The 288,358-nt window shown below is 43.9% G+C and overlaps 1 protein-coding gene across 5 annotated transcripts; it reads right to left on the bottom strand.

The window, feature by feature from the left end:
* Nucleotides 1–51,413: 51,413 nt before the first annotated feature.
* On the bottom strand, nucleotides 51,414–236,279 carry NRG1 (neuregulin 1; the record flags this gene model as incomplete). Of its 5 annotated transcripts, XM_082013482.1 has the most annotated exons (12): nucleotides 51,414–52,065; nucleotides 56,088–56,291; nucleotides 56,814–56,944; nucleotides 58,421–58,547; nucleotides 61,944–62,046; nucleotides 74,194–74,261; nucleotides 80,351–80,480; nucleotides 184,832–184,882; nucleotides 187,664–187,714; nucleotides 195,747–195,871; nucleotides 202,207–202,384; nucleotides 235,302–236,279. In XM_082013482.1, the coding sequence occupies 12 exons, from the start codon at nucleotides 235,519–235,521 to the stop codon at nucleotides 51,414–51,416; spliced, it is 2,040 nt and encodes a 679-aa protein (XP_081869608.1). The 5 variants fall into 5 exon arrangements, with proteins under 5 accessions (XP_081869608.1, XP_081869609.1, XP_081869610.1 ...); XM_082013483.1 differs by lacking the exons at nucleotides 74,194–74,261; nucleotides 187,664–187,714; nucleotides 195,747–195,871; nucleotides 202,207–202,384; nucleotides 235,302–236,279 and adding exons at nucleotides 66,633–66,656; nucleotides 73,481–73,539 and having other exon boundaries at nucleotides 61,944–62,124; nucleotides 184,832–184,983; XM_082013484.1 differs by lacking the exons at nucleotides 74,194–74,261; nucleotides 187,664–187,714; nucleotides 195,747–195,871; nucleotides 202,207–202,384; nucleotides 235,302–236,279 and adding exons at nucleotides 66,633–66,656; nucleotides 73,481–73,539 and having other exon boundaries at nucleotides 184,832–184,983.
* Nucleotides 236,280–288,358: the final 52,079 nt, after the last annotated feature.

Genomic DNA, 288,358 nt, shown 5'->3' with positions numbered 1-288,358 from the left:
TCATCCTGTTTGTACCAGCACAAAAGAAGTAAAATATAATGCAATCAGGGTGGTTAAGTCCAGGGTTGTTCCTAATCTCCTGTTGTCCCTTTCATGTTGCTGGTTTATATGACTGTGTAGAAGGAAGTTGTGCAAGTCCTCCTGATGTTCAAAACCCTGGTCCCACCAGAGAAAGACTTGATCCCAGTATAAACTGATGTTCCTAGAGCATTATTTAAATTACAAGACGACAGACTAAACTGTATCAAATCTGGTAATGTATCATTCAGGATCATCTGGAAGTTTCTCTCTCCTTCCTGCACATCTCTAATCTTACTACTTTTCACAATTTTGTCTGTCCTCCTTGATTGTTGGAGAGCAGCATGTGTTAACTTATTCCTGCTGAAAATCTGAATCTTGGCTTTGAAGACTGCTGACTGCAAGATGGAGGAAACATTTTTCCCCATTTCTTGTTGAAATCACAGATTTCTAATTTGAAGTACAATCATTGCAGACCCAAAAGCAGCAAGTAGTGCTAAGAAAACCCTGGAGATTTTGTATGTCCCAGTTCCTGTCTCTCACATGTAAAAAGACCCCATACCCCTGACTTTGTGCCTTGGATTTTACTGCAGAGGGAGAAATAAGAGGCTGCTCCCCTCAGGTCTAGTTTTGATACATGCATTTATTTTTTTTGCTCGCAAGGGCTAAAGAGAGCTGAAGAAAGGAAGTGCCTTGTGACTGGCGTGACTGTTGTGTGCAAGGAGAGAGGAACCTGATTGGGGGCAGGAAGAAAAGTTTATGGCACACTCCAAGATAGTAAAAGATTTGTTTATCTAGGAAAATATTGGCCTGAAACTGGTCGTCTTGAGCGGAATTTGCATGTGCTTGAGCAATGGGCAGGCCATGGCATGTGAATACCAGCTATAGAGATAGCAGTAGCGCATCTCACCTGTCTGAGTGTGTTGGCTCTTATTTCCTTGCCTGCTCCATGTCCAGCCTAGACATGTCCTTAATTACCTTAAGTATTTTGTCATTTCATGCTTGAGTCAAAGACATTCGCGGTTAAGTGCTTTGTACCCAACAAGTTCTGTCTAAGAAGTTCTTGGTTATTACATTATAGATCCAGTCCTGCAACACAGTCCCCTCAATATAGGGTCAACAAGTATATATTCCATCTAACTCGACCTGGGATTTATATATCTGTCCATGCACTGGAATGGAACATGACTTGAAAAGGATATATACACATATATGTGCATATCACAAATACATTCATGACGACTGCAGTCCCAGACAAGCTCCAGGCAGGAGATCACTCTACATAAAGGCTTTTGAACACCAGTCTTCCTTTTTTCCATCCTTTCCAGTGTACTCAAGCTCTTAGAAAGTGCTTCCTTTGGCACATCTGACAATCTCCAGCTTTTAAAAATAGCTATGTTTAGTGATCACCAACTCTCAACCAGCGTTGGAGAGTGATAAAGCACAATGCAAAGTAGAAATGAAAGATCAGCTCCTCAGAAGGTCTCTTTTCTAGCTAAGTGTTGCCTCTGAAAAGGGTAAGAGCTCAGGCATTTTGAAAATCTCTTTACCTCATTAGAAGATCCTACAGGGATGAAATCTCTGTCCTCCTTCCTCAGTCAACTTCCCCAAGCAAGTCCTGCCCATTCACTAAGTCCCAAAATAGAGTGCAAGACAATGGAACTTATTAATGTAAGAGAGAGGTGTCCTAGTTTACACAAGTCAACGGGCAGAAGACTTTCTAAGAGGCAGAAGTACAAAACCATTATTGACCGATTTCGAAAACCTGACAGTACAGCTTATGATCCCAGTCCGTAAGGGGCTGCTTTGCTCGTGCAGATCATACCTGGGGAAAAAAAAAAGAGCTTGGCTGACAGGTGAGGTGGAGTACCACACAAGAGAGCTTCTCTAGCCACACCGTTGCACAGTACATTTTCAGGAGGTAGAGCTGTCACTCTAGCCTCCATCATGTGGTTATGATTATGACAGCAGCCCATCTTTTATACAGGAGGAAACTTATCATTAGGAGAGTCTAAGGTGTTTTAAAAAGGATTATTATTTTCTGATTTTTACAGGTGAGGAAACTGAGACAAAGTGAACCAAATTGCCCAGTGTCAATCAAAAGTTCAGTGACAGAGCCTAAATCAGACATTGGGATTACTGGTGTGTCAGCACCAAGTTATTCAGGTATTAAGAAAGACATATTATTTCCTAATCTAAATGTGTCCACGCTAGAGGGTGCTGCACTGCTTTTCTAAAGTAATTTCCTGTATTTCATTTATTTAAGCAAGTGCTGAACTCAAGTAAGACTTCTTTATGCTTGACAGTGAGAATCTAAAGAGCAGGAGCTGTTCCTAGGTAACTGCTTGTGGGCATGCAATTTTGTTTTGGAGAATTAAGATCATAAGAAGGAAAAGAAACTCTTTTTTTTCTCAGACCAATGCATTTGCAAGTGCATTTTCCCAGGAAACAGTGTACATATGTAAATATACATGTAGATAAGCTCTTTTTTTCATAAAGCCAATAAAAAAAAATCACAAAGAAAAATACTGAATTTTAGCAAAGGTGGTGGAGCATAGTTTTAAAGTGTTTTTTAAAAACACTTTCAATAAAAATGTTGACAGTCAAAATTTTATGGTCAAATATGTAAGTATGATAGATTGTTTTACCAAACTCAAATTTACCAGAAACAGTCTGACTCTTTTAAATATCTTTTGAAAGTATATGTACAGATTTTTCACACACCCCCTCACTTTCCAGTAAATATAAGAAAATTAACTTCAATTAAATTAACACAACCCTCTTAATCCGAAAATGATGTGGGAAGAATTTGTATATCTCAGGGACTGTGAGCACAGGCTAGCTACAACATTAGGAAGAAGGACATTTCTAATCAGTCAAGGGATTAGGCGAGATTCTGCTCCCTCTTACAAGCAAATAAATCCAGAGAAACATTTCTGAGGTTTATGATGGCATTAATTTAAGATTACAGCATCAGCATCATGCTACCAGAGCTGTGAGCTGCTGTCCTTAACAAGAAACATGCAAACACATGTGTGCACAGATGTGCATGTGTAGCCATACAGAAAGCATGAACATCAGCATGTCTCAGCTGCATTCCTTGGAATGATTTTTTTGGCCTGAGAGTGGGAAATCAATTTTTCTGTTAGGAATATAAGAGCCCAGAATAGCTATTATAGAAGGACTTAAGGGATAGTTTTCTCAATGGGCAACTCAACAGGTCCTATATCAAACACCAGTGAGAGAATCCATACCATGTGGAATTGAAATGGACATAAATTATGTTGCTTTTTTTCCCTAAGCTCTCTTCTGTTCTACAATTACCTTATGTTAGCTTTAGCCAAATTAGTGCATCTATTATATTTTTAGATATCAGACTGAAGGTACTTGTGAGAATTAAGACATTACCTGCATGCAGATCTGAGAAATGCACAATTTCAAGCTGCTTTCATCAAACCATGTCTTCTCTCTGATCTCTAAAAATCTATGTTCAGGAATGAGATTTGCATAACATCTTCCATGAAGATTGTGGGAATACTGGATCACTCTGGTGATAAATTTATGACTGAGATGAAAAGGAAAGTTGTCAATAATTCTGTTAAGGTGCTGCTAGTCACTTTTCAATATATTCCCTTGTAGTCACTCTTACATGTCCTTTTAAAATGACTGCATGGCAGTGGAACTTGTTACATGTGAACCTGAAAAGGCAATACGGCTGGAAAAGTATGGTATACATTGGTTAATGTTGCTTCCTTCAGGAAGGCAACTGCTAGAACTTGAAGGAAGAGACTTGCAAATTAAAAAGCTCTCTCCGCAGCAGCCAGCTAGCGCTGCACTTGACTGCAGAAGTTTTGGAGTTTCCACCGACTGTCCCCAATTTCTGTGTTGAATTCCCACCTCTCTACAGCTTCAAAACCACACAGCACCTCTCGTTTAATTGTTCCCTGACTTTTGGAGGAGTCACACTCCACCTCCTCCATGGCACACTTGCTAGAGCAAAAGCTCTACCCTCGTTCATCTGCTGCTTGTGGTGATTTATAGCTGCCATAAAACCAATTGGTTTCAGGTTTAGATGGAAGCAGTAAGCAAACTTACCAAAGTCAGAGGTGATAGCTTTATCACAAACCCTGGTAAGTTCTTCTGAAATTCAGAGCAAGCTGTTTGTACAGGAGAGATAACTCCAGGTGCATGAAGAAGGTGTCATCTGCTTTTGTCCTCCAGCTTCGCCGTCTGATGTGTTATTCCAGGTGGCTGCTCAAAGGACCATGACAACCCCCTACCTTGCTGAATTCCTGTTCAGCGACAGTCACTTCAGAAGATGTGTTCTGAATGCTTTTTCCACTGGTATACTCCGCACACACCATGGCTCAGAGTGCAAGGTTGTTTAGGGCTCCAGCAGCGCAGAGGTATCCAGCCTGGGGAAAGTGCTCTCCCTGCAAGCAGGAGCTGGGCAAGGCAGATCACAGTGACCTGTTTCTGAGTCCTGCTCTGTGGGCATTGTCGGGTTTGGGAGGCAGAGCATGTCAAGTCAGGGCTCTGAGGTGCCCTTGCCATTTCAGCATCTTTGCATGGTGGAGGTACTTCATCCTACAGAGTACGGGTAGAGCTGGCCAGGGACAAAACATGGCGTATCCTTCCATTCCAGCAGCATAAAATGCATTGGACACCCATTTATCACTGTGCCTTCTGCACAGTGTCCTCTCGGGCTCTTCAACGCACTTGATTTTCACGCTGCTCTGAGTTTGTTCTATGTTTTCTGCATGACACAGGAAGAAGAGGGCTTTTTCTCTTTTTTGATGCTAAATAACTTCTGTCTTCAGACAAGGTGCTTTAACTGGTACCCAGGCCATCCCACATTTACTCTCCCTGTGAGAGGTGCTCTTATCATAGAATCATAGAATTTTTGGGTTGGAAAGGGCCTTTTAAGGTTTTCTAGTCCAACCGCCCCTGCAGTGAGCAGGGACATCTTCAACTAGATCACGTTGCTCTGAGCTTCGTCCAACTTGACCTTGAAAGTTTGCAGGGATGGGGCATCTACCACCTTACCGCATTATCTGTAGGGAGAGAAGAATCAGCATCTTAGCTAGAAGACAAGAGTCTGCTCACATCTTTTAACACAGAGGAGGAACAGGCTCACTTGTGGACCGCGGGGAGCATGACGCAGGGCGAGATCTCACTCTCGCTTTCTCAGGCTCACTTTCAAGCCAGATCTCCTAAAATTGCATATTTAAGCAGGCATAAAATGCACACTTCCTCTCCCACATTGTTTGAATTACGATTCAGTGTGGTGCCTGCCTTCTCTAAGGTTTGTCCGCAGAGCACAGCTACCCAACAGAGCAGCTAGCTGGTGACATTAGACCTCTAACCCAGGGAACAGCCTTGTCTGGCGGTGCTTGTATTTCAAAACCTGGTGGACCACGTGGGTGGGCTGTTTTATTTGCACGTGGCACTATTTATATTTTCTTCTGTTAAAAACCTAGGAAACTGCATAGAAAAATATATATAAATTGCACCACATGCTGCCAAGAGAACATTAGAGCTACGAGTTGAGTACTTGGGAGTTAGGTAATGCCAAAAACACTTGAAATCCCTCGTGTGTGCACATTATGAGGCAGTCTCGAGTTACAGGATCGTGTTACTCCTTTTTCCACAGGACAGACGATACTAGGTGCCGTAAGCTGGAGGAAAGCCTGCATCCATGTCTCTCCTGCTACCGTGACAGAAATTAGGGGCTAAAATGCAAAACAGCAAACCGCAAGGAAAAGAGTGTGTCTTGGAAACAGGTGTAAGCGGGAAAATCAGCTGGTTAAGATGCAACACCTTCAAACTGTGCAGCAGTGTTTGGCATAAACATCCTGATAGCAGGTTGCATCTGCCTTCATACTATTCCCATGTGCTCTCGTCTGCCCTGGGGACCTCATGCTGAAAATTGTGATTATGGCAGGCAATAAGGTTCACCAGCACAGGAGAAATAGAAAGGAAGGGGAAAGAGCTGTAGAGACAAAACATGTTTTGCTTTCTGCTTCACACTGGTGTTCCAGAGGTGTGGGAAAGGGAAGGGATTCTGTAATACTAAATTGCAGAGTTATGTGACAGGTCAGCAGTTCTGCTAGGTTTCTCCTCCACATTGGCGTGGAGTATCAAACTCCACGCATTCAGGCACTTTGCAAGTTTTTTTATTATTTATTCCAGGGAGTGCAGTAAACCTACTGTCCCCAGGCATGTGTAGCGGTCTGCTACATGGTAACGCTTTGCTGTTATAGTAAAGAAAAAACAGTTATCCAAAAAAAGAAGAAAAAAGAATGAAGAAAATGAAAATAAGAGCGTAAACATAGCCTGCAAGTATCTTCACTTTGCCAAAACTTCCTTCATAACAGTAAGAACATGTTTATTAATATTGAATTAACTTCAAACAAACACTGAAGACTGAGGTAAAATGGGTGTCAACTAGAAAAATGGCATAGGAACAGAATAGATGAAAAGCGTCCTCAAGGTTAGCTTTAGGACATCTGTTGTTCATAACATGTGTCTATATATAAATATAAAATTACTTGGATGAGGGTGTTGAAAACCTAGGCAATATCCAGCTCTGGTTTCCGTTTGTTCACTCTGGAGTAATTCCACAGACTTTAGTGGAGAAGGTCCAGATTTACCCTGGTTAAAGAACGGAGAGCAGAATCTGACTGGAGAGCTCCAAGTTTACAGATGATGCAGAAACTGGAGGATGAGCAAATAACAAGAAACAGTGTAACCAGATTCCAAGGGATTTGGATTATATTGAGATTTGGAGCCAGCAGATGGCAAATGCAGTTCATTGTCAAAATGATAAAATAATGAGGCTGAATTCAAGGAGACGATCTAGGGAATAACTGCTACATACAGCAAATGTCTCATCATAACTAGAAAAGAGATTATGGAAAAATGATTGAAGCCCTCAGCCTGTTACACAATTACAGTAAATAAAAAGACCTTCGAGGTACTGTGGTTAAGTGCTGTAGTAGAGGGACAGAATACTAAACAAGATGCACAACGGCCGTACTCTATAAGGCACTTGCTAGGCAATTGTCTCTGGTTCTTATTATCAGTGTAGAAGGAAAGCTATCCAGCCATTTTCCTCGCCCCTGAGAAGGCTTGGCACTGACCTGGGCAGTGCAAGTTAGAAGAAAGGACACCTGTGTGCCCTTATCTCCATCCTTTCTTCCAGTACAACTGCTGGATCCCAGTTGATCAGATGGAGATGGAGAACATCTCAGTGACACACAAGCATTGTACACCCCCACGGGAGAGACTGCAAGCCCCAAGGTCCCCCCAGAGAAGAGTGCTTGAGGCTGGTAGGTATGTCAGCATTTAAGGAAATCTACATATTCTGTCTAGGACCTGTATGTTGGTCCAGCCTTGTGATGAATTTGGAATAACCAGAGTGAACACAAAATGTCCAAGAGGAGACAGTCTATCTCTGTCCACACATTCATGGCCTGTGCTGGCACCATTCCCAGTCCCAGACTGAGCAGGACCAAGAGAACCTTGTCTGAAGACCCATGGCACTATTATGAAGAAGTCCTGCATGTTTTAGTGTACTCAACTTCTCTAATTTGATTGTGATTTGTTCTGTTTCCTTTGAAGTTTCCTGTGCGAGGGCAATTCGGGGTTATACGGGCCATTGCTGGTTATAGCTTCTCCAGCCCTTTCCCAGCCAGCAGTTGCCTCATTCTCACCTTGGCAAGCAGGCAAGCAGGGCTGAACGCTGCACCACCTGAACAACCCTCTGGCAAGGGGTGGCTTCGATCCCAGCAAAAGAGTAGGTGGGGAAAAGTGCATGAGAGAGCATGCACACAGCGACACTTGCTGTGGATCAGCTGGCGTGTGCCAGCCACGTGTCTAAGCCCCGGCATTTTGTAGAGAGGTTTCTTTGCTCTCACAGCACTGACACCCTCTCTGGCAAAAAATTTCCTGCCAACCCTTTGCAAAAATCACAGCAGACATCCAACATCCGTAAACTGCAAAAGGATTGGAAAGTTACTTCGGAAGAATAAAAAAAAAACACCAAAAGGAGTTTTTAACCCTAAAAAAAGAGCAAGGGGGTGGAGAAGACCAGAGGCGTTCTATGAATTTATTTAAGGATGCCCCTATTGCTATTATTTCTGTGTGAAAATGCATGGATCCTATGTTGATAACCAGTCTAAAACCGAACGGGAGAGATTTCTACCAGAAAAGTCCGTGATCAAGCAGTTTAACATTCAGCATTTCATAGATTTAATGGTCAGCAGGGACCATGAGCTCATCTAGGCCAACATCCGTTAAAGCACACAGGCTGTAGGACTTCATCCAATTACCTCTGCATCAAGCCTATAGCTTTTATATGCCTGTAGCACATCTTGCTCTGAAGAAGTGGGCTCCCCTGGTCAGCCACTTTCACCGCTGAAAGCATGTGCTTTCCTAGTCGTTTGGATGTGTAAATGCTGGAAATGCAGCAGATCACAGCTGGTCACACCACGTCTGAGACTGCAGCGTGAAAAAGGGATGTGCAAATCGCACAACTCCGGGATCCTCAGAGTAGCAAGGGCTGAGGGAACAGTGACAATTGAGCGGTGACGGTGTCTTTAATGGATGAGACTGGGATGAAGCTCACCTGGGCACACAGCTGTATCTCCAGAAAGACAACAACATATGAGTTATGCATTACAAGTGGTAATTTTGCCTTTAGAGTGGTATTTCCAGATCTTTGACAAGACTCATGTTTTTCTCTGTGTCAGACAAAAAATGCTTGTCAGACAGCAAACAGGACGCGTTACTGTTTCAATTATCTCTTTTATCTAGCAAGGTTTCTTCCAATATTTCCATGTTTAAGAAAAGGTATGATTGTGCTTTCCAATTTAAAGGGCTATTGTCAATCTGTAAACTCAACTAAGAAATAGATGTATGTTTAAAAACTCTTTTGAAACAGAGATGGGCAGAATTTGCTGCAAATTTTGTCCTTTCTCTGTTTGCAAGGTAGTCAAGAACAAAATTTTATTTACCAAAGAAATTACTCTTTAACAATAAATTGTTATTAGTGGTTAATTCTTTCTTAGAGGGTTGGTGCTTTCATTTCCTGTATATGTTGGATTTTTAAAGAAGAATGAATAGAAGAATTTATGAATACTTTTATGTATGCAAAGAAGTCTGTTTCTCTTCTATTGAAATACAAGTCTTTGTGCATAGAGGTGGTGATTCCTCAGGTAATGCCAACAACGAAAAGTCCTCTGCATAGAACGAGCGCTTAGCAGAAATCAGGAAGATACTGAACATCCCATCTGGGTTGCAGGAATAGAACTGAGTGTATTACACAGACATTCACACCCAGCTCTAGAAAAAATACACTTGGTCCAGGGATCACACTAAGGAAGCATCATGCAAAGTGCATACACGGATTGCAGGTTTGAGTGCATGTCTCCACCCCTACCTACAACCTCCCTGTGAACACACCTGAGGACAGCTACTCACCTCTAGCTGTACCTACATAAAACCTGCCTAAGCCCTATCTTGTCTTCAGATACCACTCTGCTGCCGAGGACTTCCTGTGGCAGGAATTTGGCCCCTCCTGGTCTGACAGAGTTTTCTGAAGTGTTTTGTGGTTAAGAAATCACCAGCTGCTGCATGCTAATGGTCCTCAGGATAGGGGCCAGGGTCTGTACCAGGATCAGAAAAAAGTGTGGAAAATGAGGTGAAATGGAGGAGTACGCAGTAAGGAGTTTAGAGGGAGGCTGTCACGCAGGGACGAGGTTCAGGCTGCAGAAAGGAGTGGAGAAATGAGTGGTGGAGGAACGGGGTTAAACAGCTGGACACGCAACTGTGCCCAAGCTGAAAACCCCAACCCTCCTCTGCCCTGAGCACCTAGAGAACAACGGTCCTGAGGCAGCAGCCTCAGCACTCAGCACTCATTGCGGCTGTGCCTTCAGAAGGGCCATGAGGATGGAAGGTGAGGCAGATGTAGCCCAGTCTCCCACCTCAGGCTGAGGCCGGTGCTGCAAGGAAAACCTTGCAAACACTGTCCCACGAGCAACAAAAGGGGCTTCCACTTGCTGACATATCCGCGTTGCCCAGCAATCACAGTCTGGTACCTTCTTCTGGCAACATATGCTGGAGCAGCCCTTTTCCAGTGCATTCATATTTTTCCTCAATCGTTCTCCAGAGGCTGGAGGTCTTCTGTGGTTCTTTGCTTATGGGAGTGCTGAGCTGGATGAGCTTACGCCATTCTTGCCTGCTAAGCTTCACCACTAAGTGTAGCTCCCACAACCATTCAACATGTACATCCTCTCCATGCTTTCCTCTTGGAAGGAGAGTCTGGCCTTGCTAAGCTCCACTCTCCCAAGCCAGCCTCCTTGTTTACATCAGAGTAGCAAATCTACCGAGGAGGCCAATTAATTGAATTGCATCTGTGGCCAGTTTGATGCATCGAGCTAAATTCTTAATAAAGAATAATAGGAGATGGTGCTGGCCACAGAGATTATTTGGTTTCCAGGAAACAGTCTGCGACTGGGAAACCAATATGTTCAGTGCTGGGTGCCAAACTGCCAACACAATCCTCCTGTTTCGTCCTGCAGGCCGCTAGCAATTGGCCTCTGGTGAGCTTGGCCGGCCTGAAAAGCAACGGGAGGAGCTGCCTTGAGCTCCCCTACCTTGTCAGATTTCCAGTAATATGTCAGAGCAGTTGACCCCTGGATGACTCAGCCACATCTCAGAAGGGAAATGCCTGGCAAGAAGATCATGCTAGAGGAAAGGTTTTAACAGCTGGGAGAAGCAGCACTGTCATTGCAGCAGAAGAGGGAAGGAAGAAGGGGAAGAGTGACTATGACAACATGATCTGGGCTACTCAGAGACCAGCATGTGAAGCTCAGGAGACGATGGATGCCCCTGTTGATGGTGGACTAAGGTTTTCACAAGTCAATGCCATCACAAGAACCAGAGGGATGAAACTACTCTGTAAGACGAGAAGTGTTGTAACCTCACTCACGTGTTTTCTTGCAACACCCAGTTAGACTGTGATTTCGGAAATCATTGGCTGGGTTCACCAGTAAGCTCTGTCTGCTTTGCTGCTCCAGGGGCTGAAACAAGACATCAAAGTGCCTTGTCCGATGAGACCATGTGTGTGCTGCTTTACGCAGCCAGAGTAGCAACAAAGGAGATGAAACATGCCAGGGTCTCCAACCCCTTAATGTCTTCTCCAGTGTGGGACATGTACTCTATCAGAGATAAACTGCCAGCACCGTGAGGAGAATTACTGCCACTGTAGCTATGGAGCCTATGTTCCCATGGCTTCCTGTCCCATAGCTAAAGCATAAACGCCCCTGCTGAGATCTTCTGCACCACTCATTTGACACAGTATCCCCAACACTTTCCTGTCTTTTACACAGATATCCTCTATCTTCAGCTGCCTCTGTGGCCCTTTTATGTACTTGAACATTTGGCTTGCAAAACCATCTTGAGAGCTGAGCAGAGACCAGAACAATGACTATCCCAGTTGTGAGCAGTGGGACACACTCAGCAAACACATGAGCTTTGCATTACATGTGCACATCCCTTTCCAAATATCTCACTCCTCTGGGCCATCTCCAGTGCCCTTTGGGCATAGCTTGATTTGCTGAAGTTCTCACAGAGCAAAGAAAGATCCTTGCCAAAGACGTCACTAGGTCCAGACCCCCCGAGAAAGAAACCGAAAGTCCCAAACTCTCTGAAAGGAGAAGTACCATGTCAATGTCAGTGGTAGTCTTTTCAAAGAATAAGCCACAGTGGTTTAAACATCTGTGATATCTAATGCTTATAGATGCTTTCTCTTTCATGTCTCTCTTAAACTCCTCACTTGGGAGGGAATTCTCCTATCCTGAAATGTAAGTCACTTAGATAGGGATACTAATACCAGGATCCTGCAAAGGCAACACTCATAACAAATTCTCTCTCCGAATGTTTGGATTTCAGTAACCCAGGAACATGTCCTGTGATCTGCCTGGAGCTGGTTGGAGGTTTTCTAATGTCTCTGAGTACAAAATCAGGAATCCTTCACCACGGTGCTGGTGTGCTCCAAGCCAGGGTCTCCCAACATCCCAGTCAGCACTGAGTGAGCATTCAAGATCTGTCCATTTCTCTGTGCAGCTGCATGATTCGGTAACCATCAGATAGTCCATATCTAAATTTTGGGGTAGAGCTTTGTCCTGACTGGGACTTGAACCAAAGCAAAGAAATGAAGAATACAGAAAAGAAAAAGCCATTTCCTTAATCCTGGCCATTTACTTCTTGAGGAATTAATGATAAAGAGTTCCAAAAAGACTTTCTATTACAATCAGAAATAATTACACTAAGATTAATGGGATTCTGCTTACACATGTAAATAACAAGATTCTGCTTACAAATGTAAGTAACTTTGAAGGATCAATACCATGAACTGCAAAATCACCAGAGGTACGATACACACATGTTGTAAATCTGTGCATCTGTCTTCCTCATCCCGGTTATACACACCTAAGTGTCATTGTTTGCTCAGGCAAGGAAATCTCGCATTTCCTTGTGCAGAAGTAAGTTCAGGTACTATAAAAGGCTGTCTTAATCCTCTTGATCTTCTCTGAGACTTCCCCTGTGACTGACTCCATGCTTCTGAGAAGTTTGTAGTTCACTCCCAAATGTTATTTCTATCACTCTTCTGGGATGAAACATTCCCCTTTACCTTTTCCTTCAGTCATGCCTTATAGAGTGGGTGGGCCAAAAAGGCTGTTTCTCTCTTCACAGTGTTTGAAGGCTTTACTTTCTATTTGAAATGGCTAATTTTCCCCTACAGCAGTTGACAAATAGTTGTCTCTTTGCAAGCATTTGAGCCTCTACTACCACACCAGAAAGGTACACTGCTTGGCATGAGCAGCAATAAACTGGTACCCAGGAGCCTGATGTTCCCCAAAGGTTCATCCACATGTCTCATGTTTGTGGCTCCTGTCAGAACACAGTGGCTGTGGTTGTCACATGCTCGGTTTCTTTGACTTCGAACAGATTTCCGCCAGCAGAGCGCTCAGCCCCATGCATGCCTATTCTGTTCTGTAATTAAGTTTTTCCCTTGTATTTTAATATTTTTTTTAATGTCACAAGATTAGTTATATTTTCTTGTATTTCTTCCTAAGAGCAGATTGGGTAACAGAGAGCTGCATTAATACTGCAGTACTTCATAATGCTCTGATTTTGCTCTTTGTCAAGCAGAATCTCCTGCATTATAATACTAATGTAATGTAATGCAGGGACATTAGAAATGCTCCAGAGATACAAACTGATGGTCAGTCTAGCCCAGGGACTGCCTACAGCCAGTGGCTGGCAACCAAATGTTTTGGAGGAAGCAATAAAATGTGCATAATACTCCTTTCGTTGCAAGACTCTCCAGCACAGGGAACTCCTGTCCCAAACCCAGCTGCAGATCAGTTTATTCCCCAAACAACAAGTCTAAGTGCCCCACAGAAATGTTATCCCAAGCAGTGTAATTACAAATGCAGATTGTCTCCATTTAAGGCACCTAATCCCTTTTTGGAAGTCTTACTGACAATTCTGCTTCTCTGCATGGCAGCCCAAATTTAATTAGGCTTTGTGCAAGGGGAGTTCCCCATCAGCCTCTGATTGCCTGCCTTTTAATTTCACCACCCGCCCTCCTCTCCCAGGTTGCACAGATAAATACCCAGGGGTGTGTGGCTTGCCTTCTCCCTTGCAAGGTGAGCCTCAAGGGTTTCATCCTGGGGCTGCACGCTCAGCACCTGTTCCCTGTGGAATCTGTGTCCCGGCATGATCTGCAGCACCCTGTTCAAACTCTCAGCTGTGCCTTTCAACAGTTCCAGCAGAAAAGGGACTGTTCAGGGATGCCTTTCTCCTCTCCCCAGGGCCAGCTCTTCCTGGGCATCTGTTTGTCGTTGAAGTCTTTCCTTGAATTCCCCCCTGAGAAAAGCAGACCTGGAATGGGCCCTGAGCAGCAACTGAGGAGACACTTGTCACACAACGAGTCTCAAGGTCAGGCTTCTTCCTGGAAGGAAGGGAGGTTGCACAGTGGGACAGGTGGGAAGCATGGCTGAACTGGGCTGCTGATGTGGGAAGAGTGGGTGGCAGGCTGTGTTTGAAGAACAAGCTGCCCAGAATCTGGAGCTTTTTAAAGACAGGCAGCTTGGAAGCATGAAGTATTTTTTGATGAGCCTTGCTTTCCACATTTCCCTGAATAGCTGTCCCCTGCACTCTCCCCCACTTTAAAATTAATTTTGAAAATAGAATAAAAATAATTGTATCAGAATGCAACATCTCAGTAAAGGCTGAATTTCTCCAGCATTGCCATTTTGCCCATCATGATGCCATGCAACTGTGCCAAATTCATCATACCAAAAGCTCCAGCTTGGCAGAAATAAACACTTTGATAATTTTCATCAAAACTGGCATATTCCTGTGGAATGTTTCAATCTAATCAAAAGGGCATTTTCTGTCAGACAGCTGTTCAGTCAGAACATTTTCAACTAGCTCTAATCAGACATTTAGCTAGTAGTTTCCAAATGCATCCAAGAGACTTAGGCACTCAAGACCCAGTGCAAGGCTGAGGAGTTTCTTGCTCCTAAAACACTTGGTGCTAGTTTGTGTTGTCACACTTCTTCCATTTAATGTTCAGTAAGGCCAAGAGGTGACAATAGAGAAGCAGAAAGTAATCCAGAATTTGAGGAAAGGGTCTGAAATATCATCAAGGACCAAAGCTGGGCTGAGACTCCATCTGAAGCAGAGCTGGCTGCTGTAATAAATAGATTTAGCCACATGCCCACAAGGGCACAAAGGAAGAAAATGGGACTTAGGAGAGAACAGAGCATTGAAGAGGCATCGTGGGTATTGGTAGTTATACTGCCTGGGAAAGTCCCACCACACTGAACTCTTTTACCTGCCAGGAAACTTTCTTAAAAGGTGTCGGAATGAGAAAACCACACCCAGCTGCCAAGACTTTGCCAAAGGCTTGTAATATCAAGCAATCTCCTTCTAAACCGACATCCTCAGTGCAACAGACCCAGAAGCCAACGAGCTGAACGAGCTAGGAACCAGCCACTTGGCTGGGGCAGTTTATAGCATTTCTTCTCATCTTACTCTATTTGTGTGTGTTTGTTATCTTACTTCTTTTTCCTTCTCCCCATCTTGAAGATTGTGCCTCATAGAACCGACAACTAAATGCGTTCAAAAACACGTAGGTAATTGCATATAAGACCTTTGACAGCTTTAATCAACATATGGAATTTAAATATATACTGCTATTCCGCTGTGGATTAGTAACACTTTTAGATCTGCCTTGAAATCAATATTTTGCATCAGTGGCTAAAGAAAATTAGCAGTGGGCTGGGACTGAAATTGAAACCTGCAGCTATCCTCATCACATCGGCACGGCTCTGTCCCTCTTAGGAGACTGTGCCATCTGGTACGTTGCGATCAGGACACTTGACAGGCAACAAAATTGAGTTGAGGAGCTTTGGGGGCTAGGACCTCTTCAGCTCAGACTTTTACTGAGATTAGGAACAGATCTTACACTTTAATAATTACTGTGAACTGCAAGTAGTAAACCTCTCATGCACGCCCTGTCCCACATCAGAGCTGCTCAGAGAGTCAGACCTTTGCACCCCAGTTCTGAGTCCCCCTCTCCAAAACGAAGTTTTCCCACTGAAGGCATCGCATCTGTGGTGGCTGCTAAAGCCAACTGCAAGTAGTAGCTGAAATAAATTTCCCCAATGCGACCTTTCTGCCAGACACAGGCCATGGAGCCCAGGCCCCTGCAGCATCTTCATTCTCAGGCGGCGAGGTGCTGTGCGTACCCCCGGCACACCTACACCCGCCTTTGACCTGCTGCAAGCCACGCGTGGCTGGTACGTTAGCGTGCTTTGCTCTGCAGGAAGGTGTGTATCTTTCGACGAAAAGAAAGAACATTCCGCTTCCAACTATTACTCTATCTGCTAAACGTTTCCATCCTCTTTTGTCTTTGCAGCTCCTGAATTTAGAAGGGTTTAAAAAAAAAATTTCTCTCTAGTATCTTACCTTCCTATTGCTTTGTTACTTGCAAACCACTCTTTATAAGACTGTAACATTTACATACTCCTGAGCATTTTCCTATGCAAAAGCTGATTCCAGTCCAGCAAATGTTAAGCTTCCAATTGTGCTTAGTTCTTCTACACGGTCCCTTGCCAGCGCCTCAGTAACCACAGGATGAAGACCACTGCTTTCAGAGCGAGCAATCTCCCATCCTTCTCTCTCTAAATAAAACAAGGTGCTTGAAGCCTGTCACTTCATGGCAGCATTTTCAGACCTTGCATCACTTTTATGCCTGTTTTCTGACCCCTCCACTTTCCTTTTTTATGCTACCTCCCTTTTGCCTCCTCCAGCATCCCCTCCACACCAGCGGCACCAAGCTAGATGCAGCAGGCTAGGGATGGTGTCACCACAGCTAGAGCCAGCAGTCTGTAACTCCTGGTCCCTGCTCCTTGTCCACAGCCCCTGCGCAGGAGGACCATGCTAACCCTTTCAGCTGCAGCCTCTCAACTCAACATGCACATTAAGTTACACTGCCAGAGGCACCGCTTTCCAGAATATCATCTCCCCCATCACCACAGACTACTTCTTACTAATTTTTACTACTACCCAAATACAAAGGCAAACACGCTGGGCAGTACACAGCTTAGCAATCTGATTTCCCTGCGGAACCCTTCCTTAACCGTTCATTATTCTATGCATTCCCGTTTCATCTGCAAATTTTATCAGCAATGATTTTCATGTTTCCTTCCAGATTATTGATTAAAATATTGAACAGCCCTTGGACTGAAATCCGTCCTCAGAGATACAACTAAAATCATCTGCATTCACAGATTGGTCCACTTGAATGATTACTTTTTGAGATCTATTTTTTGGTCCATTTTTAATCCATTTAACAGGCCTTATTGATTCCTAGACCATGCTTATTTTAAGCAAGGGGTACTTTAGAACACAATGGAAAGATTATTCATTTGGGAAAGTGCATTCACTGTGGTCCTGGCAGCCTAGGGAATTGATGTCAACTTCGGTCCTCACAACATAGCATTTATTTGTGTTTTTTCCACCATTTCCTACCACAGTTAGTTGCTGTCCAAGCAATAGGAAGTATAAAAAATACTACCGTTATTTCAGAGTTGCTGTGCTTTATGCTCTTCCTCACCAGCCTTTTTTACAAAAGGACTTGCCATCTTAGTGGTAGTAGTTGTTAATTGCCACTAGGGGCCAGCGTTTTATACCTGGTGGCCAGAGTTACGGCTTGAAAGTTGCAGGATTATTCCCAAACACCACTTTGTTTTAAAAAGACGCGAGGATGAAAATGTGTTACTCTCCAGTTTAATGCTTTCAAGATCATTCCGGCTTCCTTCACTGGCAGAATCATTATGAATGCCAAGTATGAAAAAAAAAAATCCCCCCTACTTTGACTTTACATAAATGGCAGGCTGGTTGACCCCTTACAGACAAATTATTTGTCTTTAGCTGCGCCTAACTCCATGTATGCTGTTCAGGCAAGGCAGAATCTGCTTGCTTGTGCTGTGGAAAAGTCATTTACAGATATATGACTATTGAAACTGGCTCTTTCAAGTGTGCTGAGGACCCAGGGAAGGCTTTCGGTCAAGAATTCAGCTAAATGTTTTTCAGTTCTGAAAAAACGTTATCTGAAGAAGCATGGCTTTTAAGACTCCAGGCACACAGAGTTTATGTGTGTAGGTTTTTCTAGTGTGCATAAGCAAAACAAACCCCAACAACCGAGCCAGCAGTCCTGAGTCCCACAGAGAAACCAACCCCACATGGAAGTCAAGTAGCCTGTCTAAACTGAGGAATAAATTAACGCAATCACCCCAAATAATAGTAGCAAGGGAATTTCTTTCTCATCTCCAGGAAAGCCTACAAAGCACAGGAGCACAGGAGCCCTTCCTGTTCCATTGCTTGCCAGGCAGGTGGATTACTGCCCAGCTCCCATGCACAGACCACTTACCCCAGAGACCGGACTGGAAAAACTCAGTAAGAAAGAGGAGTTTTTCATGACATTTCTTGGACATTGCAGGGCAGTCCAGCTCAGCTTCAGCAGTGCAGTGCAACTGAGAAAAGGATAAATCTAATAGCTAGCTAACCAAAAAATGAGAAATGAACCCCACAGTGGGCATGTATATTGACTTACATGAAGGATAATAGGTATCCCAACAGAGAGGAAGATGCAGGCTATTACAGTGCCTGTATAATAATATCATGTGTATAAGTATCTGTTTAGGAGAAGACTACACGGAGTCTTGCTTGGCAGATGACATAAAAATAGTAAATCCCTCCATGTGTCTAGACAGGCTCTTAGGGAGTGCTGGAAAAAAGGTGGTAGAGATGGACAATCAGTTATGGTTTAAAAAGGGCTGGGTAAGAAGGAAGATTCTTAAACATAAACACATTCATAAACACAAAATTTATGGCTTCAGACAATATAATCTTTGGAATTCCTTCCAGGAACATGATCAGGGCCAGTTAGAGATTTGGAAAAGCAAAGTCTTAATATATAGCTGAGTAAATGACATAGGGAAGGTGTGAGGGGCAAATGTTCAGTTTCGCCAAGAACTCCCAGGGGACTGATTTCTGGAGTGGAAGGGCTTCAGCTAATCCTGCATGGAAGCAGGCTGCAGCTAAAACAGTTAAATAGCAAATCAGAAAATAAAAAAGAAGGAAAAACAATGAAGTACAGAAGTTTGGAGTGATGCATCTATAGGGGTGAAGTGAGAGAAACTGCAGAGGAAAGAGCAGTTTGAAGAGATAACAATTCTCATTTGAGCAGAACACAGACGATGGGAAATCAACTCATTATATATATGTACATACATGCATGTGTAAATAAATATATATAGATACTTCTTGCCAAATATTGGACATCTTAGAAATAACGTGTGTGAACTGTTGACATAGTTTTGAATGAAACTACTAGTAAACTGGCTGTAGCAGAAACGTGGTGGAAGAACGATAATTCATAGAGTGCTGAAATGCCACACCAGGTGACTACTTGGCCTTGAGCAATGTGCAAGGCCTGGTTCAAAAGAGAAAAGTTGATATGATTAAACAGCAGGGTAAAAGATGCTGCCAGGAGGAAAAAAACATGTTCCAAGTGAGACCAGATGAGGACAATAGGAATCCTCTTGGTTAGTCAGCGTTATGAATAGGCAGGTCAAAAACCTTGGAGGATCAACTTGCCAACGGCATATCTTTCTTCCCCACTCACCAGGAGAATGATGCCCTTCATAGGCTGCGTAAAAGGTGTGGGTGGTCGTAGAGGTCAAGGTGAAATGATAAGGCCATAGCAGAAAACTGAATACATTCTTCACATCTGTGTTCACTTGAAAGCAGCTCTCTAAGGTTCACAGTTCACTTCCTCTTGGGATATGCTGGAGGAGGATCTGTGTCTGAATAAACCTACAGAACAACTTTATAAAACAAAGAGTGAAGAAGTCACCATAAACAATGATATTCATCCAAAACTTCAAAAGGAGCCCAAGTATGAAATTCCCACATCAGTTACTGTGGTGTGAGAACTGTCACTTAAAACAACCCCAGTGCAGGAACAGCAGGTGACCAATAACAGATCAGTTTTAAAGAAGCTGTGGGGAGGAGTGTTGTGGGTAGTGCGGGTTAGTAATTTTGATATCCATGCTAAGCAAACCAATACAGAATTTATGGATACAAGAAATACGATCAAGAAGGTCCTCAGGTTTTGCAGAGGGAAGTCATGTTTCACCAACCTGAGGGACATTTTTGAGCAACCACTGAACATGTTTGTGAGGAATATCCAGCTGTTAGGTGGGTTTCTAAGAAAGCTTTTAACAAGATGGTTCCCTACAGGTTTTTGGAGAAGCTAAACTCCGATGGGCTAAAAGAGAAAGGTATTGTATAGGTAAAGAGCAGGTTAAAATATAGGAAGTAATGAGTGATTAAAAAGTCAGATTTTACAATGAAGAGAGGCTTCTAATGAAGTGGATCTATACAGAATTGCATATTGCACAGCCTGTTGACAAATGATTGGTAGAAAGAGTAGCTGCCTAATGAAGCAGCCAACTTTGGCAAGCACACGAAGTTGAGGTAGTAAAACAAGAGGTGCTGAGACGGGTTGCAGAAAACTCTCAAGATGCAAAATAATATAAGAAAAGGTTGTAGATGAAAGTCTGTGTTGTTTAAGACAAAGCAGTCCCCACGTGGAAACAGCAGTGTCAACACTGCATACGAAGTGGTGAACTGTGAATTCCAGAATTTAATAAAAAATGGATTTTTGTATCATTGTGGGGTGGTCTGCAAAAACATTAGTTCAATGAACAGTAAAAATACAAAAAGCAACTCATGTTAAAAATTAGTAGATGGGAAGAAACAGAACAGACTATATTACTATGTTAATCCATACATGCCTAGGATATCCACATCTTGAATACCAGCTCCAATTCATTCGTCACAGAAGAATTTTGTGCAGCCAGAGGAGCACCACAGGGATGACTGGTGTGTGGAGAGGCTGCAGCATGAAGAGTGATAAATATAAGGAGGACACTTTTTCCTGAGAAGAGGTGGCTGAGGAGAAATATGCTAGAGTTCATGCTAACAATGAAGTGCGATGTCCAAACCCCAGCGAACCTGGGTTTGTAGTGCTGCAGCAGTGGGAATGGATCCTATGAGTGGGAAACGCATTTGGGAGTTATGAGCTGCCAGAACTCACTTTGGATTTGAACTTTTTGTATTCTTGTTGCTGCAGAAGTTTGAGTTATTTGGCTCTATATGGAGAACAGGGCTGAGGGCAAAGAAAGATGAGTGAAAGAGGTTGCTAATGGATCTGTCTCCAGCTGCTGAAAGCCAACATGCACTGTTGTAGTGACACACTTATTTCTCAGGAGACACATGTCTAAGAATGACATGTTCTTCAGCAGAGTTCTCTTACAAATTTTTCCTTTCTTCTAAACAAGCACCAGGACTGGCATATAAAGGCTTTGAACAGGGTGCGTTGAACTGGCAGATCTTAGACTCATTGTCATCTGTGCTGCAGCATCTGGAAATGGCCCCTCACTGTGCCAGATGCTGTACAAACGTGGAAGAGAAAGGCAGTCTCCCATTGCTCTGCAGCAACTTTCCCTTCTTGTGGGTATTAAGCAGGCCAACAACATGAGGCTAACATTAAAGAAGGGAACAGTGGACAGCAAAGGAAGCCATTTACTGTATGAAAATCAGAGAGCCTCATTTTTTTAAGTTTAGTAAATGTTTAACAATAAAAGATGCTAACACAGCCCACAAAAAAAAATTTTGCGCTGTTTTTATTCGAGTGGCCCAGGACAGCTGAATGATCTTTTCTCTTTGCAGCAGTGTGGTCTTTATCCGCATCATCCTAACTCTTCCGTATTCACCTATCTATCACATCACCTGTCTCTGTTCCATAATGCTATTTCTATGCTACTGAGTCCCCTGGATTGCCAGGTATCCTATCTGAGGGCGACTATATTCAGTGGTGCCTGCAATTTGTGACTTCACTATATTACCTCTGGATCTTCCATCTTAGCTGCCCTCAGTTTCACATTTCTTTAACTGGATCTTTTCACCTCTGCACTCCTTTCCCATCACAAAACCACCACACTGATTATATGAATCAATTCAGTTTTTGAAAGTAGAAGCAGCATTTCTACCTGTGATTTACTCTGTGTGTGGAAGATCTGTAACATGAAATAGGAAGGCCCTTCTTTCTCGTGGTGTGAGCAAAAAGCAAAAGCACAAAGGTCAGGACTGAAAGAAGTTGCAGGAGAGTAGGGAATTTTTTAAAATTTTGAAATTCTAGTGTAGACCCCTTAACCATGAAACCCACCAACTTGCTCCAAACAGCTTTGTGCTATCATGGGTTGGGGCTACTGATGTTTGTGGGGCTGGTTTCATTGCTGGACATGGAAAAGGCTGTTAGAAGGGCCTTCCTGAGCCTCACATAAAACTGCAGAGCTGTCATTGCTAGGCTGGAGCTGGTCTGAATTTATAACTGATGATGATTTTCAGTAGGTGGACTATCATCACTTCAATAGCACCTTGTTCTGCCTTTAAATAGCCAAGTCTTGTACTTTGTTCACTCTGCAAAATGGAGGGAGGCAGTACACAAACTGTGGTAGGGAAGGTTTAACCTTCAAGACAATCTCACCAAACTGGAGATGCTCTTCAGTGGGGAAAAGACCAAGGTACTATATGAGGAAGCAATACTCGGCTGCACAGAGGGAGAATGGGACAATCCTGCCTCAAGATCAGCTCTTCAGAAAGGATCTGTAACTAAATGCAGGTTGTGTTGCAAAGACTGACACCCTAATAAACACTAATTCACTTTAAAAAGGAGTTTCCAAGACTGGAGGTCTTAAAGAGCTGCTTAAATTGGCACCTGGCAAAGTACACAGAGTACACAGGGTACACAGCTACCCTAGCTCTGGGATATCTGATGACCTTGCTGAGTGGGCCTATTGCATGACCATAGTCTCTGAGGGGCCAGATTTACTGGTAACACAAATTCTTAGAGAATGATCATAACTGTTAAGGTTCAGGATAAAAATGCCAGGAAAAATCCTCCTTTGTAGTGTTGGGCTTGTGTTTTCTGGGTGTTTACACACGGAGAGTGGGATAGTGACTAAGGACTAAGCTGGAATTAATACTGTTTCCCAAACGCCTTCTCTCCATCCATAAACAGACTGAAATAAAGAAGGTATCAGAGGAAACCTGGACAGATAAGTGCTATTTTCTCTGGACTCTAGTTGTTTTCATCAGACTATGTAAAACTAGCCATGCAGTGTGAGTGTTTTTCTCTTAGTTTTGGTCCTCTTCTGGGCTGTGACCCCTGCAAATGCAGGACCTCCCCTTCCCTCCCTTGGAAGCCAAAATTGTAGCTCCTCTCTTGGGACGACAACTCCCAACATCTTCAGTCTCCCCACAGCCCTATTTTTCTGGACACCCCATTCAGCCTGTGATCTCCCTTGCCATATGGTGGGGAACAATGTAGGAGACAGAGGTCTCCAAAGAAGAAGAAGTAAAGCAAAAGTATGGGGCCAAGTTTGTGGTGCTCTGGAGAGGAGAAAAGAAAGGGACAGAGGCAGTTTGCTTGCTGTGCTTTCCTCAGCCATTGGACATGTGGAATTGTCCAGGTCCCTAGTCAATAAGATACACAAAGTCAGTTCAAGCTGGTCTGAAACCTGTCTTCTCATAAATGACTTTCAGGTATTTTATTTAGTAGGTACCACTAAATTCAGGAAGTTTGAAGTTCCAGACTGACCGATGGGATGGTAGAGTCATAGGGAAAGGGTACTAAGTGACTGAGCAAAACACAGCAAAACAAATTCATGAAGCAAGAAAATGAAGACTGACATGTATAACCAGAAATACTCCAGTGACCCAGTCATGTTGTCCGTATCACCAAAATGAAGAGGTTTAATTCCCCCCCAGGTAATTTTGAAGTACAAGTATAACACAAAAATCCATGAGTTGAAGCCTCTGTAGTTTCTCTGTGCAAAATGTCTCATTTAATTTAGGGCTATGACCACACACACTGTAAATTAGTTGAATGAGAGGCAGTTCACACACCAATTTCAGAATGGAGTTTGGAAAGGAAAAGAACAGATGAGAAATCCACTGTGTTTTAATTTAGTGAAATAACTATTGTCTAGCAACAAATACACCAGATAAACATGAATGTGACCATCTCCTGTGATAGCCTAGATTTTACATACACCTCTAGCTTCAGGGGTGATAGGGATGGTAGAATGTAATCTCAAAAAACACAACAACAACAAAAAAAGACAGCTGCTGACCATCACGTCTATAAGTTAACAGCTTAAGCCTAACAAATGTAATTGAGAGGTCCAGACAGGAGATGAAAGAAAAATCCAATATCCAGTCATGGCAGTGGTTGTTTTGGAGGGCACACCCTGTACGCAGGCCAAAGTTCTCTGTCTTGACTGTTGAAGAAAATCAGTGCTGCAGCAGCCCTTTTTCCAGTGTGAAGTGGACCGTGTCACTGATGAACACTCCTAGGAAAGGAGCAGGGCAGCCTTTGTGTCTTCCTATCAGCTAGGAGAGGCTTTAAGGCTACCTAAATTTTCCCTCACCCTTCCATCCAATAGGTCCTTAAGGATGTTGGCACAACCAGTCTTACAGCAGAGAGCTAGCTCAGATATGCCTTGTCCCCTTTTGGCGCATGAAACACCGCCTGCAGAAACTGTAGTTGCTGCAGGGGTGTTACGTTCGGGCTAAGGTCATGCTATCTCTCATGGACCTCAGGGCAGTCTGTCTGATAAAACAAATGGCCAGAAGGCACTTTTGAATAAAATCTGGATAGTGGATTGGTGTTCTAGGACTTCAGCATCCTCAGCAAGCCCTTTGACATGCTTAGAAGCAAACCTGAAAACAAATTCATGCTACCTGTCCACATGGCCCAGAGTCTTTTGACAGTTTCAGGCTGGTTCATGTCACTAGGCTGCTAAGTAAACCGTACCAAGCCCATATGATTTTATGCAAGGCCAAAACTGTGGGCCAGTGGATGGTCTTCCAGCTCTGTGGCATATGTTTGACTGTTGCAGCCAGGCAAATTTTTGTTATGGCACTTGTGTAAGATTTCATATCACCAAAGGCAGGGTGCAAAATGTGGCTAATCCCATGGAAACCCAGAGGCATTCCTGTCCAGCCTAGCCCTCCCACAAGAAGTCTTGGTTACTTGCACACAAAGACTTGACGCACATAGGATCTCTCCTGTGCCTCACTAGACCATATCCTCCTGACAGTGCCAGGAAACTTTTTCTTACTCCAGCTGCCAGAAGCTGCTGCCATTAAGAGGAATCCTTAAGTAGCAGACAGGGCACTGGAGGTTTTGGTTTTAAACAACATTTGCCACCAGCTCTTGGCATTCAGGGCAAGAGTAAACAACTTCTTTTTGCACATGGCCAGGCACAGTGGATCTCACCTCTGTAGAAAGACCAGTGCAGTTGGCCAAGATATACATACGCAAATGCAGGTGGCCACCTGGAGTGAAAGTCCAAGTAACTCTTCAAAGGTCCAGTTGTGCCAAGCCATAAAGGCGCTTCAGGTAGCAAATCTGAAAGCAAAACTTTGGGCAGGGCCTGTTGCTGGGCTCATGTCATTGTGCAACATCCTGAACAGCACAGTGGCTCCTAGCCTATTAGCAGCTGGGGCTGCCGCAGGAAGGGGCTGTCGACAGCTCAGCTGATGCTGCTTACAACCCATCTCACCTGCATGTCGAAGGAACCAAGGTGGTTACTCCTGCTGTGGATGTAGCAAAGACCAGGATCAAGGAAGGTCTTACAAATCCTTAAATTGCTGTTGCTGAGTCATGGTAATTCCCCTGCCAGAGCCCTAAAAGTATGTTTAAAAGCTCCCTCAGAGAAGAAGGCTTATCCTGGGTTAACTTTCATCAGTATCTTTAGATGTGCAAACCACAGCAGTTAGTTAAATCACTGAAAGTGTTCTTACAGCAGGGCTTGCACAAAGGGCCCATTTTAGTTAAATTAGCCCAACAGCTGCATGTAGAAAAGGTCAAAGAACCAAGCAAGAAAAGTGTCAGAACTTATACACAAACAAAGGTATTTCTTTTATTCTGCTACACACAAGTAATTGCACTTGCCAGATACTGTGTTTGTGGAGTCAGGGAAGAATCTAGTTGCACCCATGCAAGGACAGCTGTATTCCATGAAAGCTGGAACCAACAATTAAAATAGCCTCCTAGTATTTTTAATTGGGGATCCAGGTATCAATGAAAGATCACTTGAAATGAGTCTGCAAGCATTCTGATGGAAGTTGCAGCATGGCATGATCCATCTTTGTTTTCCATACCTCTGCTATCACAGATCATAGGCTGGACTGGGGAAACTCCTTAGAAAAGGTGGAGCTTCAGACCACCACTGGCTATGGACAAAGTCCCTCAGAGAGTGATGAGAAGGCATCTCAGCTTGACAGTTAAGGCAGTGAAGTGTCATAAACAGCTGGAGCAACTGGGGTCCAATTTCAGCTTTAATGGAGAGCAAGACTCAAATTTCACATAATTTGATCCTTAGAGACAGCTTCCATCACACTCTGCTAGCAGTCAGAGCAAAAAAGATTGTGCGCCTTGAAGATTTTTGTCTTCAACATGTTATCTATCCCTCAAGTTCTCATGAGGAAAATGAAGCACAGACTGTGGTATTGGTAAGACCTCATAATTCCTTCCTGCGCTGAAATATGTTTTTTGGCTCTTGTCCCAAATGCCTATTTCAAGGTGACATCTCCACTGCCCACCAAGAGAGCTGCAGATGCCTCTTAGTCCTTGGGACCACAAAGGCAATGGAAACAGTTGGATTTCTGCATTTGTTCACTCAGAGCAGTAATGAGTTAGAGGAAAATGCAATTTGTCCACTTGCTTTTCTCATTTTGGAGCAGTGACTAAAGAGAGGTGGGCATTTGATTCCTCTCAGAAAGTTTATAAAACTAACAGAAGCACTAACAAAGACAGTTTTCTCATAACTCCAGCTCACTCTCCAAAGAAGATTTTACAGGATTTCACTCTAAGCAGCACTGCTGTTGTTCCCCACTTTGTCCCATCCACTGTTTCACCTCTCCAAATGGTCCTTAACTGCTGGCTGGACAAGAGACATAAATTAATGAAGCAGCTCACAGGCCAAAGAAAACACCTGGTGAACTCAAGTCACAGTCCCTTTTACAGTGCATCTCCTACCCAAGTTTCAGCTTCCAGAAAACTTGTGGAAATTTAATCCTTTGAGATATTTGTGAACACCTTCAATGACTATTATAGGACAGAGTGACTGATGGCAAGCAGACCATATATTTACATATCCTGATTCCTGATGAAAATCAGATCAGGGTTTTTCATTGAGAAGGAAGTTCTTTCCTGAAAGCTCTGTTTTCTGATATTTAGGGATTTTGACAAGTGAAAATATTTCAGAGAAGAAAGGAAACAAGCAAAATCAAATTTCAGTACCTCCAAGGGCTCATGTCCACATTCTAACAAATGCCATAAATATGGACAGTCAGTGCAGAAATTTCTGACGAAGGGTTTCTATTTTTATTCTCACCCACACTACTTTATGGTTGGAACAAATCAATTTTCTGACCCGCTCTACAAATAACCTCTGCTGTCTGCTGTCATCTTCTTTTGCCCTCCAAACTACAGAACTAGCTAGAAGTCTGCAGAGTTCTCAGCAGCAAGAATGCATTACTTCTTAGTATTTGATTATTGCAAAGGTTAGCTGAATAGAAAGAGCTCTGCTCCAGGTGAGATTGGTCATTTTTCACCCTCAGCTTATTACAGGTGCAGAACATTGGAAAGAGGACAGTCAACTGGCTCCTGGATGTTGTTGGAGGCTAGTCAAGAAGTCATTCTTCATGGGTGATGGCTCCCTTACCACATCTTCGCTTGTACTTTAGGAAAGCTGATACTGGATAGGCAGATTGGTATACTAGAGAACCACTGGCAATTACAGACAATGGAGGTCATTTCCAGAGGGAACGGTTTTCTCCACCACCACCCAGGCTCCTTAGGTGACTCAAAGAGTCATCTAACAACCTTCAAGCCCCATAGTACTCTTTATTTTACTTTGCAGATGTATGTATACCACACATCCTTGCAATACCCACACTCTCAGAGCCGGGCAGGGAAGTCACTGGCACTGTGTTATTGTTCTCTTTTCTCCCTGAGAAAGTCCTAGGCCTGTGCCTTCAAGATATACTGCTATTAATAACATCTCACCTGGGGACTGAAATCTACTCCTTAAAAGAGCATGTACGCCGCCATTTCTGACAGCAAATGTCAAACCACTCAGTGTTTCTTTGGTAATATCCTCTAGGGTGGAGGTGTTTTTTTAACAGAGATGGCAAATGCATTGCACACCTTAATTTCAGGACTGTCGTTCAGAGATACAAGCAATAGTCAGGAACTGAGAAGAAAGCTCTCCTTTCATATCCCCAGTGGGCACAGCACTGTTCAGCACAGCATGTTTCTCTGCCCGCTAAAGGAGCCCTGCCAGCTAGTTTAGGCTGCAGGCTTGACCTGGTACTGTGGAACAGCTCAGACGTTTCAGGTCTTTTTGCTCAGGCCTTCCCTTTGGCATCAGGAACGCAGACGACTTCACAAGTTCAGACTGGAGGGCCATGAGAGGAGGGTAGGACATGAGGAAGGCAATAGCAGGGCTTGTGCCCTTTAACAGAAAGGCAGCTGGACAGTTTATCTCTCCCATTACACGATCACCACCCGATGCTTTAGTAAGTTTTTCTGGGACTTTGACAAGTCAGAGGACTACCAATCTCCATTAACTTTGGTGTCTGACTAGTATGCTCAAGCCGCAACTAATGGACAAAACTGCCTGTCACAAAAATTCAATGTCCCAACATTTTAAAACATGTTACAACCTCCCTCGGTTCCCTCCTGTCCCCATTGCAACCTGCCAAATCAACAAAGGAGGGTTCAGTGGCCCTTGGCATAGGATGCAAAGATGACATGATAGCAATCTGTAGAAGGTAGCAGTGCTCTGGAAAGGTGGAAGCCTTCTCTGGTTTTCCCTGAGTTTCTACCAGGATGTTCAGTCTCCAGTTTGGAAGAGCACTGTGGTGTACTAGAGAAAGGTTCCCCATGACTGCCCTGGCAGAGCATCAGGCACAGGATGCCATCAAGTCTGTGGATGCTGGTTTTGTTCCAAAGACATCTGAGGTACACGTAATACTCATTGCCACTTTCCTGGCCAGGGCCAGATCTCTGTCACACTTGGCTGTCCAGAGGGCTCTTAGGGCACCAGATATGAAGCATGGTTTCCTTCGGCTGCTGAAATGGCAACACAACTCCTCTGCAGCTCCTGGTGCCAGTCCTCTAAAGCATATCCGGCAACAAGTGAGCTCATATGACTTGAAAATCAGGATGCAATACCTCATCAATTTGAAATCCATTCTTCTGGGGTGCTTGTCTAGATTTTTTTTTTTAAACTTTGTTTTTTTAAATCATTGACCTCAGACAAACCAGTGGATAAATTATATTTTTTCCTATGTCAACTGTTTGTTATCAGAGGAAATGTCCTCAGAGTCAGGACTCGCTGTTTTTTGTGTTTTATCTGTGCAGCAAATTCCATTAACTGAAATTTAATGCCAAAGCTCTAAGATCTGCATTCCTGGGGAATGACTGTTTGGGGGGCATTGTCTTTGAATCGGGAGCAAACACAAGCTGATAAAACACTTGTTGGATTATTTAGTCATGCCATCTTTTGCTGGATAGCTAACACACACATACAAATCACTAGAGGCAAAAATATTTCCTAAGTGGAACATTGATGATTCCTGAAAGATACAGCAATGGTCTTAGGCAAGTAAGCAACCCTACTGGTGATTAAGCTGTTCCTGACATACATAACAGCCTGAACAAGATCTCCCTCTGCCCCCTCAGAGTGACAAATCTTGTTTGTATCTGGCGACGTTGTGCAGCAATGCACATGGGGAAAGAAAACACCACCCTATTTCATCTCTCAAAAATATAACTGTAGCTGATTCTTCATTGCTTTGCACCATGTAATTTAGTAGCAGCTAGAGGAAGCCCAAGAGTCTTCTTCTCATCCCTATCTGTAGAAAAAGCAAGCTGGAGCAGAACAGCTGCTTGCTCCACTCAGGGCCCAAGGATCTCACAGCATTGTCAAACCTTGTAAGAGACTGCCATTCCATTAGGACTGCACTGCTTGTCCCCCTCAGCCACCACAGCTTGCCATACTTCTCCAACTGGAAACTCACCTGTGGCACAGTAGTGACCAGAGATGAAGGACCTGTCTATTTCTCCCCACTTCTCCCTCCTGTATCCTGTTATTTTCAGGACATAAGATAATACATAGACTTCAGTATCAAAACTACTACTAACCTGGTAGCAAGACTCTGACAAGACCCTCCTACAGCACTGCTGCTCGTAACGGACATTAAGGCTTTGTTGAAGCCAGTTTAAAATCTTAAAGTTATGAAAAATATGTGTGAAAATCAGTATCTAACCTGCTAGGTTGCAGAATATGGCTTACATGACTTGCATCTGGATCAGAAACCAAGGGATGAGTAATACCCAAACAGAAAGAACTGTTGGACCCATGTGTTTGGCCGCTATGGTTTTTGGAGAAAGCCGACAAGTGGACTCAAGGTGCAGTGCTGTCTAATAATTGTTGAAACACTAAAGCAGCACAACTGTCATGATGATCCCAGACCTAATGGCATTCAGGTTACCTGATTGATACCTACATGGTCTAGACTCAATTTTGAGACCATGAGCAGGCTGTTAGTTAACTTGAGCTAGCCACTCATCAGTTAACTAAACTTCATGCACACAGGCAGCAGCAGGACTTCTTCCAGAGTGGGGACAAACCACTTCATACTTCTCAATTTGAGACCAGGCCAAGCCCAATCTTATTCGGCAGTTGCCCTTACTCAGGTACACGAGGTCACAGTCAGCCAGAGCAAACGGCCCTTTGATTTCTTTTACAAAGAAATTGTTCTTTCACAGACTCCCTTCTCAGAGCTGCCTGTGCTAAACCGGATTTATATAAGGGGAGACAGAAAACCACAGGTTGCAACAACATTTTAGTCTGCAACATCCATTAATTGGCTACTGAAGGTCCCAGTTTTCGCTGAACAATGGCTCAAGTGTTATCATCTGGCTAAGGACACCTCTGCTCAGTGGAGCAATTGCTCAGCTCTGCAGAAACAGATGAGGAATACGCCTCTGACTCTCCTGTCTTCAGACTAGGTGCAGAGGACTTTTCAAAGCAGTGCATAGGGAGATTTTAGCGCCTGAGGAAAGAGGACGAGCCAACACCTGTTTAAGCCTGACACAAGCGAGCTGCGGAGGACCTGAGCTCTGCACTGGTAACCTCTCTCAGGATGCCCAGCATGAACAGTTCTCCAGCTCCTAAAGAGAGTGCTCCTGCCTCTGCACGTGAGAGCAGAGCGCAGCCACAGTCACATGGGATTGCCCGACTGGGGCGAGGGGGAGAGCAGCTCAGATACTTGCGCTCATGGGTCCGTAGTAGGTGTGGGGCACGAACTTTAGCCTTCCTTTCTCAAAGTGAAAAACAGCACTTCATGCACTAGCTTACTGATTACCCCAGTGCAGGGCTCCTGCACTCTGCCCTGCTGGAGCTGCTTGTTGCAAGGTGCTGGAGCTGCCTCCGCTTTTGTAATGCCAAAGGCTTTTGCAAATAGGCTTGCTGCAGGTAGAAACTTGTAGGCAGCCTGCCTTTTACTGGGAGCTTGGTGCTTTTTCACCAGAGATGCTGTGGCTGTGTTTTTCCAGACTGTCTGCTGGGGTGTTCTCCCTCTGTTCTCACGGTCTTGCACCCGTGACTCTGATGGTGTTGCTGTGACAGGTCCCACGAGAAGCGACTGCCACTGACAGAACTGCCTGCTTTCCCCCTTTTCCCTGCCTTTCATTGCTTTGGTTTATATTTAGGAGCCCCATCACAGGTATGCACAAACCTTAACAACCAGTCAGTGTGCAGCACGCACTTACACCTGAGCAAAGGGTGCATTAGTGTGTAGAGCATCCCATAAGCAGGGAGAACCAGGAGGGACTATGTGCGCCTAACGAAAAACTTTACGATTGTTATGGGAAGTATTATGGGGGGATGATCTGCTGCCCTGGAGATGAAATCCGGAAGAGGACACTTGTCTGGGAACCTCCATTGCTTCTCTCCCTACTTGCTGCCAGAGAGTTTTTTTCCTTTCCCTTTTCTCTTTCTCTCATTTAATTTTTATTTTCCTCCAAAAGTAGCTTCCACAATTACAGTCAATGCATGCCATCAGCTACAGACCCTACTAACATATAGTTGTGCATCTGTCTCAACTTGCTTTTTGCAGCATATTCCATGCTGTATAAATGACAAAGCCAGAGAAATGATAGGCCTTGGGTAAGGCCTGATCCAGGAGCCACTGCACTCATCAATAAAGATGGGTATGGATTCAGTTTCAGCTCCTGGATTCCTCTGTGCTGCCTTCAGGGGAGCAGGGGTAGTCTGGGGGCAGTTGGGGACCCCTCTGAGGGCTCCTGGGGCTCCCATTTTGTGAATAGTCACTGCTGGAAACCTTGGTCCCTAGATCAGCTATAGTTGGGTGCCTGAATGTCCTTAGGAAACTGGCTGTGTGTAGCAAGCCTGGCTGACCATGCTAGGTCGCTGGTCTGGCTGAACAAGTACCAGGTAAGCAGGCTGATGGCCAGAAGTGCTGAGCAGCATCCTCATGCCCATGATGTAGTGGTACCTGCTGTGCGTTGCTACTATAGATGCAGTAATACAAATCAGTTGTGGTTGCTTTTCAACCATGGCCAGCTAAATTTGCTCAAAAATCATTGAGCAGCCTGACAAAGTTCATTAACTACAATGGGTCCACAAAACACTGCTGTTCCCTCTGCTGTGTAGGGGCAACGGTTGCCTCCTGTAGAGAAGCCTTGCCTTCAATGGAACGTGTTTGGGAATGTGAGTATCCAGCTGGAAAGAGTGAGACCTGCTGGGCAACAGCTAGTTCGCCTGATTGAAAGAGTACAACTGTTCTTCTGAGCTCTGTTCCCAGTATTACTATGATTATGAATTCAGTTGTTCGTATTTTGTCATAGGCATTTTTCATGGATTAGGCATTTGATTTCCACACTGTCATTAAAACCGTGCTCTGGCTTCAGGGTGCTCCATCCCTCAGCTGACCTGTTGGCTTGCTGAGCCTACAGGGCTAAGGTACTCAAAAGGACATGATTTTGGAAAAAATAGGCAGCTCATTCTGCAGCGGGTAGGAACTATCTGACGTTCCATAGGTGTCAGATAAACATAGCAAAACAGATGATGTCAGCTCCATGGTAATGAGATAAAAAGGACTTACATTTGCTAGGAAATTCTCAGGGCCAGCTTCTGACACCCTCTGAGTCTTCTGACTGTCTAACCTCTGCTCGCATGACCCTGGAGAAGACACTGGCAATATTTGCATCAGGAGGTACTCCTGTGAGGAGGGAGTGGAGTCATCTGGGCCCAACTGCTACTAAAGTGCTAATGCTCCGGAAATCCCAGGAGCCAGCATTGTCTGAAGGATTAGTACAGTAATTAACAGGCTCTCCAAACACCTCCGAGTTTCCAGAAGTTCAGCTTTAATGACCTCACCTCGGAGGTCGAGGTTTCCTGGCTAGACCACAGCCAGTAAGGGTTATTTGAGCTTCACGCAGTTCAGCTAGGGAGTATAATGAGTTCAAAAATAGGAGTTTTCCCCATCACAGCGTTACAGAACGGGGTATGTCTTTGCATGTTCCAGTGTGTATCTGCACTTTGTTACTGTGGCCAAGCTGTATTTCCAAGGATCCAGAAAAGCACCAGGTTAGCTTCAGGAGTCTAGGTATGCAGGCACTGCCACGGGGACATGCAGCTGGACTTCAGGAAGTCTCAGGGTTCAATGCAATGTATGCAACTGTGGCTTTTCTTGACTGTGCAGGTCTTGGCTCTTTCCTCCACACCGCACCTCTCCCTGGCATCATGGCAGGTCTGTGACCCACTGCGGGGGGACTGTTTATTCCTCCCCCTGCAAATTGCCCAAGCAGCAGCGTGGCGATGAGGCCACCTCAGGGTTACCCCTGGGTGACCACAGCTCTCCTTGGGAGGGTGGTGGATGACAGCTGAAGCAAGGCTCAGGACCAGGGCATCCTGAAACCTGCTGCTGAGCATCCCTTGCCAGCTCCCTGTGCAGGCAGCAGCCAGGCTGTCATCGCCCCGTGCTCCCCTGGCTGCTGAGTGGGGATGTTGGACCCACTGCAGCACTGCCAGCCACCCCCTCTCAGGCAGAAAACCACGTAATCACAGGTCAGATATGGCCTGGTTTTGAGTCCTAGAGTAGAGATGTTGCCCCTGTGCTGAGCAGGACAGGTAGCATTGCTAACGCTCCTGCGGGGCTTGGTGTTGGCCCCTGCTTGCTGCCTGAGGGAGTCCTCCAGGAGCAGTCCCTGTCCCCCTCCTACCCCCTTACCCTTTCATTGGTGGCTCTGTGCCCCAGACCACAATGGCCAGGCGTGTCCTGCTCTCTGTTTCACCCCTCCTGGCCATTTTTTCTGCCCCTTCCCAAACTGGCTGTGCTGCAGCAAGCGATGTGCACAGCAGCACTCAGAGCTGGGGCAGCAGGCAGAGCCGAGCCGAGCCGAGCCAAGCTGAGCCGAGCTGAGCCCAGCTCAGCTCAGCTCAGCCCAGCCCAGCCCAGCCCAGCCCAGCTTTCTGGTTGCTGACAGACGGTGCATGGGCAGAGGGGCTGCCCCATGCTGCCGGCTGGTTTCCGCGCTGCCCCTCCCTGTCCTGTCCAGCTCCAGGTGCCATCTCTCCTCCTATCCATCCACAGGTGGTGGTGCCCGGGAAGAATACAACTGGTGTGGGGGTAAAGCAGCCTTTTATTCCTCCTCACCCCAACTCCACAGCCTTCTCCTCTCTGCCGTTTTCTCTGTCTGCTCTCCTGCTTTTCCCCATCTTGTCCCTCCAGGATGCCCTGCCTCTGGTTTCCCCACCTAAGTGGCTTTGGGGCAGGCTGGAGGAGCCCATAGGGAGAGGCAAGGAGCCTGCCAGCTCCTCCAGGTGCTGCCCTTCTGTCCCACAGTTGGGGGCTGCCAGGGGGACAGCTGGTACCCTCAGCCGTACAAAGCATCCCAAGATACTTAGCACAGAGTCTGTCATCCTGTGCCTGAGGGTGAATACGAGCAGAGCGAAGGGGAGGGAATACCTCTCCCCACTGTGCACCACTTAGAAAGAAACATGGTTTGTTATGATGCCAGAGCATCAAGCATGTTATTGCTTAATTTGCCTTGCAGGCCTCTTGCATGGCTTACATCATAGCATTTCAGCTCAGACCCATATGTTATCAGCTGCTAAAAGGACTGATCTGAAAAATATCTGACACTGTATGTAACTCTCCTAGCTGCTGAAATAGTTTACGCAGATACGCTGTGCTTCTGTTAACACTCTGTTAGATACCCATAAAAATGCTAGTGACACAAATAGATAGATGCTTTTGTACCCCTGAAACCAAAGATCGTGCACAGTTTTGGGAGAGATCTCATGCTGAAAGAAGGAATTAAAGATAGGTTTGTTGAAGAATAAGAACAGCTAAAATCTTCCTTTGCAAGTGTAGTTCAAATTTGCTTCCCTTGCCTAGCTGATCATGTACTCTGTCTGATATGCTGGGCTGCATAAAATGGCCAATGTTTGATTAGTGCCTTGTATGCAAGCAGAAATCCAGCCCTTCAGTGTGCAAGGTATTCACAGCTAATCTCGAAGTCAGGGTAAAACTGGCTGGAGTTTGTGACCCAGTCAGACTCCACTCCTACCAAGCCTGGTGTTGTGGTGGACAAATTGTCTTAATCTTTCCTCTTTCTTTACCCTTCTGGTTTGTCAACATCACAAGAGAGTTTTTGGTCTTAATTTATGTGTTTGTGCCTTCTATCTGGCCAGTGTATCTGTCTTTTCACTTCTTTACCGTACAGTCTCCATCTCAGAGCCCCATTTGGGTGGTGTCACCACGCTTGCCCACCGTATTTGTCTCCAGGGCACCAGCCCAGGACTTTGGTGTTACTGATCCAGAGGGTTAGCTTGAATTTAGCCCTCCAAGGTTAAAAAGAACTCCTCTACTGGCAGTCCTGCATAAAAATATGGCAGCCTGGGAGCCAGACGACGTGGTGTTTTCATCTATAAACCAGTGACCCAGTTCTGGAAGGGAAGTGTAGCTGACCATAGTCAGTCTGCATTGAATAGACCTGGGTCTATTCAAGGCTTGGAAGGGAATATTGACATCCACTTGAAGTGCCTCAGAGAGAGAGAGCAAGTATGGGCAGACACAAAACAGCACAGTACATGCGGCTGGATGACGAAGATCCACCCCTCCTTATACCAGGGACAAGAGGGATGTCTAGCAAGTAATTGCGTATTTGAAGAAGATCATCAACCCTTCCGGCTAGCTCACAGAAGATATGCCGTGTCCAAAGCTAAGTCAGTGTCCTTAAACCAATTTTTCTTGCCTGCTATAGAGCAGCCTGAGAAAGCTGATGTTACTAAATGGACTAGCAGCTACTTTCACAGTCTCTCTGCCTCCTTTAGCACGTCATTTTTTTATGAGACCTCGCAGCAGGCAGACCTTTGATGATGGCCAAAGCATAACTGGGTTGAGGACTGAATCATTTGCGCAGCCCGTGTCTCAGTACGTGTGCTGCCTGCATTTATGCAGTCAGGACCATGCCACTTGAAGAATACACACAAGAAAACATTTATTATAGCTGGTAACTAGGTAAAACACTGGAGATGTCCCAGATTTTTTCCCCAGATCCCTTTAATTTCAAAATTAATTATCTATCTGACACTGTTCAGAGACTGGCTACCTCCCTGCATAAGACAGAATCAAGTGGCTATAGGGACTTAGTTGCCCTCCTAAAGGGCAACTGAGACTATACCCTAATTTCCCTTTTATTTTGTCCGTAACTTCTGGAAAACCTTTCCTATTGCGTTCATTTAGCCTTCAGTGCTCTTACTCTGAAATTGACTTTGCCTGCCCTCTAATAGGGATTTTTAATGCAGGAATAGCAGTGGGTAGATCAGCATTAAAGCAAGACCAGAAATCTGATCAAATTTCTGTCTTGCTCTTGTTGCCTACAGCAACATAGTCTTACATATCCAGAAAACGATTTTCTAAGGGGCTGCACTTCAATTCACAAGTTGACTCAAAAAAAAAATAATTAACCTTCTTGACTTTTACTTTGCTTAGATATTTCCCACTTCCACAAGTGTCTTTTATTTCTTTTCCAATTGCATAGAAACCAGAATGTAACTCAGTACCATCAACTTAAAAAGGAGCCAGACAATGCATTACAACATGATTAAACCCTTTATGTTTTCTTTTTCTAAGTGCAGTTTCAAGCAACAAACTCTTAGAATTGCAGGTATGTCTTCAAGAGAAGTTTTTAATCAAAAAGTTGTAAGAGTTAGGGAACAAGGGACTTTCGGCTCCATTGGTGCAGAATAAGGAAGGGAGGCAATAGAGTGCCAGCGCTGTAAGGGAGGGGGTACCCTCTCCCAGCTCATGACCTTGCATGGATCAGATTGTTAATGGAGATACAGATTCTAATACAACTAGTATCAGACACAAATGCTGCTGAGCACCTTCTTGTGAGAAGGGACTGGTTCAGTACCTGGAGACATACAGGAAAGGTAGGCTGTTAACTGTGAAAACAACTGAGATGACCAAGGGGCAAGGTGGGCCACTGAAGAACCTGCCTACCTTGGTCCATATTCAATTTTCTCAGTGCCTCTCCCTGAAACACACAGGTCCTGTTTAAGGTAGAGCACTCCTTTCCTTGTGGCTAGCATTAGAGGTCTTCTCTGGCAGTATACACCACTTTGTTCTCCACCTGTGAATAGCTGTAGTGCGATCATGGTAGGTGAGAGCCAGGCTGAGCCTCTGGGCTGAGGCACGGCAGATCCTACTGACTGTGATAACTGAAGAAGTGACAAAACTAGCAATGCCGAAGTGCAACCTGGTAATTAGTGGTGATCTTGCAAGAAGTCCACAGCACACCTCAGAGAAACCCTGCTTACCAAGCCACCCGGTCCTGTGGGGAGGTCAGAAAATATCCCCCAATCTGCCGCTAACCCCTCTGCAGAAAGAAACTTCTTGATCCTCTGCAAGCAAAAAGCTGCGTCAGCTGGATGAAGAGTGGTAAGACTGGAACAACGTTGTCATGGGAAGGTGCCCTGGCTGCAGCCACACAGGACTTAACGCTGTGATCTTGGAGAAGAAGAATTAGATGGGCAAAAGACCAAAAGGCAAAACTTTGTCCCCATTTGGGTGTAAGAAACAGAGTTTTGTTTTCGAGAAGTTTGTGTTTTTGTTCTCTGAGGCCAAGGTAGAATTAGACACACGGTAACCAGGACAACCATCAGACTAAGGATTAGGCTCAGCACTTACGTGCTGTTTTGGAAGATGGGTGTATTTCTACTCAGAAGTGTGGAAAAATCAGAGCAGCAAGGACGCGAGAATGCTCTAATGAGCATAATTCAGACTTCACACAGGCCTGCTAATTGGCACAGTGCCTGGGATTTGTTAGTGCACGACCGTATAAACAAGGCCCAGCCAATATGTTAAGTCACTCTTCCTCCATCCTTAGAGTGAATGAAGAAAGGCTTCAGCTTCTGGAAGCATACTGCTGGTAGTTGCATAAATCCGTCCTCATTTTGTTTCTCACAGGGAGGGTCTCAGCTTGCCAGGAGGCAATCAGACCTCTCCCCACCCTGTGGCAGACTCCCTTGCTGACTGGACGGCACTATTTGTTGCACCTTTATTTTCCTCCAGCCCTGCTTGCACAGGGGCAACTTCTAGCAGGCTGTTTGTAGCCACTGTGCACAGTTGTTTGCAGTGGAGAAGCACATACCATCTGCTTCTTCAACAACAGCCTGCAACCTTATGGAGCTCGATAATTATGCAGTCCCATTGGTTTTCGTCCTCCTCTTAGTACTTGCTCTTGATGACCAGGCAGGTGTTCCTGTTAACTTAGGAGACACAAGAAAGATGACTGCTGTGCACAGCTAGAGTAAGCTTTCTGTGAACTGATCAAAGCTCTTGCCCTGTCCCTGGCCACTGCGCGCTGGCTGCAGCATGCAGGTGTTAGGGGAATGGGGACCAGGCTTGTGGTGCTGTCCCTAACAGGGGTGGGACATTCGTAAGTGTTCCTACCCTGAATTCTTACTCCCTCTCATTAGCGAGAAATTTATGCCACTCCCTCCCAGTTATGCCCTCTGAACTGTTCCTGCCTTCTTTCCCCAAAGCTTGTAAATACTCTCTGCTGGTCAACCTCTTGCCCTATTCCACACGGAGATGTCCAAGCAGACTTACTAGGCAGCCTATAGGAAACGGGAGCTGCAGAGAGATGCTCTTTGCCTCCCGTCCTTGAAGCTGGTCATGGCCTATTTCACATGCACCCTAAAAATCATCTTCTGAGCACCAGTGATCATGAAACAAGAGCAAACCATATTACGAGCACTCCAAACATCTTTGTTGTGTTTCAGCTGCCAGCAGGGGCCTTGAGACATTTTCCTCTCCTTTTCTATTAGTGGCACCAGACTCAGATGCATTTTTGTTCCGGGGTCCTTCCAAGAACTGGGGCATTGCATGGGATTGGTATTTCATACTCAAAACATATGCCATTTGCAGCTGAAACTTCCTGCAAATTAGCTGAGAGAGACCCCAAAAGTATGTTAGTGGTAACAAACTTCAGCTATAATAAGGTTACATACTACACAGCACTATGACATTATCACTGTCACTTACATTAATAGGATTAGCAATCTTATTTTTAATCCTAGTCATTGCATTGGTGATTGTTATTAGCAAAGCAGTTATTCATGCCCTTGCCAAACCTTTGCAGCTTTGTGAATGAAGGCAGGAACATTTGCTATCTTTTGAGAAGCTGCAGAGTGCTCATCTGCACAACTAAACTATGGTGATACTGAGGCTAGTCAGCACACGCAAATGAGGGCTACAGTCATTGTAGAAGGTTATCTCCTCCAGGGCAAGTCACTACTCTTCAAAGACCAAGAAAAGCAGCAAAGTTTCTCCTGGGAAGGGTAGGGGTGCAGACTCTGTGCATTTAACCCAGTTATCTTCATTTCGATGTTAAAAGTGAGCAACTTCTTCTGTGGGGAGACACGAAAGCATTAATGATACATAAGCAGAATTCTTTTTACCCAACTACTTCAGAGCTTTTGCAATTCCTCAAGCCCTCCTACAGAATGTGACTTCAGGCACTTCTTCTGTTTAATGCAGTAGTGGAAAAGGCTGTTGCAGAAAGGCAGGATTCGGCATACACAACATGGATAATTTTGTACTTGGACTGCATGAGTCAGATATCTTGGGGAGAGGGATGGTGGGTAATTTACTAGTTTGAATACAAGAGGGTGAGTTGGGACCACCATGTTTAGCCATAGAGATAGCTCAGCAATACCTGGAAATGTCAACTGTTGAATACCTTTACATGGGCATAGCCAAACTGGTAGAGCAATGTTAACTATCACAACAGAGACCTTGATCTGCACTTCAAAATCTTTACAGAAGCTTAGTTAAGTAGCCGTGTGGCTGGTGCGTGCTAGGCTCTCTGCTGTCACTGAGGACTCTCACAGAGAGATCAGACTTTTATAGTTACTAAGTGAGTCCTCCAGGAGAGTGTACATTTGGATAAATTAGGCAAAATAAACATCTTGCATGGGCAGTGGATAACATCCAGCAAGTTCTTGCCAGACAGGTACAATTTTATCTACAGGTGGATAGGGCAGCTGGTTACAGAACTACAGTCACTGGACACTCATATCACTGCTTGAATGTACAAGGATGGTTGTGCCCTTCTTGTCTCAACCCCAGACACCAAGAAATAGCACCAATTAAATCAGCCACCCTCCTGAAGAACCTGTATGCATTTGCCACCAGGAGCAAGCTGAGGCTCCTTGTTGGTAGTGGGTGAGAACATCTACTGTAGAAGTGCTGTATGTGCCCCCAGGCTTTGGAGGACTCCAGCCCAGCCTGCGGGCTGAAAGTTTCCATTGCACTTCATCATCTCAGCTCCCACCTGCCACCCCTCTAAGAAATCAGGGAAAACATTCGCTCTTTGGTGCAAGAGATTGTTCAGCTTCTAAGTCAGCGGATGTCTCTGTTCTGAAGTACTTCCCTCTACCATAGCTGTCACAGAAGAATATTGACACAGTGTCTGGTTTCAGGCCAACATGCAGAAAGACAAGCTGTGCGTTTGTTTCCTTCCCCTCCAGGCTGTAAAGAGGAGCACTGCTGAGGTCCTGGGTCTCCTCACTGGCTTCAGGAAGAAAGCCCTGGATAGGTGTCTATCCAGGCCAAAGCCAAAGGGCTTCCCTGCCAGCCTGGGAGCACTTAACACCCCTGAAAGCCAGTTGCAGCCAAGAATGTCTGACCTTTGAAACCTCCACGCGTGCCTGGGGCATGACGCGCTGCAATGCAACTCAGATGGCTGCCTTATTAGAGCAATGCTTGGAATACCTTTGGAACTCTCAGGCCAGCCATGTCTCTGGGTGCCACACCTTAACTGCAAGGGGTTTTGAGCCTCTGCTCTGAAGTTCAGCATCACCATATTCCTCAGGCAGTATTGGCACTTATCGCGTCACCTCAGTTTGTGATGAATAATACCTTTCACTGTGAGTGTGACAAAGCTAAATATGGGCTTGATGGCAAAGCTGTTTATCTTTTACTCCTGAGACAGAACTTGATAGCATCTCCTTTGTTCTGCTTCCCCCTGAAAGCTCTTTCCATTTCCTTAAATCTGAAAGATGTGTTGCATGCACGTAGGAAGGTGGTGGGAAACAGGCAAACTCAGCCCTTTTAAGATCTTCAGCAAAAAATGTTTCCAAAGAACATCCTGGAACTACATGCTGACATTGATGACGTGATCTGAGTGAAATACCAAAGAAGGAGCAGCAAGCATGCTGTTCTCTTGTAGCTGAGAACCTATTGCAGTCACCTAGGGACCAAGCTGAGAGCTGTTCTGATGCTGAGCCAGTAGAGCACTTGCCAGTCAAATGAAGTTGTAAAGCAGCAAGTGAAGTTTACTAAAAATACCATTATTGCCACATCTGAAGTCCTAGAATTGCAATTTTAACTAATTATGAGAGCCACAGAAATATTCAGATAGGCTCTGGACTATATTGGGCAGCCAAATAAAGGAAAGAACTGAGGGCAGAGTTACCATGAAGAAATCCTGTTACGTGGACTACAGTAATCATACTTTCCTCTTTGGATTTGGTAAAAATGGTTGCAACAGGTCAAGGAAGTTGGCACTTGGAAATGAAAGTAATAGGGACTAAAGTATGAGTTAATTTCTGTTATTTCATTGATAGGACCCAGGATCTGTGATTTAGTACTACAATCACTGAGCTGCCAATCATAAAACAGAAAAAAGATAGCTGTGGTCTGCCAGTTCTTATTTGGAGTTTTATTACTTTGAGCTTTATTTCATAATCATTAGCCATCAGATAAATATTGCACATTTTAGTTGAATGTTGTAAGTTGGTGTGTGCAGATACTAAGATGTCAGAATTACAGGGATTTTTTTAATGATTGAAAGGGTTCATGTATCACTAGAATGGTATTATTTTGTTTTCTAGAGCTTTTACTAGGGGATGATTTTAAAACTGGGTGCTGAATTACAGGTTCCTGAATTTATACTGTGGCATTTATGTAAGTAAGTAGCCTCATTTCCTATAGTTTTGGATTACTGCTTTCACAGCCTTACTAGTCCCCATTGCTTTTTCCAGGAATGGTGGTGTAGGTGCAGCTGTCTGAATCTCATAGAGATTCAGCAGATTACTGTCTGTTTCTGTGGAGGATTTGACTCACCTCAGCCTCAGCTTTGGGGCCCTTATTGTGCAAAGGCAGAGCACAAGATGGGAATTTTCCAAGAGAACTCAGGATGAGAATTGCTCTTTTGAGATTCTCTCTGCCACATGTGGAGGGCCCAGGACCCACCCCTTGGGCATCTTCAGTGTCTTTCTATTTGGGATGAATCCTTTGTGTCTAGAGTTATTTCAATGATATAAGAGACACACTGCCACCCTTGACCATAGTCTGAGTCCCTTCAGTCCTGCACCTTGCCATTCCCTTCTCAGTTGTGGCCATGTGAAGGCTCCTCTGCAAGCTCTGATCCACCCTATCCAACTGGGGAAGCAAGAGGCACTCCCTTTCCATCTCTTCATAGCTGTACAGGTCAAATACCGCCCTCATTTTTTCCTCTCTGCTGTACAAAAGGTGTTTTCTCTTGTATGCAGGCAATTTTGCAGCTGCTGAATGGCCTTGTTGAAGCTTTTTTCCTTTCTTGTCACTGAGCATGCACTGAACATCAGGAAATCATTACAGCAAATTGGGAGATGCTATGTGTGTGTACACATAGCAAACACATCACACAGTTGTCTGCAGTAATGTGCAGGGTAAGTTAAAATACCTCCCACACAATATTTGGCTTCTGAAGCTTGGTTCCAAATTGGCCATTACCAGAGTAATGATTTAATCAGTTGTTAACAATCACTCTACTCACTACCAACTGATGAGCATGTAACCTTTCAATGACACCTTCACCATCTCCACTGTTGCTGTCATCAGAAGAGCTGGCCTTACTTCAGGTGGCTTCTACACACTGCTGCCAGGGTTCCTCTCTCCTGAGTTCCCAGTGCATTGCATCCAGTGCAGGGAAATCTCTTGCTATTCCCAAGTGGAAGAAAAAAATGGAAACCTGAGCAGCTGCCATTTATGTTAAAAGTCCAGCTTCCAACTAAAGCTGGTGCTAGGTTACCTCCTGAACTTAAAGGCTTAGAGAGTGAGGTCTAGCTTTCAAGGGGAATTCATTCTGTTCATACTGATGGCTTTGTCTTAGGCTGAGACAATCTGTGCAATACTTAGAAAGTGCAGATGTTTAAATACCTCCTGGTGGAGAGAGCAGCATGTCCTCAATTCCATTGACATGTCAGCCTTCCTAGGTGTGCATGGGCCTGATCATGTTCCACCTCTTCCTTGCTGGGAGACATGGAACTTTCCTTAAGTCCTTTGTTTTGATGGGTGGAAAAGGAGGCATCAGGAACATACCAGTGATTTATGACCTAAGCAGCCTGGTCTAGTTGAAGATGTCCCTGCTCATCGCAAAGGGGTTGGACTAGACCTTAAAAGGTTCCTTCCAACCCAAAGATTCTATGATTCTATGATTTGTCCTGCCATACTTAGTCTGGAGATATGGGGAATAATTTTGCAATCAGTAGACCTTTTCTAGTAACAGTAATGACTCCAGAAAAAGGTCATAGCATCAAGTAGAAGGAACTCTCTGGGATCAGAAATCCCCAAGGCTCTGTGTCTTTTCTTCTGAATGGTAAAATGAGATTTAGCCCTGAAGTGGTTGCAGTGCTGTTGTTAAGGGTCTGTTGTCACTAAAGGAGAGTTCTCAGGCTCATAACTTGAGCACAGTCCATGTTGCTTTGCTTGGGCTACACAGGTTAACCATTAGTGGCTAGTTGCAACATCTTGAAGTATTTGCTACAGTTTTCTTCCTATCAGCTGTAGCTGAGATGGAGAGAACCAATTTGGGGAATGCATATCCAAATCATGCGCTTATAACTAGGTAGAGTTGGCATGCTAAGAGCATGTCCAGCTGTGGGCTGCAGAAATGAGGAGAAGGGTTTGCCTGCTTTTCCTGTAGTGTTCCCTAAGGCCATCTGCTTCCAGACCGTGTGGAGAAGTGCGGAGGCAGGAGCTTTGCAGAGACAAACAACAGGATAAAGACAGCATGGAGTGACAAACAATGTTTTTTGCAAGGACAGCTACTTGGGGCACACAAAGATGTGTTCCCTAAAGCACTGTGGTCTGTATCAAATGTGATGTGAAGTCCTTAGTCCTCTTGACTCAGAGTGGTTCTTATGGTAATTAATTGCTTCAGAAATTAGTAGGGAAGTGATCGTGCCCATGTACTCGGCGCTGATGAGGTCGCAGCTTGAATACTGTGTTCAGTTTTGGGCCCCTCACTACAAGAAGGATGTTGAGGTGCTCGAGCATGTCCAAAGAAGGGCAACAAAGCTGGTCAGGGGTCTGGAGCACAAGTCTTATGAGAAGTGGCTGAGGGAACTGGGGTTGTTTAGTCTGGAGAAGAGGAGGCTGAGGGGAGACCTTATCGCTCTCTACAACTACCTGAAAGGGGGTTGTGGCAATGAGGGTGTTGGTCTCTTCTCCCAAGTAACCAGCGATAGGACGAGAGGAAATGGCCTCAAGTTGCGCCAGGAGAGGTTTAGATTGGATATTAGGAAAAATTTCTTCACCGAGAGGGTGGTCAAGCATTGGAACAGGCTGCTTAGGGAGGTGGTGGAGTCATCATCTCTGGAAGTGTTCAAAAAACATGTGGATGTGACACTTCAGGACATGGTTTAGGGGACGTGGTGGAGCTGAATTAATGGTTGGACTTGATGATCTTGAAGGTCCTTTCCAACCTTAGTGATTCTGTGATTCTGTGAAATCCTCTACCTTCCTCTCCCACTCCAGAAAGGCCAATGGGGATGCCTAAGGAGAAGACTGGCTTCTCAGAGCAACCCATTCCCATTTCAGCAGCCTGCAATGGAAGTTAAGAGGAGTATCTTCCTTCCCTCAATAGTAGTACTGTGCAATGTGATGCCAGCTTGGGCTTGCTCTGAGGTGACAAGGCACTACCCAGCCAAGATGTTCAGGTTAGCCAAATAGCCTGAGCTCCCAGATTCCTGGCTACCAGACCCCTCTACATGCAATGGCAAGACAGGGAAGTTGTCAGAGGGGAACTGAACCTGACCTAAAATCTGACAGGCCTGCCAGGTCTTCAGTCTGTATTGAGAATGGGGGAAGGAGTGTGACAGAAAGTCCATGCCCGTCCCTCCTTCCCTTCCTTCCTCCCTTCCTCTGTACCTCTCTCCACCCTTCCATTCCTCCATCCCTCTATTTTTCTACCCTTCCATTCCTCCATTCCTCCATCCCTCCTCAGTTTGACATCTCATTCTGTACTTATAGGTAGGTGGAAGGAATCTCACCTACATGTTTCCATCAGGCCTGGGAACAAATGGATGTGAAACCAAGAGGTCTTTCCTGCATTCCTCCATCCTTTGCTCACTCCTGGCTTTCCTCTTCTTATTTAATGCTTGTCAGTAGCAAATGACTTTACATACTAATATAAAGACAACCAGACCAGATACCTGCCCTGCCCTCTCTCCAAGACTGGCAGATAGTTTGAGAAGGCTAAGAGCAGGGCAAGTAGGCACAATATTTCCACCTTATATAAACTCCACATGTTTTCACGTGGTATTTCCCACATCTGATGTGGTTTCCATGGATTTAGTAATTCTCACTGGATTACTGTCTAAGATCTGGACCCCCTTTGAACCCATGGAAACTTTCACGATCCACAACCTCTTGCAGCAAAGAGTTCTCAAACTTCCCTACACCTCACATGAACAGCCACATCTTTCTGAATATGGGTGCCCAGTAGTTTTGAATGATAACTTGTATTGCAAGAGCTACTGTACAGCCAGTCCTTTCCTACCCTTTACAAGACAATTATGTTTCCATAATTCCAAAGATCTTTGTGGTATCTCCCCTCAGCTGTTCTTTCTTCCAGACTAATGAGACCCAGCCTACTCAGTGCCCCCCAGAACTCACCGGCTCCAGATATTTGTTCAGCCATGTTGCCCTCCAAACTCTTCCCCATTATACTATTTCTATTCTGAGGCAAGAAGACCAGGACCATTCATTGTATTTAAGATCTGCACAAATAATCAATTTATACAGTGGCATGGTGATGTCATCTAATAATTCATAGTATCTGATTTGATTTATTGACTGTTACTGAGCAGTAAGGTGACATTTTTGTAGAGCAGGCTCTCACAGCCCCTAGATTGTGTCATTTCTGCCCCCTCCCAACCCCCCATCCACCTTGAGTACTAATGGTCAGGGTAAAGCTGATAATTCTAACTTAAGAAACTAAAAATGTTGTTCCTAGGAACAAGAGTGTTTGCCAGAGACCTCCATAGGGATGAGTCAGAAAACTCAAGGAACAGTGGTCCACAAAGACAGAAAGACCTTTACAACAATGTTTGGATCCAGAAGGATGGTGGCTAGTGACCTGACACAGTCTGCTGAGCAGCTGGGCCAGTATAAAACATAAACAATTTAATCCAGCACCTCTTTTACTGAAAATGAATAACAAAACCTTAATAAATCAACAATTACTTATTGCTGTATTTGGGATAATAAATTCTTTAGTTTATCAGTAGCTTGTGGCTTCCATAGCATGTTCTTTGAACAGTTTGCCTTTCAGTTACATCCCCTTTCTCTCCTGAACAATAAATTAGCATTCATTTTTCTTTTAAAGGAAAAGAGGGGAAAAAGAGGATATATTACAATTTTTTCAAAGCAAAAAGAAAAATGCAACATATTTTTGACATATATCTTAAAATAATATGAGGATAACTTTCTCCGTGTGTTAGATGCCTATGCATAAATAATAAAGAACGTTATGTTATTTACAGTGTTACACAATAAACTAAGAGTCTCATTTAACACATAATCCATAAAGACAGTAAATGATGAACACATCCAAGTATGTACAAGATGTATTTACAATAGAATAGAGAATTACAAATGATGATAATTGGCCATGTTCTTTGTCTGCCCTTCTCTGCAGCATTTCATAGGTGCTTTTTTTGTTTCTTACTAGAAGTAAGTCCCAGCTGATGGTAAGTAGCCACACTGCAGGGCCAAGAAGTGTTCAATAGGCTGAGAAGTGTGTCCTTTGAGGGGACACAAGTTTGCTATCCTGGATGCTCAGGAAACTGCTTGCAATGTATGTGAGAGAAGCAGGGAGATGCAGCGTTGTTGTTTTGGAGGACTGGAAAGAGAAGGAGCTTTTCTATTTCCCTGATAAAGGCAGTGATTGATCTCTTAAACCTGGGGGTGTTGGGGTGGCTCAAGTGAGGAGGGGAATAGCTGGGCCAAGAGGAGGGAGTAGGCTATTCTCTGTTACATGACAACCTCTGTGGACCTGTGATGACGGACACCAGCTGAACAGGCAGGCTGTACCAGGTTGTGCACAACATAGTCCAGCTATACACTCCTGAAGGAAGCCTTTTGTCCTCGAATAACTCCTGCATATAAACACATACACAGGGAAAACTCACAGCTCAAGTTAAATGACACGGAAAGAAACCAGGACAATCTGAACAACTCTGGCACCACTGGAATATTTTCCGCCTCTTCAAAGTACTTTTCTCCTTGCCATGACTTTCAGCCAAAAGTTGGCAAGGGTGACATAGTGATGGCCCAAGGGTGTTGGGACTGCCTAGCTCAGAGGTCCGGGTAATGAAGCAAATATCCCCAGCTGGGGAGCTGGCCTTTCCCATAGGCACTTGCTGGCTCTGCTTCATGCTGCTGCAGTCTCCAGCCCCTTGGCCAGCAGGGTCTGGCTGCAGCCTGCCAGCAGAACCTGTGGCCATGTAGACTTGCTAACTTCGGGGTGTGGACTTGACTGATGTGGAGCACCCTCACAATATGCTAAAAGCAAGTCCAGAGGTGAGGGGCCGCGTCCTACTCCCACTTCTGTGAGTGCCAAACCAGGGCAACTCCTATAACTCACTGTTGCATGAATTGTGCTGTAAGGCTGGGTTCTCCCCAAAGACCTAAGGGCTTAGGCAGCCATATCCCCAATTGTATTTTCTTGTTCTTAGGTCCATGTGAAGTCCCCAGCCTAATTTCATGCTTATCCTATAACACACTACTACATGTACCGGGAGGAGGAGCAGGGACTGCATACTACTTTGACTTTGAGGCACTGCAACAGAAGAGGTGTGACATTTTCCCCTAGACCCACACTGAATAAATCTCACATGTACAGCTCCCAAGCACGCAATTGCTCCTTCATTTTGTACTGGCCCTCTATAATAACAGTGTTAGTAGTCAAATAATTTACTCCACTTCAAGGCAAGTTCCCTTTCCATCCTGATTAATCTGTCTGGGCTATCACAGACACTTCAATGAGAGCTGGCCTTGTGGGTGATCTATACTGGAGGAGATTGCAGAAGACCTGTGTTATAATCTCTATTCTGCCACTAAGATGGGTGATTTTGGGGCAAATCTCTGCCGTCCTTTTTCTGTCTTGTCTGTCCTTGAGATCTTTGCAGTATCAGAGACCTTACTGAAAGGACAGATTTTCAAGTGCCTCTGGAAACTCAACAGTGCAAATCCTTTGGAAACTGGTGGTCTGCATCAGGAAAGCCCACCTGGCCCTCTGCAATTCTGAGTTGCCAAGTTACTGAGGAGGTGGATGTTCTGCTGCATGGGATTGCAGATAAAAAGGCATGACTAAAGGGATGAAAATGAGTGTATGGTATCTCAAATTTGTAGAGAGCTTTTGTTTTGGTCTGCAAAGGCAAAGTGTGTTCAAGTACATGCTAGCTAGGGAAAAAACAGCAAAGGGGACTTAAGTCCAGACAGTATGTATTTGACAAACTTTGCCATCTCCCATACACTTCTTAAATAAGCAGTGCTGTTTCAGGCACCACATAGCCCAAAGCTGTGCTAGTTTCCTAGCCTTTTGCTTCTACCACCAACATCCTAGTGTACAACTTTGTCATCATCTTCTTCCTATACTAAGGCTTTTTTGTTCTTTCTCTGCTGAATCTGGTGGTCAGGTAGACTCACCCATGTTCATCACACATAATGTGTTGTGGTTGAATTATACCGTGACCAACTCACTTATTTTCATCATCCTGAAAAACAGCTTCGTTTACTAGACTTTGCTTTCAGGTCTCAAATCAACAGGACACCTTGTTCAGCAGAACTTTTAAGTGCATGCTTAGCTTTATGCATGCGCTGGATGCATCAGTGGTAGTCTAGCACATGCTGAAGATAACTTTTGCTGGGATTAGCATAAACATATGCTTGAACAATTTACTGAGTTGGGACTTTAGTTCCTCAGGTTTATATCTCACAAAATTTCCTTGACTTATTTCTCTTCATTTAACTGGGACCAGGATGTGGCCCAAAGGATGAGTGTAGTTTGGCTGAAGTTCTTTTTCTCTTGACATGGCTCTTATTTAGAGTCCAGTAATACCTGTAGAACACATGTTCTCATTTTCAGAATCCCCAGAGTCTAGGAAAAACATTTGTTTTCCACATCAATCCTGAGTCTATGCTGTGCCAACTGAACACACAACAAAAATCAAAAGAAGAGAAGAGGCAGAGTGACCCTGACTAAACTGATAGGAATTCAGTGCAAAAGAGGCCATTTGCTTCTGTCTGAATGGTTGCGACCGCCCCAGCACTGACAGCGTCCTTGTTCATTGCTAGTCAAAGACTTCAAGGCCATCACTGGCTATATAAACATTGATATCAAATAGCCACGCACACTACGGCTGTAACCCACATGGTGTGCTTGCCTTCATAAAATGGGGTTTGCATCAGCCTTGCCTCTCTCACCCCAAATAATAGTCAATAAAGGTGAGTAGAAATGAACTCCGTAATTCTGCTGCGTCCTTCCTTCTTGCCTACACTTTTTAACCATTCAGCAAATTACTTCCCTGAAAGTAATTTCTGTGTCCAAGAGTAACCCTTACTCCAACAGCAGCTCTAACAAGGTATTGCTAGAAGCTTGTCAGGGTTCTTTCTGAGAAAGAGAAGAAAGGGGAGACAATGGAGGGGAAACAGAAAGATAAATCATCTATTAGAAATCAACATTAAAAAATAGAGGTGAAAACTGATTGCACTTTTATTAGTGGCATTTGTTTTCCAGCTAGATCTCTTCCTTGCTTGGTTACAGATATCTGCTATTATATTTGCCCCATTAACTTAAACTAATATAATTTTTTTTCCTTTTTTTTTCTTTTTTTTTTTCCTTTTTTTAATAGAGTATTGGGTTCAAAGCCTCAGCTAACCTAAACCCATTTTCTAAGGGATAACTAGAACAATTAATATCTGGAAAATAATGAAATGGCAGCTCCTAGTGATTACAAGCTGACCGCTGATTAATAATATATTTGGTTTAAAATCACAGTATTACCTTCTTTCTATAAGTAACATTATTTAATGCAGGTTGTCTTTTTTTTTTTTTTTTTTTTTTTGTTATCCTGCTGTAATTAATAGTAGCATGCTGTTGGATCTACTATTATCCCAGTGCTCAAAGAAGCAAACCTTTTGGCTGGCAGAGAGCAGACAAAACTCGTTTCATATACGGAAAGCAAATAAAAATTCTTATAGAAGAAAATATTTTTGTTGTTTTTCAAGCTTTTTTTTTTTTCCTCTTTTTTTTTTTTTTTTCTCTGTGTCTGTTTTTCTGGTGGGGTGGATAGGGTGGGAGTGCCATTGCAGAGCTTTTTGATCTGGGGATTCTACAACAAGCAACCAGAGGGACTTCTGCAATTCTTGCAAATCATACATCCAGTCATTATAATGCAGTGCACAAAAAAGCCAGGACAACTGAGGGCTAGAAGGTTTTGCAAAATACTATGGGACAGCAATCATTGTAACTGTACAAAACTTGCTCTCAACGTAACATAACATAAAGGCACCATTGATATCTTTCCCCATTTTTGAAATACTGTAAAAAATTGCTACATATGGCACATAACACATTTGTACATACGTATATTTAATTTATAAAAGTTTTTTTTTCCTCTCCTGTTTTCTATCAGCGGAATTGCTAAAATAAAATAAATTGTTTAATTTAAAGGTGGAATACTTCATTATATAAAATAAAGTTTTACATGTGTATCTATGTGTTTTATGTTTTATACAGCAATAGGGTCTTGGTTAGCTATCACACTGGACAACCTTGCTTGCAACTCTTCCGGTGTGGAGAAGCGGTTTGCTGGGTTAGTCCTGCTCTCAGCCAGCCGGTAGGCAGTGGCCGGGTCCAGACTGGTCGCCACAGGGTTCGGTAAGCTCAGGAACGGTGTATCCTCGCCTATTCTTTCGTCTTCGGTTTCGGTCTCAGAGCTGCTGCTCTCAGTGCTTGTGTCAGAGTCCACTTCCACCCTGCTGGAAATGTGACCGTTGGGTTTTGTTCTTTTGACCCTCCGGCTGTTGGTGAGTTTCTTTGGAAGCTCCTGTGCTGGTTCGTACTCCTGTGTGGTCTCGTACTCCTCGTCCTCTACTATCCGCAGAGGACTTGGTGGCAGACTGTTGCTCTCGTGGGCAGGGTTGTGGTGGAAGGAGTTGAACTGCTGCAGGTGGTGGTCATACGTTTCACGTAGCCGTGGTGGGGTCACCAGGAGCAGTGGTCGCTCCTCTTCTATGAAGGGACTCACCGCCACTGAAGGGACGGAGACGGTCAAGCTGGAAGCCGGTGGTGACATTTTGGAGGGAGGGGACTTGGGAGAAGTTGGAGTGTGGAAATCGACAGGTGACATGCGAGCTGGTGTGGTCATAGCTGAGACATACCTGAAGAAAAGAGATGGGGAAAAGTTGCAAGCACAGGAGCAGTGGTGTCATGAACATACCTGCTTACATGGGCTGGGAGGGAAAGGGCAGGCATCCCTTAAGATCCCCATCATCCTCACACAGAGCTGCCAGGGTAACTTTCCTGTTGCTATTAATCCTATAAAACTGCTGACTTCTGGGACTCTGGGCAAAAACTTCTGAGAGCAGGAGGAGCATGGCAAAGTCCCCAGGTCTGTTTGCCTCAGAAGAGCCATGGAGATGCTATAAATTATTTACCAGAATAACTTTCTGGAATGAATCCAGGAATGGGATTCAGAGACTGGGGGGCTGCCAGAAACAAAATGCATTTGCAAGTATTTTCTCAAAAGAAAAACGGCTGCTGCAATTCTGGCAGGATTTGACCAGAACCTGGGATACACACAAACAGACAGGAGGGAGAGAAAGGAACAGAACTGACGTACAGTCCTCTTGGGGCTTCACCTTCTTCTGGCCAGACTGTCTCAGGCTAAGGAGGAAAGCAAAGTTTGGACAAAATCTAGAGTAAGATTCTGCTAATTTTTATCACTGGGAGTAATCAGAGTTTGCAGCACCGTCCCAGCAGCTTTGTTGCTCCACTCCTTGGGTGCTAGTTACCCTGGCTGGTAGGTCTATCTGCAAAGAAACACGGAGCATTATTTTTCCTCTTGTGGGGACAAATGCTGACAGAGACGACTGTCTGGCTTAGTGTTCATGATTGCTCTGCAAAATTTGTGCCTATTCCTTCATAAGTTTCTGTGGGAAGGGTAGTGGGCCAAGGTGATTTCTGAAAACAAATCTCAGGTGCCAGTAGAGAGCTTGTAGAAGAGAAAAAATGTGAGACTCTCAGCTGGTTTAAATCAGCAGAGCTCTATGAGATGCCTGAAGCCTCTTCATCAAAGGCACAGTGCCCAGCATGACGTTTTGCATAGTTTGGCTTTGCTTTTGTTCTTATCCCAAGTTCACCTGCCTGAATTTCATCTGTGTCCAAATATAAAAGCTTTCTAAGCTCCACCTCTTACACAGACCCATTGAGACAAGTCATTTGCCCATGATTAATGAAGTTATTTAGTTTTTCATTAGTGATTTATTTATCTGAGTCTGAAATAACCAAAATAAATCTGAATCCAACTTTCTTATCCAGTCTATGACTCAGTTGCACATATTACACTTGATTAAAACAGAGTTATTGGATAAAAGAGAAAGCAGGACAGATCCTGAACTGATGTGTAGTAGAGTAAATCGGTTTCAGTAGAGGCACATTGATTTACATCAGCTGAGGAACAGGAGAAAGAAAAACAAAACTGGAGTTATGCATGGGAATTAATCAAGCTGGTTGTTAGTGAGAGCAGAGGGCAATTAATAGGTCTGTACATTGGATGGATGAAGTAATTCTTTATTTTTCCTTCCAGGAGTGAGCTTTTCATCCCTTTCACATTTTTCAGTAGGCATCGTCTGAAAAACTGAAGCCTTTCTACTTCCCCAGCTGGTACAGTGTTGGACATACATCTTGACACACTGGGTTTTAGCTAAACTGGTTCAGTTAACGCACCAAATTCGTTAAATCTGTTCAGCATACTGTGCATGCTTCCATCAGTGTCAAGTTACTCATACTGGGGTGTTATGCATTCACATATTTTTGTTGTATTCCCCCACACCATAACGGGGCAGCGCTAACAAGCTGCTGTCCATGAGCTGAGGCACAGGAGCTGAACACACGCAGCTCTATCCCATCCCGAAAGGAAGGTTAAGAGGCAATAGATTTATCCAGCTTCATGGCCAGCAAGAGGTAAACCATGTTGGCTCAGTGAAAGGGGATCGGAGTGTATTCACAGCCAGCCAGCAAGCATTAACTCATTACATGCTGACAACTTCATCATATAGACCAGCCTTTCGTGCAGAGATGGTGGTTTTTGATCTCCTCTCCTATGGCTATGGACTTTTGAAAATATAGGTACTTGGGTCCTCTGCTCGTGTAAACGGGTGTCATAGCATCACAACAAAGGGGTGGGTTAATGCAAAAGAACCCCTCATAATGTCTATTCTGTATCATTTCAAAATTGTGAAGGAGCTGAGGGACTGGAGGTTGAAGGGAGCACAGCCTTGATCTACCAATGCACAGCAACATTTGATGGCTTCAGGAAGTAATTTGTCAGCTCGTACATTCCTTTATGTTTTGCAGTAATTTTTAGTTGCAAATAGCTCTCATTTTCCCCCTTATATACACACACATACATGCAATCCATCTCAGAAATAATCTGCCATGTATTTCATGCTTGCTGAAAATAGATGAGGCCTAACTTAATGCCTAGGAAACTATCTTCTGCATTCCAAATTCGTGGTCATTTCAGGCACAGGCTAGGCCATCAATGTGTGGTGAATTGTCACAGAAATGTTGCTGTTTTTCACCTGTAGAAAAATCACCTGTAGCAAGAACCACAATAATTGATGAAACGCCTTCTTTCTTCTCATTGAAACGGCAAGGCACATGCTCCTTCCCGCCCATAAAATCTAAACAGTTCATGTCAGAATCATGCTCTGGGTATCCCAGGCAACGCGAATGATTTTTGCTTCTCATGCACAGATGCACAAATAGACTAAGCTGTAATATTTGCTGTCGGCGGGCGTGTGGCCGTGTGTCCTGTATGGTTCCCAGGCAGGACTCAATGAGGTATTTACTGCTATAGGTCCTGATGCAGAAAAGCACTTAAGCACACACTCAGCTCTACCCGTGTGAGTAATCCTGCTGATTTCAATGGGGCTACTTGCATGATTAAAAGTTAATCTTTTTGAAGTGCTCTGCTGGATTGGGGCCATGGCTATTTATGTCATGTGAGCCACATATCCTGAAATTAAATTCAATGGTAAATAACAGATAACTTTGTTATAAGGAGAGAGCCAGTTCGCTATCGTTAGTGGTCCTATAGGCCTTATTCAGAGAGCCCTCAGTCATGGTGCCTTATCTTGCTGCTAAGCAGTTCTTTGTGTAGCAGATGGGAGTACCACAGAAAGTACTTTTGCTGTACTTGCACATTCATTTTTCTGGAAACCACAATTTGTCTCCTACACAACTTGGTCTCCTTGGGGATTGCCTGACTACATTTTTGATATCATGGACATCCCACGAGACCAAATCCCTCCTGATTTCACAATCCTTAGACAATTGGTCCAGTGACCCTTTGTTTTCCTTTTCTTCTGCCTCTGTTGGCAGCAAACTCTCTTTAAGTGTCTTGTTTCTTCTCAGTCTTTCTTTTTCTACTCTGGGGCCATCCTACGCTCTTGAGATAACATCCTAACCTAAAGCTGCGAAGACTTTTTCAGTAAAAGTTTTCTTGCAACTGATGCACTTCAAGGCAGACCTTAGGTACTGATGAACCAGCCTTTTCACAGAAAAAATTATTTTGTTGGAAACCCCCTGGCCAGATTTATTTCTAACTACTAATTTAAGACCTGGGTTCTTCTGGCTTGCACTTTGTGTTCCTTGTTTTTATTTAATAAAGTGTCAGTGGGAATTTTTGTAGGAGGTAATGGGTTTAGGAGCTGGAGTCTCCCAGAAGGTAGGTGGTGGCAGGATTCTTATACTGCTTAGGGGTCCTTAGTGCCCTCCTCCTGTGGATGAATACATTGATGTACATTTATAGCATCTCCCCACCTTTTGTGTCTCACAACATCCCTCAGTTTTCTCAACTTGCTTCTTCTAAAAAAATGATAATTAGGCAAAGATCCATTTTTACTTTACAATGGAAGTTTCTGACAAATTACTTCAATGGAGCTTATCCAAATGTGAACTGCTGGCTATTAGGAATAAATCCAGAAGAGGCAAGTAAGGAAGAAATGCTTTTGGTAAACTTTAAACTACTACCAAGCGCTCCATCTTTATGAATGAGGAAATCTACACCCTATAAGAACAGCTGCACTGTTGGGTTTCCTCCAGTGCTCCCAAACTTTGAAACCATCTGGCAACACCAGGCCTTGCCTGCTGAAAGCAATGAGGTGGTGTGTCCTACCTTTCACTGTGAGGAGAGTCTCGGTAGGAGTCAGGGGTCTCTCTCGCATGCCGGAGGAAGCTGTTGCCTTCCCGTGGCCCACTGATGCCATTGAGGCGGCCCCGGGGCCCTGCTGGGCTGGTGTGCCTGCTGTTCTCCATGGAGGAGCTGACGAGCACTGAGTGGCTTTCGGAGACAATGCTTTCAGTGTGGCCATTACTCCAGCTAGAGAGCAGCAACCAGGAAAAGAGAAGAAAAGAGGGGAGCATGAGAGGGTGCTTTGGTGGCAAATGCAGATGAGCAGATGTTTAGCTAAGGCTAAAGCCCAGAAAGGAAGGGCTCTGTTGCTGCTCGGGATGTACAGCATAATCTTCAGATTGGTAACTGGGACTGCAGAGTTTTGTGAATTGTATGAATCCACATGTATCAAGATGATTTTGCATATGTAGATAAAAGGAGAGGGAAGGAGGTCTTTCCAGTCACCAGGGCTGTCAACTGATTTAGCAATTTGCATATATTAAAATTCACTGTAACAGTACTGGAATGCCACTCAGGCAATAAAGCTCTTTGTAAATTCCTGGAAAGATAATTAGTTAGATGACGACGTCCAATATTGTTAGTCTTAAAACGAAAACACTATGAAGAGAGCATAGATTTTTCTGGGTTTGTTTTTTTACACATCTTTTTGGTTTTGCAACAGAAACAGATCAGATTTTACAGGTGCTGTTTGCCTTCCCGCTCCAGTACCTGTGGCTGGGTGTCTGGGTGACTGTCACAGAGTGATGTGTTGTTGAGGTGTAGTGGCTCGTAGAAAATGAGGTCTCTGTTTCTCGCTCAATGACATTCTCACTGGAGATTACATTTTTTGAAATGTACTGCTGAAAAAAAACAGACAAACCTCGGGTTTATAAACTGTAATTCACAGCACATTTGCAGGCATAATTTCCAATTCCTCCTCCCTCTCCCCCAAGTCACAGTTTTTTAGACATGCCAAAGCACAAACTTTGTCACTTAAATACAGGCAGAAACCACACTTACACACTTGAGCACATTCATGTACACCTCTGCATACACACCCCATCTAAACTTACAGTAGGTGGAAACAAATGGTCTGCATCCCAGTAGGGCTATAAACAACTTACGTATTTAACAAGGGAATGAGAAGTCCTCATGGGTAGAGACCTGGAAAGGCAACTCCCCCTTTACTACCATATACATGAACAATACTATTCTCTGATGGAGAAGACAGCAGTAGTTAGCAGTAGCAGTTGTTCATTGCAGGATAAGGATCTGGGCAAGAAATGGGTATTTTCATTGCCCATGGATGCAGAACCAGGACAGACCTGTTCATCAGGGGATGATCTGCAGAATGGGCTAAAGCCTCCTGAGATGGGGCTGGAGGTGTGCAGTGCCCAACCTCCCACACGGCTTTTTTTTGGAGCCCCCACCAATGCTCTTACTGGTACAACTCCCCATTCTCCTCAGTGGGGACTCCTGGTTTTCCCTCTCTTAATAATCTAAATCATGGATTTAGGTCTTTTGAGGGGAAATATTGGAAGCTGAGCTCTTCTGAGAAGGTGCCTTAGACTTAACCAAGGTCAGTGGAGCACTGCCATTGACTTAGCAGAGCCAGGGCTCACCCCTGTAATGAGCTGTCACGAATATGTACAGCAATGCTGGAGCAGGAGAGTGTGGATGGCTTGAGGTGGCAGAAAGCCAACATGCCCTCTGGGCACCAGGCTTCCCTGGGGAAGGGAGGAGACGAGAAAGCGGCTACAGGCAGCATGAGCCTGTAAGGCCAAGGGGCTTGGCCAAGGGGTTAGTTGAAGAGTAACTCTCTGCTCCACTCTGACAAATGTCTGGGGGATGCTGGTGAAGTATCTGCCTCAGCCCTGTCTCCCCAGCCACTGCTAATGTCCAGGTGAGATCTTATTTGGACTTTTACCCTTGAGTTCATAATGTCACATTCCTGATCTGAGGGGGCTGTCCCTGCTCACCAACCATCAGGCCAAGGGCAGTACGAAGAGCAAGACGTGTGTTTGAAGAAATTGATCTCTCTAGCACTTAGCCCTGTAGTAGCGCTGTTAGAATTTTTTTCTGAGGTGTTTCTCTTGCTTTTGGTGCCCTAGATCCATAGGCACAGCTGCAGCACTGCGGCATGCCCTAGTAAACTGGCCATCTGCAGAAATACCTCATTTTGCTGTATATTTTTTGCAAAGTCCTAATTGTTTCTGAGTGGAGAAAGCCAAGAGAATTCAGTCACCAGCCTGCAGCAGGTAGAAGTTTAAAAGCTGTGGGTGAGCTCTGCTGGTGGTGCTGGCAGCCTAGGCTGAAACATGGGCAGTAAAACCTACATTCACCAGCTGGACGTTATCCGGCGGCGGGTTGGGGTGATGTGGCCCGTTGGCCATGTTCATCACATTGTTCCTTTCTGAGCGCAGGCTCTGCCGAAGGCGATCGTGCAACTTTTTCCTCTGCTTCCTGTGCATGAAACATGGAAATGATTTTAATAGACAAAGGGAAAGCAGCTGCACCTTTCAGCATGTTGATGATGATGATAATACTATAACATCACTTTTTTTGCCAGCACTTTCCCCACTGCTGCAAGACTTCAGACTAACTCTGAAGACTGAAGACCACAGGTCTAATTGCAGCTGGAGCTGTGGGGACCTGCAGAAGGGGAAGGATGTACGGGAACCCTTCCAGGAGTCAGCTGGCCACAGAGGGACATGAAAAAGTGTGAGGAAGAAGGAAGCCATTTCTAAGCCATGCTCCACCTCAGGAGGAGCTCTTTTCTGCACTCAGAAGGGAGGGGGGAGAGATTTTAACCTGGCCACCTTGGCACCCTCACTGCAGCCATGGCCAGGTTTTTGACAGCCCAATGGGTGACACTTCTCCATTCACCACAAGGAGCCGAGGTGGCCTTGCCTTGGGGCTTGCTTGCAGCCATTGGAAAACATGGTGCGTGCCACAATCTTTGTGATGTGGCAGCTACACATTTTTTTGTGCGATTCATCCCCTACCTCAACAGTGCACTCCAAATACATAAATGTGTTAAAGAAGTGAAGGGTGCAGAGCAAGTGCAGAAATCCAAAATAAGTGAGTGTGTGAGGTATGCCTGAGCCTGCAGCCACCCTGGCAGCTCTGGAAGGTTTTGTTACAGTAACATCAGATTAACTCTGGAACTTAATGATTGCCAGGTGGATGCCAGGGCTGCTAATGCATTCAGTAGAACCATCCATCAACCACATGCACTAGTGGCATGGTCTCTGTCTGACTTGGATGCTTCTACTGTACTCTATCCTTCATCTGCTCCTTCCCCAGTGGCTAATCCTTCCAGCTCTCCTCAGGAGAACTTTTCAGATTATTACAAGCTGTCAGGAACAAATTTGCAGCATAGTAAAATGTGATGCTGTGAAGGCCATGCAGAATGCAGTAACTGAACACCAAAATAAATAACTGGGGAAAGCTATTCAATTTCAGACTTAATTTACCAATGTTCCCCAGTTTTATACTCATTGTATATATACTGATTGTACTGGAGAACCTCCACCATCCTGCCACAGAATCCAGGGAAATGAAGAGAGGATGCAGGCTCCAACGCACTGCAGAATGCATATGACCTTGGCTGCGGCAAGAGCTAAAATACACACAATTCCCTAAGCTGTATGCAGAAGTGCAGATAGTTTTGGCAGGGTAGGACTGTGTAAGATATAACCATTTTCAATCTCTTTTGAACTCAAGGGGACTATTCCAAGTTTTCCAAAAAGGAGGAGGGAAGGAAAACAATAAATATATAGAAGCCTGATCACCAGGGAAGCTTAAAGAAAAAGAAAACATGACTTGACACACTGCATTTTACATATTTCTCTCTGTGTATGTTCCTGGACAGTGGAAGATGTTTAATTTATGCCACTCCACATGAATGGTATAAGCAGACACGGCTGCCTTGGAAATGCTCCTGTCTCAGTAGGACACAGTCCCTGGTCCATGTGGGCTTTGTGTTTGGAGGATAACCACGCATCATCTTAGGACACACAGGTAGTTAAGGTGGATGGAGAGTGCAGTGCCGAGAGATACCTGAGCAGCTACCCAAAGAGCAGCCTGGGCTGAGAAGCAACACGGGCAAGGGTTTAACTTTATTTGACAGCACCCCTTCATGAGTCCTTGGAGACCTTAGGAGCTGAGGACAACTCCAGTCCCCTGACATGGTAGAGAAAGTGGATTTTAGAGGGAGTTTCAGTTCATCATCTATAGGTCTGGGATCCTGGCACATACTGACTGGTAATCTGTCCCTAGGAAACCGCATTACTTCCCACCTTCAGTGGTCAATGTATTTGCATTTTGCATGCTTCCATGTGTGACATTTGTCCTCTAGTACAAGGACACTAACTAAAAAAAGAGAAATTACTACAGAAAACTGAAAAGAAAGAAAGAATGGGAATGCTAATGTACTTCACTTAGTCTGAGAAGCCCTTCCCTTAATGTAAGTGACTTGCAAATAAAGCACCTCTGAATTAAGACTCGGTGTCAGAAGACATTGCCTTAGCATTTGACCAGCAGTATCTCTTGCAAGGAGGCCAACAAAATCTAAGCCATTACATTTATTTAGTGCGTTTTCTTAACACCATTACAGGATTTCCCCCATTTCTGGGTTTTCCCCTATTAGAAGGAAAGAGCATGCAGGGAACATCTCACAGATAGCAGTCTGGCACCGCTGCTGCATTTGGAGGGCCATGAACTGGCAACTCACTTTCACTCTCATCAGATGTGTTTGAAAACATTTCACTTTTAGCTATCAGTGATCGCTGATGTCTGGGACAAACTGTGAGAAAGCATCCAGACCCCTAATGGATTCTGGTGGCTCTTTATATAGAAAAGCCATACTTCAGGACCCTGACTAAATGTTTGTTGAAATGCATGGGGATGTCTTGGCTGGTATCAATGAACTTTGGACGAGGAAAGATATTGTTTAACTGCCCTGGCTTGCCAGTTGTCATTACTAAAAGCAGTAATTGATCTGATTCTTTATTACTGTTTCAGTCATTCCCCACTGGCACAAGGTTGTGGGTGGGAGCAGCATGTATGTGTGGCTGGACTCTCACCAAGGCGGGGGGGGACATTATTCCTCTCCTCCCTCTCCTTTTAACACAGCCATTATTGGTGGAGCTTACAAGGAGAACCAAAAACCCAACCGCCAATCAGGCCCTGCAACAGTAAATCAAGTTTGTACAAATGTGGAAGATTTACGGTAAGGGTTTCCTGTGTTTTGGTGGGGAGATTTATAAGAGCAGCCAGAAATTTTGGCAGCACGAATCATGCTGATGTTCAGTGTAATTTATAGTCCAGAGTGCCTCATGCGTGTTTGAGAGTCACCCCCAGTAATTTACAGAGACTCACAGAATGCATTTAAGTGCCTTCTTTTGCATTGGGAGCACTTTTGCATTCAGTTCTTTGGCCTTTGGTGTTTAGTAACTTCTAGCACCGTTAATCTTGCCTCAAGTACAAACAAACTAGGCTGATATGTAAAATTTACTGCTGGAGAGCAACATGATTCCAGTGTTGGGCTTTGTTCCTTTCCAGCTGGGGAAACCAGCTGCAATGGGTGATAAACAAAGAATTGCAAGTCAGTGAAATTTGCTCCAGTCACAAAGTGAGAAACCTTTCAGATACCTGTCTTATTTTTGCATTGCTGATGGACATGGAGACCTGTACCTGTCTGGCTTGGACCAGAGCACCCTGGCCACAGGTTTGTCCCTTCAGCTCAGCCCTAGAGAAATCCAGATACAACCTTATGCTCAGAGGATTAGAAGCTACAGTCAACTGGGAAAGCCCTGGCCAAGAACTACAGATATAAAAAAGAAGAGAAAAGTTTACTTGGTTTTGCAGTAGGCCACCACACACATGATGCCAACTACTAGAAGAGCAATGCAAATGCCAGTTATGGTCAGCACCCGTTTCTGGTACAGTTCCTCAGCTTCTAGAAAGGGACAAAAACAGAGAAGGTCACAACATGGAGGATGGCTAGGTAAGGAGCTCACATTCAACAGCTGGCATGCTACAAACCACTGCACAGATTCACACAGCCACACCGAAACACAGCCACCACACTTCAGGCCGACTCATTATTGACTGCAAGGAGAACAGGACTACACCATAAGCTCTTAACACAGTACTGGGGACAAGCGATCATCTGTACAATTACAGTCAAAAGTAATCTTTTTTTTGTTTGTTTAAATCAACAATAATTTTAAGAAACAACTTCACAACTGACAAATACTCAGCATTTGCTGGAAATAAAAATGCAATGCACTAAGATAATAACATGAATTTGCAAATGCTTTGGAAGTTTTACTCTGCAAAGACAGCTGGAATGAAGGCCAATTTTATGGCCCTTAAGAGATATTTATTTTCTTATTATCTTTTTTGGATTGTTTTCATACCCAGTGTTCCTCTGCCCCCATGTCAATTTATATCTCAGTTGTCTTTACAGTAGAGATTTCAAAATATCCTTCTACACTTGAGACATGAGCTTGGCTTGTAATTATATCACCAATGGAAATGAAGACAGGTTTTGAACTCTGGTCATAAAATTCAGACTCTTTCTCCAGTGCTTCTCCAAAAACACAGCAATATCAACAACCAGCAGTGCCCTGTATCAGAGAAATGTTGTGATTTGACTTGTGTCTCTTTGTGTCCAACAAAGGAACTGCTCTATCTAGAGTGGCAGCTTTCTCAATGATGACAACTTGTTACCTATCTTGTACATCAGAGATATTTCACTATTATAAAGACATTAGTAGCACTGATAATGTTTGGGTTGGAGCTACCCATGCATTCCAGCCTTGCTCATGCTTGGCAGAGAGCATCACTGCGTGCTGTGCTGGGGAAACATTATGTAAAGAACGCTGAAACAGAGGCACGTTCTGTGTCGAAGCTTTACGGATGTGGAGTTGCATTTCTGCTTTTAGGACAAAATCCTAGCTTTGCTCTTTTTTCTCAAGTCTTATTTATTTTTGATTAAGCAGACAGTCCAGAAATCTTGCCCTGGAGGATCCAGACTGGAGGCTGGCCTTAGGTAGACTGCAATATTGACCACAGTCAGAATACCAGCAGATGATTAAAAATAAATGAATGAATAAAAGCTGCACAGCTCCACACTACCTTTAGGATAAATGCCAGCATTATTCCTGCTGGAAAGGACTTACATGAACATGAAAGGTCTTTGGGGCAATTCACCAGGAAGTAGAGATGTACAACGGTCCCTCACACGTGCCATAAGTGCTCAGGCACTTAAATCATGTGCTGTCACAAACACCACACAAGTTCAGGAGAAAATGCTCCCTACTGAAAAGGGAGCAGTCATTCCTCCAATGTGTTTCCTGGGCTTATCTAGTTCAGTTTTAAAGTTGCTGTGGGCAAATGGCAAATATTCCACGCCACAAACCACAAGGCAAAAAGAATTCTTAATTTCTCTGATACAATGCACCTTACCATGGAACAAATTTGTCCTACAAGCCAAACCCACTGTAGACCAAAACACCAGCAAACAGGTCATGAGCACTGTCAGACAAAATTAATAGCACTGATTATTAACAAGGGGAAGGGGGGGAAGAAGTGAGTTTGGTAAAACTAGGATGCTGCAAAAATGTATTAAAGAAAACAAAAATATAACTCTAAGAACAAAAAGTCAAAAAAAGGAAGGAAGAAAGGGCTGAAACTCCAAACCAAACCAGGACAAAAAGAAAAATGGGAAGGTGAAATATAGGGAAATACAAGGTTAAAGGGTTGAGAAGTCAGCTGCAGGCCTGGCACAGCATGCTTGAGACTGGAAAAAACAAAGTGAAGAAATGCTTGGGGACAAAAAAAAAAAGAAAAGGCTGAAGCAGAGTGTGAAGGGATTTCTCATACAGCATAACTCCTTGCCTAGGCTAATTAGTGGCACTTGATCCGCTTCCCATCTTTGCCCCTTCTGCAAGCGCTTATTAGTTAGCCATGGCAATGGTGTATTACAAGGATGTCACAGGAAACAGGAGAATTGTGATAAAGCAATTTAGGGGCAAATTTGTAATGCTTTGAATTATTTTATTTATTTATTTATTTTGTCATGCTGTCAGCTGTTAGCTTGTGAAAGCAAAATGAACAAGGACACATCAACACGTTTTTGTTGGAGGGGAAGGGAGAGGAAGAAGAAGATTAATTAACAGTGGAAACTCTGCTTGGTTGTTTATACTCAAGGAAAAATTGCACTGGCTCCAGGAGGTTTACTCCAGGACTCCATGCTGCCGATGGGCTGGGGCGGCTGTCTGGTGAGGGCCTTGCTAAGGCGGGTGGTGAGTTGAGGCTCATTGCTTGCGTGATGGACGCCCTGGGGCTCCCACCCACGTCAGGGGAGGGGATGCAGCGAGGGAGCAGGGCTGGGGGTGCAGCCCTGAGCAACGCTTCTTGCACCAGCATGTCTGGGTGGGACTGTAGGTTTTGAGGGATGTGGGGAGGCAAACCCCTGGGCCCGCTTTCATTGCCTCAGTTCCCTCCCATGCCCTCTGAAACAAGGCCCTTAGGACAATCCATCTCGACACGGTGTGCATGAACGGCAGCGCCGCCATGTCCTCCCTCAAGCCATGGGGGGAATGGCTGCCTGGCAAAGGGCACATGCGTCCAGGCACGTCTTGCCCAGCGAACCAGCAAGCTGCCACGTAACCTGGCCATACTCCTGGCTGACACGGTCTCCCTGCTCGGGGCAGCAGGTGCTGACTGGGGGAGGCCTGGGTGTCCCGTGGGGGCCATGGTGGGCGGCAGGGGATGCTGGTGGCCGGGCCGGGGAGCCTGGCCGCAGCTCCTCAGGCAGTGTGGTGCCTCGAGGATGAGCCTTGGCCTCTCTGCTTGAGGCCGGAAGAGTTTTGTGAAGCAGGGACCAAACTCCTGTGGGGCACTCACAGTTACACCGGGTCTTGCCCGAAAACTGCCCGCTCTCTGACCAGTGTTAACACTGGCAGAGCCAGTTAATGGCGCCCAGCAAAATAACACGCGCTGTCTTTGCAGCTCTCGTCAAGCTAGCTTGGAAAACATTAATAGCAGCCTTTGGGAAAAGTCGATAGAGAAATGTATGTGCAGTGAGGATTTAGAAAAGGTTTTAGCTTGTTAAGTATTAAATATCCTTTGAATGCATTTTTTTCCCCCCCTGCAGAATGCTAGGAAAATCAAATCAACATGAGACTTAAGTAAAGTTATTAAATCCTTCTATGTGCAGCCTTTTGAACGTGCACATTATGCAATTAATTTCACATTACCCTAATTTATACATAATTGATGAGATATATGGTCTTAAATTTGCTCTGTTTTAAAGTTTTTCTTCTTACAGGTCTCTGGGGATTTTAAAGAGAATTTCAGTCTGAGAGGTAGTTCCGCTGATGTAATTTCATATATAAAGCAAAATTTGCACATCAGTCTTTTAAAGGATTTTAATTTAATTCCTCATATGTTAATGTAACTATATATCTTCTACTACAATCTAGTACTTATGAGTGTGAATTAATATTATCTTGTGATAATAATAATAACAAGAAGCTGGGTCATGAGAGACTTTTAAAATTTGTACTTGTAATGGGTTTTCCACAGTTCACAGCTTAAGTTAATGACACTTTGAGTGGAAATTTTTCATAAGAACATCAACTAAAACTGTGTGAAAAACATCACTCTCTGCCTTGTCTCATTTACCGACAATTTTAGGAGATGCCGAACTAAAATTGATCTGAATTCCAAGTTGGCTTATTCAAGAGATGCATTATTTGTACCCTTGATTACTAAATGTTAGTTAAATAAGTACAGTCTATTCATTAAGAGGACTTATAAGATCTATTCCTATTCTATTTAAGCTGAAGTGTAAAAATAGTACCCACTGACAATGTTCTTGGTTGAGTGCAATATGAGTTTGGTATTAGAAATATTGACTATATTTGCTGACTTGAGGATCTGGAGTCTAGCTGTAAACGTCTACTTAAGTTCCTAAACAACTTTCAGTTCACTTCCAATTTACAGACCTAGATACAAATGTATATATGCATATCATTTACATATATATATATATGCATGTGATTTACATACCTAGCTGTGGCTTTAGACATAAAACTTTACTTGGAAACCAGAACTTAAAACTGTAAATTTGCAGAATTTTAAGTGGCTATAACAGCTCATCTGTTTTTTATAGACTAGTTAGTAATTTTGCTTAATGCTTACAGTGTTTCCAAAATCTGGCAACCCTAGAAGAACTTAGCAAAAAAAATATGTCAAAACTAGTCAAAATTATACAGAGGAAAAATGAACGTACACTGTTATTATTACTTTGGTAATTCCTAGAACTCCTTAGGTCTGGAATATCCTACCACTATTACCATTTTAGTGAGGCGATCTCAGCTAACATTTTGACAAGGGTTGTTGTTATAGCTGTATGATCCCTTCTAAAGCATAAAGAAATTGGTTAGGAATTGAAAGGGGGAGATGGAGAAGAAAAATAAAAAGGAGTTTATCTCTCAGGCTCTACGGCTAAAAGGAATGATTGGTCCATACCCATAAATTCAATCCCAAGATGCTCTGCCAATGCAGAAAGTTGACAAAAAAAAGAAAGAAAAAGGAAAAAGTTTCAGAAAAGAGCAATACACTGTACTCAAAAACAAATCACATATGAGAATTACAGCTATTCTGTGTCTGCACGTGAGACAGGACAAAGGGGTTTGTGGTTACGTGGGCAGTGCTCAAGTGCGCCTCTGTAAAACTACACGACCAGACCTTCTGCAAGGGTGATACACCAAAATACATACGGGGGGCCTGAACAGCCACAGTGCAGAGAACAAAGCAGGAACCGTTAACCCTTAAATATCTTACTGAGATGAAGGGGGCTATGGCCTGAGATGGGACCGTGAGAGCACAGGGATGCTTCACCTCCCTTCTGGCCCTGTTCCTTTCCTTGGGGTGCAGCTCCTTCTTCTTCTGGGTTGTGACCTGGGGGTGACTGGGTCTGCTTGCTCAGCATCAGGAGCCCTTCTCAAGCTTTGCAGACTGACTGCAGCAGGGCTCTTGTTTCTGGAAAATGAGAAGCCAGCCCCTTTTCCCCTGCCTTTGGGCTGCGCTGCCTCGGCAGAACCATCCACTGGCTGGCTGGATGAACCAGCTGGTGCGTGGTGCATGGGCTGATGCTCTTTACAGGGATAACATGCCTAAATTAGCACCCCCAGGCCCCAGCAGCCGGGGATGAGGAGGAACACAGGTTTTCCCCCGGCAGGTACCCTAAGAGGCCCTTCCCACAGGGCAAACACCATATCCATGGTAGCTCTCACTTTCTTTGTCCTTGTGTGCTGTGAAATTTAAATCCAATCCTAATTTTCTGACCACATGGATTTTTATGTGGTTTGTACACATAAAACATGGGGATAGCCAATTCTTTCCTGCCAGTCAGTAACATTTTAAGGGTTAAGTAAGTTGGAATCCATCCAGGTCTCTTCGTAAAGAGACAGTATTACATGCCTAGATGAACACTGCTAACAATATACATTAGTTGCATAGAAAGCTTGGTTAAGTCTTCAATTAAATGAATGACATGCCCATGCATATATATTGCTGTATTTATGCTTTCCTATAGGAAGGATGCCTAGACTGGATGTAATTTAATTTTAGGGGGGGTCATTCATATCATGCATTTTCTATTTCAAATAATTCCATGGGAAGTTGGTACTTAAAATGGGAATATATTCTGTCTGAAAGCCCTAACAAAAGACATGCTGAAGAAACATGCATTGCTTATTCAAACCTAGATGGCATGTAGCTCTTATTTATCTTTGGTATTCCTAGCTACATTCCATAGACCTGATTAAAACAAAGCAGAATATCCCAATACTTCTCATTTTATAAACATGTAATTATTTTTGATCTTTTCCTATCTAATGCAATACCATTGCATACTTTTTATGTGCAATGTTGTTTCTGTTGAATATTTGTCCAGGTGCTCTAAGAAGAAACATGTTTAATTATTTTTAACAGCTCAGTTTTAATTCTAGATGTGATTTTTATGGGGGCAATATTGGAAGTAAAAATGCTTGGGATGCAGGTTTTTTCCAAAAAGTGACTTAAAACTAGAACTCATTGGATATACTGTAAGCATGCTGGGGTACAGGGGTACAGGGTCTATAGAACAGGCCTATTACGCCTGACATGCTCTGTTCATGAGTGGTGTGCCACAGGTGCTGGGCAGCAAAGATTTTGGGGGGGCTATTCTATAGAGTTAGGTGGGTGGGTAGCCTGGGGACATGGTGCTGCCCAATTAGGGGTGAGCAGAGTTGCAGGTTTGTATGGAGACTTTGCACCTGACAAGGAAAGGATCCATTTGAATCAACTGCATGCAGGAGCAGAGAGGTCCAGGGAAACCAATTTAATCTCTGAAGCATGAAGGTGCCACATTTCTTAAACCATTGTTTAGTTTTCTTATTAAATGTGTCCTGTGGGTAATGAGAAATTCTAACAGTTTCTTTTTCACGTAATTTGAATTGAAAGCAAACTAAAGCCCCGAAACGGTCACAGAACAGAATCCAACGGAATTGTTGGCCAATTCTGCCTGAGGGGCTGGGATGCTGTGTCTCTTCATGAGGCTTAGGATCCACTTTGGATCCTAAATCTTGGTTCATTTCAGTAATAGTCAGGCTGCAAAATCAATTTTGAACTTGGGATGTTAAGTCCTGTGACTTCTGTAAAAGGGTTATCCTACAACTGATTCGAGTCTCAGAAGTATAGAAAATGATGTTTCTTAATTAAAGTATTCTATCATAGCAATTTTAGCGTTTAATGAGCATTAACTGAGCAGTTTATAGTGAAAAACTGTCTTCTTTAACCTTGAGCGGAAGATGGACAATGACATCTTTCAAATCTGTATCATTTAGGAGTTTTGGTCTCAGCATATAAAGAGTAAATTTAGGGTACTGAAAAGCTTTAGAAAATGAAAATTCCAGGTAAGATTGTCTAGTACACTCATCCAGATGTGACCACTTGAGAAATATATATAAATTAAGAAATACTGAGCTAGAAGAATTGCTGAAAAATGTAGTTTATGTGGAAAGGCTGAAAAATAGCGGCTGTTGTTAGAGTAACAGCAGTTTTGGTTACCCTTCTAGAATATCATAGCTTTACGCAACTCTTTCTCTCTTTAGTTTCTCAGCAAGGCTCATCTTGACCATATGAGGCAGGGGCCGTCATCTAAACAGAAATTTCCCTCTGCCTGTCTCGATACTGTCCCTCTTTCTCTGCAAGGATGGCAGGACTGAAATGGACATAGTTTAAAATTGTGTCCCATGCTGAAACACTTGCCTTCAGGAAGGCAGGGACCAGATTCAATTCACGCCCGAGATGGCTGACAGCATGCCATGCAAGTTGTTCTATATTCACAATACATATATCACTGCTAACTAGTGAAGTAGTTAATTGCAGCAAGCCAATTGGCCCTTTGGGTGGGTTCCATGGCCCATCTGGGATAACTTGGAGGACAAAGAGTTTACCTGTGATTACGCTCTAGAGAAGTTTTCTCAACCTTCTATTAATCCGGGGCTCTGCCAGTGTTTCTTATCCCCAGGATCATTGTGCAAGTGTTTCTATAACAGTTTTCATGCACAGCTACATAAAAATTAGCCAAAAACTTGTGTACTGGGTCTGGCTGAGATGGAGTTAATTTTCCCCATAGCAGCCCTCATAATGCTGTACTTTATCTTGGTAACTACAAAGGTGTTGGTAACACACTAGTGTTTTGGCTACTGCCGAGCAGTGCTAGCACAGCATTAAGGCTGGTTCTCCATCATTCCCCCCTCACCAGTATGCTGGGGGTGGGCAAGATCTTGGGAGGGGAGAGAGCCAGGACAGCTGACCCAAACTGACCAACAGCATATTCCATACCATATGATGTCTGCTCAGCAATAAAAGCTAAGACAAAGGAGGAGGAGGGACGGCATTCATTATGACAACGTTTGTCTTCTTAAGCAACAGCTACATATACTGAAGCCCCACTTCCTGGGAAGTGGCTGGACATTGCCTGCTGATGGGAAGTAGAGAATAAATCTTTTGTTTTCCTTTGCTTCCACGCGCAGCCTCTGCTTTTGCTTTATTAAACTGCCTTTACCTTGACCCATGTGTTTCTTCCATCTTATTTTCTGCCCTTGTCCTGTTGAGGAGGAGAGTGATAGAGCAGTTTGATGGGCACCTGGCATCCAGCCAAGGCCAACACACCACAGCTGCTAATGTTAATTCATTACTTTTATTTTCTTCCATTGCCTCGCTTCCTTGCCTCCAAAGGGGTGAATGCATGACCATTCAAATACAGCAAATAATTCTGCATGGAATAGATGTATTTTTGCAACATTTGTGGACCACCTTCTGGTGTCTTATGGACCAAGAGTGGAACATTAGCATCAAAGTCAAAACTGCCGCAGCAAAAAGCCAGAGTATTGGGGAAAACACCTGGTAGAAGCTGTGACGGCTGTGCTCAAAAGAAAGGACATTACAGGGTGTGCAAGCCAGACTCCAGAGATGAGCAAAACTAGCACAGTTTGTTCTTTAGTTTCCCTTGGTCTGCAGTGGTGGTAAGCACCAGTTGAAGAGGAAAAACTACATAGCTGCAGTGGTAGAGGTGACTGTGGCAGTGGGGAATCTAACAGCCATCACCTCTCAGCCACAACAGGTTGTCCTATGGTTTGGTGTGTTTGCAAAGCTGGAAGCCAAGGGACAGTCAGCCTAACATGTGCTTCCCTCATGTCCATTCCCAGTTATGCTCACATTTCCACTACAGAAAGGAAGGACATTTCTGTGGAAGAATTTTTCTTAAAACAGAGATCTACCTAATTGTCTGTCTCCCTTTTCAACCTGTTTCAACCTACTGCACCATGATAACTGAATCCTCGAGGGCTAACCAAACCACTGCCCAGATGAGCCAGTTAGCCTTGCCCTCTTGTTGGGATGAGGGATTTCCAAAATGCTTAGCATCCCCCTTGTTTTGATCTTGCCCTCAGTAAAGATTGTAACTTCAGACCTCTTAAAAATACCAATTCTCAGGCAGATTTCTGAAGCTAACTTTCTCTCAACAGCCAAATATAGAGCCTTAAGATAGTAACTCATCAGTTAAGTTAACTCATAAGCACACTTGGCATGGAACCCCATTGACTCTTTCTTTCCAAATGAAGACAGACCCTTCTGAAAGCAAGTAAAATTAAATAGCACTGTATAGTTCACATGTACACTTTTGTTTCCTACTGACACTTATGTTGTTTAGCATCCCAATTTGCTCTGTACTTTGCAAAAGCTGTATCTACAGAGCTAAGTTAATCACCCGCAACACTTGGTACAAAATATGAACTTGGCTTTAAGCCCCAATTGCAACATTTGCCTGAAGATAATTCTTATTCTAAGTCTCCTTTTTAATTGTATGCGCTGGTCTGCATTGGGTGTGATAATAAAAAGCCATATAAATGCTTCTTCACTGATTTTTTTGGTTAATTATAAATGTACCCTCACTGGACCCTTTCCAAAAGTGTAATTTTAAGACTTGTAGCAGCTTAAGAAATCTGACATTATACTGCCGATGCAGGCTAGGCAGAAGTGACAGAGTCTCATGGCCATTACCTGGGGCTCTCAGAGTAGCCTGAGGTAGGTAGTGGTGTGCTCGTCTGCCAGTGCATTTCAAGGAGAGGAGGGCTGGATCAACCTAAGTACGTACAGCTGAGCATAAAAAGCTCTTGCAGCAAGGCAAGGGCATCTATGTCTTTTCGATGGAGACAACTTCAGAAAATCTCAGCCTGGTGTCTACTGTCCAAAGTTTCCTTTTAAATCCCAACCAGAGTTAGGAAACTGAATAACTAATGTAGGAAAACCCACCTAAATATACTTTTTCTGGGTACGAAAATGAATTTATGATCAACATACAATTCTTCCATAGTTTTCAGGAAAAATTAATCAGCAAACAATGGATTTTATATTTTTATATCATGTCTTTTTAAATGATTCTTCTAAGATCAGAAAACTTTAACTGCACTTTTTGCCACAATACACAGAAATGGCCATTTAAATCTAACATTTGACAAACTTAAACACTGTAACAGCATAAATATTTTCAAATACGTATTACCAGAGGCATTTTAAAAATAACTCACACTAATAAAGCTTTTAAAACAGGGCATAAAATACACACTTGAATGCTGGAAGGTCTGGTCTTCAGTCAGCACCCTTGGGATTTACATGGGTAGCTTCCATGATGGGCAGTATGAATTATGTATGGACATTTTTCATCCATCAGTATAAGAGAAAACCTATGCATCCCTTCAGGCTCCAAAATGTCCAGCACATGCTAACAGCTTTTTGTCTTATATACTAATGGAAATTAAATTAAGCTAGCCTATAGTCTCTGAAATCTTCTGTGCTGGCAAGTAATCCATCAAAAAAATAGTTCCTATAATAAAGCTCTTACATCATTGTACATTCTGATGCCAGCAACAATTAATTATGAATAGTACGCATGCATTAAATGGTAAGATCTAAGCAATTTTCTTATGTGTTACCTTTGACTTTGCTATAGCCAATGAGAGAAAATAAATATTCAGTGCACTTTCTGTTTCCTCCCTGACAAGTAATAATAATTAACCCGTCCCTCCATGGGAAAGCTTATGAGATATGTGACTGCAGTGCTGATTCTACCAGTAGTCTGACACAGAGTCCTCTGTGTGTGCGTGTGTCTGCCTGGTACATTTTTTTGGCCAATTAATCTGGCTCTGAAATACTTATCTCTTCCACCTGTTATCCACAAGTAATATGTCAGACCCCATTGTTTATGCCATCTTTCCCCCTTTTCTTTTTCTTTCTGTGCTGAAACTTGGACAATGAGGAGGAACAACAACTGATCCTGTTTGGCCTGTGCTCATTAGAAATGATGTAAGCATGTCAATTACCTTTAATTTGTAGGTTTGAATACAAATCTCATATGCAACTAGAGGACTAGCTACCTCTCCCTTTGTTGGGGGAATACTGCCCTGTATAGAGACTCATAAGCTTTTTGTGGCAAATAAAACGTGAGACTTTCAAAACGTCATTTTTGCACTTTTACTGCTTGATGTCAGGTGAGGAGTCCATATCACACCATTCAGTGTTAATTTCACAGCGTTCCTAAGTCTTGCATTACCCCATAACCTCAATGCCAAACAACCCAGGAGAGCATTGCAATTGCTTTTTGTTATCATTTTCATGCAACAGGCAGAGACAATCAATATTAGGCCTTAGGCAACAAATCTAGTTACAGATTAAAAAAAAAAAAATTGGAGGAAAGATGCAGCGACAAGAAAGCAGCACCGACTGAGCATGCTTCTACTGCGGCACAGACAGAAAGGTAGTGGACGTACTGTAGAAGCTGGCCATTACGTAGTTTTGGCAGCGATCACCAGTAAATTCATTTGGGCACCTGAGAGGAAAAACAAACAAAAAAAAATGGTAGAGAAAAAACAGAGAAAAGAGAAGAGGTGAATATATGCTAAGAAAGAAGCTCCTTCAGCGTGAACTGATATGACTTGGTGAGTTCACTTTCAGAGACGGAATCTCGGTTTAGCATGTCAAAATAGCTCAAGATGTTGAGAGCAACTCATTTGCTCTGTGGAAATGAAAAGAAATCCCCTCCCTGAAAAACCAAGCCAAAACCAAACCAATCCAGATCAAAGTGTGTTTCGAGACGTGAGAGAGAAATTCACCATTCCGAATTCCCAAATTGCTTTTAGGATGCACTTTCCACAAGGCAGCAAGGACACAAGATCTGTACATCACTCATCTCCGTGAGTTTGCTCTTTTAGGGTTGTACTTTAAAGCAGTCTCCCAAACAAGAAAGCTGCCAGTGTGTGCAATACAAATGCATCTGCAAACGGATGGAAGGACCAAAATCACACAAATGAGAAACATTTTGGAGGTCAGTAATGCTATGGTGTACAGATTTTACTTTAGAGAATCAAGTCATTAATTAGTGTGTAAAGAGGCCGGTTCCAGCTGAACTGTGAAAACACCAAGTACTATTGATTTTGTTGCTGTAGTTGGGGAAGAAAGCAAAGTTCAGATTATTTTAACATACTTTCTTGGTTTTGGATTTTCATGGGCAGAGTTTCAGTACATCTTGCTCCAGTGAATCCAGGTTGGCACCTAAAGGGCAAAAACGTGATAAGCAATAGTACACCAAAACCACTGCACTAACAGACTGACATCTGCTGGCCTATGGAGATGGGAGTGCCTTAAGTGACTTCCTGGTTAGTGAAAAATGATCAGAAAAGGGGCAAGAAAGTGTAACCTTCCCCGAAGATAACACTTTGCAAAATTTACAGCAAAAATCCACCAGAGAAAAAAACATCTAGGAACTCTTTTTTGTTTGTCTGTTTTGAAAAAGAAAGAAGAATCAGGGCTAGCAAAAATGTGTATCAGCTTGTTGCTTATTCCACCTCATGAAAGGACCAGATTGAGTTTTTTAAAATTTGCAATGCATTGTGTAACGGCACTTTACACTGTTGCTTTCACCAGTCACATAGAATCTATGAAAAAAACATGATTTCCCTATTTCTGTAATGGCATGTTGTGTCTTCCAGTAATTTCTTTTGAAGGGTAATAGTTAAAACAGCAATCACAGAAAAACCAAAAAATTCCAAAAAGTGAGAAGGCAAACTGAAGCCCAAAGGCAGGAAGTATATGGCTGATAAACATGGCTGACAGATGAAAAAATAGTCAGTCCACTCAATAAGTAAGATGAGAGGGCAGAGGTGCTCTCAAAATTTGAATCTGCACAGCTGTCTGCCCTTTCAGTTCATAAACTCTTTTGCGGAAAACTTCAGTGCAGATTGCCCCTTGTTCATAGTGAAGGAATTTCTTTTCTGTGTTTTGCCTGTCTTTTCTTCTTCTGCTGGATATCAATTCTTCCTTCACCTTCAGTGTTGATTTTTGGGCAAAGCTCAGGCTGCCAAAATATCACCATAGCAATTCAGGCTACTGTGCTTCAGACATAATTGTGAGTAACTGTCCACCACACTAAGCATCTATAGATTTCAATTTTCTTTCCACCTTCTTCTATCCACTCTTACTCAGTGTGTAACCTGAAATTACCGGGTATTTGCTTCCTTGAATATGTCTCACTTGCATTGTCTGTCTTTCTGATGCTCTCCACGAGTTTGCCATGGTGCAAGAATCTCCTCCTCTTCCTCTCCTGCTGCCGATCCAGTGCTAGCCTCCTTTTTAAACTGCTTCATCATTTACTTGCCAGGGGCTGGAGAGCCTTCTTATTTGCAAGTGCAAGTTGTTCAGAACAATCCTCCACCTCTCCTATCTGTCCGAGTTTCACACGCATTGAAAGCTGTCCTGATTTTTAATTCTAGTCTTCCACAACTGCATCTAGCCCTAAGGGTCAGGGATGCCACTTCCAGAAAAGCACTTTGGCAGAGGACCAGTGTCAGGCATAACACTAGCAACTTCTTCAAATAAACCACACAGGAATGACTTTTGTATAATAAAGGTATATTTTGAGGCTCTGCAGATGATTCTTTAGAGCTGATTTGCTGTAATGATATATTTGTTCATTAAGGAACGGAGTTTATGTTCTTCAGAGCCAAGGTCACATCTTTTGATAGGTACCCAGCGTGGAGAGATCCCAGTTTCCACAGATATAGTCAGCTGAGAAAAATGCAACAAGGATAACTCTGTCATGAAGAGGTGGTATTTCAGGGCATGATAGAAGGCTTTTTCTGTCTTTGATGGAAGACAAAATGCATTTGACAGATGGCATCTTGATCTGTGTTACTGAATGAAAGTACAAATGTTTTACCCCCATGATTTCGGTTTTAGTTTGCACTGTGGTGATCTTGTTAAATACCTGTCCCTGGAAAGCTGGCATTCACACCTGCATTGGCCTTCATTTCACGACGACATCTACAACTTGTTCGTCAGGTCAGCCCTACACAACCCCAGTGAACATGCAGCTGATTAAAAGCCTCAGGCTTTGTTCCTGCCACAGGCTGGTGATGGTTGCTTGCTCCATCTGTGCTTGTTTTCAGATGTTGGTACAGCTGTGAAGGTGACGAAAACAACTTGAGCACTGGTGCAGACAATGCTGAAATTGCTTCCAGACCGAGCCGGGTCAGCCCTGTGGAGATGGCGCTGAAAACAGTTCAGGTGTGTTTATACTTGCTCTGAAACCATTGTCAGCAAATGGACTGCAGCACTTGCTGCTGAGAATGGGTCCAGGGTGGGCCAGTGGAGATGACAGCTGAGATGAGCCTGTCTGCTTATGATTATGTGTGAAAGCTAAAGGCATTTTATTGCTCAGGTATGCAGTGCAGCACTGTTTCTAGTGCTGTTTGGCAGGTTGTTTATTGCAGACTGTGTTTTTACAAACAGCTTGTGATGGTGTCATTTTCAAAACACCTTGTCCTACTCAAGGTTTCCAGATGTTATTTCTTGTTGTGTCTTTCTTTCCTAGTTCATCACCCATGTACCCTTTTCTTTTATGACACCAGCAAAAGTTGGACTCAAGCAACTTGGGGCAACAGAGCTGTCTTACACAAGTAGACATCTGTGTTGCGAGAGCCTTATAATTTCCTTTCTGTCTAAAAAAAGGCTACTTGGGCTATTAATTTATTGTATTAACTGGGTGAAACCACAACACTAAACAACATATACTAAAATAATTTTTTCTTTCCTCTACACGCAGTAGTTGCAAAGAGATATACTAAAATAATTGTTTCTTTCCTCTACACGCAGTAGTTGCAAAGAGCAGTATTTGCACAGGTTCAGAAGGCACTTCTTGGAATATGAAGTGTATTTTTTGGCACTAGAGGAATGGCTGAATGGATCAGGGCCTCACATTTCCATTTCATCTACTGCCTGTAAGCAAATGCATTGTTGGAGAATGTTTTTTTCATGGGAAATACAGTACACTTCCGTATTTAGTAGTCCATTTCATAGCCTAAGTCAGAACTAGTATTTCTGTACTGCCTGTTGAATAAATAACTCTGGAACTTTCTCGAACATCACAGAAACAAATTTTCTCTTTTTGCTCTTTTCAAGAACCTTCTGTCAATTTTTATTCCACCAAGGTCTTTACATGAAGGCAGATACAGAAACTGCCTACGTCATTAAAAAGTAATTCACTCTTTTACAGTCAAGAAAAGAAGAAGCATCCTTCTGCTAGAGAGAAGTATTATTGTTATCCAGTGACATTTGGGCATAAATTCATTTCTTCAGTAGCAGCAAAATCAATAGAAAAGATGATCTCTGCGAGTAAGGAATCAATTAGTCAGGCCAGCAAGGCCTTCATGGTAGGATACTTCAAAAGAACACTCTAAAAGTCTAACACATACTATATTCATATAGATTTTTCTTCAAGTAAGAAGCAAATGCTAGGAATTCCGGTCTTAATTTTCTATTTATTGAAGAAGCTATCTGATTTTCTGTCTTCAGTGAACTTGGGACACATTCCAACTGAGCAGGAATGACTTAGGAACCTCAGTCTCATAGGAAGCCAGTAATGTCCAGGCTTCCAAAGTCTATGATGTTTTCAAAATGTGACTCAGGTTCCTATGAAACTTCTGAAAATGTTATACACTAGTTTATTTAAATGGTCTCAAAGTTTCCTTTTTCACTTTTCATATTTTGAGATTGTTGTGTTCAGTCTGGGGCCATAATTAAAATACATGTAGGGAACTTACAAGCTTCCATAAATGTGGCTGTACAATGCATTGTTAAGTCTTCACACATTTCTTGAGTATTTCACATTGTTACCTCTGGAAAGCAGGGAATTTTCTTGACGTTCACACCAGTATCCATGAAAGCAAGATTTGACTCAGTCTGGATCATTATACTACGTATTTTACAAGACACTTTTTTTTTTTAATACATAGCTAGATTTTAACAGAAGACTGATTTAGGAGCTTCTTTTTTTAATAGAACAAAACCAGAGATATCACTTGGAAAATTCCATGGTTGTTGTGAATCTGAGTCATGTTTTTTTGGTTAGGGATAAAACCAATTTAGAATGATATGGCTCATGCTTTAGAAATTTTGTTTTTGCTCTCAACAGATGGACCATATGGAAAAATGTGAACTTGCTACTGAGGCAGAAATATGAAGAGCAAGTACCATATTTCAAGCATTCTGTTTCCACAGGCATGTTCTGGGGGAAGATTTATTTTCTCAGAACAATGAAGGCAATGTGTACTGGTTAGATACTTATTTTAATTAACACTGGAATACTAGAATTAAAAGTAGACATCTGTATTTTTAATGAAATGAGAAGAGAACCGTATTTTGTGTCTTCAGTTTCCCAGTACACCCACTTTTAAGTACTCATGCTTTTATTTCTCACGTGGCTGTATTGTGTCCTGTTTTGCGAGACAACATAAAGTTTCAGTTCTGGCAAGTACTAGAGGGCATAGCAAAAGGCCCTGCAAAATAGCGGTGGCCCTGACTGTCCTCAGAATAGGAATCCTTTTCCACTGCCTTACTGTGAATGAGATTCACCCTCTCTGATTTTGCAGCTCTGATGCTTTTTCCAAATAGGTCTTGGGCCACCCAGAGAGAAGCAAATCTGCCAAATTTGGGAATTGCCTTTTCTTCCAACTCCAGCCCTAGAATTAAACGTTATTTCTTGCCTCAAGAGGGAAAAAAATCCCCACTTCATTCAAGTGTCTCTGAGACATTTAATTAAAAAATTAGCCAATCCATAACATTGACATACACTGTCAGATCTCTGAATTTTAAAACAGAGAAGTCCCCATACCAGTGAAAATGGTCAAGACATGAAACTGTCAAGACAATGCTAATTATTAGAAAGATGCTAGATGCTCAGCTCTGCTGCCTTGGAGTTCTCTGAGCAGCATTTGGATAGGAAGTTGAAACAGGCAGGTAGGCTCTTGTACATGCCCTGGAGAATCATAGCAAAGTGCTCATCTTGTACTGCTGGTTTATAATGAGCATATAAATTTAACACAAATCTTTCCCTCAAAAAAGAATCCAACCCACTAAAGCCAATAACTTTTCCATATTCACTTTAGCTAAAAATGATTCTAAAATCAATTAAATTTTCATCGCTTTCAGCAACAGAGCAATCTGTGAAAAATCTAAGCAAAACAAAGCTCATGAAGTGCAGGTAACATCTTTCTACAAAAAAAGAAAACTCACAAGTAAAGCAGAACATTGTGGGGTTTGGGGTTTGATGGGGTTTTTTTAATCATCAACAGAGACAAGCAGTCTATGCCTTACCGATCTAATGAAAGCATCATAGACCTTCACCTAACTCACCCACAAAAGACATCTTTAAAATTAATGTCATTTGATTTTTAGTTCTAGAAGACTGAAAATCTATGCAGCTACAGCAGACAACAGTCTTCACTGACCACTGTCTCCTCTCTGTCTGAAAAACAGCAATATCCTAACAAAAGCGCCTCCTTTCCACTCAGTCCTGCTAGGTCCCAAGGACGTTTCCTGAGATTTAAAATCTGAGTTCCCTCTCAAGCCAAAGAGATGCAGTAACTTACTATGACCAGTCCAGCTCCAGAGGTCAATGCTACATGATGCGCTACCAGGCAGGAGGTGAACTCCAGTGCTGTAGCTCTTCATGGATGCTCTCCAACATAATTGAAACAGCCTGATACAGCACAGGCCAGGACTTGAGAAAGGTGCACAAGCACACCCTTAAAACTAAACTCATATGACTTCCTGAATCAAGAACCTTACCCGAAGTAGTAACATCCACCAATTACCATGACATCCATTGTTTTTTATGCAATTAATCACAACAGCAAAAACTCCAGTTGTGAATCCAGTCTCATAAGAAAATGTTCAGTGTCTACAGCAGACAATAAAAATAACCAGTTTGTCCTGTATAAATGGTACTTATCCAATGCAGTTATCCACATGCCTTTTTTTTCTGTTTGCTGTGTATTTAGTTTACAGTATCTGTGTCATTATCTCTAACATAAGACTCAAGTTGTGTTACTTCATGCCATGTAAACATCAACAGGGCTTGCTGTGCCATGATCATGTGGGAAGATTTCCCAGTTAGCCTCTGTTATGTCTTATATAGAGAACTCAGAGGTCATTCTTGGTAGGTTATTTTCACATCCACATACTTAAAAATGAAGAAGTATCTAATGCCGCAAGTGCAGGAGAAGAAATTCTTCAGGTGCTCCTTTAAAGAAAAAGCATTTCTGGAACTGGTGGCTCCACCAGAGTAAGCAAATAGGTTTTCTTACCTGCACAGGTATCTTGGAGGGTTTGGGAGGTCTTTAACCATGTAACACTCTCCCCCATTTACACAGAAGGCTTTCTGCTTTATGTCACATTTCGTGAGATGACTTGTCCCAGTTGTAGATGTGGAAGTGGCTGGAAAATACAAATGTGAAAATACAGATCAGAATGGCTTAGATTTTTCTTCCCGACTGGTCAGTGTACTTGTATGTGAGGGAACAAGTAAGGCCAGGGAGGATCTGGGAAGTCCTCTGCGCTCTCTATCTGCTGCTATCACAAGCACTAATTACCTGACCCTGTATTTTGATGATTGACAGAGGGTGTGGAGTTTAAATGCATACCTTAGAGATACGCTACTCCACACCCAGCCTGGGAGGAAGGGAGGATTTCACCAGCCCTGTCCATCAAGTGACCTTAAATTTAACACTCATGTGTATTTCATTAAAAATGTGTAATTTATGTGCAGTTACTTAAATTAATTAATCACATTCGAGGGATCATGGGGTGTGAGAGTCATTACAGACCGCTGATATACTGCCCAATAAAAAGAGTCCCTGGATAAGGTTTTTTCCTGGCATTGCCTTGAAGAAGGTGTTTTTCAGTAGAGCTTAACCTGAGGCTTTGTGCTGATTAAACCCCTCAGGACTGAACCCCTTGGACCAGCCCCTGCCTTTTTGCCAAGGGAGATGGTGACTGGTTGAATGCTGAATGCCTCTTCCTCTGCTCATAAACAAGAACTGTGGCTGCTCTGGTTTGACTGTGTAGGGAGGGAGAGGACAAGGGGGGCTGGAGGCACCATCCCTTCCTGTGCATATATGATTTCCACCCTTGTATCCACAAGAGTCATTAATCCAGAGGCCAACCTAGTATCTCCTGCAGAATGGGTTCATCTGCATGAAGTATTAACAGTTTTGGGCTACCAGTGCTGCTAGACACCATTAGGTGTTGTCCTGGTTTCAGCTGGGATAGAGTTAATTTTCTTCCTGATAGCTGGTATAGTGCTGTGGTTTTGATCTGGGATGAAAAAATGTTGATATTATGCTGCTCCTGCTGGCCTGCCAGTGAGGAGGCGGGGTTGCATGGGAAGCTGGAGGGGACAGAGCCAGGACATCTGACTCAGGCTGGCCAAAGGGATATTCCATACCATACGATGTCATGCTCAGTACAGAAACTGAGGGTTGAACAGGGAGGCACTGCCGCTCAGGAACTAACTGGGCATCGGTCAACAAATGGTGCACAATTGTTCTGTGCATCACTTGTTTTGTATATTCTTTTATCATCATTATTCTATTTTTTTTTTTCCTGTCCTATTAAACTGTCTTTATCTCAACCCATGAGTTCTACCTTTTTTTTTTCCCCCTGCTTCTGTTGTGGGGCAGGCTGAGCGAATGGCTGTGTGGTTGTTTTAGCTACCTGCTGAGTTAAACCACGAGTGACTAAATTGCTATTAGATGGCAGTACCACTGTGCCTGCAGTGTTTCTTAGCTTACTCCTTCCTGCATTTAGGGAATACCTGAGGAAGGCAGGAGCTGGGTTTCGTTAGACTGCCAAGGTAGGATGAGAAATCCCAGCCTTAGTGTCTGCTAGGGAAATGAGTGCCCTGGCCAAAGGGACCAGTACTGTAGGAGAGACAGTGCTCAAAAAGCCTCCACTGCAGTCATTGCTGGTATAAAATTGAATCTACCTAAGGTTGCCCTGAACTAGCTGACAGCAACAGGGCTGACGGGGAGGCCACGTTACGTCCTCACATCCTCACCCTGCTTTGTGCCTGCAAAACCGCCCCCATGAGCTGAGTTAAATCTAAGTCAGGCACATACCAGCAACTGCAGCCCCCAACTACAATCTCTGATTGCCCCTAGTTTGGATAAGTTTTGCTCTAAGTTCTGTCAAAACACGGTAGACATGCTTGAAGCCTGGACACCAGTCAGTACCCAGCTCAAGAACCATGCCACTGATGGGCTGTGTGACCCCTGGCAAGTCATTCAGGTTTTTCATTTCACTAGATCTTATCGGCCTAAAACTGAATCATTTAGTCACAAGGTGCTCTCCACCGCTCACATGAAACAGCTCAACTTATCTCCACAACAGTAGGGATAAACAGCCCCTCTGACCGGGTGTTTGTCTCCCTACATTGACTGCAGCTTAAGAACAAGCTTAAGCTCTTGAGAATATGCTCCTAATTTTTAAACAGCTAAAACTAACTGAAGCGACTATCTGTCATCTGTGAAAAGTGGGGAAGATTCCTGCACGGTTTTTGTTTAGCCATTTCCAGACATACAGAAGTAAGACTGTTTGTCGTAGTGCTGAACAAATCCCAATATTTTTGTTTCTGAAAGACAGCTTCTACCCTGAGGTGAAACAATGCGTTTATCTACTGACTGATTCCATGGGAGTTAACTAGAAAGCTGCAAGCATCTACACAGAAGTTGTCTGATATTGGAAGCCTTTTCTAACATGAAGGCACCCAAGGGGCATGTTTATAGTAGGTGAGGTGTGACATTCTAGCATTTGCTGCACGCATTGAATCCAAAGAAAACATGCTTTTAGCAGATTTGCTATCAAAAACCACCACTTATACCCTTTGAGTTCTCCTTTCTGAGAATAAGGATGAAGTAGTCCCCATCACGTTTGATTTTCATGTTTCCCATCATCTTCCAAGTAAAACTGCTTTTTTAGCACTCAGGACTTGGGAGAATGGACCGCCTTGGCTGTCACCATTTTCAGAGTGGCTTTAGCTATCTTGTTTCAATGAGGCATGAGATAGTGACTGGGATATTTCAGTCCCCCCTTTTACTCCATCAAAATCCCATCTGCCTACATAGCTAATGTCTCTCATACCCCTTCCTAACTTTGCCATTAATCACCAGCATGCCAGCGTCTTTCTCTTTCTTCCATGATGCCTTGCTTGCATGGGGTGCCCTCCTCGGACAGGCCAGCAAAAGCCCTCCTGTGACCTCTTCCAAAATTCAAGCTCCCTCCTGCTTCTCACTGTTTCACCCACCCATTGTGTCACATCTCCTCAGATCCTGATCTTGACTGGGGCCTCTAAGTGCTAATGAAATGCAAACATAGAGTACTAATTCCTCGTAATAACACATTCCTTTCTCCTTGGCCCCTCAAAGCATGATTTATAACCTCTCAGACTACGATAAATTTATGCCTTGTCTAGAGGCAGGAAAAGGGGTCATGTTTTAAGAGTAGTCTGACACTCTTTCAGCTAGCACTGGTTCAAACAGGACTTTGCACCCAATGTTGACAAAAGGCTGGCCAACAGATTGCTGTCAGCTCAGCGGTGAAGGGTCATCTGTGCTTGATGTCAGTGGGTTGACCACCATCCTTGACATGAATCTTAGGATGGGGAAATTTGCCTTGTGGAAGAGCCTTTCCTTCTTCACTGGCTTGAAACGAGCCTGGATTATTAGCCCAAAGGAGATGCCTCACATGACAGGCTACAGCATACCAAGACCTAAGATGTGACAAATGGGGGTGAGTGAATCCCATCTATATAGAAATGCACATTTTGAAGCCTTGTGAGTCTTAACAGGTAAACTTATTATTAAGCTCATCCCTATTGATAGCCTATCCACCATTGTGTCCTTTTATGTTATTAAAAGACTTCATCCTGGAAGTGAGACAAGCACTCTGAGGATGTCCTCGAGCTCAGAAAGATAATGCATTAATTTGGAAGGGAAAAAAACCCAATATTGTCTGCGGCATTTCTTACAAAAAAATTTTTCTACATTTTGCTACCCTGTTGGCTAATGGAATGTTTTAAATTGAATTATGAAGGTAAATACAATAGCAAGTGGGCTTGTAGAGCTATCTATAATTGTTTTCATCATCTTGCTTACTGATTTTTCTTTAAGCAGCAGCTCAATCAAAAGCAGATCACACTGGAGTTTGAAAGTAACACTTATTTCTCACCTGATGTAAGCGAGCTTTGGATAGCAGCAATTGCTCTAAACCGATTACTAGAGATGGGAATAATCTGCAGCTCTCAGAGAAATCTCATGATATAAGGGCTTTATATGCATTTGTGAGGAGTGCCTCTACCCACGTTTTTGGCATCGCATGTTCAAAACTACTGTATAAATCTTGCATGAGAATTTTCTCTGCATTACCAATCCACTGGCACCATAGTCCCAATCTGCCTGAGCTTTGTAACTCCATGGGATGAGAGAAGGAAAAAAGTCTCCAGTGAGTTAATTCTGGTATTCGTTTTTCTTTGCAAAGGATGCATAGTTTTTATGGCTTATGGCCAGTATTCAATGTATGCATTGTAAGTCTATTTTGCAAATTAAATACAAGAAACACTAACTATGGTTTTGGGTTTCACTTAAAGCCACATAACGGAAGAAATGTGGTGTTTGGGAGCAGGTGTTCATCAGAGCCCATTTCATACAGCTCATAACTAGCCCCAAAACACTGCCTTTCCATACATCTCTAGCAGACATGGACTTGGAGGATGTATAGTGGGAATGACAGGCAGTGGTGAGGTAAAGCACAGCTGTAGATCACATATCTGTGTGTTGTTCTTTATTCACCTAGTCAAAATTCGTATCTCCTTTCTTTGCTGTAATGTTTTCTTCAGCTATACAAGCACAAGACAGAAAAGCTGATTTGTTCTAGGGTCCTATAGCTTACTGAAAGGACTAAATTATGGGCTGCAATGAAATTTGAAAATATCATGCATGAGACAAGATAACATCTGAAAACTGCACACACTACCTTTTTCTTCCCCCCTACCCCCACTCCAAATGCAGAAATACCACACTTAAAAAAGCAGCTGCAGGCAGTATGAACAAAGTCCCCACTAATGCAAATATTCACACGACACTGAAAAACAATGAGATCTCCTCCCATCTATGGGAACTGCCTAAAACTGTTAACAAGAAAAGAAATAGGAGCTATTGCATCTTTCAAAAGCTACTCTCTAAAACAGGAATTACTGCTGTAGAACTGCCTTAGGACCATTTCATATCAAGCAAACACAACTTCATATAATTCTGAGCTTACCTGGGGAATCTCTGACCCTTTTTTGTCCTGAAACAGAAAAATGCATTCTTTCTCTTGCTTTCCAAGAAACTCTCTGAAGTTCAGTGGCTACACCAGAGGGACGCCCAGGCCCCGCACAGGTGAGGCAGTCTCCCGAGAGGAGCCCTAAGGGATCCCTCAGTAAAGACTGAAAGGGCTTTGCAACCTAAACAGAATAGTATCCATGCCTCTTTGAATCGAATTTCTGCAAAGCTGGTGTAAAATCAGAGGACATGCTCAAAGCCGTGTAAGGTGACTAATGGATGCTTATGACTCAAAGTCAAGCGGCAGCTGCAGCACAAAGGAAGGTTTGCCATTCTCACTGGAAGGCCAGTTATGGGGATGTAAATATGTCACCTTATTAGATTGCAGGTGGAGACCTTTCTAGTCTCCTTTTGAGAACAAAAAGAGTAAATTACAGGGAAGGAACGGAACAAATACTTCTTTTTATCACTCTTTTGTGACACTAAGGCTGGAGCAAAGACTACTTGCAGCTCAAGTCAATGGAAGAGGAAAGGACCTGCATGGAGTGAGGGAGGGACAGAGGGAGAGAATGAAGGGGAGAGAGAGTACTCAAAAGCAAGCTTTGGGGTGATGGAGTGTGTGCCCCCAGAAGAAAGTCAGCTTTACTAACTCTTATTCCCTCACTTGAACTCATTCATTTCTTTAAAAGCACAATTCAATTCCCTCTTGACTTGCTGATGGGCAGTTTAAAGTTGTCCAGCCCCAATCTGCAGGGTAGATTGATTTCCCATATAACCTTGGCTATAGCACTTAATCCTTCGATGTCTCAGTCAAACCATCTACATTTTCTTCCCACTGAGTACTGAGCCTCTTCAACTCGCTCTGACTTCCCCGATGAGCCTGACTTGCAAAGTGCTTGTGACTGCAGAATACCTTGGCATTTATGCACTGCACTGAATGCGGAAAACTGCTGGTTCTAGCATAAGTGTGGGCAGCAAAAGCTGTATGTGTACCTTCAAGGAGAACAGACACCAAAACCTGACAGCTATCAAAAATTACCCCCTTTCTGAACAGACAAGATTTCCATTTTACCAGGTGTGTAGAAGAATGTGTTTCATGTCTCATACTTGCTGATTCCAGAGCTGAGACTGCATCCATGTAGCTCTGAACATACCAAAGGCTTAAAAAGACTACCAACACCAACAAATAAACCCCAGAGAGGAAAAAAACCAACACCTAAATCTCTATAGGAGGCATTTACGGTATATTTCATGAGGCTGCTCAGAATTTTTCACATTGCTTTGGTGATGTAATATGCTAAACTGGCTGTTGAATCTTGTTATAAATTTTTTTCAGCCTCTCTCTTCACAAATAACATGGAGCGTAACAGATTCCTGGGACCTTCACAGGAGACCACTTAAGGAGCCTGCTGTTTTGCCAGCCGCTGGAATTAAGTGCTTACAAGTTAGCGGAATAACTCCCTGGCCCTAAGACAATGTCTTCTCACTTTGGCACTATCTCTATGCAGATCAGGGCCAGCAAGAAGGAAACAGGAAATCACTGGGTCTGCAAGATAGAAACTTCAGGAAAGATTGAGAGCACATAAACTCTTGCTGAACCAAGGCAGCCTGTCCCTCTTCCCCCTACAACACGGACTCAGCAGCGGTTTCCCCTCACGAATCCAACCTTAGCAAAGCAAAGGAAAGGGGGGAAAAAAAAAAAAGAAAAACAAAAACAAAGGACAGACGCTTCAGCTTGCTGCACTACCCGATCGCTTCCTCCCCGATAGGCCAACAGACTGACCCAGTTGGCAGGCGTGTGACTGTGAGACCTGCACAGCATCTGGCTCACCACAGAGGGTCAAGAGGTGACACACGCTAAAGACAGCCTGACCAGGAACAATTTTTGTTTACTTCAACTTTGAGATGGGAGGAAAGATGGGCAGAGACACACACAGCTCATGGGTTGTTGGTAAGGAAATGCAGTTACTGCTTGCCAACACTAGGGTTTTCAGAAAAAGGGGGCAACATGTGTTGCAGAATAGTGCAAGGGTGCATGGAGAGACCTGGTTGAAACTGGGCTTTGAGACAAGGCATGCTTTCCCATTGCCATGAAAGATGTCAGCTTTCACTTTAGGGTGATGTGATAAGCGTCTGCAAAAGGTCTGCAAGGTCCTTTAGAAAACACTCCCCGCCCTGAGAGGGGAGACATGAACGGCAAAACACAAGGCAGTGACAGGCCAGACAGTCTCAAGAGGAAAAATGTGTGTGTGGTGGGGAGGGGCAGCAAAAAAAGGAAAGAAAGCAGGTGCAGAGGGAATATGCGTAGACAGAACCAGTGCGGGAAAAAACAGGTCTCAGCCCAGGAATGTTAAACTGACAGCCAGATAGGGAAGTGCCTTTACTATTGAGGGACTCTCAATCAACCTTGGAAATGCCAGGAATGGGTGGGAGGGTCTGAAAACTCATAGGCCTTAGATTAAAGCAGACAGCATATACGGAGCTGAATGCAACTGACATGATATAGTGAACTTTATCCAGTGTGGAGTCCTTTGCTGTGCTGGAGGACATCCCACCATGTGGAAAACCCTAGGTGGCCAAATAAACAGTAGGAAAGAAATCCTGGCTCACCTTGTTTCAGAGGCTGCACCCTGCTCTTTTCCATGCTCACTCTGCAACAAGTCCCTGGGCTGGAAATTTGTGACAGGGGCAGAGCCCATGCAAAACAACCCACAATACACTTGGAAAGATGTTCTCCATCACAGGGGACCTTACTCCCATTTATCTCACAGCTCCTCCACAGAGCTCTGAAAGGTCTCTTCAGTCTGCTGGGAAAGGACCATCAGTGCAGATGCAGAACAGGCCCTCCAAACTGTAAAGGAGACTTAAAAGAGGAGGTGAAGCTTCAAGGTGCAAGAGCCACCCAGAGAGTCGAGTTCCTCCTCCAGTGCACAGTAGGGGAGCCAACGCATAAAGAAGTGAAATCAGCTGTTGGACAGATGAGGAGACATCTTCTTCTGCATGCCAGGGCATAGATACCAACCCCAAGAACACTGGTTAGGATCAATGAGAAGGGGCTATTGCACCGTCTGCACAGTTGCATTATAGCCTGGAGGGGTGACTGATGGGACCTAGCTGGAAACCTCCCTCCTGGCAGGAGGACTGGACTTGAGCTAGTGAAGTGGAGATCTTGGGGTCTTATCTCAAGTCTCAAACACCCTGATTCTTCAAGGCAGCATGGGGACCACTCTAATGCAAAGAGTGTAATTTCTGCATAGAGCAAACAGCCATACCCAATGGTTTTAACTCAAAAAATCTTTTAATTTAAGAAAAAGGGAAAAAAGAAGCTTGGCGGAACTGAAAGGACAAGCACACAAAGATTATGAAGACAAATCACTGTCCTTCAAGGAACTGTCTGCAGAGAAATCCTTACACTATCCTAGGGCCCTGCCAGCTGCCCAAATCCAACTGTAGATTTGGCATGGCAGTAAGGTCCCTGAGGCAGCAAGTACAGCTGTGCTTACGGTGCTCTCCCTGCCTTGGGATGCAAAATCTGGATTTTTTTCCCTTCTCCAGTCCATGTCTGATGCTTTCCGTGAGGGTCAGTTTTGTGGTTCACCAGTGCTGTAACACACATTCAATTACTAAAATAAATAATAATAAAAAATCTAACCTCATTATCTGCAGTTAGTCCCAGCTCAGGAAGTAGGACTGTCTTTACTGCTCCTGAAAGTTACTGTGGCAGATGATTGTCTTACAGGTTCCACCGGGCACCATCTTGTTTGCCTCGATGGGTACATAGTGATACTGACATAACTATTGCCTTATCACATTGAGTATTGAAATACTTCCATCCCATTATGATAAGGTCAGTCAAATTCTGTTCTTGTTGCTCTTTTCTCTGAAGAATTTTCCTTATTAATTGCAAGTATCCAGTTCTGCAGATAAGTGCAAAATCTGCTATCTGCTCACAGAGATGCAGGGATAATAAAGACTATTCAGCAGCTTATGAAAGGAAGCATGCAAGCTTTCTATTACAAATGATGTTTCATATAAAGTCAACATGATAATCCTTGTCAGGAACCCTACTTCAGGAAAGCATTTCAGCAAGGACATACTTAAAACTGAGCATATGAGACGACAGAAATTCAAGATAGCACTCAAGTACCTGCTTAATTTATAGTCACATTTGCTTCCATGTTTTTCCTTGGTGTCTTTAGAAAGTTTTTCTGAAGTAGAATGGATTTCAGCACTGTGCCTTAAGTATTTAGCCTTGTTGAAAGCAAAGCTTGCCCACTGAAATACCCCATGTTAAACAAGTTTGCAAGAGGAAGAAACTTTTCCTTGAACAATTCTAAATGTCCAGTCCAGGATTCCTAGGCATGCATTAATCTGTATCCTATTACATACTCCGCAGTGAAAAACATGTACTACTTTACTAATTCCATAGTAAAACAAGCTTTCATTGATTTTGAAGTACATCTTCAAATTCATTAAGGGCATGTCCCCTGCCCCCATCCCCAAAGCACAGAAGACTATCTGTTCCTTTCCCAGTGGCCTTCTGCTTCATGGGGATGGCCATGAGAAGCAGCCACTGGAAATTTGAGGCATGAAAGGGATGTGCTGGCCCTGAGGCAATTACAGCTCCATCTCTTTAACCAGCCTGAGGTCCCCAGATGGTGAGGAAAAGCAGAGTAGCAAAGGTTGGCTCTTCCCATGTAATGGTAACTCTTGGGACACCCTTTGAAACAGACTAGTACAGAAATACACCTCCATTTCTGAGTCAAAGATACGGCAAAGGCAACTTGTCTCAGAAAACACAAAGGGTTGCTCACAGGTTGCCAAATATCTCCTTTGATAAGAAAGCATTGCAAGAAAGGACCCCCAACAAGACTGGCAGGTATGGGAGATAAGTAAAGCATAAAAATGTTTATCAAAGACAGCTTCCTTCCTAATGCACCGAAGCCTGAATTTGTCAGTTTACTTTGATATTTGTATTCCAGCAGAGATTTCCAAGGCCTCGGGTTTTTTTTTAAAGGTGCTTTACAATACAAAACAAGTTTTGAGATACAAAAGAAGACTTACTCTCTTGCTGTTAAAACTTATTCCTTACTTTTGAAATGGACCATTCCCCTTAGAAAAAGGTACGAGAAACTGTTAGGCAGAGCTGCTGGGTCTTTCATGCAGGGTCTGCTAGAGGATCCAGCCTCTTGGCCTGTTCCGTAGTCGCTCACTGGGACCAAGGATAAAAATCTTCTCTGGGTGGGTGCACAGGGAAATTTCCACTCTGCTATTCACCAGCATAGCCATGGGGCCTACCTTTTTCTGAAAAACACAGACTTACCACTTCCCTGCTTGGAATTTCTCCCTCCAGAGGAGAGTGGTGGAGAGAGACATCATTAGGTGCTTTGCTTGAAGCAACAACCTTTGGATGCTGTAAGCACGGTCCTTTCATAGCAAACTGCCAAAGCACTTGAAATTCCTATCAAAGAAAGTGCCTTCTGCAGCAAGGGAGCCTTTTCTCATTTCCCTCCCTAATTTCCAGCCTGGAGGAATGAAACTGTCACTGTTTATAGTGCTGTTCGAGAATAAGCGTGTATGAAACGGTACTCAGGGAAAACATACTCGTGTCAGTAAAACCGCAAACAAGAATGGCCTAGAAACATGACTAACAGGGCAAAATAGAAAGATTTCTGGATGCCCAGCCCTGAAAGAAGGGCTTTTTTGAACTGCGGGCTGTAGTCCTGCTGGGACTGACTCCAACAGGCTTCAAAGGAGGGAGCGACATCTCCAGAGCAGCCACGTTAGCGGATACCAGCTGAGCGCGTCCCCAAGCGAAACCCGGCTGTGAGTGCTGCCGCCCCTGCCCCAGACCTCTGCGAACCGCTGCGGGCGGCAGCGGTGCGGGGATGCCCACGCCCAGGGCCAGTCCTGCGCGCCCGCTGCCCCCGCTGCCCGCACCGCCGCCGCTGCCGCCGCGCCTGCACTAGAGGGCGCACAGTGCTGCTGCACCTGGGGCCCACCGGCGGATCGCTGCGGCAAAACTCCAGGTTACTGCAAAGGGAATGGGATGCTGTCCTTAATTAACTTCTGCTATCGACTCGGTTTTGTAAAAAATAATGGTACTATATTTCACAGAATCACAGAATCGTTAAGGTTGGAAAAGACCTTTACGATCACCAAGTCCAACCATCAACCCAACACCAGCATGCCCACTAAACCATGTCCTGAAGTGCCATGTCTACACGTTTTTTGAACACTTCCAGTGATGGTGACTCCACCACCTCCCTGGGCAGACTGTTCCAATGCCTGATCACTCTCTCAGTAAAGAAGTTTTCCCTAATATCTAGTCTAAGCCTCCCCTGGTGCAACTTAAGGCCATTTCCTCTCATTCTATCGATAGTTACTTGGGAGAAGAGACCAAGGACCACCTTCCGTCTACCAATGGTACTGTTTGTTCTGGCACTTTATTTTATTTACCTGCTAACCTTATATTACTCAGCTGTTATTTCTTCACTCCAGTTATATTCTAATGTGCTGATAAAGTAACTGTCATTTAATCAGTACCTGTTCTCAAGAAATACCAGAGAGGACTGTGCAATAAACATGTCACTGTGCCAGACAGTTTTAAAATGTTTGTGAAAAGGTTGGAGTTTTTGTTCCACTTTAAAAGAAGTACATTAAAACAAGCATAAGGTTATTTTTCTAGCCTCTAAAAAAAGTCTGGTAAGAAAAAATACAACCATGTAGAAAAATAAAATGTGTTCGTGTTGAGTCTAAATGGCACATTTCCTCCAGCAGTTAATTTCTACAGTCTGGTTATAAATCTGTCAAAAATGAGATTTATAATGAAACGCTAACAGATTCCAAGCAATTGCTGTGTTAATGGAGTCACTGTTGTACTCGTGTATTTGTGCAGACACAGACCTGCAAAAGGGATGGATCCCTAGGATAAGAAAAGTGTTCAGCAGCTTGAGCAGAGCCTGTCTTTTTGCAAGAGGCAGTCTCAGACAGAAGAAGAACAGGCAGTCCAGGTGAACATTGTTCTTTCAACAGAAAGCTGAGATTTTTGTCCAGCTAAGGGAGGAGATGTGGCAACAGTGCATGCACAGTCACATGAGGGAAAACTTGTGACAAAAAAAAAAAAAAAAGCAGCCCTGTTTACACATGGCAGCTGCCTTTCTAATGCAAACCATTTTTGCTAAGGCAGTGCTATCCTTGGTCCTTGCTCTTCAGCTTAGAATGGGCTCTTTGCTGGTATTTATTATTTCTGTGACTGTAAATAGAGTTGGGATGCTGTTGTGTGCCAAGATCAAGGAGAAATGCAAAGAGTTCACACGGCATGTAAAGAGCAAGAAACAGAGGTAGGCAGAGATGGGGACACATGAAAACATCAAGAAACTCTTCATGGTGACAGCCAAGATTTTTGTAGGTTCTTCCACAAAAGGAATATTCCAAGTAAAATGAAGATGCATGGATGTCAGAGAGTCCCTCCAAGCAGGGGCAGCATCTGAAGTGGCTGCTTGAGTAAGTGTTTTATGGAAAGCAGCAACCAATTGTTGGGAACCTGCACCTATAGGGTGAGCGGGAGGGAAGAGGGGATAAGCTGTGAGACGGCTGGTGTGCAGTGAGATGAGAAACCACTGGAGGGATGCAAAAGGAAAGCACTGGTCACACTGGAAAAGCCTGATGGGGTGGAGGTCCTAGAGCACAGAAATCTGTGCTCTAGTGGTGTCATGCACAAGGAGCCCTCCAGACACAAAGAGCCAAGCTGGGCATCCACAGAGCCTACACCTTTTTAACCTCTTCATTTCAAAGCACTACATGGGGTGAAAGAATCATCTTTCTCCTGCAGACTGGGACTAATCTTTTGTGTTCATTGCAGAATACTGTTAGGGCATGTGGTACCCTACCAAGGACCATCTGAGCAGCACTCCACTTGCTCCGAATACTTTTGTGTCCCTTTGTATCAAAATGAAAGCATGTGTTCATTTGTAAACTTTTTAGATGGTTTGTTTTCCATCTTGTTTCAGTCTGCAGACTGAATTGTTACGATTTCTCAACTGTTGCATCCCTTTTATGGTGCCATTGGGTGTACCTTCAAGCAAAGATCCGTGCTAATGAGATCCTTGAGTGTCAAATGTGTTATTGCCTCCTTCAAGTCACTGAAGAAACTTCCATCCACCACCTCACAGGAGACACTCCAGTGATTGCCCTCATCTTATTGCTTGCCTCATAGCATTATTTCCTGGCTTTCAGCCAATAATTTAACAAAGTCCAAGAGACAACCCAAAGGCTGGAAGAGAACTGTACACCTGAGCCCAGTGAAGATAGGTGTGGTTTCCACCAAAAACCAGCATGGTGCTTCACATGCCACATTTATTGGGCAGATAATCTTTTCCATGCTTGTTCTAGGGGAAGCTACCAAGTGCTCAGGGACAACATTTTAGGTGAATGCTTGACAGTGCAGCTCTTCTGCAGTTATGGAAGATGTAAGCTTAGCATTTATTTATTGAAAAATATTGTCTTTTAGTATGAGCTAAAACAAGATGATCGATAGTCTGAGACATTTAAAAACCCTGAGTCAAGCCTTCAAAATCCTCAGATAAATTTAGAAGGAGAACAGGAGGATATAAAAAAATAATTCACTGTTTTTATTGTTTTGTTGCTTTTCAGCCTTTGAGCCTATATTATATTGCAACCCAAAAAGTTAGGCTTTCCCTTTTTCCTTTCAAGTGAAAGCTAAAGTGTAGCTTGAAGAAAAAAGCCAAATGCTGCAGATATTCTGCCTGCCTTGTGTGCTGGTAGCACTGGAACAGCGTTTTACCACAGCCTGAGAAACAATGAATCCACTGCAGAACTGCCTCTAAATACTGCTTTCAAAGGATCCTTGGCTGCTGTACCCCGACTGAACTGCACGGAGCAAATTACCAGCCTGGAAGCTGATGAGTGTTTTAATAATGACCAGACTTAGGGATACTGAGACAAGGCTGAGCCTTTTCACAGGACAAAAGTAGTCACTGGATGATTTTCTCCAGGGCTGAGGAGCGTGTGGGGGAAAGGACTCGGATGCCAGCCTGGTGCACGTGGCAGCCTCGTGGCTGCGCCCAGGCAGCATCCCATCTCTGTGCTGCTGGAGATGACACCTTTGGTATGAGGCTGCACCCGAAAGCTGCGGGGGCTGCCTGGGGGGAGCGATGCCTCTGCGCTTCCCACTGTCAGCCCTTCCCTGCAGCCTCCCTTTGCAATTTGCATCTCTAAAAACTCAGTAAGGTTCCTACCATAAAGACCCCAGTGAATATAAAGTAAGAACAGCAATTCTAGCCTAAACCCATCCTGCCTTTCACAGAATGCATTTCCTCACTGGCAAATACTTCAAGGTCAATGAAGACAAGACAATGTTTGAGTATCTTAGGGCAAAACAGAATGATCTTTCCTTTCTTCAGGGTATTCTCTTACAGTCAAGCAAAGCTGACTTCTTTCCTGTTGAATCAGAAACCTATGTCAGCGGTCTGCCTTATTTGACCTTGGTCAGCAGGACACAAAGCCTAAATGACAGATAGGGCTGTGGCATACACTGTTGTTGACCTCCATGTACCCAACATGGCTTTCTTCATTCCACCAAAGCCACGTATATTGTTAGCAGCAGCAGCAACATCATGGCAGCAATGAAAATCTCGTGCTGGTGGTATGCCAGTGATAAGCTAAGTTACGGTGCCTGTGCTATCTTCTAGTCTCCCAGTACTGTAGAGATGACCCCTGGGTACCATTAATTTCCATGGCCTTTATGAAACTCACTGAGTGGAATGAAATTGCATTTTACTGTGCAAGGAGTCTGCTTTGAGACAAAAGGGCAAACAGGCCAGGAGGATTTATCTGCCAGAGTCACTTATGACTTGAATGAAATGAGAAACTGATCCTACTAGAGAGAAAGAGAGAGAGGGAGCAGGTCCTTCTACTCTCTGACATTTTTGCACGATTTATCTGCTTTTATTTACATGCACCAATGAAGAGTGGTCCTTTGAGCACAGTTTTCTTTAATGCTTATGAGGCTAAGAGCAGCTATTTGAATTAAATACTTTGAGACACTGCCTGCATGAAAATGAGTGAATTTGAGCATCTAGATAAAAATATCCCTTTTTAGCTAAGGATGAAACAAAGACTATTCAGTCAGACCAGCTTAAAACATTCACAGGTAGGGAAAGAAAAAAGTCAAAACCAGTAGATGACAGCTCTTATTAAAGACTTGACTAATGTAAAAATGACTTAATGGATAATAAAATCAAACTAAGTATAACACAAAATGCATTTGCTTAACTTCTAGCATTAAGTCTTTTTTTCTCATTTTGTCTGTTAATTTTGTGTGGTCTTTCAGAAATTTGCTGTGGAAAAGGATCTTCCCTTCATTACTCATGCAGATCAGAAGAAATCTGGGTATCAAAGGGATACGCATTAACAGATGATGCTAGAAAAAATAAAATGAAAAAATCTTTCATGCATTTTGCAAAGCTAGAAACAAGTTCAAGAAGCCCGATGAACACATTAAACAATTTTGTGCTTCCAAAAGCATGAAGAACATTTTTCATCTCCTAAGTTTTATTTCTCTAGTAATCAAAACTAGAGAAAACTTCAAAAAGTCAGTAGATAGCAGTTAAGAAGAATGAGACACCAATTAAGAAGAATGCTTAATATTTTTAGAAGGATTTGAAAGTAAACAAATTAGAAAAAAGAGGTGGATCAACATTTAGAAGATATTTCTCTACTTCCTTGGAAAAGAATGGGAAGCCTGACAGCTACAGTTCCCCCTGCGAGGAAACAATCACTGTCTTAATTTCATTTATCATTTTGCTTTAAATTGTGATGAAATACACTTCATGAAAATCAGTAGAAAAGAAAAAAATAAAGCTTTGAACAGAATAATTATCAAAACTTTTCAGGTATGTTGTCAACAAATACAGCTCTTGTCTGGTGCACTGCTGCAGTATATGCTGTTTGTGTCACGGACACCCATTAGGCGAGCAGAGAATTACCAGAAAATTACTGATTTTTCAAGAAATTCTAGCAAAAGTTCTTTTTTATTTATTTAGTGCTCAATGGTTGGGATAGCCACAGAGTGGTTCCTCAAAAATAAAAGATACGAGCATTTTGCTATAGCATACTGCTGGTTTTGGTTGGACCAGCTTGAGGCCTCTTGAGCTGGCCAGCTTTTTAGACAGGGCTCATCCTGCCTTGAATTAGGGCGTCCAATTATGGAAGTACCCAAAAAATCGGCACTCACTTTCTAAAGTCTGAGTTTAAATGAAACAGTATGAACTCCTAGTGAAATTATCCTGGGTCTGTCTTCTTGTAACTGACATCAGTGTTTGGCCCAAAGTCAATAGCAGACACATTTTACAAATGAGTGACAACAGGGTGCCATTCATTACCTCCCGTCTTTCACACGTATTCTGTGTGATCTGGTGGAGTGTGTCACACTGGAAAAATAAATGGAAGAGGTTATCACTTTGAGATAAAATGGGAAAAAGCAAGTTTCAGGGATTTCGTCTTTGACCTTATATAGTCTGAAATTTGCCAACTAGACTCTGTTTCCAGAGGCTGAAAAAGAATTACGGCTGCCTAAAATGATACCTCTCCTGACTTTGAGTAGAACTGAGGTCCAAGCCTGGCTCTCATTGTTGTAGCAGAGGACCTACAGAGCACAACGTTTACCCCTCTCTGTTTTCAGATCCTTTCAGTCTCCCCTCAACAACTTATTCCAGCAGTCCAGTCTGTCTGTCTTGAGTCCTTGTTTCTCATCATGTTTCTTCCCTCTAGTTCCCTCTCCACAGCCCTCCTGCTTCACCAGTTGAAGCCATTTCAGTTTCTTCTCCCTATCTCACTTATGTGCCCTTACAGCACTGTTCCTGCAAGATGTAAGGGCAACAGGGATATTTTGGGGCTCCAGAAGCAGCAGACCTTGACGAATGCTGCCCTGGTCTCCTGTGGGCTAGTGAGGCATGCAGCAGCAGGTGACTTGCTGAGCTGGCAAAGATGCAAACTTTCCTTCGACCAGCTTGAGCAGAGCTGTCCTCTTTCCTTATGTCCAGGTAGGAGTTTGTCTGGAGGGCAGAAGAAGTGTGTAATCCGGTTGAGTACGAGGGGCTGGGGGTGTTCTTGCAGGGGAGCAGCTCGACACAGTAACCAGACCCACCAGTAATTGCATCCCCTGCATATTCTGTGTGCCTGGCTCCTCTCCTAGACTGACTGCTCTCTGGAGACAGGTCTGGTTATATCTTGATACAGAACATGCCCTTGGTGTTAAATAAAGGGTCACAAAGAAAAGCCTCAGCTCAGCTACTTAGTCTGACAAAAAAGGACTTTTAAAGCATTTTTGAAGTGGTCCATTTTGCTAGGACTTCAGCAGACTATTAATTATAGAGCTTATTGCTTTGGATTTGAAATTGGAGATTCAGCTTTTCTGTGTGTTTCTTTTCCCTAGACCTTACCTAGGCCTTTCTGGATTTTTAGTAGAGAGTGAATAGGAGAAAGTGACAGGCACACTATGAGAGGAAATAACCAAGCCATACAGGGCAAGAAAAGTGAGGCAATTATCTGAGCTAATTCCAGCCAATAAGGTAAGGAAGCAGAAGAAAGAACCCCCCTTTCTTAGTTTGTTAAATAATAAAGTTAATCAACCTTTGGGCTTCAACTTTACACAAAACCTAGCCCAGAGACCCTGCTTACAGCACTACCTTGATGCATTTTGCACGTATACTATTCCAAAGGTGTACAAGGCACGTCCACTGGGAGACAGTGGGCCTGGGTCTCAATCTCACAGGCTCTTAAAAGCCTTGAAAAGCCCTTCCTGGAGTCATGCTATGGTGAGCAGCTCTGGAAGAGCTCAGGTCACCTGGTCCTGCTATATTCAGTGCCAAGCTATGGTCAGCAGAGCTGTGAGAGCATCCTCTGACTGTGCATTAATGCCAGCCCTGCTCACCAAGGACAGAAAATTTTGGGACATGCCAATCCTTCCCGTCCCTCCTGCAAAAACCCACCCAGCTCACTTTGGGCTCTGCTCTACCAACACTCCAATGGAGCTGATTTAACTGTCTGATCAAATGATGTTTTTGGTTCAGCCTTTGCTTTCACCCACTGTGGCCTACACATCGCAGCCTAGTAATACCACTTCAGTTCCCCCCTTTATGGTACATATCATATAACTTTTTGAGAAGATCACGTCTTTTCTTTTTCAAAATTCTTTCCAACATACAGTAAAAGTAATACTTGGAGCAAACAAGCATGGATGCAGATCATGATTGTCAGCCACGAACATTTTATAGAGAAGGTAGGATTTCAAAGACTCAAATCAAAAGAATCAAGTGAAATTTTGGAGTTGGTGGCATGCTTTCTGGCAATGGTCTGTTGCAGGAGGAAGAGAGTCCAAGGTAAATTAAATACTTCAGGGGATTATTTGCTCATAGAGTTATATGAAAGATATTTATTCACGTAACAAAGAAAGATTAAGTAGAAGACATAACTCTGGCCATTTACAGCATTTCCATAATTCTGGTTTTTTACTTCCTAAGGAACATGTTCAGCCATTAATCTTACAACCAATATGTAAAACAGACTGCGTGCTCTAAGTACTTCTGTTCTGAAGGGTCAGCCAACCCTGAAAAGGAAAAGACATACATGGGAAAGGCAAAAGTACGTATGGATCCCAGGACTTACAGATCTTTAGATCCTTTGTGTGTGACTCTTATTTTTGTCCCTTGGAGTGCTTAAACTAAAATGCTTGGTCTCCTGCCTACTAAATATAATGCCTGCAAAACTTTTATTAAAATGAAAGATCATGCTTCCAGGTGGACATTTAACCATGTGGAATCACACATCACATGCAATTCCCAATTCCCTGCTCATGAGTCTGGATCAATCCCATCATTCATTAGAATCAGTACACTACAACAAAAAAAAAACAGTTTGGCAAGATTTCATAGCTGATGTGAATCTTTCAGAATACAGCATTGCCCTTGACTCTGGGTCTACTTAAATGATTAAACCATGATCTCATACAGTACATTTTTCATAGGTGCTGAGTATGAGCAGCTTTTGCTGAAACCAAAGGGACTGGCAGGTGCTTATTCTGTTTAATTAATCTGCTACATTTTTTTCAGACATTCATGCACAACAGAGATTTCTCATGGTAGTAGGAGTAGGTGGCAGTTTTCAGTGAAAGACCAGTGATTTATGAGATGGGGAAATCTGATGGCAGGTTGCCAAGGGCTTCCAGGCCCTTGACGTCAAGCACTGGTTTTGGATATCTGAGCTGATGAATGAATTTGGACAACCAAGCATTTGAGTACCCAACTGGACTAGCTGAGACTGCCCTGATCAGCCTTTTGTGAAAATCTGGCTGCATTAAAAATTGCAGTGAGAACATCTTAACAGTACTTCTATTCACTTTCTCTCATTCCTCTTCTCTTATTCTTTCTCAGCAAGATGCAGCTCACTGAGGTGACACTAAAGGTGCATGGGGGTAAAGAGGCAAAGGACAATTTATAGCTACAACACATCCAGACTCTCTGAAACATTGGAAAAAGGAGCCTTTTCTAAGGTTTCCATGAGGATCCAGAGGCTTATGTTGTGATTTCTATCAGGGTTTTTCCTTCTAACATGTTAACAGTCCCTCAGAAAGCCTTCCTTATAACTGCATGGACCTACTTCAGATTAGACCAAATCTGAGCTTGATCTCATGTACTGCAGAAAACGCTGGGCCACACACTGTCTTTGAAGGTACTGGAGTCAGAAAGGAAGCAGGAATTTCTCCTGCCATAGGCAACAATTTGTGATACTGCTAAAGCCAGATGAAATAGTGGCTGGGAAGAGACAACCTTGTTCCTCTTTGGAAGCAGCAGAAGCAGATGAAACTGCATCTTTCTTCCACCTGTCTTCTTATTTGTATATGCGTTTGTGGAGGTGCCCTCAAAGTGATGAACAAATGTGGTGGAAGGGAAATGCAAATAGAGCAAAACCGTACACCTTCACACACAGAGAACATCCACTGTTGGTCCCAGGCCCTGTTGGGAGGGAATCAGACTTACGACATAGCTCTGGAGCCTTCCTCCTCCTGTTCTTACTGACCTGTTTCTCCAGCCTTGCCAGACCTCTCAACCTGACTGACAAAGACCTCAGAAGAAGACTCACATGGGAGATACCCTCCCTGGCCATGGCACCTTTGCATGAATCGCTAAAGACCTTCATCAGGAGCAACAGGGGGAGGACAAGCCAGTTCCTCCATGCACCATGGTAGACCTTTGTGCACAGATGCTGGCACAGAAACACCTAAGTGCCTGCGCCTGATACTGCTTCTTGGAAGATGGGTCAACAGGCAGAGCAGCAACAGATGACTCAGGAAGAAAGGGCCATATACAGGGAAAGACTAGTGGCACTCTGTTGTGCTCTCCACCCCCACCCCTAAATCACATTCCAGGTATGTCTCCATCAGCTACAAAAGAATGCTGAAACCAAATGGCTTCTTCATTAGAGTGCTGGGAGTTAAGGCTGAATAAACACATGCTCTTCTGCCCTTTCACCTCCAAACCAGGGAAATAACTTTTCAGGCGTCCTATAAAAGGCTTCTAAGAGAACAAACCATCTAATTTCAGGGGCTTCAGTCTGCCTGAAATGGGATGTCCAAAACATCCGAAAGAGACCAAGCTGGGTAACATGAGCTGGGGAAGAGCCCAGTGCCCAGTGCTCCAGGCTTCTCTGAGCACCCTGCCATGCAGAAATACAAGCAAAAATTACCACAATCCAAAACCTTCTTGGCTCAAATGTCTTTTGTTCCTGAGATCACAACAAACCTAGTTCAGCTGCCGGTAACTATCATCTCATGATCAGCTGGACATCACTCTCACGTTGCCAAGCAAGAGGAAGACCTCAGCATGGGCAGCATCATATCAACCAACAGGGAACCCAATCACAGCCAGAGCATGAATGGGGCAAACAGCTCATTTCTGGTATCAATCCTGAAACACTGAAGCAAAGTTCTGTCTGTGGGAGGTTTTACTCGCTGATTGTTTTATTTTTCTAAGCCTCTGAACAGCAAAAACCTGGAGAAGATGAAAATCTGGGGTGAGGATCAGGGTGGATGAAGAAAGCAAACGCTTTCTTGCCTTTGGCTGTGAACTCTGCTGCTGATACAGTGTGTCATGCACTGGCACGAATGTCCTCCTAGTTCTGCTGGCTGCCAGAGGCAGAAAGAATCTTCTTCAGCATATGGACATGTCTGTGCAACCACTGGCTTTTTTTACAAGAGTACAGATATATTATTAAAGGAAAAAGTCCCTGAAAGGGCCACTGAATTTCAAGGCTCTGGGGAAGGCAGACCATAAATCACAAACATATATCGGGATTGCTCGGGGTGGGGAGTATCTTATCCCAACAAGAACTAAAATGTTACTGATTTAATTGTGAGATTTACTCTACTTTTTAGAAGTATTGGGAAAAGTAAAAAATGCAATCGATTTTGTTTGGCAGTTATGGTTTGTAAGTGAAAAGATGTGTCAGCTCCTGTGTCACACATTGCTTCTATCTCACTGTATTTCACTGTCCTAAGCCTGTTTACTTCAGAAAACTAGACTTGATTAGTTAGAAGACTTTCTGTGTCACGTTTAATTTGTCCTTCATAGTCTCTCTGCTTTACTTTTTGAGATCATACATCCTCTGTGTTAACAAAACATACCAAAGTTTTCTCCCCGATCTGACAGATCATTTAAAAAACAAGAGCAAGAAGAGTATGATATTAAAATAAAACTCTTGTTACAGCATCCAAAATGGGCTGATTGATATGGACTACAGATAGTCTCAGTCCAGTAGATTAAAAAGGGAATGATGTAATATTTTGAATTTTGAATATGAATAGAGGTAATACTATTCTATTCAAACCTAGATGCCTGAAGTTAGGCTGAAACAACTGGGCAAGAATGCCTCATTTTTCTGTCATCAACACTTACTAGTATCCAGAGAAACAGTGAGCACTTTTAATTCAAATCCACCTGTAAAGAGTCACGTTTCAAGCTTTAACATTCTGCCTGTTTCTTTTTTTGTTTTTGAGAGCGAAAGTCTAGCTACCATCTGTTCCCAGCCTGAATCCACACAGAACCTGTTGATGGGAGAAAACCCATTCATTTTTATCAGTAAGGGGCCAGGAAGTAATCTTCTAGAGAGAACTGCATTTCCCGAAGGGAAGATCTGCGTGGTGGGAGGAAAGCGGAGTAATTAAAAGCAACTTGGGTCTGCTCTTTGGAAGCCAAGGGATGTTCATCGGCAGTGGTACAGCTCCCACAACCTGGAGCGAGTTATCAGCTCAGCCCATGCACTAGCCAGAGTCCTGCCGCTCACCCCGAGCTGCGTTGCTCCTGCCTTCTTACTTGGGTTATGCAGTCGCAAGGTGGGGGACTGGAAGTAGAGGAAGGCTTGAGCATCACTTGGCAGCAAAAGGTGGACCCAGGAGAAAGGCCTGTAGGGAGGACTGGTGCTACATCCGCAGTTGGTACTCACCTCTGCAGCACCTCTCTTGTTCAGTAGGATGTCCCACAAGTTTCAGAACACCCTCTGCTGTGCGGGGGGCTGACAAATCTGGTTCCAACTGAAGCTAAAAGGTCCTCCTGTCCCTGTGTTACAGGACTGAAGGTGAAAGAGGTCTGCACTATTGCGGTGCATTCCTGTCTGTCTGGAAGATGCTGGCTGGCTGCCATTGGAAAGCTGCTGTTTTAGTCTCGTGATGCTGTCGAGTGGCCTGAAGGACTCCAGCAAGCTTGGTTTCTGATAACCAGATAGATTAGCCAGAGACTTCATCCGCTCCTTAGCTAAAGCGTTTCCTTCTGCTGACCACTCTCATCTGCATTGTTTCCCGGAGTGAGCCAGGGCAATCTCCCTCTTTACCTACCCACTGCCCTGGCCCGTATTCCTGTTTTGGTGCATGATTTGACATAGGCCAGATACTGCCACTTGTACCATTACCACACAAATAGTTCCAGGAAGAAAATTCAGGATCTCTGATGGTTTCCATTGAGTAGTTCAATCATTCTGGTTTCAGCCTAATGATTTCCTGTGGCAACAAGTCCCACAGTTTAACTACATGCAGTATAAAGCAAGATTGCCTTTGGTCAGCTTTTTAGTTCATCAAGCAGTGGGACTGGGTACATCCTTGCTTTCACACCAGTGGACAAACAGAGCAGAATCTCCTGTCTACCCTCTCAAGGCCATTTTTAAAATCACCCAGCCTCCCCATTATATCCCCCAAATCTTTCATCTTCAGTCTCCTCACTTAGGAAAAACTCTCAAGCTCTCTGCTATTCTTTTAACTCTTTGCTGGATCCCTTTCTAATCTGCTATTGATCTGTGAAATGAAGCAGCAAGCAGTGCTCCAGATGAAAGTACATCACCAATTTGTATGAAGTCATCATAACATTTTCTCTACAGTTTTCCCGTTCCAATTTGTATGTTTCCTAGCATCTACTTGGGTCTTTGAGCACAGTGGTGTATGCAGAAGAGCTAGCTGCGCTGGAGCAGCGGTGGAATAAGGTAGCTAGAAAAAGGCAGAATAATATTTCTATTTTAGAAATATCTGTAACACAAGTGAAAACCCACCCCTAAGGTGCTTACAACCCAATGTGACCAGACAGATAAAAGATAAGAGGTGATGTGCCTGAGGGTAGACAGAGGGTCTGTAGCAGAGGCAGGCAAAACGCTTGGTCGTCCTGAGCCAAGGTCAGAACTGTGGTTCTGGCTTTCCCTTTGGGAAATGGACAGTTGAACTAAGTACACCTCTGTCAGCTCAAAACGATCTAGCAAAGTGGGAAGGGAAGCTGTCACAAAGGACTGTTAGGAACAGGTCGGTCTCCTGTAGTCTGTTTTCCTGCATCCAAGGACCGACTTTTCCCACTGTCCCCTAAGAGGCTCTCTTCTTCCTTTTTCCCTCCTATATCGTGTATTATTTGCCAGTTGTGTTTCATATGAATCATGAGAAATAACTCTGTTCCATGAGCTCTGCTCTAACAGATCTGCACAGATATGGTCACCCAAGAGACAACGAAACTTTGACTGACCTACTTGTAGCCAAAGTTTAACTTTCAACAAGGAAACAAGCAATGCTTTTGATGTAAAGTTTTCAAGGAGGAAAGCAGGAGAAAACCAAAGATAAAAGTCAGCCAGTTATCCCTGAAAGACATAATACACTCCACAGTATATTTTTCAGGGTGGACAGGAAGGAGGAAATGGGGAGATCTTCATTCTCGTTCCTCATTCCAGCTATCTCAGGGGTACTTTGAGCCTTACAGATGGTCTGAGTTATAAATAGGTATATCTATTGCTTTTTATTTCTTGTCTCTTTGTCATTTTCTTATGGCACATCTGGTCCAAGAATGGCTGCTAGACAGGAAACTATTGCAGATGCTCTAGCGAACTTTCTTACTGAATTGACAATTTTCCAGTAACCAGACCTATGTTGTTGAGCCCATATGATGCTCAACAGAAGAGGAGTGAAGAAGAGACCCTCTATTTCCTCCATCCCACATTTCCAACATTGATTTTCTAATCTATTTCCAGCTGTATGCCTCATTTCAGAATAGAAAATTTTCCAGTATTGATATCATCCTCTTCCTAGGTTTAACAAGAGATTGATTTGCATTTTGGAAGCAGAGAAGTTGAACAAAACAGAAGAAAATTAGCCAACTTTGACATTCAGAGGAAATAAAATCTTGCAGCAATAAAGAATAACCTAATAAAATGGAAGCAGACTTTACCATAGACTTAAAAACAGCCTGCTTCCACTACCAGGACCTGATTTTCAGATGCAGTCCATCTCCCACTGTGGCTTTTTATGGGAACTGTTCTCTATTGGAGGTAATGCTGAATGCTGCCCACAGTTAATTTTTCAAAACCGATGAGTGCCTGTCCTACCGGCTCCTTTGAGCAAGCTCTCTGCTAACAGGTTTAACCGGGAGCCGAGGTTGCATCATGGGTGCTGAGTGCATCCCAGAAGCTGGCCCTTGATGCATGGAGGGAAGGTTTGGGGTTGCCTAGGTCTGCTGCCACATTGCTGCTTGTCATGCTGGGGAGAAGTCTGTCCCACAGGAAAGAAACATGCCAATTTCAGTTGGACAATATCAGCAGGAAAGGGGAAAGTGGGCGGGCAGGATGGATGGACAGACGGAAGGCAGTTATGCTGCTCTCCAAGGGCTTTTTTCTGCCCCAGAAATACAGAATTCAACCCCGGTCTTGGATGATTGGGACTTGTTCTGTTAAGCAAGCATGCTTTTTTTGTACATGCCTATTCATCAGAAAAAGATGCGTCTGAACAATTGGTTGAACTCTACCTACCTTTTTTACCCCCTTGCCTATCTCCATATTTTCTCCTAGTTCTCCTTTTTCCCTCTCCCTGTCCTCCCCATCCCATTGCTGCAGTCTTACCCTGACTGTACATCTAAAACATGGGACCCCTTCCCTTCCTCTCACTGGGAGCAAATGCTGACAAGTGCCTTGGCAGAAACATGCTGTTCTTTCATAAGGGCTGCAGCTCTGTGAGATTTTTCTGTAAGGTCCTGGAAAAAAACTAGTCTTGGCAAAACCCCTGCTGTGTTAGCTGAACTGCCACACCTCCTCTCCTGCATAGGAGGTCCCATTGAGATTACTCTGCAAATTAAAAAGTAACATTAAAGATAGAAAAGGTTTTTGACTGGCTCCAATGTTACAGTGGAAGAGGATGATGTGGCCTCTCAGATTCTGATGTTCTAACTTAAAGATGTGTGTGGTTAGGTCTTGCTGAACGCAATAGATTGTGTCAATGTAGGAGACTAGGTATTAGGTTTCCTGCTTTTGACTGGGGATAGGCTAACTTCTGTTTTTTTTCTCACAGAATCTGAAATGAGAAAACTTGTTCCGCTTTCAAAAAACTTTTACTTTGTTTTTATTTTAATTCTGAATCTGCATTTAACTAAAGAAAACTGTTTCTGCCAGACTCTGTCTGGCTCAGGGCCCTGTCGCCCAGTGTCCCCTCTCTGATAGTGGCCAGCACCAGATGCTTCAGAAGAAGGTGCAAGATACTCTGCTAATGCTCAGTTATGGAATAAGCTGGCCCCAGGCAAAATGTCTTCCTAAGTCCTGTTAGCCCGAGCTTGGCTTCTGTCCTGATGCCCAAGGATTTATACTCTTTCCAAAATCTTTTCTTAATTTTTAAGTATTAACCATTATGACTCTGGCTAATGTTGCTCTTCATATTATGCCTAATCCTGTTTTGAACAAGCCTGTAGTCTTTGGCTTCAGTTATATCCTTTGGCAGTGATTTCCATAAGCTAATTGTGTATTGTCCGAAGAGGTATTTCCTTCTATTAGTTTTCACTTTTTTGTCTTCATAAAAATTATTTTGCTATTTTCTCCCTCCCTCCCCTTTTCCTGTTTTCCTCACAAATAGATATCCAGCCCAGAGGTGGAGCAGAAGGGAGAGACATGTACTATTGATGTAAGTTGTGCCAATGATTCAAAGACAGGCAATGGATTGGAACGCATCACCTAGCCAAACCCAAGCAGTCTGCACTGTGATGCACCAGCCCCTCTAAAGCAGAGCTTCTGTAAATAGCTTTTAGAGTAAAAAATGTGTCTAGAATAAATATTTGATTTAAAAAAAAAAACAAAACCACTTTATTGTAACAAGTTCTAATTTTAGGTATTTTCATTCAGCCATTTTATTTATGTATTTATGTCATATATTCACTACTTTGTTACAGTCCAGTGGCCTTTAGGGCCAGAATTGTCAAATGCAGGGGTAAAATTTGTTATTAGTTGCCAGCCAGCATTCCTCCCTGTTCACTATAGATACTTTCCCAGAAAGGAGACAGATGGCAGTGCCAACGACATCCTTCCTTGGAGTTTTTCCAATGAGGAAAAATGCCTTAAGTTAAAAGCAGAGCTTCCTGAAAAACCAAGTAGAAAAGTCTGCATAAGTAACTTAGGACTTGTTCTTGCAAGATTCTTCACATCTCTTAGTATATGGTAAGTGAAAATTACTTTCCAACATTGCCCTGTCACCATGAAGGCTCTCTGCTGGAGGAGCAAAACTGCTAGGTCACCAGTGGTAGCCACTCACATGGTCTCAGACTGAATGGGCTCAGCTGGCCCCGTTGAGCTATAAAGTTCCGTAACCCAGAGACATGAGTTTGCATTTACTCCACAAATACATCTTTCATGGCTGACTCTGCAGCAATACAAGACCGCTCCTCATGCTCTTGGTTGCATGAACCCCATCTTTTGACTTAAAAATCCATTACTGCTTTACACTTAAAATCTGCTCCGGTCACCATTTTTATAATTAGATGTGTGCCACAGCCTGTACTTCATAGGGGTTATCTTCTCTATGTTCTAGAAAAAACAGATTTCTGTTCTGAAGCCACATTAATCACTAACCAAGCAAGCTGTTTAATTAGTCAAAATCTGGGTCTTACAACTGATTCAATTTAATGAATCAATTTCAGTGCCATTGTGGGCATACTGGGCCACTCCATCATTGTCACCTACTGAACTGGAGGAAGTGAAACTGCTTCATGTTCAGCAACTACTTACTTAAAGGCAGAGTAGAAGTGGCATGGCAGCTTCTGGTCAGGGGATTCGAGGAAACCAGTGAACAAAAAGTGGGGGTGATTACTGGGCGAGGAATTTCAGCTCATGAATATGATCTCAGGAGGTCTTGGAGATGACCCAAGCCAAGGTACAGGCAAGGTACAGTGCTGACCTCAAGATTACCACAGTACCTCAAAGAACAAGATGCTCAGCAAATGACTACAAAAACAACTCAGTGAAAGACTGCATGTAAACAGCAAACACAGGGTAACTATGAGCTTGCCACACTGCACTTTTCCATTGCAGTTGCTCTGCATACTTGGGTATGTTGTGTCAAAGAACCGTTGCCTCGCAGCCCTTTGTCTTAATTGGTCTCAATAAAGTCATTGCTCCAGATGTCTGGAGTCATGGTGCCATGACAACGGGCTGTGAGAGCATAAACAGGTGTATGAACTTACTGGGTGAAAGAGTGGCAGATATTTATCCAGTAGCAGGTGTTACTAAGCAGTAAGGATGAAAAACAACACAAACACAAGTAAAGGGAAAGGCAGTGAAGAAGACAGGTCTTGCACAGGTCCTCATTCATGGCTGAGGGCAGCTACAAATTGTAGTAAAGGAAGAATGTCTTCTGCACAACTCTCCTTTCTCAAATAGTGTGTGTAAGAAATAGAGGTCTTCTTACAAAGTCTGTAGAACTGTCTGTATTTGGGATCCTGTACAGCCATAATGTTTTCTTGCAACCTTATTTTTACTTTAGTACTGGTACACAAGAGCACATTGGTCCTCAGTAATGGCCCCTTCCTTGACATATATCTGTCTAGCTTCACTTGGTCAAGAAATGCTACCTCACTCTGACCCTGGTGTTGCAAAATCTTCTGTGCAAGAACAGAGCCTATGCATATGATGGGCTCTGCATATTCAGAGCTGCTTACAGAAGCAGAAGCTTGTCTTTTGCCACCTGTGCCATGAGAGGCATCTCCCTACCCTTTGAGCTGTGTGCTGTCTCAGTAGTCTGTGTACATGCACCTTGAGAGCTCAAAGGCCAGAGGACAGGTTCACACAAGAATCCAAGTCCCCACACATTTCAGCGGGAGTCACGGTGCTTAGACAGGGATTAAGAATCTGCAGATATTTGTAATAGCCTCACAAGAGACAAGAAGATAGCCAAGGATCTCCTAATTTCTACTGACATTCAAACAGTGCACTGACAGATAATGGCTCCAAATGCTTCTGTACCAAGAGACATAGATCCTACAAAGTGCTGCTTACTGCAAATCCCAAGCAAAGATAGGCACAGCATGAGTATCTATTCCCTGCAATGCTATTTTTCTAGGCTGAATGCTTCAGAGAAGTTAGGAACACAAAGATCCACTGCCTCAGTTTTTCTAACCTCTCCTATATTCCACCAACTCCTTCAACATTATGTAAAATGCCATCATAATATATAGAGAAGAAAGTCCTTTCCTGATGAGCTGCCTCATTCCTGATGACTTGCTTTGCTACTTCCACTCTGAACAGACCATCTTGCACACAAGGAAATATTCTGAGTGTTGGACATACTGTCTCTTGTGAGTCATGGGGCAAGGGCAGAGTGCAGAAGGAACTGCATTTAGGAAACTGGAAAATCCTGCAAGCCCTTTACTCCTCTGAATTGTCCCCTGGCATTTTCCAGTGTGCATGATGTCGGTCTGCCTCCCTTTCCTCTCTTGTGGGGTGTTTGAAGGGAAGAAGAAAATGATGCAGAGCTAATTTATGATCAAAGGTGGAGCCTGCTTTCCGCACAGACATGGACAGACCTTTACCTACCCCAGGATGCCTGGCATGTCATTAGTGATATATGGGTGATTCTGTAGGTGGGACAGGGTAGGGCACTTCCTCTTGTTTCCAACCCTATTCAAGGTTGAATAAGTCCCCCCCTATGCAGGGACTTATTTTTAGCCTCAGAGACAAATCACAGTGGCTTTCATGAGCTGGGCAAGGACTGCAAAGAACATCCCGTAGAACCCGCCTGACTAGACATTTTCATAGATATGTAGTCCCAAATTATGGCACCTAGCCATGGCTAGGGATCTGCCTACCTGTGTGATGCTGCCTCTCTCCCTGTGCTACCAGATATTAAGTTGTGCCAAAGGAGAGCTCCAAACTCTTTGAACACTTTCTGCCTCTCCTGCTTTTCCATCCACACAAGCACCTCTGGGATGGGGTATGGGTATGGAGCAAATGGGAGGTGGCAGTAGGAGAGAGTACCATGCAAGAGTCAGTCTCCAAGTGACAACAGTATGAATGATGGCAGCAAAATCTACAAGACTGCAACCAGATACAGATGAACAAAGTCCTATCTGCTGGCTGCAGCTCCCAGCACGCCATGATGCCAGGCGTGCCAGCATAGCAGCAGGGGGGAAACTTCACCCCACTGCCTGTTCCTCTGGAATGCCTCTTCTGAGCATTGCTTTAGTCTTGTCTGAGTAACCCTCAGCTACTGACTGCCAGAGGACAATGAAGGGCTGGAGCTGTGTATGGCAAAATACAGGACAAGAAGTTCCTGAAGCCCTCATATTCACAGTCAAACTTCACTCATTTCATCTCTGAACGCTCAAGGTTTTAGCTGCCACACATATGTAATAAACAGGATGTATTTCCATCTACTGTTGCATCGAAAGATCCAGGGCACCCCAAAATTCCATGGGAAAAATGCACCAAGGCTGCTCTTGAGATTCATTTTCTTGCCATCAGAAAGACCTGCATTGGAAAAGCTTGGAAGAACTTGTAACTTCCAGAGTGCATGCACAGTGTCATGGGCACCCTGGGGACACAACTGGGTACAGAGTAATCTTGCCTGTATTGTACTCAGTATGTGATGATGAACCACAGGAGCAGTCTGGAGAGAAAAGTTAGTGCCAGCTGATTTGGGCAGGAAGAAGTAACACAATGCAGCGGCGCTGTAGGTGCAGCCAAGCCACTTGGTCTGAAAATGAACCGAGGCCTCATTCCCAACTGGGAAGACTTAGCAATTGTCTTAGCAAACGTCTTAGCAAATGTCCCTAGCAGTTAATATGGCAGGCCCCTGCAAGGTGCCCCAACTACCCTGCCAGGTCTTCATGCTGACCAACACTTTTTGCATATTGAGCACAGAAAGGAAGAGCATGTCTGGCCTTTTGTATTAACAGATGAAATGCTGCTGTGTAATTAGAAGAGGTGGTGCTTTGATACGGATTGGTGCCTGCTTGTGCTTACATGCTTACAAAGGTAAAAAAGGATGAATTACCCTCATTCCAACACTGCCTGTACTAGTAATAAATTAAGAAGTCTAAAGTTGGAAGCAGCCACATTTTGCTAGTGACACAACACAGGATGCCAAAAAAAGAAGGACTGTTTAGACAATTATAAAACTGTAAATCAACCTCTATTAATATGTAGCAAGATTGCTGCAATTTTTCATTCTCCTGACTTAGAGAAGATCTATTTTCATGTAACTACAAAACCCAAGCCAGAGATTTGGAGGAGTTTATTTGGTTTATCCATTCCTCTAGGGCTACTATGCTTCACTCTTTACACAGACCAGTGCATTGGCTTTCAATTAAGACAACAGAAAAACATAAATCTAGGTTTCTTGCTGGAGTTGTTTCTGTATATTATCCTCCCCCTCTATCCCATCCAGTAGCCACCAGAGACATGCAAAAATGGTAATATTGAGTTTTTATGTTTGACAATCTTTCTCCTCTCTCCCATTCAGTTATCCTTGACTTTCTGAAGCTATTAGTCCCTGGAAAGAACTACATGTACATCACAGATGGACCAGTTTCATTTGACCATAGTAGGAGAGAAGATTAATTCCAGGCTTAACAAGGAAGGCTAATCACAGCCTTAGGTACAGAGAGACTACCAGCTCTTCTTTGTTTTGAAATAGCAAAGCCTGCTTTTTACAGTGGCAGTGTCTGCAGCTCACATATTTTGAAACCATGGTGGTGGGGAGAAGAATTAGTTGTATGAGTGTGGTGTAAAAATGGATTTTTGACACCACTGACATTTCTGAAACATTACTTCTTTAAGTGCTTGGACCCTTATTCTGTACCAAGGCAGAGTTGTAGTCCCTTGAAGGGCTTTGCTGTCATGCATAATACTGAAAAGGAACCTGAAGGGTGTGTGGAGGTGGAGTGGAAAAACACAGAAAACAAGGACTTTTGCAGAGAACAGCCCTATGGGTTTTTTATCGGAAGGCAAAATGTAAAAACATTACAATAAACTATTGCACTGTGACTTGATGAGGTGTCTGATGGGACAGGGTACAAAGAAAATCACCATCTCTACTCCCTGAGTTCTAAACTGTACTTAAAGATAAGAGTTTTTCACCATAGAAGAAAATGCACTTAAAGTAAAAATATGATGTGGGGAGGCCATCACATACAATCTTCCTGAAATGCTGCATTGTTACCAAAACCTAACCACCACCTTTGAGCATCTTTCTGAGCTCTTTCTTTCTTATATGCAGGAAGTGCAAAAGCGCAGAAATATCAAGAACAACCACAAATTTAGCTAAGCCAGGGCCAAGGTCCGGGGTCATGGGAGACTGTTTCATATCAGGAGATGTTGGGACAACTCAGTACCTCTGTGGATGGCCATGCTGCTCTGACCCATTGACTGAGACACTTCATTCCCCATTCCTGCCTGTAGAAAATCTGTTCTCAACTGATGAGCACACACGAAGTCCCAGGCTAGAACATCTTTTGAAATTTGTGATTCCCAGATCTCAACAGCTTTCCGTTCCCAGACTGGCTGTTTGTTCCCAAAGCCGTTCTTTCTGCCAGGGCTTGTCACCCCTGGCATGAGCCTGATGCCAACTCGTGCTTGCACCGTGCCTCCGGCAGTCAGCAGCTTGGGCAGCCTCTGTATCTTCCCAGCGCACAACACCCTGACACTCCCTTCTCTGCTGCTTTCAGGCTGATGGTGATGCACCACAGCACCATAACTGGTTCCTGACCACCCAGGACTGCTACTCCGTGGCCAGCGTGGGGTTTGCAGAGCTGCTCTGCTAAGACGCCTGTACATTTCCAGGTTCACAGGCACAGTTTGACCAAAGAAGCTGACTTTTGCAGGGCAGCGGTGGAAGGGTTACTGTCTCTCAGCTCCACAGAGGTTGTGAGAAACAGTAAAAGCCCTTTCCCAGCAATGGATCTAGACAGGGAGCTCCCAGATCCAGTGCTGACGGTCCAGGCTGCTGGAGGTTAACATGGCGGGAGGATGCAGGATGCACAGGCAGCCTGTGATGGACACCACAAGCCAGGCAAGCCCTGAACAAAGCCTTAGGAGCTCCCTCAGAGCAGCTGCAGACAGACTAGCAAATGGTGCATTCTCCTGTTCATGCACCCTTACCTGCCACGCTGTTTTTGTCATTTTGAATGCAACTTACACAACAGTCACGATGCAACTAATGAATCAAACACAACCCAGTTCAGATGAAATGCAGATTCAATCTGTTAATCACAACCCAACAGGAGTCATCCTCGTACGGCAGGTAAAAGTAGTAACACCGAAAATTAACCAACCAATGACCAAAACCACACACGCCCGCCCATGCACACACACAGAGATGCATGCACACGCACTCACTCTTGGATGCAAAAGGCTAAACAACAGAATCTCATCCACTGCCAGAGATATTGTACACTCGTTGAAATACTGGCCAGACCGCTTTATGATTACTATCCCAGGATTTTAAATGATGGCTGAGTTTGAGATGAGGCTTTCAGAACAAAAACTGCCGATGAATAGAGGAGGGAAGTGGAGATGAAGAGACTGAAAGGGATTTAGTCATATAGGAGAGACTTTTCTCCTAGAGCAGCCAGAATTAGTTTGACAAGTAGCCACTGTTTCTAAGCCAACGTACATTCTTTCTGTCTGTTGGGGCATTATCTTAGATGACCAAGAAATTATGGAAATGAATGGGAGAAGCATAGCAGTATAAGCTATTTAACATTACTCACAGCCTCTCATAGCAAATCAAAGGGGAAAATAGAAATGTGGCCTGTGCTACATCCTCTCAATGCAATTGGAAAGATCACTGATCATGCCAGCTCTTATCCTTGACTGTTTTTTTTTTTGCTATTGTTAATTTTTAATTGGCTCTCCATTTGCAGTTTAAGACTGCAGCAAGTGAATCAGCTAGTCTGTATCAGCTAAACGTAAAACACATCATTCATAAAAAAAAGGAAAGGAGAAAAAAGTAAGGAGAGGAACAACAATAAAAAAATTGTTGCTTCAGGGCAACGTAGCCTTCAGTCACAATCCCAGATAGTTATTCTTCCAGAAGATAAGCAGCACCCTGCAAACTCCTCTCAACATAGCGTACAATGCTGACTCACTCCTTTATTTTCCTTTAACGGTGAATTGGGCAGCTGTGCCAAAAGCGATGGAGAGCTTCTCCTCTCTTCTGAGGAATCCTGCAACCAGCAGGTACACACTTTCTCTTTGAAATATCCTCTTCTCTCTCTCCCCCCAGCTCTTTTTGGGAGAACAAGGTTACCATGGTGAGCATAGCATCTATCTAAAACAAATAAACCTGCTGCTGACATCTCTGTCCTCCCATTAATTACCCGTTGTCTCCCCTTTATGGCATTTGTGATACACAGATATTTTAGACACCTTGGTCACAAGAGCAACAGGTTAGCATCCCATACGGATGCAAACTGGGTGCCACTGGGAAAAAATGGCTGTGTGAAGAGGCTGAATGAAGCTGATGAGCCATTAGGGTGCTGGCAGGAGTCCACCAGGCCAGTAAATTGCTGCCCAGGGCAGACTTTCAGGACAGCTGCCAGAGGCCGTGCCTGTAGCAGACTGGGCTGGCAGTTTTGCACCACGTGTAGATCCTACCCAATTCAGCCAACTTTGAAGACCGACAGGCAGAAACAGTGTGTACTACTGTCAGCCACCAACATACTCTGTCTCCTCCAAACATTAGCTAGGGTGTTTTACCTTTCTGATTCGTGCACTGACAATGTCAATGAAACATTATGCTGAGTATGTGTGCTTTATAGTGGCGTCCCTGCAGCCACCCCATCTACAGAGCCACCTGCGTGTGTGACTCTGTGAGCACATCCGTTAGGTACTCACACACTATTCTTTAGCACAGGCAAATCTGCTCTGCAAAAACTTTCCTAATTGTGCTCTCAGAAGAACAGAACATTCTTTTTCACTGAAACTTTCCAAACAATGTTCTACCTGTAGAGTGAGGCAGGGAAAATTTCCATTTGAATACTCTGACAAAGTTGTAAACCACTGAGAACATGGGCTTATCATGAAAACGCACAACCTTAAACTACAAGGCATTGAGTACTAGAATTTAAATACTAAGTGTTTAAACGAAAGTAATTTATTTGTTATGCAAGATTTCTAGGCAGTTGTTTTCTGTTTCTGCTTAGCACTGGATGCCCGCCTTTATGCTTAACACAGCGTAAGAGAGTGGCAATGATGTCATTCACTGCAGCAGAGGAAATAAAAAGCTCTGAGCTTAGATCTCGGCAGGAAAAAACAGTTTTGCACTTAATCTCTAAACAAGTGTTTAAATAAAGTTTGTTTTGCTTGAACGCTAGTCAGGGTCCAACAGGAGGTTGGTAAACTTTCCCCAGGCACCCAGTCTCCAGACAGATGAAAAATCAAGGCAGAGCAGTGGGACCGAAAAAGGTCCAGGGTGCTGTCAGCTCCATAACCGTGTTAGCAACAAAACCTCTCCCTGACACCCTCACCTCCTCCCCAGCACTCGTGCCTTTCCCAGGGCATGCTAAAAGAGGTGAACATCTCTGCAGCAGTGGCTCCTCAATTTTTGCATGATGTTCATTTAGAGGTTTCTTAAAGGACCCCCAACTGCTGCGCACTCCGGTGCTCCTGATCAACCCCCTCCTCTGACTCTCAACTCCGCTGGTGGTGCCCCAAAACACCCTCTCCTTTGGAAAATTTGGGCCAGAAAACCATAGTTTGTAACAGGCAAAGCTGGTGACAGAGCTGAAGGTCACAGCTGTAGTACGAGGCTTACCAAAGCAGAAGGACAAGCCAGGGTAGTCTGACTGGCCACAAGGTGCCTGAGATCCAAAACTAAAACATGGCCTCACGAGCGTGTGGCTGCGGCTGTGTTACTTCACACCTGAGGCAGTGACAGCACTAAGCTTACGTAAAATTGCTGATGTAAAAGGTGCCCCTGGAGGCAATCTGAGAATCACAACATGCAGAAATAATTTGCGTGCCTGTAGTACAGTTAAAGGCAAATACAAAGCAGCAGAAATCCCCGATTTCTTATTTAAGGTTGGCTTTTTTCCTGGTAAGTGAGATTTTGTTATAGCTAGCAAAGACTCATAATGTAATTAATCTTAAATTTGGGGAACAACAGAGTTGAAAGAAGTGTGCATCTCACCGCGATCACAATTCAGCTTTATTTTGTGTTCTAACACCGTTAGGTTATGGGATGAAAGTTCATCTGCCCCCCGACGAGGGAGTGCACAGAGACAACGGCTGATGGGGGAGACCCGAATCATACCTTGCCTGGTTCCTCCCAGGCCCATCACAGGAGCCATCAGCCACTCGTGAAGAGCTAAAACCCACCACTGTGATTCAGCTGGAAAGGCTTTCGGCAGCAGCTTTCGAACAGAGGTGTGTTGCTGCCCTTGGGATGCAAGGGAAGCGCATTTTGGTATCGTTCAAGACTCAGGATGGGATGTTTAGTGGAGGAATCCGAAGGAGGGAAAGGGGGGGTTCTAGGTGGTTTGGGGCGGGGAACAAACATAGGAAAACAGGGGGATAAGGGGACAAAAAGGGGCTGGTCTTGTGTAATCAGGCTGCCGATCAGTCTGCTTGTGTGGCCGTGCCTTGCACCAGTGACGTGACTGCCCCTTGCAGTCTGCCCAGTATTCTCATTAAATTCCATGTCTAACTCTTTTCCTGGGTGAGGTGTGTGCAGGTGTGTACACGTGTCTGTGTGCACGCCTGCTGGGAACACACGTGCCCAGCCTTGCTGCTTGCCCAGACTTGGGGCACGGAGCTGCCACAGCCTCACCTCAGCGGTGCTACCACGCTTGTCCACTTCCTAGCAAATACAATATATTGTCCTCAGGAGTATGAAACGTGGTCAGTATAAGGCAGAACAGTACTAATTAATTACAAAAAACATACTTCTTTGTATCACAGATGACAAAAAACCATTCATTCTACTTCCAGTCCCACAAGGCCACTGGTATCATAACTTCTCCTTGCTTTAGGTACAGATAAATGCAAGGTACACCTCCTTGAGTTGAGGTGATTAAGGCAAAAGATGGACACGCTCATCCTTTTTTCTTCCTATAAAAAGTTTTCCGTTCAAAAACTGACACAGTACCTGCTTGAGAAAGGGAGACTTTTAAACAATTTGGGGAATTGAGAAGATCTTGTCGTATAAGGAAATATTTTTAAAACAAGGTGGTTTGGTGGAAAACACAGAAGCATCACGGTAGAAATAGTATGTTCAAATTTTCTGGTCTATTGTAAGGCTGGCTGTGCAGATGTTTTTAGTAATATCAGATCTCTCAGTGTATACAAGATGCTATCTCTTTTTATTATTTTTGGCTGCAAAATGCTTTTGTGGAAGACATCAGGGACACAAAGCACATGTTGTTTTTCAGACTGGGGTGTTATAACTCGGTGATGCTGACTGCAACTTGAAGGCGATAAACTTTAAGTGAAATAAAAAGTAATGGAGTTTTCCTTTGGAGATGCTCAGCTGATAAACAGACAGACTGTGATGATTATAGGCACCTCAGGTTAGGCTGCAATGAAAAAAAGAACCTTTGGAGCATGGGAGGTTAACAGTCATTTTTAGGGGACAAAAATTCAAGGAAACATAGCATCAAACAGGTCATTCAGAACGGCATCTTGTTACAGAATATCCAGGGTAATGCCCAGGTCCCTATAACTCAAGTCATCTCTGGTAATTTCCTCACAGTCTGCCCTCAAACCTGTCTTCGCTTCCTGGTGTTTCTCAAGAGCCCTGAAATGTGGCTGGTTGGGTTGGTGGAAGGTGAGGGTGCCTCGGGAAAAGGTTGCTAGCACACAGCTGGACCCTGGCCCATAGCCTCCACGGCTAGAGCATGCAGAGGCTACTGGCTGCTGCTGCGGGCTAGCCTCAGCAGAAAGAGGACAAGGAGGGACTGATGGGGGTGGCAAGTCCACAGAAAGGGAAACCCATTGCAGTGTTGGAGCTGCAGCATCCTTTGCCTTCCCGCTCCTCTCTGCCACTCTCCCCGGAGACCTGCTCCAGAGTACAGCTGCTCTGACCCATAGGGATTGTCTTCTACTTTCCAGCCAAAGTTCACATTCTCTTCCTCCCTCTCACCCTGTCACTGGTGCTTGTCCCTTTTCCTGTCTTAGGAGATGGACCAAAGTCCAGATGTTGTCGTACCAGCCACATCGGGCCCCTCCAGTTGGCCCTTTTTCTCCTTTCCAGTTTGTCACTGTCTTCCAAATTGGCTTTTTCCTCTCATCTCGCCTCCCAGATGGGAGCTGAGGCCGTCTGGTACATCATGGGTATATTCAGCCATGCGTCCCCAGTCCCCAGGTAGTGCTGACTGAGCTTGTGACTGCAGCTTTGGCAGAACACTCACCATGCGTGTGGTGAGAACGAAGGAAAACAGCTTTTAATCGGCCGTGTTGCACTGCACACAGGTGCCTTGGCACAACCCCTGCAGAGTTACTATGACTGTCCTTCATCCCTGGGTGGGAGAGGGTCCTGGGGCTATCCCACACCTGAAGAGGGGAGGTGCTGCCCAGCTGGCTGCTCTTCCCTGGCAGACAGACTCAGACATCTAGCAGACCTCCACTAACTGCTTTCTTGACTAGGGAAGGGTTACTGTTCTTCTCCTTCCCTCCCATTTTAATGACTCTTAGTCATTTGGCCTTTGTTAAGTATGGGCCAGGTGTAGACAGGGTCCCTCCTTCAACAGGCTTTGTGGTATTTTGGATTCTTTTCCCTCCCTGGCTGCCTCTAAATAATCAGTGACTGCTGGGAAGGATCTCCTCCATCTCTGTTTTTTGTCTCACAAGATTTTCTGCTCTGATGTTGTCACCATAAACACATGCCACCACCACACTCAGCAGTATTTTCTCTGTGCCTTCTCATGGAGATGGACACCTAAGCTATTTCACCAGCATGCTCAGTGAAGGACAAAATGTTGAATCTGCCTTTTTTCTACACCAGTCTAATTTCAGTGAAATTTGCCTTTGCCTGAACATGAGGTATCCAGCTTCTTAGAAAAAACAGTTGTAACTGAACTATGTCTGCGGTTCTTCACCCTTCCTAGCTCTGTACGTTCTTTCTCTGTTCTTTATGGTTTGCCCTACTACTGAGATTATCTGTCTCTGTCTCATGAAAACAGTGTACTATAGACATTGCTCCACAGGGGTTTTCAGACTGGGTCACTAATGACAAAACAGCAGATATGCATTCTGGTCTGTTTTTTTCCATTGTGTTGCAGCTATTGCTTAGATCTTCATGAAGAAGACCTTGGGCACACTTCCTTCCTCATCTGAAGATATTGCGCTTTTCACTCAGGATTATTTGTTATTCTGTGCTTCAGACAACTCTGGAATAGTACTCAACTGACTGTCGCCATGTCTTCCATTTAGAGGAAAACTTTGATGCCATAGCATCTTAAAACAGAGGAGTAATTTTTTTTTTAACTTTTTTTGATTATCCATTTTAAGCATGACCTGCTAAATATAATGGCTGCTTGCAATGCTTTTGCTGATAGCAGGAGGTTTCCATGTCAGACCGCTGAAGATTTAATTGTATTTTTTACAGTAACATAGGTAAGTAAGCAGGCAGCAGAACCCTCTTCATAATTCATACACAGTAGCATACCTTACATTTTAAATGAGGTAAGGTCTGTATTGGGAGGTAGTATCTTTTGGTAGACTGACAGATTGAGTTAGAAGAAGACAGGTGACCTTTTGAGCCCACTGATGTCTCTTCAGACCTCGACAGTTTCAACAAATTCATCTAATCCCACAATGTTCTTACAGTCTGTAAGCACCACTTTCTGCTCGTGTTCTAGGGCTTTAGCTTCACAAAGGTCAATGTGGCTCCCTATATCTGTGGTGGATTTGGCTTGACGTATGCATGTACTACATATATTAGTGAATATCTCTTAGTGAGATCGACTGAGCTGACTAACACAGCGTGGACTTAGCTGTGGTCCCAACTCCAACCTCACAACTGCTGCCTTAGTAGTTACAGGTATTCTGCTTGAACACAGTATCATGTAAGTCTCGAAGCTTGCTAAACTTGTGGAATTTGATCTTGCCTCCAACATTGTCCAGACCAGTTGTCCTAATTTATCTGTGCTACAACTGAATAAGGAATATTTCTGGAGGCCTTACTGTTGCGTCCCATATATCATTGCTCATAAGCCAAGCAATTGTTCTGCCAGTGCTCAACAAGCTGGGTACACTCAGTCAGAGGTTTGTGAATTACTGGCCTGTCTCATATGCACCGTGTTTCCCTCCAGCCCACAAACAACCTGATCATCCTCTTTACGCAGAGGCATTTATTCAGAGTTAGGATCAGCCCACTCCCTGGAACCCGGATGCGAATTAATAGCTTCCAAGATGTGTGTAGGTATGAAAGATCTCAGTTCAGTAATGTTAACAGCTCTGCTTCATTCTTTGAGCTGTCTGCACGCAGTCTCTCTTCTTTCCCTTCACTACTGCCAAGGGTCACAGCAGTTGGTAGAAACAGGACACCCTGGGAAACCATGCCCTATTTTCACTTTCTGGCCTCTTTCTGTCTGCTGGAATGGGAGGGACTACAACTGCAGCGTCTTCAGGCACTGCCCCGGGTGACTTTTGTGCACGTCTCACAGCCTGGAAATCCACCCTTGGGCCCTCAGGAGGGTAAGGGGCCTCATCCACATGAATGGCTTTCCCAGTGAGTCCAACATAACAAGGCTTAAAATCTAGCTGAGGCCCCCAGGGCTGGATCCCATCCAGGCTCAGCAACGCGACTGCACATCACTGGCATTTCTCCCTGGCTGACCTGGGCAGTGGGGATCTGCTGGGTCACCCCAGCTTCTCTGGTACGGTTCCTCACTTCCGTGTGCAGTGCCTGCTACACCGTCCCTCCGTGTTTTACACAGCTTGTCTTGGGCTGGAAATACAGACAGGCACAGTGCTTAGGAAAACAGCTAATTGCCCTTAGTCAGCATATTTCAGCTGTGAAGTAACTCAAGCCATATATCTCCAGTTCTCGCAGCCTGACCTCTTCTCATTTCCTGATGACTTCCCTAAACACTTCCATGCAGACACAGCTCTCAGACCCTCTGGGATCCCTGCAGAAGGCTCCGTGTATTTGCCTGCTGGGGCCTGAGCAGCAAGACAACGCTCATAAAGGAGGTGTCAGAGAAAGCCTTTGAACGACAAACAAAGCAAGCAAATAAGAACAAAACCAACCACAGCATGCAGACCTTCCCTTCAGCCTCGGCTGCCTCTTACCCATCCAGCAGTGCCTGCACTCCTCTCCTAATGTGATTTTTTCTGGGCAGCTGTTCTGAAAGCCTCAAGCGAAAGGTCTGCCTTAGGAGAGGCAGCTTTGCCTGTCCACTCTGCCAAAAGTCTGCCCATACCAAGCACAGTCTATTTGTAATGTTTCACCTCTGAGGAAGTTGTTCATGACTGATGTCCGCTGACAAGAGAATTGAGACAAGGGTTTTCCTTTTCCTTACCTAGCACTTATGTTGGTGGGAAGAGGAAAGCACGCATACACCTTAAAAGCAAACCTTTTACCCTTGCCCCTGGGGAGCTAAACCACAGGCCTGGAGACAGGAGAGGGCAGAGCTCTAAGGAAGGCATTGCCCCTGTGCATGAGGAAGAAGTACAGCCAGGGACACTACTGGGAATAGGCAGTGCTGGCCATGCGGAGAGTCACACGAGGCCTGAGAACAGCCTGGCTCTTGGCTTCAATTACTGAGCAGCAGGACTGCACTTCAGAGACCACTTATCACTGCAATAAATCTTGCTTCTCACTGAGCACATGTGGAAGCTGAGACATCTGACAGTGAGGAGGGCTCATGTAGGCAGGGGCTTGGCAGCCCAGGCAGGCAGCAGTTTGTACACTATGGTCAGTAATGTGACAGAAGCACTTCTCTGTGACTAAAGCTGCTTTTAAGGTTTATTTTCTTGGGGGCTGGGGTGGGCAGTGAGAAGAAAAGGACTGGGATGAAGAAATCCCTTTCTAAGCAAATACCAGAAAACAACATTTAAAACAAATCCACAGCCTCACAGCTTCTGTATACCCTGCCATCATGGCTTCTGCACCAAGCTGCTGGCAGGGCAAGCTTTTCCTTTAGGGTGAGGAGCAGGTCCTGCCGTGCTCCCTTTTTTACCGCTGCATTTGCTGCAACCAGCGTGAGATGTCACTGCCTTCTCACACTGTATCCGCACCCGGCTGCTGCACCCAGCAGTGAGTCAGCACCAGATGCTTGCAGGCTTGGGAGCCTCAGCTTCGCTGCCTGTAAATCCCTGCAGACCCACTGGCTACAAGAGCTCCTCAGAGCAACACCAGCTGGAAACCTGCCCCTGTAAATCCCTGGGGATGAGCTGCCCCAGCAGCTCCACCGCAAGCTGGCCCTGCACAAGGGTCTCATTCTTCCTGGTTCCCGAGCCCGTTTCTACTCCTCCTGAAGCATAAAGCGGTTTGGTGGAAGTGGGAGCCAGGGCCCTTTTTTTAGACTGAGCATGCAGGGTTTGCTTCATCCCTATTCTTAAACAGAAGTCTAAATGAGTGTAAATGAGTGTAAATGAGAGTCAGGAGTTTGCGTGCCTGTGTGTAGGGGAAGCAGTAGGGATGCAGCCCGCTTCTGTCCTCCTGGGAAGAAAACAGGCATTTGTAAAACCTGCACACACCTAGTTTGGAGACAGACTGAATATCCATTATGTATACACTAGCAGGAGCCTATTTTTAGCCACTAGGCAATGATAGGGTATCTGTCAGCGCAGTGTTCAAACCTCATCCCATGCCTGTCATTTACCTTCCCCCTCTCTTCATGTCTTCACCATCCCTCCCTCAACCTTTCCCCTTCTTACGGAAACTGGGAGACATTTCATGAAGTTGGTAATGAGATCCCATCTCCACACACAGACAGTGAATCATCCAAGGAGTTTCTTCCCTCCTTCCTCTGTGACTTTTCACAACAAGCAAATCCACTAGATGATTCTATGATCACATAACAGCAACACCAATGTCTTATCATCCTGGAGGTGCTGCTAAAAGTGATACCCAATTTTCTTTCCTACTTTCTTTATTTTCTTTTTTTTTCTTTTTTTTTTTTTTTTTTTTTTAGCCAGAGAAGCTTGTTAACATTGCTGTATATTGAGAGGAGCAAGCATAACTTGAAGACAGCGTCCTTCTGTGCTATGTGCCTTAGCAATAGGTAAAAAAAAAACTTGAAACATTGACACTTTTATTACCATAATGACTTTGCAAGTGCATGTACCTCACAGTATCCTAGCTCTAAATGAGATCATGGAACAAGAGGGGTTAACAAGAGTGACATAGCCCTCACAGGCATTGCTACAGCCAGGGATGACAGAAGCAGCACACAATCTGCTAAGAGAAGGGGTTCTGTTAAAGGCCTTAGCAGCACCCAGTGCTCAAAGTGTTGATGTACAGGCACAGGCACAACAAATTTTTATTCTGCTTTGCTTTATGGCATGTCATATCCAAAGACATAACTCAAATGGTCTGAGGCGCCAGAAAGCAATGAAAAGATCGACAAACTAGTGCAAAAATGGATAGTGTTGCATTTCCCAACAAAATCAGGGAAACTCAAGCATTCCAAGCAATTGCAGAAAATAGGACTCTATATGGCTACCGCCCAGAAACGTTCAGCTACACAGAGCTATTATTTTAACAGCCATATACATAGCCTCTAAAGCAGAACTACTTTTTCATTCCAAACTGTCTAAAACTAGTATCGAAGAGAATTCCCTTATTTCCCTTCACTTAAGAACTCTTTTATTTCCCCTTATATCAGGATGGAGTCAGCGGGACTGCTAACATGAGTCCATTGGAACAAAGGTATTTCATCACTGATCTATATAATACAGAGTTACGCCAAATTAGTGTTGTACCCATAGCTCAACTGTGACTCCAGAAGACTGACAGTAAAGGACAGGGACAGTAACTTCCTGACCTGCTCCAGCTCTGTCCTCAAAATATACAGGATTGCACCGTCTCTGTGACTTAGGGATAGGCAGACCCCAGCAGGCAAAAGTTGTTCTTGCTATACTGATGGAGAACTGAAAATATCCAACAGTTGGGAGTCTCCCCAGTCATTTATCTCTGAATTCCAATGAATGTTTTATCACCAAATCATCCTCTTCTCAAGCTAAATTACAACCTCTTTTTGTTTGTGTACTAACACTCTGAAAACTTGCGGACAGGGTAGCAGTTTTCCAAGGCTAATTCGCATGTTGTGTCACCTAAAAAACTGCCAATAATTGTCCTATTCTTGGCTTGCAAGAAACATGCAAGAGCTCCAGTGATAGAGCAGTCTTCCAGGGAGCACACACAGCAGTATCCTCCCCTCAGCAGGTGATGCGAGGTACCTAATGGCTGAAGGGGAATGGAAAATGAGGATGTTAAATCAGTCTCTGTAGACCATGGGCAGAGGAAGGTTACACCACAATGCTCAAAGCATTTCAGATGAGATTGCTGCACTCCACTACCTCCTGAGAAGCCAACTTCTCTACTTCTGCTGCATGGTGAGCTAGCAGAAACTGATGTGCAAACTGAGAGATATCTTACAAATTACAGCCTGGAGATGCTACTGACTGAAAGCAAGCTGGCCATGGTGCCAGTGTACTGCCTGCCTATTTGCTTGCTGTTGTAGGCTGTGCAGCAATGGAGATCTTCTCTCATCTTATTTTGCAGATCTCACAATAGGAGTTGTGTGCACCCAGAGGGCACCACCTGCTGCCCTCCCCCCTGCTTCAGGCAGCTGTCATTGCAAATTTCCACGTGGCATTCCTCACGTCTGGGGTAGGTATTTCTGCCATGGATCAGTTTTCATCCAAAAACCCAACACCCTAAACCCAAAGATAACCCCAAAAGCAGTGCTTGTAGAAGCAGCAGGTTTGTACACCAGGAAGAGGACATCAGACAGCCGATGGGGTGTTACAAAGGCTATTTCACTCATGACTAAGTTGTTTTTGACTTGCTGGGTCTTTTAATATCCATGCAACATTTCTCCCTTCGCATTGTGTGGTAAATCATTATTTTTCAAAGCGCAGTGCCACGGACTCTGCCCAAGGGTGGGAAATGCGTTTGTCTGTGTGGCATTCCAGTTTTTTGTTTATTTAATGAGAATTTTGCTGCTTGCCTTTCCTCCTTGATTGCTAGGAAAGAAGCCTGTGCCAGCTGTGGTGAGGAATACTAACCCCTTCTTAAAACAGGTGCTTTGCAGCAAAGGCTCTGAGGCTCTCCATGACAGCTCTGCTGGGCAGCGGGGATCAGGAGCAGCCCCTGACAGAGCAGCCTGAAGCCTTGCAATACACTGCTCAGGCTCCACTGCCTCCCGAATCTGATGGATGCAGGGTGGGATGCCATGGCACCTCTGGTTTGGTGCTTAGCCCTGTCACTGCTACGTTTCTTTAGGGATGTGGAGCCACTCACCACAGCACCTCCCATGCTCCTGCTCCACTGCCCACAAAGGGCCCTTGCTGCCTGCATCCTCACAGAGGGTGTGGAAGGAGAAAGGAGAGATGGAGAGATATGGTGAGGAAGAATCCACTGTACAAGTATTCGTACGCTGGTACCCAGACCAGTTTCAAGGCAGATGTGCCCAGCTGGGTGATGCTCTTACTAATGGCAATACTCACTACCAGCACTGTCGTTCAGGGATTGCAGCTTGAAGAACTCAGAGAGGAGGAAACCACCCGCTCAGCACCATGCTGAAGCAACGAAACAGGACCTTTCCTTGCTCAGGAAATCCCTTCTGAATGACTGTGGCTCAGCTTGCTCACTGACACCATTATCTTTGTAATGGAAAGAAATGCGCTGCAGAGCAGCCCACGAGCAGGCCCTGCCAGACTGCGTGCTAGAGGCAGAGCAGGCTGCTTGTTTCTAAAATGATCTCCTTTGCTGCATGGTTTTTGTCCAGGACGTTTCCCAAGTATTCACATCACCTCCTGAGACCACACACACACATCCTTGCTTGTGGGTCCTGTTTCCATCCACTTCCAGGAAAAGTTGCACACAGTTGTCTGCTTAAAACCACAAGCCTTGGGATGAGGCGCAAAAAAAGATTAAAAATATATATCTATATGATTTGATTGAATGAGATGACCAGGAATGAAGCTTAAAAACTGAAGAAACAAAACTCAAACCATGGCGAACAAGGAAACGGTGATCCCATCCATTCCAGTGTGGGGACAGGCAGATGTGCTGCGGAGGCAGGAGCAAGAGGAGAGGCTGAGAGAGCTCTGCTGCTGCCACAGCTACGAGGCAAGCTGCTCCCTCCTTTCTGCCACGCTTGCCTTTTTCAGAATAAGAGCTGTTAAGAACTACTGTACTTGTTGTACCTACCTCTCAAATGCTGCTACTGTTTCACATATCATTTTCCCTCTATCTGCAGCTACCCTTATTTCTCCCTGTGAACCTCTGGAGCACCTTTCTTTCTTGCACTGTCCTTTGGGTGCCTTCCACCCTGGCTTGGGAGGTCAGTCCCTGCATTTCCTATGCATTTGTTGCTGAGCTTTGTCCATCCCTTGCTCACCTCCTCTGAGTCTGTGTAGAGTTTGCTCTGCCTGAGCTTCAGTTTTGGCTTGAAGGCCCTGTGTGGGGAAGGAGGATCAGCCTCAGCATCAGAAAGAGCGAGACACCAACAAGTCACAGGCTGGAGGGAGAGCGAGACGCAGCTGTGCACATCCAGCCTGCTGTCAATGTCAATTAGCCTGACGGAGAGATGAGGTGGGGCATTCTTCGCAGTAAAAAGTCTTTCAAGAAGCACAGACTTGTTGCATCCGGAGCATTTCTGCAGAACTGTCTGCATTTCTACAAAGCTTTCAGTGGGATTATGGCTTGGGGTAGCAGCCTTTGGAACAAGGGAAGGTTGGGGAGCTTAGCGAGGATGTAAAAGATCTGATATCAAGCCCCTTGACCCCTGAGGTGTGAACAAATCTGTTCCCTGTGTACTGCAATGGATTATGTTCACTGTTGAGCTGTTGGTGCTCAGTGCGGGGAAGGAATGGAAAGGACTGGGTTTGCTTCTGGTGCCCAACTGAAGCACCACAGCCAGAGACCTAAGCAACCCAACAGCACATCCACGTCTTCTTATGGCTTGTATTCGCAGGGACTGCCTGTACCCTTAGAGAGCAGAGGTGTGAAGACTGCATTCCCTGGAGGACGAGTCTGTGGGAGCTGCAGGAACACAGCAAGCCCATTTCTAACCAGGGGCCAGGGGACCTGGCCACTAACAACCTTTCTCAATCTCTCTAGGAGACACACTCTTGAACCTGGGGCAGGCCAGCCTGCTGAGTGATGCCACACTGAGGACAAGAGCAATCCTGGTTTACTCTTCTCACATGTAAAACCAGCACTACTGTTTCCCAACAATTGCAGGGGAGTCTTTGCAGATGCGGCACAGGACTTCTCAGAGGACAAGCTAAAGGTAACTGTGTGGAGCTTTTTTTGCTCTGCAAAAGCACTTTAATTGCTTTTGACACTGCAGACTAACTTCATTAAGCCCCAGGCAGATGACTCACAGTAGCAGGCTGTACTGGTGAAGGGAACACAATGGGACGTGGAGAGGAAGGCAGCATTTCCACAGTAATTGGAAAATTTCTCTGTTGTGAGTGGAACTGCCTCACATCTTGCCTTCAGCTGGACTTTAATAGTAGGTGATCAGAGATGTCCTGAAGGACCAAAAGATGCTTAGCATCACCCAGTATATCTGGCTTGTGTTGAAAAGAATAAAAGTAATGTTTTTCCTTGAAGTGCCTAAGCACCTCCAAAGCTAGACACTCTCCTTACTTCTTGCCAGCAAATAGAAAACTGTGTCATCAGCCCAAGTACTCCACCATCTACACCCACTGCCTTCACCCAGTTAGATCTCATTAAAGTGGCAGAGCAACATCAGTATGTGTAGGGGAAGGGAATGTCCTTGCTGCATGACTGAATCTGGACGGCAAAACCTCAAACATTGGCAACACATCTGGCAGCAAAAAGGACACAGCACACTTTCCACCATCATTTTGCCAGGCTCAGGTCCAAGCTTCCTTGCTGTGGATGCTTTTACCCATAGTAACTAATGTAGGTGTGGGTCCCATTCCTGAGAATCTAGCTTGACCCTCACCTGCATGTCCAGAGATGCATCTCAGACAGACTTTCTCTGCAGCAGTAGTTGCCATTTCCCACAAGAGCTCAGGCCTTGCTAAAGCCATGTTGGCAAGAGGACTTTGAAGCAATCCCACATGAAGGACTTGCTCTCAGTTTGGGAATTTCCAACCCCTGGGTATCTGCAGTTATTACTGTTACCTGCAAAATGACAAAGCTGTGATGGAGATGCTCCTGGTGAGACCATATTGGGAGAGCTGCTCCACCAACCACAGGCACATGGGCAATGTGAGCTGATGGAGCAAGAACCCCTCCAGCTCCTGCACTCCACTGCAGTCAGTGTGGGTCCAGCACTGTATAGACTCTGATTGGAAGAGCCAGTCCTCTCAGCGTACAGAGGAGGGAAGACATGCTACCTTGCAAAAAGTGGCAGCTAATTACAGGAGCTGCAAGATTTTGTGCCTTTTTCCTTTTTTAAAATTTCTTTAAATGAAATATTTAGCTCTCAGGTGACACCAGCTCATTTCTAGGCATACTTGTGCTACAAAGCATTCAAACTCATCAGCTAATCTTCTAGGACTCTACTACTTCTGCTTTCACATAAGCATAAAACAAAAAAAATACTGTGAAGGCAAGAGCAAAAATCAGTGAGTGCAGCTGAATTAGGAAAGCTTTTCCCCTGAAATACTAAATTGTCTTTGTGATATTGCAACACTGAACACTAATAAGAATGTCTTCTTTTATTTCTCATCCCCTCACTGTGAAATAAGTAGTTATGTCTTGAAAATTATCAGACTCTGAAAAGTTATCAAATATTTGCCTGAATGACAGAATTTTCATTGAACATTTCACAGAACATTGTCCTGAGAACAGTTACTATTTAATATGTTTGCAGAAAACTTTGCCAACAAACTGAAGAGGCTTTCTAATTTAGTGCTCATCATTAATTACCAATGCTTATAAAAAAATCTTGAGCAGTGTGGTCATGAACTTTATGCTTTCCTACATCTTTAAGCACTTCATTAAAATAACTATAGTAGCTAATGAATGCAAAGCAGTCTATAATGGCTGTTGTTGTGCAGATCTAGTGGTAACTGCAGAAGGGAGCACCTTTCTCAGAAACTGATTTTTTATTAGGGTTTTTTACTTCTGGCTGCAGAGATTATGTAGGAGCAGCTGCAGCTCTCCACAATTGAGGTGTCTTTGTGCAAATTTATTTGGTTTCTGAAGGACTAAAATATGCTTTTCCTCCTTTTTTTGGGGTGGGGAGGTGGATGCAGAGATGGACTTTCAGCTCTGTGTTTCTGTGTCCAGGCTGCTCCTGGTGAAGCCTAGGTCAGAACCTCTCCAGCACAATCCCTGCATGTCTAACCATGGTAAAGAAGAACTCCCATGATAAACCTGGGAAGGAAGGCAGATGCCAAATTTTGCTGAGTCAGTCTAAGCTACCTATTATCCCCCATCCAGGGCCTGTTTGATTCTTGAGGTTGGTGCAAGTGAGAATTACAAGAGCAAATATGGCAAGGGCTTTCCAGGTAACGAAACAGGCATCTGTGCACTTTTCCAGAAGTTTTTACTTCTCCCTTTCTGGTGACTTTGAGTTAGTTCTCATTGCTAGTTTATTCTCATAATCAATACATTTATGGAATGAGGGCACTGTGGTAACAGCTTTCTAAAAACTACACAAAAAACCCCATTGCTTTTCTGCAGCATCCCATGAAGAGCAATGTTCACCAAGGCTCCCTCATTTTAATTGCAAATCTTAAATGTGGCAAGATTTTAGAACGGGTGTGAGATTGCACATTTAAATGTGAGCTGGGTTAAAGCTGCTATGAAAGCGGTACCATTAACCACCCGACGCATTCGCTGGGTCGGTGTTGGTGTGGTGGGGGCGGGTGAAAGACTCCGTTTTGTGGGGCTCCCGGACTCCACCACCACACGTGTAATGGCGGAGCTCGTGGGCCAGCAATTCCAGCAGTCTCCTGTCCCTCTGGGCCAGGGGTGCCTTGCTGGTTCCCTCCCCGCCACAGGAGGCAGGCCTGGTTTTCTGGCACCAGAGAACCTGCCTGCTACCAGCTAACCCCCACCGAAGAAGCGGTACGGCTGGAGGAGGTGGTTATACAGTTAAGGTTTTGCTTAAAAAAAGCGCCGGAAGGGGACTCGAGCTTTACCCCTGGCTCTGCCACATGCTTCCAGTGCAGTGTAAGAAAGCGAGGACGTTCTCACACATGGCTACTAATCTCGCTTCACTCATTTTTCTGACAGCTGGGGACTGATCCTTCCAAAACACTCTGCCTTTTGATGCGCGGCTGGCGGGGACTGAATGGGGAAGAGAGAAGTCCTGATGCTCAAGCCCCCGGCGGGTGAGGGAGAGGGTTTAGAAGCTGGTAGCGCATTTACAGACGGTTACACCTGGCCCAGCTTCTGTGGGGAGGGGCAGAAGCACCTGCAGAGTTACAGAAGAGGACATGCACAGAAGCTAAGTCAGTGGGATGGTGTCTCGTCTTGCAGGTACCAACAGAGATTCCCAGCTGATATCCTCTGCCTCAGGCATCAGATAATTTGGCCACAGCCATCAGATAGCTTGGCCACAGAACCCATTTTTCAAATCACATGTAAACAAGTGAGTGACACAAACTGGTTTATGTGACTCACGTTCTCTGGAAAAGCAGTCTGTAAACAGCTTTTATGGTTAAAAACGATTATAATCTGTCAATTACAGCACGCTACGCAATGGGGCACAAGTGTTCCACATTTCTGTCATTTGTCACACATTGCAATGGCCTGTGTCACGCACTGGCAAAACCGTAAAGGTTGAGAAGTTCGGTTATGGTTCTGAGAGTGTGAATGCATAGCAGGCAGCCTCTTCACGAAAAGGGATTTTGAAAAACAGGAGAAAGGTGCTGCTCAGTGGGAACAAATCAGCAGAATGAATCAACTACATACACACGGGTGGGGATGAATGACTCCAAGAAAGGGCATGGGAGTCGTTACGGGTCACAAATGGTGGGGAACAGCAAAGCCACAGGAAAGGCGCATCCCACGCCGTGCTGCGCCAGTGAGCCTCCCCTGCGAGACTCGAGACTGCTCTTTGAAGAAGGACAAACCAGGGAGCGTCCCAAGGACAGCAGCAGTCAGCAGTCACCCTGAGCACGAACATAGGAACACATGAACGTAAAGGAGTGAATAACTTCAAGATCAGAAATGCTTAAATAGGGCCACAGAAATTATATGCATTTAAAGTTTAGACCATTACTCTGGCTTTAGCAGTGTAACGATGTAATGCTAGTGCTGCGAACACATTATTGTGTGCCAAACTCTGATTTTGCTGGGGTATGGAGTTTCCTCACTGATGTCAGGCACATGCCTTTTGACTTTACCCTTTCATAGTTCGAATTCAAACGTAGGTCAGTGCAGAGGAGAGGCTGGCCCTCCAGCAGGCCACCCCTTTTCATTTTCAAGGAAGGTTGTTCAGAGAGACAACCTGCTCCACACTGCTTCTGGTAGAAGGATATTAATTAAATGAGCCTTGAGTTAATTGCCCTCCTTAACCTTTAAACTCTTACGTTTACACTAGACACATAGACAATAGATCAAAAGGAGTTTAGTTTTTAGAGTGTGCTTATAATGAAAGGGTGGCTCAGTTTTTAGCAAAAACTACCAGTCTGCTTGGGGCAGCTGATAAAACCATTTGGTTGGCTCAGATGTACTTTACAGACTCAGCAGAGGGAGGGTTGTTATATTTTGTGAATATGACCTGTGCAACACACAGAACACTCAGCTCTTGAAATGGTAGAGGAATTAGTGAGGAGAGAAAAAGATCCTGACGCTGTGTTTGGCAAAACATTCTGTGTTTGGATGACGGTGTGTCTGTGTGTGTGTGTGTGCATGTACATGTGTATATGAGCATGTGAAATTTTGTGTGGGGATGAGGGGAAAGCAATATTCACAATTCATCAGCTTAGTGTCATTTGGAGGATGCCGGATGTTTATTGCTGGGGATAGAATAGTCATTTCCTGTGGGAAAAGACTATTAGTGGAGTAACTCCAGAAAGTTTCAAAAATTACCCTACGTGTTTTTTAAACATTCTAGAGGTTTTTAGACATTTGTAACATCATCCGGATCTTCCATCAATAACATGTATGGGCCTGTTTACATTTTATTCAGCCAGACTGGAGACTTTGTAGAAGAGGGACAGTTATTTAAAAGAAAATGTCATCCAGAAATTTGGCCTGAAGAGCTTTCCATAAAATAAAATGAATTAAAATGCGTCTTACTGTAACTAAAAAAAAAAAAAAAAAAAAAAAGTTTTATTAAAATCCAGATTCCTGAAGATGCCAAGATTTGAAGGCTGTGTTCTCAATAAAAGGTTATACAGTCTGTCTTGCCAATCCTAAGTGTTCAAAAACCATTGAATTGGAATAAAAATGAAAATATCTCTTAAAATGACACGTTAGTTTTCGGTGTCTGGATTTTTGAACCTTAGCTGCCTAGATATCCAAGCTTATTTTTGCAATCATCACAATTAGTAATTAATGAAGAAATAAAAAATGGCAGAGGAAAGAAGTACAGATTTTTTTTTTTTAGTATCAATCAAGACTGAATGGACTAGTACTTTGTCACGAAAGCTTTGAGTACTAAGACCCTCATAGTAATAGCCTAAGTGTCAGTCCCTGCAGAACAGCTGGTGTCTGTATCTGGATGAATTTTACAAGCCACTCTGCATTGCTTGTCTTTTAAGTGCTGCCTTGGTGGAATATATCACTAGGCTACAAACGACTTCTAAGACAATTGGTCTGACGTTCTATGTTTCTGAGGTGTTTTTTATTACAAACCAGGTATCTCCAAAGAACAGCTATATTAAGTAATGTCTGCAGACCTTTAGTCAACAGTCATTATTATTTTTTGACAACATTTTTGGCCCTGACCAAATCAGGGCCACAATCCAACTGACAGCTCACACCACCTATACTGGTTGAATTCACAAAAGCAGGAGGTTTTATTGCCAACCTAGGTAAAAAATGGCTGATCATACATATGCTGTGGGGAAAATGTGCTACTGCAGCAAGAGCCATGCCCCTGCTTCCTTTTGCAGGCAGGAAGGCAGCAGAAAGCAATGCTGGATTTTATTTCTGACTTGCTTGCTATTCTCCCTGAAGAGGGAGAGGTTTAATGGGAAGCAATGGACCAAAGCTGCACCTGCAGAATTTGTTTTTCAGGGGCAGTGCAACCTTTCTCTAATGCACAGGCAGAATTTCAGAGGGATTTAAATACCTAAGTAAGGTGGCTGACACCTAAGGAGATTTGCTAAGAGGGTCTAATTCTACCCGGAATAAGATGCATCCATTCTTCCTTCCCTGTCTCCATCTTGTACAGCTTTTAGGGGGAAAAAGAGGAGAGAGGACATGTTTGTCATGTGTTGGCCACACATAACACATGATTCCTTCTGCATAGGGTCATTTCTACAGCTTCATCAGCTCCCAGCAGCTACCAGCAATTTGCCACAGAAGGAGCATCCGTCAGCAATAGGTGAGCATATATCTTCCACAGCTTTTAATGTCAACCTCAGTGCCATTCCTTCAATGCCTTTCACTGCTCTCTCTCTCTCTGTGTAGGAGGGCTGGGCGTGAATTTGTCCCAGGGGAGGGGATTTGACACCTGATTATAGAGAGGTTAATTTGCTATACTCTGCAGGCCTAGCTGTGGGTCTGGAGTACATGCAATACGCGAACCTGCATTATCAAAGAAGGACATAGCCATGATCCTGACCATTTCCAGGTGGGCAATATGAAGCAGTCCGAAGCCTGTGCCATGAGGGGTTTTGCTCCTCTCTACGTGTGCAAAATCCGCCCCGATGTGTTCCTTATCCGGGGCTGGGGTGCAGGGTTTGAGCTGGGAGGTGCATCTGGTGGTGGGAAGGGAGGCAGGAGGAAGGAGTGACACAGTGTCTCAGTGCAGCGCAGTTCTCACATTACACAGCATTAACTAAGGGCTGCCACACAAAACGGGCCAGCAGCTGCGCCTTTGTTTTTGCAGGGGTTTGGCGTACAATTAGAACCCAAAGTATCCCACGCTGCAGACTGAGCCGGGCTGTGGAGGCCGAGGGGCGGCGTTCCGCTCTCTCTTTGCACGTGCCCATACGGGGTAGTCACAAACGCGGCCCTCAGCTGGGCTGCGTAAGGGGTGTCCAGCCTGCCTGGGACGTGGTTTCATGTTGGCCAGGCAGAGGGGTCAGCGCACGCTGCTTCTGCTGAGGCTCAAACCTGTGGCTTTCCGCCCTGCACCTCTGAATCCCTCTACTGGACTTTGGTCCAAAGCAAAGCTGAGTCCTTTCAGAGCTGTTACCTGATAACTGCTGCTCCTTACACTTTCCTTTAAGAGTTTGCACCGAATTTCTTCATTTCCAGCACCACAAGAAGATGTGAAAATACCTGTTTTACTCATTACTTCTTGTTTAGTGGTTGTGGTGGGTTGACCTTGGCTGGACGCCAGGTGCCCACCAAATTGCTCTATCACTCCCCTTCTCAGCAGGATAGGGAGGTGAGAAAATAAGATGGAAAACAAATCATGGGTCAAGATAAAGACAATTTAATAAATCAAAAGCAAAGACCATGGACAGAAGCAAAGGAAAACAAAAGATATATGCTCCACTTCCGATTAGCAGGTCATGTCCAGCCACTTCCTGGGAAGCAGGACTCCAGTACGTGTAGCAGTTGCTCCAGAAGACAAATGTTGTAATAACTAATGTGAGTGTCCCCCACCCCTCCCTTTCTCTTAGCTTTTATTGCTGAGCAGACATCATATGGTATGGAATATGCCGTTGGTCAGTTTGGGTCAGCTGTCCTGGCTCTCTCCCCTCCCAAGATCTTGCCCACCCCCAGCATACTGGTGAGGGGGGAAAGATGGAGAGCCAGCCTTAATGCTGTGTGACCACTGCTCAGCAGTAGCCAAAACACTGGTGTGTTACCAACACCTTTGTAGTTACCAAGACAAAGTACAGCATTATGAGGGCTGCTATGAGGAAAATTAACTCCATCTCAGCCAGACCCAATGCAGTGGTCTACAGCTGTAGAGGGGCAGGCAGTACCTGGATGGCACAAAAGCCTGCCTGTAAGCCTGTTGGTTCAGATCATGGTACTTAGCAGTGTCTGGATGAGGTATGTTTGTCCCAGTACTAGGTCCTCCCAAGTCTGTCAAATCACAGCCTCCAAGCATGCTATTCAAAGGCAGGGAGCTATTCTAGTGTGTATGGGAGGTGACCAGCTTTGTCTGTGTAAGCAATAGCTTTGGTAAATCACTGCTGCTCCAGCAGCAGGAGCTGGGAGAAGGTAGCATCAGCAGAGACCTGACCAAAGACCCTTAGATTCAGCCCCTTGTCCTGCTTTTAACTCACAGTGTGACTCAGTCTCACTGCTTTCCCCATCAGCCCTTCATTTACATTGGCTCTGTGCGGTACGACACCTTAAAGGGAGGGCTCTGCCTCTCATCTCAATTTGTTGGCATAGCAGACCTCAACACATACTTTATAATGCTAGTAATAATAAACGCACATTAGCAAGCTATTAACAGAATCTGAAATGTTATGCTGACTTACAACAGAAGCCCAGAGGAGCCACATCTATGTGCATCATTTCCAGTTCTGGTCCTGCTAAGGTCTGTCTTTTTGCAGGCTTCAGAAAGAGTACAGCTAGGGTCAGAGCAGAGGGACAGAGCTGCCTCGCTGTGGAAGGTGCAATGTCCAAGTCCTCCAGGGCTGAATCTCACCTTCAGCAGTTTCCTTCAGCACTTTGGGACAGCCTGCATTTACCAGTAACAAGACTAGTAAGGAGATTATCCTACACCAAGATGTTGGTGCAATTTAACCCTCGTTTCCTGCTGATTCCTGGTGGTTGTGAGCTACAGCAGAGGCTGCTACACCCATTCAAGCTCATCCAGCAGGCAGTGATGGGATGTGAGCATTATCGCTTTCCCAGTCGGCCAGGCAGAGCAGTATGACTTGGCACATCGGAAAAGCCTGGGAAACATGCTGCAATTAGTTAGTCACATCCACGATGCCAAAAGGGTGAACATGAAGAAATGTTGCCATGCCAGCCCTGAGAAAACAGAACATGTTGCCCATGTTGTGTGGGGTGGTGCATCCCTCAAAACAGCACTGTCATGCTTATGAGGTGGGCTAAGTAGTTCTGTCCCCCACTCAGGTCAAGTTCAGCCCCTGTGGGAGCACATACACCATTTGTGGTACCTAAGTAGCTTGCTCACTACACAGATTGGAAGAGTCCTACCCCAGGCAACTATTGCACACTGCAATACCCTTTTGCGACAATCTAGCCCCTGGATGGGATTTCAGCACGTTCCCTGTTGCCGCATGCTCCGGAGCTTGCAAGAGCTCCATTCGTTAGCACCAGGGAGACCCTGCACTGCAGGAATGACAAAGCAGGAGTTATGCGGAAAAATGCATTTTATGAGAAGCAATTACGGAGCTGAGCAGATCTGTGTGAGAGGAACTGAGTAAAACATTACTAGGAAAGGTCTGCTGTAACTGTCGTTTTGAGAGAAGTGCTATGGCCTCGGCCCCTGCCAAATTGTTTAATTTTTCCTAAAATTGGCAACACACTGGAAAGGGGAGTGGGAGGCTGTACGAGAATCCTCATTTACTAGAGAGCTCTCTGTCTATCTCTGGAGATTTATGAAACCTTGTATCTTGTTCTCTGTTAATGTCTCATACTCCTGAAAAGGCCTATTTGGTTAGAATAAATGATGGCCTCCCCCGCCATGGCAAGAACAGATTGTTTTGTAGTTCTCCAAAAGGACCTGACTGAATTGCACCACAAAAGATGAAACAGCATGACATTTTTTTTGAAGCAAAAGTAAAACTGGTTACGCTCCATGTCTGTGGTCTTTCATTTAGCGGAAGAGAGAGAGATGAATAATAGATGGTCCCCTGGAAATATTGTTCCACCGGCTCTTAGTTGGAATCAGGCAATGCTAATACACTAAGAGCATTCAAGATTATTCTATTTAATCTCCATAACGATATAGTAATTTTAGCCTAGTGAAAAGCAATGGTGGCTTCCTCCTTTTCCCTATAAAGACCTTGAATCTGTAAGTGAAAGGAGGTCTTAGCTGTGTCCCAAGGCAATAGATAAAGAGCCTTTAGCTTCCCTGTCATTCTCTAGAAGTGTCAAATAACCAGGACATGATATAAGGCATTTCGATTAGGAAACAATATACCACTGAAATGTTCAGGATGCAAGGGACCTCTTAAAAAAAAGTGCCTTGGAAATAAAAAGTAGATGAGGGCAGTTGAGAGACAGACAGTTAATCATGAATATCAGTGACAGCAATAGGACAATAAACCTTGTTTACTACAGATGTTTTTGGTTTTGGGTTGTCAAATCTCTAAGGAAGGGTGAAAGGACAGGGCCGTACTGTATAAGGCCACCACTCACAACATCCTGAATCCATGTTTCTCAATTATCTTCCAGATAGTAAGATTTAATACCTGTAAAAGTCCACACCAGCCCCAGAGATCATCCCAACAAAGTAAATGAAAACAGGTGCTTGGATGTTCCTGAGTGTTTGGTAAAAGCTTAGCAGTCAGACCTAAAACTACAGCTTCATTAGAAAACAGACATGCACTCTATTGTAAAAGTAGCTATTAAAAACCAGGTATGTTTCCTCCTTCCTAATTTTAACTCTTATGACAGATCAGCCCACTGCCATACCCACCAATTCATCTGAAATGTTAAAAACAGCCTACAGTGTGTTTCCTTTCTGCCCAATATGAATGCAAAACAGATGTGTTGTGTGGCAGAGCATGGCTTTGGCTGCTGGTAGTTTGTGTGCCAAATGGTTCTTTGGTGTCTAAGAGGTATGCAGCATTTTGCCTCATGCCTTGCAGACCACAGCACTCCACAAAATAAGCAGCCTTGCGCAGTAACAGAAGATATTGAGAAATCTCAGAGCTGCTGTTTCCCTGCCTTACAGTCAACTACTCAACTTGCATTTGCCTAGAAGTACTTGCGGTGCAGGATGGATACAGTGACCTGAGTCAGTGTGAAGGCCAGGAAAATGTGTAAAAAGGGTACACAACCAGGACATCCTGACCCAGAGAATTTAACTATGTTGGCTTGGTCAGGCTCCAAAGAAAGATTAGGACCCCCTCACAGCCTGAGGTCCTGAACAACAGCCAACCACCTGTACAGCCCTGTACTGGTACCCTAGCACCTGTCTTCACCCAAGCGGCAGCGTGTCATTTGCTGTTCAAGCATCTCCAGGTTACCGTGTGAATCCACCATTCCCTCCTAGCAATGTCTGCTCCGGAAGATGGGTTAACAGCAAAGGGGTGCCACGAACGAAACGCTGGACAGCATGTAGGGGCTCGGGACATGGGAGCATGGTGCGAGGCTCTGTGCACGCACTCCTTAGGGACAGGTCACAGACCAGCGGCACTCTCTCCCTCTTGGGCCTCCGAACTGTACACTTCACTCCAGCTCTGTGCAGACCTCCATTCTGACTGTGAGTAGCCCCGTGCCAGCCACAGCATTTATATGTGGCAGGCTACACTGATCACACAGGAGCACTCTGAAACTGAATTCGAAGGCCGGGCTCTTGGAGATAAGATGGATGGAAAAGGCACTTGTCCATTCATTTGCACATCCATCCCCTGAGAGCCACGAACCACAGTCTCACCTGGGCAGTACACTGGCTTCTTATGGCTGGTAAGGCCAGTTTCCTCTCTGCCCAATGGACCACTGGAGAAGAGTATCACAAAGCAAGGGCAAGGCAGGGCTTGATTTCCCAGCTCTGGAGCCATGCCAAAATGACTTAAACTCTTCACCATCCACTGATGTTGGGCCAGTAGAGCAGAGGGCCTGGACAACCCTCTAAGGGCTGCTGCCTTTTGGAGATTGTGCATCGTCCCCCCCAAAAAGTAGGATCCCTCCCTCTTGCAGTGCACAAGGACCATGCAGAGGCTCTTGCTCCTGCAGTAGGCATCATGTGCTCTGCTCTGCTTCCAGTATTTCCCTGCAGTTTCAAACTAGAAACTTTCCAGAAGGCTTGTTTCATTTTAAAGTGTTGTCACAGTGCCCTGCCCTCAACATGAAGCAGCAGAATATTTTGGGCCGTGGCTGAAAACATGTTTGAGTCGTCTCATGGCAGAGCTGAACTCAGACATAAAGAGAATACAGCTCCCAGGGGTGTCCCAGCAACTGGTCACGTCCTCAGTTTGGTATAGGAGATAGATACCATCACATGCAAACCTACATTTGACCTCCTTCCTCAGACACAAGTCTGGCAGTGATTCAATCCCATGCACTTGTGCTCTGTACCAAGTCATCTATCTGTAGCAAACTCTGTATTAACATTGGCATGTTCCACTCTGGAGCAATGGCATTAATCTATTCAGGAGCTGATTTCATGCAGGACAGTGGGAATAAAACACATCTAATGTAATCAATCTTGCATTTCTAGCTGAGGCAGTGCTTAGGTTGCTTTTTGCTAACAGCAGCAGCGATACAGAACCGGTATGCAGAGTATCCCCGCTGCAGAGAAAAGCAAACTGGCAGGAGAAGAAAGGATTGTTCCTGGCATCATTTCCCCACCTACACAGCAGAAGGCAGAGCTGTTTCAAGCCAAGCAATTATCTTCAATTTATTACAGTAATGACAATAGTGAAGGGCAAAGCTAAAAAATTTTTCTGGACAGGGCTGACCAGCAAGGAGGGGGGTTTCTGCCAAAGAGGTTGCACTCAGATCTATAAGCCCCCCATGAGTGTTCAGAGAGAGCTTTACGTCCCTTCTTCCCCTACCTGAAGGGTCTGCCTTTTTGCCCGGTGAGCTACAACCATCACCGCGCTACACACCCGCCAGATGCCTGCGCCCTCCCCTTGCCATCGCCACAGGGACAAGGTGGCAGAGCCTTCGCAGCTCCTCTTCCTCCCCACCGCCGTGCTCCTCAGTCCAGCAGAGCATAGGCTCCTTCTTCCCCTGGCCCAAGCAGGAGAGCCGTGCGGTGACTGCCACCTGGGGAGAAATCCCCTGGCCAGAGACATAGGAGGTGATGGTGCCAAGGGCATTCCTGCAACCTTGCTTTGTGCAAGTCAAGGCTCCTAATTTAATGGAGCTTTGTGAGCAGCTGAGGAACTGAGGTCTGGAGCCATGCTATACACAGGACAGTGAAAAAACAGCCATGGGAGCAGGCAGTGTTCAAAAGAACCAGCTGATTTTGTGTATTTATGCACAAAAATTGGAAGTAGCAGAGATTTGGAAAGAAGCAATCAATGTCTACTTAAAAAAAAAAAAAAGAAGAAAACAAAACCAGAAAACAAACAAACACAAACATACAAACAGGCCTTGCAGCTGGTTGAGGTTCAGCCAAAGGGTGAACAACAAGTCTTCGACATTCACAACTCTCAACTTTGGTAAATGTGATCCCCAGACTTTGGCTAAATTGTCAGCTGTCAAATGTCAATGAAGTGCAACGTTCCTATTTTTTTTTTTCTGAAGGAAGCCATTAGCTAACAGTCTATTACATTCAGTGAAGCAATGACAAGAAAAGCACTGTAACTAGAAATATCAGGATCTGATTTTGTTTACATTTATTTAATCTATTTTTAGTGATAAATGCCAGAAAGGATGTCTTTTAACAGCAAAGAGGTATTGTCTTCCTCTGTATTTTAAACAGTATTTCTTACCACAAACTAAACGAAAAACCACCCTGGAATTGAAGGATTCTGGAATGATTTTTGCTTTGTTGTACCTTTATGCAACCATACTTCCTACCCTTTATTTCTGACTTTTCTGCCCTTTCTTCCTGGATTTTCATTAGTAGGTGCTACCCTTTAAAGAGAGGAGAGCTGCCTCTCAAGGCTGCGGGGCTTCATTCTTGATGCTGCCACAGGTTTCCTCTGTGGTACCGGGTAAATCACAGCAGCCTCTGCAAGAGGAGCTGTTGGCGCTCGGGGACTGTGAATTTACCCAAGCAAGGCAAAACATTTGTAAACTGTCACCTACAATGTTATTATTGACTCACGCTCTGTAAAACGCGGCTGGCGAGTATATTTCCTTACTTCTCTCCCAGGCTTGTAACGGGTATGAGCGCAGGCTGCTGTCGCAATGTGTATTGGGGGATGTCAGTGGTAGGTCACTCCACCACGGTTCTCTTCGCCTGATGCCATGCCCGGTGGGGTCCTGGCTGTCCCTGCAGTGTGCTTTGCTGATGCCAGCAGCGATGCTGCAAACCTCACAGCACCAGCCCTACGGCCATGCAGGCTAACGGTGTGAACAAAACCGCTGTGAGGTCTGCAGCAGCGTGCGGGTCTGGATATTCCCACATCCACCCCCTTGATGCTTTCAAAGGAGAAGGTGAAGTGCCCCCCGTAGCACGGCTTTGTGCGGTCCAGCTCAGGAGTATCTCTCCCCACCTTGAAACCTGAACAACCTCCCCAGGATCTCAGTTCTGCCCAGCCCAGAGGGCCAGTATGCGCTGCGGCGACGTTTCAATCGCAGTCACCATTTCCCCTTCAGACCGAAGCCCATTAGCTGCTAAACTAGGCTACTTCCCGGCGCTCAGCTGAAGGAAGCACTTTGTTGTGAGCGTAATCAATCTTACCACAAAACTCTGGCTGGTACTCTCTCAGGTGATTAAACAGTCACACGGGAGAAAAATGACACAATTCAAGGGTTGCTCTTAACTGAGCGAGGACATGAAAAATGAAAAGTGTCGCTCTATTACTTTGACTCCCTTACATCACCACGCCCAAAAAGGAACCATGAAGTGCAGGCCCTCCGTGATGGGCTTATGCATAATTCAAAACACGCGCTGCCTTCGAGAGCGGGTCTCTGGGTCCGAGTCTGACGAGAATGCTGAGCAGCGCGAGCTCGAGGGCTTCTCAAGCTATGAAAAGGGCAGATCACTAACAGTGCGAGAAAATGAAGCACAGGAAAGACGGAGGCTGAGATCACACATGAGAAGTCACACATCGACAATTGTAACAGCTCTGTTAGAAAGCAAACATCCCCAGAAACTCTCAGAGTTTTACAGAGGTCTCTAGATTTGTGGTCCTTCTGCTACATAGTCTTATGCTTTATGAATATCCACTGTATGGGTTCCCACAAGAATGGAACACCGTGCTCTTTAAATTAGCAGAGTTTAAAGCAGAATTAGTGTTAGATTTCAAATGGTCATTCCAAGATTTCAAATGGTCATTGCAAGGTTTCTTCTATTTTCACATGCAAGCTCAGAGACGTTGAGCTGCAACTGGAAAGGTAGAGAGCATCTTCAACCCTGAACTCACCACAAGGTAAAACAAAGGCCATTGTAGATAAACTGCCCATTAGTTTTCAGTGAAAACTAGAATCAGCATGTAGGTAAAGAGTTTTTTCAAGTAATTATTGTAAACATGCAGAAATCTGCATTCACCCAAAGTCACCAGAGGGTGGGATTTGAATTTGCTAAAGCTTCTCTCTTGATGAGATTGGGATATGAATCATTCACCTTGGGGTAGCAAGTTACCGTGGTGAAATTGGTGACATTACCGGTTGGCACACAAATTCCTCCTGAGTCGTCAATGGACGTCAGTTAATCCCCAAAGTAAAAACTCCAGCAACTGAACAGGCTTATTCTTAAAAAAAAACCCCTGTGGTTAATTTCTAGATTGAATAATCTATTTTCAGCTTACTCTCACATGATCAGGTGTTTCCTTGCCAGATCTGAACACCCCAAATTTTCTTTTATATGACCTGTTATTACACAAAAGTCATGGCCAAGTCATTTGTCTGATCTTTCTCTACTGACTCATATTTTTAAGTCTTCCTCTGCAGGGGCAGCATTTACATGACTTGAACAACATTTGCAAGTTTTATTTTTTAAAAACTTTGTCAGTGTTTCTGCTAAGTCATCATTTTGGATTAATTATCAGGAATATTTTTTCATTATGCCATCACCATTTGTAAAACAGTAACATACGAAAATGTCGTGGTTTAGCCCCAGCTGGCAACTAAGCACCACGCAGCCGCTCGCTCACTCTCCCTCCCACAGTGGGACAGGGGAGAGAATTAGGAAAAACCTCGTGGGTTGAGATAAACACGGTTTAATAGGACAGAAAGAAAGAAAGGAACAATAATGATAATACCAACAAAGGAACGTACAAGAACAAGTGAGGCCCAATACAGAAATTGCTCACCACCCTGTGATCGACAGCCCGTCCCCGAGCAGCGATTTTCCGCCCCACCGGCCAACTCCAGTTTATGTACTGGGCCTGACGTCGTATGGTAGGGAATATCTCTTTGGCCAGTCTGGGTCAGCTGTCCCGGCTGTGTCCCCTCCCAGCTCCCCGTGCATCCCCAGCCTGCTCGCTGGCAGGCCAGCACAAGAAGCTGGACTGTCCTTGACGGCTCAGCAACAACCCAAAACATCAGCACATTATCAACAGTTCCTCATCCCAAATCCAAAACACAGTCTCACACTAGCTTCTGTGAGGAAAACCAGCTCTATCCTGGCTGAAACCAGGACAGAAAATTAATATATGAATAAAATGTAAATTAAAATCAGCCAGTAGCGCTGGTATACTCATTTGTTAAGATCAACGTGTATTAGCATCCTGAAAGTATCAGTAACAGCCCTGAGAAGACATTACAGATAATCTGCAAGAGCAAAGGCAGAGCATAACCGTGTATTACGCTACAGCTTGGGGAATCTGCTAGGTATCTGTTAGTGGCAAGTCAATTTAGATACCAAATTCTTCCTTGAGTGCTGGTATACTGACACACCTCAGTTCTGTTCAGGAAACATCAGAATATTTTTCTGGTTTCTTTGTCTTCGGCCCCCACCCCTGCCAGCTTCTGCCCAGCTAAGTGACTTGAGGGAAGTGATACTTCCTCTGATTCACAGCTAGTAAATCTGCTTGCTTGGCTTGTCGGAGTTATCTGAATACACTTACCGAACATGTCTTTTTAATCCTTCCTCCAAATCTGGAGAAGGAAAAACTGAACACACTAAACACTCATTTAGCAACAATTAGGAAAATTAGAGGGTTGCTTGAAAGCTAGTTATCTGAGATCTCCGTTAATCGCTACAGCATGGTGAATTCAAATACTTAGAGCTAGCAAGCAACGGAAGTTGCTAGCCATATTCTTGAACCTTCACATGTTCAAAAATCAGCGTATTTGTTTGCTTTACTGGCCAGATACCGTTTTATAAAGCAAAAGGAGGATTTTGGGATATCTTTCTCTTAACTGACTTTGAAGAAAAGCCTCTGTTTGCTAATGCATTTATTAGCTTTTTTTATCCTGAAACACAGCCCTTTTTTGCGCAAAAACAGAAAACATACACAGCCGTACGTCACAAAAATTACATAGCTGAAGGAGTTTGCAAAAATCGTTACTGATAACCTTCAAAATCTGTTAATGCTATCACTAAATCAAAGTCTCCGAAAAGTAGGGTGGGCTGACGAACCTCCGCCAGGCAACCGGCTGGAGCGCACCCAGGGCTTTTGAGCAAGGTGGCAGGAGGGAACGCGATGACAGCGAGCCGCTTTGCGGGGCTTGCTGCAGAGGCAGAGCAGAGCGGCTGCAGCCCTCAGGGAGGCTGGGGAAAGCAGGGAGCGAAGGGCACTTCCCTGGATCTCGGTGTCAGTGATGAGCTGTACTCGGCATGGCTGGATGGCAAGAGGATCTGCCCTCCAGAAATTTCCTTAGAAATGCAGCATGGCCAAAGAATGGATGGCTGCCTTCGTAATCCAGCCCCTCAGCAGGGGGAAAAGCTGCTTCAGGATCTCCTGCAAAACCCGGGCAGACTGCAGGTACGTGTGGCATTGCGGCACAGATTTTTCCTGCTTTCTTCCAGTCAAGAAAGGATCATACCTCCCCTGCTCTCCTGTCCGTGGCATTTCTGTTCATTTTCCTGGCACTTCCTGGCTACTTAATGATATTCCTCGCTTGCAAGTATGAGCTCAAGCCTCTCCATGCCCCTGTATCAACGCAGCAGGAAGCCTTTTGTCATCCCTCTTATCCTGTGCTCTTTAATTCCTAAAACCCTAACAACACGGTCAATAGTTTGCTCCCTGACCAGCACAGACTAGATACAAAGATGATCATTCCTCCATTCCCCTACAGTTGTCTCTCTCAGCCTGATACACTTAACTTCCCTTGCTAAGGTAATATTACCTTCACACTGCTAACTGTCCTGCTGAGTGTACCCAGAGGCCAAGAAATGCTATCTTGAAAATACAAAAATGTCTTGAAAATCCCAGCTATCTTGAAATTATTAGCCATTGTGACCTTCTTGATGTTATCATGGTCCTTAATTCCCATGTCCTTTGAGAACAGAATATTCTTGGACATCAGGCAACCCTGCCCGGCTGTGTCCGTGCAGCGGACCCACTATAGGACAGAAATGCAAGAGAATCCATGACATAAGCAAAGTGTCTTTAAGCTGGGTAGAGAGGAGTGATGCACAAACACCAAATCCTTCCCTCCCACAAATCCATGCTCTTGGGCTGTTTCTGCTTTTGGAAGGACTAACCAAATGTTTCAGGAGCTGAGACAATAAACTAGATGAAGGGCAAACTGATGCAGTAGTCCTTGGGCCAACAATGGGAGAAGTGTCAGCAGGGCACAGAGGGAGAAATCTTTGAAAGCATGAACAGAAGTCAAGCAAATAGAGGAACCGACACAGTTAAAACCATAGAGCTGACCTCCTGTTCACCCAAGAAGCCTTGCTGAGGGCATCCTTCAGAGCAGGACAGAACCAGCCAGGAAATGAGAGTGCTGAAACTCCTCCTAAAATGAACATAGCATTGCCAAGGATGGTCTTGGTCTTTTCTTCCCTTGACTGAGCCTTAAGATTGTTGTTCCACCCCAGTAAGAAGCAGTATGTGACATTGAGGGACAAGAAGCAGGACAGTGAGGGCCGCCGCATGTGTGAGACCAGGGTCATCTTCTCTGACTGGACATCATTACTTATTTACTGTTTAAAACTGGTGATTGATATAGTTCATGCATCTCGGGTGCGTCTGAACAGCAACTGAGACACTGAACAGTTTTTGTCCTTCATTGGGATTTTGGACTAGCCCCTGTATAAGTATCATATCAAAATTACAGCTCTATTTATCTGAAAACTAAGAAAGCGTGAAGGGGGATGAAACAATTCAAGGTCTGAAAACAATTCCCTCCATGGGGAGAATTAGAGCTCAGCTTGCCTATCCTACCAAAAAGGCTTATCCAAAGCAGAGCTGATTACAGTGTATGTGCACCTTTGTGAGGGGAAAATACGTGGCAAGGAAGAGCTTTTTAGTCTAGGAGAGAAAGGTGTAAATGAACGAATGGCGAGAATACAAACACATATTTTCAAAGTCAAAGCAGGCAGTTCTGTTTAGAAGAGAAGCTAGAATAAGGGAAAAGGCAGACGCTGTCTCACTCTCAGTCTTCACACCACTGCCAGTGGGGATCTGGAAGAAATCTGAGTCAGGCAGATACTCTGCATCATGTAGGTCATGGACCAGAGCATCCCAATGCTCTGCTAGGTCTTACAGGGCTACGGACCTGAGAATCTTTATGCCAGTGAAAATTCACGCCATTTTGTTCAAGCTGAAAAAGTAAATTAATTATCCAGATTAATTTAGTAGAGTGAAAATCATAAGTTTCTCTTCTTGAGATCCAGTTCCAGCAGCTGTACACTGGCTTCCAGTTACCACCTTAGAAGATTCAAGTCATCTCTTATGAGCTTGAAGTCTTTTTTTTGCACATGAGAAAGGCTTTTGAAGGAGCTTGATACTCTTTTTTCTCCTTTGATCTGTCTAATCACATGAATTAATTGACTGTTAAAAATTGTAAAATTCAAATATCTTTCAGGAATTCCATAGAAATACTGAACAATGTCACGAATCATACTTAAGATCATAGCTTCATATACTCCCCCCAGTGCCATGTGACTACCAACCCAGTATTGATTTCCTTTCATCTCAAAAACTGAAGCGATATTCATTGCCAAAATAAAAAGCTGTCTGAGTTATGAGAATGCACTGCCAGCAAGTTCCAGGATGAAGCATAGATATAAAAAAGAAAAAAGGGGGGAGGGGGTAGTGAAAGCATATGTGAAAAAGCTGAATATACTCTGTGGGAAGATACATACTAAATAAGGATTTCATAATAAAACAATACAGGAGCAAAGGTAATAGACGGATGTCACAATACCACTGATCTTGTCCAGAGCTTGATGGACCTTGCCTCTGGGATTAGCTTAGAGCAACCCTGAGTGGTGGCCAGCCATGTCCCACTGGATTTGTTCCTTCCTTTTTTGCCCCAACTAAAACCTTTCCTTTTATCTCGTGGACAAAGACTATACTGGGGATGGAGGGGAGGGGGTGGCAGGGATGAGAAACATGATGAGATAGGACAGACTGTAAATAAGCAGACATTACATTGCCCCAAAATAACGCATAGGTATTTCTCCCTTGCTGCTTTCAGGAGCTCTCTAATTGCCAAACAACGGTCATGCTCAGGCTCTTGAGTTTAATGCATACCTCCCACTGAGTCTGGTACTTCATCTAACATTTGAAGGTGAAAGATCAAGACGTGATTCACAGTGCTCACTCTGCAAGAAACTGGGCTCCCTGCAGTATAAATCGGAAAGGTAGCCAGCATGCCTACTTTAAAGCAACTCACAAAAAGGCAGTGCCTTGCTCGTCTCCGTCACTTGCCTGGGGAACAAGCAGGAGATACTCTAAAACCGCCTACCCGTCTCCGAAGTCACACACAGTGACGCAGCCTTTCCTTGATTTCGTGTGGCCAGAACATGACCTGAAGCACAAAGACTCTTGTCTTTGATTAACTGACTACTTTGTAACAAAAAAGACACTATTTGGGTCCAACAGATGGGAATTCCTCAAATAAAACAATTCCCTCCCCTCAGCCAGAGAAAGTTTTTTCTCCTCACACCGCCCCATCCTATGTGAGGCAGGTTTTTTCCTTTCAGAAGTCTTTCATCACCTGCTGTGGCATCTTCTAGGTCTGTCTGCCCTTTCCTGACAGAGAGCCAGAGCAGGCTCTGCCCAGGTACTGTCTGCAGTAGATTGGCATCACATGTGCTCTCTCGAAACCAGCTGCCTCATTGCATTGCTATTGATTCCGAGTTGGATTTCTGCAGCAAATCTATTGCATTTCCATTAGCAGGACTGCAAATGATGAAAATGCTCATTTATATCATTCCAGCTCTGCGTCACAATTAACCTGCTACTTAGCCTTCAGCAAGCCAAATTCTGCCTTCTCATCTGATGCTGAGAAAGTTCCTCAAGGTTTCTCTGCACCTGAAAGTTAGGCACCGCAAATATGAGGTGGGCTGCTGTGTATATTTATTTGCAGTGCACTAATAGGAAATGAAACATTTCACTTAAAAATACACTAGATGCTGAAGGGTGATAATTTCAGTCCCTTGCAGTGGAAATCCAAACCCTGGGTTTTGTTATGACATCAATTTTTAATCAGTTTTGCCCAGAAACTTATGATGCAGTACAATTCCAGATGTCATTTTTAATAAAGAAACAATGGCCATATACTCCATACACGTACTGTATTTTCTATAGTCACATATGTATATGCATACAAATGAGGAGGGAGACCGTGCAGAAGTTCCATGTAACATACATAACTTATTCTCAGTAAAGTTTACAAAGTAAAATGAAGCTTTTAAAAAGAATCACAGGTGCAGACTACTATTTTGTACTAAAAAACTCAGACTGTTATTAAGAGAAAATACACAAGGAAATAGTGCATTTTCTCCACCATGTTCTGCACGTGATGCATGGTGCATGAAAGAAAAACCACACCCATGAAGTAGTTTTGAAAGCCATGAATTTGGGGTGCTTGTCTAAGAGAGAGGAATCCAGGACCGATCGGTTCCCTCCTCTGCATGTTAAATAGAAGAACGGTTTCTATGCAAGCAATGGATGTTAAAAAGGAGGATGGTAGAGATACAAAAAGAAACAAAACAATAAATTTGAACAAACTATGTGCTTGTTGAGGACATTTTAAAGACAGTGTGATCAACTGGGCTGGGGAGAGGAAGTCTCAGTTATCGCTTTAGAAGGCTTAATGGACCTGAACTCCCTAAAAATTGCAGTGCCTTATGCATCTCACCCCATCATTCCCAGCTCCACTTTACTCTGAGTGTTGCTGCCACAAGCATATACATCTGTAAGCCGCCATGACCTTTGGGACAGCAGAGAAAGAAGTGTTTCGGGGAAATACAGACTGGCTGGCTCAGTGCAGTGGCACTTGCTTTATTGCTGCTTGTTAATGGAGGCCCAGTTGTGTCTCCAGGGCTTACTGAGATCAGCATCTCTTTATTACACTCTTGAGTTAGGCTCAGAACTTGTCTGGTATCTTAACCGTAATTAATTTTAACTTCCCTGTGACAAGACATTGTTAATTCACAGGACACGTCAAAGAAAAGTCACGGCTTTCGAAATGAGCCTTCATACCATCTAGCAGGCATTCAGGCTTAGAAACTGAATTGCGAGGTCAGTCTCTCTGTACACTGGAGAAAGAGAGTTACTCCTGCTAGGCTCAGGCTGGGAGCTGCCTGGGGGAGGTCTCTTTCTTTACGCTGAATAGGAAGCTGAAGGACACCTAGCTTCCTAATGTAGGCACTTAAGTCCGGTGTCTGAAGCTAATCAAGATCAATACTGTACCAGAAACTGAGCAAAATCTGCTTTAAGGTGCTCTCCTCCAGCGCCTTCAAGCTTTGGGGAAAAAGCAACCTCCCTTGTGGCACTGCCCTGCTAACAGCCGTGAACGTAGGAAAGGCTGGTATATAGCCTGTGCTGTACCACCCGCTCTCCCCTCTGGTGAGTACCGTCCCCTGCGGCTCCCCGAGACATCCTGGACCTTGGCACTTTCAGAGACTGCCAGGCATGGGCTCAACCCTGTGGCGTTGTAATGGGGATTTGAACTGCAGAGCATGTTTAGACTGTTTTTAGACTGTTTCAAGAAAAAGAACAAACGTTGTGTAAAGCTTCTACGAACAAACCTTCCCTGACCGTAAATGAAAGCCTTCAGCGGGGCTGCAGCACCTGTAACTGGAGGGAAAGGCTCCCTCCAGCCTGCCAGAGGTAAAACACAGACCTTCACAAATCGCTGTGTCCAGGAGAAAGGCCATCAAGAGCAGAGCTGAGAAAGAACAAGCCAAGGCGAAAGAGGCAGAGGGAAAGCGCAGGGAACAGTTACAGTATGGTACCAAAACAAGGGACAGGCTAGTTTTCTTTCCATTTTTCCCATCCCTAGCTCTAAAAAGACACAAGAAATTTGCCATTATGCCTGGATAAATTTGGAAGGGAGCTGAGACCATTCCCTAGGCAAACACCCACTACCAGTCCTCAGAGGCACTCTTTTAACACATTTTCCACCAAGGATGAGAAAGCAGCAGCCTTTTCTGATGCAGGCCCAGCACACCTGAAGTAGTGGCAGAAATCAGAAACACGAGAAGGGAGCAGTCCCGTCAGGGGCATCTGACAGCCCTTTCTCCACTTTGCCACATTTTCCAGGCAAGGGCCAGCACCGGTGAGGTAGGAGGGAGCCCTGCCTGCCCCCGAGGGGCATGCCCAGGTCCGGTGCCGCGTCCACCCACCCATCTCTGCGTCTTACGGCCAGCACGACTCGGTGGGCACAGAGGCAGGGAGATGCAGATGTGCCCGTTGGTGGCCTGCTGGCCACCAGCACGGCGCGAGGCATGCAGATGGCCCGTCAGCACACAGCAGCCGAGGTGGCCAGGGAAGCCGAAAGCGGAAGGGACGCAGGGGCAGTGCGGATGCGCTGCCGGGGTGGGGCATCCTCTGGACCCTGCTCTCCGCCGGACCTTTTGCGCTGCTCACAGGGAAACCCACCGCAGCGAAGTCCTGGTGCTGGGGTCTACCTCCTGCCCTGCCTCTTGTGTGCCCTGTGGCACCTCACCAAGTCAGGGGAGATGTGGTGTGAAAGCCAAGGGCTCGGGCACCTCCACTTCGGGGCAGGAGCACCGCGCCCCTCTGGCAGAGCTGTCACCCCAGAAAGGCAACCCTACACAGACCTTGGCGTGTGGTTTTGGGGGAAGTCTGCTTGAAAGGAAAGAGAAGGCAGTGGGAAGACCTGTAAGGAGGGGAGTGGTTGGTGTGCAGATGTATAGATGAGGTTATTACAGAAACACATTTTTGACAGTACTACAGAGCCTGTCTATTACCCGCCTGCGCAAAGGGTGGAATTTTATTTAGAGGTGATGGTGTAGGAAGAAGTAAAATTTAGCTCCCGAACTGTCTTAGCACTTTTACAATCTGCATGTCTTCTCTGAGGAAGGGAGATTGTAGTTTAGAGCATAATACTATATCCCGCTTGTAATGAAATCGCCTCTGGTGTAATTACGCTAAGATTGACATGCTCCCTAAATATGGGAAAGCTTTAAAACATTCACCTTTCCTTTCTGTTTCAGCAAAGGAGAAATGATATTACAATATAAAATGGAAACCAAACAGAAAGGAAGAGATTATTTCCGTATTGATAAAGGGCAAATTATAATAATAGGAGTGAGACTAGTCTTGAATTTAATGCACCAGACACAATTACTAGGATTGTCTCTCTTCTGCTTTCTCTCCCGGGCTCCAGGAGAAAGAAGAATCAATTAGCTCTCAACAGACTATGACCTTGAAGGATACAGCTTTAAGAGGAATATGCTGAGTAAGACAGAAAAGAGAGGGGAAGAGGAGAAAAGGATTTGGAAACTCATGGAAGGGCCTGGTTCAGAAGCAATGCATCAGCCACAGAATATGAGATGTGTCAGTTCTTTTTTATTCCTGCACTGGAAAAAAAAAATCAGCATAAAAGGAGCTTTCTGGGAACAAGTAACCTCACTCTGCCTGAAATGGGAAAAAGGACACAGAGAGGCAAAAGAAGGGACAATCCAATTTGCAGATGCTTCTTTCCAAGCCATCTCTCTGAGAATTTTATAGCTGTCAAAGGCATTAATAAAAAAAAAAAGTTATCACTGATGCAATCTGTCAACCTCTCCAACAAATCTTGCTCTACATAAAACACAATGATGTGCTCAAAATGCAGCTGTTTCAAAAACCCCAAGACAGTGCTTTTAGAGCTGTCCAAAAAGTTCTTTTCATGCCTCTTTGAATTCTTAGGCAGATCTTCTGCAGTGTACTTTTCCAGCTATATTATCTTGTTTGCAGCCCCTTGCCATAGTCAGAATTACGAGCCACAGTTAGAATAAATACTGACTACACAACCTTCTTCCTCAGAGCAACCTAAACTTGACCTGCTGCCAGTTCTCCCTCTCCTTTCAGTCTGTATCTATCTGGAAGTCTATGATGCCTTATAACACATTTATCTTAAGAACATTAGGGCAACAGTAAAAAAAAAAAGCCTCAAACCAATCACCTACTTTCTGGACAACCATTTATTTCCCAGATGTGAGCAGATCTGAATGCAGATAATGGCTTTTTGTCAGTGACTGCTCCAAAGAATCTTACTTTTTCCCCTACTTAATTTACTTCAGAGATGAAGTTAGCAGGTTATTGATAAAGGCTCGCCTTACATGTGGAAATTCAAGAGGGTGAGGGTTGTCCTGGCATAACTACCTTTTGGTTGCTTCTCCCTCTCACATGAAAGGCCATTTTGAGTGGATGGTGGCCTCACTTTATGAAGTAAAAAGTGCTGTCACTATCTTTAATGTCACTTATGATATTTCAACTACAAAAAAAGATCTTCTGCATCAGCAACAACAACAAAAAAATCACTTAGCATAGTTCCGTATCACTGCAAAGGTGATTAAGTGTCCCAAAAATTCAAGTAATGCCTTACGTCCCACAGGTGAAGCCCCCTGTTGTTTAACTGTACAGCAATATTTCCCTATTAGACTGTTTCCATCAAACAAATTACTTTTAATACAAAGGCTGGTTGTCACCCATTATCTAAGCAAAAGGCAGCAGGGCTTCTACAGGAATACTTAAAATTTTCTTCCGGTGATTCTGGAATTGCTGTTCAGGACTGAATCTCAGCTGGAAGGACCTCCACTGAAATCACTGTAGTTATGCTTATTTTCACTGGCAAGGTGGTTCTTGTTATATCTAATGTTATATCTAATCCAACTGCCACATATCTATGCTGATTCCAGACCTGGTGGGGCTAAACTCAGTAGCTGACTTCTGGTTGACCTCAGGGCTCCAGGGTGAGGTCCAGTATGTGCCACCTACAAAAAGGCCACCCTGCGGCATGACAGGGAAGGCACGAGGCAGCATAAATGAGATGGGGTCCTGCAAGGAACGAAGTTGCTCATTCTGATGACTGCAGCTTTCCAAAGGAAACCTCAGCCCTGTGCTCTCAGCACAACAGTGCGCTGCCTTCTCTTTTACTAGAGTTCCACAATTTTACACCGCTCAGGAATTGCTGGCTTGATCTGCTCTGGATTTAATGGGTTAAAATGATGAATCTAAAAAAAATTACACTTCAGCAATGCAATATTTTGATGCTTTATGATTGCTACTGAGAAAATAATCCAGGTGCCCTGGATATTTTTTGCTTCAAGGATGAGCAAACTGACCTCTCCTGCATCCTGCGAGAATGCTTTCCTGAAATGCCCCACAAAAGTCAATGAAACTATGTCTGAGAAACAGGTTCAACAAGAATCAGCTCCTGAAGGAGCGGAAAGATGCAGAGAGATGTGTGCTTTTTAAGAGAAAGGGAAAGATCATAAGTTAACTGCTAAATTAATAATTCCCAGTCTCTAGCTGCTTCAAATACACTGTCACTGTTTCCCACTGTTCTCCCTGACTGTTTCAGGAGGATGACAGGGATGTTTGCCAGCACCAGACTTCAGGAAGGAGGTAGCAGAAGTGTTCTGCACGCGAGGCAAAGAAAAGGGACTCACATGGAAGACCTAGCACAGGATGCAAATCAAATTTCTAAGAAAAATGCGTTGATAGACCATGTGGAATAGCTATCAGATAATCCCTTGAAGTAAATCACATACTCCCCTACAAGTGGATGCAGAAGAAAAGGGTAGTATTGGTGCTTTACAAAGCCCCAAATGAAGACCTTTTCATTGCCATGTACACCTCAGAACCAAGTTCAGAGGTCCCTAGGTGCTCTCCTCGGAAGGTCACCCTTGCTATACCCATCTTAGCACATTTAAGCTTTGCATGCCAATCACATCGTCTTCGAGGACAGCTCCAGAACAGTTAAGTGCCTTTTTCTTTCTTTTTTTTTTTCTTTTTTTTTTTCTTTTTTTTTTTTTTTTTTTGTGGAAGGAAAAACAAAGAAACACATAGTTTCTACTTACAAAGTTTTGGAGCAGCTTGGAGAGTGGTTTCTGTTGCTTGCGCCTGAGATGCTGTGGTAGGCTCCAGGGCAGGTGGTGACAGCGAAGGTGCGGCAGAGGACAACAACCCAACATCTAGGATGCGGTTATACAGAGAAGGCTGGAGGAACGGTTTGGAGGGTACGAGCGAGCTGTCAGTTTGCACTGTCACTTCAGCCTTGCTCTTGGGGCTAGGTACGGGAAAGGGTGAGGCATACACCTCTGAAGGCACCCAGGCAGACAGAGCTGTAGGATCCACAGCGCTCTTTGGGTCTTGTCCTATCCTCCCAGGGTCAAGGTGCGTAGGAGAGTCATACTCAAAAATCTTGTCCACAAAGACCCACTTGAGGCCAGCAATGCAGAGGCAAAGGCTGAGCAGGCAAGCCAGGATAGGGGCGATGCAGATCTTTTCAGAGTTGAGGCAGCCCTTTAGTCGCTCTGCCTCCAGGCACACACAGCAGGTCGCGGCAAGGCCTGCTATCCCCTGGACCCTCCTGTCCTCACTTTGGGTGCCCGGCATGTTCTCCTCAGCCGGGAGCCCGTTGAGGGACGCATCAGGGCTCAGCTGAGCTGAGGGGCTGGGGAAAGTGTCGGCAGCTACTTCAGACATGTTTAAGCATCAGCTCTCAAACAGCTCACCTCCAAAAGGCCTTAACTCTATCACAGTCCATTACTGTGAGACACAGACAAAAAGAAATGATAGTAATAGTCACAGTGCTCTGCAAAAATCACAGAGCAGGAGTCAACAAAAGGTCCAAGCTCAGCAACATCATCCAAACTGGGAGAGGAGTAACGTTCAGGAAAAACGGGACTCCCCTTGTCCCCCCCTGCCCCCGAGCCCTCCGTCGCTCTCTCTGCCTCTCTGAAGCAAGAGTAGCTTCGCAATTACTGAGCTCCTGTTTGCTGGCCACTTTTATAATTCCTCAAATGCTTCTCAAGCTATTCCGGCTCTTCTGCAGGAGGGAAGAAACATCTCCCCAAAAGCAAGCACAACAAAACAAAACAGGGGGAAAGGAGGGTAATGAGAGAAAGAAAACCACGAACACCGAACAAATTGATGGATTAAGTGAACCAATAGCCCAGAGCGAAAGGCAAGACTCTCACCTTGAGCATCTGAGGCTGGTATCTGCTTAGACGAGGAAAACAATTGTCATGCGGTAGAAGGAGCAAAAGCAAAATCTGTAACAACAGCGGCAGCGGCAGAAGTGACAGTAGCAGCAGCATCCTGTCGTGTTACAGCGGCGGCTGAAAGAGGCTGAATCATTACCGAGCAGCAGGTGCTCGCTGTCTGAGCATCACTGCAAACAATATCATCACACAGAGGTTTGAAAGGAAGAGCGATGCCAAGACGGTGGTAACTCCCTTTCTCTCCCCTCCCTCTTTGTCCTTCTTGAGCGCTCATTCACTTTCCTCCTTCACCCCCCCCGCCCCACTCCCCCAGCCCCCTCGCAGCCTGTTTCCCTGATGTACAGACTCGCTCCTTCCTCCCCTACCCCACCCCCCGCCCTCTGCAGGGCTGGTCTGAGGGAAATCAGTACACCCAGCAACGCAGGACTGTCAGTGACTTCCTATTTTATCCAATTAGGAGGAATAAAGGCCATCAAATCAAAGGGAGGGAGCGGGCAGGAGTTGCGCGCCGCCCGCTCCCTCTCTCCAGCCGGAGCGTGGCCGGAGGCGGCGGCCATCGAGGGCGCCCGGTCCCCCGGCCAGGGCCGGGTGCCGGTGGGAGCTCCCTGGGCTGCGCCGGGCGCTCACAGCCTGATACCCGATCTCTCCCAGGGGGAAAACCGCTTTCCAGCAGCAGTTTCTCCCTGCCTGACACCTAGAGACAGCTTTCCCTTCCAAGCCCCTGAGTAAGTTTCGTTCAGTAGGAATAAATAATGCTGGGATGCATCTTAGGTCAAGCAGAGGACGAAAAAAAACCCAAACAAAAACATTCCCATCTCGACAAATTTGCATTTAAGTTTTTATGAAGAGGTTTGCATAATTTATTTTTCTTTTTTTACTCCATTTTCCAACCTCCTTTCCAAAACCAAGAAAGCAAAGATTTCACACTAAAGCCAGCTTCTGAACATACTTTTCAAGAACTGGCATGCTGCTAGCATATATCTTCACTCCCCCTTAGACTAAAAAAAACCCACAAACCCCACAATTATTATTAGCAAGGCTTCCACTTTGTTCTTAAATTTGCCCATCATTTCTCACCACTGCCAATACCTAGCACTAACTCCCATTTCTGCCAGTGCAAAGTAAAGCAGGGGTAAATCAACAGTCCAGTTAACATACTGAAAGTAAGATTAGAATCATCTCTATTCCCAGTCTCTTCTGTCTCCTACAGTAAAGTGCACCTATGTAACGATACAGACATATGTATAAAAGGAGAGGGGCTTTGAACACAATTGCCAGTTCCTTGGACTTGTGAAAACACTTGCATTAAAGATTTGGCAGCATAAATCTCCTTTTCTCCTTAGTATAAATGGCAGGAGGATGCATAAGGAAACAAAGAATCAAGTGCTTCGAATTGCCTGAACTTACTTTGGCTGGTACCTTAGTCAGGCATCCAAAAGGTAATTTCCCTTGTAGTCATATATTTTCAGTAGTGACAAAAAAGACATCTGTCTCTACCTATATCCTCTCTTTGCTTCCAACTCTCTCCTCCTCTCTGCCTGACTTCCATGGGAACATTAGTAACATTCACATAAAAAAGGTTTATCAAAATCTCAGTGAATCCCATAGTGTTTTCACAGACTGTCATGTCAAGGACTAATTGACGGACGTCTGATCACAAAGCTTCCTGTAGTAGCCAACTGAAGTAATCACAGTGATACAAAATTCAAGTGCTTGGAGAATTTACCTTAAAGAACAGACAGTGATAACACTCTCTGGAAGAATGCAAAAAGATAAATCATCATACAGTCTAGTCTACTGAAGCGTTTGGTCCTCAGGTTAATGATGTGATCAGTAACCTCAGACAGAACAAACAGCTTGCATTGCATATTTACATACACAGCTCCTCTTATTACAAAGCACATGTGCTCCTTAGCTGGTAATATTCTGCATGAGTGCAGCCTCTTTCAAGTATCTCAAAACCTATTTCAAACAGCAGTAACAACACAGCCACTCTAGAAAGGGTAACATCACAGCAACATTGGTGTGACAGCTGTGATGGTCTGTGGGTACAAGTAAGCAAGGTTTCTAGGGAAAGAATGTACCTTTTATTAGATTAACTGATAAAACTGCGAAAACCATACATTTGCACACACAAGTTGCTTTTCAGGTGTGAAGCTGAAGCGTCACTCTTCAAAGGACAGTGCAAGTTGAGAACCAGCTGGGAATATTCTCTTCATTGCACAGATGAGATACTGCAGCATCTGAGTGCTTGGCACAAGTTTTTTAAAATGTCTTGCCTTCTTTATCCACATCTAATTTTTCAACTTGCCTATTTCCAGTAAGGCAATTTTCCCTGCTGACGCTGCTCTGAGCTTGAGTTTAATCCACTGCCATGTCCACTTCTTCCCTGCACTGGCCTTCCAGGCAAACTACCTGTGTTTAATCTCCTGTAATCTTCTATACGCTCCAGCCTATCCACATTTAACTGCTCTCCTTTAAATTATGTTTCTGCTTTGCTCGCATCTTTCTGGTGCTAAGGTGAACAGAAACGCGTGCGCAGGTCTTGCACCTTCCCTACGGGGGCTACTATGAAGTAATCATGCACAATGTAGCTCGGTGGAGAGATGGATTATTACCGGTCCAGACCACAGGCTGCCACGTCTGTGTGCCACAGTGCCCCGTGTAACCTCAGGAGCATCCTGTCCCAGCAGCCCGGTGGGGACACTTTGAGGGGCTTCCCTGCATGTGGGTGCATTGCCTCCCTCTTCACCCTGCTGCCTGGGGGGCCGGGAGCTCGCAGAGACCCGGGGAAGGGCTGAAGGGCTCTGCCAAGGGGTTTCACCTGCCCCCCCCCCCCCCCCCCCCGTAACCCTCCTGGCTAAACGGAGCCCGGACAGTTTCTGCCGCCTCCCTTGCTTTTTCACGTTCTCCCCACCGGCCAGGGCCCCGCCCGCCGGCACCATCTCCTCCCGGCGCGCAGTCACCACCTCCAGCCCCTCCCGCCGCCGCCGCGGCCGCAGCATCTCCGTGGGGCCTGGCTCCCTTCCAGGCTGCAGTACCCTCCGCTGCTGCAGGTCCCTTCCCCCGCGGCACCTCCAGACCTGGCGCGCAGGCTGCCTGTTTCAGCACCCAGCAGCCGGCTCTGCTCAGACCTCCTCCTCCTCCTCCTCTACCTCCTCCTCCCCCTCACGTCCCCCTCCCCAGGGAAGCCTGCAGAGCCGCTTACGCTCTCCCAGCCCCGCTGGAGCTGCGGGGTGCTGGGGCTTGCGGCGAGAAGAGCAGGGCGGCACCCCGCCCTGGGAGGTGCCTGGCGGCTCCCCTCGTTCCCCTGCCAGAAAGGGAGGAAGGCAATGCTGAATCATCGTCCAGGCTGCTTCCCTGGCCCCGCTCCACAGGTGGCCAAAGCCTGCCCGGGGTGCTGCAACTCAATACTGCAAGGGGCTCGCTCCTCTCGGGACCTTTTGGACAAAAATGCAACCCCATGCTCTTCACCGCATCTGGGTTGGTAAGGGAGCAGACTGACTTTTGTGCCAGCTCTCATGGCTGCGGTAAAGGCTGACGGTCTCTCACTTTGGGTCTGAAGATACGACTGTGAACGGAAGGTAAAGTTTGCTGAGGTCTTTTCTGCTCCACTTCCTCTGCGAAGCCATGCAGAAATACTTTCCTGCAGCTGCAGTTTTAAGCCTTTTACATCTCCGTAGTGACATGCTAGCACTAGCATGCCATGCTTAAACATGGGCCAGGCTGGAGGAGATGAGTGCCTTGGAAAAGAGCCAGCAATTGTTTAATAGAACGAAAGACCCTGGAAGAAAATAAGAGGGAGCATGGCCTTAGAGGTAACAAAGTTTTACTAGGGTAGCCCATTGGTGGGAAGGAAATTACTTGCCTGTTTGTAATTAGGTTAGGTCCTTGTGCAAAGATTTGTTTCTGATTATTATGTGGCTTTGGTCGCTTTGTCTTAGAGGAAAAAGTAGTGTGATTCTACACTAATGAAGCTAATCTGTGACTGAGATTTGGACTCTTGCCATATGTAAGTGACAGGTTGAAACTCAGAGGCTTACGAAACTGTAATTTTATTTTGTGGAGTGTTTCTGCAAAGAATCAAGTGTTACTTTGCCACGTTCCACTCCCAAAAGACTCAAGGAGAGACACAAAGCCAAAGTCAGCATTAACCTCCAGCCTGTGATGAGGATGAACAAGCTGTATCTGTTCCTTCAGTTTTATGAATTCTACAAGGAGGTTGATTTCGTATTACCAAACTGCAGAGGACTGTTCTCTCTGGCCAGCCACAAAGATGTGAATGAAGCTTAAATAGATATATGATCATAACTGACAACATCCTGCAAATTAGAGCAGCAAGTACCATTTAACTCAGATGACCCTTTGGTCATGCCATAATCAGACCCAAACCTGCTGAAGATTTTGGAAATTAGGCTTGGTGAGTCATTCTCATGGAAGCCATTGGATTTCAAATATCCATCTGCTTTAAATAAAGTCCCAGTTGTTCACAAAAAGATTGCCTAAGGATTATCTACTTTCTTGCAACTAACGGGACATTAGGAAAGTAAAGTATGTCTTCACAAGTGGTTATTCATGGGTCTTCTGGAAAACAACTTAAGAAAGGATGCTCAGAGGACCACACATCAGTGTAGGGCAAGTGATCCTCTCCCAGATCACTACTTTTGTTTAAGAACACGCTGATTCTTCAAAAAGAAGCAAGCAGTAATATGTGGCATCCACTGCTCCATCACATGTTCAATTACACTCTCCTTTTTTTCCATACATTGAGAAATTAAAAGCATTGTAACCAAGAAGCTAGAAAGAAGAAAGGTGCATGTTCATTAATAAGAGATTGATGAGAAAGATAAAAGGATCTCTTTCTATTGATTGCAGACACTTTCTTCAAATTAAATAAGTGCACTATTTAGAGATGGGGATGACCCAAAGCAAGGGAGCAGGCCCAATAAGCAGCATCCCTGCCAGCAGCCATGGTGTGGGAAGAGTGGGCTATCACACATGGTTCAAACGATTCATTTATTTCTCCTTTCAGTGCTTCACCAACCTCCTCTCCTTAATCCATCTCCCCTGGATTGCTGCCAGCACTCTCTCCATTTGAAACCTTCCAAAAGCCTTCACTAAAAACCTCATCTCTCAGCTCACATGACGCAAAGAGAAAACTGCATTTTGCTTCTCTACTGGTCCTGTCACTGGAACCGCAAATGTTAAAATGGACAGGCTGTCACTTGCACACACACACACACATCCCATTTTTCACCCGATGGAAAGCAAATAGGATACATGTGCTAGTGCTGTTTGTAAGTCTGCCCGTTCCCACTGCCTTTTTCCTCTTTATTTTTTTTAAAGCCCTGTGGCCATTTTCAGCCATATGTGATGGAGGAGAAGAAACATCAAGGTTGTGAGAAAACGCAGGAAAACCTGAGCAGTAAAAATACGAACCCTTAAGCTCATATTCAGCCTTAGACATGAGGGTAAATGTCAATGTCAGCAGAATCATTAGTGTGCTTAATTCATTTGGTATAAGAGGGCTGCTGCGGAAAGAACCCCTACCCTCAGACAACACAGGAGGCAGGGAAATTGAGAGGCTGTATCCAAACCACCTCCATACTCTCAAGCCAAACCAACTATACTGGAATTACTGCATTGCCCACATAGGTGTATCAGAATCAGGTCCTCACACTAGTACATTTCTTGGAGCACAGGGTACACACTTCATTGCTTGTGAAAACATTTGGGAGAGCTCATGTTGCCTCTGTGGCAGAGTTTTCTGTATTGACATCACATGTGCACATTTATACCAGGCATTTACACCAGGAACATGTTTTCTGTATGTGCAATTCTGTGGCTTGCGGAAACAGTGATTTGAAAAAACAACAGAACTACAATGGCTGTTTCAAGAGATGTTTATACTTTAAATAGCTACAGCCAGTAATTGAAACTGAAAACTGCCATAAAGCAGGCTGTTATTTCAGGGGAACCAAAGGTTTTCTGAGTCTTTTCATCTTCAAATGAAATGTGAGACACTGAGTTTCTTTCATCCTAATCAGAAGCAGAGCTAGTGGCACTACACGAGACACAGACATCCAGCATCAAACCATGAATGTCAGGGTTTTTCATCAATGGCACTGACTCATTCCCCCAGCCTCTGCTCAGTCACAAAACGGGGATGAGCCCTGCCACTGTTCAGGCTAATGGTAATTAGCTCTGCCATGTAGTAAAGGAGCATTTAAGAGATGCAAAGACATGCAGTGCACTCAGCTAGGCTCTTCTGTCTGAGGGAAGAAGCCACAGAAGAAAGACCCTGTGCAGTTTTCTGGTTTGTTTTTTTTTTGGTGTGTTTTTTTTGTTTGTTTGGGTTTTTGGGGTTTTTGTGTTGTTGTTTCCCCTCAGATCTGGCACCACCTTCACCCTGCCACTGGAACCTGCAGCGGACCTGCCTGGGGTGGTCGTGGTTATTTATTTTCACAGTGCTGCAGTGGTCTGGGGCAGCACGGTAGTCACAGGGCCCAGGCTCGCTCATTAACTCCCACCCATCTTAGTGCTCAAATGCATCTGCGCGCCTGCGCTTAAGCCACTTCATTTAGATGGGAGAAATTCCTTGTGGGTCTTCATGGGACAGTGGTAATGCTGCTGCTTCGCACACGCACGGCTACACAGGATTTTGTGCTGGCCCCTTCACATCCACAGTACTGCTGCTGCGGGGGGAGTAATGGGACACTGATGATTTGAGTAAAGGTCCCAAAAGCTCTGAATTAAGGAATTATCCCTCCCTCATTGACTCCTGCTTAATAAAGTGCTTAAATGTGCATGGAGTTAAACAAGTGGTGAAATGCCTTCCTGATTAGAGATGGGCTACATCATATATCTAAGTGCCTTTTTGAATCAGAGCCTAATTCAGGAACTGAAAAGGTATTTTGGAGAGTAGTGCTGTGGTTTCATGATAAACAGGGTTTGGCAGCAATATCACCCTTTTCCCTGTCTCTCCCCTCTTTTTGCTCCCTCTGTTCTGAAACCTGCACAATTCAGTAACATTGTTCATGTGGCCAGGCTTTAAACTGGATCAGAGAACAGATTTTTGACTTAAAAAGAATTTGGTTTAAGATATTTTTTTTTTTAAATGCATACGCTTATCAACTAATTCCCAGCCTGGCCCCATAAACATATATAGGCTGGAAGAATGAGGACAGGACCATGCTGCAGAGGACAGAAGTTCCATGACCTTGTCTTCTCACAAAGACTTTGCATAGTGAAACCATGATCCAAGGCCCTTCCTGAATCTAGGCTTCACTTAGGCAGAAGCCTCTAGAAGATCCCAAGAAGATACTGGTTATTCTGAAAAATCTTTACTCTACACCTTTCATTTTTTTGCAAAGACAGAATTATTTTTGTACTGCTGCTGTCTAAAATTTATGGCATCAAACTTCACTTTGGCTTTAAAGTATCTTGTTCAAAATTTTAACTACACGTGGACTTTTTCATAGAGTAACTCTCCAGTGTATGTATATTCAATAGTTTTGCTATAAGAAAAATGAAAAGAAAGAAGTCAAAGATATGAAGCCAGCCTACTGCATGGAAGAATTTCTGTATCATTAAATAAACAGGTATTAATGATAGGACATTGACATATTACTGGCATAGATTTGTAAAGTACATCTTACAGTACAGTTACACATTCAGAATCTGCAAGCTTCAGGATTTTGCTTGCAGAAGATATGATTTCAGCTCAAGAGCTGTTTTGCTTAGCAGCTTTCTGCAAATACCTCCAAATAATGAATTTAATCTACCTTATCCTAAATCAAGATATTAATTCAATTACACTGGTTGGTTCAGCTCTGGTCATGTCTATGTGTGGCCTGATTATGCTCAAGTTAGCACAATTGAGCTGTTCGCTGCTTAAAACAGATAAGCAACACAGTATTTATAATTGCAAAACTTCCAACAATAACTAAAGCGACAGCTCTCATCATGCCTCAGAATCCTAGCATCATCAAGGACATTTAATATTTAATACTCTTTCTTAGTGCATTCAGAAAGCCATAGAAGGCATGAATCACTCCTTTGGCATCAGCTGGAAAACTTTGTCAATTTCCAGCAAATAATTAAGAAGAATACAAATAAGTATGACAAAGGAGATTTTAAGTTTAGTCATGACTTTTCAATAGTCTAATCAAATACGGTTTTATGACATAGCTATGTTTTGAATACAAACCCCACCCTGCATTTTAAGATGGCTTGTCACATCTTTCTCACCCCTGCACCCAGGCTCTCTTTGTGCTATATATGGTTTGGCACAAAAGCAAAACTTTAACCTTTTAGAAATCAAAATTTGAATTGCAATAAGGTAGTTAACTCTTCTCATACACAAGACTGCATCAGGTTGGGTCTTGTCAAGAGCAAGAGAGGAAAACAGCAAAGAGGAAACTCCAAAACCTTAAAGAAATCTATCTATCTGCTGTACTCCCATCTCATTGATGCAGTTCAAAGCTACAGAGCAGGCTGTGCTGCTCCAGACACCGAGCAGACCCTTCCATCAGGGTAAAATGGATTTGTTATAACTTCTTTGCATCTAACACACAGGCATACATAGCACAGGGCAATGTGGGCCATTGGTGCTGGATGGTGCAAGAGCAGTAGCGCAGCTTTGGAAACACTCCTTTCTGCAAGACATTGTACAACCCAGAAATGGAGCACAGAAGGCAGTGACGGAGCAAAAAACAAGTCCATAAAGCTCACAAGAGGACAGAGGAAGGCAAGTAAATGGAGCCTTTGCTACAGAATGCAGATATTTCTAATCCCCACTACTGACAGCAACAGTATAAGAGGGAGTGTTTACACACTCATACATACATATGTATCAGAATGAGTTCACAGTAATCATCATTTCATTTGATGGATGCATTATCCCTGCAGCATTTTCTGCATTCAAACTGCAGGTCATGTCCCCTGGGGGTGCCTTATGAGTTTCACCACAGAGGCTGTGGAGTGGCAACAGGACTACAGAAAGGGGGTGAAGGGGACAAACTGTCCTTTTCCTTCTTCTTGAGGGTACTTAAGGAATAAATCCATTTACTCTGAAAGAGTATTTGAAAGAGTGGGCCAGACAGGCAGTGCTGAGTTTGCCCTGTATCCTATATTCTCAGCCAAGCTCACCCAAATTACTATCCAGAGAAAAAGTCAAATAAAGTAGAGCTGCCCTCATGTACACCACTGTAGGTATGCTATGTCTGCAGTGGGAAGGGTGTCCATGATGGTGGGGAAGGGAAATGAGCACCTACAGGCTGCAAGAAGGAGAAAGAGGCACTTAGCAGCCTTGCCTGGTGTATACAGTGACAAGGTGAATTGTGTCCTTTTCTCATCAGGGCCCTAGTTTGAAGCCAGACCCTACAAAACTCTATCCTTCCTTCAGATGTTGACTGCTGCAAAGATGCGACCAAATTTCTTGCCAGTGAAGGCAAGATTTCAGCCTGCTCAGCCTCAGCAATGGTGAAGAACTAATACCTGGTTTCACCTGAAGCGTGCCTTGCTCTTGCTCAAAAATTCCCTGCATACTGCTTAACTGCAGCTTAACTCCAATTAAATTAAAAGCTGCCAAAGGGCAACAAGTCCTCTCTATGTTTCTAATTTCACACTAAACCTCGTGTCCTTCCTTCGGGCTTTTCAGTAAAGGAACTGTATTTTAACAACTTTGCACGTGCTAAAGGAGAAAACAAGGATGTGACCAAAATAGATCTCATTCTAAAGGCACAAGGTCCACAGGGCAAAGCTCGAGCTCTCCAGGGCAGACCAGGCTGACACACATACTCACGGGCATAATGTTTTTTCTGCTTATTCCAGAAGCCTGAAGCTCAGCCAAGGAAGGCAGGGTATCTTGAATTTTGAACTCCTTTCATCCAAAAAAGTGAAGACGATGCTTCTGCCTCACTGATCAATTTGAAATGATTCTCTGGAGGCCTTGTTAATAGCAATTGAAAAATATGTGAAATTATGTATATTACATTCCTTTCCTTCGTTAGGCATGAGTGCATGGTTTCATCAGGAAACCAGCTCGGCTCAGCTGCACAGAAATCACTCTTTGAAGCTGCCTTGCAGGACTAATGACTAAAATTTAACCAAGTGAACTGAAAAATAAAAAAGGATAAAATTTTGCCCTGTGTTGATGCGCATGTGCTAGTAACACTACACAGTGCAGGTGTGAGCAGACAATACAACTCCCCTTCTAAACTAGCCTGCTTAAGAAATGCTAGTATTATCCCAACAGTGACTATTAGGGTTAGACATGAGCCAATTAAAAACCTATGCAGCTGGGGTCTAGTCAGCATTAATAATTAGTTGTAGCTGCTTCCACCACCTTCCACCTCCATCTCCTTTCTTCCTCTTACAAAAAAGAAATCTCTGTGCATGTATGTAATTACAGGAAACGTAATGCATTATTAATGTGGCTGCAGCAGACAGAAAGTTCAGGTTTACTGCTTACCATTGTAGAGGTCAGTTGTGGCTACTGGCAACAGTCAGCTCACTGGTGCATTAGGTAATGAGAGAGTTTCCAAGAGTGCCAACTAAAGTGGCTAAATAATACCAGCTATTTGGAAAATCACAGAAATGGGGAGGAGTGATGGGTCTGAATCTATCACTGAGACAGGCAACTGTGCACAACTTGTAGGAATTATTCCAGGAACAATTAACTTGTGACAATAAGGTTGTGCATTTTCTTTGATCCATGAATGTGATTATGTTCAAACGCAATTACGCAAGTCAGAAGTCTCCAGAGGATGGGCAGAGAGGAAACAGGTACAGATAGCAGTATGAGACAAAGCACCCCAAATAAAGGTCTTTACCAAGCCCTGCTCCCATCGAAACAACACAGTGTTCACAGTGAGCTGGAAAAAATCCCCACACATGTCCTGTGATTTCAAGGAATATCAGACAAGTCAGGCCAGAATTGCTTGTTTCCTTGCACACTGAACAATGACCTATCATCAAGGACATGTATTTGTCAAGCTCGTATCTGCACACACATGCTGAAGAAATGCCTTTCAGACTTCATTTTCCAGTTATCCTGGACAACACGTTTTGCTGCATATAAATACAGATACATTGCCAGAACCCTTGAAATTAAGGCAAAGAAGAACAGCAAAAATATACGGTGCGACTTGAACAAGTAATAAAGTTACGTATTAGATACATGGATTAAAATCACAGAAATTAACTCAGACCTGCTCCCTCAGCAGGATTCCTTTGTGCAGTCTCAACCTGAGTCAGGTTTTGCTTTTCTCCCTCCTCAAAAGGTTCTTTTTTTGTACAAAATTTGTAACTCGATACAGGACCTAAAATGTAAAAATCATAAAAAGCAGCAAGGAGCTGTCCTAAAGCTGAAGAGCCAGAAGCTTCTCCCATACACTGTTGATGTGTCTCACGATTTCAAGGATCTACCAAAGAAACCCAAGTAGATGTCCTTCCTAATAGACCAGAGGGGAGGACCCTCGTCTGCAGCCAGAACCAAAGGGCTAGCATGAAATCTGGCACATGCAACATTAAAGCTTCGTTGTCCCAGGTGACTTGTATGTTACTGAACAAGAAGAGCTGCAAGAAGGTTGTCACAACATCTGCCATTCAGGTTGTGGCCCCTGACTTCACCTTGCTGACTGTGAGCCCACCGTAGTACCTTCTTGTCAACAAAGAGCTACTGTTTCTTCTTCCCACCAGCTGGGCACGATGGGGATTAGGGTAAAAACCACTCCGGTCCTGCCTTTGAAAATGACTTTCTCTGGTTTGAGTGGCAACAATAACCTTTAATAGCTATAACCTTTTCAGCTACCCATGGCCATTGACTGTTTCCCTGCTGCAGACAGGCTTTTTAATACTGCTGTGGGGAACTGTACTCAGATGACACAGAGGAATCCTTTGGTAGTTATTCGGGCTAATCCTATTAGGAAAGAAAGGCTTTCAATTGCTAAAGCAACAAAAAAACCTTTCAGAGAAGGAACCCACCACTTCAAATTAAATCAACGCCCCCTTCCAACCCAGGATAACCTGATTATTATTGTACATAAGAAAAGTCGTGTTAACCAAAACAAAAAACTTTTTAACTTTTTAAGAAGTTTTATTTAAAAATTTAAAAAAAAATATTTGAAATGCCTACAAATTCAAAAGACAGCTCTCTGCTTTCCTGCATATATTTTATTTGCACTTTACCAGTCCACATTTCTATTTATTTATTTTCCAAGTAAGAGACAGATTTTTACAGACTGTGCATAATTTTATAAGGATTTTGCCTACGCTCCAAATTTATGTTACAAAAGAGGATAAAATTTACGTTCCCCAAATTTGCTGTTATATTAATGCTGTGTTAACATGACAGTGCTAGAATTAACTCTTTCATGTGCTCATCAGAAATTCAGAGTGTTTAAAATGGCAGTAACTTGATTTATTGAGCATAAGAAGAATTATTCCTCTACGGCCGCCAGCCAAACAAGTAATCTTTTAATAAGGCATGTGAAGTCACTGAATTTCCTTTTTTAGGGGGGTGATGCTGGGAAAAGCCAGTTCAAAAAAAATGTGCCTAGGCACCTAGAATGGGCCTAACTTGGTATACAGGCACACCCAACCATGTGGCCTTAGGCACCTCAGTTCCCTTCTCACACCTGCATCTGCTCATGACTCAAGCACCTAGAGGGTGCTGGATGAACCAGGACTGTTCTTCAGATCCTTTTACCATAGTAGACTTCACTCAAGATGTAAATAGCAGCTTTTTGGTTTATTTTAAAATAACATGACATGGCTGCCCATTTTCTCCCCTTTGGGAGTTTTCTTTCTCTCCCAAGAGCACATTTTCAACACTGGCACTGCAGGCTGTTTTAGGGAGAACTTTCAGGTTCCTCTTGCTGAAGTAAGTCTCCAGCTTTGCAGAAAATGATGAAACATTTTCTACACGAGAGAGGTGAATGTCACTGAACCTTTTTTCTAAGACTTTGTGGACAGAGAAAAGACATGGTGAACACGATCTCTTCATAGGCAAATAGTAGGTGCATTTCTTTGATGGTGGTTTAATGGTTCCCTCCTCCCTTTTTTTTTTTGGCCTCTTTATACCTCTGAGGAATTGTTGAGGATCTAAGAGATGGGCAGAATGAGAAACAACTTCCCCTGCTTCATCTTAGTCATCTCCAACATGCTGGCTGTCTGCCTGACTCCTCACTCAGCACATGAGTATGGAACAACCTTGGGTAATTGTTTGGACTAATGCTTGTAGGAAATATTTTTAGTTTTGAGGCATCTAAAGTCTCCGTGGGCATTCACTGGGGTGCCTGCACATTCAGTTCAGGGTTCATAGGTTGTTCTCTCAGGAGCCAAGAGTTGGTGTGGGATTCTCGGCCTGCAACCCTCATCCATACTAGTCCTAAGGGATGTGCTCAGGAAATCCTTCCTTTGATCAGTATCTTGCTAACATCCAATTGCTGGACTGTCTGTCTTTCTTGAGCATTCAAGAATGTATCCTTGTGATTGTTGTCTCTGTGATACATTTCTGCATTTGCAGACGTAACATCCTCCCTCAAGTAAGAGATTTAGAAAAATGTAAGCAGGATTGCATATCCATTAGAGACACCATGAAACAGAAAGCGAATGTTTGATGCCGGACCAGCAGCACTGTTGTGTTCACTCTGAGCAGGAGTGTGAAAACACAGGAGAGACATGCAGATGTTTTGTGGGACCTTTCTCCCTCATTTGTTTAGCAAATACAAGTAACTGCAAGACTTCTTTACAGCCTCTCACCTAACAAAAACACAGTGAAATATTTTCATAAATGGAGGGAAATATTTTCATAAGTGGTGAGACAATTTGAGAATATCTATTAAAAACTACGTTGATCTCAGAAATACATTGCTGCTGTCCATAATTAATGCATGAGTTATAAAACTCAAGCAACTAAATTTGAACCTCTGTTCTTCTTTTGTACAGCTGTCTTTCTAGCTGAAATCAAACATATTGTTTAATGAATTGATCCCTTTCCCCTTCCCCATAAGCATTCCTATCTACATTTTCTCGTAGTAACATTATGCATCATGTCTGAAACCAACATGACCATGGAAAATTCCCAAAGGAACATGGAGCACGGCTCATGTTGCTCTCACTGCACAGGAAATGCAACTGTTCTTACTCATCCTTCCTCTATAATGAAGAGTCAGATTCATTGCCTTGCTGTGCCGAGGAGGAAATTGCTGCATAATCTCCTTTCACAGCTAGACAATCCCCTCTTTCCAAAGCAGGCTAAGCATGCAAATGCTCCAGACATATTTGATGAATTTCTAATCACAGTGGGTGAAACAACAGGGCAAAGGCGAGTGCTAGTGACAGAAGCCTTGTGCTAGCTCCTCGCTGAAGACATTGTTCTGCTTGTATGTTCACCCACATATTAATTGTGGGTGATACATATTAATTGTATCTGCTATGGGACAAATAAACCATAATCAGGTCAAACTGTGGCCAGCCTTAAGGTCAATTAGAAGTCTTGAAAAGACTAACGCCTTCTCAACACTTCACATGGGCTGCGAAATGAGATCCCCAAGGTCTCCCAGTTTATGACCTTATATCACCAGTATAGTGAAGGGAGTGCCTTCTGCCAGTCAGGATGTTCCCCTCCATCTCTGGAGCTAAGAGAGGGGCCTTTGTGGGCTGTGAGGAGCAGGCCAAGTTATGCCCCTCCAGCCTGCCAAGTGATTTTATAGCCCTCTGTGGTTAGACTTTCCTGTATGGGGAATAGACACATTTCTTTTTTCCATGTGGGAACAGAAAAGAAAGAAAAAAATCTTATCTGCTGTTGAGAAACACTTACTTCCTTAGGCCTCCTTCAGGACAAGTTCTTAAGGAAATTTGGGGAAAAGATTTGACAGTTGCATGAAAAATAGGAACATGCATTCCCTTGCTGCACTAACAAAAACAAGTGTTTCTTATGCAAGGGCTAGTAGGCCTCATGCTTTAGTATTTAAGTCAATCATTAATCACAAGAGGGCAAGGATGACATTTTCTAGGTAATAAAATAAGTCCACGGTTTTCCATGAAGACTATTTTTGCACCTTCCTCTCCCTTTTTGGCCACACCCACAGTTAGAGACAGCAATCATTAAAGCAATGACATATTTTGGTGTTCTGTATTCCCACATGAACCATGTGCAACACTATTCAAGGTGTCTGAAATGGCATGTGACTCCAGCCACAATATTTAATTATGTGGCTTGCTGCTGTAATTGTCTCTAGTTGATGTAGACAAGGGATGAGGAGAGGCAGCACACCAAGAGAAGATTACAGTCCACTTAGTGGCTTAGGGTTTAATAACCTGTTGTCCCTGACTGCCCTGAGTCTATAAGGTGGGAGAAGCCCCCTTCCAAAGTCACTGCTGGCCTCACGGTAAGGAACGTGATCCAAGGCATAATGGGGTGGTGGTTGCTATGGGAGAGCAGGAGGGAGTTGGAGCCAACAACCAAACAAGATTACAGAAGAGACAAGACTCCCCGCAGATCTAACGAGAGGAAAAATATGAGTCAGAAAGGTTGCATTACCTCTCATGGTCATGGCTTAGGAGGAAACTCATTTAGTAAAGGCATCATCTTTCTGTTGTGTCTTTCCTCAACCAGTCCCTAAGGCACCACTTGCTGCCTGCTGCCTGAGACAGGACACTGGGCGCAGCAGGCGCTGGGGCTGGCTAGCCTGCCTGCTGTTGCGTGTCTCTGGCTGGTCTGCTTCCCCATCATCTGTGGGCACGGGCTGGCGGCATAAATTTTGCCCTGCAGCAAATGTTTTCCAGAAGGTCAGCTTCCCTTTCTTCCCTGGCCAGGTAGAGGAGGTATAGCAGCAAGACTGCTTCTCAGTTTGACTGGCTGACTGTTGGGACTCTTGTTTGGGAGACTGTGGTATTTCAATTTTGAGAGGTGGTATTGTGCACAGAGATTGCGCTCAAAATTAATTGGAATGACTATTTTCTGCAGAGCTACTGAAGGCCAAGACATGATGATGACTAGGGCCGAGGAAGGAACAGCCCTCAGAGATCAGAAAAGTATGTAGAACTCCTTAAAGCCTCGCTGGACCCTTCTTAGTCAGTACACAAATGCTGTAATGTACTTTGTCACACTACAATTTCCTGTGATAACAAAAGGGGAGATGCAAGAATATGGCAGTATTTAAGAAATGAGTAGTGAGATCTTGTTGAGACAAAGGCTCAGCAGAAATGCCAGCTCATACACACATGCTCTCCTCTCTGCTTGGAGTAGCCTTTCCTGTGTTCCACCACCCCTTTAATACTAATATACAGCAGATGAACTTGAGAACGGCAAGTCTGGACGAGTGATAACCAATTCTCTGCTTGCCTCCCATTCTAAAGAGTTAGCTGATGCCCATTTCTTCTTAAACAGCTTTTTAAAGAATTCTTTCTTCCTTATGGAAGTTTCAAAATTTTCAGCAATCTTGTGCCAGTACATCAACTATAGCTAATGCGTTTCTGCTAGAGCTACCTGCTCCACATCTTGTTCTGCAAATTTAATAATAGTATATTTGGCTCACTCTTTTTGATTATTTTTCCTCCATCCAGAGAAAATTCTCCATCCAGTACTTCACACATGCTGCTTTTGGGATGTTGTGAATGGCACTCTCACATTTTACAAGGTATTTACAGATAATAAAAGCTATTCCTCAGGACAAAACATCATCCAGAGGAACAGATTCTTACCGAATTAAAAGGAAAGAATCCCTGCCCTGTACCCAGCCTTCCTTACTGGCCATCTGCTAATAGTGCCCATGTGTGTATAAAATTCATTTGCACATTTAAATTGAAAAGCTCCATTTGCTCAGCCTGCCTATAACTGTGCTCCCTTGCTGGGATGAATATTAGGTCTCTGATGCATGCATATTATCCAGTGAAGATGTAATTGCAAATGCAACCCACATCCAATTATCTGGAGTTTTACTGCATATTTTCTGCATAACTCAAGCAGTAAGTACAATAATACATTAGCCCTCCAGGTGTCCATTTGGCTGGAAGCATTAGTAAGGTGCTGGCATTTAGCTCTTGTCTGAAGTGTAATTCACTCACGGCATTGCTGCCAACATGAGAGGTCACTTGTAGGCTTGGTGCAGGATACGGATGTTGTGGGGAACACACCAAGAATCCTCTGCATCTGACAGAAACATCAACTGGACAGGTTAAGGTTAACAGTCCCTAAGCCATGCCTAATTTTGTCTCCCTTGCCTGCTGGAAAGCATTTCACCAATGCATAGCCCAAATGTGCTGGCTGAACACACCTGGAGAGGATTTCAGACCTGTGTTACCTCCCACGAAGCTTGGGATTGATCTGCCGCTCTCAGGGACCACAGCAACATTGGCTTGATTAGTAGTCTACCAAAAAAGATACGGGATCCATATTCACAACATTCCTTCCCTGGGCCTATCTTAACCTCCTCCTCTTTCCAAAGTGACAAATATTTAAAGGAGTTACAGGCACCTACTCGGCAGATGTAGCTTGCCTAGCAACCGGGGACAGCATCTGATTTGGCACTCATTACACCAGGGAACTGAAACACCAGTTCTGCATCACGACAGACAGACAGACACGCATTTGAATGAGCTGCATTGCTGCTCATGGCAAGTCTTCATCCTTCCTGCAAAATTAGTGTTTAAGATTCTTCTGGCCTCCCGCAGACCCTGAGACAACCGTTATCCTACTGTCTGTCAAGTATTAGTTGCCATCGTGGCAGCTAATGGGTTTTGTGTGGATCATTAAAATATTCAAGAACTATGCATAGCCTGCAGCTTGCTTTAAGTCAAAGATTTCCCCAGTGGGAAATGGAAGGAAAGAGCTATTTGAGGGAAATAATAAAAGTCATACTACAGTATAAAAAGTATGGTGCAAGACTAGACTCCAATCCTATTTCACTGTGTGTCCTGTGGAGTCAGTGGAATCACTCCATGTTCACATTGCTTTAAATAACATAAAATATTAAGGAATTCAAAACAATCAATGCTAGTTTTGGACTTTCTTAGAATGGAAAAAAGCAGGGGGCATGGGTGGTGTGGCATTTAATCAGGCGAAAGTACCAGACATTTAAACCTACTATTCTCTCAGAACAGTAACTAAACTGTTGAACTCATGCCCCACAGCATTGGATGCCAGTGCTTAAAAGCATACAACAGAATTTTAGCTACAACTGAAAGAAAATCCTCAGTTCCTGTATATAAAAACACAAATATTTAAAACAGATAAAAGCATCACATGTCGTTAGCTCACTTCTAATTTGAAAAGATAAGAAGAAACTTCTGCCACTGACAATTTCTGCCACAGTTGGCAGCAGCAGATCTAATGAGTAGCTTTCTACAATGCAGGTAGCTGTGGCTTTCACCGCTAGGTATCTGCCTGCAAAATAGATGTTATTGAAAAAATGCCCTCATATTTCTTCCCTAGAGCATGTCTTATCTTTTTCTTTTAAAAACTAACCATTGCAGTAGTACTCCTCAGCAAACCTGCTGACATTTTGGAAAGCTAATCTGTCAGATGCTTGACTCTGTTATTAAGAATCATGTTTTGGATCATTGTGAATATTACCAGAAAAATATCAGTAATAAAGTGCAAATTCCACTTTACAAACCTCAGAAAAATAATGACTGTACTAATTTCTGAAGGGCTATTACTACCCCATGTATAAATGCTAAACTTTAAGATAAGCTCAGTGGCACATGGTGTTCATAAAGGCTTCAGGCTGCAGAGCTGTGTCCAGTCAAATCTTTCCTGACTCAGCATCAATTCTGAACATTTATAGCTCTCGAGCCAGGTGGTTTTCTGTGCTGAATAAACAAAACAGAAACTAATGAACAGACCAAAAAACCAAATGCTCAGGGCTGGAAAAACAGTTGTCTCTTCTCTTGGCTTGGGCCTGGAGTGTAGTAGGTGTTGCCTCATCTCTCTGTTGAAGAGCAGTGGCTGCAGTTGCTCAACCTGGGAGGGCTGTGGTGTAACACCAGCTGCTTTGTGCCCCACAAGTATACCATGGTCGGGAAGGCTGGGGTGAGATAGGCAGCTTGACTACTCAGATGTGCCCACACAGCTTAGTAGCAAAGGGAATGGATCATGCTCACAGTCCTAGGGCAAGTGTCATAGCTGGGCCACATCTGTGTTACACGCCACTTCATTGTGGCTCTGGCCTTTGTTAAAAATAATTTACATGTGTGCTTTTTCCAGTTCCCGGTGTCTAAATTGTGGGAAGGCTGTGTCTTAGCCCACCCAGGCAGTGTTTTTATGACATGAATATGGCTTTATGATTAATTCCCTCTAGTATGGTATAAAGGCACCTGGGAGTCCTTGGAGATTGCAACGTCTGTTGGGATGATGTGGGAGGACTGCTTAGAATGAAGGGAGCCAGGCTGGTAGGGTAGTACCCATACGGCCTCCTGAGAAAGATCTTGATGCACTTAACCCCTCATACTATGCTTAGGTGTCTTGAAAAGCAGTAGTTGATATGAGCCAGAATAACAGAAGTAAGCATGTTAATGATGAAATGGGCAAACGCTGCTCTAGTACTACAGCTCACTCAGCCTCACTCCACTTAGCACCCTAGGTTTAGCCTTTATGATCATCCATCATAAATTAGAAATGTCCCATGCTATTTTAGCTTGCAACAGGATTGATGCAGTTTGGAAATCAGAGGGCTGTGAAAATTTTCCTCCCTTGTAAAAAACAGATCCCTGTAGAAGGGAAAATTTGGAATTATTTTGCCAAAACATCTCAGACAGCTGGATACTGTGATTAATATAAACTACTCATAAAGTCTATGAGCTCTGTACATCCATAACGAAGTTGAAATGACTAGCATGAAGAGTGGGCAGTCAGGAGAAGAAAGTCTTGTGAAGAAATGCAAGGGCCTTTACATACATATATATTCACTGAAAGAAAATACTGATATCCATCAGACAGGATTCATAAAGAACAATTGTTCCAGGGCATAGCTTTCTTTTCAAAAAAACGGAGTGGGTGTTTTGTGATCCCTTGCCATGCATTTCCATGCTACTGTGGATGCAACTCAGTATTACTGACTAGCTGACTACTGCTAAATATTTAGGAAGACGCACACCTAGAAGGAAGATCACAGTGTAAAAGGTTGTTCTTTAATTGCTGCAGTGACTACAGCGATTCCTTCTCTTCTCTGTACAGGGGGAGGATGTCAAGAACGGCAGGAATCATTAGGAACCTGTGGGAACATTTTGATAACAAAAGTCACAGGAGCTACAATTTTCCCACTTTGCATGCAATTAGGAGAGGTTACCAAAAGCCAATTTAGAAGAGACGTGGACATAAAGAATGGAATGGTAATTTCTTCCCAAGGGTTTAGCTTGGCTCCCACTGCACTGTTAGGATACTGCTAGAACAGGAATGTGAAAGAGGAGTATTGCTTTTAATTTACGTGGTAGGAATTGCTCTAGTCTAAATTGAGTCTCAGCCATAGCATGCCACTGTGTTTGTGAAGAAGCTAATGAGAGGACGCAGTGATAGCATTTCAAAGCCATACATCTATGAAAAGGATCTAGTTGAAGATGTCCCTGCTCCTTGCAGGGCGGTTGGACTAGATGACCTTAAAAGGTCCCTTCCAACCCAAAGATTCTATGATTCTATGTATACAGTGCCCTGCATATGGCTTTTGAAATACAACTTCTGTCATGCAGTTTGCATTTATTATGAAGTATCAATTTATCAAGGGGTTATTTTTAAGCAAATGGAAACTTATTCAAAGCCATATATTTTACAAGTTATTATGAAAGTAACAGTGTACTTTTCTGTTCATCTTGTATCTACTGCTGTGTTATCCTCTGTTCTCATCTACTAGAAACAGATCAAACTGAATGCTAAGGCACTTCCAGTGGTAGAAACTCTGTGGATTCCTGCTGAGGAATTAGAAGAGCCTAGGAGACATGATAGATAATTCAGAGGGGTATATTTCTTTCCCCTATTGCTCTCTAAGAAACTTTGTTCCTTCCTAGACAACAGCATCTGCATTTTGTGGTTGACCAGAACTGCCTGGATTGGAAGGTCAGCATGAAAACAAAGCATTGGACCCAGTCTCTGGACTTCTTCATATTTAATTCATTTTGTGTTTCTGCTTCATCACAGACTTCCACTGCCAGACCACAAACTTGGAACAACCTTTCATGGGCCAGGGCCCTGCTATGCCACAGTGTGTCTGGTTACAGCCTATGCAGTCTAAGACCTTCCCTGGGACAACGTGGAACAGAAAGCTCAGGACATACCATCTAAGAAAGGCAGCTGTGTGTGCCCCTCCGTCAAAGGGACCCCAGCAAACCTCCAGGCATGCTGGGGTAATTATGATTTGGAAACTTAAACCACCTTTGGGACCTTCCTCTTTGTTGGACCTTTCCACCAAAGCTGAAACAACAGAAACTCCCCCTCCAAAACCAAGAATTGGGCTGGAAACAGGTCTTTCTCAGGGCAGAAGGGCCTCCTGAGGAGCACAAAGGACCTTGCATTGCTAGCCACTCATGGGGTTAACACAACAAGGTGCCCTAAGGCAAAGTCTCTTTGGGGTATGTAGGCAGATATTATTGGGAATAGGTGGAAGATAAGGAGATGAACAGAATTTCCAGGCTATAGGGGTAATTTGGGAATTGTCTATTGTGTTAAAATACAAATATTATTCTGTGCCCATGCACATATTCATAATTTTTGTCTGTTGTATCTTATTTTTGCACTCTCTGAGCTCTATGGATCCTTTACGCTTTCCTACAAAGTACTGACATTCTCGATTTCAGCATGGTTAATGACATATCTTGGTTCACCAGAGTGCCTGAAATAAATGCTTGCTTCTGTCAAGGTTGGGTATTCCATGTTGTTCACAGATGTCTGTCCAGGAAGTATCACTGCCTATCATGTATCTTTATTTAGTATGAACTACCTTAATGCCTCAAAAATGACATGGAAGAGGGAAGTCTTCTCAGACTGATCCAATACCACAAAGTATGTTTGTAATTGCTACCCAGAAAGGGTATGGCCAGCAGGGAACAGGAGTCCTTGAGCACCCTTTTTTGTCACAGTGACAACACCATGAACTTCTTCCCATGAAAGACATAGACTCACAGAATCATTAAGGTTGGAAAAAACCTTTAAGATCATCAAGTGCAACCATCAACACAACACCACCATGCCCACTAAACCATGTCCTGAAGTGCCACGTCCACACATTTTTTGAATACTTCCAGTGATGGTGACTCCACCACCTCCCTGGACAGCCTATTCCAATGTTTGACCAAAACACAGTGACCAAAAAAACAAGGTCAGACCACCAACACACCCCTGTGCTACAAGATCATGTCATGCAGTATAGCATAGGCTATGCTGGGAAGATGCTGATTTTGGTCTCAGGTGGGCACATAGCACATGTCACTTCAGCATAGTAGAAAGAAGTCTTCAGAAAGGCATAAACTAATGCTCTGTTAGGAAAGGTTTTGCCATGATTAAACCTTCTAGAAGACCCTCAAAGAAACCAGGCCTTACCAGCAGCCCCTTGAAGCCAAATTCCCATATGACTTACAGGGTCTCAGAAAAAGAGGTCCTGATATACTCGGGGATCCTGTGGAAAGCTAGGTGGAGCCCTCATCTCTGAGGGCTCTTATCTCTGAGACCCAGCTGATGCAGCAATTAACAACATGGCTTTTGGACAGCTACTCTGCTGTGAGGGTGTCCCCCACTCCACCAGTAAGGACACATTCAGGTTTTAAAAAAAATTAACTACTGATCCCTGTTGCTGAATGATGGGAAGAGTTTCTGTTAGGACCTTGGAGAGAAGATGATCCACAACATGTTAAAGGCAATGGGAGGTGGGTCTGTGAAATTCTTCCAGAAATATTACAAGCAACAGAAACATTTGAAGTAGCTTTTGTGACATGTATGCCAGCAGAGTAGACAGATGCACTTTTAGTAGTCCTTTTCATGGTGTATCCATGACCTCAGGAAAGCACAGGCTGAAATAAACAGATCCAAACCATTGCCTTCACACTTACATATGTATACTTTATAAACCTGTATATGCATGTGTATTTATATATAAAACACTATTGCCTCATCATATACAAATACTGAGGCAAGCACTAGGCTTATAGATTTGTTCTTACATGCACAAATACACAGGTAGCTGAAGCCAATGTCCTTCAAACCCTTCCACTCTGGCAGCTGTATTTAAGCTATATAAACAATTGCACTTACTCCTTTGTGACTGTTATGTCAGCTTCTTCCAATTTTAATACTGCTTATACCCATCATTGCCTTTTACCTCTCTGACCTCCTTGAAGGAAAAAACCCCAAGAAATCTCACTACAAAGAGAATTGACTCTGTGCTAGTGATGTTATCTCAGAAGTTTGACATGGACAAACTTCCCAGTGGAGCTGCATAACCCAGCTCAGGACCTCAGTGCCAACCCAAGCTCAGAGCAAGGCTAGGGGACCAACAGTGCAACTACAGAAGACCCTGCAAGATTAAGTGGTTTGGGAGCAGACATTTAATGTCACACCAGCCTTAGACTGGGAATGACAAAACGTTGAAAGCTGTGTCTCTGGGAAATGTTATCTATTCGTATGAGTTTGCCCTATCTGTGAAATTTAAACACAGGATACAGGATTTGTCACACCAGAACAAAATCGTAAGGGTACTGAGATTACCGCTTCATTGCCCACTGTGATTAGTGTCCACTGCGGAGAAAGAAACTGGAAAATACTGCACACTGTGATGGGTTTTAACAGGGGATCGACACAGGTTTTCATTTCTGCTCTTTCAGTAGGATTTCACTAACCAGGAGGCTCACTCATTCTGCATTAAACAAGAACTAGTTATCTGACCTGGCCCTTGCTCATTCACTGTCTCCTTAGAACAAAGCAAAGTGTTTTCTCCAGAGAAGATTATTCAGAAGAATAACACCAGTGAAATACCAAAGCAAACTGCATGAGGTGGTATAGTGTTTTCCTCTGACCCACTGTCCCAGCAGGGCACCAGGTATATGACTTTCCTGGAGAAGCAGCCTTTCAGTCCATGGAATGGATGAGTTAAATGCTGACAGTTTAAGATGTCAGACTAACTTATTACGAGAGCAGGGAGTCCTGCTGTGCTAGTGTAACTGCAACCTTCAGTAATTGCCTTCACCATCTGAATTCCCTCAGCCTTCTCAACTGGTTACAGTATTCTTCTTTTCCCATCCTGCCCCAAGTGACTCTGCCATGTTACTAGACTCTCCTAAAACAATTCTGCTCTTTTACCCAAAGATAGGTGCATTTCAGAAGTCTCTGAGCTGCTACCCGTGTATTTAGGTTTTCTGACAAAACAGCAGAGCCTTTTTGGGATGAAAGAAGTTAAACACACGTTCAACGGTTAGGCAGCGTCCCGTGATTTTTTCTGATCTTTACAGTGTGCTGCAGCATTGTCCATCATACTATCATCTTCTTTGTCCCTCTCTTGTAGAGGGAATATTAGAAATTAACATCTGCCAAACTCAGAATAAAATGAAGCCAAACAAAACAGAGTAAACTGAATTAATTCAGAAACACCATATGTACTATATTCTGCTATACTGCAAGATATCTGGTCACCAAGTCACATTGTATCTTAGAAGAACTGCAGTTCACATGGTCCTCAGAAAGTGGGAAAGACCACAGAATGGAGTTTCACTCTTCATCTGCCTTTTCTTGATTCCACAACTTTTGGCCACACATCAATGACAAGCACATTCCTGTAGGTACCTGCACATGAGTACTATTAAAAAAATAAAATAAAGAAACCCAAACAAAACTCCAAACATCAGATAGCAGGACAGCTTGAGTGGTCTAAGTACTTGTAACAAATCAAGATGACTTTTTAAATGATTGCTTGAAATAGCAACAAAATCAGAAAGTCTTTGGAGGTTTGGATAAGTAACCTGAAGACAGAAGAAACAGCCACATAAAACCTGTATCACTGGGGGCCCAAGCTTTCTGTCTTCCAGAAGCGCTGATTCAGGTTTGTATGATTCTTAGACAAAATTCATGTTTTTTGAAAGTGGACTCCTCTCAGGTACTACATAAATAAATACAGGGGAGGAGGACTGGGTTCACTTTAGGAGATGAACGAAAGCAGAAACTAGCAGAAACTTAACTTACTTGTTAATATTTTAGGACATAGATGATTTATTGTCCAGGCTGCTTGCCTTGTAAAATTTTCCTGTTAAAAATACCCTATAAACCAATGACCCTAACACCACGTCATAGAAGGTTTTACTGCTCAGCCTGGAACATTTTCCTCAAAGCAGCTCAGTATTGTACTTGAGAAAATGTGACAGGCAAAAAGTCTTTGCATGCCTCCTTCCTACATTCTGTATCTGCTCTTCATTTAATATGCAGGTTGGAATCTGTTATTGCACCGTGAGAAGACAAGTGCTAGGAAGGTGCCTTGCTGTGCCAGGCTTGGAGCTTGCAAGTTAATAATTCCATAGAGAAGAGATGAGCAATCCAAACTGACACATTTCTTCTTCAACTAATCTTTCTTTTTAAAATTTCTGTGCAGGTTTTAGAGGCCAGCATGAAAGTCTGTGGGAAAATGAGACTAAAGTCATCTATGGGACAAATGACCAACACCGGTTCTTTCCCTCTGGCCAAAAGCTAAATAAACTTGCTCTGTACTCTTCCGAAGAAGAAGCCACAAGCAAGGTGGCATCAGCATTCTACCTGCTCTTCATCCGTACTACTGCCTCCAGCTGGGCATCATATCAAACTGCTAGATAGTGGACAAGAGGATGCATGCTCCAAGCACATCCAATGCCATGCACCATCTTGCACAAGCAGACAAATCTGAACTGAGAATCCCGGTGTAAGACAATCAGGTCTGAAACACACAGAGTACACAGTATGCCTTGTCTCTTTGCTGGAGGAAGTGCCTCCACACATGTTCTAGGGAGGAGCCCTTAAGTGGGCAGCATAAACAAGGGCATGAAGGTAATGCTGCAAGGTGCAACTAAGCAAATGTTTCTGCCTGTGATGAAGAGTCTGAAATATACTCCCACAGGCTCTGGCTCTGTCCAACATTGTTATCTCCTACTGCTACAAGTGCTCAGCTTTTGATCCAGTTTAGCCTTCAGAGCACGGGATTCTGGACTGTTACTGTCCATGGAAACAGGCTAAGGAGCCGTACCACTGCTGGTCTGTACACCATCATACCAACAGCAGCTGTGGTTACTGTAAACAGCCTATATCTCACCATTTCCCTTCTCCCCTCTTGCACCATACAAATGTTCCTGCAGGATACCTCCACCAGGAGGCTGTGTGCAAGTGCTGATGATTTTAACCTAGGAAGCCTGATTGTTTTTTAATTTCTTTCCAGGTATGTTATAACTTACAAACAAGAATGCAAGTTTTGGGACCAATTTTCTAAAGAAAAGGAAGACTGCCATATGTTTGCTATTTTTGCCTGTCAAAGTGAGAAGACAAGATTCCTTTAACAAGTCCCAAAACAGCAAAAAGACCACTACATTTTCATTCTCTACTCTTGAATACATAGTTGACTGAACCCATAAAACCAAGGCACTAGGGTGAAGTCTCAGATTTTCTTTTTCCACTGCAACTCCTGAGCAGACGAAATTCACAGGGCCATAAGGCATTTGTTTCAGAGTGCTGCAGTCCTGGAAACAAGGGTAGTAAATATGTCTTCTGTCCCCAAACTGTTCCGATGTGCTTAAGAATGCCTCTGCAGTTCAGGGTAATGAGAGCACACGGGATTCCAATTGCTGCTGGTTTGTTCACTTCATTCAGCAAGAAAAAACATATCATAGCTCTGTTGTCAAGGAAAATGAAAGTTGTAACTTAGGTTTCAATATTACACAGTACAAAATAAATATATATGGAACAATCCTAGGGTTGGGGTGGAAGAGAAGGTGGGAAGCATTTCTACCCGCCAGGGGCATTGTTAGCAATCAGTGCCACAAAGTCTCACACTATGAAACAGGACATAAAAGCATGAATTTCCTCCTCCTTCCTTGGATTACTGACTCCCCAACCTGCTCAGCAGCCCTTTATGTGAAACTGGGAATACATCACAGTCTTCCCTTTCCCTTTTACTTAAGAATGGAGGCCTACACTCTCAAAATGGGCTGGATTTTGAGGAGTGTAGGTAGATGTGCATACAAAAGGATAGAGGGACCTTCAGTTTTGGGATGTCTGTTGTGGAGAGTCATAAAGAGATGGGATTTTTCTAAACTTTTAGCTCTCCAAATATCCGTCTGTCACTGGAACGCCAAAAAAGCAAAGCATGACACATGTCTGTTCACTTGTGAAAGCCCAAGGGAGACATCCTACTGAATCACTCTGCTGTTCTCAGGTCTTTCCCAGCGTCTGGTCAACAGTGACAGCGCTGGCATGTTCTCTGAAACATCTGCTATTGTCTGAGGAGTGGAAGGAAACAGTTTATTTTATCTCCTGTAGCTGTTACAAGATTGACAGTGACAAGTGTGAAATGGACATGTCCCACTGAAATTCAGAAAAGAAAAACCCTAAGCAACTTTAGAGTAAGTACATGGACTCAATTCCCTCATCGTTCTGTAGTGTGAGTAGACATTCACAGCTGTTATCAAAAGATTGGCTGCCTCCTGCTTTGTAGTATCTTTCCTACACAGCATAGGCAGAAATATCCAATACTGCTCTCTCTTCGTTACTTATTTTAGGGACTTGCATAGTACTACTCCTGATTTACATTGATGCAACTGAGAAGAGAAAGAAATGACTGTTTTAAACTGCTCCAGGAATTATTCCTGCCTACCCTGCTGCTATCCATCACAGGAAACAGCAGGGCAAAAACATGGACTTTTCTCACCTTGCCGGCAGAAAGCTTTTTGGTCTTTTAAAAAAAACTTATCTGATTTCTAAAACTCCTTCAACACACACTTAAAACACTTATCAGTCTAATAGATGAGAAGAAAATCTATGAAAATTAATCTTTTGTATCTCATATAAATTATGAAAAATTGTCAGAATACTGTGTCCAGAGATTTGGCTTTGACCATTCCCCCTTATGCAGAAGCACAAGTACAGTAGCTATTAGGTGTGAGTTAAGGATATCTATGTATACTTTGCTGTAGAGCACACAGCATATTTTATAGCAACACTGAAACTATCGGGGTGGATTGGACCACTGGTCTATCTCACCTGTCCTCCTGTTCCTGGCATCCAGTAATACTTACTGCTTTAGAAGAAGGTCAACAATACCCTACCTCCTGCAACCCTGCTGACTTTCGTTGTGTGAAGTGTCCTTCCAGACTGCTCAAAACCAGGCTGGGTAGATGGTGGATATGGGTAAAGAAGGCTCTGCCTGGTGGTTCTCAAGGGTAAAAAAGTGCACAGAATTATGGCTGTAAAGCATGCTTCCCTGAGAAGCATCACTACAGAGAAAGAAAAGAGTCATCTTCCTCTCTGGTACCCCTGCAGCTCCCAGTATGCTCCTGAGATGAGCAGATAATCTCTCTTCTGCAGGAAGGGGAACCATTTCTGGTTCTCTGTCCCAGCTGAGAGAAGAGACACAAAAAGATGCCCTCACCTTCATCATCTTTTTCCCAAGGCCAGCAGGGCACAGGAGAAAGAGCCTTAGGAGCTCTAATATACACCAGCTGGCATGGGGATGAAGGGAAATGCACTGCAGCTGGAGATGGCTGGACCTGAGGATGTTCCAGCTACCTTAGGGCCAGGGGCTGTGGAGGCAGGGGCAAAGCAGACAGCATTTGAAACCATACATTACGTGGGGAGGGCAGGGAAGAGAATTCCAGATAGGAAACACTAAAGCAGTTTCATCCTCCTTTGTCCTGCCCAAGTGTGTGCTTTGACCTTCCTTAAGGAAGGTGTTTAGCCCTCAGTCCTCAATGGATATGGCTCTGAGAGTTACAATATATATATAAAAAAAATAACAAGTGTACCTTGTAGTGTAAGAATCCTACCCAACTGTTCCTGGGTTTAGATAGAAGCACATTTTTTTCTAAGCTAGGGAGTGAGAAATGTACCTGAGGGTCTTGCCAGCAATAATTTAAACAACTTATATATACTTACAGGAGGAAGTGTTTGTTCCTTCTGTTGAAGCTTGTATCCTAAGCATGGGTTCTGCAACACACAGAAGTAACAACAAAGTTGTGAGAATACAGCCACAGCTACATTGGAGGAGCCTGAACATCTTCCCCCAGTAGAGGTTTCTTTTCTTTAAATTTTTTTTTTTCAGTAATCTGCCAAAGCAGAGAAAAAAATGAGATAGCTCGAGAAAGCAAAGAACTTCAAAGTCAGTACAGCATGTCCTAGGCACACTGTGAACAATCAATTACAGCAAAAATGCTCCATGGTCCTGGGAGGGAAGGCCAGGAGAAAACTGGCTAAGAGAGAGCAAAGTTTTCAGCTGTTTGTGGCAGCATCAGAGGAAAGTGGAAAGAAGAGGGTCTTGAAGATCCACATGCTGACCCAGAAAATATTGGCTTCTTATCTTCTTCTCACATAACTCCAAATGGACAGTCAGGCCTCCAGCTCTATCACAACTATGGCTAAGGACCTCTGTGGCTTGAAAGAGAGCAGGGTCCCTGGGTGCCACCATCTTTGCAGAGATCAGGACACATTCCAGACCAAAATAGGACATCAGCCCCAAAGTGGTTACAAAGAAAGGGCAAAGAAAAAGCATTCTCAAGATGGCAAATAATCTTGTAGGACAGCTGAAGGAAATGTTCCTCAACACAGATCATACAAAGGAAGCACTCAGAAAAGATAATGGAAGAAGCAAGCTAGCGTGAAGTTAAGCCTGAACCTCCTGAGCTATAGGAACCCAAACCACACAGCACACTATAGCCATGCATTTAGATGGCTGCATGGGCTTTCACTGTCCTGGAGCTGGGCAAAACATACACATGAATAAAGAATTCAAGAGTGTGCTTGAGGAGTACTATCAGCTGGAAGGAAAGGTTTGCAGAGAGAGCACTTTGCCTAAGGTGGCAATGTGATGTGCCAGTGTGGAGAGGGATGAAGGAAGTCAGGGTGGCTAGCAACCACCCTGTGCGTCCTAGGGAGCAGGTCGGGCATACTGCACGCTCTGTAGTGAAATATTTAACAACATGTCACGTCAGGCAGAAAAGATTAATCTGTTGCCTAACAGAGTCAGTTTTTAGGCAGAGTAAAACCACATTTAAAATCCAAGACCACTCTGTATGTCCTCCTATCACCAAAAAGTAACTCTAGCAATACTTTAAGAGACATAGCTCCTGGTGATTTGAACACCAGCATCTCACAATAGCCTATCTCCAATTAAAGAGGTAACACGCATTTGCAGGGCCCCAGACTTTATAGGTCAGCAGGAGACTCCTGTAGTGGCAGAGAAAGCTGACATGGTCTGGACCCAGGGCTGGGTGAGAAGACTGGGAAAAGAGTGGGAAAACTCAGAGCTCCATGAGAAGACCTCAACAAGCAGCCACTGAACGTATTGCTTTCTGCTGTCCTTCAGGACAACGTCGTGATGTGGTGCCTGGCATGAAATCTGCCACTGCAGCAATTCATCAGGAATGCGTCCAGCCTTTTGAACATCCCAGCCTCCTCCTCTCCAGTGGCACAATAGCAGTAAAGAGAAGAACGGTACTGTAACAGCAGGCACTGGAAGGGACATAAGCAGGGAAAGAGACCACTCAAGAACAAGCAATTTAGTTCATGGGAAAGAAGGGAGCGAAGTGCAGTGGCTGCATTCTTGCTGCACAAGGGAGAAGGCAAGGCGAGCCCCGTGGAGTCGGTGACCAGCGTGTCACCTCCTTTGAACAAAAGTGGTTCCAACGGTTACAAGACACTTGCTATTAGCTATGTGGTCTCATACATACCCAGTGAAGCACCAGTGACAGGCCCCACTGAGAACATGAAAGAATATGGGCACATCCAATGGCTCTTCTGTCAGGCAGCAGTGCCAAGATTTCAGAAGTAGGTCGCCACACACGCAGATGCATCAAAGGAAAGGCTGCAGGCATGCTAAATGCAAAATCTGGCAATCACACTGTTTTCCTTGGTCTAGCCTACAAACACTGTCATCTCACACTAAAACCTGTCTCTGCCAGACATAGCTTTCTCAGAAAAGCTAGCATGACCCCAGCCACTTTGCCAAGCAGGATATGTGCATCTTGTAAATCCTTGGGATGCTCGGCTTACACATGCCTATCCACAGCTCCCTCAGCCAAACTCAGAGGTAGAGACAACTGCTTGTATTGTGGCCATATATAAAGTAGCTCTAATAGTTAAAATAATGAAAGTGACTTCTCACTGGGGTCAGTTCCAGGAGTAACTCTGGAGGCGTGCAATCCATAACTGCAGGCGGGATGCTGAAAGTAAAATTCCACCAGCCTGAAAGGAAACCATCTGGAGAAGGCTGCTAGTATGACAAGGCAGCTTCAAAAGTGGTTAAATTGACGGTGAGTTACCTGTCTACAGTCACAGACCCTGCAGAGCTGTCAGGAATTGTATGTAGAGCCCTGAGGAACAGAGCAGGCAAGAGACTTTCTAGAGGAAACATCAATATGTCTATACACTCTGCAAATTCCTATGCAACTGCTAAGATTTACAGAAGCAGGAGCACAAAGTGCTTTTTTGAAACACAATTCTCAAATTTTTTTTGCTGTGGCTGCTGCAGGCTGACAAGTGCAGGCCAAGTTAACATCCTCAATACAGCTCCAGGATATTAAAAAGTATGCTTAAACCTTCTTCATTCATTTCTCAGTCCCTGAAGTAGCTCCAGTATTCAAGGTGATATGCAGGTACTGAGGTGCGGATGCAGGCAAATTATTCTCTGCTAAGAGGGAGCAGAAGCTGCAGAAGCAGTTTCAAGAAGATATAAAGAGAAAGAGACAGAAAGACTCTGTTAATTCAACTTACGTGAAGAAGTTTTTGTCCCTTCTGTTGATGCTGGTATCTTGCTGGTGCTCTCTGGAAAACACAAGAGGTGACAAGAAGTTATAATGTGGAGTCAGACGATCCTCTAACAGCATTCAACTCCAAGAATGGACAAGGTAAAGCGTAAAACGGTGCTTAAAGTAGCAAGCTTAAATTCTGCTTCAGTGGGCAGAGGCTGCAATCAGACACCAGCTTGCAAAAGTTTCCTTTTGGGAAAAAAATGAAAAATGATGGTTCCTACTAGTAGGATGGAAGAAAAAAAGCCCATTTCAGAAAGAAGCCAGTTGTTCAATCTCTCTTTCTCTTCTGGGAACAGGAGAAATCATGCAGATGGCTCTGCTGCTGGAAGGCGTCAGTGTGGGTATTCACTCCTTATGCTTCTAGGCAGTTAAATTTTGTGAAGACGTGTTCCTGTTCATAACACTTGAATTGCTGGTAAGTACATTCAGTAACATCACTTGCCACTTCAGGGAGATCTTCTAAGTCACACATGCAAAGCCAGTCCCCCATGGGATGACTGCTGGGGGCTCTGTGATTGAAATCAAATGGTTGCTTTGCTGAAGAGATGAGAGAAGTTGCTCTTCCATAACGGTCCTACAGAGGTATGCTATTGCTAGAGACATACTGCCATGGACTTATTGCACCCACTTTTTGCACCCATAGCTGTGGGGGCTGATGCTGCCATGCTTAGAGCCCTGCTAATGCCTTGCAGAACGCAGATGGGAGAAAGCAGACAGTAGAAAGCCTTCATTTCGGCTTCACAAGCTTGTACAGAGACGTTGTTCCAATGACATCATCCATCTTTCCGTGTGCTGTTGACCCCACAAGCCACAACTTGTGTGCAGTTTCCTAGGTGTGAACAAATTGCCCTTCAGTTGCATGCATCATCAATCTTGGCCTTCTCCAAGTTCTCTAAACACTTTTAAGCCTCATAGTAGTGCAGTTCAATACAGCTGCACAAATTTCGACTCCCTAGCTGGAGAATGGCCACAAATGCCAGGGAAGAAGTCTTGCCTTGAGTCCTCAAGGCACACCAAGAATCCTCGAGTAGGCTGAACAAAAAGAATTTAGAAAAGGCCTCATAAGAGATTTAGGAAAAGGCAACTGAGGAAAATTTTCACTCTGTTCTGTGATTCTAGATCAGGTGGTCCTCTGCTCACTGTCTTCAGAGTCCGCACAAGCTTAACCAGTGACAAAACTCAGTCCAACTGTCTCTGTTCAACATCCCTCTCATTAAACTTCAATGTTGAGCCTTTATTTTAATTTCATACTTGCTATCTCTTCTTTTGTATTTTTTTCATTTTGGTCCAGTTTTCTATAGCAAATGTATTGTTTGCCTGAGCAATATGTCCCAGTTTCACCTCACTGATGTGACAGAATGCATTATGCAGCATAGCCAGTGATGTGTCGCATGGAAATGAGTATCGTAGTAAAATTTTGAAGGTCAAAGCCTTTGAACTAGGTCTTGGAACACAGTGGCCTATAGCCAGGCAGCTTTCAGGAGCTTTTTTTAGGTATGGAGGAAGTTTGCTGTTATGCAGCTGGGTTGTCTAAGCAATTAAGCTTTCTTAGTCACCACAGGAGACAGAACAGGTCTGACAGCTGCATAGCTCAGCATCTGGCACAACTGGAGCAAATTTTTCTTTCACTGTTAAAGAAACCATGTTCCATTTAGTGCCCATGCTGAGCTTGACGGAGTATTTCTGACTGCTGCCTCCCCAGCCCAGCTGTGTCAGTACAAACGCCAGCAGGAAGCTTCCCTGCCAGTGGAAAACACAGTAAGAGCCTCCCACACCTGAACCGTGCTGAGAAACATGTTTGGAAAACATGGCAAAAAGTTACACGTTACCAAGCCCTGCTAGTAACATCCATGTTAGTAACATTAACAGTGGACGCTAACATTTGAAAAACACAAAATTTGTGTGTATTTCTTACTGAGGACAGTACACCACAATGGTAAGAGAGGTGTTTTACTCCACCTGAGAAGGCCAGCGTGGATAAATATCACAAGCCATCTGAACATAAGAAACAGAGAGAAAAGATGCTGCTTGTAGGGGATTGTTGATGCCTGCCCGAGATGGAAGAGCTGGAAGCATTTTTCAGTCATGATACTTGCAGTTGCTGTTGCAGTCTGCTAAGGTATGGAGGCAGCTGCCAGCCCTGTCTTCATCATCATGTTTAAATGCCCATGAGGAGCAGCTACCTCAGATGCTCCATCCAGTTCTGTCCCCTGGCTCTTCTAGGAGCGCTTGGGTTTTGTGAAGTGCTATTTCCTGAAACTGGACATGTTTGTTCTGGGGCTTTCTTATGTAAAAATATTGAAGGACGGACAAGAGATACTTGTTTTAAGGGACAGGTCCCTGCAGCCTCTCAGTCTCACTTCCTTAATAATCCTGCCAGCTCCGTCTCCTGCTGTGTCCTCTGGCAAGACAGAGAAGAGCCCCCTCAACCCCCCCAGGACTCACAGCAACCCACCACCTTGCTGGGCTTGGTATCTTGATCCGTCCTTCCAGGTAGGGAGCTTTGTTTGGGCTGCTGAGAGGAAACAACTCAATACCAGGACGACAAGATCTGCTGTAATGCCTCTGATTGAGGCAGGAGGTCCCCCTCCTCCGGAGAGACTTTTTCTCCAGGGATAACCAAACACCTAAGAGCCCTACAGCTGCTGTTGTGAAGAGCCCTCTGCATGCCCTCGCAGCCTTTTTTTTTCCCCCCAGTTAGTTTGCCAAAGGTCTAACACAAAAAGCCTGCTTAAGCAAACTAAAAAGTTTTGGTTGAACTCATGGGTTTTGGTTCAGGCCTTGAAGGTGGCTCTGAGGACCCTGACAGGGACAACAACCTGGGCTCTGTGGAGGATTCAAACACCACGAACATCACAGGTAATTAGAGCTGCAAACAAGCTTTCTGTCATCCTGAGGTTTACTTTCTGGCAGTGATACAAGACTTAAGCCTTTTGCATCGATTGTGCCATTCGGGTGACACATTCCGAATTACACGAAGAATGACACAAGCTAGCAAACACCTTGAGAAAAGGAGAGTATCTGACACCTCTGTTACGCGGTCTACAGATGGCAGAGTAGGGAGTATGTGCGTAGAAGCTTGAGTAAGGCCATAGTCTAAGACCTCAGAGGCATGCAGGCATATGCGGTCAAGGACACAGGGAGATCCAATGGATAAACTGACTTTTTGTTTCTTAAAACTACTGTGCTTTTTTACCTTTTTCCTGGTCCTCCAAGAAACTACTGCCCTGAATCAGGTTAAAAAAGCACCGCTCTCAATTCTAGCATGTCATATTGCAGGGGAAGTTTCAAAGCTACTCTTAGGGAAATTGCTATGTCAAACTGAGTGATGGACACACTTCTTTCTATGTGGAGGCCCAAATCAGTGATGTTGGTCCAGGCATGCTGATTTGCACCAGCTGAGAATCCGACCCATTATGCCAGGCAGTTAAAAACACACTATGGTCCCGTTCACCTGCAACTATGCTAGAGAGAGAAGAGATAAAATGATCTCCTGCTTTAATCAAGCCTCAGACAGATTAATGTACGAGTAGAAAGGACTTTTCTTGCATTTGAGGTATTTCATAGCTGGCCACATGCTCTATGGGTATTAGATGCAAGATATTTTTATTTACTTATTTCTCTGCCATCTTCATGAAGATAAGCTACTAGCTACCTTCAGAAGAGGAACAACAAATTAAAGTTTAATGAATGATGAATATCAGATCCTTATTGACTACTGTACAACTCAGAGCCGTTAGTACCACTGCAAGTCCTACGGATGCAAAATCAGAAGCTTGCACAGGCCACTGACTGTGTAGCTAATGAATTTACCAAGTCTCACCTCTGCCTACAGTCGAATTACATGAATAGATCATCTGAGCACTTTTTGTTCAATTCAGGCAAATTTGTCCCAGCCACCCCCACTGATGACTCAAACTACATTAACTCACTTTGCACAGACGTGCAGGATGAGCGCTCGCACAATGCCCTGCATACAACCCAGCAGTTATCCAGCACTGTAGGCTGCTAACTTCTGAAATATCTCTTCAGGAATCCATCCTTTTGCACCCTGAGTCATGCTGGGCACAGCAAACATCCTTGGAGAGGCAGAAGATTTATGTCAACAGGTTTTAATGGAAAAGACTGAAACCACATTTAGCTGGAGCTGTGGCATTCTCACCACTTCAGAAAACAAGGTCACTTACCTAGTTGTCTAAACAAGGGGCTTGTGAGCAAATTTTAAAACATGAAATTGAAATCTTTTGCTGTGTGGTATGAAGTATTCTCTCAGTGTTGTTTATTAAGCACAGTAAGGTCTTAAGTTCATGTGAAAGTCCATGCAAAAATTCACTGCAAGAATTTTGCCTGATTAAAGTGAAAAATTAGGATGCAAAAAAGCAGTTACTATTGCATTAGCAAACCTGTGCACTATTTATACAACTCCAGGAGAACTTCATGCCTCTGTTCTGACCTCAATTACAGTCTTTCTTAGGGGAGCATATATGAATAGGAGTGAATGAAAATAAGAGGGCAGCTCATATCCTGTGGGCAAGTTATACTCATTATAAATTTAAAGGAGAACAGAATAGATCCCACTGCTTGCTATTAAGATTGGTAAAAAATAGTGTTTACCTACCTATTTTTATATCTGCTGCATTTTAATCCACACACATGGCTCTACAGACAAGGCTTTATGCTTCTTTCAGTAAAGATGAGAAAATGTAAAGGTCTATGTAGGTTAATACAGTTTGTATGTGGTGTGTCTGTTTTTATACATAGCAAAAACCTGCACAAGAGCAACTTTGGCAGTTTTAAGTAACGTGAATGTTGACAATAACAGTAACAACAACAAAGAAAGGAGTTACTATTGCATTGATTATTACTGTTTAAGACAGAAAATTTTACCATTTCTGGGTACGAGATCAGAGAAGAATAAAGTTCTTTGTTCACTGAAAACAACAAAGAAATTTTTGCAATTGTTTTATTGAGAAATACTCATTTTTTCTATGTTTTGAAGCAGAGAATTGAAATTAACAATTTCAGACATGAGACCTTAGTAGTAAAGGTGTGGCTTTTCCTATCCTTGGGAAAAAAATAAACATATTTGCCTTGTTCTTAATGTGTTATTTTTTCCTAATGTCCATTGCTAGTTGATGTTAGAGACAAGGCATCATGATAGATAGACCTTTGGTCTGGTCCTAGAGTTCTCTTTTGTGGCATACACCAGCAAAGAAAATTTCAGCTAAAATGGTTAAAATTTGACAAAATTCTAGGGAATTAAAACTAAGATTTTTATACTGAAAAACATCAATCTTTTAAAGGAAAGAAAAATAACCCCATGCCCAGAAATACCGTCACCTTATCTACCCTTGGACTCAAAGCACCCAGCATAAAGGGAAAGGAGGATCTAGTTTGCAGATAGCAGGGCACACGTAACAAACATGACCAGGTAGGGTCATTAAATTAAAGGTCATAATTAAAGTTATGGTTCATGTAGCAGAGCAGGTCAGTACAACCACAAGAAAGTCAGGCCCTCTGATGCATCTTTCTTTACCCCACTGTCACCCTAACTGCTGGAGGTGGAAGGAAGAAACTTCTCTGCCTACCCTGAGAGGTTCAGCCCTCTCAGATGTCCACATACTAGTTTTCTACAGGAGTTCCTCAGCTGCATTGGACTCCAAGGTCTTTTCCAAAAGCCCATTGGCAGGAAATAACAAATACGAGCTAAATATGCTGGTGGTTTTTTTTTTTTTAAAACTCTCTTTTATGAATAGTGTAGGACCACACAGATATATAGGACCTGAGTAATGACTGCCCTTCAGGGCTCATTACCGAGTTTGGACCTGAAATCTGTCATTAAGCTAGCAAGGGGAAGAGGTCAGGGAATGTGGGGAAGGAGGGGTGAGGAGGTCACCCGCACAGGGGGTCTGTCCCTGTTTGCAAAGCAGATGTTGCCCTCTGAGGCCTTAGGGATCCATTGCTCTTAAGTCACCAGATGTTGTGCATGCTGTTCCTCAAATCCAGGTGGAAAATTCCATCATTAGGAGGAAAACTAGGAACAATTTTACTGGTAATTTATAAGCAACAACAAGCAGAGAGGGGTCAGATGTATGTGTGGCTACCAAATATGCATGATGGATTTATTCACTCAAATGAATGCTGCCATGCCTGATTCTAGATTATTAAATATCACTGAGATGTTCCAGTTCAGATATCACTGGGTTTCCAGTTCAGATCTTTACAGACAAGAGCCAGCTGCCAGGTTTAGATTAGATCCAAGTTTGCCCGCATTCAAGAGAGTTTGCATGCATGGCTGTGTTTTAAACAACGTAAGTTTCACAACAAGATTAGACAGATTCTAACAAATCAGTTATAAATGCACACAACAGGGCTTGCCTGCAAATGTTTTCATTCAAAACTGAGCTCCCATCTCCCTGCAGCAGGAGTGTTTTGCTGTCATTCAGCACAGCCCAAAGGAAGTTGAAAAATCCGTGTCATGAAGCATAGGAATGAGGTCCCACATGCACTCCCCAGCCACATCACCATTCCTTGTCTGAGAAAGTAACAGAGGATGCCCAAGCATTTTTTTTGCATTTATCTGTATCATTGCCCAGGCACAGTGCGTATGGCTGAGTTTTGGAAACTCCAGTATCTTGGAAACAGTATAGGAGCTTTGCATGTAAGCAGCTAATGAGCAACCAAAGTTTGTATTCATGGAAACCAAGAGCATGTACAAAGCTACACAGAAACACCTATGCATTTTTCCTCCTAATAACATTCTGGTAAATAACACTTGAACTGTAATATCAGTCTCCTGACATCTGATCATGATTATAATAACATATAGCTAGTATGAAATCTTAGCACTTGAGATTCTTTAGTTGACGGAATAGAATAGCAAGTACACAAAGTGAATACAGTTGAGCAATTGTTGTGTGACCACAAAACAGCAGATAGCCAAAGGCAAATCCCACGGGCAAAGGTTTATGTTTGTTTTTCTATTTGTTTAAATGCCTATCTCCTGTTTCAGAGCACAATGTGGAATAGAAAAGCATCCCTGATAAATTCCCATTGCAACAATATCTTTAAATCCATCTCAGATACACACACAACTTCTGCTTTGTTTGTTAGTGAGAGTATGTTCCTTTGATACTTCACAACTGGCTGGACACTGGAGTTTGAATTATTGGAGCTGAATTAGTCAATGTCACACTTAAGAAACAAGATTTCAGTTGAACTGCAGCCTCCAATGCACTCGCAAGGAGAAACAGTACTGCTAAAACATTTGTGTTCAATGAAAACACTCACAAAATTCCCCAGAAGCAACTGGAACTTCCTGTATACGAAATGGAAAGGAGCCTTGCAAAAATAGCTACAACAATTTTAAATCATTTGGGTAAGTCTGAATGCTATCTGCCTTATGAAACGCCCTGCTCCTCAAGAAATAAGTTTAAATCACAGTACCTGAACTAAAATACCTGAACTATATTCATGCCTTTGAATAATATGCCTTCAAATACATTCATGCATTTGTCTTTATTATTTTAGAAATCAAAAGAAAAAAACCTTTGAGCATCCGTGAAAGTAAAAATGGTGGCAGTCAGAAAAATACAAATATTACTTAAAGACAAAGACAGGAGTGATGGTTTAGAAGTTCAGACTAGGGCATGTTTTAGGTTAAATGAAATCTTCCCCTCAGGCCTGCAGTACTTCCACTACTCATGTGTACTATGGGAATTAGAATAATATTCCCTTCTCTTCATCCTCCTCTTATCTTGACTATTTAGACTGTGTCTCAGACTTGGTGTTGGAAAGTGTCTCACAGAAAATGCTGATCTCTCATGAGTTCTGTGGGATTCATCCCATTTGTCTGGGTAAGGAAAAACAAACATCTCAACTACATAGCAGACAAGTCGGGCCTGATTAATTTTCTTAGCACACCTAATAGATTTCAGTTTCCACTTCCACTTCACCTGCAAAGCTTTCGCCTTCTCCAAACCCTTTTATCCTGGCTTTAACACATGGTCTTTCTGAATGTGATAGTAAAAAAGAGCCTTACTTACCATTGGTGTCTGTGATGATAACACTGGCTTTAGTACTGTCATTCCCTAGTTTGCTGCTCACTCTGCATGCGTATTCCCCAGCGTCAGCCAATGTGGCTCTGTAAATGTGAAGCTCAGAGTATTTCCTGTGAAACCAGAAAAAACATGGAAATATCCTGTACTGGAGTAACAGCCATTGCATCAACTAATGCACTCTTTTTTCCCTCTTAACAGAGAGTCTTGTCTTCCATTCTTACTGACAGATTAACACTACCCAGGTTTGAAAGAAGGGAGGAGAATAAAAAAAATTCTCTCTTATAGGCTGCTGGAAAGCAGGCATATTAATGAACTCAAACGAAGATACTTATTTATGCTTTTTTGCTTGAGAGGAGTCTTTGTTCTTAAAGGAAATCTGAAAAACAACCTTTCTCTCTCAGCTGAATTGTTGGCTATCCAGATGCCACAGGGATGGGTGTAATATTAAAATAGATTACCCTTTCCTACAGGTTCATGTTGCCAGTAGCAGAGTTCTGGGTAAGTACTGTAGTTTCCAACATCTGACTAAATAATCATGAGATTAGGACACACCACTCTCTTTAACAACCTCTGAAACCCCAGCAGTAAATCATTCTCCAGCACTAACAAAAAATTATGGGCGGGAGCACAATTTGCATGAAGCTACATTTTGTTGCTGGCTCAGAGATGTAATTTAATCAGTCTCCAAGGTATTAAGATTAGTTTTTAAAATGCAGAACTCCTGCCTGTCCATTAATTTGGTAGGAACATGTTCTGATGTCATTCAAGGGGTCCCCAACTCAGGTGATGGCAATAATCCCATTACCTACACTGCGAAGAATGACTAGCTTGGGGAAAATACACGTTATTGCTGTTCCCAGTTTCTGTTTAAGAGAAGTACTTTGGGGGAGTTTTTGCCTGTATCAAAGCCTGCTCACTTTTCTACAAAATAGTCACTTAGTAGAGTGCATGAGCATTGGCTTCCCTAAGTTGGCCTAGCCCAACATGAAGGACTGATCCCCAGGAGGCAGGGGTTCTTCACTCTAAAAGTTCATAGTCACCAGCATGTCTGGCAAAGAGTGCTGAGCTAAGCAATGTTTGAGGACTTGCTTTGCTTCAGCACAGCCATGTCTCCTAAGTCTCCATGCAGAAATCACTGGTTACTGCTTCTGGGAATGACTGAGCAGGGCTGGATTCAGACCAGAAACAAGTCTGTTGTAGCAGGGTGGCTATCAAAATATTCAATGCCACTTTCCAACTCATCCTTGTGAGCCACCCCTCCCTCCACCACAGTAGACTATCCCATCTGCTATCAAACATCTGCTTATCGGCAGCTCGGCCTTCCCTGCCTCTACGCAAAGGCCCTACCACTGAGGAGTCAGCACTGTGGCCCTCATGGCATGAGAGCAGTGTACTAGGTGGACCCAGCTCTGCGAGAAACCCACATTACAACAGCTTCCTGTCATGCCATGAAAGAGGGCTGCTTTCTTGAGGCCACTGGGCTTGCAAGGAGGAGGAGCAGACAAGCTAGGATTACCAATTTGCTTGGGTTTGCTCAAATGGTAAACAAATGAATAGCTGACTATTTCAGCTCCTTTCTCAGGCAATGTTAAGAGCCCAGTTCCCAATGCTGAATTAATTAACTGGGCTATATTTCAGATGGCATACAAGAACTGTGTGGCAACCATGAATATATGAGAAAAACGTGGTCGAGACACTGACAGAAGTGTCCAGAAGGTGAAAGGTACTGTCTCTTTGGGTGCAAATTTTGCACCTGACTAACAGCTATACCTACACCACAGTAAAAATGGCTTACGCTTTAATCTTCCTACAAGCCATCTACACACCTGCCTTTGCAACAGACTCTTGAGGGCTTGTGCAGGAAAGTCTGGCAGTAGCCTATGCCACCTAACAGCTTGCATTGATGTGTGTGATATTTCGTATATCCCACAGGTTATCTTTCAGCCATGCTTGCAGACATTCATCTAGATGGAGAGTAGGCTGTGGCCTCAGGGTGCTTCAAAAAACAATGTAAACAGGCTCAGTTTTTTGAGGAACTCACTTTAGCCCAGTGATAAGCAAGAAGCACAGCTGCAGCTATATCACTTTTATTTGGGCACCCACTGTATGTCTGCTGCAGTCTCTTTTTCTCTCCATATGATTTAAGTAATATTGATGTAAACCACCTTTGTGTCACTCTTGGCTTTTAGAAGAAGAAACTCTTCGCCCTGCACATTTTTTTTTATTCTCTGTGGTTTACATGATACCTATGCGAAAATGGGAGGAATTGTGTCTTCCTTTGATGGTTGTAAGATTATATTAAAATAGGTGAAGCAACTGTATTTCTTACAAATCTACTTCTAGCAAGTACAATTTACTCTTGTTTTTAGAAAAACTCTGGAAGGAGTTTTCTTTCTGAGAGCAGGAGAAATAATATGAATATTTATAGCCTTAAGAATGTTATTGAGACATATCAGGACAGAATTCAAAACAGTCAGGGCAGAAGATGACTCATTAATGGCTGTAAATGAAGCAGCTCCCTAGCAATACAGTACTCGAACACTACTCATTTAAATCCCCTGATAAGGGATTTTGTATTCAAATGCTTGTCCTTTTCTCAAACTGTACCGTGCTACACCAAAAAATGCCTCTCCCTATAAGATTTACTTCTGCTATATCTTTAGCTCATCGCCATTATGACAATGCTGAGCTTGTACTCATACATGAAAGGGAAAGAAATACATATGCAGAATGCAGTCCCAGCCCACCTTATCTGACTGCTTGAATTCATTTTGCTTCCAGCCTCCATCTGTCATCCAGAATTGCCTGTCTGCGGGCAAATATCCAGGCTAAGCTTGGATGAAGCCCAAGGTACAGGGCATTTGCACACACAGTTTTCTCATGCACTGCTGCATCCAAAGCCATCAGCTAGGTGAAGTGACAAACACCTTCTCACTGCCCAAAAACCCCAACCCTGATAAAGGAGTCTCTCTTCATGTGATGAAGAGAGTCTGACTCTGTACAGCACACTACACTATGTGTAGGCTTCACCTGGGTTTGAAATCAGAGAAAGAAAATGAAATGTTACCAGTATAATTAGACAGGTATGGGAAAGTTAGGTAGCAGGTGAAAAGCCCTTGTCTGGTTCCTGATTTTTTCTCTATCTCCATTGACACAAAGGAATAGCTTAGAGCTTGGACGCACAAATCAATCAGTCATGGCATCATGAATCATGAGCAATCATAAGAGCAGCAGAAACTCACTGGCTGCATGCTCTTACTCCATGATAAATTTGAGGTAAAAAGTGAGTGCTTTAAACGCTGTTCATTAAAGTTTAAACTCACTCAGTTTCTCTTGATTTTCCAATGATAATGAAAAAGGGCACAGTCATTTGTGTGATTCACCTGCTGTATTGTCATGCCATCGCATGTTGGGGCTCTTCATCCTCTGAATCAACCACCCTGGTACCATCCTAGTGAGCTTAGAGGAGTGATTCCCCAAATTAATTTTACATGCAAGGCAGCCCTCAGAAGGCTAAGCTTTGAGGAAACCTCCATTGCCACAGAGTCTTCTAGACCATGAAAAAACTAGGAAAACACACTCAGAATCTGCCCCACTTCGGCAAATCCTTTAAACCATTAGTATTCACACTGGTCAAATGGACCCAATAAACACCAAGCTGCGGTATCATCTTTTTCATGCCTATTCCAGATGCCAAGATGAGGTCTTCATTTTCAACATCTGAGCTAGACTCCATCATTCTGCCAGGTATCTTTGCAGTTTGTTAAAAAACCTAAAGCTAAATAGCCAGAACTCAGAAACATTTATTTTTCTCCATACAATGAACAGGTTTATTCTGCCATCACACAACGAGAAAGGTGTTTTCTTGCAAAATATGACATTACTAAAAGTCAGTTCTGGCCATTGAGCACTGTTTATAAACTTTGTGAGGTTTTTATAAATATGTAGAAAGTGTTATTCTCAAGTGCTTGGACTGAAGGAGTCAGTAAGACAGTGGTACCCTGCATATTAATGGTTCTTAAGAAACATAGCCTACTTTTTATGTAGCCATTTGACCTTTAAAATAGACATTAATCCCAGACAGCTCAACAGCTACTCTAGCCTTCCTAGTTGATGTTTCCCACAATTGGTAATAGCAAAAAAAATCACACTAAAATGCTTGTTGTAACGATATGGCAGCATACAAACATGACAAATATTTATCAATGTGCCACCATGAAAAAACACAGAAAATATGTGAGGAAAAACTCCTTGATCATTGCTATTCCTTTAATTTGTGATAGAATCTTTTTAATGTGGCTTTGTTTACTGTAATCTGCATGTCTTTTTATGCATTCATTTGCACTGCATTTCCCCCCATTTTCCTTTAGCTTTAGAACATGTGCCTGTCCCACTTTCTATCAAAATAAAAACTCTCTCCTCTTAAGCTGTTCACATCTGCTCAGTCTTGAGTAGCAGCACACGTAAACAGCAAAAGAAGAAATAGCAAAGCACTGATGTGTCCCCAAATTAAAATCTCAAAGTAGAAAAGCAAGGAAAATCCTTCAGATGTCAGCAGACATCCCTTGTCTTTCCCCTTTTTGTACTCTACATCTAGTGACTTTCACATTTCTAACTGGAAGGGCTTCTCTGTTCCCTACTGACATTTCTGTTTTAAAACAGAAAATAGAAGAGAGACATTCCAACAATGAGTGGAATTTTGTGGCTGGGATAGCACACAGAAGTGTGAAATCCAGGTCAAAGCCTGCACTCTGCCCACTTACAGTGGCGGAACAGGACTTCAGATTTCCATTTTCCAGAAAAAGGCTCAATTGTAATTTTTTTCATTATGTATCTTTTGGTGAATTTTAAACACGTTTTGGCACATCAACCTCAAAAATAGTCTCACACATTCCACATGCATGCTCTAATCAATAGCTATTAGCTAGTTTCCCTTCTGCCAGCTCCTCAAAGTTTTTATGGGGGGGAGAGAAAGAAGAGAGCTGGCAGAAGGCAGTGACTGATTCAATGCTGAACTGACAAAGGCCAGCCCCAGAAGGTGAAACCCTGGCTCCAGTGAGTTTGGGCAATCCACATCAGCAAAAATGTAAGAGGAGAAAATACTGTTTGCCCCTCACAGGCAGCACTGGGTTGCTGGGGAAGCTGGGGGCCAGGCTCTGACCTGAACATTTTCTTTACAGAATAGGCTGAAAATACAACTCTGAGGGAGACATATGGCCCGGCAAATGGGTCCAGACAATTTGCCAGGCTATCTGCCACCTGGAATAGCTCCATTTCGCAAATGCTGGAAGGAGACATCACAGGTCCCTTCTCGCCGTCTGTGCGACTGTGGCACGGGGGCTGCGGCGATGCTGCCCTGCCCCTCTCTTTGTTTCACCTTGTGCCCCAGGATGGGGACAAGAAACTGCAAGGCAGGGCAGGACATCTGGTTTTCAACCTGAGTAACTCCGAAGAGTCAAGCGCCTGTCTGATTTTGGCTGCTGTTTTGCCTAATGAGATGATACCTGACAAAAAGTATGGAGGGTACTTGACACCCTGGAAGGAAAGACCTCTTGCAGAGCCCACCCCACATACTCTGTGTCTTGTACGAAGGGAAGGCATGGCCCAGTGCCACAGAGAGCAGCCCTGCCTACTGAGAGCAGAAGTGAGAGTTGAAGGGATGTATTAAAACAGATTTTCATAGTTTTCTTTGATGCTGTGTCAATGTGGCCACAATCTAAACTTTTTAACCTAAACAACAAGGTGGAGACCAAACAACAAAAGTCTTCTGTCTCAATGCAAAAACCTCATAAGTGTAGCTTCTTCTCCTTTCCCGCAGAAACAAGGCACCAGACCATCTTTTGGCACTGGTCATCAGTCACATATAGGGGACACTTTCTCCCAGCCAGGAGGACAAATATTTGCAAGCTTTGCTACTCACCTGACTCTGCCAGACCCATGCCTTGTTCTGCATGTGCGGGAATGCCTCTAAGTAAAGGACTACTGCAAGCTTGCATAAGGCATTCAAAGCTAATGCAGGCAGCATTCAGCCCTTCTTAAGGGATAGATTGCTTGCAAAGCAAATCTCAAAAATATTTCTAAATCTATATTGCTTTGATGATTTTAAATGTCCTTGGATTTTAGATAATAAACATGTTACCTTTCTCCTTGTCAGTAGTTTAAAAATGGCCTGTCTCCAAGGTTTACTGGTTAAAATGATAGCCTTTGGCTATCAGAAAATAAATAGAAATTGAAAAGGGAGAATTATTTATGAAATCATTATACCGTACTACAACTTCATCCATATGTTCACATGTCAGTGCCTGTTTCCTTAGATTTTCTTTCTCCTTAACTCACAGCTTTTAGCTTTGTGATACCATAATTAACAACCTCAATGCTTGTGTTCTGGTGAACAGCTCTCCCCACCCCTCCCAGCTCTGCTTAAGAGATATATCTCTATACTTACTTTTGTTTTTTGGGAATCTTGATGTTTTCTGGTCTGTTTTTTTTTGTTATTTCCTTTCCATTCTTTAACCATTTGAATCTGAGCGCAGGGTACTCTGAAGTGGTTTCACACCTTAGCACTAGCTTCTGACCCACAGCAGCCTCTTGGTTTTTCATTTCCTTCAATTTGGGAGGCACTGCTAAAGAAATAGAAAAACGTGCTGGTGATTAGTCCATCCTCAGAAGGGAAAACAGTGCTAATTCAAGTTGAGCTAGGCAAGGCACAGAGAGCAAAAACCCCAGCCAGTCTAGAAAAACTTCTCCACCGAAACCTGAAAAATAAAGATCATTTGTGTGTTACGTGTATCAACCTTAAAGCATAAGGGCACATTTAATGACAGCCTAGTTTGGCCCTTGGGAGTCCTCCTACAACGTGCAAGCCTTATGCAGCCTTAGCAAGAACTAAAGTGCTGCTTCTGATTACGGTATGAAGCACTAACAACACTTAATTGATCGTGTGCACCTAGACACAAGACAGCATGCTGCGGCAGGCAGCCTTGTAGGTAATACAGAAAGGGAAAGGGAGGATGTCTTGCTGCTTTATTTATTTCGACTGCTGTGATTCGGGGGCTGTCCAAAGGCTCCAGGTGCAACTGATGTGACAGGGAGATAAAAGCATAAATTTAAGTTTGACGGCTTCTCTAATCTGAGGGAAAGGTTTTTGCTCCAGCCAAACATTATAACCCACGTTATACACCTCCCTCAAACCTCAGCTTGGCCATATCCTTTCCTTGAGGCAAATGACAATGGGCTTGGAAGCCCATCAAGAGAATCAATATCAATTAAGGGTATTTTGGACACAGAAGGGGACACTGCATTCAAAAGGCTCAGCCAACGGCTCCCACACACTGAAGGGCTCCAGCTGATGCATGCCAGTTTCTACTGTGTTGAAGCAATAGTGTTTCTTCTGTGGGTAAATCTCAAACCATTTAGGGCTTTCTAAGTTAAATATTCCACAACTAGTACCTATCTTTGAACACAGGCTTTACAAGAAGATATAGTCCCTCTGCAAGACACTATCCTTCATTTGACCCTGTGGGTTAGCTGTAAAGCAGCCTCTATCATGCTCCAGTACTGAGGTAAAATACCTAGTTTTTGGGTTTTTTTAACAAACCCCTGGGGCTTAAGATAACAACTTTACCACACAACTGAAGAAGGCTATTACAGGTGGCTGCAGCTGGCCAGCTGATGGGTCATATTTTGTGAGTCCGTCCCAGCCAAGCTGCACCCCGTTGCTAGTCCATTACCTCCAGGGAACCAGTATTCCCATGCAGCACCTCTACCTGCAGTGTGTTTTGTTTCTTGAACAGTTGTAATATTGTTCAAGGAAACAAATGGCCAGCATGGCCAAATGATTCTCCGTAACATGCAGATTAGGAGCGTTCATCAGGACAGCAACAGGTCTCCAATATGGTCCTGTACAAGAAAATGTTTTAACAAACTGTAACATGCTTGATTACTGTGGTGGGATGACTCTGCCTCCTTTGGGACACATCCACCTGCTCCAGCATGGGGTCCTCCATGAGTTGTAGGTGGACATCTGCCCCACTGTGGACCTTTGTGGGCTGCAGAAAGACAGCCTGCCTCACCATGGTCTTCACCATGGGCTGCAGGGGAATCTCTGCTCTGGTGGCTGGACCACCTCCTCCTCCTTCTTTTTCACTGACTTTAGTGTCTGCAGAGTTGTTTCTCTCACATGTTCTCACTCATGTCTCCAGCTGCAATTGCTGTTGTGCAGGTTTTTTTACCCCTTCTTAAATATGTTATCCCAGAGGTGCTACTGCCATCGCTGATGGGCTCAGCTTGGCCAGCAGGGGGTCCATCTTGGAGCTCTATCAGACATAGGGGAAGCTTCTAGCATCTTCTCAGAGAATCCACCCCTGCAGCCTCCCCACTACCAAAATGTTGCCACAGAACTCCAAACAATTACATTTTGATATCTGTTGCTTGTATGTTTGTGGAGACTTGTCGATGTCAATTGCCCTTAATTATTATTCCAATCAGACAAAAAACAACCAGCACCATCATGGCTGTAACTATCACAGAATCATAGAATCTTTGAGTCAGAAGGGACCTTTAAAGGTCATCTAGTACACCCTTCTGCAATAAACAGGAACGTGTTCAACTAGATCAGGTTGCTCAGAGCCCCGTCCAACCCGACCTGGAATGTTTCCAGGGATGGGGCATCTACCACCTCTCTGGGCAACCTCTTCCAATGTTTCACCACCCACACTGGGAAAAATTTATTCCTTAGATCTAGTCTGAATCTACCCTCTTTTAGTTTAAAACCATTACCCCTTGTCCTATCGCTACAGGCCCTGCAAAGTGTCTGTCCCCATCTTTCTTATAGGCCTCCTTTAAGTACTGGAATTATGAGAGGCATGTATGAAGAACTGCATACACACATGCCTGATAAGCAGTTGACTCCTGCAGACAACAGCACAGCCTATCCCACACGTGAGGCAACTTCCTGATCCCAGAAAAGCCCAGGGAAGTCAGGGAAAGCCTGATTTTCCTGGAAACTGAACCCGGAGCAGAGCAGTATAAACAAAGGTGGTTGGGAAAATGCGGTTCAGCAGTGAACGATCAAATGAGGTGGCACTGGCTGGGCCACCAGCAGAAGATAGGGACAGAGCAGCCTTCAATAATTAAAAAAATTCTGATTAAGACGGAGATGACAACTCTTTTCATGCAGCTCTGCTGGTGTGGAAAAGAAGTCCCTGGCAGGAAGTCTTAGGCTAGACATCAGCAAAACCTCTGAGGGTAACAGCAAAACAAGAAAAGGGAGATCTTCCCTGTGGAGGGCATCCTTGGAGGTTTTACATACAGGGTAGGCACCTGTGTCAGGGTGGCACTGGGACGGATCAAGTAAGGCCCAGGATTTCATGACCAGAAAGAAATCTCTCCCAAAATGTCTTCTCATATGTTGGTTTCCATTTTCCAGCCCCCACAGGATAATTTGGGACATTCCAGCATGTTCCCAAAATGCTACCAAAACAATTTTTGTCTTCTGAAAAACAAATTCCCACACACCATTCTGAAACCAACATGTTTAAATGTATGTGCTTTTATGAGTGTGTGTGTGTTTGTACATATACATATACATATACATATACATATACATATACATATACATATACATATACATATACATATACATATACATATACATATACATATACATATACATATACATATACATATACATATACATATACATATACATATACATATACATATACATATACATATACATGCATGTCTAAATGTTCAGGCATTTACCTAAAAGAGAGAAAGAATTTTTGAAAAATACCAGTCTTTAAACTTTCCTCAAAAATAATCAGCATTAATTAATATCCTTACTACTGAAGTTTGTGCTGATCATTTCATTCTGTCATTAAAAAGTTAAGGTTATAGTATTTCATCACTACGTAAGAAAAAGAGCTGCAGAGGTATGACATAAAAAGGCAATATTCCTTATTTTAACATACTTCGCTTATTATAGTCCTAGTCCATATCTTGCATAAATTAAGAGAATAACCACAATTGCAAGGATCAAAACTTTTGTGCTTAAGACTTCAACTGGTTATTGACTTTCCTGTTAACATAGCACTGTGAAACTGGGAATAAAAGGGAGATGCCATTTTGTTCCTGAATTTTATTTTAATGCAGTATTATCTGCTCAAAATGACTTGCAGATTTTTTCCTCCATCAGAACTGTCAATGAAAAAAAAAAGTGTTAAATTAATATGCTCAACTCTTGCCATAATTCAGGAGTTACCAGGAAACATAAAAGAGGATTTAATCAATGGCAGTGACCCTCACTAATTCACAGTAACTTGCTGTCCAAGCATGCAGGCTCTCCAGGGAAAGCAGTAAAAGCTGTTCACAGACATGACAGAAAAGAGGCTGTTTCTTCTTTTTTCTTTTCTCCTTTTCATTTACACTATGTTTATTTCCTTTCAGCTGAAGTTTTGCAAAAGCTAATCAGACCTGCCAGGCATATGAGGAACCTCATGCTGATAAAACTACGGCACTGTGTGCTTGGATCAAGATCAGCTACAGCTTCCACTGGTGCAAGAGGCCATTGACTTTCACCACAGCCTGTGCCAGTTTCTCCGGTGCTGGTAAGACAGGGCCTTACCCCCTTGACTGAGGGGTAAAAATGACTTTAAAGGAGGCGAAAATGTTTACAATGATAACTAGACATTGCTCCCCAGTTTTTTCAGGAATGTATGTCTGCTGGCCTGCATAGTATCATTGCAGATAAGGAACACACATTTCCATATTCTCTCTGCAAAATAACTAGACATCTTACCCCGCCTCGCCTCTCTACCCCTTCCCACTTTGTCCCCACGGCATCTCCTGCCAGCGTGGCTCATCTCGACCGCTGCAGCTCTGCTCCCACCACTGGCGAGGCTTCTGCCCACCGCTGCAGCTGAGGCTTGCTGCTGTGGGCAGGAACGAGGGAGAAAGGGCGAGGAAAACACTGTCTGCATCTCCTATGCATGGATGGAGGTTAAGGTGCCTTCCAGGACAGGATGACTCGGTCAACGTGCATTGTGAAGGTGGAAGCATTTCCTGCGGGTCACATTTCGAGCAGCGCCGTTGTGAGCAGCTCCGGTATAGCGGCAGCAGAGCCCTTACGTGTGCCATCCAGCACAGAATGACAAGGGCCAGGTAGCAAAGAAACCAGGCAAATCCAAAGAGAAAGAGCAGAAACCAGGCATAGGAGCACCCCGAAAGTGGCACTGCTTGAACAAAAGGTGCAGTGGGTCCGCTTTATCTGTATTCCTTGTGCCAACACCTGGGAAGGCCTCACACTTTGAGAGTCAACTAGACACACAGAAAGGCACTCGTGTTTAACCCCAGGCTTTTCACACTCCCCACTCAGGACATCTCCCTGTGACCCGAGGGCCTCCCCCGATTTGACAGACTTTCTAAGAAAGCAAGAGGAGTGATCATGGCGAGAGAGTATGATCTCAAAAGCAGCGGAGCACTTGTGTCGGTCAGCAAAAGCCCGGCACTGGGTTTAACAGGCAAAAGCATGCAAGGTGTTAGATCTCTGCTTATTAAGATGGCTCGGATATCTGTCGTTTTGTTAGCAGTTTTTTCAGGAATGTATGTCTGCTGGCCTGCATAGTATCATTGCAGATAAGGAACACACATTTCCATATTCTCTCTGCAAAAGAATTGCTGATAATGTGTGACTGGAGATAACTTCTTTTCTCTGGACCTTGGTGAATTTGGCAAAGCACAGCAACCTCCTCAGCTTCAGTGTTTGATTGTACAGTTAATCTGCATGGAAGCTCAACACATTGAACAAATTAAACAGGAAACCTGCAAAATATTATCACACAACTACATGCTTTCAGCTGAAATTCCATGAGTGGTTGGGGTTTCTTTTCCCCTTTCTTTTCTTTTCCTAGGAAGGCACAAAGCCTTTTAAGAGTCTGAGCACAGGAATGTATTAGGCATGCTTGCCAGTAGGCACATGTGCACAGTTTGATGTGCAAAATTGTGACCAACAGCTTGGTGAGTGGTAACAGAAGCCACAAGAATAACACCCATTGCCTTGGCTTCAGACTTGCTTTTTTTGTAGTGTAATGCTTAAGGCAGGGCAGTAATGCAAGACAAATTATATTATTTCCAAAACACCTTCTCCCCTTGCATATGAGATTGTAATCAAGTTTATCATCAGCAGGCCAGATTTCCTAAAGCCTTTGGTATAAACGATATAAAATACACTTTAAAATTTATACTGCTCCTGCTTAAACAACTGAAAACAACCCCAATAGTTCTTGTTTCTTGTTGGTTTTAATTCTCCTATTTTTCTCTCAGGCAACATTTAGATTATGAACACTTTTCAAAATCTGGCTATATTTCCTTCCAGCGTGCTGAGTCTCTGTGCAGATTACCTACACACAATAAAACAGTGCAGGTAATGATAGGAGATAATCCCACATAACCAGTTCTCCAAAATACCAGAGTAACTGAACACATTGGAAAACCAAACAAATAATTTAGCTACTTAAATGGGAATTTCTTAGTTCTGAACTCTTTTGAAAATAATGCCAATAAATTTCAGCTTCTGAGTCTTGGTATGATTTGAATACTTATGTCTGTGTAAAGGACAAATGCAAACCTGACATTTGTCTTGAGCACTACCTGTAAAACCATGATCCACAGAATCTCATTCTTCCTAGTGATGTTAAAAATTTTTTGCAGAAATTTTACATATTGTAAAGGCCAAAAGAAAGGGGAATGCCATGGGAATGGCTAGCAACATGGTCCGGAGCCAAGAAACAGAGCAACAGGGGTGATGTAGAACTACAGCCATGTTCTTTGAACACTGGACCAGTGAGGAACCAGCAAATGCCACTATAAATCAGAGTATCTGCTCCCAAAAGCTAATCACAAAAGCAATTGTAACTCTGATTACCCTGACCAGGAGCTGCTCATCTCATGCTGTGGAGTGTTTGAGTCTAAACGCAGTGACCCTGACAGGTTTAGGTACGACAGTGCTCACTTGGTCCTTTCAAAGTAATGGTGCACCCAACAAACTCATAGATCTCCACCTAAAGTACTTACTTGGTGTGAGATCCTTTCAAGTACATGGTATGCCATGCCAGTGTTTATGGATGTTTACCTTTAGTCATGAAGCCATTCTCTGAGCTTTCTTTAATGTGCTTCCTTTTCTTTCTTGTCAGGAGCCCAGTAAACCCTTCCAGTGAGAGCATCATGGACTAACTCATAACATAACCTTGGGAAGGCAGGATTTTCAACAGGACGCTAGAAATGGATGTATGGAAGAAGTACTGTGCAAATGGAGAAGATCTCACTACTCCCCCCTCCAGTCTACAAGTAAAAAAGCATCTCCAGTGGAGCCAGAAAACGAATGGTAGTGACAAACCGGCACGTCTAGAAGTATCATGTCCACGAGGGAAAGCCTGAGAGTGCCCATTTATTCAGTATAACAAGATAATGCCAGGCTGTCCAGCCTCCTGCAGTCACTCAAGATATCAGTTTCTGAGCTTAGACCTCCTCAGAGACAGGGAACCGTGTTCAAAGATAGCAAAATATAGGTTTCACAAGAGAAGCTGGGTGTGAGCAAGCATCTAACATAAAGACTACAATTTAAAGGTCAACACGTAATTTATTTACTGATGATTGTGTCTGCAGAAACACACAGCCTGATTGCATTAAATACTCTCTCCTCTGGTTCACAGTGCTTCAGCTGACTCCAACTGGCTGCATCCCTGATAAACTTTCATGATCCTGTTAGACACTGTCAATATAAAAAACTGATCAGGTAGATTGAAAATGTGGGGACAGCATAAAATAAATATACTTGATATCCAATAAGTGATTCAGAGATAACTGCTCATAAAGTCGATATAAAAATCTGCGGGTCCATATTTCACATACCTAAGTGCATAAAGGTATATTCCAGAATCTTTATTTAAGCACTAAAATGAAAACAATCCAATGCACAGAAATGTTATCCAGGCATAAATCCCATGGACTTCAAGGGGACTTGCAAGTACTCAGTGATTTTTTTTTTACATGAAACCATTTTTGATTTAGGATCTGAATTTCAGGACTGCACGTTAAAAAAGTTTGTCTCAAGTGGTGTGGATTGAAGTCAGATGAGGGCAGGAAGCATGGCTTGCTGCATCATACATACGTCTCTTTCTCCTCTTTGCTCTCCAGCATACGTATTTCCAGCACTAATCTCTATCTTTGCTTGAAAAAAAGGCATGCAGTAAGTCACCAAAAAGAGACTAGTGCAGCTGAGAGAAGCACCTAAAAGCAAAGGCTGTGACTGCACTGCTAACTTGTCTGGGCCTCAGACTATGCCTCATGGCCAGACTTGGAAGGTTCACCAGATCACTGGGCTGAGGCATGCAAAACTTAAACTTTGGGTCTCAGCTGTGTAGGTTAGGTTAGTTATGTTATGTTTTATGTTACGTTATGTTATGTTATGCTATGCTATGCTATGCTATGCTATGTTATGTGTACTCACATTGGTGTGCCCTAAGATCACATTGGGAAAAATAAAAACATATGGAGAAAAAAAAGGCAGGGAAGGAAAGATGTGCAACGCAACGATATTCTCCTTTGGTATAATTTCAGAGGTTATTCCTCTAGATTACTGATGAAAAACCAGTTCTTGGGTAACTCTTTTTTTCTTTTTGGTAGAATTGACTTTATTTTATAGCTTCCTTAGAGCTTTAGCCTTTCAGTCTGAGGGCTCAAAATTTCTGCCACCATCTCCTCCTCTCCTCGTCATGTTTTGTATTCTCTGTCACACTCCTGTATTTGCCATCATCAGAAAACAGACTCCTTCTGTGTGCTGAATCCTGTAAGTTTTTCAAATTCTATGCACTATCATATTATATAACTCTTGTTTCCATCTCCTCTGGCCTCATGTGCTTCTCCACCCTCTTAGCATTTCTCTATCATGGTCTTTGCTTTCACACCGTTCCAACAAAGCTGGGATGCTCATGTACAAAGGACATGAGTGATTGCTTTCCCTTGACCCTAATCACAGAGGGACCCATTTTTTCTTCTGTTGTACAGTGTTTTCTTGGCTTTGTAGCATTTTCTGATTTTGCAATAGTTCCACTTCACAGACAAAAGTGTACCATGCATCAGCCAATAAATTGCCCAGTGCAAATCTATCCATAGCAGGTCTTCATAGTCCTCAAAATCTTCCTCATCCTCTTGAGGCTGTGGAAGCCTTAAGAGACAGAACAACACCACATATCTAGCAACATTACCAGCACACTTTTATGTGCCTGGTCAGAGATCTTCGTAATTAATCATGTTGGATTGTCCCTACTCCCATTGAGAGCTCAGTCATGTATGTAACATGTATTGGCAACAGTCTGCCAAATTAGTGCATGATGCAGAATTTAAATGACATCAGACAACATTGTAGTCACAGTGTTCACATAAATTTCCCTAGTATTAAAGCAATTCTCCATATTCCATAGGAAACCAGAAGGATCTGCTGCCCGCATGGATGCCTTATTAACAACTGATAAAACATGTGGAAAAGGGAGTGCCATGACAGGTGAGATTCAGTGGAAATGGTGGTCAGAAGGAGATTCCCAGACCATGGGATGGAGGGTACCTCAACAGATGACCACTAACCATCTCATCCTGCATGGGTTCACAGAGCTAGAGTCACTGCCACCACCACCAAGGATACTTGAGTAATCTGAATCAGGGATATAACCACAGGAAAGAATAATTAGCGAGTACACAGAAAGACCCAAAACAGGATTTACCAAAACAACTGCCTTCCCAAAAGTCCCAAACAATCTGCCTTTTGCAAAGTTCACACAGAGGCCACCACTTTTCACAAAGTAGATGAGAAAATTTCTGGGCATCCCCAGGCACAATTACTAGTTTAAGGGGTTCATTTGTCTGCTAATGTTCCTCTCCACAAAGAACCACTCATCCATGTGGAAATTTTGGGGTGGGAAGGTGAAAAATCTGAACTGAAACCTGTCTGATGGCTTGCTTGGCTTGAACAGAAACAAAATCAAAACATAGAGGTGAATTTGGAGAAAACAATATTAACTGGACCATCAAAAGCAAGAAGTTGCTGTTGCATTACAGACTGCATAAAATATTCATAGCAGTGTGAAGAACTTTGAAACTTTGAAGACATTGATTTGCTAATGCGTGAGTCAAACTTGACAATATGGGTATTGGCTCATCATTTGCCACTTTCCTTCTCCTCCTCTCCTTTAAAAACCTTCGTGGTCCACTCTCCTAGCAATGCTTTTCTTCTGGGGTTTATGTGGGTGTTCAGCACTAGCTGTGGGAGGATGTAGGCCTACAAAACATCTGTGTGCTCAAAGACTGCATGGAGGAAACCTGTGAAAGGCGAGAGCAGCCCTTCCGCTGTGACCCCAGAGTGGGGTCTGTCCCCACCCAGACTTAACCAGAGCTGTCTCTGAAGTTTTTCTTCGTCATTTTCTCCTGGTGCTGATCATAGATGGACCAGAGCATGTGCTAACCCTAACTGCATCCTAGCTGCACAACACCTGACTGAGTGACTCTCCCTGCTCTTGGCCTGCCAAAATCTCCAGTAGGTAGAAAACGTCTCAGCCATTGCTGGTAGAACATGCTTGTGCCTCCACTCCTAAGTCAATGCAGAGGACGACTGCTTTCATACCTACATGCTAAGGGGAAAATTAACGTAGTCTGACAGTGCCAAAACGTGCCACTCCTACAGCAAAAGCATATGCCTTTCCAAGGGACACGGCACAAGTAGTCCTGGCCCCTTCAGTTAACTGAGGTGGCCGTGCCTTGGAAATGTCTGTTAGCAAAATCTTCTGTTTTTTACCAGAAGGTATGCAAACAGTTTAGACAATGAGACTGAAAGCCACTTGACTCATTTCAGGAACTGAGGATCTGGATACACCTGGACATTGCACACAAATCATCAGCTCAAACCCAGCTCAGCAAAAATCTAAACATGGCACTTAACATTGTGGGCTTGCACAGTGTGCAGAGAGCTCCTCATCAAATGCCCTCCAGTATCATTTACTTCCAACATATACTGAAACCCACATTTATAGTCTGCAGCTATGGCAAAACAGAAGGGAAACTACAGTGAGAAGGAAATGTTCATGTCACACCTGTTTGAAAATTTGTGCAGGCTTTCTTCAGACAAATGAAAAATTAAACAAAATTCTTATGAATAAATATTGCTAAATACCTGTGATCAGGAACAGCTCTCAAAAGGACCTAATTAGAAGCATCTACCCTGGTTAAATTATTATACAAGATTAGACATCCTTTTAAAGGTCAACCTCCAAAAAACCCAGCCCCGCATGATCAGTAAAGCGTGCAGAAACATGCCACAGTTGAGCAATCACTGGAGGAGGGACAGGAACACTTTATACAACTCTGAAACAGTTTCTGGACTGTAGGCAAAAGTTCAAAAATTATGCAGGAAAAATTACAAGGCTTTTAAAAAATATATTCCAGGTCAACTGTAAGGAAAAATTACAAGGCTTTTAAAAAATATATTCCAGGTCAACTGTAAGTGGTGTAATCACACACCAGGAAAGCTGTGTGAATGTTAAGTAGTGGGCCACGTAGGAGTGGAATCACCACACAAATACAGGAAGCTATGAAATAGGTCTCAAAGTGAAATAGACCTCCAGGCCATCAAGTCCAGCCTGGAATTCCTGGTCCTTGATGATCAAGCCCATCCCGCCAGGTGTTCAGGTAACCTTTTGTCAAAATCCCTTAATGGCCTTAAAATCTATGACTCCGTCAAAAAGACTATTACATGTATTAAACAATAATTATTTAACATCCTATGTATCTAATCCTTGTGATTGCAGACAGCAGTACCTATTGTCAGGGAGGAATTATGGCTTTTATTGTAGGAAGGGGATATTTTTTATGTAGAAGCCACAGGCAGACCTTCTAGATCCACTCAAATATATAAAGCATAGTAAGTAATGTGCATAATTTACCAAATCTTATGCCCCAATCTAGGCTTTCCATTAGCAGAACAGAGACTATATTGTAAAGTTTAGTTAATAGGAGTTGGAGAATAAACTCCACATGAATTCTGAACAGACTGTCAGTGAAAAGAATAAAGACATGGTAAATCAAGCAAACCTCCCTTCCCCCACTTCTTTTAAACTTACAAATAGTTTTCATGTGTCGCAGCTTTGGATAAAACCACAGCTTGAAAATTGATTATATCAAGTGTGCAAGTATCCAAGGCTTTATATGCTATTATGATAAAAACTGAAGGCCCAGCACAGTACTAAGGTAAAATTCAGGCCCTGTGAAAATAAAATGCTTTGTCATTGATTCGATACAGCTAGACTTTCACCCCAGAAGACACAGAAATGTGCTACACTCTAAAGGGAAAAAAGTAAAGTACAGACCTTTTCTATATCCAAAATTGCAAATTTTTAAGTGAAGCATAAATCAATTTTATTTAAAACAAAGGCAAAGCCTCAGTGTGAACAAACTTAAATTGATTTAAAGCTGTTTTATGATTAAATACACATTAAAATCAATTCCTTAACAAATTAAGTTGAATCAATAAACTTCTGGATTAAATTAGTGCTAACAAGTCTTTCTAGAGGCAATGCTCTCTCTGCTTCAGTTGAATTGATTTAAGAAACCTGACTTTAATGACAGTGACTTCATGTGTTAACACTCATACATGTTAATATCCATTTATCATTCAGGGTAGAAAGACATCAATGTGATTATAAACCTCGGCACCAAAGGACTAATGAGACCAATGTCCCATCCTTTCTTATTCTCCTTTTCCTTTCATTCTCAAGGATACTACCCTTGTGAACCACAGCTTAATTTTGCTACTACTGAGATGGAGATTTTTGTATATCATCTTCTGTGATCTATCTATTCCACACAATTTCGAGTAAAAGTTTCATTTGGTTGTTATTTCTGCAACAGGAAATCCTTCCTTTGCTTCTAATTCACAGCCAGTACACCAACTTTAATCATGAAATCTGCATACAGATCGCATCCAGCATAAATTGTGCTTTTCTGCTGCTGAGAAATTACCGAAGAGCACTAGTAGAATGACTGCAAGCCAATCTGCAGTAAGGCTGTTCCCACCACAAAGTCCCACTAGCCCTCAAACCAGCTCTGTTCAGGTGTGGACAGCTGCGCTGCAAGGAAGGCAGCAATCTACACGCTCTTTACTGTGCCAACAGAAGCAAAATCTCACGCAGGAGTACCCTGAGACAACTCCCCAGAAGAAAGCTCAGGTGAGGAGAAGCAAGAAGGTTCCCACACGCTGGTGTCGGTGTCATGCTGGGGCAGCCCAGCAGACTGCTTATCTATTTCTTGCAGAGCCAGAATTAAAATAAAGGCTCAGCCTCATCACATGTGGCCACTGTGTCTCTCTGAAGCTATCCGAAGTGAGTAACTGCAAAATCTGTTAGAGGAGTCTGCTGCTCCTTGACAGACACAGGAGGGATGTTTCCAAGCAATAAGATGAGATCGAAGTAGCCAACCAGGACCAAACCTCCCTTTGGAGTGTGTCTGTGTAGTGCTCAAATTCTTAGGTGTTTTTTCTTTCTTTTAGTAGTCTTCAAGAAAAACAGTCTTTCATGAACCGAACAAAACCACATTATCCTAAAAAGATGGTATCATGTCAAGTTCCAATCTGGGTTTTGACTGAAAATCGCATGTAACAGGCAGAATGCATAACTTTCTCCCCAACTGTGCTGAACTCTAGGGGGTTGCCAGTCATCTCTTTTGTCCAGATTTTCTAGAAGGCATGAGAAAGAAACTCATATTACATGAATAAATCAAAAATAAAAGCTTGATCCTATAAAGGTTTGGGAAAGCAGGGGTTCACAATGGAAACTGTTGTGCAACCCCAGCAGCAGAACTGGCAGGTGTACCAGGTTTGCTTTAAGGCTCAGCCCTGCAAGGTGGCATGAGTAGAGAGAACAGGGCTGTCTCACAAGCAGCCCAGAGGCAGGCAGGACTTATTTCCTGGTGATGAGCAAAAAGATGAGTCTGCTGTTTACCTAAAGTGATGTACCCACACTATCTGGCTTTTTTATTTTATTTTTTTTTAACTTCTGTCTTTTCTCTCACAGATTATTTCACTACTGCTGCCATCATGAAGCAACATGCATATCTCTGCTTAGGAAAGTCCATTTATTCCCTTTTGTCATGAGCTGGGTGATGGTCTGATGTCCATCCAGCAAACCAAGGACTCCCTCTTGGATCTCACAACACTCTCCTGTGTTCAGGTGTCACAACCGACAAAACAGTCTCTGATTAATTACAGTCTGGGATTCTACCTACACACTGGGGAGATGAAATAACTGTGGGGACACCCAGTAATAACAGGCTGAAAAAACCTGTGATAAACAGACAAAGAAAAGATAAAACAAACCCTCTTCCTGAGGGTCTGGAACCTGGTTCTAGCCATTTGTCCTAACATTCCAGTACTTCCTTCTGCAAAATTTGTCCTACATTGGTAAGTACATAATAACAAAAGCTATGCAAATGAAAGCCATGAAAGATTGATGGAGGAGGCCAAGAAAGAACCACAACAGTATTAGAAAGGGATGTTCAGAAGAAAGGACATAAGGGATGAGTTCACTGCATCTGCTGAAATTTAATATCCTGAGTCCCCCTTCTGGCTGCAAAGGGAATTTTATGTAGGAAGCAACCAAGCAGGACACCATTATTGCTAAGAGAAATGGAGACAATCCAGCCCGAAAAGCGCTCTGTAGACGGTAAGCGTACTGTTTTCACAATATTACCTCATTCTGAATCTCTGTCTGTCTACCGAGAGATGTCATAAAACCCAACAAGGCTGAAAAAAATAATAATAATAAAACCCAACAGTATCATTACATTGAACATCTACTGTACTTTTCCCTTTTAATCACTGCTTCTGGAAAGAATTTAAGACACGCTTTGGACTTTGGAAGTCATTATTTCCAGGTGTGATCTTCTTTTTGCAGAGTGTTTTATCTCACGAGCCTCATGAATTTCCAATAGTACATGAACAGACCAAGGGTTAAGGAAAACTGGTATCAAAATAGCATTTTCCTGGAGCCTCCAGAACAATCAAGCTATTTGTGATGGAGGGAGAGGAAGCGAGCACACACTGTGTGTTCAGGGAGGTGTGAAAGGGACCAAAGGCCATTCTCATTAATAGCCCTGACATGAGTGGGAGTGCATAGAGGAGGGTCAAAATCCATCAAAACAACAAAATTATCATCTCCGCTGGCAGTGCATGGCACCTCCATCTGCAGCCTTCACAGACCTGTCCAGGGATGACTGAACACACACCAAACACACCGTCTGATCATGGAAGTCCAGGTTTCCATGCCAAGAAAGGCAAAAAGCTCCAGGGCCAGGTGCCCTTTTCCTCACAGTCTCTTCCCAATCTTTCTGAGTAGAGAAAAAAGTTGTGAAGTTTTTTGTTTCTTAGTATTTCTCAGTGCTCATAAGATGGAATTGTTTTGATAGTTAGTGAGAGGTTTGACAGCTGTTAATCCCCAATCTCAAACTGATAATTTAAATAATCAGAGGAAGAACTGACCTAAGCAGCAGGTTTTAATAATTTTTGTGACTTTCTGTACCTCATTCTTTCCCCAAAAAGGAAAAAAAGAGAAAGAGTCTCAGTGTTTGCCAACTATTATTACACTCTTACTTGTTATTAAGCACAGCCCTTAATAACTCAGTTTTCCAAGCTCTGAGGATATACTGTCTCTTGCCCTCCATTTATTTAGACAGTTGTATAACTGAACATACACATAACCACCCTATAAATTCTTAGGGTTTTTTTTATACTGGAAAATAATGTATCATCTGATGTATTTGTTATCTGACTGATGGTTCTGCAGAGGGATACAGATTAAAATACAGAAAAAGATAATTTTGACAGGACTTGTGTTAGCTGAATCTGCTAGACACATAGGAGAGGGAGAGAAACAGAAATTTTATTAAAACATGTTTTGAACTCACAATCAACAAGCTCACTAAACAAAGAAGAACTAAAAGTGTCTTTATGAGTCACATTTGAGTGTGGTCATCATGTCCTTAAAAAAGGAGAGGCAACTTAGTTTTAGACATAGACTGGGAGAGAAAAATTCAGGTTTTCACTAGTATAGCCCTTATTCAACTGCACTTTGAAAAAAATCACATTGAAACAGATTAAAAAAAATTTTAAAACCCCAAACTTTTCTCAATCACCAAAGCAGACAAACCTAGCATTCAAAAAAGATCTCAGACAAGTGACATTTCTACACTTTGGGCTTTCCATGTGGGGAAGCTTTTTCATGGGATGGGATGTAAATTTACAGAGCTTTGGTTATTTTTACACTCAGTCACTTCAGGCATTAAATTCATATTGACTCGAATGGCTTACTGCAATTTAAACTGGAGTATCACATTAGAAACTACTAAAATGAATGGTCCTTCATCCATGATAACGAGTCCAAGCGAATCAGAGAGAGGTACAGAGAGAAACCAACATCACGCAGGCAGTCTGCCTAGCAGAATACTTGCACGGTATCCTTTCTTATGAGGCGTGATGTGAAATATTGTAAAACTGGATGGATAGGCAGAGAGCTGTCCATTGGGGCTAGAATTCAAGAAAATCACTCTAAGGTAGGCACACAGGATGTGGGAGGACAATAAAGCTCAGGACAAAAAGGCAAGCCACAGTGGACTTGTGATGAGATAGCTGCACAGGGAGTGTTTGGGGTAGAAATGGAGAACAAGGAAGAAAAACTTGACAGAAATTGTCAAAATCAGCAGTTTGCTCCCCAAGCCCCAAGATTCACTTCTATGCAGACCCAAAAGCCGTATCAAGACATGACAAGTTCTGCGTGATGTGACTCCTCAACTCTCCCACATGCCCCAGGCATTGTGGGCAAAAGGGTTCTCGACAGAAGTAAATGAAACTGGTGCATCCAGGTGGGGACACCGTTGTTGGCCATTTTCCTTGCAAACTCTTACTTGACCTTCAGCAATGCTTTCACACAGCCTAGCTTAAAGCATTCCTCTTCTGCTCGTGACACAAAGGGCTAGTCTCTGGTACACCCCATGGTGAGAGGTCCAGACGGGACTCATGTAACGGGTGAGTTTGGCAAGTGCAGACCGATGCACGGGGGACGGGGCGGCGGGGGACATGTGTGTGGAGTCCATCAGGATTCACTGAAGGCATGCATTTTTCCTGCATTAGTTAAATCCAATAACACATCAAAGCGGACCTATCCCTTCTGAATTTGGGTGGCTTTGGTTTAATTCACTCCCAAAGCAGATTCAACTCCAATGTACTCATCTCTGGACAGGAACCTCCACTCCAGTGCTTCCCACAGCTGAACTCATTCACTTTAAATGTTAATATTTTGAGTGCCTTGCCTGGACCAGCTGTAGGACTGATCACCTGGAGTGTTTGTGCAGAGCAGCAATTGGGCTGTAAATTCACAGTTTAGCTGACTAATTTGCTCTTGCAGACAAGCCATTATTTTGACATAAAAGCCTAATCAACTAACTCCCCCCCCCCCCACTTACTCAGAGTTGCTGTGGTTCTGCTGTGGCCCATGACATACCGCGAGGGTTCTGGCTCCCATCTCTAAAACAATTAGTCTGGGGAAATTTAACCGCGCTTTCTGCGCACCTGTGACTGGCCGCACTCCCGTGCCTCTCCCAACCAACGCACACAGCCTGCGAGCACGGCTCCCAGGGCTGCGGTGCCCAGGCTGCACCCTCCCAAAAAGCTGACGGGGCGGACGATGCTGTTTCTCATGAAGCCAAATGGAACCACTGGTTTGGCAAAGAAGCTGCTCCTGAGGGTCTCTGCTTAGAAAATTTATATTTTAAACAGGCAACAGCTAATATCAAGAGGGAACAGATACATTACCAGCAAGTCATTTCCAAGCAGCTAATAACGGTTTCCCTACCCACCAGATCCTAGGATGCATTTTCAGGTTTAAGCATAACATATACATTGTAAATAGCGGAAACATCTGGGGTTTATTATAACACCACTTTGCTAGCCTTGGGCATTGTACAACTCCCGCAGGCCACGGTTCACCCTTGACCTGCCAAACACGATTACTGTGCTCAGGCAACTTCCCCTGCTCCACAGCTGCTCGCCTTCCCCTCCCCTCCGTCAATACTCATTACCGCTATCATTAAGGCGACCAACCTAGAGCAGCCAGTCAAAAACTTGGGTTGCCATGGTCACTGCATGGAAACAGCGTGGCTGTGCGGGCGGGGAAAAGATGATGAGGATGGCCAGTGAAGTCATTTTGCCTGCTGACCCCAGGGGAGGTAGGGCTGCACAACACCATCTGCATCGGCAGCTTTTTGCCTCCCCCACAAGGCTACCTTCCTTCTCTGTCCCACCCATCTCCCCCTTGTTGTGGCTTTTCCACACCTCAGTTTACCTCCTTTCCCAATCTCCACCCTCCCACTGAGCCAAAACTGACCCTGTCCTTCTCTCTCTCCTCCTGCACCCTCATCTCACAGCCACGTCTTGCTTCCCAAGCTCTCTGCTCCCGCCCTCCTCCCTCTTTGCTCTCCAGCAAGGACCTCTCTTCACTCACTCATTTCTCACTGCTAGATGTCGAGCCCCACAAATCCCAGTCCTGTGACCACCCCTGTTTTTCCCCAACTTCTCCCTTTCCTCTGGAACATGGTCCCAAGCTGGCTTCTCCCTGCCTCTGTGCAACAGTGGGAGGTATTTCAGGGTTGTTGGCACAAGGGTAGACTGCAAAACTGTATCTGAACTAACTCAAAGTGTGAATCTAAAGTACTTCAGTTACGCTATGGTTGGACACACCTGCAGAAATAAAGTGATCTTAATTCTGGCTGGTTTAGAGCTAGGTTAAAAAAAATCCAAATGGTGATACAATATGGCTTAATGTACACGCTTTAAAAGCTCATTTGGATGAGCTTTCCAGGTGTCCCTTCATAAACTGGCCACTGACCACAGGCTCCTGCCTTCCAAGCATGTATAAGCAGTGCCGTTACTGCCTCCAGCTTGATCCTCCCTGCTGAACGCCTGAACAAGTGGGTAGGAGACCAGGGCTCAACACTTCTGTTCAGAAACACAGCAGAAAGAAAATACAACCTGTGTTTCCAGCAGCTCTGTCCGCCTGGGAACCAGCAGCAGACCCAGCAGCCTCCCAGCCAAGTCACGACCCCTGCTTACAGCTCACAGGAGCGTAACGCCTTCCCGATGAACCCTCTGTTACAAGAAGCCTCCCTGAGAGGTAACAACCATTCCAGCAGCAGTACATCCATTTGCAGAGAGCTATCAAAGCTTCTCTGCCACCCCTCCTTGATTAAAGGCTACTGATGGATGCTGTACCCACGCTGGCCCTGGAAGACAGAGTTCAAGTGCTGATTGCACTACTGGTGCAGTATCCCTACTCTCTCCCTTCCCTGCAAAGTAAAGGCAAATTTCTGCACCTGAAACGTATTGCCTTTTTAAAGTTTTATTACTCAGTAGCCTGGTAAAATCCTCTGTGTTAGGAAAAATGATAGGTAGCATTGTCTCCTTTTTTTTTTTTTTTAAATTTGTTAAGTTCAATCTACTGATCAATTTAAACATCATCCTGGAATTACGCTATGGTAAAACAAATGCACATTTACAGAATAAATGGAATTGATTCTCTTTTGGAGAAAAAGGCCTTACTAAATGAGGTATTTAAATATAACCCCCAATCCCTCTCTCAAGAAGCACCTGGTAATTCACTTTTTGGATCAAATTGCAACTCCACAAAAACTTTATGACCTCATGTGGTCTTTCCACCCCCACATTCCTCCCTAGAAACGTTATATACAGCATGCTCCAGGCAAGGCGGTTTGTTAGAAATGCGGATGGTGGTGCTGGGGAAAGAGATGTAGCAGGCACCAGGACAGCAGCAGAGCACTGAGAACATAAGAAGTGGGCAGCTGCTTAAGGAAGGACTGCCTGAGATGCTGATACATTCATTCCTGGTGAAGCGCATATCCTCCACTCCTGCTTGAAGAATCCTTCACACCCAGTATTCTCCCTTGTCAAACAGGCCCACATGCCCATCCTTCTCTCCGTCCTCAAGCATGTTTCAGCACCCATAAAAATCCTGGTCAGACAAAAAGCTAGTCTAGCCTAGTATCCCATCTCCAGCTGCAGCTGATGGTGGCTGACAGGGAAAAGAGACAAGAAAAAAAGCAACCATAAATCATTGGTTGTGATGCCCTTGGCCATGGCAAAGTCCTCCAGGACAGCAAGCTGCAGAGGAAGGAGGCACCACTGTGTCAGGTGAGATGCTTGGGAGCCTTTGTGGTGTGAAGCAGATGCACAAGCTGCCTCTGGCTCCTCTGGTGGGGCTTGGAGGTGGTGGGGAACCTTGTCTGGCTCCAGGGAGGGACCTGGTTCTGGTGAGGTGGGGCTTTCCACTGCAGCAGAGATGACAACCCTCAGGCAGTGTTGCTGGACCCATGCGTACCCTGATGATGGTAGGAGAAAGATGTGCAAACACTGTGAGGGTAATCCTGCCTTATGTTTCTTACCTTATCTATTTCCTGGTTATAAAGCCAGCAGTCACCATGGTTTTGTGAATGGAAACAACCTCACAAACAAACTCCAGTTCTAAATATCCTGGGTTGTTGCTTATCCCTCAACTTCAAAGCAATTTATAGCTCTTATTTGTGTCTGCGTTCTTTGGGATTGATCTGAAATGGACTGGGTTTTGCCATGCAACTGATAGTGAGAAAAATCATGAAACAAGGCCATCCTGAGGCTGCTTGCTATTTCTTTAATTTGTTAAGGAGATGTTAACCAACTGCAGCTTTAAGAAAAAAATCAAAGGGAACTCACTATTCTGGACATTTCAATACTTCCCTGCTGTGAGCCATGGTGGGGAGAGTTCTGCTTTTCCATGAAGAGCTTGCTTCCCAACACTATCAAAAGAATATGCATTTGTTCCTTTCTAGAACATTAATACAGAATTAAAAGGGTTATTAGGGAAAATGCACTGCTTTCTCACAGTGGCTGTCAGTTCTGTTCTTTAAGGAGAGCAGTGTTTTCCAAATCTGTGCCATCCAGCTGTTGGCACATTTCACAGGACCACTCCCCGAGGGGGTCTCTCCAGGAGCTCCAGCATTTTTATGGAACCACGGGTTAAAAATGGCTTAGAAAAGAAGCCTTTTCTTTTCTTGACACTTCCCCAGTGGAGAAATTTTCTGATGTAACATAACTCTAGGAGGTCTTGAACACTTCAAAATTAACTCCTCTCTTGCTGGAGTTGTGATGGGACAGAGTGTATGTGTGTGCACGAGCCTGCATATATGTTTGCACTAATATTGCTCTAGCATGACTCTAGGAAAAAAAGACTTTACCTTCTCTTTGCAAAAGCTAAGTAGATGAGAGTAGAATGAGAAACAGCTACCACTTTGCTGATGGAAAGAGGATTGAGATGAAAAAGATGCCAAAACACCTCCAAATGTACAAGCACCTGATCTGACAGGTCAGCTTAAGTTAGCCATTAACCTCATCAGCAAACATTAGATACTTAATTTAATTATCTTTCCCTCCCTGCCATCTCTAGGCCAACAGACATGATACAGTGCATCATCTCAATTTCTTCCAAATACTGTTTTTGCAGGACAGCAGTCCATTTGTTATTCTCAGTTTAAATAATTTGCAGCGTCCATTAATTGCATTTTCACTTGGCTCCTTTGGCACTCACCAAAGGACACCCAAGATGGGTTGCTCACAGTTTAAAATACATGAGTACCCACGTAGGCTGAGAGAAGAGGAAACCTGACTGTAGGCATGATACCTTCATCTTGCACACAGCCCCAGCTGTGCAGTCTGTTCCGTTTACCAGACTGCTTAGACAAATGCTCAAGTTTAAGTCTGCAGATAGTCTCAGTGATGTTCAAGGAGTTTCATGCATTCCTGACAGGTCAACTTCCTTGTAAGTAAGCTGGAAGATGAGGTTCCTTTCAGGGCCTATCTGTGCACAGAACAGGGAGGTACATAGACATGGTGACCCCAGAACTGCTTGTAATGTATAGGAGGGATTGGATCCACTGTTCTGTCTATGAGCTAAGGTCCCCTCTCAACTGCACAAGTGATTTTGCTATAGTTGGCATCCGGTCTTTGTCTTGCTCATGGCTTTCCCCCCAGCAAGTCTGTGATGAAAGCTTTTCTTCCTCTGGGGATTTGGCTCAAAATCACCAGAACCAACTTTTATTCTTCCCTGTCCTATGCATGCAGGTTCCTGGGACACATTTAGGGAAAACTGCCTACGCTGAAGCAAGTTAGCATCACAGTCCATTCTTTCCCACTTATGCACACAGTATAAAGGCCTTACGCACACAGGCCTACCAAAGTAGACTTGTTTTCTTACAGCTCAGAAATAGATGGAAACACTGACAGTACGTTGCTTCAAAATCCTTAATTCTGATGCCACCTGGATAGCACAAAGTGTCTAAACCTCCTGTCATTGTGGGAAGGAAAGCAGCAATTCAAATTATATGATGGTATAAATCAGAGCAGTTTCTGGGCTACTTCATTTCATGGTGGAGATGGCAGATTACGAGCAGCGTCCCTGCCAAAACACTGAGCAGCCTTTGGTGCTGGAGAAAGCCTGGTGAAAATTTATGGTTTGGCATTCTCAGGTATAAGCATCTTGGCTAAGTATGCAGAGGGTGTACATTGTGTGACAGAAGACAAGGCTCCCATACACTTTGTATTTATGCAAGCATTTGAAAAGCTTGCAAAATGAAGTATTTTCACATGTCCTCATGCCATTTCATCTCACTGACATGCTGTTTCCCTCTTGCCAGTGCCATGGAGGTCCCTTCTGGCAAGCTCACTGTGGCAGCCAGCACTCAGCACAACTCATCAGAGTCTGACCTTTTGTGAAACAAAAGGATAACAGACACCAAAGACTCGAATTATAGACCCTGGACAGAAAAAGAGCTATCTAGACCCAGCAGCTTACTTCAGCTTTGATGGCACTTGCATACAAAGTCAATTTGAGAGAAATCCATGGAAGCCTAGAGTGAATCATGAGAAGCATTTAAAAATCCACCTTGGGATTAAGCCATCCTCAGCCATCTTCTGTGCCCTGGGAATCTCTCTTCAACACCTCCCCTCAAGAGGAAGCAATGTCACTGGCAGCAGCTGTGCAATTACTTCCATACCTTTAAAATAAAGTGTCTAGATGAAGCTACTGCTCTCTCAACAGCTCTTAGAAATTATATTCCCTCCCTTCCTCTTTCTTGTGGACAGCAGTGAAGATGACATCCCCTTAACACAAAGCTCTGCCTTCATCCTGCTCTTAGGTACAACTTACGCTGCAGCCAAAGAACTGGTTCTCCTCCGTAACCCTGCTTGGAAACGGGTGGCAGACTGGTTATTGCCAAGAGCTTCTACCAGTCAGGTGTGAGCTGGAGAAGGGATGAGGGCAGACAGCACTTTGGGGATAGGAGCAAGGACACCAGCAGCTGAGCCCAGCGGGTTCCGAAGTTTGTGGAACCGACATGAGCCTCAAGAGAGAACTTGTAGCTAGGATGAGCGCTGATCATTTTGTGATAGGATGGGCCCTAACCCTACAAAGAGGCTCCTCATCTAGATGGTCTTCACTGAAAGAGTGAGGACGGAATGGCGTGAGAGACACTCTCACTCACAGATAGAAGAAATAATCAAGGCATAGCAATGGCAAATAACATAGGAGTGGGACTCAGTTAAAAGGACAGTTATCTTTTTTTAATCCCCCTCTCTGACCTTATTTTAAAATCCTCCCCCCCTTGGATTATTGCTCTGAAATAGTTTTCTAATTTCTAACCTTGCTGGCATTTCACACAGACAGGGAAACCTGTGCTCAACATCAGTTTCACTTTCACTGACAGTAAGTTCCTTTTCCCCACAGTTCATTTCATCATCCATCATTTTCACTTAGCCTTTTGTACATTTGTGGTACCTGCTCACATGCCATGCGCTACATGCTTAAGAAAAAGGCATATTTAAATCAAAATGTATCCACAGAAAAAAAATAAAAGGACAGGACTGCTGGAATCTACAATGTTAAGTCTTGACTTGCTCAGAAGGTCAGACTAAAAGCCTGACACACAAAAACCTCACCCAGTAATTTTTGCATTCATCCCATAGCTTTTGGTTGAACTATAGCACATCTTTCAAAAAAGATACCAACCCTCGCCTCAGATGCTATGAGTGACAGAAATCCTCCACACGCCCAGGCATGTCCCTCTTCTGCACAACTGCCTTCAGTTTTAAAATCAGTGCCTTTTAACTAACCCCACCAGTGCACTGGCAGCTCCATTCATCCTCTAGAGCTCCCATGGAGAATACACTCTTTACGGTGTGCTTTATACTTCTGTATTTCTAGTCCACCCTTTCCAAGAACAGCCCAGAAGGCCAACCACATCCTTGGCTGCACCAAAAGAAGCATGGCCAGCAGGTTGAGGGAGGTGATTCTGCCCCTCTAACTCTGCTCTGGTGAGACCCCACCTGGAGTCCTGTGTCCAGCTCCAGAGTCCTCAGCACAGGAAAGACATGGACCTGTTGGAGCGGGTCCAGAGGAGGCCACAAAAATGATCGGAGGGATGGAGCGCAGGCTTGGGAGAAAGTTGGGGTTGTTCAGCCTGCAGAAGAGAAAGCTCTGGGGAGACCTTACTGCAGCCTTCCAGTAATTAAAGTGAGCTTATAAGAAAGATGGGGACAGACTTTTTAGCAGGGCCTGTTGCAGTAAGGGTAATGGTTTTAAACTAAGAGACAATAGATTTAGCCTAGGTATAAGGAAGAGATTTTTCACCATTAGAGTGGTGAAACACTGGCACAGGCTGCCCAGAGAGGTGGTAGATGCCCCATCCCTGGAAACATTCAAGAACAAGTTGGATGGGGCTCTGAGCAACCATTTTCAGGTTTGCTTTTCAAAAGGTTAGCTACCTTCTCCAAAAGTAACTTCTCTTGAGATAGTCAGGACTGCTGTAAAGCTGGTATGGTTCACTGCAGAAGTACAGCAGAGGGCAGAAACAAGAACGCAGCACTGGCTACCCTGGGACACAGTTTTTACAGGTCATATTGCTCCTACTGAAGGAGGAAAGCTCTGCATGGGAAGTTTCTCTTCTGTTCTTGCAATGGGACAAGCTGCCCTTGGAATTAGTCTGCTGGAAAATTCTTCTACCACCACCTTCTCTCTGAGGGTCTCTCAAATCCTATCAGTGACACTCCCTGAACATGCAGGTCTGGCACAGTGGCACCACTGACATCTTCCCTGGTGCACTTCATCCCTGTATCCTCCCTGTGGAAAAGACTCCTGACACAGAGCTGTCTGCGCAGGACTGGTGGCACAGCAACATGCATGCTACCTAAAAAGACCCCTCATCTTTCTGGGATCAAATTCTGATCTGGTGTGACCTTGGACATGAATAGACTGTAGGCTCCTAGGCAATAGGAGCTTGCTCTCACACTAAGCTTGCTCCACAGAGCGGGGTTTGAAGGATACCAATTTCAGTTAGATCTTGAAGGAGTATGATGACACAAAAAATACCAGTTTATTTGGCACAAGTCAAGACTACATGTGTTCACAGAATAAAGGGCCCTGTTTCATTTACTGGCATCCATTCCAAATATAATGCAGTAACTCAGAGCAGTTTTCAGTGCTGTTTCATATACAGGTGCAATATAGCATTGACAGAACAGGGCCTTTTTTCTCTTTTCAAAGTCCAGTGGACTTTCCCAAAGGAAAACTAAAAGGTCGTCACTGTAGAAGCCAACAATCCTGCTAAAATATCACATACATGCACACATATACACACACACACAGTCAGAGTCTCCCAATATTGGATTTAAAGTTTAACTCTTCTGGCAGTGGGAACAACCTCTATCAATCACCTCCACAAATGGAAGTTACCAGGACTCTGTTTAGTCATCTCAAGTATGCATTCATGATTCTGTAACTGTCTTCAAAGGGATTAACCATTAGCCATAGGACACGGCATGTGGTTGACTCAGGGGTGAAATGAAAGCTGTTAATGCAGGAGAAAGGGATTGAGAAAGGCTCAGCCTGAGTCCAAGTGCTGAATGCCAATTCCAAACTGCCTGACCTGGATTCCCCCTGCTTACAGAGGTGGAAGGACCATCAGCTCATAAAACCTGAGAAAAGAGATGCACAGAGGGAATGAGGAAAGGCTCCCAAGCAAACTGTCACAAATGGATTAGCATCTCTCCCTTCCTCCCTGACCTGTGAAGCCTGTGGACTCCTTGTCAGAGCTAAGAGGAGTCAAACGGGCTACAGTGAACAAACTACATAACATGGTCAATTTCTCCCCAAATTTAACGCTTCCACAGTAAATTACACCAGAAATGCAAAAGCAGACATAAGTAGAACTCTGTGCACAAATAAAACACTAGCAGTTACTTCAGACAGGAGGTTATGTTAAAGATCCCTATCTGTCCCTTATGAAATACCTTGCTTTCTTTTCTTTGTATTGTTTTTTTTCTACATTAACAGAACGAGAGCAGGTGGGAAGGACAGGAGAAAGGACAGACAGATGGAAAGCAGGAAGAGAAAAAAAGGAGGAAAAAAGGGGGGGGGCAAAAGGGAGAAAGAGGCAAGGATGGAGAAAAGAAGAGGGTGAGGAAGAAAAGGACAGAGGAAGAAAAGGACAGAGAGGGAGGCATAAAAGAAGGACAGTGGGACAGATGGAAGGGATGAAGGGAGGAAAGAAGGGAAGGAGAAAAAGAAGAAGGAAAGGAGGAAGAAATGGAAGAGGAAAGGGAGGGAAGGAGCGTGGTGGGAAAGGAAGAGAGAAAAGAATGAAGGAAAAGAGGAGAAAAGCATGCTCATAAACACCCCTGTGACCTCACACTGGACGATTTCATACTCATATCACATGAGATCAGAGCAGAGTGTTTACCAGGACCTACGTCTCCTTCACAGCTTCTCTGCCAGTTTACCTGCACACCCACCGGGCTTCAGCAGAATGTAACAGCCCCCCGCCTTCATTTTCAGCAGACAGCTTTCCAAGCTGCCGCCCTCACGTCACCCTCTGACACCGGTGACGTACCCGCAGAGCCAAAGGACTGCGTAACGCTCCCACACGGCTCAGCCCCAAGCCCCGCAGCCCCGGTGCAAGGGCAGCTGCCACCCCACCGCAGCCGTCGGCGGCCCGAGGAGGGAACGGTGCGGGGAGCCGGGGCTGCCCCTCCCGCGCCGGCCGCGGGGCCGCGGGCAGCAGCGCGCTCCCGCCGCACCCTCTTGCGGCCGCCGCCGGCAGCGGCACCGGCAGCGGCACCGGCAGCTGCAACCCTAGTCGAACTCCTCTTCCTTTCCCTTCAGGTCACCAACGGGGTTTTTTTGTGGGTGGTTTTTTGTTGCTGTTGGGGTTTTTTTGGTTGGGTTTGGTTTTTTTTTTGCCACCTTTCATTATTATTTTGATCTTTTTCATGATTTTTAAAGCAGCACTTCCACTGACGCCTCCGTGAGCGTCACATGCCAGCACCGCAGTCCGGGCGTGTTTCCTTTCCCTTCGCTCCGCCTCAGCTGCACCCCGCCTTGGAGTCCCGACACTGTCACCGTAACTCTTCAAATTCAAGCCTTTCACCCTAAATCGACCTGGAGGAAGACCTGCCCCCGCCCCCGGCCGACCCCAGGACTCCGTGTATTTGGCAGCTGAGGGTTAACTGAAACGCGTCAAGCACATTCAAGCAGTTCTTTGTACAGCTAGAATGACTCACACAAAATATTGACACTTCGTTTGTTTTCTTGTATCATAACGGAACATGATAAACTATCAGTACAGTTAAAGGCACATTCACTCTTGTTACTTTTGGAATGTTAACAAAACACTGATTTGGTAAGAATTCATAGCATTTCCAGAGCTTCTGACACCCTGCGACACGATTGTTCTTCACTGTTTTGCACTTGGTTATAAGTACCTGCCTCAAACGACTATCAGATGCTTACGGATTAAAAGGGGGAGGTGGGGGAAGATGCTTGGAAGAAAGTTTTCCACAGTTCAGCACTTAGCTTGCCTTACTTTCAGAATAACAAATTGCCACTTAGGTGCCTAAAGTGGAATCTGTTGTCAAAGATATTCGGTAGCTCCACTGTGATTTTTGTGGCTAGGCATTCATGAACCAACCACCCAAAAATTTTTTTGAAAACCTAGAGACTTTGATTCAGTAGATGAGGTGAAAAGTGAGTTGCCCCAAAGAGTGAGTGCTGAAGTCTTCTGAAAAATCAGCCGCATAGGATCCTTTTTTTTTTAACTTACAAGAGCTCTTTCAAATTGTTTCACTCAACTTTTTTTTTTTTTTCAGTTAGTGCTTTTCTAGAAGTCCAAGAAGAGAAGCGCACAACCGCAAATAGACAAACCCAGATTCAAGTCTCAGCTCACAAGCTTTGCCAGGGATTAATGTTTTAAAATCCTTGCATAGCTTAGCAGATCTTGGCATTTCTATACCCAAGATAAAAATTTTGTTCAGTCTTCCCCAGCTATCAATATTTGCACAAAGTTCAGAACAGTCTCTGGATTTATTTCACAGGGGGAATGTCTTTCTATACACATGCAGTATTTACTGGACAGCTGTACTGGTATGTCCTCACAATTTTATTTGCATTCCCATGGCTACAGTCAAGTAGTACTTGTAGCGTTAAGTCAAAAAAGGTTGAATGGTGACTAATCTCATTTATTCACAAAACATGAACACACTCGCATGCTTTTTAAAGGATTCATTCTCAAAATTGCTCTGAAGATTGTGTGGAATGTTTGGAGCATTCAGGCATTGCACACAGGTGGAGAGTCTTTCCTCCCAGAAAAATGTACAGGCATACCAGCAGCACATAAATATTTTGGCCTGGAAGCACCAGAAGAAGTTGTCACTCCTTCTAAGCAATCGTTTTCCTCTAGAACTGGACAAGTTTTTTCCAGAAATCACGGCTCTTGTTCCATCTCCAAGGCTCTTGTCTTCAATACATGCTAAAATATTGACCTCCTTTCTGACCTCTCTTTATGAATATTGAGTATCAATTTAAATTTAGCAAGCCCTAGTCTGAGCTCTAATCCTCCTGGCCAAGCCCTGACCTGCAACTTGGTCTTTAATATGATCAAAACCATTTCTTCTTCTGTTAACCAAGGCTGCTACCAGGATGCAGTCAAAGGTGATGCTCAGTCACACTCATCTCATCTGAACTTCATGCTGTTTATTTTGCCATGTAGTCTCAAAGCTCTGGCATTTTATCTAAGTCTAAACTAAATTTCTCACCAGGAGGTACTTATTTTCTATGTCAGTGACCGCAACCTCCCTTCTCTGGGCTCTGCAAGTGCAGATGTGTTCAGAACAATGCTGCTGAGGTCACCTCACTGCAATGATGATTGGGACTCATCTTCGCCGCTCTTCCCTCATCCCCCACCAACTTTCTCTTTCTGCACCAGATTCCTGCAGAGCCTTGGTCTTCCTACTGGGGCTACTGAACTAGAGAGTGGCTGACATAACCCATAGCCACGGAGTTCGCTGCTCTGACAGGACTGCCAGACTTTGCACCCATCAAGGTGTTTTTCTCAGAAATACTTCATGCCTTCTCACGCTCTGTCCTTTCAAGCCCAACAGGCTCTCCCTTGTCTGCTCTGCTGAGCAGAAACCACCTGAAAACTTACATTCCCCAAGATGTCTGCAAATGCTTGAGAAAGGGGCTGGGCAGCTGATGTGCTGGTGTACCACATTATTTACCAAAACATAGCTCTTTCACAGAGGGATTTTTCCCAGACTGAGTCCTTTCTCTCACTTTCCTAGCAGCACCTTACATGGTGCTGAGGTTGCACTGAGGTTTGGCTGGCAGAAGGTTCAAGGGCTGACAGAGTACCCACCTCCCTGCCCCTGCCGTAACAGCCCCTTGAGTCAGGAGCCGTGCCTCTGTGAGGGGAAGGTCTGGAGACCTTGCTTCACAACCTTAGCTTCCCTGCATTAGGTTTCTCTGCCCAGGCTGGATGTATTTCCAGTGTGCAGGCGATGCCCTAGGAAGCCCTGCTTGGCAGATTTGTTGAGCCTGTCTGCTGGCACAGCAGTCCAGTGAAAACACTCGGGGCGAAAAGCTGTAAGCTTCTGTCTGTAGCACTCTCTCCTCAGTTTTCCACCCTCTCTGTTTATCCCAGCCCAGAGTGCCCTGCTGAAGGAAGACACAATCGCTCTGGACTTGACACAAGCTGGACAGAATCAGTTTGTTCAAGACCACTTGAAGTGAGGTGTGGGGAAATGTTCTTCTACATCATTTTAGTGATGAAGAAACCATAGCAACACAGACATCCCCAAACTTTTGTAACAGAGCCTTCACCTGGGCAATTGAAAATCTGAAGGCACTTTTTTTTCCTGCGTTACCACTGTGGGGCTGACCAGAAGAGGCCAAACCTGCTCAGTTGTTTTTTATGTTTCAGTAACTCTTTAACTTTCTTCTCCCACAGTAATTCTGGCGTTCCCAGATTAAGTTATGACAGAATATAGTAAAGAAACATTTTCTTATACTTTTTTTTCCTAAGTAATAAAGCTGATCCTCAACCTGGTGACAAGTTATGAATGAGACAATGCTTCCAGACCCAATATTGAAGGGATACGTGATACACTTTGACAGCCAAAAGCAAACTAAGCTGAGAGAAGAAAAAACAGCACTAAACAAAAAACTCAAAAGCTGCTAAGGACTTCTGTGCTAGTACACAGATCTTAAAACCGACAACTGGCTGCAAGCCACTGTTTTTCATAGAGAAAGAAGGCCATGAGCAGAGGCAAACTACTGACAGAGGAGAGCACAGCAGAGAAGATGACAATTCCTGACATAATTCAATTTAAGAAAGCAGGTCACTAAAAAGCAAAACTGTTTCATGACCTCTCAGACTGCACATCCTAAACATAGCAACTGATAATCAGGTATGCAAAACTGTATTAGCGAAAAGGCGAAATTATGGTCCCACCAAGACAGAAAGCCTTCATATCACCCCTACTCAATACTGTCAATCAACATGTATAGCCCAGTCATTAATTCAAGCTCTAATATGCTTGAACAGAACCAATAAAAGCCCATTGCATGAAATGTAAAACTGCTCTCTTGCCACATTTTACATGAACCAATCTTTCTGCTCTTTCTCTTCTAAAATCAGATGCTTTTCTAAGTGCTCCCCAAAACAGAAAATATCCATAAATAAGCAATTAGATAAAATTTATAAACGTAAAATTGCCAGTGTGATATTATTTAATTGTGAGTCAAGTGTACAGTGATGTCTGATGCTGTATTTCATTCTATTAGATACCATACCTGCAAACACTACATGGATTAGCCGCACATGTGAATTACGCTGCGACATACGCTCATCTTGGAAGGAGTGGGATTTTAATTACATAAGATAGAAGAATGCTCAGTTCTTGCCCACACAGGAAACTTTTGATTAGTAATGTCAGGTATGGATGAAGGCAGTACTCTTTCATACCGGCAAAACCACACCGGCACTTTGGAGAACAGAGGCAAGCACTTGCCAGAAAAATGGACTTTTTCTGGTTGAAATACTGACATATTTTGGCTTAGCAGGGACATGAGCCCTCTGCAGTTTTAGCAAAACCTTAGGAGTTGGTCATGGGCTTCCTGAGACTGTCCCAGCTCCTCCAGTGCAGCAACCCTGCTCCACTGGAGATGGCAAGCTGTCCACAGAGCAGGAAAAAGAGAGCTCTCCTACAAGAACGGGCTGGGACGCTACGGGACTCTGAGGTGTGCGCACTCAGAAAACGCATGTCTCCTTTATGCCTCCTCGGCAGAGCTTTCCTGTCATAAATCCTCCAACATGTCATTGGCCTCCTGTTTTCCATGTCAACGACAAAAAAACCCCCACCACCAAAACCCCAAAGAACCAAAACACCCAAACACTTCAAACAGCCCAGCTGCCATGGGTAAGTCTGCCAGAGGTTTCAATGTTCCAAGAGGCAGTTAGTTTTAGCAGGAGATGCTCACAATGCTGGCATAGCATAATGGCAAGCAGGGCTATAAAAACCCAATAGAGTGAGAGAGAGAAAGAAGGTCAAAAAGAGTTTGTCCCTAGCTTGGAATAACAAGGGAAATCTCCCCTGCTGTACCTGAAATTCATTTACACCTACTGCTGAGCTGGGTGAGTTGTGTCTCCAAGAGACAGAGAGAAGAGGGTGCATTGGGCAGTGCTAGTTTGTAAAGATTATTAGCCCAAAGGGATACCTGCTGCTGCTGAATTACACACATCCTCCCTGAGGGCTGGTGATTAAAGTCTAGAACAGCGTCATGCTGGCCATGATGCACTAAGCAAAATTAATGTAGATATATTCAGAGAGATTTACCCTGCTAGGCTTTCTGTTTATGTGGCTGTTTAGAGGGAAAAGAAACCCAAGGGGAAAAAGAAAAAAAAAATAATGCCCAAATCAGGCAACTGCCTGCTTTTCATATGCTTCTTTTAAAACAAGCTCCCACAAACAACTAAGAATTCAAAGAAACAGATAACCTAACCAATAACTCCAGTTACACATTGCTGTTGCAAAAAGCTAAGTGCATCTGTATGTACTGCTAGACTTTCTGATAAACTAGGTGGCATTACACGAGCTCTCTAGGAAAAGCATCATGGGCTCTTATGTGTTTGTACAGCACTGGGAGTCTTGATCTTGACTGGGGTGTTTGGCTGATAGAAATAAATAACTACAGTGAGCAAGGCAGCACGCTCAGCTGCCACGCTACCTTTAGGTTGATCGACAGAGTCCTGCCTCTGTGGACACCTACCAAAGACAAGGGCATCAGTGGCATGAATCCTTGCACTTAATACTGGAGAGGCGTAAAAGAAACAACATGTGCTGCTAAGCGAGCAAGAGGTCCTCTCTGATCATCCCTGAGTAAATAGCTGCAAGTTTAGACACAATACCCCGCACGAAAGTTTGCCACCCAGTTCAACTCAGCTATGTGATTTCTGGGGAAAGGAAGGGACAGAAAACGTGTTTTGTAATAGGAGAGATAGACCCACGCCCTCCAAAAAAGGAAGAGAGAAGAGAAGAGAAGAGAAGAGAAGAGAAGAGAAGAGAAGAGAAGAGAAGAGAAGAGAAGAGAAGAGAAGAGAAGAGAAGAGAAGAGAAGAGAAGAGAAGAGAAGAGAAGAGAAGAGAAGAGAAGAGAAGAGAAGAGAAGAGAAGAGAAGAGAAGAGAAGAGAAGAGAAGAGAAGAGAAGAGAAGAGAAGAGAAGAGAAAAGAGAAGAGAGCAACAGCTGGCCGAGAGCCGCTCAGGGGTTCGGGGCCGGTGGGAGGGAGGGCGGCAGACCGGCCCGCTGTCGGACAGCTGAGGGGGTCCGGGCAGCGCCGCCGCCCCCGCCGCTCCGTGGGGCCGAGCAGCTCGGCGACGGCGGCGGGGCCAGGCCGGGCCGGACGGGCAGCGGCGGCGGCGGGCGCTGGGGATGCCCCGGCTGCTTGAGGCCCCGCGGGTGCGGGAAGACCGCGGTGGGTCCGCGCAGGGCGGCCCCCGCACCTGCCGACGGGCTTACCTGTGGCGGACCCGGGCGCCTCGCCCTCCTCCGGGGCAGCGGGCTTCTTGCCGGGCCCTTTGCCTTTCCTCCCCTTCCTGCCGTTGCCGTCTTTTTTCTTATCGGCCATCCCGGCTCCTGCCGCCACCGCGCTCCCCGCCGCCGCGGCCGCCGCCGTCCCCGCCTGCGCCCCCTCCGCCGCCGCCGCTGTCGGCTCCCGGAGCGCCCGAGGCTCCAGCATCGCTCCTGCCCGCCGCCGCCTGGGACTTGGAGCAGCGAGTTCCTTGGAAGTTTTTGGAAACTCCTCTCCGGGCCTTTTTTTTTCCTTCACCCCCCTCCCTCCTCCTCCACCCCCTTTTTTTTTTTTTCTTTTCCTTTTCTTTCCTAATAATAATAATAATAATAAACTCCAGCCCACATACACACCCCCTCGGCACACGCCTTACTAACGCCCGCCCCGGGCACCGCACGCTGGCTCTCGGGCGGAGCCTGCGCGGCCCCAGGGCGTGGGGCGGCCCCGGCCCCGGCCCCGGGGAGGGCGCAGACACCGCGGCCTCGGCGGGGCGGGGCGGGGCAGGGCAGGGCAGGACGGGGCGGGTGTTGCAGCCCGGTGCCGCCCCGCCGATCGGCAGAGCCGGCGGCTGGTCGTGGAGGCGGGTGGCTCCGCCGCCGGAGGACCTGCGGGCACGCGCGGCGGGGGAGGCGCGGGGCCTCTCCCGGGGGCCGCGGAGGGCTGCGGCGCGGGTTCGTGGGTGGGAGAGAGCAGAAGGCGGCTGCGGCTGCGGTGGTGGCCCGGGGTGCTTGCGTCCCGCCGCTGACGCACCTGCTTCAGCCGCGGCTTCCTGCGAGGTCACCGGCGGTGCGCGGGAGGGAAGGGGGATCCGCAAGGCCAGCGCGCACCCCGCACCCGGTGCTTCGCAGGGGGATCAGGGTGGGCCCGTTCCTGCTTTCGCACCCTCCCATGGGGCTGATCACAGCCACCCCTCCACGCCGCTGAGGCTCGGGCGGGTGAAACCTGTGCTGCCGTTCATGACTGAAACGGCACCCGATACAGCAGTACCTGCGACAGCTTTAAAGCAACTGTAAAGGTGTAAAATACACCGAACTGAACTCCACCGTCATCCGGAAAATTTCAAGAGTCTGCCTGTACAGTTTCAGCTAACCTGAGCCGTATTCCCTGCTGGTGCAGATAGCCGTTACCTGTCGGAGGCGCGCTTACAGCGTTAGGTGGGCAACACAGTACTCTTGAGAGGTTACAGAAAAGATCTGCACAGTCTGCTTGAAATCTCCAACAGAAAGTTTCCCCTGTATGCTTGGAAAGGTCATGCAACGTGGAGAAGCAGAAAGGATCAGATTTCTACTTAGCAGTTCTTAGTGATTCCTCCTTCTCTTGAGGAGACTATCCTGCATGTCCCTTAGGCTGCAAAAACATTTGCAATGATCACCGTGCACGAAAGATGCTATAGAATTGGTTTTCAGTATTGTTTGATTGAAAACATTCAAAAAATCTTCCCGAGTCAGGCCCGAAAAGGACAAAACACTCCAAACCCAACATATACTGACTTCCTCACCTTCTGTGGCTGAAAGTTTTATGGCTCAATATTAGGGTTCAATTTTTTTTTTAAGATACTCTCCTGGAGCAAGAAGCTTTTGAAGAAAGCAGTGGTTAACAAGTGATACTGGGTTTTCAACATTTGTACTTTGCAACAAACAGGAAAAACCCAGCGCTCGTGTAGTTCTGTCATTGAGTGAACATTGCCTGCAAAACAGTAAGGTGAAAAAACAGACTTTCTAAGTAAGCGCCATGGTGATACAGAATCAGTGAACAAATAAAAAAAATAAAAAAAGACATGGGTTAAATTCTTGACCCAAAGTAACGTTACAGAGGGTGCCTGCTGCACGATGCATTTCAGCAACATTTTGGATTTCTCGATACACGACGTTATGACATCCTTTCTCAAATCTGCTGAACCGAAAAATAGGGAATGAGCCCCAGGCAAGGCGGGGAGAGAAAGCAGATCTCACGAAAGAGCAGCGGGCGATGGGGAGGTATTACCGTCGGCAGTAGCGCCGTGTTTCCTTAAGGGGTCACTACTCAGCAAGGAGGGAGCCTACGCGGAGACAGCGCTAGGTATCGTAGTGTACTTTTAAATAATCTGGGTATGACCCGGTTTTCTGTAACTCTGCAAAATCTAAATGCTCAAGGTAAACATTACCTTCACGCCGTGTTCATCAGCATCAGACCGTCATTCCAGGCAGTTACCAGCATCGAGGACCCGTGAGTAGGACACTTGGACGGACACACCCCACACCTCCCGACTTCCTTTTTGAAGGTGTGATATTGTGGGAAGACCCCAGGAGCCCGAGGATGCATTCAAAATGAAAGCCTAAAAGTGAAAAGTCAGATTCCTGACTCCTTGTCACCTCCTCTGTCATAAATGGGAAATTTCTTGGGAAAACATACCAGAAATCTGCCCCAGAAATAAGCCTATTGTTCCCAGAAGGAAGTCCATCATTAATTTTAAATAACGTGTCATAGATCTACAGTGGAAAGGTGTGATTTACCCCTGTACACACTGATGAGAAAGAACCAGGTATCGCTTATAGCATGCAAGACTGTCTCCTCTCCTTTGCTGTTGCCGGCTGTGAGGTACTTCAACAGAGTGGGTAGCAGCTGATTGAGCACCACGTTAAAAGAGCCCTTTCCCCCTCTCAGATGCAGTAGTGTGGTATAAAGTGGGCTTGTCAGACACCGGGCAGAAAATCCACAACGTACAACAATCTTTTGAGCTGCTATAGCATAGTCCAATTCACTGATCTCAAAGCACTTTATCAGTTCCCACATCCAAAGGCCGCTTTGGACTTCTTGAAATAGAGGGATGCAACCATTTAGAGAATTTCAGTGGGGTGGAAACCATAGCTCTGATATGTTGTGCAATCTCATCAAAATTACACAGCCATTCTGGGAACAGAAGTCAAACTTTTGTGTGCATCACTTCATTGTAGGACAGGTAGAGGAGAGCTGCCCACTTGTCACCAACACACAGGTAGAGAATGTGTACGGAGCTTTTACTCATTCATCTCCTTGCTCTCTCCAATATAAATATACTATATGATATAATATATAAATATACTTCTTCAGTATAAAAATTAAGCTCTGCCTATGCCCAAGCTCATCTAGCTGTTGGTAGTCTGGTTACTCTGGACCTCTGCACTTTGTGCAATTATTTACATCGTATGAAGTGAATGCAGGATGCTGCTAAGTCTAGTTTTTCACTCCTACAAACATCTCTGCAAAATACAATGCAGGGCAAAAAAGACAAATCTGTAAACAAAAATAAATAAAGAATGCTCCAGAGCAACAAACAGTTGAATAAAACTTAAACAACCTGATTTTCTTTTGCTTCTATGTTCATTTTTACAAATACACTGGCCATACAAAAGGGGCTTAATTACAACGACTTTGGGACTCCAATGCCTTACCAAGTGAGCAAAAAGTGTTTTAAGACATTGGGGGTTTTCTTACAGGAAATGTACTCATGTAACAACATCAGTTCCTGAAGTAATAAAGTTCATGATTTAGCCCTGTTCTCAGTCTTCTCTAAAACTGAGGATTGCCAATTTATCTTTTTCTCCATTTGGTGTTCTTTTAAAACCCATGAAGACAATCTGCATAAATATCAAAACTACTTATTGCCACTCCATTGGTGGCAGGAAAAGAATGAAAAACATCAGCTTAAATAAAATTAAATGGTAAAGGTGTATCTGAACCATAACTGCGAATAAAACACATTCTTATCTTAAATTGGACTTGAAATTTTGTCAGCAGCTAAGCACCAAGTCTTTGACATCTACTCAGCTGAGTCAGGACAACAGTAGCTTTTGTTCTACTGACATTTTGAAGATGCAAATCTTGATTACACAGAACTATCCTACCAGTGGTTTAAAGGTCGAGCTGACAGACCATTGTCTTTGGCAACAGCAGCAATCGTGACAGGTGATGACGTCCCATTAACGTCTCTTTTCAGGAAATGGCACATTTCAGAGTTGTTAGTACATGTGTCTGTACATATGTTGCTACAAACAAGACCTGGTAGCCTCCGATTTATCAACAACTTTTATGGACTCAATTTGTGACAGTTCAGGAAACTGTCACAACAAGAGAAACGGGTACTTTAACATTTACAGATTTTCAGATCATCTAGTTACAACTACTAGCCCCATTAAGGTGCAAGACATTAATGCTGTTTGGTGTGGGATGAAGGAAAAATATATTTTTGTGTAGTTAATGAGCATAATCTTTATCTTCCTCAAAAACATTCCAGGCCAAAGTTTCTACACTCCTGAAAAATATCACTAGTTATAATCACGGATATGGCCTCTGAAAACAAACTAAGTGAAAAGGCACTGAAAGTGAAACTCTATTAAGAGGAATAATTTTGGCAGCCGCTGTTTGAAGCCAAACTCCTCCAGCGTCGACAGTACTGACAGGTCTCTCCCTTCACTGGTGTGACTCCACTGACCAGTGTTCAGTGCACACAGTATGCTCTCATGGAAATGAATCCAAATTAATATTTTAAGTGTATATTGAAACCTCATTCGATTTCTGGGTGGGTATCCTCATTCAGGACTAAAAAATTCTGAAATTAAGTTCAGACCGATTCACTTGGTAAAATAATGAAGTTTAATCACATTAAAAGCACCTCTGATTAAAAATGCCAAAACAGAACTTTAATGTGGTTTAACAAATTCACATTAAATGCATATCTACTTTGGATCCAGATTGATTCTCCTCACTGTGGGCAAGACTTTAGCAGCCAAGCATGATAATCCCCATCATCCTGGTACACTCACGAGGGACCAACAGGCCTTTCAAATTAGACTGACACATTCCGGGTGTAAATCCATGCTTAATCTGTGCCCTATCACATCCAGCACACATTCCTTACCTCCGTGGTGACGCATCTCAGAAGGGATGTTGGTCATGACCGCTTGCAAGCCTGCACCCATAGGGTCAGCAGTCTCAAACTGTGCTCTGCCCGGTGGGTTTGGTAAAGCTATTTCTGTCTCTGAGCCATCGAGCAGCACAGGTGTGTCTATATCTTGTGTGGTCTTCTCCACCATGAGAGCGGTGGAGTTGTGGCCTCTATGCCTCCCTGTGACCCCCCTCCTTTGCAAAAACAAGCTGGCTTGTCCTGCAGCAAGTGGACTGTCAGAGAGCAGGGGCACCAGCCTGCATCCCTGCCCTATGGCAGGAGCAAACACGATGCTCCTGGCGGGATGCAATTAACCGAGGTGCGTTATTATCCGAGCGTGCCTGACTGAATCTCTTGGCTAGTCTGATGGATCCCCAAGGGCTCCAGTTCATACTGTCTTTGCTCCATAGGCTCCGTGAAGAAAAGAGCTCGCCATTGGAGTCAGTCAGTGTAGCACAAGCACTCTAGACTGTGCTTTGCCTATACTGCCAGTGAAGGTCGACACAGCCTTCTTCATGAGATCTCCTCAATGACATGCAATGTCCAAGATAGATACCTCATCTTCAGGACACCCCTGTGGCCATGTGGCAAAACTGCTAGCCTCTTTCTTTACAGAAGGGGAAAAGGGGTTACAACTGAGAGGGGTTTAGACCCAGCAGCTCTCAGCTTTGTAGCTCCCAACTCTTAGTCATCTTGTCATCAAAACAGCATCCTGAGTTAGGCACACAGGCTCTGCCTTCAGAGCCTGAAGAGTGTTCAGTGCCCGGTGATGGGATTCACAGCTGCCATGTCTGCTAAGCAAGAAACTACCCAAGTATTAACAATAAAATAAGATGTTTCACTGAAGCTTAGGAGGCTTTCAACTCCAATGCTGCAGGGAGGTGCATTCACAGCCCCAAAGTGAAACAAAAACAACAGAAAAAAAGGAGATGCTATTTGAAAATGATTGCACCGAGGACAGACTCCCTCCCTCCTGCCTTTGCTAACAGCCCAGTGTTGGAAAATGTCCTCTCCCCAAGAGGGAGAAACCTGAGCTCAGTTCCTTCATCTGTCTGAAGAGATGCAAGTGCACATCTCTTAGGAGTTAGCCAGGCTCTTGGGCACCTTGGCCAAAAATTCTGGACTGGTGAAATACCTAGTAGAGCAGGAACTGTAACTGAGACCATCCCTTCCTTTCACAAGCACTCTGATCACTACCGTGTTTTCTTTGTCTCTGGCCCAGTATGTGCTGGAAAAACTCTGACTGGACCAACTGAGGGTATTCTCTCCTGTCTATCAACAGGTCTAGCCCCATAGACCAGACACACAGATATACATCTTTTGTGTGGATTTCACTGAGAGCACAGCTAAATGGCCTGCCATTAAATGCAGAAAGTGTTTGGATCCATTTTGTTGTTAATAGACAAAATGAAGGATGAGACTTTCCCCATGCATATACCTCCCCACGTGTATACATAGACATACATGTCCCCAGCTAATTTAGAACTGCTGTGGGTCAGCTGGAGCTTTTGCTGCCCATGAAAATCAGTTAGATGAGCAACAGTAAACAAAAATATATTGTATGTGGGGAGAGCAGTCTCTCTGTGTGGGCTTTGTCTACTCCATATCTCTTCTTATTTAAACCCTAAGTGAAAATGAATAAATACAGCATTAGAGAGGATATACAGTCACTCCAGATCTGTTTTAAGGTCTTTCATTCAGCAAGGTAATTAAGATGTGTCTAATTAAAGATAAGATTCCCTGCTGTGCCTTATCTGTGTAAGAAATATATATCTATAGCTACCAAGACTTGACTGTTTAGCTCAGGCTGTAAAAATTTGTGTGATTAATTACAGTGTCCCTGGTTAAATCCCTGATTTAGTAGGCATCGTATTAAGCACAGTAGTATTTCTACAGCAACTCCTTTGCTTAAAGCCAGGCACAGATTTAGATACCTTTCAGAAACGGGGTTTGGGAAAGATGGTTCCTTCAGAAAGTTTTCATGCCCTTTCCTCTTCAAGTAAGTGAAACTTCTGGTAAAATGTGTCTGATATGCCATTCCTCCTATCAAAGTTTCTCAGATGCAACCTTCACTGAGAATTTTCTATGAGTAATAACGTTGTTTTCACTGAGTTGTTTCAGAAAGTTGCATGCGCTTCCCATCACATCCAAGCAGAAGATAATTTTGGTAGGCTTGCCTCAAAAGGAGAAATATGGTGTGCAGGGGTATCATTTCATGCTGTGAAATAAGGATTGAAGCGAAAGGTTAAATAGGAAACTAGTCAAGTGGTAAATTAAAGCCCAGGGAAATCCAGTTATTTCAAGCCTCAAAAAATAATGTTTTGAAATTGCGTTAAATGCAGTGCACTGGTGGGTGGGGTGGAGGTGGGGTGATACTTGCTGACAGGCCAGAGCAAAAACTCTATATTTGTCTGTTTTGAGCCCTGCCAACCATCGGGGAGGAAAAATGCACCCAAATACACCTGGGCGCCCTGTAGTTATCCTAAGAACAGAGTACCTGGCTGACAGGCAGGAGCTGGGAGCATAAATCCAGGAAATTGCTCTCTACATGCCTAGTGCTTGTAATCTGCTTTAGGAGCCTGCATCTGGCCACTGTTAGCAAAGGGATATTAAGCTGGATGGGACTTTAGTTTGACCCAGTATGACCAGTTCTGTGTTCTTTTACTTTGTGTGCAATTTAACAAATGCCTAAGGTCAGCATGGGTCCTCATCATATTTCTAAAAGCAAGTGGTGACTTCGGTGATCTGTAAGTGAGCATTGGTTCCGAGCTGCTTATAGCAACACGTTCCTTCTTTCCAGACCAATTATTTTCCATTTTTTCCACAAGTGTAGAGATATGGTGTGAAGTCCTGTTGCTCTATCCTTCTGCCACAGTTATGAAGACTGGACCCCCATGTTCACTGTCCCCTACTTCGTTTGGGGCATAGAAATTACCAAGCTATTAAAAGATTGCCAAGGGGAAGTTAAAACTACATTTTAAAAAAGATCTTAATTTTTCTTTTCGTGGTTTTGTAAAATAGTGAATGGAGGTATTATGGGTTGCTTGGTGGTGGTGGGAAAATTGAATCCAGCATAAAATATCAGACAAAGGGCTAAATATAACTTTCTTTGGCAAAAGATGTGGTAAGGAAGGTAGTGAATGTAGTGCAAATGTTGAAGAAAGATCCAGAAGTCACATCCCTCAGGGTGGAAAATTAGCATGGCTCCTTTGAAGTCCATGGAAATAGTGATTTGCACGCCTGAAAATTTTGCCCTCACACATCAAGTCTGTTTCCAGATGAGCCTTAGTTTAAAACATATAGATAGCAAATAGCTTTGCTGTTTGCTGACTAATTCCTCCCTTTTTAGAGGAAGTCTGAGTAGGGAGTCGAGATGGAAACCCTCAGCACCGTAAGTGCTCTGATGTAATTAGGCTGGTGTGACTTCCTCTGTGGATAAAACTTTTTGTGAAAAACTCTTTCGACAAAACTCTCTCCAGATCCTCCAGTCATACACACACACACGCACACAGACACACACGCAAAATACAGCTCAGGAGGTGCTGTGGGGCCACACAGATCCTGATAAAAACAGCACTTTAGCACACTTAAAGACCTAAATACATGTATATTTAGGGTTCTTTTGGATCACTGAAAAATTCCTACAAGCTGTGCCCTGGCTGCCAAGTTTCAGTGCTTAAAAATACAAATAACTGGGATCTGGGTAGTTCCCTTTGGGCAAAGTTTTTAAAAAACCTTCATTAATCCTACCCCTAGGAAAACAATGTGGAGCTCAGTTGCGAGGGAATAAAACGTGTGGTGCCTGTGTCACTAAATTCTTTCAAGTGGTTTTAATTGACTCATAAAATATCCAAAACTGAGCCAAGACAGGAATCCTATTACCCTAAATGTACTAGTCCTATACAGCTTGCTAGTAAAGCACTGAAAGTTGTGGGATCACCTCACTGAGCAGAGAAAGAATGTATCTTAATGACAATTCCGCCTGCAAGCTTATTCATGAGCTAAAATCAACAATGAACATGCTATTCCGCAAGCTCAGACCTTTGTCTGTTCATGATTAACCCAGAGGAAGACTGCAGAGATGTCAGTTATAAGGCAGAATATGAAAGTAGTATTTGATAATTTGATTGCTATATGTAGCTCTATGCAGGCCCATTTTGCAAACACATTTAATCCTATAGTTTGCTCCTGAACTATTGACCACAGTTGCTGCAGAGAATTCAGTATTCTAGACTCACCATCTCAGCTGTGTGACTAGTCACCTAAATCACAAAGTTTATGTTCCGAAATTGGAAGGTAACATTTATAACCAAAACCAGGGTCTGAACCTAATAACGGGACTGACAGCAACCACTGTTCCCAGTGCATACCGACCTCTTTTCTCTGTCAAGGGGTATTATCTATTCCTTCTTTTGCCAGGTTTCATTCTGCGTCAGGTAAGTGTCAGTCAGCCTCCAATTTATTGGCATTCCTTACCTCTGTCACTTTAGTCACATGGTATCTCCAGAGAAAAAGACTGCAGCAAAAGCAAAGAGAATCCAGTCAAGAAAGTCCTGATGCTTTGGTAAGAACCTGCCTGTGAAACCTGTGAGGAGTCAAAACTTCCAAGAGATATTCTGGGGTGCACCAGTAACTGATGTGTTCACATCAAGTGGTTGTACAACAGCACTAGTGGTAACAACTTATTGCACAGAGAAAACCAAGAGAACACATTTTTGTCAAGCTTCTCCACAAACTGTCAGTTTCCCCGGAACATTGACCAAAAAAAACAGCTCCAAAGGACCTTGTGAGACTGAACAAGTCAGTCATCCAAGAAAAGTATCCTTGGGGAATGCCCACTTCCAATATGGTACATCAGGACTTACCAAACAACACCTGCAGTTGCCTTCTTTCAAGCTACGGCAAGTAACAGAAGTCTTCTCTTTCAATACTGCCAATATGCTGTTATTGCCAGTATTGCCAATATTGTCAATATCCTGATAGCAGACAGTGAAATATCATGTATCCAAAATGAAATTAATGCCATAACACAGAGACTGAACGCAGGGTAAAGAAATTCAAGAAGACAATTGACTTGCAAACACTAAACTCAGCTGTGTGGTTTTCAGTGATGCATCATCATATATGCAACAAAACAAACTAGAGGCATTCTACTTTCAGCCCATACTGCAAGGAAATTGGAAAATAAAATATTGCTGTGAATGCAAAGCTCTAGGAGTGTGATGGAAGGCTGGGTATTTTGCTGGATAGCCAAATAAACCTACAGAACAACGTCTCAGCAAGCTGACTTACGACAGGCAAAAAGGAAGAAAAAACCCCCAAAACAGCATAACAAAGATTCATGCAGATGTCAGGTGATTACAGCAAGACTTTTTAGTGTTCCATAAATATGAGCAAGAAATGGAACATGAGACAAAGGCAGGGAACAGGCAAAAAAATTGGCAGGAAAGGGACAACAGCCCCAGCACTTCTCCACTCCGTGCTAGAGTCCTGAAAAGCCACTGTGCTGTCTCAGACCTCCCATTTCCCTGAGTGCAGGATGAACAACGCTCAGCGTGCCACACTGCCCTGCTGGTTTCCCCATGTGCTCCTTTCAACTTCTGGAGGTAGAACTGGAGTCCTGGCAGGAAAAAAAATCAGGTTTTCCCATGCTTCTGAAACACCTTGAGTTGGCCCTGGTCTGAAACCTTACTAGACCCTCTCTGTACAGACAGATGCCATTTAACAAAGTGCAAAGTAATGGATGAAGAAATCTCTTGTATGTGTGGGTTGAATTGCAGTCTGCAAAGGCAGATGGTCCAGCAGGTGCATGACTTGTCTACAGCAACAGGATGCAAAAGATATTAAAGTATCTGATGAAGTGTCTGATGGTCAGGGACACCTCAAGAAAATAATAAGTCACATTGATACGGATCCCAGTGTTCTGGCAAAAACAAGTAAGAGAGTGACTGCTCTGAGTAAAGTGCTGAGAGCTAGAGGATAAGCTGAACTAGTTTGGAGAGACTAATTAGCTAGCAAGAGTTGCTGTAGTAAAATTAAAATAGTTAAGGATCAGCAAAGCAATCAAATGCAAATGCTGTTCCCTGTGAACAACTGGGGAAGGCAGTCCTAGTTTTGAAATGGCATTTTTATGAACTTATTGTAGTTTGTCAGGTAAGCTAATGGCTTTGACAGGCTGAAATGTGACACAGAGAAAGAAACTCTTTGCTGTGACTTCCCTTGGGGGAGCAAAGTGAGTGCCCTAGCACTCAGACTGACCCCAGATACCACAGCCTGAACTGTCGGAGGATCTGGATGGGGTGGATGCAATGAGGATGCTGACTGAAGATAAAAATACCAACACCCCAGAGTCACTGCTTTACCAGAAAAGAGCACACAGGTGCCACAAGTGTTTGCGCTTGTTTTTTGGCATGTGATTAGGTCATACACATCTGCATTTCTGTGTTGTTAAAAGGTGCTGGGGGTGGAGGTTCAGCATCTCTTGGTGTCTGAAATGGCTGGGGAGGAGGGTTCGGTCTCCTGTGGCTCCAGTATACCTCTGTAGAAATGCAAAATTTGCTCAAGAGGGGGAGAGCTTTCCTAGTCTCATGTGTTCATTGTCTTCCATTTATTTGTTTAGGGTGATATTTTCAAAACCTTTAATTGTCTGCATTTTGGACTGCGGGCCATGGTGAAACCTCTCTTTTGCCCCACTTCCCTTATGTTCTTTAAGAGTTTGAATATTCCTCCAGCAAATACCCACACTTGCATGTCCATTTCTTCCAGTTTGTCAGCTTGCTCCCTTGGCCTTAAGACAGATGTTTTGCTCTTACTTATTCTGCAGAAAACTCCATTTCTCTTTTAGAGAAGAAATGCTCACGGCTTGGAAACTGTTGAACCAACGTCCCAACCTCAGTCTGGAAGCTGCACCCACTCACCCAATAGAAAATCTGACCTATTCTTCAGATATTGCATGTTATGTTTACAGGTTGTGGTTACATTTAAATCAGTTTATCTTTGTTCTTAGCAAATGAAAATGTGAAGAATTTACAGACAAGTTTAAACAAAGAGATGGGATCTGAGTCAGCTTCTTCAGTCATCAGTGGTTTTACATGCTCAATTAATTACTATCAGCTCTAACATCCATGAACACTTTCTGGTAACCACCAAGCAAATGACACTGTTCACCTCCAAGAAATGTCATCAGTTCTTGAAAAGATTGTCAGCAGCACCATTCCCTTGGATTAATTGGAATAATTCCTAGCTTTTAGGGGATCCCTATAATGGCTCCCTATTGAACAGAGATGGAAACTCAAGCATGATGCAATGAAGCAATTTGTTCAGGAAAGCACATCAAAGCTATGACAGAACCATAAAGATGCTAGATCTTCAAAATGTTGTTACGACAATTTGCAGAGCACCATCTTACCCGAGATCTTTACTCAGGAGACAAGATGTTGTCTATTTGTCCCTTTTCAGGCTGTGTTGCTGGTGAAGTCAGGTGGTCCCAGTCTGAGAAAGGGTGCAGGACCTGCTCTGGCCTTTTTGGCAGGCTGCACAGACAGGATGCCCCACCAAGTGGCCCTACACGTAATATAACATGCTACAGGCCACAATCTTTTTGAGTAAGGATGGCCATACCAATTTAACCCTAAAGGGCCAGATCCATTGTTTACAGAGATAAGTGAGAGAATATTATTATGGGTATTACACCAGACACAGAAAAAGTTATTGATAGGGAGAAAAAAAAAGCTGGAGTGGGGGTTTTATACTGTGCTAGACAAATCATATGTCACTTTCAGAAAAGTTAGTACCTCTGGATAGGTGAAACAGTGAAAACAGGGTTTTTTTTCCCCTTCTCATAGACATTGATTCAAGACAGCACTCTGTACTCGGCACTGGTGAGGCCGCAGCTTGAACATTGTGTTCAGTTTTGGGCCCCTCACTACAAGAAGGATGCTGAGGTGCTGGAGCGTGTCCAGAGAAGGGCAACGAAGCTGGTGAGGGGGCTGCAGCACAAGTCTTATGAGGAGCGGCTGAGGGAACTGGGATTGTTTAGTCTGGAGAAGAGGAGGCTGAGGGGAGACCTTATCGCTCTCTACAACTACCTGAAAGGGGGTTGTGGTGACGAGGGTGTTGGCCTCTTCTCCCAAGTAACTAGTGATAGGACAAGAGGAAATAGCCTCAAGTTGCGCCAGGGGAGGTTTAGATTGGATATTAGGAAAAATTTCTTCACTGAGAGAGTGGTCAGGCATTGGAACAGGCTGCCCAGGGAGGTGGTGGAGTCACCATCTCTGGAAGTGTTCAAAAAACGTGTGGATGTGGCACTTCAGGACATGGTTTAGGGAACATGGTGGCACTGGATTAATGGTTGGACTTGATGATCTTGAAGGTCCTTTCCAACCTAGTGATTCTGTGATTCTGTGATTCTGTGATTTGACTCCACTGGTACTAAACTCCCAGTAGTGCCCAGAGGGCCACATTCTGCCCTGGGATGGCATCAGGTGACCCTCAGCGTAACGACAACCCAAATGTATAGACTCACAGCTCATGCTGTAGCCATTTTACCTGTCTCTGAAACAGTGCCCATGGAGGTTGACTGCGACTGTAATGTGGGCTATGGACTACTGTATGAAGAGTGGGGATGGCTTGCCCCCTCTTTCCTGTTCTTTAAGAGCAGTCTCTCTCCCACAGCCCTTCAATGCCTCTTGCCTTTCTTGGGGCTGGACGTGCTGAAGAAAGTTACTCCAAAAACTGAAGTCTGGCTGTTTAGGGTAAATAAGAGGCCCAAAACAATCAGGGCTGCAGAAGGGCAGGCATGCAGAGATGCCATAAAACTTCCGGTCCAATAGGAAAAACAAGTATTTTACTGTGGCAGAGTCCTTGTTGTGCTATCACTGTGTCAAGGACAATGAAGGGCAAAGTCTGGAGTGTGTTAGGCAAGATTGAAAGGACATGAGATCATGTACTAATGGAGTACATCTGGAAGCCAGCTTGCCTTAGCAGACAGGACACTGGAGTGGAAGTAAAGGGGCTGGAAGATTACAGTGGCCTTTACTGGTGCAGAGACAGGGTTTCAATGAATTATCCGCACTCAGGATGAGCTCCTGAGCTTCAAATAGCTCTGCATGCAGCAGGGCTGTTGCTCCACTGAAACAGCAAACTCCATGCTAGGGACTTTTGGGAATGAAAAAGGGAAGAAAACAGACAACAAAGTTCTCTCTCTGCCGAACGTGGTTTGCAGACACTTTTGAAAAAAACCTGTGCAGTTTTTCCCCCTGCATCTGCTTTGGGCAAAGTACAGAGAAGGCCAAGACAGATGGTTGAAGGCATGCAGTCTGGTGGATGTGGTGGAGTCCCACATGCTCCACATAAGTGGAACAGAGAGCGTGATTAGGGAATTATTGAAGTAAGGAGCATCAGTAAAACCAAAAAGTGGCAGTTTCAAACAAAACCCCTATTATTTTCAAACATGAAAAGGAGTACTTTTTCACACAACATTTAGCTAGTTACATTGTGGAACTCCTTACCCCAGGACATTGTGGACGGTAAATGTTTACATGGACTTCAAATAGATTCTGATAAATTCATGGACAAATAGTCATTGGGGAACTATTAAGTCTAAACCCATCACCCATGAGACTCAAATCCTTGGAAGCTGGGAAATCATTCCCCAAAATCCCACTGTGCATACTTTCCACGCCCTTACAGCCTTCCACCACTGGGGGCTGTTGGCTGCTCTCAGGGGAAGGTTAGTGGGCTAGATGGTCTTTTGGTCTCAGATAAGGAAGCTAAGTTTAGGCAAGCCATGTTCTCTGTGTCCTTGTTTATGCTGTGATCCGGTTTGTCTTTTTTTAAGTTTTTAAGTTCTACAGGGCAGATGGATTCTGTCCTGGTTTCAGCCAGGATAGAGCTGGTTTTCTTCACAGAAGCTAGTGTGAGACTGTGTTTTGGATTTGGGATGAGGAACTGTTGATAATGTGCTGATGTTTTGGGTTGTTGCTGAGCAGTCAAGGACAGTCCAGCTTCTTGTGCTGGCCTGCCAGCAAGCAGGCTGGGGGTGCATGGGGAGCTGGGAGGGGACACAGCCAGGACAGCTGGCCCAGGCTGGCCAAAGAGATATTCCCTACCATCCGACGTCATGCCCAGTACATAAACTGCTCACCACCCCGTGATTGACAGCCCATCCCCGAGCAGCGATTTCCGCCCCCCGGCCAACTCCAGTTTAGGTACTGGGCATGACGTCGGATGGTAGGGAATATCTCTTTGGCCAGTCTGGGTCAGCTGTCCCGGCTGTGTCCCCTCCCAGCTCCCCGTGCACCCCCAGCCTGCTCGCTGGCAGGCCAGCACAAGAAGCTGGACTGTCCTTGACTGCTCAGCAACAACCCAAAACATCAGCACATTATCAACAGTTCCTCATCCCAAATCCAAAACACAGTCTCACACTAGCTTCTGTGAAGAAAACCAGCTCTATCCTGGCTGAAACCAGGACAGATTCTTACAGGGGAGAGGAGTGATGCTCTTGGCTCAGGGCCTGTCGGGCCTCATCCAGGCACTATGTCCTGTCTGGGCCCCCAGAGAGGTAAGACAATGACAAACTAGAGTCTCCAGGAGGCCACTGGGTTGGTGGGACTGGAGCACTGTCCTGTGAGGAGGGGCTGTTTCAGCCTGGAGCAGAGATGGTTTTGGGGTACCTGACAGCACCCTGGCAGTGCCTGGTGGGAAGGGGAGAAACAACAGGCATAAGCTGAAGCTAGAGAGGTTCAGGCTGGAGATAAAGACACATGTCTTCCCCATGATCACAACCAGGCAGTGCAACAGGATGCCCAGAGAGGCTGAGCCTTCTCCACCCTTGGAGGTTTTCAAGACCCGATAAAATCAGCCCTTACAAAGCCCTGGGTGAAGTTCCTTGTGCAGAAGACTCTCTGTTTCCACTGAACCCTCTGGGTCCAAAGATAATGAAAATGCTAATGAAATGCCATCAGTTCAGTGTGTAATTTCTCTTTGCTTCTGAAATATATGTATGCAGGCCTTGGCATTTATACTCATGTGAAAACAGAGATTAACTTTGACTTCCTGCATAGCAATAATTACCATTAGACCGCTCTGTCCCTGTCCGAAGAAAGGAGAGTACGTTAACTCTGACAAAAGCAGAGAACAGGTTTTCAGCTGGTGCAAGTCAGTGCAGCTTCGGTGAAGCCAACAGGCCGTGCTGAGCCATTCCCGCGGAAAGCCTGCCCCTTCGCACTCGGCACGTCGGTCCCTCACCTTCCCCCCTGCTTTTATCAGCATCGCTGCGTGGTCAGGAAGGCCACCCGGGTGCAGCACATCAGCAGGCTGCTTGTGATGGGTGACGGGCAGGGGAGCTGCTTTGCCCTCGCACAAGGGTGTGCTTGTGCTCCCATGGAGAGCAGAGGAGACACAGGTTGCACAATCTCGCTCATACCAGCCGGGGAGACTAGCCAGACCTCCCACACCCGCACACAGGGGAGGAGGAGGAGGAGGGGGCTGCTTCCTCTTCCCCTTGCAGAGCTGACAAGGCCCCCTTTCCCTTTCAAGAGCACTGCTGGGTGGGCAGCGGGGCGCAGGCAGGGCTCTATCAGCGGCCGTGCCGCGGGATGCTGAACAGCACACTCCAGAGCTGTCTTCGGGCGGACGATGGGTGCTGGCACGGCTGCACAGCTGCCCCTTCTGACGGCACGTTCTGCCCACAGAAACATGCTCTTTAATGAGGAACGGCCCTTGCCTGGGATTTGCTAACTCCAAACATCCATCCTGCTTTCTATTTGAATGGCCAAGAATAAACGGGCTGGATTAATGCCTCCATTGCTACAGGGGCAGTGTAATGCCAAATTTACATGTTACACAGTAATAACAAAACACTTACCAGCAGGCTGGACATTAAACTAACTTTGGCCTCCCCTGTGGGCCTAAAAGATACTTGTGTTTCCTTTAGACCTTACCAGCATCACTTGTGAACTTTGCTTCCTATCCATACCCCAAAAACATCATGACCTGACACCTTTTTTGCTTTCTCTCTTTTTCCCCCCAAAAAGTGAGGGCACAGACAATGCAAGTGATGGAGCGTTTAATTTGTGTTGTCTAGTTTGAGCAGAAAAGGGGGACAACAACCAGGCTGGTAGCAACAGCTATACTCAGATGAAGAGCTGGAGCCTGCCCTCCACCAGCATGGTTGCAATGGTGAACAGGCTTTTGAATCTTCAAGCCAAATTCCTCCCAGAAGAAAGGAGATCCCAGATGTAACGCATGAATGCTGTCACCTAGCAAAGCAATGTTGTGCAGTGTGATTTCTTAGGGACCCTGCTTCTCTGTCCCGCTTTGTGATGTAGTTTCTTCCTCCTCCCCTTCCAAAAATTGCTTTTAAAAATGCAGATATTGACCACAAGAGATGCTTTTCCTCATTCCCAGCATAGACTCAAACCAGGCAGGATGCATTGCCACAGCGGGACCTGTGAACACATGCACTGGCTGCTCATGCTGTTCAGGAACTGGGTGAACACACTCAGCAGAGAAGAATTTCCGTACACCTCTTGGTTTTCTACCTGTGTTCAACCTCTTAACTGCTACGCACATTGCTTACTTGAGTCATCCCATTTAAGGCAGTGGGACTACTCACTAAAGAGCTACTCATCAGGAAAAAGGGTTCTCCAGGCAGGCCACAAATACCTGATCATGCTTAAATTTGTGCATGCCTGCTCCAGGCATAATTTAAACACCTTCACATGATCCCTTTAACAGCCACAAGCTTTTGGAAAGTCAGAGGAATGCAGGCTTGACTGGGTGTTGTAAGGAAAAAGCGTAGGCCAGGCAAACAAAAAGTAAACAATCATTGCAAAGAAGGAAGAAAAAGAAGCAGGAAAGTAAAAAATTGTGCAATACATGGGATTTTTTTGAGCTGGTCCATTACTACCAGAGGGAATACTCCAATTCTTAAATGTAATGGACTGCTTCAAAAAATGTAGAAAATTATGTTAGGTCACTCTATGCCCTGTGTGCTTCACCTGCCACACGTGTAAAATTGTTAGTAAATGGGAAATATACCACTATTTTTACTATACTGGAGGATAGGAAACTGGAGAGAAGAGATGGTTTTAGTTCTTTGATTAAAACAACAAAGCTTTCAGACAGAGGCTGCATGTCACGAATGTTGTTCTTTTGAATCATCTAGATTACAGGTCTTATGGAATGACATATGAAGAGACTTGTAAAATATTACACCAGTGTTTAATGTCTTCTTTATCTTTGTGGTGTATTATATGTCCACCTTATTCCACCTTATTATTTATAGTCCCGCTAGGTATCTTCCTAGTGGATAACGACAGCAGTATATGGTCACTGTTCAAGCATCACAGAAATACGCAAATCATACAAAGGTGTTTCAAGTTTTGGCAGGGTTGACTGCCAGTCCCCTGCTGCCAAAGAGGAGGGAGGCTATTCACTTTGGCTCAGTCAGATGGGATGCTGTTCATCCAAGGCTGGCATTTGCTCCACAGACAATAAATATCCCGAGTAATTTCTTGGAAGTGCCAACATTTCCTGGTGGAACTCCTTTAACCCCAAACAAGCACACACCCTTCCTGTACAGCACACTGCGGGACGTGTGCTGGGGCCAGTTGGCACCTTGCAGTGATGTCTCACCAGGCACAGAAGTTACCTGGATCACACTACTTCCCTAGAGACTCCTGGGCCAGGCAGTTTTTAATACCGTGTTCTGAAGAGCAAAGAGCATCTCCCCTACATTAGGAGCAGCTTTTTCTATCGCCTCCATATGCTTTGCGGCACGTGTGAAAGTCCACTGGTTCAGCTCAGGGGCACTCTCCTGTCTGGACCAGCTGCACAAGGAAATGGAAAAATAGGGACCAGCCATAAGCGGATTGTGGGCCCAAGCACCAGGTGAGGAAGGTTTCTGAGTCATCAACTCCAAAACCCAAGTCTTCCCTTGACCTTGTGGAGAAGGAATTCTGCACAGAGCTCTGGGCTAGCTGAGGGGATTTACCAAAGATCTCACTAATTTTTCAGTCACCCTCAGAGGACTTCCTTTCAACAGCATGGGATCCTGCTGCTATCTGTCAGCTCTGCTGAGGCAGCCTTCACGGAGCTTGGTAGTGCTATAGCAAGCAAGCTGAACAGAAAACACCAGAGTAACTGAATTGTCGAAAACATTTGCCTGATGCCTGGCTAGGAAGAAGAAATTTTTTTTCCTGGACAGATGTGTGTTTTGAAGAGAAAAAGTGACATTTTGGCCGCTTTTCTACAACCCAGGCTCTTTCTGCATAGACCCACTCCAAGCAGTGCTATGTGCCTGGGCCCTAATCCTCTCTCTTTGCAGATACTAAGTTGATCAGGCTTGAGTCTAGCATGTCACACACTTTCCTTCCCCTTTACCATCTTCCTTCATAAACCACTGAGAAACCTTCCTTCTGTTTGGTTTTTTTTTAACATAGGAGGGACAACCAAAGAAAAAACTGTTAATGCTGCTGCTGAGGTTGTGTTCCAGATCTGTGAAATTGTGCTTTTCATATCTTCTTCGCCTCCCTGCCTGTGCAAAAGAGAGTGGCTAGAGATGTCTGCCTAGCTGTCTCTCATAGCTGAAAAAAAGGGCAAAGCTGAACGCAGGCTCTGCTAAATCCTTATGACAAATAGCTGCACAGAGGGTACTGGGACTCTCAGGCACTGGCCCAGGCTGTCTTCTGTAGTATCCATCCTGGCATAACAGGCAGAGAGCTGGCAAACAGTTTTGTCTGGCCTTGGGAAACAGGAGAGAGGAGTGAAAGCCATACACATGCTCATTTTCAGAACAAAGGCAAAACATCTGATGACCACTTCAGCTTCATGATTGCCTAGTTACACAAAACCTTTAAACCTTTATTTTTAATTTACCCCAGAAAGGGATCTTTCTTTTTCTTTGCTTTTCTGTGTCAGCCAGCTGATATTTGTTCAGGGTGGAAAATCACTGTTTAGTTCTACTTTAGAAGAAAATAAATATGCATATTAAGAGAATACACTCTCAGTTAGCTGTGCATGCCCGAGGGATAAGGCATTTTTCCTGTGCTTGTTCACTTTGTAGTTCAAGTCCAGTAGGAAGTACATGCTTGTAGTGGGGCATTACCTAATTTGTTTTGGCAGCCTGGGAGCAGATAGGAAGGACATGGTCCCCCCTCCCTGCCCCAACAGAGCCAGCCCGGCGTGCTAGCTGAGACCCCACAATGGGCAGGGGAATTTGCAGTGGGTTAAGTTTCTTGCCCACCCACCCACCCCCCCCTGCCCTACAGTAGAATGAAACAAGAGGAGTCTTTTAGGGTTGGGATCAAGAGTATCTGTGCTTCACCAGTTGTCAGTGGCTGTGTGATTTCAGAGAGTATCTTGGCTGATGGAGTCATTTAAAACAGCTCTGGGCTGCTCTAACTTGTATGCAGAGGGCGAGCAGGGACAAACACTTTCTGAAGCTCAGTGCAAATATTTGGGCCAATAGTCTCCACAAGTATGAAAAGTAACAGTACTTCTTTCTCTTTTAACATATTTTTGGTGCTCTTTTGAAAAGGCTCTTGTTAAACCCAGGCTAGCCACTTCTGAATTACCTGACAAGCTTAAGTATCTGTGAATTTTTATCATTCTCTGCCCATTTTGTGTGATTGTTTACATGCATGGCTGAAAATCCACTGTTGTGAATGAAGGATGGCACCTCAGATGGCACTTGGCTGCAGAACCAGGGTCAAGATGTCATTTTGTATTCCTGCTTCTGCAGCCAACCAATGGTAGAAGTATTTTTAATGTCTTAAACTTTAATGAATTTATATCCGGTGAAATTCACCCCTTCTGCACCATAGGACAAAACACTATACCCCAGAAGCCTTTGAGCTTCGAGGACAACACCACACATCTGCTTGAAATGTGGCTGATTAAAATCCACAATAAAACTTTGATTAATATTTTGAAGAAAGAAGTAGAATGGGAATTAAAAGCAAGGTTGTGCCACATCCAGTCTTTTAAGCTCTTGCCATGCTGTAGAGAACATTATCCTTTCAATTGCCTTTTACACAGAGCTCCCTACCTTCCATTAAGTGGTCTCCAATTCACACCTGCTTAGTCTTTGATTTTAAGAATTGACAATTCTGTTTACTTTAGAGGATGGAAAACTTGCCTAGTGCTTTAAGGAACATCCACCAGACTAAGCTAATTTTTGATACTGAAGGTCTCTTACAAAGTGAGATTTAACTTCCTCCCACCAGGAATCAGGATCAGACACATGAAGAGACCTAGGTCTCTTGCACTAGGCTGAAGCTGTGGTATTTTTTGTGGGGAAAACATCAGCAAATTCTTGAGGTGTAGATGTCTGAAGGTGAATACGTGATCCAACCTAAGCAGCCTAGAAGTCAAGAGTGGTACTGGATGAAGAAGTCAGAAAGGAAAAAGTGTGATTTCTGACTGTACCATGAAGACCACACTCTAGGAAGCTGAAGTTGGTCTGTACAGACAGGTTGCATGCAAGAAGTGCTCCCTAGTTTTTGACTTTATAATCTTAAAGTTCCTTCAACACAATTTTAAAATGTAAGTTGATAAAATAACATTTTTTTAAAAAAGATAGTTCACATCACAATCAGAAGCTGTAGATCATGTCAGGAAATATTTCTGAGCACCAATGGACAAATGGGTAGCATTGTATTGTAACTGTGGTGATTTAGGGATAGAAGTGCTTCAAGGCTTGAAGGGAGAGGTTATGTCTCTTAATTGAAACAACCAATACAATAGGAAAAAACTGATGAGCTGTAGAAGGAATTGTGTGCTAAAAGTCTGACTGTATTTTCTTATATATCAGGCACTCTAATTAAAAGATTTGACTTCTCCATGCGAACTGTATGTCAACTAAATTGACTGAAGAATTGCTTTCTAGACTGATTTTGAAATTTCTCTTGGACTGCCATGCTAAACTGTGGGACCCATTATCAAGGCTCTTTGAGTCATGACTGCACACCCTGGGTGTAAGTCACTAATTCATAAAGTTCACAGAGATGTCTTTAACCCAGACTAGTGGTTTTATCTGAATAAAACCTGTTGGAGGAGTAAACAGCCACAGCAGTCACATTTTCCCCTGATCTGAGTGATCGTTGCATTTATTCATACAGCAGATGGCCAATATAGGTCTTGAAAAACTGAATTAAAGTAACAGGTGCAGATTTATTAGTAATTGAAAACTCATGGAAGTCATAAGCCTGTGTTGGTCACAGTGACATCTCAGTTTGGTGGCTTTTTAGAGGCAGCATCACTTATTCATTTCCCTTCAAAACACAAAAAGGCCAACCTGAGCAACAGAATAAGGTCCCCCACACCAAGCATGCAATGGAGCTGCACAGCTGAATGATGACATTGAAGAGAGCTTTCCCTTTCCTGTGGACAGGATTTCACCTGGCTAATAACATAAGCAGAGCTTAATCTGTCCACAGAGATTTCAATGGCAGGGGCATGTCCTCTGCCCTGTCCCCACTAGACACTGAGTGAAAATGCAAGAGATGGGGTGGTAGACCAATAATTGTGTATTTGACTCTTCTCAGCTGCAATGGGTGGAACTGTTGGGTGAAACAAAGTATGAACGTGTGTTTCCTCAGCTCTTCTCTCAGTACACATCAAGAAAACTGTGTTTCCTGCGTATTTCAATGACACCAATTTTGCAAATATTTTTCAACCTGTTGTCCACGACTACAATTTACAGAACTGTCATGTAAACTCCTATCTTTCCTTAGACTCCTTGATGAACTGAATTTCTTGTCTGCAACTCTGCCTCTCAATACACTGAAAAAACTGCCAGTATCTAATAGCAACCATTTCTGGACACATCTGTTGTAGATGATTTCTGTGGATAGGAAATATTTAGAAGCTTCCAAGGATAATCAGTGTTCAGTGATAGAAAAGCTAAGTATTTTCACCAACGTCTAAAATAGGTAGTCAATCTCAATAGTTAATGAACACAAAAGGTTTCATTTCAATAAAGGCATTTAACAATTTGGTTTTTACCGTCTCGCTTAGACTTCTGTAAATACTATCAGGTCAAAACCATAAAGTAAAAAAAAAGTTTTATTTTGTTAGACATTCTAGGAATTTCATTTTCTGTCTCAATTCAGGATTGAATTTGTTTTGCTTGTATCATATCATTCCTTTTTTATTTGAATCTAAAAATACATTGTTTTTGTTGCAGGATAAAGAAAGATTAGTTTCCTAAGTAAGTTTTGCTAAATAGCACTACATGAAGTTTCAGTATCACCTAATTAAAAAAAATAAATCCCTATTTCTTTAGTTACAGGATGAGTTTGAAGAGATAAAATGCACAGGTACTTGCAGCTGCAACTGTTACATGCTGCTTATGAGTGGTGGGCAATTCTGTAAGTGCCTCCAAGAGTGAGAAGCAAAAGTCCCATCAACAGTGCATGTGGTTTTTAAAACCCCTACAATTATCCAGCTAGCTGAGTAATGAAGAGAGCAAAGTTAGACCAAGAGGAGTTGTTTCTAACCCGTATTTGGAATGTGTCAGCAAGGTGTATGGGGAACCTAAACGGGCCAGCGAGGCATTGAGAAGTTGGGAGATGTGCTAGCAGGAAGAAACTGGGCTTTAGAGAAAGAAAGGAGCTGAAGCTGGGAGGGAGGGATGTGACTGGAGGGAGGCTGAAGGAAGGGAGGGGGAAAGAGATAAAGGAATGGGACTTGAAGGTGGTGGGGAGGTTTCAGGCAATTCTCATAATGCCTCAGGTGCCTCTTGCCTCCTCAGTACCATACACCTTATCAGCCAACCAAATGTTTTTGTAGAACCTTCTCTCTGTCTTCACAGCAGAGTAGTCTGGTCCTTCCTGGGCTTCTGGTGTGTGAGCAGGCTGGGGACAGGGTGAGGCAGAGGGAGACCAGAGTAGCACTGAAGTTTGCTGCTGCTCCTCCTTTTTGCAAGAATGCAGAGATCTCTTGCTAGGAGTGGGGATGGACAAGGGAGGGAGCAGTGTACTGTGTCCCTTACACACCTCCTCATCTTTCAGTGCCACTTACAAGGCCAGCTCTGTGCAGGTCTTTGCACGCAAGAGATGGGGATCACCTTTTGGGTAGTATGTGCTGCTCAAAAAGATGTGTTTCCCTTTCCCTTAAAGAAAGCAAAGGAGAAACGGGTGGCCTCCATGGGGCCATCTTCTACCACTAGCTGTCAGTGAACCTAGGTTACTGCCTAATTGTCTCTACCTAAAGCCAATCTCACAGAAAAGTTTTTGTGTTTAGGTTTTGACCTTTGGTGGAACCTAAGTACAAATGGTGCTGTTGAGCTAAGTGAATATATTAAGAGAAAAAAAAAAACCCACCAACAAAAACCTGCCAAGTACATGAAAAACAATGGGTATATAAACAAATTGTGGCTGACTTAGAGGTGATGTTGAAAAAAAAGTAAAAGGAGACACATCAGTTTCTTCTAGATAATTTTATGTTAGTATGAGACATCTATTAACTCTTCTGAGACTGCATCCTAACGTTAATTCCACCAGAAAGAACTGCTTCATAGAGAGGTGAGGAACTCTTTTAAGACTGGTGTCCTTGCTGATGTGGTTGTGGTTGGAAGTGATAACAACACAGTCCAGAAAGGCACTTTTCCTCCTCCCCATGAGGATTCCTTTTCAAGATGGCAGTTGTTGCTGCATGGAGGCTGACATCTTAACAAATGAAACCTAAGAACAACAGACTTGAGAAGCTCCTTGGCTGCTGGAAGTGCACCAGGGACAGCTTGCCCATGTTGGTGTTTCCTTTTACAGCAAGTGTTACCAAAGACGTCACAAAGATTAAGCAAGCAGTGCACAAGGGCCAGGCCATCCTAAAGCTCATTTTATTTGTATTATCCTTTTCCCCTACTCATGCCACTGTTGAAATCCATCTGCTATATCTTGTCCTCCAGGCTGCAGGTTCAGGTACTGGAGTTTTGATCCTCACAAGCTGCAATGTTAGGATCCGTAGTACATCTTAAAGTCAAAGAAGCTGAGGAATGCAATTCTGCAACATTGTCCTGTACACTTTCTAAAGCCTAGACCATAACAGCACAGCTGTTGATAGGCTTTGAGAACTGTCATACTACAGATGTGTAAGTAACACACATAAAATAACCATGCTGAGGAAGTTGCATTGGAAAAGTTAAGATATTTGAAAGCAGTTAGCCAGACTAACCTGTCTGGCATTATAGTGGAAGCCTCCAATACCTATTAGATCTCTTGTATGTAATGAATATTAACATGCACTGTGCACTACCATGCACAGTGAAAAAAAGCAGCTGGAGGAGTAAGGCAATCACATATGCACTCCACTGATTTTTCCTAGTGTGAAGCTTACTTATGCTCCTCCTGGATTTCCTTTCCTCTAAGGCAAAGATTTTGTTGACTGCAAGCTGCAGTGCAGGAGGTTATGGAACATGTAGCCATACTGTCTGCTTTCTCTTCCACACACCTCGCTCTGGGAAGTCTGTCTCTTAAAAAGACAATACCTTTGTTACAGAAACATACAGAGGGAACTTGCAGGTGACTTCACTCATGCTCAAGCAAGTGGGAGAAGGAGCCACAGATGTCATTGTGCTGACACTGCCCAAAGCTGAAGGAAACTCTCCCAGCACTGAAAATCAGCATGTTCAGACAAGTAGTGCAGGGGTGATACTTCACTCCAGCAAGGATCTCTCTGTATTAGCAGATGCAAGTGAGGTAGTTTCAGCATGTGGGCGTCAAACGAAACCTAAAGTATACGGTGGATTTAGTGACTTTCAATTTGTTAGCTTTACAGACCTGAGTTTGCAAACAGTTTGGATAATTCTGTGACCCAAAAGAGAAGCCAGCTGTTCCCAGGCTTCACTTTCAATCACTTCCTCCTACTCTCTTAAAATGAGAAGGGGGAAAAAAGCACGTACGAAAAAAAATAATCCTGCTTCCTGTCATCAGAAGCTCTGACTGTCACTCTGTTTTGCTTGAAAAGGGCAGTGTCTTTGTTCCCCAGGGATCAACAGGCAGAAGGGTATTGCCCAGCAGGTAGGACTGCGTGCTGCAGCAGGGAGATGTGGTGTGGTGTCCTAAAGATTCAAAGAGCTTCCTCTGCCCATGTCTTCTCCAGAGCCTGCCCACCACTCCCACCGGGAACATCAGGTAAACCTCACACTGGGGAACTCTCATCAGCTGCAATGGGGCATAAGGCTGAAGCAGTCCAACATCTAAACCTGTACAAGTGGTTGTGAATAAAAACCCCTGCAAGTAGCATTGTTTTTGTTTTGCTACTCTGGTTCTCAAAACTCCTTACAAGTTGTCCTCCCCACGTGTCTCTGAGACAGGTAAAGGCCTCTTCAACTATTCCATGTCTCCTGAGTTGTAGATTAGACCAAATAATTAAGGAGTGCTGCACGTAAAATAGAGTGCTGTCAGGGTCTTGTGGGCCTGATACCACCATAGGGCACATCAAAGTGAAAGCAGAGACAAGAGCCAGCAGCCTGAATTTTGAAACAGTATCTGAAAGGGTACCTTCAATTTGAACACACCTTCTTTTTCATGTTCATCTTCCCAACAAAGCTGCACCTCAGTGGACCTGAGACCTCACCCCTTCTTTTTGCCATTGCAGTGGGATGGAAGTGCTTCTTGCTGTATGAATCTCAACTAAGAAACCATGGCATTAGGAATGTGTTTGAGCCATTCAGTGGGCAAACCTGCTTGAAAATGCACAGGACAGAAATAAGGTCTGTTGTGGGACTCTGACCATTGTATCTGGATTTCCACTGAGCTTACTTCTGAATGCTAAATCACCTTCAGACAAAAAGAAATGCAACTCAGGGTACTTTATAATCCTTTGGCTGTATTGCCACTGTATGAGCAGTAAGGAATTCTACAAATTCTTAAAAAATTCTTAATTCCATTTATTCTGCTCAGAGACCCTTTCACATTACTCTGGCAGCATATTATAACTTTGTATTGGCTGCAAATTATATTTAAACCCACTTAGAACTCCTGTAACAATGCAAAGAGAACTTAGAGAATTGAGAACCTGCATGTTCTGCATACTAGAGGAATATAATATTAATTATAAAATTCTACTCCAGCTCAACATTAACCACGCTGAAAGATGGTTTGCTTCTTGATACACATTTTAGAAGCATCCAAGGGACCCAGTGGTTTCAGCCACATTTTTAAAGCAATTGTGGTATAAAGGAGAATATGGTTACACTGTCCTTAAAAGGTGGCTGTGTATCTTTCCACCATTCAGTAGCTTGTCATAGGTGTGCCTTGTTCTTCTCTAGGTGCCAAATGCCATGCTACCAACGTACTCGGCCACTGACTGTGCTCAGACACAGAAGATCCCCTGAGCTTTGAAGGTCAGTCTCTGGCTGCCCCTTTGGCTTCTGTTTCCAATCTGATGTCTGTATGGACAACGAGTCTTGCTATCAGCTCCCCAAAAAACAACTGAGATGTATCCAGGGAAACTTGCAAGTACGAGTTCGCTTATGAATATGGTGCTCCAAGCACACAGAAAGACCTTTAACCTTCTTGGGAACACTGGTAACTGATTTCCCAGGCTCCACAGAAGACAGACAACATTCCTGTCCTCTCAAACATTATGTGAGCGCAAAGTTGCAGGAACACAAAGGGCTGTGGATGGTCAGCCTGCATACCAAAATGAGAGCTCAATCCAATTCATGGTCATCTCTCCTCCAGCCTTTATTCAATTTCCCACCACAGGAACTCCTCGTCTTCTGTTTGCTTTGATCTGCACCCGTTGACTGGAAAAGGCCCATTTTTCCTGTCTCAAAGGTGAAATCACTTAACTAAAAGGCTACATCAGACCTCAGTGTTTCTACAGCAACAAAAGGAACATCTGTATGCTTCACTACACCAGGAAAGAAAGCGAAAATCATCAGTCGGACTGGATACTGGAGTGGTCAATTGACTGCTAAGTCAGCTGTCCAATTGATTATCCACTTGAAATAGTCAACCACTTTTGTCGAAAGAGGACCATACATGTTTCCTTCTGACATCAAGTCAGTAGATACTCATAAAAGCTTCAAGTGACTCTGGGGAAGACAATGCAGCCTTTTCAAATGCACCTTGAAAGCACAGCAAATCTGTGGAGAAATGATTTCAAATTTTTGTTCAAAAAGTGAAGGGAGGAAATGCACTAGAAATTTGACAGCTTTTAAAGAAAATATATCCAATTAAATTTTGTCTTGTAACTTAGAAATACTCGAAACAGTCCTCAATGTTCCTCCAGATTCTTTCAACAGCCTTACATGAGGTGGATATGAATTCACTGCATAACTGGAACAGCTTCAGTCACAGCGTAATTGGTTTTCTTTGTAAATCTGTAAAGCTGAGCATATTTCTAAACAGACCTGGAGTGTCCTTTGCACTGAGGACAGTAGCACTGCTCCTCTAATTATATAAAGCCTTGAAGGCCATTTCACAGTACCTGTGTGGTTGGATCAGGATACGAGGGCTTTGAATCATGAGCCCTGGTGGTTTTGTCTGTCATAGATTAAGGCATAACCACCCCCTGATTTACCACCCACCCCTGATTAGCACTCTGAGGTAATACACTGGGCTGTGGTGTAGGCATGTGTGTTTGTCTCACTCCACCATGGGAGTAGCATCTTCTGGCAGAGAAGCAGGGTGGACAGCTAGGAGCAGTAATAGTTTGATCTGCTGCAGATAAAGATGTTAGAGCTCATGTATTGCATGTAAGTCAGAATCAGCCCTGTTCATTATTCAGCTCCATGTTTTTTTCCTGATTCTTTTATGCCATGCTATTTGAGGGCTCAGAGCCCTACAGAGTGATTGTATTAAAGAAAAGCCAATCAGTTCTTTACAGAGATGCTACTCAGATAATTTTGTGAATATCAGAAAGGCTGAAAAGTGCTATGGAGCCAGCTGTATTCCACTACATTGTAGCTCAGTACCTGCTCTAAGCTACCACTTTTACATTGCAGGTCCATTATAGCAGCAAATATTAGCAGGAGGGCAGAAAAAAAAATCAATATAATGTTTTCAAGAAATAAAATCAATCTTCAAGGTTAGAGAAGTTATCTTCTTAAATAAAAGAACACCAAATATAATTTGGACAGAAGTCAGAGCAGGCCACTGATGAGTCACACTCTCTAAAGACAGTTTTGTACTGAAGCTGAATAGATAACGATAATCAGGCTTTTAGCTTCCCATAGGGCAGGAACAACGTGTTCACAACACAGAGACCCTGCAGCCCTCCCCAGTCTGTGGGATACCAGCTGGCCAATGGGCCAGGCATCGTGGGAACGTTGCTCTACAAATGCACTGTGGGCAGATCGTGGGGGACAATATGTGCACCTGCAGGAGAAGGCGGGCTAATTCAGCAGTGTATGGGTCTACCCGCTGCCTGAGAATACAATGGTCACTCAATCCATATGGGAAGTGGCTGCCTTTGCCATCAAGACTGGAATACACAGGGACTTGGAGTAACAGAGCTGACAATGGAATGCTAGTTGTTGGGGAAACATCAGTCTCTTAAATCATGAATGCAGAAAATATTTGTTCTGTTTGATTCTTGTTGACAATGGAGAGAGACAATTTTCCATGACTTTTTGATCTACTAGAGAAGATGTCTGTGCAGTCCCAAGTCCATAGAGGTGGCTATATATGAAGACCTGGAAAAGAGGATATTGAGAGAAAAGATAACTAGTTTGAAGCTACAATTTAGTACATTTTAGGGGGTGGGTGATCTCTGGCAGCCTTATTGTTTCTGAATCTTCCACTCTTCTGGCTGTGTTTTGCTTTCGTGTTACATTATTGGAAATTACAGAATGGGTTATGCTGCCTGACTTTCACCAAAACTAGTGTTTTGCCTAGTGCCAGTGAAAACTCCCCATTTATTTTGTCAGTTTTGAATTTCCTAGCCCAAAAGCTCTGAGAATTACACCAAAATAAGCACATTTCTCTTTAAACTTCAGCTTTAACTAATCATTAAAAATCACCAAGAACTCAAATACAAATGCTGGAAGTGGGTGGGGATGAAAATCAAAATCATCACCACCTCATCCATGCACTGGCTTAAAACTGCAGGTACAGCTTTGTGCAGTCTGTTTGAGAGTGGGTCCTGATTGCACACTAACTCTGTTCCTCTTAACTAGCCCTCCTGCAGACACATTCCCACATCATCTACAGGTTTCTGTCCTCTGCACGGTGAATGGGCCAGCCTGACAGACTGTGAAGTCCAACCATGCTCTATCAGTGTCTTGTAGACACAGTCTGTCAAATTTCTTGGGCAAAACTTCTCATAGTATGAACAGCAATAAGTATCATGAGCGAGGGAGCCTGCCAGTGTCAGGGATGGGGGAAAGCTCTTGCTACAAGGTTCCTGGGAAACCTAGCTGCCCTCTGAGAAGAAAAGCATACCATAGGCCCCAGAGCTGAAAAAGCTCCACTGTGGTTTCTGAATATTTATAAAGACAAACATATGGTCAAAGTAAACGAAGATGAAATAAAGGAAGGCTGTCCCCTGTCTCAAGATAATTTTCATTTAATTTACCCTTTCTTAGCTGTCATATTATAGATTACTTTCTGTTTTGGTTCTCCTTCAACATTCTTAGGGTGCCAGTTTTGCTTGCAGGCTTTTCCAATCTGGAGCTTGAAGGCCCTGTGCAGGTGAATCATTACAATAAGCGTGGAGGTGCTGGTGCCATGCCTTACAGCTACAAGCAGGTTCTGATGCTGCACTGAACTAAGCAAGATGCTGATGTTATCATCCCACGGTGCTCATCACCTCCTCAGGGAAAATCAGCCAGGCTGGTTTACACGCTTAAGCTACATGGCTTGAGTTTGTGTTATGTCAGCTGTTTTTGCCTACAGCAGATTTGCACAAGTGTCGGCTTCCATTGGGGTGATGCTGACACCTTCACCTGCACAGATGGCTCAAATAAGGGTGCCAAACCAAACAAATGATTAAGGGCATTTCTGATCCAGAGTGTAAAGTTCAGATCCACTATTCAGGCACTTAATTCACAATGACAAATATCTCTGAGGATCTAAGTTAAAGTCACTTGCAGATCATGATGCTATTTAATTCCATCCTTAAATTAAAAAAAAATACTTTTTGTATATGCTCACACATGGATAGTCCAAAGCACTTGAAATGAGAAGCTGATTTCTCCAAAGATAACTGTCCCATAATGTTGCCGTATGCCTAGGTTCTGTTTGCAGGTCTTCATAGTGCGCAGATAACAGTCCCCAGATCTTTATATTCTACAGATACTTAATATGTCTAAAACATTAGCATTTAGGCTCATCCTCATGCTCTGAAAGATGGGATTGAAATGTCTTTCTTTTGTTCCATCCACTTCCCAAGTTTGTCTTTTGTTTCCTTATCATTCTCTTTAGGTTGCATAGATGTTTCAGAGAAACAGTACAGAAAGAAGGCAAAGGAAGGGACTAATTTTGACAAGACTTACCCTACCAAGACAGATCACAAACTCATTTCAATGAATTTCTTAAGGAGTTATCACACTAAAGGATCATCAAGAGATGTAAGTCAACTGAGCTGCGTTGGGTGACACCTATAGAGCAGAGTGTGACCAATACCACACACTTGCAGGAAGGCCATTCTGTACCATTTACCACCTTCTATGTTGATTCTTACCAATCATAAATCTTTGCCTCTCTTTTTTGATCTCCCTTCCAGGTTATGATCATTCCTCAGAACAGTGGAACCTTCTGACAATTGCATGTGGGGACCCAGCCTGGGTATATATAAATGATCCATTACAACATAGCTTTGGGTTAGGTTATTAACCTAAAGGATCCATTACAACCTAGCTTTAGGTTAGATAGTTCAATGTTTATAGGACTTAAATTAACCAGTATTTTTACAGTCTTGATCACATACCATATTTCTCTTTAACTTGTTTTCTTCTGTCCACTCCAGACCTTTGCCTGAACAGCCTTTTGAATAAATTCTGCTCTTGGATATAAGGTTGACACAGCTCCCATTTTTCCTAAATGAACCTTGTTTTAGTGCTTCTTCATCTCTCATATGACCCAGCTGTATAAGTACTGTTCCTTATCTATTTGCCCAAATCCCTTTCTGTTCATGAATTCATTTATGTGTAGTTTACTCCCTCTTCTGTAAAAGCAGCCAAATAAGACTATAGCTAGGTCCAAATCAGAGATTTGGTCTCCAGAGTCAATCCAGTCCTTTGTTGTTGGTTTTTAGCATCTAATAAAACCTTTAAAAAATGTTCAGTTACAATTCTGGATGACATAGAAAACAATGCCTTAGAAAAAGCCATTTACCAGATTCCTTCCCATTCTCAGTTTATAACTCTGCTTTATTTAGCAGAACAGTTCAAGTTTTCTGGTGAAAACTACTTGTTTATTACAAATGAGTGAATAGTTTACAATGACTAACTTACTCCGTGAGTTTTAACCACTCTGAACAGAACGCCTGCTGGTACAACATGATTTCCACAAGTGCACTTTATATTTTAATATATTTGATTATTCATGGCTGGTTGACCCATGACTAGTTTCATATTTCCGATGAACTTCTCATAAATATGATTAACCTCAACAGGAACTGAGGAGAGAGAACTGTGATGAGAATACAAGCTGTTATTAGTGGATTCAGCAAAGCACTTACAGACACACATGCTTAACTCCAAGGACTTGCACTGGTTCCTTAGAAATCAAGAAAAATTAGGAAGTGTTAAATGTCTCCCTGAATCAGGACCCAGGTGTCCAAGTACGAACACGTATTTTAAAATGTGGCCTGCTAGGATTTAGTGCTTGTCCATGATGCATGCTAAACGCTAATAAACTGAAGACCATGTTATGACGATTCCCACTTGCAATGTACGCTTGGAGAAAAGCTGTGTTGAGTCATTCATCATTATTGAGGAAAGACTGCAGAATGATTACATTACAGAAATCTACCAGAAGCTCACACTGACCAACCTTATACATCCTCCATAGGCTTATGCATCAGTGTCTGACTCTATTTCAAAATATTTTACATGATCATTCCTTTAGAAATGATCCAGGGGTTCTGCTTTCTTGCTGTGACCCATAATCTAAAACAGAATCAGACCCTTCTTTCCTTTTCCCCACCCTTGGCACAGGGTCACGGGCAGCTTCAATGAAGTGCTGCTGATTCAACTTTCTTTTCACAGGCTGTCTTGGCAAGACAACGGAGAGAGCTCCTCTCCAGGAGTGAAATCTCCTCATGAAGAACATGATATCAGTGCAATGGTTCATCCACAAAACAAAAAGTCTGCTTGTCCATCCTTCCACTAACCTACCATTGTATTGTGATAAAGAGAGCATTGTTGCCAGATAAATGTCAGTAAGGAAATCCATCATGCCATTTCTCTCAGAGGATGGCTGCTGTGGATATCAGGGTGGTAGTGCAGATGTACATGTGTGTGTATGCATATTAAAAATATATACAAGTATGTATATATAAGTCTTTGTGTACATATACACGTATATACATATAAATACACATATAAATTGATACTTATCTATATAAGAAGTGTGAATGTATAAACTAGAATATGTTTTCCATCAACACAACTGAATATATAAATACCTGGTTAAATAGATTTTTTTTCCTATTCTGATCTTTGAGAGAAGGCAAAGGAAATAATAGCAGGATTAATGATTCCAGGCAATTTCTACAGAGAAAAATAAACCCCAACTTTCTTAGCAATTTCTGATGTGAAGTTACCAAATAATAAACTATCTCTGCCTCCAGGAAGGAGCAAAGGCCATTAGACACATGCAGCTATCCTGTATACCAGAGATAATTAACTTGGCCTTTTGCTGTATAAAGAAGCATATTGTAATCCTGCTAACTGAGCCTGTCTGTAATGAATCGTCTTTTCCTTGCAAGCATATTGCTGTAGGCCTCGCTATGATCTCAGTGGTGTCTACAGGCCAGCATGAGCCATCTGTATTCTAGATAGATGTTCACTACATGTTTATAACTGGTTGCACTGATAGTTCTTCCTCATCAGCTCATCAGCAATACCCGCCCCACATTTACAGCAGCTTGAAAACACTCTGTGCTACTACAGTCCCTTAGCAGGGCTGAAGACAGAGACTTGAAAAGTAAAATCTTACTGCTCAAGCTAAATACCAGCTGAGGTAGCTTGGGTTTGAAGGGTTACTTCTAAACAAAACATCAAAGAATACACCTACCATACGACAGGACTAAACCGTATTTTCTATCCAAAATACTCCCCACGTAGGAAAGCCTGGGTTATCCAGAAAATCCTTATTTGTCAAGCCCTCTAAATCTGAGCGGAACTCTTCCAGGAACTTGCCAGACATTCTATCTACCTCAAATGCTTCTTATTGAAGGCATTTTTCTCCTCCAGCTCATGTTTTCCAGCGACGTTTCCAATGATGTTTTCCTCATTCCACTTTCCATGGGAGCTGCTCCATGAGATGAAGCAGGTTTTCATACACATTGCTTGAGTAACAGAGCACTTGCAATACTGAGGAGGTTTAATGGGTTCAGTGTTGGTCAAAAGTTTGGGAGGTAGGTCCCTAAAATGCATATGAGGCACAAGGAGGATAAACCTGGGAGGATATCACTGGGAGGATAAACCCAGTGAAGGCTGCAGACTCTTCAGTAGTGCAATCCAGAAAGACCTTAGCTGACAAAGGTCATGAATACAGCAAGAGCACAAGAAAACACTAGCTGCTAAGAGCTGACTTCAGGGCAGCATGAAATAGGCTACACCCACCTGCAAAGGAAAAGTCACACAAAATGACATGGTCTCTTTTGAGTGACACATGCAGAAAAAGACAGCTTAGTTTCTTGTCATGAGATCTGAGTGAGTAGAGAAGACAGGGTTAAAGGAAAAAATAATGACATGGGATAAGGATGCTTGTCTTCTCTTTCATATTTGGTCTTTCCTATGTGAATTACAGCTTCTTCAAGGAGGCATGCCGTTTTTTGCCAGCTTGCTGCTCTACAGAGTCTACCATGGTCAGGCAGCCTTCTTGGTACCACCCTAACAGAAAAGCCCTGAGCTAAGAATGTTAATAAGGGAAAGAGAGAGCTCTCAGGGGAAGACAGCAATGCTGTTTACATTCGTCCTTGTGTATCTGTTGCTAATGAATAGGCTACATTAGCAGCTATGTATCCTAATAGCTTGATATTCAGCTATTGAAAATAGCTTGAAATCCACTCTCAGAGCATTCACCTTGACAAAGTGGCAAAAACCTTTGTTGTTGTTTTTATCTTCAGGTTGCCATGGTCACACCTATGGCAAGCTACATATTTGTCCCTTTCCTCTGGATGGTCCCAAGACCAAAACTCCTTCTCATTCAACACTGGGCTACTGAATTGCTGCTGAGTGGAGTTCGGCCAGAGCTGCGAAGAGCCCTTTCACCAAGGTGAGGGACCTTATCCTTTTGACATTCTTCCCCACCTGTACTGGCAGCAATAGCTCGGTTTCTTACTTGCCAACGCCACGTGTTTACAAATCCTGTGTCAGGGCGCCAAACCTCACAGGATGTTTAGAAAGACCTTGGAACAGCGGCTGGAACCGGGGACTTCACTGGCCCATCCCGGTGCCATATGATCCAGTTGGAGAGCTACACTCTCTCCCACTTAGTTTCTAGTTTCGTCTGCAGGGTAAAACAGCTTTAACAGGATAGAAAACACCTTCAAACAAGCACACTGTGCTAGTCTCTTGGAGAACCTCTTGGTTCTGGGAAAGGGTGGTTCCACCCCTCTCACATGGAGGAAGAATTTGAGCCATGGACCCCAAGCTCCCTGGCACGGAGGGCAGCTGCCAGACCAGGCCTCCTGGCGGACATGTGGGAGGTGGGATGTCCAGTTCACAACCTCCAAGAGAACAGCACCCAGGTCTCCCAAAACCAGTGGCTTAGCTGGTGGAAAATGCCAATCAATGTTTTACTGATCACCATGAAAACTGACATGTTCACCTGCCGCCACACGCCCTGTACCTAGGGCTTTATTGAAAGCCATTTAAGCCTGCATCTTAACGACTACAATAAAACAGTAAGAACACAGTTTTTTTGCATTGTTATTTTACATGGACAGCTCTGAATTAGCTCTGTTTGAGGACACAGTGATAAGGAACAGTCCAGATGTTGCCTCCCAGCTTCTGATACACCTCATTTCTGGAGTTACCATAAACGTTTTAGGCTGGCGTCACAGCACAATATCAACAGCAATGTTTTGAATGACAAACCACGGCTGCAAAGTGACCACGTTTCTCTGAATTTTAAGGCAAACACTTTATCTCAGTTAAACCCTTAGTAGCCATGTGGTTTTTCCCACCTCCTCAGGAACATTTAAAGTGCTCTTCTTCTTATAAACAGTTTAAGTCATAATGGTAAACATACAGGCCTAAAGTTAAACTTCCATTCCTTACACTTGTGTTGGTTATTTGCAACAATACCAGAAATGTTTACCAATTCACCAGCACAGTTTACACTGAAATTCCCCACTCGTTTACCTCTTGTGCCATGATTAATTGTTGGCTTAAACCAAGGAACGGAGAGAAAAGGATACAGCTTGCGCACCAACTCAGTTCTTTTGCTGACTGAACTGCAGTTTTTAAATGTGACTCAAAAAATCAGCTTAAGACTCAGTATCGTAGAGTTCTCCTGGATTTTTCAGTAGTTTACAGTGCTTTTACTAAAATTCTCAAGAACGACTAAAGCCCAGAAAAGACATAGTGGGAGAGCCAAATGCTTGGGGAGTGATAGCTCCTTCTGGAGTGATAAAGTAGGTGAGATGCTGAAGTGGCAGATATCAACAAGAGGATGGTGGTGCCTCCTAGAGCCTCCTCCCTGTTGCTGTTTACTGTGTACTTCTGGGACTAAGTTGAAGTCCATTATGCATCAGGACAGCTCACATGAAGATGCACTCCAAAGGACATAATGGTCTGTGAGACCCTGGGGATTATAGAAAGATGCTACACCAACCTAAGAAAACTGTCTGTGCAAGATTCCTCTTGCCGCATTGAATAGAATTTTCCAAATCATGCTTTACAACATTAAGCAGCAAATACAAATGGAGTATAAAACAAGAGTCAGCTTAGAATATCATTAAGATTCACAAAATAGCAAGAGCAACAGATAACCAGATCAAGGCTTTAGACAAAACTGTCACAGTTATCAACAGTAGGGCAATCCTGCAACAAAGATAATAGGATATCACTAACCACTGCAAAAAAACCCCACTGCAGAACAGGAGCATACAAGTTTCTCATTTTAATTTAATCACTCTATCTTTGTCTAGTTTTTCAGCACCCTTGGCAAAAAGATGGGCCTTGCTGTGAACCTTAGTGATTAACAGTCTGGAGATATTTCACAGCAGGGTTATAGCCTTCAAGGTTTTTCTTTGAGTCCTTGAAACAGAACATGAAATAAAGAAGGGATTCCTGGAGTTCATTTGGACAAAGAAATATCTCTGAAAACCTACTATTCAACACCATTTTCACAGAGTTTCTACTGCAAGATGATGAGTGTAACTAGAGTAAAAAACACGGATTTCAGAGGGAATCTGGTCAGGTACATCATCTTACAGAGATCTGGCCGTGCTTCCAGCAAGACAAATGTTATAATCTCAGCTAAGATGACACCAAGCCATGCATAGGTGCCAGCAACAAAAAGATAATTTTCTACCATGAGTCCACTGGAGTTGGTAATGGGCTCTAGAGCTATCTTTTTGTAATTTCCCTATCATCTATACAGTTTAGGTTTCTAGAGCCAGGAGTTGCAACTTAATTTTACTAGCTGCTATACCCGTCTGTTAGATGCAGAAGTATTTCCTAAGTTCTTATTCGATGGATGGGTAAAAATGGAAATAGCATTATGGACCCATCCATGAAAACAGACCACTTCCTGATGACTGATAAGCAGTGTGGTGGAATATTTTGTGTTTAGTTTTTGGTGTTTTCCTTTATTTTAGGTTTGCAGGCTGTGACTACGAAGAGTGCACATAAGAGAGACAGAAATCAAGACATTTTTCCTCATGCTTTGAATGGAAGCCAGGCTACAAAAGCTCCTGTTTTTTTTAAAACAAGGAAATATCTTTCCATTTTCCAAGTGTCTACAATTAGCCCAGCTGCTTGTATTTTCCGGGAGCTTTTGTTTTTTGGGGTTTTTCAAATATATCTTTTTTTTCCAGAACCCACACACAGGAGTTCCACAATCTCATCACTGCCCTTTAAGGCCATTATCACCTCTTTCCAAAATGCCTCTGTCCTAGAGTACTCCCAAGGCACATCCTGGAGAGTTCATTTCCTCACATGTCACACACATCTTTTTGTCCTTGTGGGAATGGATTTGAGCTCTAAACTAGATTTCTGATAGAAAACAGGTGACCTTCATTCTTTCCTCCCCTCTTTTATAGTCTCTTTTCTTAGCTCCTAGAGCCTAACTCACCCTTACTCTAATTTACTTTATTGCTGCTCTATTATTTTATACTTTTTTATTATATACTTACTACGTGTTTCATAAAGTCCTCTTAGAAGATTTGCAGGCAGAAATGTAAAAGCGTTGGAAAACCTTTTTCTTGTCTTTAGCAGTGCTCCCATCTTTGGAAATAATGTTGGTGCTGATACAAATCTCTATAACAGGGATCTAGGTAGATAGTAGGGTTACATGCAGGCATCTTCTACTGGAAAGAAGTAGTCATGGGTTCCTGTGCCTAGACTCCACTTCTTTGGGGGAAGCATACAAGAGGCAAGCAGGGTTTTGTGAAATGGACACAGCCACATCTAGCGATTCATACAACAACAGTTGCCAGCCTCATAAGCAAGAGAAAATATCATCTTTCAGAGCCACAGCAAAGTTCTTGGGGCTAAACCTCCATTACCATGGTCAGTAGGGGAACAAGCACAACCTAAACTCCTGACATGTAAAGAAGTCTTAGGTGAAGGGACTTCCTTAGCATGTAACAAGCTGTTTGGATGAAAGATACACAAACCTGAGAAAGGGAGAGAAAAACAAGCAAGAGAGATTAACTGTGTTTGCAACAGCATCCAATTTAAGGTAAAGCACTGATCTGAATATAGCACACATTTTGTGGTTGTCCCTGCTGCTATACTGAATATACGGCCATTGCTTATCGGGGCATTATACTCAAGGATGGAATATGCTTAATGGTACCAACATACTTAGAAGTCATCTCATCTGTACCCTGATCCATGTGAAGTCATGATCACATGCATATGCACATGAAAGTACACACTGGAAGTACATGAAAACAAAACCCAAAGAACATATTTAACCTCCACTTGCAATTAATTCACACATTATTGTGTTTTTTTTATATATATTAAAAGTAGTCCAAGCCCATGTGGAAAATTATAGATCATTGGGAACAAAATAAATAAATAAAATAGAAGATGCATCTTCTCCAGGGCATTAAAAAAACCCAGGTAGTCTTCACATTAAAAATTATCTCAACTCATAGAGACATAACAGTTACTTGCAGTAAGACAGATCTCAAAGACGACAATTGTTTTCTCAGTAAAAATTCCTCTCTGATAAGGTCCCTGGTGACAAAATTCTTAGTGACTAGGATAGGGTCCTGACAGCATCTACCTCAGTGGAGTCATGGGGGGCTCCATAGGGAGCAAACCAGCATCTAGCTTGGATTTCCCCCATGCTAGATAAGGTCTGCGGCAGTATGACCAGGGACCATTTCCTCATGAGATGATTTGGGTAGTCTCCCAGCGAGTGCTGTCTTCTAAGCTCCTTCTCATGCATTTTTCATGTATCTCATTTCTCATGTTCCTAATGCATGTGATTTGTATGTATAAAACAAGAAAGTAAGTTATCTCTGATGCATGAAAATACACAAATCTATATCCTGATATAGGTATATTGCTTATATACAGCTCAGATTTTTCAAGATAAACTGGGAATATTCCTCATATTCCCATCCAGTGGGTCCTTAAAGAAAAATTGCCCTAGTCCCACTGGTCCACATAGGTCCACATTCCTTTCTAAAGTCCATAATATCATAGAATCATAAAATCGCTTAGGTTGGAAAAGACTTTTAAGATTATCCAGTCCAGTTGCTAACCTAACACTGCCAAGTATCTACACAAGCAGCCTATTGCAAGCTTTCTCATAGTCCGGTCTGGGGAATGCTGCTGGCCCATCAAATGTTTTCAATCTTTATTTCCTATGCTTACTACTTCCTGCTGACAAATTTCTTAGAAGACACCTGAAACAGGCTTGAGGCTTATTGAATGTTACGCTTCCCTAGAATAAGGTCACTGTTGCCAGGGAGAATGTTATACAACGTCTGATGAAGGAAAGGGGGATACAGTGATCTTGGTCAAGGTGAGAAGCTGCAGAAGAAGTTGTGAACAGGTGTAGAAGGTGTTGCTGAGATGCAATCTCTGTGAAGGAGACATCTCTTATCATGAAGAGTGCCTGGGTCTTCTCTACATTGCAATGTGCCATGCCCACAGGGAGTATACTTAGCGTTGCATAATGTCAACCAGGAAAAAATAACCCTGCAAAAACCAAAGCAGAAACAATCCCTCCTCGAGACAAAGCAAAACAAGCAGCTCCCACCCCAACATAATCTTCCCAGGAAAGACAGTCCACAGATCTTTCAGAAAACCCCCATGGCCCAGGCTAGCCTCAGCATACAGTGCTCTGATCATCCTGAGAAGCAGAGAGCCCACAGAGATTCAACTGGTGCCCCCAGGCAATTTCTTAACTTACACTTTTATTAAGAGTAAGCTCATCATTTAATTTTGCCGGACACCTTCAATGTAAATCTCAATGGGGCTTAGGCACAGTTTGGTATATTTATTCATCTGGTGGAGATGATGACCCCTCAGGGCAGAGGATGTGCCTGAGATGAGGTGGTACTGCAGAGGAGGGGGTGGTGGGAATGGGGAACAGTGGTATATAGAAAGATGAGAGGTTGCACCAAGTTCACATGCAATTTGCTCTGTTCTCTAAACTCAAAAGGGATTCACACCACTGTGATAACTCCTTAGTTTTATTTAGCCATATGAAATAATGTCATGTGTTTCTGCTCTACTGTAGCACTTGCAAGGACTGGCAAAGTTTCCTAAGCACTGCACAGATACTTTGCAGAAGTACAATACCTGCCTAAAGGAGTTTCTAACCACAGTGGCTTTCTGTTTACTTTGGGAATGAACCCATTTACCTCAAAATTTCCATCATCTTCTGACATGGAAGAACATGCTTTCAGTGAACCACAAAGGGACCTAGCATTTTCAGATGTAGTTAACTATTATTCCTGTTGTCTGCTTTAATGCCTTCCTATATTATGTGGTATATGGGAGCAATAAGAGAGACATCTTGCTGCAGGAAGCATTACAGTGATCTAACAGGTAATGATACCCCAGGATTAGGGAGCAGAGAATCTCACCTTTTCCAGAGGTTTCAAGGAAGATGCAAACCTGATTTTGAACCAAGAGCTGAATTAATGCTGTAAAGTGAAAACGAAACTTTACCTTTGCTCCACTAACAATATCTAAAACACTTGGGGCAAATTGTAATCAAGCGTGCGTTGTTAGCTGGGGATTTGCGTGTGTGTTTTCTTAGCACAGCACTGCCTGTACTTCAGACATAGCTGTGAGGAAGGCTATCCCAAAAAACAGAAAAGAAACTGGGCCCATATGGCAAAGTTGCTGTAGTGACTTCCTTGAAATAATTAACGGTTAAGGAGGAGGCTGCCTGCTGTTCCACATGTGGAACAACAACAGATGGGCAGTGTTATATTTCTCTGATAATAAAATGACCTAATGCTCTATTTAGAAAACTAGAAATGCTTCTCCCTAACTGTTTACAGATTTTAGAAATATCATGATAAGCAAACCCAGAGAGTTCAAAGCAATGATATAAAGGACAAGTGGATAAATAATGACCCAACTTCGTTACGAAACATAGTGGAACCGTTGTATTGTTAATATAAACACAGATGACCTTTATTTTTGTTCATTTTTCATCCCTAGAACAGGAAACAGCAGATAATCTTTATCAACTAGTAGAATCTTCCACTTTCTTTCTACTTTGGAGCTGTGGGGCAGATCATTGTGCTGTGTTTAGGAGTATGACAACACTACTATCTTTTCCAAGCACATGCTGAAAAAATGATAGGGGTTTGAAAAGACAGACACACAGCTTTGGATAACCCAAGGATTGCACTAACCACGCCACAGCAACCAATTCACACATGTGGGGTTTCTGTGTAAAAATAGCTAAGGAAAGCAAATGGATTTTCTATATCAGGAATTATTTGTGTTCCTTGGTGTGAAGGAATTCAGAGTTATTCTACTTGTGAAGGTTATGACTGATATACAGCAATCTAGGTTGTCTTGCCCTTCTGTTCTTGTTCTTATTCTTTTTGTTCTGTTGGCAACCATGGACAAAGAAAATCATATGACAGAAAACTAACCCTGAAAAATTATGTAATGAGGCAGTAAGTTGTTACTTTTAAGGCAGATTGGCTCCCTGATCTGTCTGGTTATACATACATAGGCACTAGAGCTGGTATAAGATGTCAATGCACAGATACGGATGGGGAGGTAATGGTGAGGGGCACAGGACCACCCCTTTATTTTCTGTATGGACCTTTACTGGTTTAAAGCAATTCTGAAACTTGTCATCAATGAGTCATTTCTTTGCACTACTACAAATGTGAGGCCTTAGCCAAAAATTACGTTCCAATAATGGTGGGATCTGTTTAAAACCAAAGCAAGAGTCAATCTGTGCTCTGAAATGCTAGAAAAAAATTGACTAGTAGAGGTGTAAAATTTGCTCCATTTTCAGATGGAAGACAGTAGTTGGGAGATCTGTATTGCTTCATAAATTTCTTTTCAAATACTTGATTACAGTTAACAAAGTAGACTAGCAGAGACCCAGGATTTAACTTAATTTTCCACCACATGAGGTTAGTGCTTTAATATGCAATTTACTCAGCAAGATGTTAAAGAAGGAGCATGTTTCTCTGGGAACACTTTTTCTCAGGCTTTAATTGTACCAGTGCAGCTCTTCCACCAGGACTGAAGCGCTCCAACGTAAGGGTGTCATAAGCCATTTTGCTTCCCAATTTGACAGGGCCATGAACTAGACAGGACAATCCCCCTTTGGGTGCCCTTCAGGAATCCTAAAGCACTACGTAACAGAGACAATGGACTCGCTGTACTACTCCAGTACAGACCTCCCACCAGTTCCTCTCTCCTCCAGGCAAGCCAGCAGGAGTAAAACAATCCTGCCCTTTCTAGAGATGCCAGATATCTCGGAGAGACTCATGGTATCTGAGAAAAAGCGTGCAGGAAGGCAATGTATAGGCCGTGGGTGGAAGGCAGGTCTATGTGTGGGGCTGGGAATGACAGTCCAAGGAAAGAAGCTGTTTTCTATGCAACAGTCAACAGCTGACACCTGTGACCTCTTCCTTGGGTCTCAGTTCAATAAAGCAGATAACTGCTTCATTTGGGGGGATCTAGTGAAACTTGGCCTTCAGGGCTGTTTGCCTGCATATTATTAAAAATGACATCTTCTTGGCCCGCTGGGGCCAGACACAATGAAAGGGATGGGCATTGCATGCGCATCTCAGCTCTGCCCAGGACTGGAAGTAATATTGTCCCTGGGGGTAGTGGTAGCCTTTCCCGTAAGTAAGAGGAAGTGGATCCAGAAAGTGCAGGTATTGGCTTTGTCCTAATATGAGCAGCATTGTGTTGATATCTCATCCCACAAGTGCTTCACAGAGCCCGCCTTTTCCACCCTTGATTGAACAAAGCTGGTTTCAAACTTGCCTGTGTGTCTAATAGGGCTTCTTTGGCAAGTTGGTACAACTTCTATGAAAAAAAAGCTGAATTATGAGAAGGTTAATACTGTTTCACAATTGTCACCGACAAAAGAATTTCGACTATCTGCACCCCCACCCCTCCTGATGGGTGAAGGGTAAGTCCAACAGACTGGGGATCTGCTAAGACATGAAGTGGATGTCACTTTAAAGTGGAGGAAGCATTTAAAAATCTATTTAAAATTAGAAAATTTCCAGAAAAATAAACACAAACAGGTCATAGATAAACAAGTTGTTGATGGAATGGAAAACAACCCCCATCAGCTGACTGTTTCAGCTGTAATGATGCGTGGCCTTACAGTCATACTGAGCAACCAGAACTGCTGCCAGGACAGCAAAAACCCCCAAACAGAAATTTTTGCCAGTAAACATTCTGCTTTACGCAGGCAGAAAGTGCACTTCTCTTACCATTTTCTAGATGGTAATGGGAAGCACAGAAATTATAACAAAATCCCAACTGAGTCTACAGGAAAAGAACTTTCTTCATATATTCCACAGTGTTCAGTTCTCATTTGGTTGCTTAAAACTAAACTGTTCAGATTAATTCCCTGTATCTAGGAAAACAAGTGGAAAATGCCCACTTTCTTCCTTTTCAAAGAAGGGGATGGAGTAGTTTCAAAAACAAGGATATTTTATTTTGATGGTGGAGTAGGAGTCGAACTCCTTGGAAAACACACCATGGGCTATTCCTTTCTTTTTATTTTTTGCAATACTGCTATTAGTGAGAATTAAAAAATAAAAAATTTTGGAGCATCAGCTATTCCTGTGTGCTATATCCCCTTCTGTTTTGCTTGAGAAATCACAGAACTACAAAATACTGCTGAGATTTTTTTAAGTGGCTTTTTTTTTTTTAACAGATCATATTTTTAGTATTTTCTCCCAAATAACAGGTATGAGCTAATTGTTTCTTTGCATCAAAGCTAGGACCCTTACTTAGTAAGAGGGCCATGGGAGCTGGAGTTACAAGAAGAGGCATCACCTGCATTGGCCATGCTGCTGCCGCCGCCGTTCTGTGATGCAGCTTTGCGTCATCTTGTAACAGTTTGTGTCCTGTAAGAAGCTGCAATAAAGATGCAAGCTGGGGGAGGAGTGCTGTTCGTTGCCCGGGATGGGAATTTCCTACAAGTTTGTGCAATATCCTTAGCACTATTAACAAAGATAAATGACTATCATTTTTATAGAGTGTGCTCTCCATGGTCCACAACTTCTACAGGCTCTGCAAAGTTTTCTTGTATTTGAGTCTTTTCTGATTGCAGCTGGTGACCTTCCCACTTGGAGAGAAAAATGGAAAACCAAAATTCCTTCTCTGTGGAAGGAACATGTGCAGTGCAAGCCACAACCACACATCACAAGCTTTATATTTGCAAAACTTTGGCTCGAAGGTGAATTCTGCAGTGGGAGACTAGCTCTCATGCTATACCAGCCTAATCAATCCCAGCGCGGCCATTTCACACTGCTCTGGGGCAGCTGCTTGCCGATGTACTGAAGCTGTATGTTCCACTCCCATTGAACAAGACAGTTTACAAACCAGCTATCATTTTGTGATAAGCCGCTCCTTAACTGTAGCCTGAGATCAGCAAAGCAACTGCACACATTCTTCTTTGTGTAAATATTAGCTAAGGACTTAAATTGAAGCAGGAACCTAAGAATTTTGCTAGGTCAGCAAAAAAGATTCAGACAGTCCTAAGATTTTGGGACAAGTGCCTTGACAGTAGACTTGCAAATTTAAAGATAGTACTATAGAGATTTACACAAAGGCAGAGTTCAACCCTAGAAGCCATGCCAGCAGTGTCCATGTGTGAGATTAAATAACTGCATGCCATATTTATATGAAGAGTCTTTGTCTGCTCTTTTGTGATTTTTACAATTGAGTTTGAGTATAAACAATAACGAGATATTAATTATGCTTGAATCACTTTTAGTCAAGGCTGAGGCACAACAGGAACCTGTCCAATGTATTTTATTCCTCTCCTTATTTGAGAAAAAATGTTTTCTTAATTAAGAATGATGGTTATTCTTAAAATGACAGAATGATTCGGGTTGGGAGGGAGTATAGTCAGAACCTTGTCAAATCTGTGCTTGTAAACCACAACCAATAGAGAACCCACAGCCACTCTGCACCCCTGTTCCGATGTCTAATTATCCTTGTAGTGTTTTTCTCCATCCTGTATATCCAGTTAGAAACTCTCCTGTTTCAAATCATGACCACTGTCTCTCCCCCTCCTGCAAAGCACTGCTGATCTCCTCCCTGTAGGCACCTGGGTGCTATTAGGTGCCTTAAAGTTGTTTCTGCTCCAGGCTGAGCCAGACCCATCCCCAGAGCCTCTGCTCTCCAGCTCCACCATCTTGATGGTCTCCATTGAATCTTCTCCAGCTAAGTCTTTCTTGAGCATTCTGCTCTACTTTCAGCCTAATTTTCTCCACCACTTGGGGAGGAAAAAGGGAAGGTGAGGTGAGACAAAGAGGGGGGAGGAGAGGAGAGGAGAGGAGAGGAGAGGAGAGGAGAGGAGAGGAGAGGAGGGGAGGGGAGGGGAGGGGAGGGGAGGGGAGGGGAGGGGAGGGGAAGAGAAAAACACATAATCATAAATTTACATTACAAACTAGGAAGAAAATGGCCTCTGGCTTGAATGAAATTGGAAAAATCTAGGCAAAGTGTCGTTGAATCTGCTTTGACTGACTTTACCAAACTGAAGTGCAAGATGCACTGAATGGTCATGTTGCCTCATTTCTTCTACTTAGTAACATTAATCGCTCAAGTAGCACCAGTGACATTTCCTTGCACACACCATCTCAGAGAAATGAGACTAAGAATTTTGTGACAGACTGAATTGAAGGATGTATGGAGCCAGTGTCCCATTATTTCATTGTGTGACAGAATGAGAGTTTCCCCAGTGAATTAGCCCAGTGCTGTGTAGGGAAGCTGGGGGTCTCTTTCACTTTGAAATTAATTTCCTAATGATTTTTAAGTAAACCACAACTGACTTCCAGAAGGGAGGCAGTTTTGGGTTAGAGACCTCTAAGTTCATTGAAAAATCCTGGTTCAAATGTCTGTTCCTCAGGCTGTGCCATCAGTCTCAGAGCAGGTAGATGACCATTCCTGCAACTGAGAAAAGGACCAAGTCCTTGTCTTTGTATGATTGTCTGAGACTTATGACTTATACCTATGATGCCAGCCCGTGGCGGATCTCTGGGTGTGCTGACTGCTTATCACAGGAAGGTGTAGGTGGTACAAAGGAAAGACAGCTCTTCTTCTTGCCCATCAACTAGGAGGTAGTTATATGACTTATGTAGCTCCTGTCTCATCCCCACTGCCTTTATGGTACCACACTCCCCTAAAAAGACAGAAATCCCACCAGCTACATCTTTGGCCTTTGCAGCATATATGGAAGGAACATCGGCACAGGACATCTGAGATCTCAGGAACTACAAGAACAGATGTTTCTCTCAGTAATACTATGACTAAAATCTGTTAGTGTTTGGTATGGGAATTTTTGACCTTTTACTTACATATAAGCAACATTCCCCAAGTGCATGTATATGTTCTAAGTCCCTCTATTTTCATCAGAAAGTCACAAAAATAATGATCCTGTAGCCTTCTGTTCATACTAAAGCTTCAGTACTTTGCTGGTTTAGAAAAATTCAGCCTGGGACAAGAGAAACAACCCTTGTGAGATACAGTTGTATTTAGATCCAGAACAGAAACATACCCAGTTAAAGAGCTTTTCTGTTCATCATTTTTTGCATTTAACAAACTAAACAGAAAAAGCAAGAAGTTTGTTTTACCTCATTGAGAAAAGGAGAAATTTCCAGGTGTGCAGGCCTTGGGCTCTGGCTTGAGGATAAATGTGCTTTAAATTCTGTGGGTTTGTTAATTTGACTTCTCCACTAACTTTTCTTTGCATTGAAGCCCCTTCTGAACTTTTTTAAGAACTACAATAGCTTGTTGTCAAAGTGTGTGCTCAACACAGTGCATCATTTGCCAATGCTCCCTCTTGCTTAGCTGTGTATGGAAAGCAGTACTTGATCTCTGACACAAGTTTCTCCTCTGTTTCAATGTAAACCTGGTGTCCCTAGTGCCATGACAGAGACTGGCTGTTGCAGCCAGCTTATGAAGAAGCGCTAGCATCATCTCTCTCATCTTCTTACTCACTGCCAGGCTGCTACTAGGAGTGAATATCTTTGACTGTATTAATGGGCAAGGTGTCAAAAAGTCTCTTTTACAGCTCTGAATCAACAGTTTTCAAACCCATTCACTGCACTGAGAGCACAAGGGTCAACTTTTACAACTGTCCAAAGACTGCCTGTTTCAAAAGAAAATGCTCTTGACCCCACTCACTGCACTGCTGTGAAGACGCTTCATACAGTTTGCCACTCGGGCTAGTAGGAATGCACAATGCAAAGAGAAGACCTGAACAGCTTGGTGGATCTGTGCATTTTCTAGAAGCAGCAACCTAAAGTAAAACTCATCAAGGAGATAACCTCTAAGTCTCATTCTCACATCAAAAGGAGTCCACCAAAAAGTTCATCACAGGAGAATGTGAGCTGATGAGCAGATGTTGCTGGCCTATCTCTCAAGTACAAATCAGTGGGAAAAACTAAAGAAGCAGGGTGGAGTGATAGATAGAGAGTGGAGTAGGGTACTGAGGGGGCTGGCAGAAGTGCTCCCCAAGCCACTTTCAATCATTTATCAGCAGTCCTGGCTAACCAGGGAGGTCCAATTAACTGGAGGTTAACAAACGTGACACCCATCTAAAAGAAGGGCTGGAAGGAGGATCCAGGGAACTACAGGCCTGTCTGTCTGACCTCAATGCCAGGCGACATTATGGAGCAGGACAACCAGGTGATCAGGCCCAGTCAGAATGCGTTTATGAAAGGCAGGTCTTGCTTGAGTAGTCTGATCTCCTGTGACAAGGTGACCAGCTTAGTGGAGAAGGGAAAGGCTGTAGCTATTGTCTACCTAGACATTAATAAAGCCTTTTACACCATTTCCTACAGCATTGTCCTGGAGAAACTGGCTGCTCAAGGCTTGGCTGGGTGTACCCTTCGCTGGTACAAAAATGGCTGGGTGGCTGGGCCCAAATGGCAGCCCAAATAGCAACCTGTCACAGGCAGTGTTCCCCAGGGCTCAGTATTGGGGCCAGTTCTTTTTCATATGTTTATCGGTGATCTGGACAAGAGGATTGATCGCACCCTCAGTTTGCAGTTTGCCCACCAAGTTGGGTGGGAGTGTTGATCTGCTTGAGTGTAGGAAGGGTCTACAGAGGGATCTGGATAGGCTAGATCAATGACCAGTTGCATGAGGTTCAACAGGGCTAAGTACTGGGTCCTGCGCTTGGGTGCATGCAATGCTACAGGCTTGGGGAAGAGTGGCTGGAAAGCTGCCTGGTGGAAAAGGACCAGGACATGTTGGTCAACAGCCAGCTGAATATGACCCAGCAGCATTGCCAGATGGTCAAGGCGGTCAACAGCATCCTGGCCTGTATCAGAAATAGTGTGGCCAGCAGGAATGGGAAGTGATTGTCCCCCCGTACTCAGCACTGGTGTGACCGCATGTCAAATACTGTGTTCAGTTTTGCAACCCTCACTGTGAGAAAGACATTGATGTGCTGGAACGCATCCAAAGAAAAGCAGTGAAGCTGGTGAAGTGTCTGGAGCATAAGTCTTATGAGGAGCAGCTGAGGGAACTGGGGTTATTTAGCCTGGAGAAAAGGAGGCTGAGGGGAGACCTTATCGCTCTCTGCAACTACCTGAAGGGGGGTTGTAGCAAGGTGGGTGTCAGTCTCTTCTCCCAAGTAACAAGTGATAGAATGAGAGGAAATGGCCGCAGTTTGTGTCACGGGAAGTTTAAATTGGATATTAGCAAAAATTTCTTCACTGAAAGGGTTGTCAAGCATTGGAACAGAGAAGTGGTTGAGTCATCATCCCTGGAGATATTTAAAAGATGTGTAGACGTGGTGCTTAGGGATATGGTTTAGTGGTGGACTTGGCAGTGCTAAGTTAATGGTTGAACTTGATGATCGCAAAGGTCTTTTCCAACCTAAATAATCCTATGATTCTATGATTCTATAATTTGCCATCACTTGCTATGAAGGAGAACTTTTATTGATTCTGAAGTGAGTGTAATTGTCTGATGGGTTGTTTTGAGGTGTCAGTTGCCAGCATATCTCTCATAAAACCAGACTGGGGCATTCTTAAATAGGGCTGTCTCAAAACACCCAACAGCATGATTTGTTAATGAGAAGCACAACGAACAAGACATTAAAGAGGCAGCAAGAGAATGTGCCATATGTGACGATCTTTGGCAGCATTTAAGTATTTCATATTTTTCTTTTTATTTGCAGAGTAGTTAATAAAAATCCACAAAAACTGGCATATATGACACCTTATCCCAGGGAGCTGGACGGACCATGAGGTAACACAGGAAGGCTATGAGAGCTTATCCTTTGTACTTCACAAACACCATCTGCTTTGGCCTGAGGAGATCTGTAAAAGAACTTGAGAGTTCACTTGCTTAGCCCATTACATTTTGCAGCCTTTTATGGCAAACTGGTGATTTTTGCACAGCTAGCTGAAATCTGTCTTTGATGTGTCTGGTGCAGGGTGATGTATAGTAGGTGGAAGGGAGCTGGGTCCAGGCTTGTGGTCTGCCAGCACCACAGTGTCCTGTGCTCTGTCCCATCAGCAGACACTTGCTCCTAACTCCATTCTGATATTTTTGCACACAGGAGTCTGTAGGTACTTAGGAGCCTGTGTTTCACCGACAGGCAAAAAGATTTAGAGTCTCATAAGCCTATCATTTTCCAAATGTTGGCAACAATTCTTAAATCATTGACATGGTTTAAAAATATTCCTTTGATTTTCTTGTTTTGTGTGGTTCATGCAGTACCTCTTTCCTAGTGCTTGCTCTTTCAGCACAGCCAGTGAATTTGCAAGTTCCTCTGACAGACCTTTAATTAAAACAAATTACACACAAGTTTGGGCTTTTTACTGCAATATGTTTTTGGAAGATCTCACCTTTTACTTCTATAACTTCACAAGTGCTAAAATATTTCTTGTTCCTAATCATTCGAGTCCCTCAACCAGGTGCAGCTCAGTGAAACATCATTGCTCAGATCACTTTTGAAGAAACTGCATTACATTCTAGAAGAGCCACTATGGCTTGTTCTAACATTAATGACTATGTTTGTCATATGGAGATGAATAGCACAGGTCATTCTTTTTTGTGACACTGTATCATCAGAAACAACTCAATGAGTCATAAATTCCCTCATCTGTTAATTTCAAACTAACCCTGAACATGTGTTAAGACCTACAACCCTACCCACTGCCTCGCTAATGCACAGCTATGCTTCCTTTTTCGTCAACCTCCACAAAATACACCACACATCAAACTGGAAAAAACAAGAAAATGGAAAACTCATGTCTCAGGGAATGCATTTACTTTTGTCTTGGCTTTCCCTTCCCAGATTATGGGATGCTAGGTGGAAAGGGAGGCTAGGGAAGGAAGCTGGGACTCAAGAGTGGTGCTGGCTAGAGCCTGTGGGGACTCATGCCACAAGAAAGCTCCATTTCTAGGTTATAAGTGCATTGCATTGTACAGGTGTTTGCTTTTTTTCTGCCTCATTACAGTCACTCCTTAGCATCACAGGGTGTTGAGGTAGGGTGGATGTATTGTCAACTGTCAGATATCCAGGGCAAATGATGGATAGCCCAGATACAGAGGGAAAAAAAAGGACTTTACAAACACTTTACACTCTATGTAAATTACACTAGCATAACATGCCATGTTTATTCTTTGAAAAAGAAGATGCAGAATGACTCATAAATGTAAAGAGAAAAAAAATTGAGTTTGTTTTATTTTTTAGCATGGTTTAATTTGCAATGTGTGTAAACCACTCATGGATAACAGAGATTTGGCTGTCAAGGAGAAATATGAAAAATTGGTTTAGAGAACATTTTGAAACACAGTTATTACTTCCTATTGTCCTGAAGTATTTATCACAGCAGTATTCTGATGTTTTAAAATCAACTTTGGAATGAATATGATTTTATAAAATGTCACATTCCTATGACACATTCAATAGTCTCAACTGTGCACAAAGCGTTGTTGAGCTCCAGGAAGAAGTGACATCAACCATTTATTTTTTGTTTTGTCCCTGCAGGTATCTTGTGGAAGGGTGGGAGCAAGGAGGTATATTCATCTGGACTGAGTTCAGCTGAAACACCTGAGCCTGACATTTCCTGATGGCAACTCCAGCAGGCTGTCTGCTCATCGTTTTATTTAAGGCCAGTGAATTACTTCCTTTTCAGCAGCACTTAGTTTTCTCCATGGGCTAGGAGATCAAATGTAGTGTGATCTGGTCACTTATGATCACACAGCAAAGTTGTCCTCTGTGTATTTATCCAACATGAGACTTGGAACCAACAACCAAATATTGCAAATCTTCAGTGTTCAGTCACTTGGAGAGGAATTAGAGCAGAGCATTATTATAGTTAGTAATAGTGGGTACCAAATCAGAACCTACTGAGTGGTGTGCTTTTTTTTCTGTCAGCATATCAGCTTTGCACTTATGAAGGCCAGCAACATTTAGTGTTGGTGCAGTACTACTTTTCTGGACTTCAGAAGAAATACCCATGCAGCCTGAAGCTGAAGAAGATTCTGTACTTAACCACAGGCATAGAACTGAGTTGCATAAATTTCCTCCTGTATTAAGGTTCAATTTATAAATAGTTTATAAAGTATTAATTCATTATTAATAGACATTAACTAACAGTGATAAAGTTTGACAACTTGTTTATAAACATTGGCTTAGAATTATCTACATTACCTTCTCCTGCTGTGTTTATAGGCATTTACAGCATAGACTGTACATGCCTCTAACAAGCTCAAAGCTTTCATTAATCACATGCTGCTCATGTAAGAATGTAACCTCAAAATAAAGCCTGTCCAGTTCTTTCCCCGTTCAGTTCTGCAAGCAAAGGGTCCCCAGAGGTCAGAAGCTGGCTCCTTGCACAACACAGTGCTAAAATATAGGTAGTACCTGGATTGAAATGGTTTTAAACACCTTTTCAAAACCACCAGTACTGATCACAAGTCATGCATTGCTCTCACCAGTTTTGTTACCACAATGGCACATGGCAAGTTTTGTAGATGACATAGGGATATAGACAAACAATCATGTGAAACCAAGAAATACTCTTTGCGAACCAAAGATTACACAAGAGTGAGCAGTCCAAAGACCTTTTCTTGGAAGA

The sequence above is a fragment of the Phaethon aethereus genome (genome assembly GCF_964289735.1).
Source record: "Phaethon aethereus genome assembly, chromosome: Z".
In the NCBI taxonomy this organism is placed as follows: Eukaryota; Metazoa; Chordata; class Aves; order Phaethontiformes; family Phaethontidae; genus Phaethon; species Phaethon aethereus.
Note: the sequence above shows the minus strand (reverse complement) of the source record. Positions and strands in the feature narration are given on the sequence as shown.